Source organism: Erinaceus europaeus, chromosome 7 (assembly GCF_950295315.1).
Source record: "Erinaceus europaeus chromosome 7, mEriEur2.1, whole genome shotgun sequence".
Taxonomy (NCBI): Eukaryota; Metazoa; Chordata; class Mammalia; order Eulipotyphla; family Erinaceidae; genus Erinaceus; species Erinaceus europaeus.
This window is the reverse complement of record NC_080168.1, coordinates 106,382,822-106,659,223: the sequence shown is the minus strand read 5'-3', so window position 1 is coordinate 106,659,223 and position 276,402 is coordinate 106,382,822. Positions and strand designations below refer to the sequence as shown.

The 276,402-nt window shown below is 48.1% G+C and overlaps 16 protein-coding genes and 1 non-coding gene across 91 annotated transcripts in view; 10 read left to right on the top strand and 7 right to left on the bottom strand.

Annotated features, from left to right (window-relative positions):
• R3HDM2 (R3H domain containing 2) overlaps positions 1–205 on the bottom strand; it is a 165,870-nt gene extending 165,665 nt beyond the window's left edge. For 31 of the 38 annotated variants that reach the window (XM_060195064.1, XM_060195066.1, XM_060195063.1 and 28 more), the window contains exon 1: positions 1–70. This exon is cut by the window's left edge and continues 69 nt beyond it. The gene's annotated coding sequence lies outside the window, so the exon portion shown is untranslated. The other 7 variants (XM_060195070.1, XM_060195076.1, XM_060195078.1 and 4 more) reach the window with 5 other exon arrangements.
• Positions 206–6,054: 5,849 nt separating this feature from the next.
• Positions 6,055–23,507, top strand: INHBC (inhibin subunit beta C). The gene is made up of 2 exons (XM_007534959.3): positions 6,055–6,602; positions 20,732–23,507. The coding sequence occupies exons 1-2, from the start codon at positions 6,290–6,292 to the stop codon at positions 21,472–21,474; spliced, it is 1,056 nt and encodes a 351-aa protein (XP_007535021.1). The 5' UTR covers positions 6,055–6,289; the 3' UTR covers positions 21,475–23,507.
• Positions 23,508–25,240: 1,733 nt separating this feature from the next.
• Positions 25,241–31,555, top strand: INHBE (inhibin subunit beta E). Its single transcript, XM_007534958.3, has 2 exons — positions 25,241–29,712; positions 29,952–31,555. The coding sequence occupies exons 1-2, from the start codon at positions 29,415–29,417 to the stop codon at positions 30,704–30,706; spliced, it is 1,053 nt and encodes a 350-aa protein (XP_007535020.1). The 5' UTR covers positions 25,241–29,414; the 3' UTR covers positions 30,707–31,555.
• A 2,260-nt stretch (positions 31,556–33,815) lies between these two features.
• On the top strand, positions 33,816–48,427 carry GLI1 (GLI family zinc finger 1). 4 transcript variants are annotated; one of them, XM_060195040.1, is made up of 14 exons: positions 33,816–34,340; positions 34,603–34,699; positions 35,085–35,161; positions 37,283–37,409; positions 37,592–37,684; positions 37,936–38,131; positions 38,367–38,511; positions 39,324–39,413; positions 39,492–39,629; positions 39,941–40,090; positions 42,379–42,543; positions 43,042–43,272; positions 45,840–46,107; positions 46,485–48,427. In XM_060195040.1, exons 4-14 carry the CDS (start codon positions 37,310–37,312, stop codon positions 48,227–48,229), a joined length of 3,321 nt encoding a protein of 1,106 aa, XP_060051023.1. In that variant the 5' UTR covers positions 33,816–34,340; positions 34,603–34,699; positions 35,085–35,161; positions 37,283–37,309; the 3' UTR covers positions 48,230–48,427. The 4 variants fall into 4 exon arrangements, with proteins under 4 accessions (XP_060051023.1, XP_060051022.1, XP_007535017.2 ...); XM_060195039.1 differs by lacking the exon at positions 35,085–35,161; XM_007534955.2 differs by lacking the exons at positions 34,603–34,699; positions 35,085–35,161.
• A 163-nt stretch (positions 48,428–48,590) lies between these two features.
• ARHGAP9 (Rho GTPase activating protein 9) lies at positions 48,591–63,770 on the bottom strand. Of its 5 annotated transcripts, none has more exons than XM_060195057.1 (17): positions 63,322–63,716; positions 62,540–62,763; positions 61,487–61,711; positions 61,199–61,291; positions 60,891–60,986; positions 60,510–60,571; positions 59,688–59,784; positions 55,804–55,899; positions 55,590–55,688; positions 55,301–55,445; positions 55,116–55,223; positions 51,559–51,657; positions 51,100–51,177; positions 50,940–50,993; positions 50,550–50,684; positions 49,416–49,521; positions 48,591–48,882 (listed from the first exon to the last, which is right to left on the bottom strand). In XM_060195057.1, exons 1-17 carry the CDS (start codon positions 63,635–63,637, stop codon positions 48,711–48,713), a joined length of 2,205 nt encoding a protein of 734 aa, XP_060051040.1. In that variant the 5' UTR covers positions 63,638–63,716; the 3' UTR covers positions 48,591–48,710. The 5 variants fall into 5 exon arrangements, with proteins under 5 accessions (XP_060051040.1, XP_060051036.1, XP_060051039.1 ...); XM_060195053.1 differs by having other exon boundaries at positions 61,487–61,603; positions 63,322–63,714; XM_060195054.1 differs by having other exon boundaries at positions 48,746–48,882; positions 49,416–49,483; positions 61,487–61,603; positions 63,322–63,770.
• A 7,252-nt stretch (positions 63,771–71,022) lies between these two features.
• On the top strand, positions 71,023–104,016 carry MARS1 (methionyl-tRNA synthetase 1). 2 transcript variants are annotated; one of them, XM_016193370.2, is made up of 22 exons: positions 71,023–71,186; positions 73,795–73,885; positions 74,019–74,097; positions 74,186–74,320; positions 75,165–75,240; positions 75,474–75,646; positions 75,811–75,917; positions 80,457–80,573; positions 80,715–80,918; positions 81,585–81,786; positions 84,439–84,513; positions 99,085–99,255; positions 99,418–99,513; positions 99,637–99,754; positions 100,653–100,866; positions 101,565–101,696; positions 101,801–101,905; positions 101,983–102,169; positions 103,292–103,363; positions 103,504–103,527; positions 103,617–103,709; positions 103,795–104,016. In XM_016193370.2, exons 1-22 carry the CDS (start codon positions 71,078–71,080, stop codon positions 103,939–103,941), a joined length of 2,727 nt encoding a protein of 908 aa, XP_016048856.1. In that variant the 5' UTR covers positions 71,023–71,077; the 3' UTR covers positions 103,942–104,016. The 2 variants fall into 2 exon arrangements, with proteins under 2 accessions (XP_016048856.1, XP_007535016.1); XM_007534954.3 differs by lacking the exon at positions 103,504–103,527 and having other exon boundaries at positions 71,024–71,186.
• Positions 103,957–104,762, bottom strand: DDIT3 (DNA damage inducible transcript 3). Its single transcript, XM_007534953.3, has 2 exons — positions 104,625–104,762; positions 103,957–104,530 (listed from the first exon to the last, which is right to left on the bottom strand). The coding sequence occupies exons 1-2, from the start codon at positions 104,760–104,762 to the stop codon at positions 104,162–104,164; spliced, it is 507 nt and encodes a 168-aa protein (XP_007535015.1). The 3' UTR covers positions 103,957–104,161.
• Positions 104,692–112,454, bottom strand: LOC132539483 (DDIT3 upstream open reading frame protein). The gene is made up of 3 exons (XM_060195062.1): positions 112,371–112,454; positions 106,101–106,148; positions 104,692–104,781 (listed from the first exon to the last, which is right to left on the bottom strand). The coding sequence occupies exons 1-2, from the start codon at positions 112,431–112,433 to the stop codon at positions 106,107–106,109; spliced, it is 105 nt and encodes a 34-aa protein (XP_060051045.1). The 5' UTR covers positions 112,434–112,454; the 3' UTR covers positions 104,692–104,781; positions 106,101–106,106.
• A 167-nt stretch (positions 112,455–112,621) lies between these two features.
• MBD6 (methyl-CpG binding domain protein 6) lies at positions 112,622–123,004 on the top strand. 6 transcript variants are annotated; one of them, XR_009550803.1, is made up of 15 exons: positions 113,746–114,720; positions 115,728–115,791; positions 115,953–116,089; positions 116,390–116,492; positions 116,629–116,791; positions 117,009–118,064; positions 118,230–118,891; positions 119,308–119,461; positions 120,575–120,744; positions 120,870–121,283; positions 121,363–121,415; positions 121,798–121,861; positions 122,030–122,199; positions 122,460–122,523; positions 122,790–123,004. XR_009550803.1 is itself a non-coding variant. In XM_016193356.2 (13 exons), the coding sequence occupies exons 3-13, from the start codon at positions 115,977–115,979 to the stop codon at positions 122,102–122,104; spliced, it is 3,027 nt and encodes a 1,008-aa protein (XP_016048842.1). In that variant the 5' UTR covers positions 112,622–112,699; positions 115,728–115,791; positions 115,953–115,976; the 3' UTR covers positions 122,105–123,004. The 6 variants fall into 6 exon arrangements, 3 of the variants coding, with proteins under 3 accessions (XP_016048842.1, XP_007535011.1, XP_060051026.1); XR_009550802.1 differs by having other exon boundaries at positions 122,460–123,004; XR_009550801.1 differs by having other exon boundaries at positions 122,030–122,523.
• Positions 123,005–123,154: 150 nt separating this feature from the next.
• On the bottom strand, positions 123,155–138,795 carry DCTN2 (dynactin subunit 2). Its single transcript, XM_007534952.2, has 14 exons — positions 138,609–138,795; positions 137,667–137,735; positions 128,055–128,151; positions 127,839–127,900; positions 127,166–127,264; positions 126,554–126,714; positions 126,225–126,375; positions 125,876–125,941; positions 125,468–125,506; positions 125,226–125,303; positions 125,065–125,136; positions 124,593–124,695; positions 124,391–124,482; positions 123,155–123,599 (listed from the first exon to the last, which is right to left on the bottom strand). The coding sequence occupies exons 1-14, from the start codon at positions 138,642–138,644 to the stop codon at positions 123,513–123,515; spliced, it is 1,212 nt and encodes a 403-aa protein (XP_007535014.1). The 5' UTR covers positions 138,645–138,795; the 3' UTR covers positions 123,155–123,512.
• A 5,324-nt stretch (positions 138,796–144,119) lies between these two features.
• Positions 144,120–189,716, top strand: KIF5A (kinesin family member 5A). 2 transcript variants are annotated; one of them, XM_016193371.2, is made up of 30 exons: positions 144,133–144,525; positions 158,399–158,486; positions 158,585–158,658; positions 159,259–159,363; positions 160,290–160,338; positions 160,742–160,797; positions 161,309–161,396; positions 161,641–161,765; positions 162,218–162,322; positions 163,179–163,327; positions 163,571–163,719; positions 163,960–164,138; positions 168,720–168,788; positions 169,119–169,325; positions 169,643–169,789; positions 172,891–173,079; positions 173,606–173,723; positions 174,072–174,136; positions 174,250–174,359; positions 175,620–175,721; positions 179,231–179,291; positions 179,503–179,574; positions 179,700–179,804; positions 180,949–180,969; positions 184,861–185,077; positions 186,241–186,394; positions 186,704–186,786; positions 187,309–187,336; positions 187,747–187,860; positions 189,468–189,716. In XM_016193371.2, exons 1-29 carry the CDS (start codon positions 144,397–144,399, stop codon positions 187,823–187,825), a joined length of 3,123 nt encoding a protein of 1,040 aa, XP_016048857.1. In that variant the 5' UTR covers positions 144,133–144,396; the 3' UTR covers positions 187,826–187,860; positions 189,468–189,716. The 2 variants fall into 2 exon arrangements, with proteins under 2 accessions (XP_007535010.1, XP_016048857.1); XM_007534948.3 differs by lacking the exon at positions 180,949–180,969 and having other exon boundaries at positions 144,120–144,525.
• On the bottom strand, positions 164,491–164,618 carry LOC132539677 (small nucleolar RNA SNORA3/SNORA45 family). The gene has a single exon (XR_009551006.1). It is a non-coding gene; the product is annotated as a small nucleolar RNA SNORA3/SNORA45 family (small nucleolar RNA).
• Positions 189,717–199,721: 10,005 nt separating the features above from the next.
• On the top strand, positions 199,722–216,091 carry PIP4K2C (phosphatidylinositol-5-phosphate 4-kinase type 2 gamma). The gene is made up of 10 exons (XM_007534945.3): positions 199,722–200,017; positions 202,962–203,059; positions 204,576–204,672; positions 206,737–206,880; positions 211,164–211,310; positions 212,227–212,265; positions 212,847–212,960; positions 213,496–213,763; positions 213,864–213,967; positions 214,156–216,091. The coding sequence occupies exons 1-10, from the start codon at positions 199,844–199,846 to the stop codon at positions 214,234–214,236; spliced, it is 1,266 nt and encodes a 421-aa protein (XP_007535007.1). The 5' UTR covers positions 199,722–199,843; the 3' UTR covers positions 214,237–216,091.
• Positions 216,092–217,163: 1,072 nt separating this feature from the next.
• Positions 217,164–222,663, top strand: DTX3 (deltex E3 ubiquitin ligase 3). 10 transcript variants are annotated; one of them, XM_060195038.1, is made up of 7 exons: positions 217,216–217,503; positions 218,213–218,376; positions 218,804–218,869; positions 219,061–219,137; positions 219,493–220,241; positions 221,400–221,617; positions 221,951–222,663. In XM_060195038.1, coding segments are annotated over exons 4-7 (1,044 nt in total). In that variant the 5' UTR covers positions 217,216–217,503; positions 218,213–218,376; positions 218,804–218,869; positions 219,061–219,136; the 3' UTR covers positions 222,027–222,663. The 10 variants fall into 10 exon arrangements, with proteins under 10 accessions (XP_060051016.1, XP_060051014.1, XP_016048864.1 ...); XM_060195035.1 differs by having other exon boundaries at positions 217,212–217,503; positions 221,400–222,663; XM_060195037.1 differs by lacking the exon at positions 219,061–219,137 and having other exon boundaries at positions 217,215–217,503.
• A 316-nt stretch (positions 222,664–222,979) lies between these two features.
• Positions 222,980–230,673, top strand: ARHGEF25 (Rho guanine nucleotide exchange factor 25). 4 transcript variants are annotated; one of them, XM_060195058.1, is made up of 16 exons: positions 222,980–223,181; positions 223,453–223,567; positions 225,882–225,985; positions 226,099–226,194; positions 226,273–226,349; positions 226,526–226,592; positions 226,741–226,844; positions 227,040–227,109; positions 227,205–227,294; positions 227,383–227,475; positions 228,154–228,204; positions 228,372–228,449; positions 228,601–228,801; positions 228,909–229,089; positions 229,374–229,594; positions 230,211–230,673. In XM_060195058.1, the coding sequence occupies exons 1-16, from the start codon at positions 223,083–223,085 to the stop codon at positions 230,322–230,324; spliced, it is 1,761 nt and encodes a 586-aa protein (XP_060051041.1). In that variant the 5' UTR covers positions 222,980–223,082; the 3' UTR covers positions 230,325–230,673. The 4 variants fall into 4 exon arrangements, with proteins under 4 accessions (XP_060051041.1, XP_007535002.1, XP_060051042.1 ...); XM_007534940.2 differs by having other exon boundaries at positions 225,771–225,985; XM_060195059.1 differs by lacking the exon at positions 222,980–223,181 and adding an exon at positions 223,841–224,905.
• Positions 230,674–232,393: 1,720 nt separating this feature from the next.
• SLC26A10P (Solute carrier family 26 member 10) lies at positions 232,394–240,623 on the top strand. Of its 10 annotated transcripts, XM_007534943.3 has the most exons (18): positions 232,394–233,168; positions 233,643–233,753; positions 234,291–234,448; positions 234,564–234,728; positions 234,952–235,104; positions 235,670–235,752; positions 235,892–236,039; positions 236,155–236,268; positions 237,570–237,647; positions 237,736–237,831; positions 238,219–238,325; positions 238,435–238,504; positions 239,575–239,691; positions 239,808–239,841; positions 239,914–239,996; positions 240,087–240,141; positions 240,254–240,360; positions 240,505–240,623. In XM_007534943.3, exons 1-18 carry the CDS (start codon positions 232,820–232,822, stop codon positions 240,541–240,543), a joined length of 2,067 nt encoding a protein of 688 aa, XP_007535005.1. In that variant the 5' UTR covers positions 232,394–232,819; the 3' UTR covers positions 240,544–240,623. The 10 variants fall into 10 exon arrangements, with proteins under 10 accessions (XP_007535005.1, XP_060051034.1, XP_060051032.1 ...); XM_060195051.1 differs by having other exon boundaries at positions 239,808–239,996; XM_060195050.1 differs by having other exon boundaries at positions 232,396–233,168; positions 239,968–239,996; positions 240,254–240,623.
• Positions 240,624–240,704: 81 nt separating this feature from the next.
• On the bottom strand, positions 240,705–248,880 carry B4GALNT1 (beta-1,4-N-acetyl-galactosaminyltransferase 1). Of its 3 annotated transcripts, none has more exons than XM_060195061.1 (11): positions 248,507–248,880; positions 247,884–248,000; positions 247,141–247,305; positions 246,932–247,038; positions 246,103–246,143; positions 245,776–245,956; positions 244,037–244,135; positions 243,694–243,884; positions 243,156–243,296; positions 242,712–242,952; positions 240,705–241,400 (listed from the first exon to the last, which is right to left on the bottom strand). In XM_060195061.1, the coding sequence occupies exons 2-11, from the start codon at positions 247,997–247,999 to the stop codon at positions 241,183–241,185; spliced, it is 1,500 nt and encodes a 499-aa protein (XP_060051044.1). In that variant the 5' UTR covers position 248,000; positions 248,507–248,880; the 3' UTR covers positions 240,705–241,182. The 3 variants fall into 3 exon arrangements, with proteins under 3 accessions (XP_060051044.1, XP_007535001.1, XP_060051043.1); XM_007534939.3 differs by having other exon boundaries at positions 247,779–248,000; positions 248,507–248,879; XM_060195060.1 differs by lacking the exon at positions 248,507–248,880 and adding an exon at positions 248,110–248,304 and having other exon boundaries at positions 247,779–248,000.
• Positions 248,881–276,402: the final 27,522 nt, after the last annotated feature.

Below are 276,402 nucleotides of genomic sequence, written 5' to 3'. Positions count from 1 at the left end.
GAGGCTCGGCCACCACGGCCGGCGGCGGCGCGCTTCTGGGGGCGGGCTCTTCTCCGCGGGGATTCCCCCGGGGCCCCGGGCGGGGGAGCGGGGGGACTGGGGCGGGGGAGGGAAAGGGGCCTGGGAAGGAGGGGGAGCAGGGGAGAAAAGGGTGGAACCAAACCCGGAAAGGGAGAAGAGGGGGGGGGGAGCAGAAGGGAAAGAAAAGGCCAAGAGTCCGCCCCCCTCTGCGGCCTGCGCGCGACGTCACCACGTCGGGCGTCGTCGTCAGCGCGTCCTGCGCCCCGCGCGTCCCCGCTGCCTGTGTGCCTCTCGGGTCCTGCCGACGCCCCCTACCTGCTGGCGCCCCCGGCCGGCACAAGCTCTGCCCTTGGACGCACACTGCGCAAGCAGTCGTCCCCTTTGACGCTCCCCTTGACTCAGGGCTCAGGCCACCTGTTCAGATCCACTGGGAGCCTCGGTCCATCTTAATCCCAATAAGTCTCCCAGATTCACCCAACATTTGGAGAATGACTTGACTGTAAGGTGACTTCAACACTTGCAAAATAGATTTTCACATTAGACCAGTAACTGCTGCACCCAAAATAAAACATAACGTGCAGTGAATTTATTTGTGGTATATATATGGCAAAAGATCACGTGGCCTGCCTGGGAGATGACTGCAATGGTAGAGGGTTGAATTTGCAAGCATGAGGTCCTGAGTTCATTCCCAGCATCCCAAGTGCCAGAGTGATGTTCTGCTGGACTCTGTCCCCCACCTCTCATCAGGAAATAAATCTTCTTTAAAAATGGACGATATGGTGGGTAAATGCCCACTTCTTTCCCAGATGTAAAAACTGATCTAGGGGACCAGAGAAATAGCCTAATGGTTTTTACAAAATGACTTATACCTGAAGCTCTTAAGTCCCCAGGTTCAGTCCCCGGGGCCACCATAAACCAGAGCTGAGCTAAAAAGTACTCTGGTTAAAATTAAGTAACAATTAATTTAAATAACGTTAAGCGGCCCGAAGAGGTAGCTCAGTGTATAAAGGATTGGAGTCGCAACATGAAGCCCTGAGTTCAATATCTGCATCACATGTATCAAAGTAATTATCTGGTTTCCTGCCACTTGCCCTTCCCCGCCTCCTTTTCTATTAGTAAATAAACCTTAAGAAGAAAGGGGGAGTGGGAAGGTAGCGCAGCAGGTTAAGCTCACGTGGCATAAAGCGCAAGGACCAGTTTAAGGATCCTGGTTCGCACCCACCCACCCCAGCTCCCCACCTGTACTGGGTCCCTTCACAGGCGGTGATGCAGGTCTGCAGGTGTCTCTCTTTCTCTCCCCCTCTCTGTCTTCCCCTCCTCTCTCCATTTCTCTCTGTCCTATCCAACAATGACGACATCAATAACAACAACAATAATAACTACAACAATAAAAAACAAGGTCAACAAAAGGAAATAAATAAACAAATAAATAAAAAAGAAGAAAGGGAGACCAGGCGGTAGTGCACATGGCGCAAAGCGCAAGGACCAGCGTAAGAATCCTGGTTCAAAGGAGTCGGGTGGCAGCGCAGAGGATTAAGCGCATGTGGCGCAAAGCGTAAGGACCAGCATAAGGACCAGCATAAGGATTCAGGTTCAAGCCCCGGCTACCCACCTACAGGGAAGTTGCTTCACAGGTGGTGAAGCAGGTCTGCAGGTGTCTAACTTTCTGTCCTCCTCTCTGTCTTCCCCTCCTCGCCCCATATCTCTGTCCTATCCAACGACAACATCAATAACAACAATAACTACAACAATAAAAATACAGCAAAGGCAATAAAGGGGAATAAATAAATATTTGGAAAAAAAAAAGATTAAGGAAGTCAGGCTGTACCACAGCAGGTTAAGCTCAGGTGGCGCAAAGCACAAGGACCAGCATGAGGATCCCGGTTCGAGCCCTGACTCCCCACCTGCAGGGGAGTCGCTTCACAGGCGGTGAAGCAGGTCTGCAGGTGTCTATCTTTCTCTCCCCCTCTCTGTCTTCCCCTCCTCTCTCCATTTCTCTCTGTCCTATCCAACAACAATGACGACAATAATAACTACAATAAAACAACAAGGGCAACAAAAGGGAATAAATAAATTAAATAAATATTTTTAAAAGGGAATAAATAAATAAATAATAAAAAAATTAAAAAGATTAAAAAAAAAGAATCCCAGTTCAAGCCCCCGGCATCCCACCTACAGGGACTACAGGTCTGCATATGTCTTTCTCTTCCCTTGTCTGTCTTCCCCTCCTCTTTGACTTCTCTCTGTCCTATCCAATAACAATAACAACAACAACAAGGGCAACAAAAGAAAATGGCCTCCAAGAGCCGTGGATTCGTAGTACAGGCACCAAGCCCCTCAAGCCATTCTATTAAAATTTCTTCTTATCTCTATCCCCCTATAAGAAAAAAAAATTAAGAATAAAGCTAAATTTCTAGCCTCCCCCACTCTATCTACTCTAGGTAGTTACTCATTCTGCATATTTGGATCATTTACTCAGGAACTCCCTAGAAGAAATATAGTCAGTTATCTGCAGAGAAAGACTTCACAGCGTAAAGTTGGAAGTTCAGTCCCTGGCACCACGTGTGTGTGTGTGTGTGTGTGTGTGTGTGTGTGTGTGTGTGTGTGTGTGTGTCAGCAAGGTGGCTCACCTGGATAGTGTGCCTGCATTGTTGGGCCCAACCACTATCACACTGGAGGAAGTCAAATGGTATATACATTTTATTACATAACACCTCCAGACTAGTCAAAGAATTAATATGTCTAGAGATATGTGTAAACAGTTTTCATACATCTTGAGAACACTTTTGATTTGATTTATCTTTTTATTTTATGACAGACCACAGTACCTCAGTGTTTTTGCTTATGGTGGTGCCACGGATTGAGCCTGGGACCTCTGGCACCTCAGACATACAAATCCTGTGCCTACAAAAAAAAAATTTTTTTTTCTCTGTTTTTGTTTTTGCCTCCAGGGTTATCGCTGGGACTTCTTGCCTGCACTACAAATCCACAGCTCCTGGAGGCTATCCTTTTTCTATTGTTGCTGCTGCTGCTGCTGCTATTATTGTTGCTGCTGCTGCTGCTGCTGCTGTAGTATAGCACAGAGGGGAACTGAGAGAGGAGGGGAAAAAGAGAGCGGGAGAGAAAAACAGACACCTGCAAACATGCTTCACCGCTCGCAAAGCGACCCCACCCCCTCGCCCTGCAGGTGGGGATCCCGGAACTCAAACCTGATCCTTGTGCCAGTCCTTGTGCTTCACACCATGTGCGCTTAACCCAGTTCACTACCGCCCCGCCCCCCCAAAAGTCTTACTATTTATCTTTTGCTATTTATTTCATGAGACAGTGGTGAAAGCACTGCTTAGGCCTACTCAGTGCTAAGAATAAAAATCTAGGGTCTCATCCTACTAGGGAAAGAGAGAGGCAGACTGGGAGTATGGACCGACCAGTCAACGCCCATGTTCAGCGAGGAAGCAATTACAGAAGCCAGACCTTCTACCTTCTGCAACCCACAATGACCCTGGGTCCATGCTCCCAGAAGGATAGAGAATGGGAAAGCTATCGGGGGAGGGGGTGGGATATGGAGATTGGGCGGTGGGAATTGTGTGGAGTTGTACCCCTCCTACCCTATAGTTTTGTTAATTAATCCTTTCTTAAATAAAAAAAAAAAGAATTTATTTATTTATTCATGAGAAAGATAGGAGGAGAGAAAGAACCAGCCATCACTCTGGTACATGTGCTGCTGGGATTGAACTCAGGACCTCATGCTTGAGAGTCTATGTCTTAGCCACTGCGCCACCTCCCGGACCACACTAATAATTTATTTTCTTTTTGTTGCCCTTGTTGTTGTAGTTATTATAAAAAAAAAAAAAAAAAATCTAGGGTCTCCTTGGACTGGTAAGATAGCTCACCAATTAAGGCTTATACATCCTGCCATGCACATGGCCCAAGTTCAAACTCTGGAGCCTCACAGGAGGTGCTAAAGCACTGGAAGAAGCTCCAGTGACCTGATGCCACTTTCTCTATGTATCTGTATGGGGGACGGGTGGGGGGGGAGCAGTGAAATCACACAATGGCAAGACCCAGGTTCCACAACATCAATTAATTAATTAATTAAACCTGGGCACTCAGGCAACTCCTGTGTTATACCCACTAAGCCAATTCCCAGGCCATTGTGTGTGTGTGTGTGTAGCTCCTGGACCACTTTTGCATTCAGATAGAGAGAGACAGAGACAGAGAAAGATCACAGCAGCAAAGCATCCCATAGTACTCTGACAACTAATATGTGGTCAGGGCTCAAACCTGGGCCACACCATGGCAAAGCACGCACCCTACCCAGTGAGCTATCCAACTACATATGGTGGTTGTTGTTGTTTTCTATAGAGACAGAGAGACACTGGGAGGGGATAGAAAGGGAGAGAGAAAGATATCTGCAGACTTTCTTCACTACTTGTAAAGCTTCTCCGCTTCCGGTGGGGGCTGGGGCCTTGAACCCAGGTCCTTGTGCACTGTAATGTGTGCACTTGACCAGGTAAGCCCCCAGTTTCTATTTTATTCTATCAATTGAGTTTCACAACTGTACAGTTCCACTGCTCACAGGAGTCTCCCTCTCTCTGTCTCTCTCTGTCTCTCTCTCTGTCTCTTTCTCTTTTCCAGATAGAGGGTGAGAGGGAGAAAGAGTGGGGGAGACACCACAGCACTGCTCCACCACTTTAAACTTTCCCCTTTGCATGGTGCTCCCAGTTAGTGCCAGGGCTCAGCTGAACCTGGGGCCTCAAGTATGATAAAATACATGCTCTACCTGGTGGGCTATCATCCAGCTGCTGGCCTTGTGCAATTTTTAAAAAAACAGTAAGCTCACTTCTCTTTGGATCATGTAACAAAAAAATTTTACCAAAAATATATATTATAAAGATTTATGGAGTGGGGGTATAGCATAATGGTTATGCAAAGAGACTTTCATGCCTGATGCTCTCAAGTCCTAGGTTCAATCCCCCACATCACCATAAGCCAGAGCTGAGCAGTGCTCTGGTAAAAAAAAAAAAAAAAAAAAAAAAAAAAAGATTTATGGGAGGCCAGGCAGTGGTGCACCTAGTTAAGTGCTTACTTTGCAGTGTGCAAGGACCTGGGTTCAAGCCCTTGGTCCCCACCTGCAGGAGGAAAGCTTCCCGAGTGCTGAAGCAGAGCTGCAAGTGTCCCTCTGTTCCTTTCCCTTTTTTTCTTTTCCCTCCCTTCTCAATTCCTCTCTGTCTCTATCTAATAACAAATAAAAAGATTTTTAAAAAATGTTTATGGGATTGTAATCATGAATCAACATTTTTATCATGACTCCAGTGAATAAACTAAAACAAAAGAAGTCATGCATCTTGTCCGGAACCTACGCAGTGAATACAAGAGAAAGAATTTAAATCAAAGCCATAGAAAAAAGCAAAGGCAAAAAAAAAAAAAAACCCTCCTCTCTACCCTTTACTCCTACCAGTTAGGTCCCTTTCTTGAGGCCCAGGAGAATCACTATCAGGATTTTGGAAGAAAGAGCCAGGATTTCTGACAAATTGCAAATGTTTGTTTTGCTCAGCAGATGAACCCCCAAGGAAGGAACCAAGATAGCTCTCAAGCGCTCATCCTCTCACCCTTCAGACCTACCTCTCTGAACACAGAAAGCATGGCTGAAACTTTTTTTCTGCTTCTCCCTTAATATTCAGAGAAGTCCCAATCCCAAAGTCTAGAACTAGGGAGCTGGGGAGATAGGTGTGGCTTTGATATGTACCTGCTAAAGGAAAATGCACCTGTTAATTACCTGAACGGCAGTGACCTACATGACCCCCTCCTGTTTGAGTCACCCTTCACCACACTGCCTCAAAGTCTCTGATCTCTCTCCCACAACCCCACTACCAGGCTTCCCAGCAAGGTCATTGAGCAAAGAAGGAATTTCAACTCTAACCTTTGTCCCTAGGCCTGGCAGCTGACAGGGGTAGCAACTGTCTCCCAACATTGGCTGAGTGACATGTTTCTCCCCAAATAATCTGGCCTCTCTGCACAGCCCCCACTGTGCACTTTCACTCACAATGTGTCGGCAGTTTCTGCCAAGTTCCACCTGTAGCTAGTTACATCTCTCAAGTCAGATGTTTGACTGTTCTGTCCCTTGCCACAAGAAGTCATGCCAACGGAACACACTGCTTCCAGGACCCCTGGCAGCCAGGGTGTGTCAGAGACCACAGCTTTAAGCCTCTGAGCTCCTGGTTTGCAGCTCTGTCTCCTTTGTGTGGCTTGCGGGGCTACTCTCCTAGCAATGATGTCTTCATTGCTCCCAACCTTTCTGTGCCTAGCTCTGGCCACCCTGGCCACTTCCAGAGCCGACCACCAGTGCCCAGCCTGTGGGGGGCCCTCCTTAGACTTGAAAAGCCAGCGGGAGCTGCTTCTTGACCTGGCCAAGAGAAGCATCTTGGACAAGCTGCATCTGACCCAGCGCCCAGACCTAAGCCAGCCTGTGTCCGGAGCTGCTCTGAGGACAGCCCTGCAGCGACTTCAGGGGCCCGGGCGAGGGACCCTTCCAGAGACTGACAGGGGACAGGAATATGAAATCATCAGCTTTGCTGAGACAGGTGAGTTTCTGGTCTGCAGGTCTTTCCCCCAAGCCTGAGCTCTCAAGAAAAGAAATTTCCTCCCCAACCTACATGCTGACTACTTCTCCCAAACCATCCCACTCTTACCCCCATAACCTCTGAAACCTCCTAGTTGCCTCCCACCCACAGCCTATGCCCTGCTCGCTCGCTCTCTCTCTCTCTCTCTCTCTCTCTCTCTCTTTCATCCTCGTAGCTCAGACCTAACCAATGGGCAACTGGAAATGGTGAGCTTCACACTTCTGAGACTATTCATCTGCTTACTGCCCCTGGACCCAAGGGCTGAGAACTGGACAGTCCACACACACTGTCTCTGGCCCCCAGTAACCACCTCCTCCACCACCACCCCTTTCCCAATGCCTCATTTGGGTCAAAGGGAAAAAGGAAAAAAAATGTCACAACATTTGTACTCTCCTCCCTACCAATGCTCTCTTGCTTTAAAACCTAAGGTCCCTATATTAGCACAAAGTCAAAATGAGGCTCAAAAAGGTGGATAAAGGAGAGAAAGTAGAGAAGAGAGACTTGCTTCCATGAAGTGGAGAGAAGTTGGAGAATTTAATGGGACAGATAGGGAAAAAAATCAAGAATTCAGAGATAAGAGATTAGAAGCAAACTGCAGAGTGCTCAGATCTTAAGCCCCTTAAGATCTTAAGTGCCAGATCTTAAGTCCCTTCCAGGGGCTGGGTAGTAGCACACCTGATTACACACATATATTTCAATGCACAAGAACCCAGGTTCAAGCTCCCATCCCTACCTGCAGGGGGAAAGCTTTGCAAGTAGTGAAGCAGCGCTGGAGGTGTCTCTCTTTCTCTCTCCCTCTCTATCTCCCCCTTCCCTCTTGATTTCTGGCTGTCTCTCTCTATCCAGTTAATAAATAAAGATAATTTGAAAAATTAAGTCCTGGGAGTCGAACAGTAGCGCAGAGGGTTAAGGGCAAGTGGCACAAAGCGCAAGGACCAGCATGAGGATCCCAGTTTGAGCCCCGGCTCCCCACCTGCAGGGGAGTCACTTCACAGGCGGTGAAGCAGGTCTGCAGGTGTCTGTCTTTCTCTCCTCCTCTCTCTGTCTCCCCCTCCTCTCTCCATTTCTCTCTGTTCTATCCAACAACAAGGATATCAACAACAACAACAACAATAATAACTACAACAATAAAAAAACAACAAGGGCAACAAAAGGGAATAAATAAATAAATATTTTTTAAAAAATTAAGTGCCTTCCCATCTCTGTCCCTTACCCCTGGTCATCACCTATCCTGCCCTTCCTTCAAAACTCATCATAAAAGTCTTGATAGGAAAGTTTCAAAAAACCTCCCCTGACCTGAAGAGAAGGTACTCCCTCTCTTCTGGGCTCCGTGCTCTCTCACTCCAAGCCTGAATCCTCTCTGCATGGAATTGCCTGTTTCCAGGTCGTCTGTGAAGTCTGTGAAGTCTTCCCACAGACATCCAATAATCCCCAAAGTCCTCACCAGAGGCTGGTGTATAATAAAAGCAACTATCACTTGTATCATACCTAGCACACATACTACCTTGAGATCCTCACAAGAGCCCAGGAAAGCAAGTACTGTTACCTTGTTTTTTAATTTCGAGAGAGACAACAAAGTACCATTCCTTTTTTTTTTTTTTTTTTTTACCAGAGCACTGCTCAGCTCTGGTTTATGGTAGTATGGGGGACTGAACCTGGGATCTTGGAGCCTCAGGCATGAGAGTAAATTGGTATAACCACTATCCTATCTATTCCCACCCAATCATTCTATCATTTTATGTAGTGCCTGGGATCAAATCCAGGTAGGTGGCAAGGTGTATACTCTACCACTGAGCTACTTCTCCAGACCCTGTTATCCCCATTTAAAGAACTGTTTTGGGGCTGGGTGGTAATGTACCCAGTTGAGCACACATATTACCAAGTGTAAGAACCCAGGATCAAGGGGCCAGATGCTGGTGCACCTGCTTAAGCACACACACTACAGTGTGCAAGGACCCAGGTTCAAGCCCCTGGTCCCCACTTGCAAGGGGAAAGCTTCATGAGTGGTGAAGCAGGGCTGCAGGTGTCTCTCTGTCTCTTTCCCTCCCTTCTACTCTCTCAATTTCTCTCTTTCTAACCAATAGTAAATAAATAAAAATATATATAAAAAGAGGGAGAAAGATAGACACCTGCAGACCTGTTTCACTGCTTGTGAAATATCCCCCTCTGCCCCAGCAGGTGGGAAATAAGGGTTTGATCCTGGGTCCTTTTTAAAATTTTATCTATTATTGGATAGAGATAGAGAGAAATTAAGAGGGGAGAGGGAGATAGAGAGGGAGAGAGATGCTCTTAACCAGGTGTACCACCACCTGGCCCTTCTCTCTCCCTATCTCCCCATCATCTCTCATTTCTCAATCTCTGTCCTATCACATAATAATAATAATAAATGGGGCTCGGGTGGTAGCAAAACAGGTTAAGCACACATGGCGCGAAGCGCAAGGACCGGCATTAGGATCCCGGTTCAAACCCCCGGTTCCCCACCTGGGGCGGGCGGGGTGGGGTGGGGGGAGTGGCTTCACAAGCGGTGAAGCAGGTCTGCAGATGTCTTTCCCTCCCCTTCTCTGTCTTCCCTTCCTCTCTTGATTTCTCTCTGTCCTATCCAATGGCAACGACAGCAATAGCAACAACAATAATAATAATGATGAACAACAAGGGCAATAAAAAAAGGGGGGGGAATAAAAAAATGGCCACTGGGACAAGTGGATTCCTAGTGCGAGTGATAACCCTGGTGGCAATAAAATATAAAACTAATTTATTTACTATATATAAAAGAGATCATGTCACAAGAGGCAGAGAGAAGGAGAGAGAAAGAGACAAGCCAGAGCACTCCTCTGGGAGTGATGGGGACCAAGCCAAGAGCGTCAGACGAGCAAGTCTAGTGCTCTACCAGTTATTTCTCCAGTCATTCTTAATTTCCATTTCATTTTTAATTGTTTAATTTTATTTACTGAGAGATACAGAGTGAAAGATGCAGAGAGAGACCTGATCACTGTTACACTCTGGATTATGGTGATCAGCCTGGGATTGAATCTGGGACCTCTGAACATCAAGCTTGAAAGTCTTTTGCATGACTGTTAAGCTATTCTCCCTGCTTCTGCTGACCCCATTTTAGAGGTGATGAAGCTGCAGTACAAAGTGATAACTAGCATGCTCAAGGTCATATGGCTGGTTAAGAGAAGCTGGCTCTAGAATTCATGACCTTGACTACTATACCATTTCCCCTCTTGTGAATATGATAGATGCACAATAAACATTGGTTGCCTTAAACTAGTCCTTATTATAGATGAGCTTGAGGGGAGTCGGGTGGTAGCGCAACGGGTTAAGCACACGTGGCGCAAGGCGCAAGGACTGGGATAAGGATCCGGGTTCGAGCCCCCAGTTTCCCCACCTGCACGGGGTTCACTTCACAGGCAGTGAAGCAAGTCTGCAGGTGTCTTTCTCTCTCCCTCTCTGTCTTCCCCTCCTCTCTTCATTTCTCTCTGTCCTATCCAACAACAATGGCAACAGTAATAGCTACAACAATAAAAAAAAAAAAGGGCAACAAAAGGAAATAAATATTTTCTAAAAATCTTACAATTAAAAAAAAATTATAGATGGGTTTGATCAGTCCCCAGTGATGGGGAAGACAGTAATCTAATTCAAAAAGAGGTATCTGTTCATAATTCAGAGCACAGACTCAAGAGCCAAGGAATCTGGGTTCAAATGCTTGTCCTGCCAGTTGTTATCGTGTGAGCTGGGTTGTTAAAAGTCAGTTTTATGTGGTCCAGGAGGTGGTGCAGTGGATAAAGCATCGGACTCTCAAGTATGAGATACTGAGTTCAGTTCCCGGCAGCACATGCACCAGAGTGATGTCTGGCTCTTTCTCTCTCCTCCTATGTTTCTCATTAATAAATAAAAAATATTTTTAAAAAATCAGTTTAATTCAAGTCCCTCATCCCCACCTGCAGAGGGAAAGCTTCATGAGTGGTGAAGCTGTCTCCCTCTCTATCTTCTTTTCCCCTCTCAATTTGTCTCTACCCAATAACAAATAAATAATAAAAAATTTTACAAGTTAGTTTTATCATTTGTTAAATGAGAATAATGAGAAGATAGCTTGGGAGAATTAAATGAGCAGGTATTGTGATTAGAAGGCTAAGGTGAGGTTAGCAAGATAGCTCATGTGGGAGGGTGCCTGCTTTGTCGTGCACCTGAACCAGTCTCCACACTGGAGGAACCTTCAGTGTCATATAGTATCTTCCCCTTTCTCTTTCTATCTGGAAAAAAAAATCAGTCCATATCAGTGTAACCCTGGCTACAACAGCAACAAAGAAAAAGGACTAAGGTGGAAGGGAATAGGAAATAGAAGACTCAGCACCTGCCCAGGAATAATTTAATTATGATATAAGGAAGAAAGACAGAAATGCTAGATAAGGACACAAGAGCTTACTGGGTCAAGAGTAATTAATTGGGGCCTGGTGTTTCCAGAAGAAGACAGCAAATGTACTGTCATTATAGAGTTAGTTTGGCTTAATGACCAGAGAATGAGTGGTAAACAGCATTCTAAATTGAGGGAGAAGCAGGAATAAAAGTCTGAAAGAGCAGAGTGCTCTTGGACTTGGAAAGTAATTTAGAGTAGATGAGTGTAATATGGGCAGGCAGACATGCATGTGTAACCTTGAGCACCAAAGTTCTACTTTTTTTTTTTTTTGCCTCTAGGGTTATTATAGGTAGGTACCTGCACTACCTATCCACTGCTCCTCGAGGCCATTTTTCCCATTTTGTCGCCCTTAGTTGTTGCCCTTGTTGTTGCCATTGCTGTTGTTGTTGGATATCAACAAGAGAAATGATGAGAGGAGGGAAAGACAGAGAGGGGAGAGAAAGACACCTGCAGACCTGCTTCACAACCTGTGAGGCGACCCCTCGCTGGTTCCTGCAGGTGGGGAGCGGGGGACTGTAACCCAGATTCTTATGCCGGTCCTTGCATTGGTCCTTGCCCTTCGCGCCATGTGCGCTTAAGCCACTGCGCTACCACCCAGCGTCCCTACTTTTTTTTTTTAACCTTTGCATCCCTGATTCAGTCCAGTTCCTGGCACATTGCAACAGTAATGATATTTGCCCAGTGTTAAGTGTTGCCTGTCTCATCTTATTTAATTCATACAACTATCCTATAAGATAGACATTTATTTTTCTTATCTTACTAATTGTAGAAACTGAGTCTCCAGGAAGATAATTTCCATGTCTGAGGTCATACAACTTGCAAGAGACAGGATTCAAATATAGTTCTGCTGATGAGTAAATGAAGACAACCTGGGCTGGTGAGGGCTTCATAATGATTATACAAAACAACTTTTATGCCTGAGATCCCAATAGTCTCAGGTTCAATCCCCAGCACCACCATAAGCCAGAGCCGAGCAGCGCTCTGGTTTTTCTGTATCTCTTTCATTAAGATAAATAAAGCAGGGAGTCGGGCGGTAGCACAGTGGGTTAAGCACATTTGGCCAAAGTGCAAGGACGGGAGGAAGGATCCCGGTTTGAGCCCCTGGCTCCCCACCTGCAGGGGAGTCGCTTCACACCCAGTGAAGCAGGTCTACAGGTGTCTATCTTTCTCTCCCCCTCTCTGTCTTCCCCTCCTCTCTCCATTTCTCTCTGTCCTAACAACGATGACATCAATAACAACAGCAATAATAACTACAACAATAAAAAACAACAAGGGCAACAAAAGGGAATAAATAAATAAATATTATAAATAAATAAAACATTAAAATAAAATTTAAAAAGACAACTCTCAGGCAGCGAGGGCTGATCTGAGATAAAGTTCAGAGGTGAGAATGACTATGTCTGTATTTCACCTTTAACATTTAAGTAGTTTATCTTGAAGTTTTCATCTCACTGTAAGTTAGTATCTATACTGTAGTGTGAAAGAAAGCTCTGAAAACTATCTTTGATGGTGATATGAAGAGGCAGATGTTGGGACTTTGAAGAAACTAGGGTAGAAGTTTTGGGTATTGTCCAGGAACTGCCACATACTGGTTCATGGTGCTGATTGTGAACATCTTCCAAGTCCCCAAGCAGTGATGTCACATGGACAGTTTGAAATCAGCCATGGTAGAAGAATTTACACCACAGAAACGCAAACACTAGAAATCAGGATGTTTGCTTTTTTTTTCTTTTTCTCAATTCCAGTTGTTAAACATTTACCAGCACACCATTGCCTATGACCTAAAAATACAAGTACAAGTTATCTGCCTCCCACACATGTAAATGCCATGCTGAGACAGGAACAGGAAATGTCTGCTCAAAACAGGGAACAACAGGACTGAGGAATAGGCAATAGTAGTGTGCCAGGCTTGCAAGCCTGGGGGCCTAGGGGTTTCATCTCTGGCACCACCATAAGGGATAATTGAGCAGTGCTCTGGTAAAAGTAAATAAGATTTTTTTTAATTATATTTATTTATTTATTTTCCCTTTTGTTGCCCTTGTTTTTTATTGTTGTTGTAGTTATTGATGTTGTCATTGTTGTTGGATAGGACTGAGAGAAATGGAGAGAGGTGAGGAAGACAGAGAGGGGGAGAGAAAGACACCTGCAGACCTGCTCCACCACCTGTGAAGCGACTCCCCTGCAGGTGGGGAGCCAGGGGCTCAAACCGGGACCCTTATGCCGGTCCTTGCGCTTTGCGCCAAGTGCCCTCAACCCGCTGCACTACTGCCCAACTCCTAAGATTTTTTATTTTTATTTTAAATTCTGCTTTCCAGCCAGACATATATTTTAGCCTACCCCAAGTCCAAATTTCTCTTGGTTAAGGACTGGGTCTGCTTCATAGTAGGGTTTTCCTTTTCTCTTGAGGAGAGCATACTATGACTCTCCTGGTATTTTGTTTTGTTTTGTTTCCCTGCACGGGTTATCACTGGAGCACAGTGCTGGCATTATGAATCCACTGCTCCTGGATGCCATTTTTTTATTTTTTTTATTGGCTAGGACAGAGAAAAATTGAGAGAGATGGGGAAAATAGATGGGGGAGACAAGAAAGAAACCTGCAGACTTGCTTCACTGCTGTGGAGGCCTTTTTTTTTATTATTATTGGATAGTAAAGAGAAAAACTGAGAGGAAGGGAAAAAGGGGGGTAAAAAGATAGACATCTGCAGACTTGCTTCACTGCAGGTAAAGGGTGGGGGCTCAAACCAGGATCCTTGTACGGGTCCTTGTGCTTCTTACCATGTGTGCTTAACGGGCTACTGCCCGACCCTGGGTTTCCAGATCAACCTTCATGACCCTTGGCTCCACCACCCTCTGAGACATCTTTCCCTTCTTATCAGACAGGCCTCTTTCTACAGTTGAGTAGTTTGCTCAGTCTACTTCCAACACAGACATACCTATTGCTTTCAATTCAGTAGTAAAATGTCCCTTTTACTACAAGCCAGTCCTATATTCACCTAAAATTATCTTTAAAACTCTGTGGACCTTCTAAATAGTAAACTATAGTCTAGTCAGTTAGACAAGGAATATCTGCTGTATTAAGAGAGATTCCTATTTAGGTTAAAGTTAGGCTGTTATGGGACTAGTAGTCTGAAGATTCTTATAGTTCTTTTGTCTAGTTGAGAGGGTTCACAGCACACCATGTTAAATTTTAGATTCTAACGAAGGGTGTTACAGCTGGCCCTTTATTTGTTTTCATCTTCTCTCTGAGCTCATGTTTTGCTGGCAGTGCCCTGGATTTTACTTTTGCCTTAAGATCATTTCTTACTTTGAAAACTTTTTGCCAGGCAAAAAGAATGAAGGAAAAAAAATTAATTGTTCAAACTAACAACTCCTGTTGGAAATAATGTTTTTTCTAGATTCTACTTGAAGATCGAACAGTTCCTTTTTTTAGTTCATCTCACTCTTGAAAGTCCTTATCTTAGGCTGCTAAAATAAGCCAATTGCCACTTTCAGCATTCTGCCTGGGAATATCTTTAGCTAAATTCACAACTTTGGTAGATACCATTTCTAGCTTCCAAGTTATCACAGATGCTAGCCGATACAACACACAGGTTCCTCTTTGCCCAGTTTCCAATAGCAAGTTCCTCACTGATTGCTCTGCCTTCACTCGGTCTCATCATCTTTCCATCTCTTGCCTCCCACCAAGACCTAGAGGTGACCTATCCTAAGGGTGTCACCTTACTTCTAACACTAATGTCTGTTTCAGTTATCTGTCAATATAACAAGACAGCACAAAACACAGAGGTTTAAACAAAAAAACTCATTATCTTTCATGACTCTGTGGTCAGACTGGGTTTATCTGAACAGTTCTTTGACTCTATGTGGTGGTGCTAACGTCAGTCATGCAGCTGAATTCAGCCAGAAGCACATACAGGGCAGAGTGTCTAAGACAGTCTCTGATCCTCCAAAGTCTCTTTCTGTACGGCTTCTAAGCCCAAGTTCCTCTCTCTCTCTCTCTCTCTCTCTCTCTCTCTGTCTCTCTCTCTTTCTCTCTCTCTCCCTCCCTCCCTCTCTCTCTCTCTCTCTCTCTCTCTCTCTCTCTCTCTCAAGATTCACTTACTTACTACATGTAAGAGAATTTCCTATGAGACAGAGAGCTAGACGAGCCAGAACACCTGGAAACCTCAGGCATGCAAGTCTCCCTAGTCATTAGTCCAAGTCTCTGTAAAGCTTGATGGCTGGCTTCCACAAGGAAAGAGCCTCAATGCTTTCACATTTCTTGCCTATGTTTCACTGGCCAAAGCAAGTCACACAGCCAAGCTCTGAGTGAATACGGGCAAGAACTGCACAGAACTCTATTGGGAGGTGTTCATTCAGGGTTAGCAATGGAAAAACCTACCACAGTCCCTGCAGCTTTTATATCTGCCAGCTGTCTCAGGGCGACTTACCATGTTCTATCAGTAGGGTGTTCGGTGACCTAGCAAGAAAAGACTAATGCGATAAACTGGGAGATAATTCACCCACGGAGCATGCGAGTAGCTTTGTGCAGCCTGGTTCACACCCTGGCATCACATGGAAGCACCATGGCACAGGGTGTCTCCTCTATTGTGCCATCTCTCTTTTTGAGATTAAAAAAAAAATTAAGTACTGTTTTGACATGCACACAACCCAGGTTTGAGACTGGCTCCCACCACACAGGGAGAATCTTTGTGGCATAGTGTCTTTCTCTTTCTTCCTTTCTCTCTCTGAACTAGAGACAGGAGCTGAATGCCAAAACAGAGCCAGTCACTCAAAGATCTTGGAAAAATGTTCCAGGTAGGAAAAATAGCAAGTACAAAGACCATAAAGTGGGTCTATATTTAGTCAGTCTAAGGGACAGAAAAAAAGTCAATATAGATTGTAACTTTTATTTTTCTTTTCTGTGAGAGCACTGTTCAGCTCCAGGCTTGGAAGCCTCAGGCATAAGAGTTTCTTTGTGGGAGCTGGGTGGTAGCACAGTGGGTAATAGCACATGGTGCAAAGCGCAAGGACCAGCTTAAGGATCCCAGTTCAAGTCCCTGACTCCCCACCTGCAGGGGGGGTCACTTCACAAGCAGTGAAGCAGGTCTGCAGGTGTCCATCTTTCTCTCCCTCTCTCTGTTTCCCCTCCTCTCTCGATTTCTCTCTCTCCTGTCCAACAATAACAACAGCTATAACAACAATAACAATAACAACCACAACAAGGGCAACAAAATGGGGAAAACAGCCTACAGGAGCAGTGGATTATCTGGCACTGAGCCCCAGCATTAATCCTGGAGGCAAAAAAAAAAGAGTTTCTTTGCATCACCATTATGCTATCTCCCCTGCCCCACGTTATACTTCTTAGATGGCAGAATGTCTCAACTCAATAGTTTGTACTTCAGCTAAGAGCACCAGACTCTCATGCATAGTCTGGTATCCTCCCTCTCTTTCTTTCTCTCTCTCTCTCATATATACATATATATATAAAATTTATAATTTATTTTTAATGACATAAAGGTACATACAGACAGGGGCCAGGTGCTGGCACACCTGGTTAAGTGCATATATTATAGTACACAAGGACCTGGGTTCAAGACCCTGGTCCCCACCTGCAGGAGGAAAGATTCACAAGTGGTGAAGTAGGGCTGTAGGTGTCTCTCTGTCTCTCTCCCTCTCTATGTCCCCCTCCCTTCTCAATTTTTCTCTGTCTTTATCCAATAATAAATAAAATAAAATAAATATTTAACAACAAGGGCAACAGAAAGAGAATAAATAAATAAATAAAAAGTTACAGACAGACTACTATCAGAGTACTGCTCAACTCTGGCTTGTGGTGGTACTGAGGATTGAACCTGGGACTTTGGAGTGTCGGGCATGAAAGTCTTTTGTATAACCATGATGCTATTTCCCTAGCCCCTCTGGTTCTCTTTCTCTCTCTCTCATTAATAAGTAAAGCAACTCTTTTCAAGACTTCTTTATTAACTCATTTATTTCTGAGGTAGGGAGGGGGGAGAGAAAGGAAGGGAGAGAGAGAGGGAGAGAGGAATACCAAAGTAGCACTCAGTTTTGGTGAATGGTAGTACTGATGGTTGAATCTGAGACCTCAAGGATCTCAGGAACACAGATCTTGTGCTATCTCCCTGGTATCCAAGTAAATAAATCCCTTGTTTAATATCTGTTTATTTTTTTTGGGGGGGGGAGATAACCAGAACATCATTCTAGACCATGCAGTGTTGGGGTTAGAAATTGGAACTTCGGGAGTCGGGCGGTAGCCCAGCGGGTTAAGCACATGTGGTGCAAAGCACAAGGACCGGCATAAGGATCCCGGTTCTAGCCCCCGGCTCCCCATCTGCAGCGGAGTGAGTCGCTTCACAAGCGGTGAAACAGGTCTGCAGGTGTCTGTCTTTCTCTCCCCCTCTCTGTCTTCCCCTCCCCTCTCCATTTCTCTCTGTCCTATCCGACAAAGATGACATCAATAACAACAACACCTACAACAATAAAACAACAAGGGCAACAAAAGGGATTAAATAAATAAATTAAAAAAAAAAAAAAGAACTTGGAACTTCACACTTGAGAGTTCAAGGCCTTTATCCACTGCACCACCTTGTGGGCCTTAAATCCTTTCTGTTTGGCAGAACATCATACATATATTAAATGGTAAATGGTTTAGATTTTTTTTTTAAATAGCAGTGTTTTGTTTTGCTAATTCAAATAGACTGAAGGATTGTAAGATGAATAGACTAAGCCTATCTGAGCTATGCAATATGAGGGACTGGGTGGTGTCTCACCTGGTAGAGCACACATGTTACCATGTTCTAGGACACAGGTTCAAGCCCCCAGCCTCCACCTGCAAGGGGGAAGCTTTGAGAATAGAGCAGTGCTGCTGCATGTGTCTCTTCTTCTCTCTGTCTCTCCCATCCCTCATCCCTTCTAGTTTATCTCTGTCTTTCAACTATATTTAAAAGAAAGAGGAGGAGAAGGAGATTCACGCAGTAAGAAGATCACTCTGGGGACCGGGTGGTGGCACACCCAGTTAAGCTCACATAGTATTATGCTCAAGGACCCAAGTTTGAGCCACCACTCCCCACCTATAGGAGGAACACTTCACAAGAAAAAAAAAAAAAAGGGGGGGTGGGGAATGGCCACCAGAAATGGTGGATTCTTAGTGCCTGCACTCAGCCCCAGTGATAATCCTGGAGGCAAGAAATAATAATAATAATAGCAATAATAATAATCACTCTGATTGATTATTAGAAAAAAGGTTTGAGTTGAGAAACAAGGGCAGACCACTTGGGAAGCTTTTGCAATAGTTCAAAAAAAAGATGCTTATAGTTTAGACTAGTGTATAACAGAAGAGGTGGGAAGAAGTGAAATTATGTTAAGAATTAGAGGTAGAGTCAACAAAGCTTAATTAAAGTTGGGAGTCAGGACAATCAGGGCTAATGCTTAAACAATGCATCCAAGGAAGACTAGAAGAAACAGGTTTGAGTTGAGAGGAGAAATCTGGAGTCCTTTTTCAAACATGAAAATTGTGAGGTACCACTAGATAAGCAAGCGGAGTTTCAGCTCAGCAGCTGGATGAACCTTCCTGAGGTGCAGGGAGAGGTCAGGGCCAAGAGCTTACACGTATGGAATTCATCAGCACACAGATGAAATTGAAAGTCCTGGGAATTGATGAGTTCATTCTGAGAGAGAAGAGCTAGCAAAGAGAAGGGATCTCAGGGTCTCAAACATTAGAGGTCAAGCAAAGTAAGAAAGCACTGCCAGCAAAAGAGACCAAGACAGAGTGGAAAACGTCACAAAAATCAAGAGAAGGAAATATTTCAAGAAAGATAGAATGGTCAGCTGTGTCCAACACTGATTAAAGATCATGAGAGACAGATATAAAGAGCCAGACAGTGGTGCATCCAGTTAAGCACACATAATTCTACTCTCAAAGACCTGTGCAAGGACCCAGGTTGAAGCCCTGCTCCCCACCTACAGGGGGGTGCTTCATGAGTGGTGAAGCAGGTCTGCAGGTGTCTTTCTCTCTCCCTCGCTGTCTCCCCCTTCTCTCTTAATTTCTCTCTGTCCTATCCAATAAAAAAAAAAAAAAAAAAGGCCACCAGGAGCAGTGAATTCTAATGGCCACCAGGAGCAGTGAATTCTAATGGCAGTTAATTCTAATAACCCTGGTGGCAATTAAAATAAAGTAAAAATTAGGGCTAGGTAGTGGTGCACCTGGTTGAGCGCACATATTACAATGTGCAAGGACCTGGGTTTGAGTCCCCGGTCCCCACCTGCAGGGGGAAAGCTTCATATGTAGTGAAGCAGGGCTGCAGGTGTCTCTCTGTCTCTCTCCCTCTCTATCTATTATTTCCCTCTCAATTTCTGGCTGTTTCTATCCAATAAGCATACAAAGATAATTTAAAAAGTTAAAAATAATAAAATAAAATAAAAATCTAAAAAAGCTGAAAGCATTGGGTTTGGCAGTGTAGAAAGCATTGGTGATCCTGACAAGAGCAGTCTCCATGGAATACAGGAAATGGAAACCCAAAAATGTATTTTCAGGAGGTGAAAGGTAAAGAGGGGAAATAGGGAGAGGACAAAATGCATGAGTGCTAGTGAAGAACTGGATATGGGGAGCGAGGAAGGTGATGACAGGGTTACAGATTTGGAAATCACCTGTGTAAAAATCATGTTGGGGGCGGGGGTAGATAACATAATGGTTATGCTAACAAACTCTCATGCCAGAGGCTCCAAAGTCCCAGATCTATCCCCCAAACCACCACCTGTTCAGTATTCTCAGGGGGTAAAATTCGTGTTGGGTGACAAGTGTGGTTAAAAGCAGAGAAAGTGGGAGTCAGGCTGTAGCGCAGTGGGTTAAGAGCAGGTGGCGCAAAGCATAAGGACCGACGTAAGGATCCTGGTTCAAGCCCCTGGCCCCACTTGCAGGGGAGTCACTTCACAAGAGGTGAAGCAGGTCTGCAGGTGTCTATCTTTCTCTCCCTCTCTGTCTTCCCCTCCTCTCTCCATTGCTCTCTGTCCAACAACGAAAATAATAACTACAACAATAAAACAATAAGGGCAACAAAAGGGAATAAATAAATTAAATAAATATTTTAAAAAACATAGTTTTAAAAAAGCAGAGAAAGCAGGGGGTCAGGTGGTAGCGTAGCAGGTTAAGCGCACATGGCTCAAAGCGCAAGGACCAGCGTAAAGATCCCAGTTCGAGCCCCCGGCTCCCCACCTGTAGGGGAGTCGCTTCACAAGCGGTGAAGCAGGTCTGCAGGTGTCTATCTTTCTCTCCCCCTCTCTGTCTTCCCCTCCTCTCTCCATTTCTCTCTGTCCTATCCAACAACGAATGACATCAACAATAACAATAATGACCACAACAAGACTACAACAACAAGGGCCACAAAGGGGGGAAAAATGGCCTCCAAGAGCAGTGGATTCATAGTGCAGGCACTGAGCCCCAGCAATAACCCTGGAGGCAAAAAAAAAAAAAAAAAAAAAGCAGAGAAAACCAAGGAAGGGTCATTAAGCAAGGTGTGTTGTGAAAGCAGGGAGAGAAAAGGCTTTCAAGAAGAAAAATATAGTCACCACAGCCAAGTGCTTCAAGAGCTCCAGTGTTCCAAGAGTCTAGAGGTAGGGAGATAACTGCTGGAACTGACATGCAGACAGTCACTGTGACTGGGGCTTCTTGTGTTCACAGGCCTTTCCAACGTCAACCAGATGCGTCTTGACTTCCACTTCTCGGACAGAGCCGCTGACAGCATGGAAGTCCAGCAGGCCAGCCTCATGTTCTTTGTGCAGCTCCCTCCCAATGCCACCCGGACTTTGCAGGTAAAGGTACTTGGTCTAGACCTACATGACACCAACCTCTCCTTGGCCACCCAGCATCTGCTGGAGGTGGATGCCAGTGGTTGGCACCAGCTCCTACTGGGGCCTGAAGCTCAAAATGCCTGCAGTCAGGGACACCTGACCCTGGAGCTGATACCTGAAGGTCAGGGGGCTCAGAGCTCAGTCATCCTTGGTGGGGCTGCCCACACACCTTTTGTGGCAGCTCGGGTGAGAGATTCAGGCAAGCACCGGGTTCGCCGGCGAGGCCTTGACTGCCAAGGTGCATCCAGGATGTGCTGTCGACAAGAGTTCTTCGTGGACTTCCGTGAGATTGGTTGGCATGACTGGATCATCCAACCTGAGGGCTACGCCATGAACTTCTGCGCTGGGCAGTGCCCACTACATGTGGCGGGCATGCCTGGCATTGCTGCCTCCTTTCACACAGCAGTGCTCAACCTGCTCAAGGCCAACACCGATTCGGGCACAGCTGGAGGGGGCTCATGCTGCGTGCCCACAGCCCGGCGTCCACTCTCTCTGCTCTATTACGATAGGGACAGCAACATTGTCAAGACGGACATACCTGACATGGTGGTAGAAGCCTGTGGGTGCAGCTAGCCTAAGTGTACAACATGCCACTGGAGGGCAAGGAGTGACCCAAAGCCCAAGCAACCTATGGAAGGATTCCAATTTTGACCTGACTTCTTCATTTAAAAAGAGTCACGGGGCCAGGTGGTGGTGCACCTGGTTAGCGCACATATTACAGTGTGCAAGGACCCAGGTTCAAGCCCCTGGTCCCCACCTGCAGGTGGAAGGCTTTGCGAGAAGTAAAGCAGTGTTACAGGTGTCTCTCTGTCTCTCTCTGCATCTCCCCCTTCCCTCTTGATTTCTGGCTGTCTCTATCAAATAAATAAAGATAGTAAAGAAAAAAACTTTAAAAAAATAAATAAATAAAATAAAAAGAGTCACTGTTGGTGCCAGGCGGTGGGGAAGCGGGTTAAGCGTACATGGCGCTAAGCTCAAGGACCAGCCGAAGGATCCTGGTTTAAGCCCCCAGCTCCCCACCTGAAGGGGGGGGGTCGCTTCACAAGCAGTGAAGCAAGTCTGCAGGTGTCTGTCTTTCTCTCCCTCTCTCTGTCTTCCCCTTCTCTCTCAATTTCTCTCTGTCCTATCGAACAACAATAATAACAGCAATACTAACAACGATAATAATAACAACAGCAATGATAAACAACAAGGGCAACAAAAGGAAAAAAAAATTGCCTCCTGGAGCAGTGGATTCGTAGTGCAAGCACCGAGCCCCAGCAATAACCCTGAAGGCAAAAAAATAAAAAGAGTCACTGTGTGGGTGGGCAGGTAGATAGCATAATGATTATGCAAAGAGACTTTCATGCATGAGGTTCCAAAGTCTCAGGTTCAATCCCCTGCACCACCATAAGCCAGAGCTGAGCAGTGCTCTAGTGTGAAAAAAAAAAAAAAAAAGTCATGAAGTCACTCTTCATGACCACCAGCTTTCTCTTAGTCTACCCCAGGGACTCTGAGCCACTTCCCACCTGAGCAGTATCCTCTGGTCCCAGAAAAAGACACCCACAATCCCATCCCAATTCATGCTACTCATGCTTAATCTGCTTCCCACTTACAGGATTCACTCAAGTTGAGTTGCCCTGAACCTGTTCTCTGAGTTCCTGGATCCCTAAGAGAGCCTCTTCCTTGAGTTTATCAAAGATTATATCACTATCTCCCAAATAAGGTTTCCTACTCTGTGTCTTGAGCTACTTTCTCTTAACTTGCCCAGGTGGGCTGCTCCTCTGTCCCATTCCCTGTGCTGGGGGCTGACTTACCAGAGCAATATCACCCAAACTTTTTTTTTTTTTTTTTGGCTTCCAGGGTTATCACTGGGGCTCAATGCCTGCACTACAAATTCACTGCTCCTGCAGCCATTTTTTTTTTTAATAGGACAAAGAGAAATTGAGAGAGGAGGGAAGATAGAAAGGAAGAGAAAAAGAAAGACATTTGCAAACCTGCTTCACTACTTGTGAAGTGACCACCCTATAGGTGGGGAGCCAAGGACTTGAACCGGGATCCTTGTGTGGGTCCTTGCACTTCATACTATGTGTGCTTAACCTGGTATACCACCTCCCCACCTTTTTTTTTTAACCCCAAGGCACTAGGGAGTGATTCCAGGGCCTACTGCATGTGTCCAATCACCTAGTATCCTCTCTCTGGACAGATAACTACATTCTCTCTCTCTCTCTCTCTCTCTCTCTCTCTCTCTCTCTCTCTCTTTTTGCTGAGCTCTAGCTTATGGTAGTGCTAGGGGTTGAATCTGAGACCTATAAGTCTCAGGCATGAAAGTCTGTTGTATGTCCCAGGATGTGGAGATGTGGAGTAGTAGATACAGTGTTGGACTCTCAAGAATAAGGTCCTAAATCCAATCCCTGACATCACATATGCCATAGTGATACTCTGGTTTGGTCTCTATTTCTCTCCTCCCTCCATAAGTAAACAAATAAATAAAAATTTAAAGGGAGTCGGGCGGTAGCGCAGCGGGTTAAGCACAGGCGGCACAAAGACCAGCCTAAGGATCCCGGTTCAAGCCCCCGGCTCCCTACCTGCAGGGGAGTCGCTTCACAGGCGGTGAAGCAGGTCTGCAGGTGTCTGTCTTTTCTCCCCCTCTCTGTCTTTCCCTCCTCTCTCCATTTCTCTCTGTCCTATCCAACAACAATGACATCAATAACAACAATAATAAAACAACAAAGAACAACAAAAGGAATAAATAAATAAATACTTTTAAAAAATTTAAAGAAGAAAGTCTTGCATTAAACTACTGTGATATCTCCTCAGACCCTCCTTTATTTAATTTTTTATTTTTTTATTTTTTATCGTCTTTATTTATTTATAGAGTCAGCCAGAAATACAGAGGGTTGGGGGGGAGAGAAATTTGCGGCATTGCTTCATCACTCTCCAAAACTTACCCCCTGCAGATGTGAACTTAGGGCTTGGGCCCAGGTCCTTGCACACTATAACATGTCCACTCAACCAAGTGCACCACCTCCTGTCCCCTTCATTTTTTATTTCAGAGAAGGGAGAAGGAAAGAGTAAGGAGAGAACCACAAGAGCAGAGGGTAGATAGCATAATGGTTACACAAAGAGACTCTCCTGACTGAGGCTCCAAAGCCAGGTTCAATCCCCCGTATCACTATAAGCCAGAGATGAACAGTGCTCTGTTAAAAAAAAAAAAAAAAAAAGGAGGCACTGGGCGATAGCACAGTGGGTTAAGTGTACATGGTGCCAAGCACATGGACTGCTACAAGGATCCTGGTTCTAGCCCCCGGCTCCCCACCCACAGAGGGTTGCTTCACAAGCAGTGAAGCAAGTCTGCAGGTGTCTATCTTTCTCTCCCTCTCTCTGTCTTCCCCTCCTCTCTCCATTTCTCTCTGTCCTATCCAACAACAACGACAATAATAAAAGCAACAACAATGATAGACAACAAGGGCAACAGAAAAAGGGAAGAAGAAAAAGTCTCCAGCACCGAGCCCCAGCAATAATCCTGGAGGCAAAAAGAGAGAGAGAGAGAGAGAGAGAACCACAGTACAACTGTAACCCTTCATGGAACTCCTCCTTCATGGTGCTGCCCTAGGGTGTTCCTGTATGCTGGGACTCAAACCTAAGCTCTTTAAAATATCAAAGTACATGGGTAAGCTGGTTCTTTAGCCCTTTTGACCTGTGGGCTCCTGTTGAGCTTGACCAAGGGGAGACTCGAGCAGGACATCACAGCCAGGAGGAGGCAGAGGTCAGGATATTTTCAGTTCCTCTTCCCTCTGCCCAGGAGCCAGGTTGGGGAACTGTGGGAGGGCACAATTCCTCTCTGGCTCTCCATTCCAGGGCTCCAGCTCTGCCTGGCTTCTGACATCATTGCTTCCAGGCTAGGACATGGCTTTCTACTATACTAGTCCCTATGTGATTTCTTTTTTTTTTTTCTTTTATATTTATTTATTTGTTTATTTACTTATTTATTCCCTTTTTTGTTGTTGTTGTTGTTTTTATTGTTGTGGCTATTGATGTCGTTGTTGTTGGATAGGACAGAGAGAAATGGAAAGAGGAGGGGAAGACAGAGAGGGAGAGAGAAAGATAGACTCCTGCAGACCTCCTTCACCGGCTGTGAAGTGACTCCCCTGCAGATGGGAAGCCAGGGACTCGAATCAGGATCCTTAGGCGGATCCTTGCGCTTAGCGCCACTTGTGCTAAACCCACTGCGCTACTGCTCAACTCCCCCCCAGGTGATTCCATGCCCTTTGTTGGTCCCCATAGCCCACCCTTATTCCTGTAGATAAGGTTTCCTAATGATGCAAACAGAGATCACTGAGTAGGTCTAGTGCCTCCTGCCAGGTCTCTGACTGGCACCCAGGTGGCACAGAGCCTGCCTTCCTGCCTGCCACGCTCTCTCCGCACACAGATTGTGCTGGCATGTGCCTCTGTGTCCATCCCACATGTGATGCCTCTCCCTTCTCCAGGCTGCTAAACTACTTCCCCTTCTCTCTTCAGACCCCTCCACCCCTCCTGAGCCATCTTGGCTAGTCTGCTAACTAATAAAGACCTGGATTTTACCTGCTCCTCCCCTCCCTCTGCACTGCCTTCAAGAGCTGGAACAGTCAGTGCTCAAGCTTCCAGTAGCCCTGACCACCACATAGACCACTCACATGAGGGAGACAGCAGCACAGGGGTGGCCCAGAGCTACTGGCTCTCCCTTCGCTGACCCCCAGGGCTCCAGCCAGGAGTCTTGCCTGGAAGCTGAAAGTGGCCAAGGGCTGCATGAGTGGAGCAGTGAGAGGAAAGGTAGGTTGAGATGAGGAGAGGGAGGCTTTGGCTCTGTCTCTTGAGCCCTTTGACCTCTTCCCCCTCTGTCCCCTCCCTTCAGATGGACAGCCCTGAACCATAGGGTCGATACTGTCTGCAGCTCAAGGCCAAGTTTGCGCAAAGCCCACGTGTCCTTTGGGTAATGTGATGTCTGTGTTTGCTCAGCTTATAACTCTCTTGCCAGGGTCTGAGGTCCTTAGAATAGGAACCCTGCAGGAGAGGGTCTGCAAATGACCTAATAGTGTTGTACAAACTGAATGGGGGTGAGGTGGAGGCATTGCCTGAGAATCCATGAGCACTACCCCACCTCGCCTTGAGCAGGTCATTCTCTAAGGAGACCATCTGTGGAATCTTCTGGTGTCTCTGCTTCACTCTGCAGTGACTCCCCCTCTCCCAGATGTAGCTCTCTTCCCTCCAGCGACAGCTTCAGTCCCCAGGGCAGAGACTGAGGTGAGGTGAAGTGAGGCACTCCCTTGCGGGTACAGTTTTCAGGATATGCCAAAAATGCATCAGTCAAGAGGAATAGTAGCTCAATGCAATGTCTGAAAAAAAAATCAAAGTCAATGCAATAGATATATAATATATATGTATATATATAATATTTATCTTGTGATATGAGAAAAAGAGTAGGTCCATCTTCTTCCAGAGCCTCTGCTCCCTGACTCTCTAGCTCCGGCCCTGCCTCTAAACTCCAGCAAGCAGCTCTCTTAATCACTCGGGATAAAGTCTACTTTCTTACCCATCCCCAAGCTTGGTGCTACCCCCACCCCAGCCCCCATCCAGGTTGGAGGTAGGGCGGGCCTGTGAGGCAGATGGCTGGGGTATTTATAACCCAGGAGCACTTCTTGGGGAAAGTGACTAAGATGCTAAGAGCATATTTATAGCTGGGTTCTGACGTAAGTGTCAGTGGGGAGGTAGGGTTGGGCTGGGCATAGCAGCAAGAGGGGTAGGAAGAGTTGGAAATTGGGGGCACCTGACAATGAGGGTAGGGAGAGCTGGGGTCAACGACTCCTACAGCAGCCACCTCTAGCTACTTCCCTTAATTCTGTCTCCTGGCACCAATAGATAAAACCCAGAAGGTACCACCATGGGCAGAAGTCTTGGCTTTGCAGCTGAACATTCCAGACACCAGGGTAAGGGGGCTGTCACATACCAGTGGACAGAAAAAGCACTGGGACTTGGGAAAAGCACTGGGCACAAGGGTCTGAATATGTGTCAAGACCCGTGGGCAGGAGAGTTTGTCTCATTGCCCCTTGGCCCTCCTCCCAGCCCACAGTGCCCTGAGCTGCTAGGAGGACCGTGGCACCTATTGCCAAGCCCCACTGCCACGTGTCAGTGTGACAAGGTCCAAAAGCAAAGGTAGTGGTGATGTAGGTTCTGCTGCGAGCCTCTGCTCACTGGCAGCACTGAGGGAAATAGCAGAGGGGCCGGCTTCTTTGGCTCCTGTTGGGGAGGCAGTGACCCCAGATGGAGAGACTGGGAAACTCTAGGCATCTCTCCCCCTCCCCAAACAGCCTCTTCCCAGAGAAACTGGTCATCACTCAGCCTGCGGCTGTCCAGCGGCGCACCACTGCCACATGGTGGTCACTGCTGGTACTGACATCAGCCCTGCACCCAGAGTGCCCGCTTCCTTCCCCCAGCAGCCAGACTGGGTAGTGGATAGTCCCTGGCAAGTTAAATCCTGGGAGAAATCAGCTGGGGCTTGGGGATTGGGCACATTTCCACATCACATTCTGTTCCTCCCAGAACCTTGAAGGATAAAATCTAGCCTGAGGCATACTCTCATGCATCACGATGGTTGGGGTATTGGGGGGGGGGGGTGACTACTTAACCCTTCCTCTACCACCTAAAATGTGTGAGGGCATCTGGTGGAGGCTGTGGAGTGGATGGATCACTGGGCTCTCAAAATGAGGTTCCTGAGTTTGAGTCTTGGCCTTGCATGTATCAGATTTATGTTCTGGTTCTTCTCTCTCATTACTTTTAAATTTTTAATATATTTATTTATTATTGAATAGAGACAGAGAAATTGAGAGGGGAGAGAGGGAAAGAGACAGAGAGACACCAGCAGCCTGTTTCACTGCTCATGAAGCTTCCTCCCCACAGGTGAGGTCTGGAGGCTTGAACCCGGTACCCATACATTGTAATGTGTGCATTTAACCAGATATACCAACAACATACTTTTATATATTTAAAAAAGTGAAATCGTGTGTGGTCCAGGAGGTGGTGCAGTGGCTAGAGTGTTGAACTCTCAAGTATGAGGTCCTGAGTTCAATCCCTGGCAGCACATGTACCAGAGTGATGTCTGGTTCTTTCTCTCTCTCCTCCTATCTTTCTCATGAATAAATAAAATCTTTTTTTAAAAAGTGAAATAGGGGTTGAATGGCAGCACACCTGGTTGAGTACACTTGTTACAATTCACAAGGACCCAGGTTCAAGCCCCCAGTCTCCACCTACAGGGGAAAAGCTTTGCAAGCGGTAAAGCAGTGCTGCAGGTGTCTCTATTTCCCCCTAGCCTCTCGATTTCTGGTTGTCTCTACCCAATAAATAAATATTTTAAGATAATTAAAAAATAAATGTGAAATTTAAAAAGTATGTGAGGAAATGTGGTAGCCAAGGAAATCTGGGTTTAGAAACAAGGTTGCTGCACTCACCTTCTGGTCCCCACCCTCCCACAGGCCCCCAATAAACAGAGACCTGACCCAATGTCTTGGATGTCCCAAATGTAGGCAATTCTCCAGTCCCCTGAAAGTAACTGAGTACAAGTCCCATAGCCTCCTGCCAGCTTTGATGGACTCTGCCCTGCTCCAAGATTGCATCACCCCCACCTCTCTAGGTTTTCCCAGACATGACAGCTACGTGCCACTCACCCACCCGTGTTCCGGCCCTCTTCCACGTTGTGTTCCAGTCCAGTTGGACTCTGGGCAGCCAGCACAGGCAGGGTCAGGGGATGACTTCTATGCCCTGTAGTACTGCCACCTTGGCCTGAACAAGAGGACTCCGTTCCTTCCACCCCACCGCAATCCCTCACCCCCATCCCAGTCTCATTACTAGAAATAAAGAGCCCAGAGTTCTCTCTCCCACCCTGAGACCCCAGAAATAAAAACCACTGGAACTCACAGCTGCCTGGTGGATGTGGTGCATCGGGGTGACCTGGCAAGCCGGAAAGACTGAGAGTGTGTGGGAGCAACAAGCACTCCCCCAGCCTGCACACATGAGGTGTTTCCCCCAGCCCGGACCTCGGGGACTGAGCATGTGAAATCATCCTCTTTCTTGCATCATGCATATCTACAGTGCCCCTCACCCCCATACCCCTACCTCAAGCTCCTGACCAGGACCTGATGGTGAAACCTGAAGTGGGGGAGAGGACCTCCACCCCCAGCAGGGACATGACGGGCAGCTCAGCCAGCCAATCCTGGGACTTAGGCCTGCCCGCTGACCTCTAGGTGAGGAAGCCCCCGTCCAGGGCTCTAAAGAGAACCAGACTTGAGCCGTGACAGTCTGGCAGGTAGACGGGGTCAAACCCAGCTTCCCCTCAGATTCTCATCTCTCTGGCCCCCTGAGCCCCAGGCACTGGAAGGCCAGGGTAAGTATCACAGCTGCCTGTGCTGCATCCCCACTGGCCTCCACGCAAGCAAACAACAGAAGAAGCAACCTCGAGCCAGCGGGCCCACCCAGGGCCATCCGTCCAGTACACCAGGAACATGGGCCTCCCTGATGTCCAGCTCCCGCTGATGCTGCTGTGGGCATTGGTGTGGGCTCAGGGGGCAGAGTCTGCATGTTCCTCCTGCGGAAACCCCACACTGACTCCCCATGTGGAACGAGCTCTGGTCCTGGAACTCGCCAAGCAGCAGATCCTCAAGGGGCTGCAGCTGCCGGGTCGCCCGCGAGTGACCCATCCTCCACCGCAGGCCGTGCTGAGCAGAGCCCTCCGCCGACTGCGGCTGGGGAGTGCGGCTCCCGCCCACCGGGAGGAGGTCCTCAGCTTTGCTAACCGCACAGGTGTGTGAGGGAGGCAGAGGGCAAATAGAAAGGCACAGCGAGCAGGTTGGGGGTGGGAGGGAGGAGGACCTGGGGCAGGGGCAGGGGCAGGGGCAGGTCAGGGAGCACTCCAGGTAGACCCTGTTTGTCCTGAAGGTGGGTGCGGGGAGCGTGGTGGGCAGGGTGGGGAGGGTCTCGGAGGAGAAGTGCCCCTCCCCTGTCTCTCCTCATCCCCGTCTGTCTGTCTGTCTGTCGGACAGACCCTGCTGCTTCCACCTGCAGCTCTGCGCTCACCTTCCCGCTGGTCACTGCCCGCTCCCGGCACCTGCGCCGCGCCCGCCTCTGGCTGCATGTGCTCCCCACGCTCCCCGCTACTCTTCACCTGAGGATCTTCCGACGGGGCCCACGGAGCCGGCGCCACAGACACCGCCCGCTCTTGGCCCAGCACCGAGTGACAGCTCCGGGCTGGCACGCCCTGACTCTGCCCTCTAGTGGCCTGTGGGATGAACAGCCTGGGGTCCTGAAACTCCAACTGGACTGCAGTCTGGAAGGCCACAGCACTGCTTTCCTGCAGCCCCTGCCGCTCCTGGACATGGCGGGAGACCAGCGGCCCTTCCTGGAGCTCAAGACCCGGCCCAGCGGGTCCAGAGCAGGACGAGTCAAGAGGAGGAAGCCCACCTGTGAGTCTGAGACCCCCTTGTGTTGTAGGCGGGACCATTACGTCGACTTCCGGGAGCTCGGCTGGCGAGACTGGATCCTGCAGCCCGAGGGCTATCAGCTGAATTACTGCAGCGGACAGTGCCCTCCGCACCTGGCTGGCAGCCCTGGCATCGCTGCTTCTTTCCATTCCGCTGTCTTCAACCTCCTCAAAGCCAACAACCCTTGGCCCAAGACTACCTCCTGCTGTGTCCCCACTGCCCGGAGGCCTCTCTCTCTCCTCTACCTGGATGGCAATGGCAATGTAGTCAAGACAGACGTGCCAGATATGGTGGTGGAAGCCTGTGGCTGCAGCTAGCAAGAGGACCAGGGCAACAGAGTGATAAGATCATGTCTCAGGGGTCCCCCCTGAGCCACACTCCCACTCAGTGGGCCACCCAGCTGTGTGACTGGGCTGAGCCCTGAGGCACTTTCTTGCCCAGACTCTGGCCACTTGGGACTGGGGGGGGGGGGGGGTCTGAGGGGAGATGAGGAAAGGGTATCTTCTAAAGGATTCTACTCAGAACCTGGGTGCTCCTACCCTGCACCTGAGGAAGGGAGGCAGGAGGGAGGGAGGAGGCAGAGATATTAGCCTCTGCCTTGGAACAAAAGTCCTCCAGTAAGAGAAGAGGGAGCAGATAGGGGAGCAGGCAGGTCAGAGATAAGAACTCTGGTGGTGCTTTTCCATCAAATGGAAGGGATTTAGGAGAATCCCAGAAATGAGGTGCAGATGGTAGGTTACTGAGCCCCAGGAGTGCCCTTGTTGCCCCCTTGGGGACAGAACCCACTGGTAAGACAAATGTGTGTGTAGGACACCTTGTTAATAAAGCTGAGGAGAAAGGAATGCATAAGTGTGAGTCATAAAGAAGAGCTGAGGGGTGGTCTAGACCAGTGATTCTCAAAGTGTGGCTTGGGAAACCTTGGGAAGCCCCTGAACCCATTTCAGAGTAAGCACAAGATGAGACTGGTCCCCAGAATGTTAACTGGTTGGTTATCTGCCTTTTGACTTGTCATGATTTCAAAAGCACACAGTTATCCTGCAGAGGCAGTGTGGCCTCATTTCTCTGACATTGTTAGTAGGAGATGCTTGAGCTTATGTACTAGTCGCCATTTTTAATTTTCAGTATGTTATATTGACATAAACCATGTAAATAAAAGTTCAAAAATTTTAAAGAATGTAAAGAAGTCTTTTGTTTGAAAATGCTTATTCCCTTTTGTTGTCCTTGTTGTTTTATTGTTCTAGTTATTATTGTTGTTGTTGGATAGGACAGAGAGAAATGGAGAGAAGAGGGGAAGACGGGGGTGGGGGGAGTTAGACAACTGCAGACCTGCTTCACGGCTTGCAGAGCGACTCCCTACAGGTGAGGAGCCGGGGGCTTGAACCGGGATCCTTACTCCAGTCCTTGCGCTTTGTGCCACGTGCGCTTAACCCGCTGGGCTACTGCCTGACTCCCTAAAGAAGTCTTCTTAAAATACTTTATATATTTTTATTTGTATTAAGTTTATCATTTTTAAAAGATTTTATTTATTTATGAGAAAGATAGGAGGAGAGAGAAAGAACCAGACATCACTTTTTTAAAGATTGATTGATTGGTTGATTGATTGATGAGAAATGATAGGAGAGAGAGAAAGAATCAGAAATCACTCTGGCACATGTGCTGCCGGGGATTGAACTCAAGGTCTCATGCTTGAGAGTCCAGTGCCTTATCCATTGCGCACCTCCCAGACCACTTAAAATACTTTTTAAAAAATTTAAGAGAGGGAGTCCGGTGGTAGCGCAGCTGGTTAAGTGCACACGGCACGAAGCGCAAGGACGGGCTTAAGTATCCCTGTTCAAGCCCCTGGCCCCCACCTACAGGGGAGTCGCTTCACAAGCGATGAAGTAAGTCTGCAGGTGTCTATCTTTCTCTCCCCCTCTCTGTCTTCCCCTCCTCTCTCCATTTCTCTCTGTCCTATACAAAAATGATGACATCAATAACAACAACAATAATAACTACAACAATAAAAAAAACAAGGGCAACAAAAGAGAAAATAAAAAAATAAATTTTTAAAACAATGAAAAACAACAAGGGCAACAAAAGGGAAAATAAGTAAATATAAAAATATATTTTAAAAAATTTAAGAGAGTGGTCTGGGAGGTGTCACAGTGGATAAAGCACTGGACTCTCACGCATAAGGTCCCGAGTTCAATCCTCAGCAGCACATGTACCAGAGTGATGTCTGGTTTTCTCTCTCTCCTCCTCCTATCCTTCTCAAAATAAGTAAGTAAACAAATTTTTTTTCAACCAAGGATCCTTATCTGCCCCTTCTCCCCCAGTAGCTACCTGTATTTGTAGGGCCCCAGACCTCATGCTAACTTTTTCTCAATCTCAACTGTCAGCCTGCTGATTTCAGGTCCAAGGAAGTGATTCTTGGAAACAGAGCTAGAATGTGGGAGGTCTGTCTGGATGGGGGGACAGAAAAAAGAAGGGTTCCTTTTACCCTTTCTTTTTTATATATATTTTTATTTTATTTATTTATTCCCTTTGTTGCCCTTGTTTTATTGTTGTAGTTATTATTGTTGTGGCTGTTGGATAGGACAGAGAGAAATGGAGAGAGGAGGGGAAGACAGAGAGGGGGAGAGAAAGACACTTGCAGACCTGCTTCACCACTTGTGAAGTGCCTCCCCTGCAGGTGGGGAGCCCGGGCTCGAACCAAGATCCTTATGTGGGTCCTTGCACTTTGCACCAAGTGCGCTTAACCCACCTCTTCCTTATAAAGAAACAGAGACACAGGGATAGCTGCCCCCTCCCCTGCATATGGTCACCATGGCAACACAAGTCCAAAGGGTCAGGGCGCTCCTCATTACTACTGCTCTGCTTGTGTTTACTGGCACTGTCCCTCGGCCCTGTTTCTCTGAGATCCTACAGGCTTTTCCTGGGCTCCTAAATGGGCCTGGGTGTGGACCTGCTAAGTGCCCTACTCCTTCAGTTCTCCTGGGTCTTCTGTCTCCCTAGATTCCAAGAAGGTGTCATGTTCCAGAAAGGCCAGCAGAGGGAGCAGAGAGCCTCAGAGAGCGGGAAGAGAGCAGGCAGCGCAGAGGTGTGGAGGTGGCCCCAGTGTCCAAAAGTTGGTGCTGGGAAGAGGGGCTTCTGGGGAACAGTGATTCAGGCCTAAGGATCCTTAGTAATCACGGTAACACTGAACCCAGAGCCTAAGCCACTGCTCCTCGTTTAAGCTCCATAGACGCCTCACCTTCCACCCAGCGTCTCCAACCTCTGTCCCAACCTTGCTTCCATCCCAACCTTGCTTCCCAGCCCCTTCCAGCGCCCCTCCACCCCCAAGCGTGATAGACCCGCAGGCAGGCTGCAATGTAGTGAAATAATACTCAATCGGCACCAACCACAGTCGACAGCCGCCCTACCTTTAGCGCTGTCTTTCTGCGACGAACTTTTCCGCACCCCCATGTATTTCTGGCCTTGGTTGGAGCCTCTTCGTGCCAGCAAATCCAAGCATCCCTGAGAATCCAGGCCGGGTTTTACTGCCCGCCAGCAGCGTGTTGGGGGGGGGGGGGTGTTGGGCAGTATAGGGTCCCTCGAGGGAGGGGGAGGATCCTGGGGGTCCTGGGGGTGCAATAAGCCCGGCACCCCCTCTTTGGCTTCCAGCTATCCTGCCTCATCCTCAGAACTGCAAGAGGGAGGGACAGAGGAGGGAGGTGAGGGGCGAGCGGGAAGAGCGGCGGCGCGCCAGCAGCTAGAGCGAGAAAAAGTTTTTGCAAAAGGGAAAAAAAAAGTTTGCGCTTCTCGCGGGTGGTCCCGGCTTGCGGCCGGGCGGGCTCAGGGCCAGGTCGAGGGTGGGGGGGGTGGGGTGGCACTGAGACTGCGCTGCTGTCCGCCCCCCCCTCCCCACCGCACACCCCCCAGCCCAGACTCCAGCCCTGGACCGCGCATCCCGAGCCCTGCGCCCAGACCGAGGTGAGAAGGGGGGCGGCGGGGGACCACCTGGGAGCGATGGGGGAGGGGGCCCGGAGGGGATGCAAGGTTGCGGAGGGACTCAGCCCAGCCCAGAGAGAGACCTGGGGCACTGACGCTCCATGAGAGTGGGAGAGCCTGGGGTGAGGGATTAGAAAGTTTGTGGAGATTTTTTTTTTCCCCTTTCAGTCTCCCTTTCTCTGTATCTTCTCTTCTGACTCAGGCAGCCGTGCATCTCTTTGTCTCTCCCTCTCCCCTATATTAGAAACATCTCACCCAGGTGAAGTTGGGGTGAAGAGGCTGGAGGGCTGCGTGGTAGAGAGGGCGCTCCAGGTGTATCTCTGAGCGCCTCGCAGGACGACGTTAGTATTTCTGTAGGGAGGGGACAGCTAAGGAGAAAGCCCTAGGTGGGGAGGGCTGGGTGGGCTTGAACCCCGACCTGTCTGGTGACAAATGTCCAACGGGAGCTTGTGTTTGAGGGAGAGCTTTCTTCTGCACTAGAAAGGGGTCTGGCAGGACCAATGTCTGGTGTAGGCCGTAGAAAGACTCCCCCAGGGAATGGGGACCCCTGAGTCCTCAGAGCCCCTGGAAAGGGTGCTGAGGGGGAGCAGAGACCTTGTGTTGACCCTCTGACCTCAAGACCACCGGGGCAGCTGGGACCAGCTACAGGGAGACCCCTACTGGGACGGGGCGGGACCACTAACCGCTGCGTAGCTTTTGCATCTCCTTTGGCCCCCTCCCAAACAGGAGCCGGGGACCGAGGCCCCTCCTCTGCCTCGGACCACCCTGCCTGCCCTGGCTCCCCGCTCCGAAGCCTCTTTCAGGTCCTGTGACCCCGAAACAATCCGCCCTGGGCTGCTAGTGCGAGGGACAGGATTAGGGGAAGGGGATCCCATAGACCAGGACTGAAGGTTTTAGGGCGCTGGAAAACTGGGGTCTTCGCTGGCTGGGGCTTGGAGGTCCGGTAGTTGGAGAAGGCGGGGCGGTCTCCCCGGGTGGTTATCCCTAGGGGGGCGGGGTCCAGAGGCCCCCTCCCCATTTTCTCCCCGGCATCCCCAGGCTGGCGGTACAGACCCCGCCCTTGACGTCACTCAGGGGTTCCCGGGGGTCTGGAGGCGTTAACCCTTAGGAAGCCAGTTGGGACAGCCTATAAACTAAGGTGTTTGAGCCCTACCCTTCCCTCCCCAGACACATTTTTCCCCCCCTCTAGTTTCAGGGTTCTTCTTCACTTAGCCTCGGGGGTCCCTCACCCCCACACACACACTTTTCAACAGTGCCCCCCCGGGGTGCCGCATGCTCTGAGGGACGGAGGGAAGAATGTGTCTGCCTTTCCAACGCGCCCCCCCCCCCCCATCGCGGCTCGCTCTACTGGGCTCCCGGGGCGGGCGGGGAAGCAAGCCGTCTGCAGTCAGAGCCTGCGGCGGCGACTTGGGTGGGCCGGGGAGGCACGGGGGCGGGGAGGGCGGGGCCGGCGGCGGGGGGCGGGGCCGGCTTCTGGGACTTGAGGAGCGGGGGTGCGAGGGGGGACTCAGGAAAGTAGGGAGACACAGAGGATGATTCAGGAATCCAGCAGGGGAACCCTAGAGCTCACTGGTCAGCCTGCGCTTTCATCCACAGCCCAGGAGAAAAAAAAAACAACTTTATTCCAGGCTGGAAAAATTGGCGAAATTTTCCTTTCGTTCGTGTGAAGGGGAGACGTGGGTGGCCCACGGCACTCGTGGGCGAGGGGGGAGGTCGCCCTGTGTCTCTAAGGGCTGCCCTGCAGCTGGACGATGGGACGGGAAAATGACTAAGTAGGCACGTTCTCGGGGGGGTGTGTAATTTCTTTAGTGTTTGGGGGGTCGTATATGACCCTCCGCCTCCTTCTCCTGGGTGAGTCATAGAGGAAGGAGGCAGGACAAGTGTGTCTCTCCCCACCCCATCCAGCTGCCAGCCAGCTGTGCCTCCTACCTAGCATAGTGCCAAGGTCGAGTTGGGAGGTCTTGGATGCGGGAGACTGATCTCCGCTAAGAAAGGAGGGGTTAAGAAGGGTGCAGCCCAGGCTGCGGGGCTCGGGTTGGGTCCTGGGGTCCGGTTCCGCTCCCCATATTACCCCGCCCTCACCCTAAATCCCAGCATCCCGGGATCACCCACCGCGCGGACCGGCCGCTCCTGGTCTCTCTCCACCCCACCCCACCCCACCCTACCCTCAATCCCGGAAAGTGTGAAAACCCGGGATGGAGTAGAAATTGGAGTTTGAGCCTGACACCAGCACCCTCTCCTTCCTTACTACTCTTCTCTAATGACCTTGGTTTTTGTTTTGTTTTTGTCTGTTTTGTTTTTCTTTTATCCAATCAATGCCCTTCCTGTCTCCTCTCAAATGGGCCAAAAGATCCAAACCACCACAGAATAACACCAGCTTCCAGCCTTTGTGCTCAACAGAAGCAGGAGTCTTCCCTCAGAAATCTTGGGCCCTGCCTCCACAGCTTTCTGCATTAGTGCAAAGGGCTGATCATCCGTCCTCCTTACTGGCTTCACCAGCCTCTCTGGGCTATGGCGATGGCGCCCTCTGCCGGACACTGGAGAAACTGTAGAGGGCTGTCAGGGCGGGAAGGGAACCAACTCAAGCCTGCAGCCCGGTGTTTGAAGTTCCTCATGGCCTATGGTCAGAGCAGGAAGCAATAGAGGGTCTGTATAACATCACTTAAAACTCTTGTAATCACAGTTCATCCGCAGTATTCCATTTGCAGGCACATGCACACACACCCATCTTCCACAAATGTCCCCAAGAGTGTCACTTTGGGACCTCTCTCCTTACCCCCAGTGAGAGTTTCTTCAGCTTGATTCCTTACTGTGATTGTCATGGAGAACGGGGCTCAGTACACAGCACAGGCTCTTTCCAGGTTTCTGCCCTTTCCTGCTCCCCTCCATTTTCATAACATGCAGATCTCCATCTCCTCCTGCAGTGTCCTCACACCCTCCTGGGAGACACCATGTTCAACTCCATGACTCCACCGCCAGTCAGTAGCTATGGCGAGCCCTGTTGTCTGCGGCCCCTCCCCAGTCAGGCAGCCCCCACCATGGGGACGGAAGGTCAGTGTGCACCCCAATCACAGCACTCACCCCCCCAGAGGTGAAATCCCCATCTGTAAAAGGTGTGAAATCCCTTATCTTAGAGGAATGTGGGGAGCAGGCCTTTCCTGGGAGGAGACTTCAAGGTGAGGTCAGATGAGATCCCCACGCTCTTACCCACGACAGCTATTTCTCTTTTCTAGGATTGTCTGGTCTGCCCTTCTGCCACCAGGCCAACCTCATGTCTGGGCCCCACAGTTATGGGTCAGCCAGAGAGAACAACAGCTGCACTGATGGTGAGGCCTCAGGCAACATCTCTTTCTTTTCTGCCCCTCAAAGGGAGGATGTGGAAGAGCAGGGGCTCCTACCTGGAAAAGGAAATATTTGGACATAGGAGGGAGGGGTCAGCATGAGCAGGAAATCACAGATGGGGTTGACGGGGCAAAGCAGAGGTACATGCCATTTGCTAAAAGTCAGGACGCACAGGTTGGGTGCACAGAGAGACATGTCTCTTGACTGTATCTGTCGCCCCTGTCTCTGACCCCAGCGCCACTCTTCCCTCCTCCCCGGAGTGCAGTCAAGCTGACCAAGAAGCGGGCACTGTCCATCTCACCTCTGTCAGACGCCAGTCTTGACCTACAGACTGTCATCCGCACCTCGCCCAGCTCCCTCGTGGCCTTCATCAACTCCCGCTGTGCCTCTCCAGGGGGCTCCTACGGTCACCTCTCCATCAGCACCATGAGGTGCACACAGTCCCAGCTAAGAAGCCCTTTACACCCTCTCAGGCCCCATTAAAGTTCAGTCGCCAGCCCACCAGATCACCTTACCCTAGCTAAGCCCTGTCTGAAGCCCCATTAGTATAGCCCGGCACTGCCTCTGCATGTTCAAGTCTCAGAAACCCTCCGGACAGCGCCGGAGCCCTGAGGCTCTCTCAGATGACAGTACTGACCGACTGCCTTTCCTCCTTCTCTTCCTCAGCCCATCTCTGGGATTCCCACCCCAGATGAATCATCAAAAAGGACCATCACCTTCCTTTGGGGTTCAACCCTGTGGTCCCCATGACCCCACTCAGGGTGGAATAATGCCTCATCCTCAGTCCCGGGGGCCGCTCCCAACTTGCCAGGTGAGTGTCTTCCTATTACCGCCTGACTTTCCTCAGCTCAGGGAGGGCGGGCAAATGGGTAGTGGGTTTTACAGAGAAACAGTGAAAGGAGGGCTAAGGTATAACAGATTCCAGTACCAGAAAAGTAAAAGGGCATGTGTGAGCCTCATTTCCTTCAGATGAGATTCTTTTTTTTTTTTTTTTTTTTTTAGACCAGAGTACTGCTCAGCTCTGACTTATGGCTTATGGTTGTGCTGGGGATTGAACCTGGGACCTCAGAGTCTCAGGCATGAAAGTCTTTTGCATAATCATGATGTTGTCTCCCTAGCCCCAGATAAGAGTCTTCCCACTTAAAATATAGTCATTTGTTTTGGGTCCTGTCGGGGCTTTACTGCTCTGGGTTGACTTTTTCAGAGAGCGAAAGAGAGGGAGCAAAAGCACAGTGCCATAGCTTCACCTAGTGTGGTGGGGACCAGGCTTGAACCCAGGTCACACACATGGCAAAACAGGCACCCTGTCCAAATGAGCTACTTGGCTAGCCCAAGTTAATTTATTTTTGAAGAGCAAGACGGAAGTACTGTCAGCTCTTGGCCTATGGTGGTGCCAGGGCTTGAACCTAGAGCCTCAGGCACACAAGTGCTGTGCTCTACTGCTGAGCTGTCTGCCTGGCCTGAGAGTTCACTGTTTGCCCATCCCATCCATCATGCAGTCTGGAGAGGAAGTCCTTTCCAGTCCCAGAGGTTTCAGCTGCTGGGGTGGAGGTACTGGGGCAGGAAGAGCCAGCTAGTCTCCCACTTGTACTTTTGTCACCCTCTCCTCTTCCATTGGGAAAGCTGAAGTCTGAGCTGGACATGCTGGTCAGCAAGTGTCCGGAGGAGTCCCTGGAAGGTGATATGTCCAGCCCCAACTCCATCGGCACACAGGTAACAGGTCGGGGAAGAGGACTTTGCAAAATAAAAGTTGGGGCCCCAGTGACCCTGGAGTGCCCTCTTGTGTCCTAGGACCCCCTGCTGGGGATGCTGGACAGCCGGGAGGACCTGGAGCGAGAGGAGAAGCCTGAGCCCGACTCTGTGTATGAGACAGACTGTCGCTGGGAGGGCTGCAGTCAGGAATTCGACTCCCAGGAGCAGCTGGTGCACGTGAGCTCTGGGGGTAACAGGAATGCCACTGGACACTGTGGGTGGGGCCCGACAGCCACTGTGAGGAGGGAAGCCACAGTACATTGCAGTATGTGACGCTCTGAGGTTGCAGATAGGCAGGAGCTCCAGCTTTGTTTAAGGAGTTGGAAGAGCTGAGCCATAGGCTCTGAAGCTCCGCTCACCCTTTCTTCCCCCTCGAGGCGGCACTGTGAAGGAACACGGTGGAGTGGCGGGTGGGTCAAGGGACCATCTGTCCTGGGTCTCAGAGGCCACCCAGGAGCTTTGGCGAGTCCCTGCGTCTCCTCCTTCAGCACATCAACAGCGAGCACATCCACGGGGAGCGGAAGGAGTTTGTTTGCCATTGGGGGGGCTGCTCCAGGGAACTGAGACCCTTCAAAGCCCAGTACATGCTGGTGGTCCACATGCGCAGACACACGGGCGAGAAGCCACACAAATGCACGGTGAGACACCCACGTCACATGTTTGGGATCCCTTCCTGAACTGGGAGTCCATACCAGGGCCCATCCCCGTTATGACATTCATGAACCCTAGGCACTTTTGCCCTTGTAGAAGTCTTCCTTCCTAATCTTGGGGGGTTTGTTTGTTTGTTTCTGTTGTTGTTTATATTTTAGTAGCTAGAGCTAGCTTTGGACTTAAAAGCATGGAGTCCTGAGTACAGTCCCTGGCATTGCATGTGCCAGAGTTATGTTCCAGTTCTCTCTCTGTGTCAAGAAAGAAAGAAGGTGGGGAAAAAGAAGAAAGATAATATAGCTTACTAAATGTACTCATAATATTTTTTAAATTTTTTATTTTAGGGACATGTGAGATAGCTCACCTGGGAAGGTGCCTGCTTTGTCATGCACAAGGCCCAGGTGAAAGCCCCTGGCATGCCACATGGGAATACTACAACACCGGGGAAGCTTCAGTGCCTTAGCACTGCGGTGTCTCTTTCTCTCTAAGTCGGTTTCTCTCTGTTTCTCTCTCCATCTCTCCTTCTCCCCCTACCCCTCCCCCTCATATATATATTCTGAAAGTTTGCCCAGAGTGGTGAAATAATGAATGTGTGAGGCTCTAGAAATGTCCCCCAATGTTGTATTTTATGCTTTATTGATATACAGAGGAATACATTGGGCCAGGGAGATAGCTACTGGTTATGCAGAAACCTTTCATGCCTGAGTCTCTAATTTAATTTAGAGACATTTAATTTAATTAGAGACATTTAATCCCAAGCACCACCATAAGCCAGACCTGAGCAGTGCTCTAGTTAGAAAACATTAGTTAACTTCTTAAAAATTAAGCATCCCAGGAGGTGACACAACTAATGAAATGTTGGCTTCTTAAACATGAGGTCCCAAGTTCAAGTCTTAGGATTGCATGTGCCAGAATGATCATCTGACTCTTTCTCTTCTCTAATATCTCTCAAATAAATAAATAATAGAAGACATCTTATTGGGGTCAGGCAATGGCGTACCTGGTTAAGTGCTCACACTACAGTGAGCAAGGACCCAGGTTCAAGCCCCTGGTCCCCACCTGCAAGGGGAATACTCAAGAGTGGTGAAAGAGGGCTGCAGGTGTCTCTCTGTCTCTTTCCTCTATCTCCCCCTCTCCTCTCAATTTCTCTCTGTCTATCCAATGAGTAAATGTTTTTTTGTTTGTTTGTTTTTAAAGAATTTATTTATTTATGAGAAAGATAGGCAGAGAGAGAAAGAACCAGACATCACTCTGGTACATGTGCTGCCAGGGACTGAACTCAAGACCTCATGGTTGAGAATCCAGTGCTTTATCCACCGCGCCACCTCCCGGACCACCGTAAATGTTTTTTTTTTTTTAAGACATCTTTTTTTTATTATTATTCCCTTTTGTTGTCCTTGTTGTTTTAGTGTTGTAGTTATTATTGATGTCATGTTGTTGGATAGGACAGAGAGAAATGGAGAGAGGAGGGGAAGACAAAGAGGGGGAGAGAAAGATGGACACCTGCAGACCTGCTTCACCGCGCTTAACCTGCTGTGCTACCACCAGAATCCCTTTTAAAGACATCTTAACTTGTGGTCCAGGAGGTGGCACGGTGGCTAGGGCACTAGACTCTCAAGTATGAGTCCTGAGTTCAATCCCCGGTAGCACATGTACCAGAGAGATATCTGGTTCTTTCTCTCTCTCTCTCTCTCTCCTTTCTCATTAATAAACAAATAAAATCTTTTTGAAAAATCTTACCTTTAAAAAATAAATACATTGATATTAATAGACATTCTATTTGGACCTAATAGCTAAGTTTTCCCCTGATTTCAAAAAAAATAAATGTTTTCCCAGGGTCTAGGCAACATGTTGTCTGCTGCTCGGCATATGGAGAAGCCCTGTGCTGAGATCATCAGACACCTGTGCCCTCTTGAAAGGAGCTCTCTGTTCTGGCCTGACTGGGACATGCTCACTGCCTCACTTGTGTGTCTCTGCAAGCAGAATGAACCACAGCACTGCTCAGTTCTGGTTGATGGCCATGCCAGGGATAGAACCTGGCACCTGCAAGCCTCGGGGATAGAAGTCTGGTGCCCTACCATTAGGCTAGCTTCCTGCTTTCCATCTTCTTCTGTTTCCACAGCTCTGCCTATCCTGGGACCCAAATTTGGGGGATTCTCCTGAAACCCAGTGCTTCCTCATCTTGCGTTATTTTCTATGACCCTTTTGCGATTTAGGGTTCCTCTGACAGTCATACTCTTCTGTATAAGAGCTAGTCTTGGACTTCCATATTTTCCAGTTCGAGGGGTGCCGGAAGTCATACTCTCGCCTTGAAAACCTGAAGACACACCTGCGGTCACACACAGGGGAGAAGCCATACATGTGTGAGCACGAGGGCTGCAGTAAAGCCTTCAGCAATGCCAGTGACCGAGCCAAGCACCAAAATCGGACCCATTCCAACGAGGTGAATTTCCCACCTAAGAGACCCTCCCCACTTGACAAGGAACCTCCTGGGAGATCCCCCTATAAGAAACTCCCTAGCCTTGCACCCAACTACAAAGGTGAGTTTCCCTCCACTACCTGGAGAAGGCCTTTCTGAAACCAATAATTTCCACTTATGGCCTCCCATCTCTAATCAGCCAAAAGATCAACCTACAGTAATGACTCATTCTGACTAGAGGGAAATTGGTCCCTTCAACCTTGAATGAGGATTCTCAGACCTGGTCCCTCACCCCACCCCACCCCACCCCCCATCTTTCTTAGGCCTGTGCTGTTAGTTTTCCAAATCTTCCCCTTGATCCTTAGCTCTTTTACTTACAAAGTCCCACTGTCCCTGTGTCCTTGGATGCTGTCATGCCTGCCATTCCCCCTCTGCCCCTGCCGAAGCCCCTTGGCAACCTCATCCTTCTGTACTCATCCGCTTTGATCTCTCTGCCTTCTGTCTTCACTCTCTCCTCAACAGAAGCCATATGTGTGTAAGCTCCCTGGCTGCACCAAACGCTACACAGATCCCAGCTCACTCCGAAAACATGTCAAGACGGTGCACGGGCCAGACGCTCACGTGACCAAACGGCATCGAGGGGATGGTCCCCTACCCCGGGCATCATCCCTTTCCACCGTGGAGCCCAAGAGGGAGCGTGATGGAGGTGCCATCAGGGAGGAAAGCAGACTGGCCGTGCCAGAGGGCGCCATGGTGAGATAGCCTGCCTAAAAAAAAAAAAAGGGCAAGGGAGATAGCATAGTGGTTATGCAAAAGAGACTCTGATTCCCAAATTCCCAAATTTAGTCCTGCACACCACAATAAGCCAGAGCTGAGCAATGCTCTTGATTAAAATAATAATAATAAATAATAATATATAACATGCTGTTGTGGGCAGGCAAAAATAACTGACTTGGATAATGTGCTGTTTTGCCATGTGAGTGACCCTACCACTTTGAAGAAGGCTTGGGGGGAGTCGGGCGATAGCGCAGCGGGTTAAGCGCAGGTGGCGCAAAGCTCAAGGACCGGCATAAGGATCCCGGTTCGAACCCCGGCTCCCCACCTGCAGGGGAGTCGCTTCACAGGCGGTGAAGCAGGTCTGCAGGTGTCTATCTTTCTCTCCTCCTCTCTGTCTTCCCCTCCTCTCTCCATTTCTGTCCTAACAATGACAACATCAATAATAACAAGAATAATAACTACAACAATAAAAAAAAGAAACAAGGGCAACAAAAGGGAAAATAAATAAATATAAAAATAAAAAAAGAAGAAGAAAAGTTTTGGTAAGAAGAAAAAGTTTTGTGGTCTCTTTCACTCTTTCTTCCTCTGTTCAAAGGAAGAAAGAAAGATTAGCCTCCCCTCACCCACCTGTCTGGAGCCATCATCCATTCTTCTAAACCATTGTTGCTCCTTGGACAACCCCAGATCCTACAATTTTACTGTTATCTGTTATTTTTAATTATATTATTTTTATCTTTATTTATTCATTGGGTAGAGACAGCCAGAAATCAAGAAGGAAGAGGAAGATAAAGAGGGAGAGAGACAGAGACACCTGCAGCACTGCTTTACCGCTTACAAAGTTTTTCCTCAGCAGGTGGGGATTAGGGGCTTGAACCCGGGTCCTTGCATATGGTAATATGTGTGCTCAACCAGGTGTGCCACCACCTGACCCCCTGTGTCACCGTCTGGCTATATATTTAGAGGGATGGGGTGGGAGACCTGTAGCACTGCTCATGAAGTTTCCCCCACAGGAGGGGACCAAGGACTTGAACCCAGATCCTTGCAGATGATCACATGGGCACTCCAACCAGTGAGCTACCACCTGACCCCTCATTTGTTATTTGATTGTACCAGCAAACTTATGTAGTTGTACAGTGTTCTAAGGCCTTTACATATATGATTATGTGGGCACACAACTTCATGAGAAAGTAATTTACTCTCATTCTCTCTTTTTGTTTTTCTTTTTAACTTATTTTGGATACAGAGTGAAATTGAGAGGGGAGAGAGAGATCTTCAGCAATGTTTTACCACTCATGATGCTTCCCCCTACAAGTGGGGGCTGGGGGTTTGAGCCCTAGGTCCATGTGCACTATAATATGTGCACTCCTGGTGTCCATTTTTTCCATGTTATTAGATAGGACAGAGAGAAATTGAGAGAGGAGAGGGAGATAGATAGATAGATAGATAGATAGGAAAGAGAAAGAGGCGTAAGAATCCCGGTTCGAGCCCCTGGCTCCCCATCTACAGGAAAGTCACTTCACAAGCGGTGAAGCAGGTCTGCAGATATCTGTCTTTCTCTCCCCCTCTCTTTTTTCCCCTCCTCTCTCCATTTCTCTCTGTCCTATCGAACATTGACAACAATAAAACAACAAGGGCAACAAAAGGTAATAAATAAATATTTAAATAATAATAATAAAAATAGGGAGAAAGATAAGACACTTGCAGACCTGCTTCACCATCTGTGAAGTGTCATCTCCCCCAACAGATGGGGAGTCAGGGGCTTGAACCCAGACCCTTCTGAAGGTCCTGTACTTTGTACTATGTGCACTTAACCTGGTACACCACCACCTGGCCCCCCATCTAAAAATTTTAAAAAGGAATAAAAATGTCAACCCAGGAGCAGTGGAGCCATGCATGTGCCAGAGCCCTGGCACTGAAAAAAAAAAAGTGGGGGGGGGATAGCACAGTAGTTACACAAAAAAAGACACTCATGCCTGAGGCTCTAAGGTCCCAGGTTCAATTCCCCCCCCCCATCCTACCATAAGCCAGAGTTGAGCAGTGCTCTGATAAAAAAAAAAAAAAAAAAAAAAAGGAGTTAGTTGGTAGCAGCAGGTTAAAAAAAAAAAGCGCAAGGACCAGCATAAGGATCCGGGTTCAAGTCCCCGGCTCTCCACCTGCGGGGGAGTCGCTTCACAGGCGTTGAAGCAGGTCTGCAGGTATCGAATATATTTTTCTCCCTCTCTATCTTCCCCTCCTCTCTCCATTTCTCTCTGTCCTATCCAACAATAACGACAATAATAGCTACAACAATAAAACAGCAAGGGCAACAAAAGAGAATAAATAAATATTTTTTAAAAGTAAAATAAAATAGAACTAAGAGCATGAATTTGGGTCTGGAGTTGGCATCCAACCTAGACTCCCCATCAGTGTCTTCTCATCAGCAGTTTTCCAGTTGGTTCTGAGCCTCAGCAGTCACCGGGACATGGGCTCTAGCCACTCACCAAGTTCAGAGAGCTGAGGGGAAGAGAGTGGGATGCTGTCCTCAGCTCTGGTCTTCCTCACAGAAACCACAGCCCAGCCCTGGGGCCCAGTCATCCTGTAGCAGCGACCACTCCCCAGCAGGCAGCGCAGCCAATACAGACAGCGGCGTGGAAATGGCTGGGAATGCAGGGGGCAGCACTGAGGACCTGTCCAGCTTGGATGAGGGGCCTTGCATTGCTGGCGCTGGCCTGTCCACTCTCCGTCGCCTGGAGAACCTCAGGCTGGACCAGCTGCATCAACTGCGGCCAATAGGGTCCCGGGGCCTCAAACTGCCAAGCCTAACCCATACCGGTGAGACCTGGGTGTGGCGGGTGGTTGCTGGGCTGAGAGTTGCACCTGCCCTGTGCTTTGAAAGGAGGCTGCATCCTTTAGGGTTGCCTCAGAGCACCTTCATAGAATTAATTACTTCCTCAGAATACTTTCCTTCCATCTTATCAGAAAATGGCCATAATATAAAAAGTCTGTGATGTGAATGCTGTCCCCTAGGGTGGTGCAGTGCACTACCTGTGCAAATGTTGGGAAGCAGAAAGGGCATGGGAGGAGGAGACAACGGAACACTTATTGTTGAGGATTCTGTTCCTGGAATTTCTGAGCAGGGCTGGACCTAGGAGAGGCTGAGGTTTAGGGGACTCCCTGACCATCCTGCTGTTTCTCCCTGTCACTTGCAGGCACCCCAGTGTCCCGCCGCCTGGGACCCCCAGTTTCTCTTGACCGCCGCAGCAGCAGCTCCAGCAGTGTCAGCTCTGCCTACACAGCCAGCCACCGCTCCTCCCTGGCCTCCCCGTTTCCCCCAGGCTCCCCGCCAGAGAATGGGGCGTCATCTCTGCCTGGCCTCACACCTGCCCAGCACTACCTGCTCCGGGCAAGATATGCTTCAGCAAGGGGAGGTGGTACCCCACCCACTGCCGCACCCGGCCTGGACCGGATGGGAGGTGCCCCCACACCACCCTGGAGGAGCCGAGCTGAGTATCCAGGTTACAACCCCAATGTGGGCATCACCCGGAGGGCCAGTGACCCAGCGCGGGCTGCTGACCGCCCTGCCCTCTCCAGAGTCCAGCGGTTCAAGAGTTTGGGTTGTGTCCATACACCCTCCACCATGACATGTGGGGGTCGAAACTTCGATTCGCAGCTCTCAACCTCCGTCTACTCACCTCAGCCCCCCAGCATCACTGAGAATGTTGCCATGGATACCAGAGGGCTACGGGAGGAGCCAGGGGGTGGGACCTCCTTGATGGGTAGTGGTCTGAACTCCTATGTGAGCTTCCCACCTGCTGATACTCTGGGCTATGGGGGGGCCCAGGGGCCATCAGCTGAGCCTTATGGAACTCGGGGCCCAAGTTCCTTGCCTCTTGGACCTGGTCCGCCCACCAACTATGGCCCCAACCCTTGTGCCCAGCAGATGTCTTATCCTGACCCCACCCCAGAAACATGGGGTGAGTTTCCTTCCCAGACTGGGTTGTATACAGGCCCCAAGGCTCCATCTGCAGCCTACAGTCAATGTCCTCGTCTGGAACATTATGGACAAGTTCAGGTCAAGCCAGAACAAGGGTGTCCAGTGGGCTCTGCCTCCACAGGCCTGGCACCCTGCCTCAATGCCCACCCCAGTGAGGAGTCTGCACATCCACAGCCTCTTTTTTCCCACTATCCCCAGCCTCCACCTTCCCAGTATCCTCAGCCAGGCCCCTACCCACAGCCCCCTCCTGATTACCTTCCTCCAGAGGCCAGGCCAGGCCTGGATTTTGACTCTCCTGCTCACTCCACAGGACAGCTCAAGGCTCAGCTTGTGTGTAATTATGTTCAGTCTCAACAGGAGCTGCTGTGGGAGGGTGGGGGCAGGGGAGAAGCCGCAGTCCAGGAGCCTCTCTACCAGAGTTCCAAGTTTCTGGGGGGTTCCCAGGCAAGCCCTAACCCTGTCAAAGCTCCTGGGGCCACATATGGGTCTGGCTTTGCAACAAACTTGCCCAGTCACAAACCAAGCTCCTTTCCCACCCCTTCACCATGCCATGAAAGTTTTACAGTGGGAGTAAACAAGGCTTCCCACAGGGGAGCGGCACCTCCCCGACATCTGCCTCCACTGCCCAACTGCTATGGTCCCCTCAAGGCAGGGGGTACCAACCCCAGCTGCGGCCACCCTGATGTGGGCAGGCTGGGAGGGGGCCCTGCCTTATACCCTCCTCCTGAAGGGCAGGTGTCTAACCCTCTGGACTCTCTCGATCTCGACAACACTCAGCTGGACTTTGTGGCAATTCTGGATGAGGCCCAGGGGCTGAGTCCTCCCCTGACCCGAGGTCAGGGGGACAGCTCTGAACACTCCCCACCTTCCCCAGGGCCCCCAAACATGGCTGTGGGCAACATGAGTGTCTTGCTGGGATCACTGCCCGGGGAGACACAGTTCCTCAATTCCAGTGCCTAAGGAGTGGGGGAGCCCACTTCTCACAGATCTGCACTTCCTAAGGGGCTTCCATCCCTGAGAAGTCAGGAGGAGGGACTGTGACCTGGGGTGTCCCAGACATGAGAGGTGGGGGGCTGCTATACACAGTCTGTATACATCTGGTCTGGGAAGGATTTTGATAACGACACCGTTTCCTGAAAATAAAGGAACCACATCAGAAAGTCCTGCTTTATGTGTTATCCTGGGGAAAGGCCAAGACAGAAAAGGAGAAGAGAAGCAAAAGTTACACCCCCCCCCCAGCCACACACACACACACACACACCACTTTCCTCTCCCTCACTCCATCCCAATCACTTGGCAGACTCAAAGATGGAGACAGTCATCTGGGAAACAGGATTTAAAGCGATTTCCTGAAAATAGGCCTCCCCCTAAACTGACATCACAGGGCACCCAACAGAAAAGGAGACACAGCCCCTCCCCCACTCCCAACCCCTTGGCCCAGTCAAGAGAAGAGGCTGGAGAAGTCCATGAGCATTAGCTGGACTAGCTGCCCTGGGTACAGAGCGTGGGCGGCTGGGTCAGATGTCTCCTGCTCTGGCCGGAACAGGGTGGGTCCAAACACAATGCCCAGGTTGTGGGGGGTCATGCGGTTCTTATCCGAGTGGGCTATCACCCTGTGGGTGAGGGTAGAAGGAAAAGGCTGTCAGGCAGAAGTTTTGTCACTTTTCACACATCTAGCCCCTCAGAGGGCTGAGCAGGGACTGGCTTGTGCTGGGGTAGCTGAGAGGGTTGGAGAGCCCCAGGGGAACGGAGTAGGACCAGCAGAGAAACCTTGAGGAGGCAGCCTGGGGTCTAACTTCCTCTTCCCAGTGTCAACGGATAGCCCCTAAGGTCCTCTCTGCTCACCATGGACATATCCAGACCCAGCTTAGTCAAATAAGCCACTCCCCCTGTCCCAGTAGAAACTGAAGCAGGGAGAGGCTGGATTTCTTTTACTTTTAATCTTTCTCTCACAGCATCTCTAGGCTTGTCTGGTCTCGTTTCCTCATGTGATGCTGACCTATGACAGGTTCCCCCCCACACCCCTGGCAATATGGCCCCTGCACACAAGGCCCATTGCCTGATGCACCAGCTAAACTCAGGTGCTCCCTGGGCCTGCCCCAGCCAAGCAGAGTTCCCATGCCTGCCCACCACCCCCCCTGCTGACCTGCACAAATGCTCCAGGAGGAACCGCAGAGTGTCATGGTTGGGCTTGGGCATGGAGCCCACTAACTCCTGGATTTGAGAGAGGCGTTGTTCAGACTCGGAAAGTGCTAGAGAGTGATATCAGGGAAGGGCACAGGGTGAGGTTAGGAAAGGTACTAGGGCAGGGTGGGAACATTTATTATGCTTTCCCATGCCCACAAAGACACCACTAAGCTATGACAATTTTCCTTTTCAGACAACCAACCTGCAGCCTGAAGATGCTTTACAACCCAAACCTTTAAACATCCATAGGAAAGCAACTGGCGTTGGCACAAGAATCAGAAGTGAGGGTGGTGCTGTGCTTGGCTGAGTTCACATGTGACTCATGCACCAGGACCGGGGTCAAGCTCCTGGTTCCCACCTGCAAGGAGCCCTTCAAGCTTCACAAGTGGTGAAGCAGGGCTGCAGGTGTCTCTCCTCTCTTATCTCTCCTTCCCTCTCAATGTCCCCCTCTAAATAAATAAAGCTCTCCTAAATAAGTAAAATGAAAGATAAAATAAAACAGAAAAGAAAGTTTATATCTCTGGGAGTCGGGTGGTAGCGCAGCAGGTTAAGCGCAGGTGGCACAAAGCGCAAGGACCAGCGTAAGGATCCCAGCTCAAGCCTCTGGCTCCCCACCTGCAGTGGAGTCGCTTCACAAGTGGTGAAGCAGGTCTGCAGGTGTCTATCTTTCTCTCCTTCTCTCTGTCTTCCCCTCCTCTCTCTATTACTCTCTGTCCTATCCAACAATGATGACATCAATAACTACAGCAATAAAAAAAAAAGTTTCTATCTCTGAGCTCATGGAACAGAATAACAGAAGGAAACTTCTGCTTTATTTTTTTCTTTTTTGCACAGCTGAGTCATGTGCAGTTTTACTGTTCCAAGTATCTTTTTTCATTCAGAGAGAGAAGCCACAGCATCAAAGCTTCCTCTGGTGCCACAGCACCTCCCATGTGGTTTCAGGGCTGGAAAATCTGGACCACACATATGGCAAGGTAGGTGCCCTAGCCAGTGAGCTACCTTTCTGGCCTTGTGCTCTTTTCTTTACCACTCATGCCTCCCTCCCCTCACCCACCCTTTATTGAGGGTATTGTTCAAATTTCCCATGTCTTACCTAGGGCAGCACGGAAGTTGGGCAGCAGTAGTGGGGGCACCAGAGGCTGGGGAAGTTCCCTAAGAAAAAGCTTCAGCGCTCCAGTGACCACATGGATGTCATCCCACTCCGCACTGTCCAAATCTAATCTACCTTCTGAAAAGAAAGAGAAGGTGCAGAGAGCTCAGACTCATGAAGGTGGGGAGGAGCCAGAGACTAAGAGGTTAGGAATCTGGCAGAGGGTCCTGTGAAGGCCCACCACAGGGATGCTAGAGATGTCTCAGGGGGTACCGCCACCATAGCAGTGTGGGGGCGAAACACTCCTTCCAGGAGCAGAGACTGGGGAAATCCACAGGAGCAGGGGTTGTGAGGGGACTCTGAAGGGCCTGTGGTACCTTCCCAAGTACATACCTTGTCCTGGCTGTTCTGGGAACATGTACCTCCCATCAGAGGTGATGGCCCGCTCTGCAACAGGAGGAGGACAGATCAAAACTCCAGCAGAGACCCCTCCTTGTCCTGATGGCTCCCTCACAGAGACACCTGTGGCTCTCCCAACCACAGCCCTTCTCACCTCTGTCCACTAAGAAGCGAAGTTTCTGGACCACTGCCAAGTTCCCACTCACCCGGTAAATGCCATCCACATCTAAACCTAGGAGATTAGGCAAGGAGCAGATAAGGATTTTTTTTTTTAATAGGACAGAGAGAAATTGAGAGGAGGAAGGGGAGATAGAGAGAGGGAGAGGAAGAGAGATACCTGCAGATCTGCTTCACCAATGTGAAGCTTCCCCCCTACAGGTAGGGACCTGAGGCTTGATGCTGGGTCCTTATGCATGGTGAAGTGTGCACTCAACCAGGTGCACTACTGCCCAGCCTCCACAGATATGGATTCTGTTCGGAGATGTAATAAGGGCTGGGGAGGAATCCCAGGGTAAAGAGAAAGGGTTCTCTGAAGGAAGTTGGAAGGGGCAAGTGGGAGATTCCAGGCCTTGGCTTGGTGGAGGGGAAGGGGCTAGGATCTCTAAGAAATGACCTCTTTTATCCACAGCAGCAATGCAGAGTCGCACAAAGTTAGGCACGGTGTCCCCCTCCCGATGGCACAGTGATTCCAGCTGACAGCCGAACACCTGGTCTGGAGTAGGAGAGTGATGGGGGGAGTCAGTACAGGCCTTCATCCCAAAGCTGACACTGCTCCAGGCCTGGCAGAAAGGCATACTTGCTCCTTCCCCACCCCCCCCCCCAACAATCTCATCCATGAAATGGACTATGGCTAGATCACAAATGGTCAAGCAGCTGTATGGTACTCCTGGCTGAGTGCACATGTGAGGAGTGGTGCTCTGGTCTGTCTCTCTCTTTTACATGCTTCATGTAAAACTCTCTCATATGTAATAAATAAAATAATAAAACGAATATTTTAAAAATAGAGCACCAGAGGTAGTGCAGCAAATAGGATGCTGAGCTTGCAAAACATGAGGTCCCGAGTTCAGAGCCCACCCATGCCCACATTCCATGTGCCAGAGTGATTGATGCTCTGGTTCTTTCCTTCTCTCCCTCTTTCATCAACTAACAAATGCATCTTTTAGTGGTCTGGGAGGTAGCACAGTAGATAAAGCATTGGACTCTCAAACATGAGGTCTTGAGTTTGATCCCCAGCAGCACATGTACCAGAGTGATGTCTGATTATTTCTCTCTCCTTTGATGATCTTTCTCATCAGTAAATAAATTCTTTAAAAATAAATAAATAAATGCATCTTTCAAATAAACAAGGAATTAAAAATCTTTGTTTTTCAATATTTTTAAATTGCTTATGCATTATTCTATTGGGGTTAATGGTTTGCAGTGTGCTCAAAATTTTTTTCAATTTATTTAATGAGAGAGATACAGAAAGAAACACACAAAGGAAGAGGCCAGAGCACTGCTCAGCTCTGACTTACGGTGGTGCTCGGGATTGAACCAGGGACCTAGGAGTCTCAGGCATTAAAGTATTTTTTATAATCATTACACTATCTCCCCATCTCTAAATCTTTTTCCCTCTAAATCCTTATTTTATTTATTTATTTATTTATTTATTTATTTATTTGCCTACAGGGTTATTGCTGGGGCTTGGTGCCTGGACTATGAATCCACTGCTCCTGGAGGCTATTTTTCCCTATTGTTGCCCTTGTTGTTTATTGTTGTTGTTCTTATTATTGTTGTTATTGCTGTCATTACTGTTCAATAAGACAGAGAGAAATGGAGAGAGGAGGGGAAAACAGAGAGAGGGAGAAAGATAGACACCTGCAGACCTGCTTCACTGCTTGTGCAGGTGGGGAGCTGAAGGCATGTACCGGGATCCTTATGCTGCCGGTCCTTGTGCTTTGTGCCATGTGCACTTATCCCACAGCACTACCACCCAGCCCCCTTATTTTATTATTTTCTTTTACCAGAGCAATGTTTAGCTCTAGCTTCTGGTGGTGCTAGGAATTGAACCTGGGACATCAGAGCCTCAGGCAAGAAAGTCATGTGCAAACCATTATGCTGTTTCCTCAAGCCCTTTATTTTATTTATTCATTTTTTTTAAACAAGTGAGAGGTATGGAGAGAAGGATGCAGAGAGACCAGAGCACTGCTCAACTTTTTCTTATGTTGGTACTGGGAATTGAACTTGGGATTTCAGAGCCTCAGGCACCTAAAGGCCTTTGCATAACCATTATGCTGTCTCTCCATCCTAGATATATATTTTTAAATTATCTTCCAACTATGACACCATCTCCCCAGGCAGTAACATGGGTCCACCTGCATATTAGATGTCAGGCGCAGGCAAAAACTAATAAAGTCATGGGCCCTTTGGAATATACCTAAAATAGACTTACCAGCTTTTTCTAAAATGGAGACCCCAAATCTTCATCTGCAATATTTCAGCCTTTGGGTTCATGATTAGTCAACATTTTGTTCTGCTTTATATCTTTTTTTAAAGATTTTAGTTGTATATTAATGAGAAAGATACGAGAGAAAAAACCAGACATCACTTTGGTACATGTGCTGCCGGGGATTGAACTCAGGACCTCATGCTTGAGAGTCCAAAGCTTCATCCACTGTGCCACCTCCTGGACCACTATATCTTTTTTAAAAAAGATTTCTTTCTTCCCTCTCTCCCTATCACTCCCTTCCCTCTCAATTTCTGGCTATCTCTATCCAGTAAATAAATAAAGATAATAAAAAGTAACTCTTTTTCAGCCACCAGGTTCCAGATGATACCATGATGCCAACCTGACTTTCCTGGGCAGATGACTCCATCATGTGTCTTGGAGTCCCACCTCCCCAGAGCTCTGGCCCACTAGGGAAAGAGAAAGATAGACTGGGAGTATGGATTGACCTGCCAATGCCCATGTTCAGTGGAGAAGCAATTACAGAAGCCAGACTTCCCACCTTCTGCACCCCATAATGATCCTGGGTCCATACTCCCAGAGATATAAAGAATGGGAAAACTATCAAGGGGGGATTGGATATGGAGCTCTAGGGGTAGGCATTGTGTGGAAATGTACCCCTCTTATCCTCTAGTCTTGTCAATATTTCCATTTTATAAATACAAATTTTTAGGACAGGGGAGACAGCATAATGGTTATACAAACAGACTCTCATGCCTGAGGCTCCTAGGTTCAATCCCCCACACCACCATAAGCCAGAGCTGAGCAGTGCTCTGGTGTTTCTGTGTGTGTGTGTCTCTCTCTGCATCTCTCTCAAAATAAATAAATAAATAATTTTTAAAATACAAAATTTAAATTATTTGTATTATCTTTATTTATTAGATAGAGACAGTCAGAAATCGAGAGGGTATGGGGCGATAGAGGGAGAGAGACAGAGACACCTGCAGCCCAGCCTCACCACTTGCAAAGCTTTCCCCATGCAGATGGGGACAGGGAGCTTGAATCTGGGTCCCTTGCACATTGTTAACAAGTGTGCTCAACCGTGTGCCACCACCCGGCCCCCATATAAATACAATTTAAAAAATTCTCTTTTTTTAATATGTATTTATTTATTCCTTTTTGGTTGCCCTTGTTTTATTGTTGTAGTTATTATTGATATCATTGTTGTTGGATAGGACAGAGAGAAATGGAGATAGGAGGGGAAGACAGAGAGGAGGAGAGAAAGACAGACACCTGCAGACCTGCTTCACCACTTGTGAAGAAACTCCCCTGCAGGTGGGGGGGGGGGAGGCCTCGAACCGGGATCCTTAAGCCGGTCCTTGCCCTTAGCACCACCTGTGCTTAACCTGCTGCGCTACCGCCCGACTCCCAGAATTATCTTTATTTATTGGATAGAGACAACCAGAAATCTAGAGGGAAGGGGGAGATAGGGAAGGAGAGAGAGAGACACCTGTAGCCCTGCTTCATCACTCCCAAAGCTTTCCTCCGGCCAGTGGGGACCAGGGGCTTGAACCCGGAGTCCCTGTACATTGTAATGTGTGCACTTAACCAGGTGTGCCACCACCCAACATATACATATATACATATATATACATATATATATACATATATATATACATATATATACATATATATATGCTAAGGCAGGCACAAGGAATCGTGCCTGGGCGCCCAGCCCCTTTCACCTCGTAGCAGTCCCCTCTCCTGCAGGCTCTGTAAGGGGGGCCTCTTGGCGATGAGCCGCTTGAGTTTGTTCCGCACACGGTTCTGGTCTGCGCCTTCTGGACTCCGACCTGCAGCAGGTGGAGGGAGTGCCTGAGAGGAGCCTGAGGCAGGGCCCACCCCCTCTCGCACCCAGGGCCTCGCATACTGGAGCTCCGGAGGCCGCCCAGCCGCAGCAGGGGCCTGGACACCGGCTCTTCCTCCTCCTCCTCCTCCTCTTCCCCAGCGCTCAGCTCTCCCAGCTCCGCGGGCCCCGAGCCTGACAGCCGCAGCTCCAAAGGGTTCTCCCGGTCCTAGACGCGGAAGGGCGAAGGGGCCAAGGGAGAGTGAGAAGTGAAAGGAGAGAGATCTGCACTCGGGCTGGATTTCAGGAGATAGAGGGCTAGGGGTCCCCCAACCCCAAGGCCCTCTGGGCCACGGCCTCCCCACCGGCTCACCAGGCGCTCGATGACCGTCCGCAGCGCGCGGTGCCAGGCGCGCAGCTCCGCCTCTTGGTCCGACTGCAGCAGGAACTCGTGGCCGGGGACCGTGCGGATCTAAGGGGTGGGGACAGACTGAGTCAGCCCGGGCAGCTCAGAGCTGGGGGAATCCACCGCGGGGAGAGCTACGGGGGAAGCCTGGGGCAGACCCTCGGCTTGGGAGGACACTCACATGCAGGACATTGCGGCGGCTGGACAGGTGACGGCCGTGGGCCAAGGCTGCCCCGCGCAGGTCCACGCTGCTTTCCGGCCGGCTGCCCGCTGGTCCCTGGGAACAACCGAAGCCACAGCGCTCGTCTCCCTCCCAGCCTCCCGCTTACCCAGTGGTCTGGCAGGAGAGAGGAAGCTGTGCACCTTCCTAACTCAGTTTGATCCTAGGCATGACATGTGTAAAAATGATGTTCTGTGTCTGATTCTTTCTCCCTCATAAATAAATGGGGCAGGGCAGGCGGTGGTGCACCTGGTTAGGAGCTCACAATACAGGTTCAGGCTCCTGGTTCCCACCTGCAAGGGGAAAGCTTCACGAGTGGTGAAGCAGGACTGCAGGAGTTTCTCTGTCTCATTTCCTCTCTATTTCCCTCTCCCTTCTCAGTTTTTCTCATTCAATTTTAATATTAATAATCTATCCATGGTTTAATATACGTAAATCAATCAATGTGATCCACCACATCAACAAAAGCAAGACCAAAAACCACATGGTCATATCAATAGATGCACAGAAAGCCTTTGACAAAATACAACATTCCTTTATGATCAAAACACTACAAAAAATGGGAATAGATGGAAAATTCCTGAAGATAGAGGCGTCTATATATAGCAAACCTACAGCCAACATCATACTCAATGATGAAAAACTGGAAGCATTTCCACTCAGATCAGGTATTAGACAGGGCTGCCCACTATCACTATTACTATTCAACATAGTGTTGGAAGCTCTTGCCATAGCAATCAGGCAGGAGCAAGGAATTAAAGGCATACAGATTGGAAGAGAAGAAGTCAAACTCTCCCTATTTGCAGATGATATGATACTATACATGGAAAAACCTAAGGAATCCAGCAAGAAACTTTTGGAAATCATCAGGCAATACAGTAAGGTGTCAGGCTACAAAATTAACATTCAAAAGTCAGTGTCTTTCTTCTATGCAAAGACTAAGCTAGAAGAAGTTGAAATCCAGAAATCAATTCCTTTTACTATAACAACTAAAACAATAAAATATCTAGGAGTAAACCTAACTGAAGAAGTGAAAGACTTGTACGCTGAAAATTATGAGTCACTACTCAAGGAAATTGAAAAAGACACAAAGAAGTGGAAAGATATTCCATGTTCATGGGTTGGTAGAATTAACATCATCAAAATGAATATACTACCCAGAGCCATCTACAAATTTAATGCTATCCCCATCAAGATCCCAAGCACATTTTTTAGGAGAAGAGAACAAATGCTACAAATATTTATCTGGAACCAGAAAAGACCTAAAATTGCCAAAACAATCTTGAGAAAAAAGAACAGAACTGGAGGCATTACACTCCCAGATCTCAAATTGTATTATAGAGCCATTGTCATCAAAACTGCTTGGTGAACATGAATAGACACACTGACCAGTGGAATAGAATTGAGAGCCCAGAAGTGAGCCCCACACCTATGGACATCTAATCTTTGACAAAGGGGCCCAGACTATTACATGGGGAAAACAGAGTCTCTTCAACAAATGGTGTTGGAAACAATGGGTTGAAACATGCAGAAGAATGAAACTGAACCACCGTATTTCACCAAATACAAAAGTAAATTCCAAGTGGATCAAGGACTTGGATGTTAGACCACAAACTATCAGACACTTAGAAGAAAATATTGGAAGAACTCTTTTCCGCGTAAATTTTAAAGACATCTTCAATGAAACGAATCCAATTACAAAGAAGACTAAGGCAAGTATAAACCTAGGACTACATCAAATTAAAAAGCTTCTGCACAGCAAAAGAAACCACTACCCAAACCAAGAGACCCCTCACAGAATGGGAGAAGATCTTTACATGCCATACATCAGACAAGAGTTTAATAACCAACATATATAAAGAGCTTGCCAAACTCAACAACAAGACAACAAATAACCCTATCCAAAAATGGGGGAGGACATGGATAGAATATTCACCACAGAAGAGATCCAAAAGGCCGAGAAACACATGAAAAAATGCTCCAAGTCTCTGATTGTCAGAGAAATGCAAATCAAGACAACAGTGAGATACCACATCACTCCTATGAGAATGTCATACATCAGAAATGGTAACAGCAGCAAATGCTGGAGAGGGTGTGGGGGTCAAAGGAACCCTCCTACACTGCTGGTGGGAATGTCAATTGGTCCAACCTCTGTGGAGAATAGTCTGGAGAACTCTCAGAAGGCTAGAAATGGACCTACCCTATGACCCTGCAATTCCTCTCCTGGGGATATATCCTAAGGAACCCAACATATCCATCCAAAAAGATCTGTGTACACATATGTTCTTGGCAGCACAATTTGTAATAGCCAAAGCCTGGAAACAACCCAGGTGTCCAACAACAGATGAGTGGCTGAGTAAGTTGTGGTATATATACACAACGGCATACTACTCAGCTGCAAAAAATGGTGACTTCACCGTTTTCAGCCTATCTTGGATGGACCTTGAAAAAAATCATGTTGAGTGAAATAAATCAGAAACAGAAGGATGAATATGGGATGATCTCACTCTCAGGCAGAAGTTGAAAACAAGATCAGAAAAGAAAACACAAGTACAACCTGAAATGGAATTGACGTAACGCACCAAAGTAAAAGACTCTGGGGTGGGTAGGTGGGGAGAATACAGGTCCAAGAAGGATTCAGAGGACCTAGTGGGGGTTGTATTGTTATATGGGAAACAGGGGAATGTTATGCATGTACAAACTATTGTACTTACTGTTGAATGTAAAACATTAATTCCCCAATAATAAAAAAATTTAAAAAATAACAATCTATCCAATATTAAACAAACAAACAAATTTAAAGGGTTGGGTGGTGGTGCACCCAATTGAGCACACGTTTGTTACCATGTTCAAGGCACAGTCTCCACCTGCAGGAGGGAAGCTTCATAGCTGTGAAGCAGTGCTGCAGGTGTTTGCAGGTGTTTCTCTCTCTCTCTCTCTCTCTCCCTATCTCCTCCTTCCTTCTCAATTTTTTTTATTTTAAATTTTTGTGGGTTTGTTTTTTTTTTTGTGTGTGTGTGTGTTGTTGTTTGTTTATTTTTACCACAGCACTGCTCAGCTCTGGCTTATGGTGGTGCAGGGGATTGAACCAGGGACTTCAGAGCCTCAGGCATGAGAGACTCTGCATAACCATTATGCTATCTACCCTGCCCATTATTTTTCTTCTTCTTTCTTCTCAATTTCTCTGTGTCTCTATCCAATAAGTAAATACTTAATAGACAGATTAAACAAATACATTGATTAAGTCTTGGAGGTGGGGCAGCGTGTAGTGCACAGCACTTGGGGTCTCTAGTTTGATCTGTAGCATCCCATGAGCCAGAGTGGTGCTCTGGTGTATCCTCCCACCTCTAATTTTTAAAAGCAACATGTAATTCTTTTTTAATATTTTATTTATTTATTATTGATAGAGACAGGGAAAATTGAGAGGGGAAGAGGAGATAAAGAGGAAAAGAGACAGAGAGACACCTGAGGACCTTATTCACAACTTGTGAAACTTGTCCCCTGCAGGTGAGAACCAGGGGCTTGAACCTGTGTCCTTTGGCACTGTAATGTATACACTTAGCCAGGTGTGCCACTTCCTGGCCCCTCCTCTCTCTGTGTGTGAAGAGTATTTATGTAGTGTTAATATGTAAAATATATTAAAAATAAAATGTCTTAAACAGGTAAATTATTATCTGTCAACATCAGCAAGGTAGAGAAAAAGAATCAGGTCATCACTCTGGCACAACCCACTGCTCCACTACTTCCTAATTCTTCTGCCTTCCTCAACACAGTTCTCTCCACCTCTGTCCCACCATGAATACCCCCTCCTGCACAGACCCCCACAATTCTCCCTTCTCACTCACCCAGATGGAGGAGGGTCCAGGCCCAGCTGGTGGTGGCTCTCTGTAGAACACCAGGCTATTGCCGGCTAGAACCACCCAGGAAGGGCCCCAGTTCTTCCTGCAGGGGTGGAGCAGTGAAAGTTGTACAAAGGTCATTGAGAAGGGGAGCCAAGCAAGAGGGCATTCTCCCAACTCTGTTCTACCTTACAGCCAGATCCCAGTAACCCCCCTACCCCCCCCCCCCCAAGATAGAGGGTGAGAGGCAGCCCAGGAGTGGACTTTAAAGCATGAGGTTCCCAGTAAGAGACCCTAGTGATGCTCTGATTCCCTCCTCCTCCTCCATTCTCCTAAATAAATAAATAAGTGGTCCAGGAGGTGGAGCATTGGATTCTCAAGCATGAGGTCTGAGTTCAATTCCCGGCAGCATGTGTACCAGGGTGATGTCTGATTCTCTCTCTCCTATCTTTTTCACTGACAAATAAAATCTTTATAAAAATAAATAAATAAATCTTAAAGAGAGAGATAAGGCTGGGGAAACTGTATAAAATACCGCAGAGCCTGAGGTGCTATAGTCCCGGTTTCAATCCCCAACATTGCCTTGAGACAGAGCCAAGCAGTGATTTTGGGAAAGAAAAAAAAGAGAGAGGGAGGGAGAGAGAGAGAGAGGGAGAGAGAGAGAGAGAGGAGAGACACCACAGCACTGCTCCATCACTTATGAAGCTTCTTCTTTGCATGTACTGCCATTAGGTTTGAACTTGGGTGCTATTGCATGACAAAGTGTGCGCTCTGCTGGGTGAGCTATCTCTCAGCCCTCCTGATCTCTTTAGTGTTCAGAGCTCTCACCTGAGCTTGCGCCCACCCTGGGCGATTTTGGTCATGTTGAGAGTGCCTGACTTTTCCACTTCCTGAGAAACAGAGGAAGGGAAGAAAGGAGGGAGGGAAGGAGGAAAGATCAGTGAACCACCCAGTGCCCCTCCCAGCCCAGTCCCAGCTGGCGACACTCTCCCCCACCAACACCCTGGGGGTCTGCAGCAGTGTGGTCCTTTAGAATTGTGTGCACAGGTAGGGGAGGGAATGTGGGAAGCTAGGTAAGGGAGCTTACCCTGAGAATACTCAGAAAGAGGAGGATATTTCTGGAGCAGAAGGAATTACCCCCGGGGGTGGGGGGTGGGGCGGAGGGGTGGATTGATGGACCTGAGCATTCCCAAGAAAGAGGACACTTACGTGAGGGTCCTCCAGCACTTGTGGCAGAGGTCTAGGGGACTGCAGGGCAGAAGGCTGCTTGGAGTTCGAGGTGTGCGAGCTGGGGCTGGGGACACCCTGGGAGAGGGAGTGAGGAAACAGGTAGAGGAACCTTCAGCCTCAGAGTTCCTGGCCTTAGGGGAACAGGGGTGCGGATGTGGGCGAGAGGCAGCGGGTGTGGTGGGTAACTAAGAATTTCTTGCACAAAAAATAAAGTGGAAAAAAAAAAAGATGACTTTCCCTGCATGTGATCTATCCATCAATAGGTCGGGAAGCAGAAGGAATCTCACCTTTGAGTTGTTCAGATCTGGGGTCCCCATGTTAGAGCCTGTGTCTGGCGCCTGCGGTTGCAGGCTCTGTGTCTCCTCCATGAAGCCAGGGTTCTGGGGGCAGGAGGGGGGACAGTTACATCCAGATGTCACTCAGACGGCTCTCAACACCCTCCTCACAATCCTCTGCTTTTTCATGACTTCTGAGAACACCAGAGAGAAACCCGTTCCCTCCCCACCCTCACTACCCAGGAGCCCAGAAGGAGAGAGAGAAAGAGGGGAGAGAGGTTCAGTAGGGGGTGGTCTCACCGTTTCCCTGAGGCGTGCCAGGCGTGGGGGCTTCCAGGACTTGCAGCCAGTCAGTGAATTCACATAAAAGCAGCGTCCAGAGTTGGGGTCCAGGTGCTGCTCCCAGGCGTCCAGCCTCTGCAATGGGGGGCATGCAGGGCTGGGGGGTGAGGGTGGAGGACAGCGGCGAAGGTCCAAAAGGTTACAGTACACTGGGGGCTCTGACATGAGGGGCTGGGGTCCTGCCTGTCAAGGGAGGAGGGGGGAAGGGGTCATTACTCTGCCTCCCCAAACTTCTCTCCATCTAACCCTCCTCCTTGTCCTCGTCTTTTCTCGCCCACCATTGTCTCACCACCAGCTCCTAGCTGGGGGAGCCCAGGGACTAAGGGAGAAACACCAGTCTCCAGCCGTTTTATTTTACTTTATTTTTTTTTTAACTCCCTCCCTCACAGTCTTTGCTTTTCTCCTCACTTCCTGTTGCCAACTTCCCTCCTCCCCCCACCCCACCCCCAACCAGGGCCACAGGAAAGGGGAACAGGCTTTCAGTGTGTGTGGGGGGGGGGGGTAAGGGGTGAGCCCCACCCTCCCATTTCACAGAGTGAAATGGGTTAGGGGGATATGAGACCCTCTGCTAGAGCCCGGCAGAAAAGAAGTCCCTGTTTTTATCAACTAGAAAGTAAGAGAGAGGAGAGAGGCTACAAGTCACACCTCCAGGGGAAACTTGCTGGTGATCTGAGGTAGCAATACTGGACATAGGAAAGACCCTATACTGGACCAGCTGGAAGTAAAAAAGAAGTGGGGGAGGGGCTGTTAGCTTTTCTTTACACCCAGTGTGAGAGCTGGTTACCTCTCCTCAGAGCTGCCTCCCCAAACTACTGCAGCTTTCCCCCACTCTTCCTCTACTTGAGGGTACTTATCTGTATCAAGGGTTATCTAACTTATTTATTGACGTGTTTGTTGCCCCCAAGGGAATTCCTTGAGAGGAGAGGTAAAGTCTGCTTTTTGCCTCAGTGTCTAGAACAGGACGGAGCAGTTGACTGCCCAAGCTTAGAAGCAGAATTGTGTGTGACTCACCATCCTGGTGTTGGCCTCTGTCAGCAAGTCTTCTTGGGAGAGGGATCTCCCACTCTGTCCTTCCTGCAAGGGCTGCAGGAGGGTGGACTCCAAGTCTGTGACACTGACACTTCTGCACATTTTGGGGGGAAGAGGAGGAGGCAGCTCAGAAGTAGCCTGGGTCCCACCAGTGGAGGACAGAGACAGATGCAGCTCCTCCAGGGAGCCTGGGAGCAACTTGGGTCCTGGAACCCCAGAAACAGGGAGAAAAGGGTCAGATCATCAGAGATGTGACCTTGGCTGGGTGCCAAGGGAAGAGAAGAGAAGAGGGAGCCTTGTGGAAAATGCCATTAAAGCTAGAAGGCTTGAGCCTAGGAGGGAAGGTGATAGTGGGGTAAGAAAGAGGAACAGGGAGTCCGGTGGTAGCACAGTGGGTTAAGCACACGTGGTGCAAAGTGCAAAGACTGGTGTAAGGATCCTGGTTCAAGCCTCCAGTTCCCCACCTGCAGGGGGATCGATTTACAAGCAGTGAAGCAGGTCTTCTGCAGGTGTCTATCTTTCTTTCCCCCTTTCTGTCTCCCCCTCCTCTCTCCATTTCTCTCTGTCCTATCCAATTACAATGGCATCAATAACAACAACAATAATAACTACAAGGGCAACAAAAGGGAATACATAAATAAATATATAAAAAAAAGAAAGAGGAACAAACTGAACTGAGGAAAATAAGAGAAAGTGGTAGGCAGAAGCCCTTCCCATGATCCCCAGAAACCAGGGAAGTGGGGAGGTTCTGGGGGAGGACTTACCAGGAGTGCAGAGAGACTGGCTAGGGGTGATGGCAGGTGGGTTCTGAGAAGAGAGAGATTCCTCTGTCATGTAGGCCGCTGGGACAAAGATGGGGCGAGAAGTGGAGGGGGCTCCTAGGCGCCTTGCCAGCCACCAGTCTGAGTTGGTCTTTCGAAGCAGCACGAATCTGTCCCCTTCAGCCAGAGATACCTGGCGACCATCTGCTCCGGTGTAAGTGAAGGCATAGAGGGCACAGAGCTGGGATCCCCGAGAAGGGTTTCGGGGCCCCAACCCTAGGCTCCCCAAGGGACCTGGCCACCATCTACCAGACAGCATTGCAGTCAGTGCTGTCACCTGTGGGAAAAAAAGGGGTCAAGGATCCAGAAAAGGACAGGTCTGGCTGCCTGCAGGCAGGGAGACATGGTTCTAAGGACAGTATCAGTGGGGAGGCAGGGATAGGAATCCTGGGGTGAGAGGAAAGGGGAAAGCTGAGGGCCTGGGTGGGGGTCAGCAATGGTTTAGAGCCCTGAGAACTCATGGTGATGTGTGTGGTGAGGAAGTATATTAGTAAGGTGAGAGAGGATGTGGTCAGCAAGACTGTGAGACCAGCAAGACAGGAAATCAGAGGCAATGGCCTTGCTCGAGCTCAGTGATTTGCCTCCACTTACCTTCTGAGGATCAGTAGAAAATGGCTCAGAGTAGCTGGTCCTGGGTGGTGGTGGGACCCTGGAGCTGGATACAGGAAGAGGAGAGTCAGGTCAAATGCAGAACCCAAGCTAGTAAGCCGCAGTTAGTGACAAAGTTTGAAAAAAAAGGCTGTGACCCTTGATGACATTTACACAGGCGCCAATGTTTCCATCAGTGATCACCTCAGACTTAAAACTGCAAACTTCCTGTATATAGACTCAGAGGCCCAGAGACAAACACCCAACACTGAGCACTGGTCGAGACAAATGGAAGATAAAGAGGAAGAGGCTGGAAGGAACAAGAGGGATTCAAAATTGATGGAAGAGGTGAAAATACTATCCTCCCAATCCAGCATGTGTTTTGGGGAAGCAGAGATGTCATGACATGATTCATTCTGTACTTAAACCTCTTGCGTGGGGGCCAGGTGGTGGTGCATCTGGTGCATTATAGTGTACATGGACCCAGGTTCAAGCCCCTGGTCCCCACCTACCAGGGGAAAGCTTCACAAGTGGTGAAGTAGGGCAGCAGGTGTCTATCTCTTTCCCTCTCTATCTGCTCCCTCGCTCCCTCTCAACCTCTCTCTGTCTCTACCCAATAATAAATAAAAATATTAAAAAAAAAAAACCTCTTGGGGTGGGGGCCCCACTTCAGTGTGTAGGATCATCATTCACATTATTTTTTTAAAGATTTATTTAATGGACAGGGGTAGATAGCATAGTGATTATGCAAAGAAACTCCAAAAGCCCAGGTTCCAACCCCCCCCCCCCCACTACCATAAGCCAGAGCTGAGCAGTGCTCTGGTAAAAAAAAAAAAAAAATTATTTAATTGTTTATTTTGGATAGTGACAGAAGTTGAGAGGGAAAGGGGAAATAGCAAGGGAGAGCTAAAAAGGGTTAAGTGCACATGTTACGAAGTGTAAGGACCCCCACAAAGATCCAGGTTCCAGCCCCTAGCTGCCCACCTGCAGGGAGGTCACTTCACAAATGGTGAAGCAAGTCTGCAGGTGTTATCTTTCTCTCTCCTTCTCTATCTTCCTCTCCCCCTCAGTTTCTCTGTCTTATCAAAAAAAAAAATTGAAAAAATGTCCACAGTGGATTCATAGTACAGACACCAAGCCTCAGTGATAACCCTGGAGGAAGAGAGAGAGAGAGAAAGACCTGAAGCCTGGCTTCACCACTTATAAAGACTCCCCCCGTAGATGGGAACTTAGGGCTTGAACCTGCCTCCTTGTACATACATGGTGATGTGCATGTTCTACTTGGTCTGCCATTGCCCAAACCCTAATCATTCTTTCCTTTCCTTTTCTTTCCTTTCCTTTTCTTTCCTTTCCTTTTCTTTCCCTCTTCATTCATTTTCTTTTCCCTTCTCTCTACCCCCCCCTTTGGAAATAAAGAAACAAAGGGACAAAAGGAGAGAGTGAAAAAGACCACAGGACTGAAGCTTGCTTCACGGTAGTGGGGCCCGGCTCTAGCCTGGTTGCGCACATGGCAAAGCAACACACTATCCAAGTGAGCTATTTTACCAGTCCAGTACATTTCTAACAAGGATCCACTGAGCTGCTCCAGTAATCCAGGGAATAGTGTTAGGCACTAGGGATAAAACAGGGCATATAGTGATCCAGTAGGTGGCCCAGTGGATAAAGCACTGGACTCTCAATTGTGAGTCCTAAATTCAATCCCCCACAGCATATGTACCAGTCTGATTCTTTCTCTCCTCCTATATTTTTCATTAATACATAAATAAAATCTAAAAACAAAACAAACAAACAAACAAAAACAAAAAGACATGGTGTAGAGGAGGAGAAAGAAACAGTCTTTGCCCTCTTTTAGCTTAAGGTCGGTCAGATTTTTATTTATTTATTTATTTACTTATGAAGAATGATAGGTGGAGAAAGGCAAAAAAAAAACAAAACAGATATCTCTCTGGTACATGTGCTGCTAGGGATTGAACTAGGGACCTCATGCTTAAGAGTCCAGTGCTTTATTCACTGCACCACCTCCCAGACCACTGAAGGTAAGATCTTAATTAATGACAGAACACTTTGATTAGTTGTCACTGAGTCATGGACTATGACAAGTGGTACAGCTACCATGACAGCAGATGGGGATGGATGGGAGAAGGCTGTCAGTTCCCCAGTGATGGAAGGTGGGAAATGATCTCTTGGTCTATTTCCAGAGCTTTAAACCACTCATGCTTATGCTTCCTCCTTTCCTGACCACTCCTCCTCCCCCTTCTCTGTTGCTTCACTGCACAACATACTTCTGTGTGGGCTTGGAGAGGTGGTGTAGGGAGTGTCCTTCCCCTTTGGGCTAGCCCTCCTCTCCTCACAAAAGAAGCGGGTAGCCAGTCCTGGAATGCTGCCTCAGTGACCTCAGTTTCCTTCACTTTTAACGTGCAGAGAACCCTAGACCTCAACTCTCTCTTTTGATATATATAATTTCCTCATTTTGTGGATAGAGACCGAGAAAAGTTGAAAGAGAGGGTAGACGGATGGAAGAGAGAGCCCTGCTTGAAGCTTTGCCTCTAGAGATGGGCAAGGGGATTGGAGCCTAGGTCTTAAACATTGTAACATGTGCGTTCTACTAGGTATGCTACCCCCCCCCCCCGCCCCCGCCCCACACACACACTTTTTTTTTTCTTTTTTTTCTGCTCAGCTCTGGTTTCTGGTGGTGCTGAGGATTAAACCTGAGACCTGAGAACTTCGGTGCTTCAGGCATGAGAGTCTTTCTGCATGACCATTATGGTCTCCCCAGCCCAGTAATTTTCTTTTACTTAAAAAAAAAAAAAAAAAAAGGCCAGTTTCATTCATTTATTCAGTCAAGGTCTGGGAAACTGCTCACCAGGTGGGGCGTCCAACTTGCAATGCACCCAGTGCAGGTTTGAGCCCCAGCACTACAGAGCTGGAGCTTTGGGCTGTCATGACACTGAGGGAAGCTTGGGAGCTGTTGTAGCTCTTCCTCTATGTGTCTCATTCTGAATGAAAAAAAATCAGTCCAAAGAGCTGAAATTATAGCTGAAGCCCCAGGAACAAAACACAAAATATTTTCTTAGTCAATTATCTGATATTCGTTAAGTACTCAAGTCCCATCCCTACCTTCTCCGACATCTCCCTACCCTCTAGCCTTTCCTTCTTTTTTTTCCTTTTTTAAACAATATTTATTTATTCCCTTTTGTTGCCCTTTTTTTTTATTGTTGTCGTTATTATTGTTGTTCTTGATGTTGTCATGGTTGGATAGGACAGAGAGAAATGGAGAGAGGAGGGGAAGACAGAGAGGGGGAGAGAAAGACAGACACCTGCAGACCTGCTTCACCGCCTGTGAAGCGACCCCCCTGCAGGTATGGAGCCGGGGGCTCGAACCGGGATCCTAATGCCGGTTCTTGTGCTTATAGCCTTTCTGTCTTAAGGATTATCCCCTCAGCTTTCAAATATTTGCTTCAAAAACAAATATGTTTTTCTGCATCTCTTTACTCTTTGTTTACCACCCTATCTTTTTCCTTTTTATTTATTATTATTGTTGACAAGCATTGGTCTAAGGTGGTTCTGGGGGTTGGACCTGGTACTTTGGAGCCTTAGGCATGGGTCTTTCTGCATACTATTAAGCTCTCTCCCCGCCCTCTCTTCCTCTTTACACCTTTTCTTTTTCTTTCTTTCTTTCTCTTTTTTAAACAAGAACACCTCTCAGCTCTGGTTATTGTTTTGTTGCCAGGGACTTGTACCATACAAGCTCTGTATTATTATTATTTTATTTATTTATTTTATTTTATATATATATATATATATTTTATTATTATTTTTTTTTACCAGAGCAATGCTCAACTCTAGCTTCTGTTGGTGTGGGGGATTGAATCTGGGAATTTGAAGCCTCAGGTCTAAGAGTCTCTTTGCATGGGGATCGGGCAGTAGTGCACCGTGTTAACTGTTAGTGCACCTGCAGGGGGGTCGATTCACAAGTGGTGAAGCAGGTCTGCAGGTGTCTATCTTTCTCTCTCCCTGTCTTCCCCTCCTCTCTCCATTTCTCTCTGTCCTATCCAACAACAAGTACATCAATAACAACAACAATAACTACAACAACGATAAAACAACAAAGGGCAACAAAGGGGGGGAAAAAAGGAGTCTCTTTGCAAGACCATTATGCTCTCTACCCCCACCCACCATGCAAGTTCTGTGCTCTAACACTATGTTATCTCCCTGTTTTCTTTCTTTTTTTTCTTTCTTTATTTATTTACTTATTTAAAAAGGGAGACATTAACAAAACCATAGGATAGGAGGGGTACAACTCCACACAATTCCCACCACCAGAACTCCGTATCCCATCCCCTCCCCTGATAGCTTTCCCATTCTTTATCCCTCTGGGAGCATGGAGCCAAGGTCATTATGGGGTGCAGAAGGTGGAAGGTCTGGCTTCTGTAATTGCATCCCCACCCTGTTTTCTTTTTCAAGATTGTATTTATGGTGGTCCAAGAGGTGACACAGTGGATAAAGCACTGGACTCTACTTATTATATGCAATAGATTTATTTACTATATTATATATTAATAGAATGCGCTAATATTATTATGTATTATAATATATTAATGTAACATAATCATTGGTTTAATATAATTATAATGTATTATTAATATGTTAAGTCACGTAAGTATATTATCAATATTATATGTTATTATTTATTATAATGAATAAGTTTTATTTGTTCATTAATGAGAAAGATAGGAGAGAGAGAGAGAGAAAGAGCCAGACATCACTCTGGTCCATTTGCTGCTGGAGATCGAATTTTGGCCCTCCTGCTTGAGAGTCCACGCTTTATCCACTAGGACACTTCCCGGACCACTCTACTTTTTTCTATAGTCAGCTTCTCAAAAAGTTAGAGTTGCTACACACAGAAGTCCCCATTTCCTAACCCTTCATTCTCAGAATTCCAGGGTCACTCCTCCTCGCTAGGGTCTTAAGTCAGAGCTGCACCACAGTGCTCTTGTCAAAAATAGCAACAGTGGGGGTTTGGTCAGGCGGTAGCTCAACGGGTTAAGCACAGGTGGCGCAAACCGCAAGGCTCCGCATAAGAATCCCGCTTCAAGCTCCCGGCTCCCCAACTGTATGGGAGTCGCTTCACAAGCTGTGAAGCAAGTCTGTAGACGTCTATTTTTCTTTCCCCCCCTCTCCATTTCTCTCTGTCCTATCCAACAACGGCATCAATAACAACAACAATAATAATAACGATAAAACAAGGGCAACAAAAAGGGAAAAAAAATAGCCTCCAGGAGCAGTGGATTCGTGGTACAGGTACCGAGCCCTAGAAATAACCCTGAAGGCCAAAAAAAAAAAAAAATTGTAATAATAGTAATAGTAACAAGAAGTTTATTTTATGAGAGAACCAGAGCATCACTATGGCACATTTGATGGCAAGATAGAAGTCAGGGACATCATGCTTAAGTGTCTAATTCCTTTATCCACTGTGCCACCTCCTAGGCCTTTTTTTTTTTTTTTAATTTTATTGATTGATTTAAGCTCTGGCTTCTGGTGGTGCTGGGAACTGAGCCTGGGATTTTCGTAGCCTCAAGTATGAGTCTCTTTGCATACCACTATACAATCTCCCTCGCCCCCAGGTCATTTTTTAAAAATGCAGTGCTGGGAGTCGGGCTGTAGTGCAGCGGGTTAAGCGCAGGTGGCGCAAAGCACAAGGACCGGCATAAGGATCCCGGTTCGAACCCCGGCTCCCCACCTGCAGGGGAGTCACTTCACAGGCGGTGAAGCAGGTCTGCAGGTGTCTATCTTTCTCTCCTCCTCTCTGTCTTCCCCTCCTCTCTCCATTTCTCTCTGTCCTATCCAACAACAACAACAATAAAACAACAAGGGCAACAAAAGGGAATAAATAAATAAAATAAATATTAAAAAAATAAAAAATAAAATAAAAAAATGCAGTGCTGAAGAATTCAATCCTAGAAATTGCACTTGTGGGTGAGGGAGATCGCATAATAGTTATGCAAAATAACTTTCAAGGCCTGAGGCTCCAAGGTCCCAGGTCCAGTGAGCTTGAAAGTGCTCTGGTAAGAGAAAGATAGAAAAGAAGGAAAGAAATTGCATATGTGTGTATGTGTGATGCCACCACATGGGCTTTCTACTTCATTTATTTTTTAGTATTTATTTATGAGAGAGACTCCAGATCACTGTTCAGCTCTGGCTGATGGTGGTGCTGGGGATTGAACCTAGGACTTTAGAGCCTTAGGCATGGATATCTTCTGCATAACCCATTATGTTGTCTCCCCAGCCCCCTTTCTTCCTTCCTTTTATTAATTTTTAATTTTTATATTTATTTATTTATTTTCCCTTTTGTTGCCTTGTTGTTCAACATTGTTGTGGTTATTGATGTCGTTGTTGGATAGGGCAGAGAGAAATGGATAGATAGGAGATAGGAGATGCCAGAGCATCAGAGCTTCCCCGGGTGCCAGTGGCACGCCAAGGTACTACAGGAATTTAAATGTGAGCCACACATGACAAAGCAAGTGCCCTGAGCTCTAACCTGTGAGCTTTCTCTCAGGCCCTACACTAATTTTCACTGTACCCCCTCAACTTCGTCAAACTCCTATGATTTTTATTTAAGTTAAATATTTCACCAGAACACTTCTCAGCTCTGGTTTATGGTGGTGTTGGGGAATGAACCTGAGACCTCAGAGCCTTAGGCATGAAAGCCTTTCTGCATAACCATCATACTATCTCCCCAACCCCTAACTATGATTCTCGTGAACTTAGATCGAATGGGCCATAAATTCAGTTTTCACAGTGAAACCAGAGTAGTCCAGTTTCCTTAAATGATCAAGGCGCATAAAGCCCAAAACGAGAAATTCCGCTTTCGCAGATCCTCCCAGGCAAAGAGCGCCGCTCTGACACCGCACCCGAGGCCTCTCTCTTCCTCTCTATTCTATTCTCTTCCTTGTTCTTAGTGTTGCATGGTGGGAGAAGAGTTCTCTTTCCGGTGCAGGGCGGAAGGAGTGCCCCCACTGCGAACTACATTTCCCAGCGTTCCCCGCGACCGTCACTCCATTTGTGTGCTAGAGGCCGGTTCCGGTTGCATCAGCGTGGGACCCGCGGCGAAATGAGACTGTTCGTGAGCGAGGGCGCCCCGGGAAGCCTGCCTGTACTAGCTGCGGCCGGGAGGGCGCAGGGCAAAGCCGAGCTGCTGATCAGCACCGTAGGCCCGGAAGGTAGTCGGGCTGGTGCTGGTGCTGGTGCTGGTGCTGGTGGGCGGTGAACAAGGACAGGACCGAAACACGCGTTAGCTTAGTGTTCTTGTCAGTCCTCTACATGACCCCGCGGTGCTTGATCGAGTCTTCCCTCACGGCCACTCCTGTCATCGGTCACTTTACTAGCCCGCAGCGCTTCCTTTTCCTCCTCCTCACCCCCCACCTCCCAATACCCCGCTTCACCCCTGAGCGTTTCCGCTTTCCAACCTTCTCCCACACCTAGCAGGTATCCCTCCTCGGACACAGTCACGCCCTAACTCGCGTGGCAACCCCCAGACGCTTCTGTCATTCTTAGGAAACCCTGCTCGCCCCTCTTTAAACGCGCGCACACGCTCACACATAAATACACAAATACACACTCCTTTTGATTTACCTTTCCCCACTTGCAGCCAACTGTTAGGTGACTCTGAAGCGGTTTTCTTGTCAATCCTACACCAGTTCTCTCAGATACGCTAGTTACTTTGAATTGTTCCAGATCTTGGCTGCAACCTTACCCCAGTACAGCCAACTCCTCACTGTAATCCCCATCTGTTGTGTCCAGCTGGCATTCTCAGCTGAACACCTGCTGGCCTCTCTAGCTCATTCAGGATCCACTCTCCCTTCTTTGTAACCTTCTACTTCCTCTGGATTGAGACTGCCTGTCCTTCTTTTTTCTGAAATGCTTACATTCATACATATGAAACATAGTTTTTTATTTTTTATTTTTATTTCTTGGATAGAGACAGCCAGAAATCGAGAGGGAAGGAGGTGATAGACAGGGAGACCTGCAGCACTGCTTCACTACTTGCAAAGATGTCCCCTTGGGGCAGGGGTAAATAGCATAATGGTTATGCAAAGAGATTCTCATGTCTGAGGCTCCAGTGTCCCAGGTTCAATCCCCTATACCGCCATAAGTCAGAGTTGAGCAGTGCTCTGGTATAAAAAAATAAAAAATAAATTATTAAAAAAAAAAAAAAAAAGATTTCCCAGGGGTCTGGGTGGTAGCGCAGCGCAGTGGGTTAAGCCCACATGGTGCAAAGCGCAAGGACCTACATAGGGATAGGGGTTCAAGCCCCCCGTCCCCACCTGCGGGGGAGGGGGTGCTTCACAAGCGGTGAAGCAGGTCTGCAGGTGTTTGTCTTTCTCTCCCCCCTCTGTCTTCCCCTACTCTTTCAATTTCTCTCTGTCCTATCAAACAACAATGACAACAATAATAATAACAACTTCTAGCATTTGCCCTTCTTCTGTAGCCAGTCAACAGCGTCAGGTTGAGCCTGATGTAAAGTTTCGAGACCTCCTTTGAATCTGGAGAGGTGGCAGTCGTTGACTATGTGGGTCATAGTCTGTCTGGAGCCGCAGGGGCAGTTCAGGTCGTCTCTGGCTCCCAAGCGATGGAATATAGCGGCGAACCGGCCATGGCCTGTTCTATAACGATTGAGGAGGGCCCAATCATAACGTGCTAGGTCAAAGCTGGGTTGACGCTCGCAGGGGTCTGTGATGAGGTGTTTGTTCTTTACCTCAGCTGACTGCCAACTCTGTTTCCAAGAGTCTGGAACAGAGAAGTTCAGTGTCGGCGTAGGGGACCAGATTGGATGACGAGACGTCAAGCGTTGGACAGGGTGGGCGAAGATATCCGCGTATATTGGCAGGTCCGGTTGAGCGTAGACGTGGGAAATGAACTTAGATGATGCCGCATCCCGACGAATATCTGGCGGGGTGATGTTGCTAAGAACTGGCAGCCATGGAACTGGGGTGGAACGGATGGTTCCAGAAATTATCCTCATGGAGGAATATAATTTGTCTGGGGTCTGAGGTTTGTGATGAAGTGTGTGATAAGGTGTGTTCTTCTGTGATCAGAAGGTGATTTTGAATAAGTGAATCTGCAGCCATGTGGCCTGTGGTTAATGGAGGGAAGTACTGGGGTATAACAACGATGATAAACAACAAGGGCAACAAAAAAGAAAAAGAACTGCCTCTAGGAGCAGTGGATTTGTAGTGGTAACAAGCACCAGCAATAACTTTGGAGGCAAAAAAAAATTTCCCCTTGCAGGTAAGGACCGTGGGCTTGAACTTGGGTCCTTGCACATTGTAACATGTGCGCTCAACCAGGTGTGCCACCACCTGGCCCCCATACATATGAAAAATGATGAACCAAAGCATCACTCTAGCATATGTGCTGTCGGGGATTGAACACAGGATCTCATGCTTTATATATTTTTTTTTAATGAGAGAGATACAGATACCAGAGCACTGCTCAGTTCAGGTTTGTGGTACTGGGATTCAACCTAAAACTTAAGAGCCTCAGGCATGAAAAGGCTTTTGTAGAGGGCACATCTGTTTAAGCTCACATATTACCAAGCACAAGGACCTGGGTTGGAGCCCCTGTTCCCTACCTGCAGGGGGGTTGCTTAAGTACTTGCAGAACCATTATGCTAACTTCCCAGCCTTGGAGCTCATGCTTTTAAGTCTAACCACTGCACTACCTTCTGGGTTGTGCATCAAGATTGCGTTCTTCAGTTTGTAAAGCATTTCTGTTTTTTGTGGTTTTTTTTTTTTTTTTTACCTTTTTACTTTTTTTTTCCTGCATAAGAGTGTGTCGTCCCATTCTTGACCCGGCCTAAGGTCCCCGTCTTGCAACTGGATAATGGCAACTACCTCTTCTCCACTACTGCAATCTGCAGGTCAGTATTGGCCCTTTATTGTGGGGAGGTGTTTGAATCAAAACAGGACTTATTTGTCCTCTGACTTTATTCACAACCACTGTTTCACAGTCATGGGCTCTGTTATTCCACCTTCTGTTCTCTCTCTGGGCAGGTACTTCTTTCTGTTATCTGGATGGGAGCAAGATGACCTCACCAACCAGTGGCTGGAATGGGAAGCAACGGAACTGCAGGTGAGACTGAGTGAGACATGGGGGGCACAGCAGATACGTTCTTGCTCCTCGTGTATGACCTTCCTGACCTGTATCCCCTGTCTTTTAGCCAGCTGTGTCTGCTGCATTGTACTGTTTAGTGGTCCAGGGCAAGAAAGGAGAAGATGTTCTTGGCTCAGTCCGGAGAGCCCTGACTCACATTGACCACAGTTTAAGTCGTCGGAGCTGTCCTTTCCTGACTGGGGTGAGTTGGGCCTGACACAGGGACCAGGAAAAGGTAGCTGTATGTTATAAGGAGGAAGGCTGTGGAACTGGGTGGTGGTGTACCTAGTTGATTGCACACATTACAGTGCTAGAGGACTTGGGCTCAAGCCCCCAGTCCCCACTGACTGGAGGGAAGCTTCACTAGCAGTGAAGCAGTACTGCAGGTGTCTTTTTTTCCTTTTTTTTTTTTAATTATTATTATTGGATAGAGACACAAATTGAGAGAGGGAGGCGGATAGAGAGGGAGACAGAGAAGAAACCCACAGCTTTGTTTCATCACTTGTGAAGCTTTCCTTCTACAGGTGGTGACCAGGGCTTGAATCTGGGTCCTTATGCTTTTTTTTTTTTTTAACCAGAGCACTGCTCAGTTCTGGGTGTAGTGGTATGAGGGATTGAACCTGGAACTTTGAAGCCTCAGGCATGAGAGTCTATTTGCATAACCAGGATGCTGCCTACCCCTGCCCTCCTTCCATGCTCTCTATCTCTCTTTCCACTCTCAACTTCTCTCTGCAGTATCACACAAATAAGTGAATAAAATTAGAAGAAAAAAAAAAAACTAGCCAGGGTTTAAACCTCAGTACTGCTATCTACTAGAAGTGTACCCTTGGGGAAAAAGTGACTAAACTTTCTAGTTCTTTCAATTATTAAATGGTAATATTAGTATCCATCCCTTGGGATATTTTGAGGATTAAGTGACATCATCTAAAGTGGTTAACTTGGCATATGACATTCAGTATATGCTTAGGAAACATTAGATATTGCTACTATTCAGGGAAACCAAGTGTTTCTTCTGTGTCCTTTTTTCTTCTCTTTCCCCAACAAAGGAGACAGAATCTCTAGCTGACATTGTTTTGTGGGGAGCACTGTATCCATTACTCCAAGACGCAGCCTACCTCCCAGGTAAGATTATGTATGTCACTTCCTCCCCAACTCCAGTCCCAGGAGCTTGGTGTCAGACACAGTGGGCAGTAGAATATTAGGGCTGTAACTTGACAGGGCAGCTATCCAAGAACGATAGCTGAAGGAGCAGGGGTGGGCAGCTGGAGAAACTTCCCAAAGAAGGGGAGGAGTTCACTCCTGCCTGCTCCCTATAGGTCTCGCTGATTTTCTCCTCCTTCCTCCCATGCCCACAGAGGAGCTCGGTGCCCTGCACAGCTGGTTCCAGACCCTTAATTCTCAGGAGCCATGCCAGCAAGCTGTAGAGACGGTGCTGAAGCAACATGGTATCCTGGCCCTCCGGCCCTACCTCCAAAAGCAGCCCCAGCTCAGCTCACCTGAGGGGAAGCTTGTCAGCAATGATCCTGAGGTTTGGAACAGAGCAGAGGGCTCCCCAGAGAGCCTCAGTGCCTGGAGGTGGGGGTGACTTGGACAGGGACTTTGAACATGGCGACCAGCATTGCCCTTGGAGTACAGGGGAGGAGTTTCTGTGCTCTGTGGGCCCCTTCACCTGATGAGTTCTGTTCTTTACAGGAGGAGGAACTGGCTACCTTATCTGAAGAAGATATTGCTATGGCTGTAAGTGCTTGGGAAAAGGGCCTGGGAAGCCTGCCCACCCTTAGGCCACAGCAGAATCCAGTGTGAGTAGCACAGGGGAATGGGGCTTGGTTTGTTTTTTTTCCTCTGCTCCTGGAGACCATTTTTCCCTTTTGTTGCCCTTGTTTATTGTTATTATTATTGTTATTGCTGTCATTGTTCTTGGATAGACAGAGAGAGGGAGAGAAAGACACCTACAGATCTGCTTCAAAACTTGTGAAGTGACCCCCCCTCTGGCTGGGGAGCTGCAGGTTTGAACCAAACCAGGATTCTTTTTGTTTTGTTTGTTTTTTAATATTTATATATTTACTCCCTTTTGTTGCCCTTGTTGTTTTATTGTTGTTGTTATTGATGTCCTCGTTGTTGGATAGGACAGAGAGAAATGGAGAGAGGAGGGAAAGACAGAGAGGGGAGAGAAAGATAGACACCTGCAGATCTGTTTCACCGCTTGTGAAGCAACTTCCCTGCAGGTGGGAAGCGGGGGACTCGAACCGGGATCCTTATGCCGGTCGTGCACTTTGTGCCACCTGCGCTTAACCCACTGCACTACCGCCCGACTCCCCCGAACCAGGATTCTTATACCAGTCCTTGTGCTTCACGGCACTTAGCCTGGTGTACCACTGCAGTGCCCCCTGGGGCTTGGCTTCTTTTCTTTTCTTTTCTTTTCTTTTCTTTTCTTTTCTTTTCTTTTCTTTTCTCTTCTCTTCTTTACTTTACTTTACTTTTCTTTACTTTTTTAAAAAATACTTATTTCCTTTTGTTGCCCTTGTTTTTTATTGTTGTAGTTATTATTCTTGTTGTTATTGATGTCGTTGTTGGATAGGACAGAGAGAAATGGAGAGAGGAGGGGAAGACAGAGAGGGGGAGAGAAAGACAGACACCTGCAGACCTGCTTCACCGCCTGTGAAGCGACTCCCCTGCAGGTGGGGAGCCGGGGGCTCGAACCGGGATCCTTAATGCTGGTCCTTGCACTTTGTGCCACCTGCACTTAACCCACTGAGCTACCACTGACTTCCGGGACTTGGTTTCTTAAGTAGAAATTGTGATTGAGGGAGTCCGGCGGTAGCTCAGTGAGTTAAGCACAGGTGGGGCAAAGCGCGAGGACTGGCATAAGGATCCAGGTTCGAGCCCCCGGCTCCCCACCTGCAAGGGAGTTGCTTCACAAGTGGTGAAGCGGGTCTGCAGGTGTCTTTTTCTCCCCTCTCTGTCTTCCCCTCCTGTCTCCATTTCTCTCTGTCCTATCCAATAACTACAACAATAAAACAACAAGGGCAACAAAAGGATAAATAATTATTAAAAGAAAAGTTGTGGAAAAAAAAAAGTTGTGATTGAACCACAACCTAGATCTCCTTAACATCTCTTCTTTTTTTTTTTTTTCAGACTTTTAAAAAAACTTTATTTTCGGGAGTCAGGCGGTAGCACAGCCAGTTAAGTGCCCGTGGTGCACGTGGCACAAAGCGCAAGGACTGGCATATAAAGATCCCGGTTCAAGCCCCTGGCTCCCCACCTGCGGGGGAGTTGCTTCACAGGTGGTGAAGCAGGTCTGCAGGTATCTGTCTTTCTCTCCCTCTGTCTTCCCTTCCTCTCTCCATTTCTCTCTGTCCTATCTAACAACAATGACATCAATAACAACAACAATAACTACAACAATAAAACAAGGGCAACAAAAGGGAATAAATAAATATTTTTTAAAAACTTTATTTTCTCTTGGTTTGTATTTTTCAGTATTCTATCCATCAGTCCTACCTGTGCTTATGTTTATGCTGTCCTTCAGTCCCATCTGTACACATGTGTACAGCTATTAACCCACTAGAAGGCACCTCCTTTTTTTCCTAGTCTAAATCTCTTCTAAACTGGGCTCCAGTGCCATTCAAGAGCACTGTCAGATTATCTTCTAGACTCCTTTACCTCCATAGGCATTGCACACATGACACATCAGAAACCAATATTATTCTATCTTTTTTTCCCCCTTTAGTTGCTCTTGTTGTTTATCATTATTATTATTGTTGTTATTATTGCTGTCCTTGTTGGACAGGACAGAGAGAAATGGAGAGAGGAGGGGAAGACAGAGAGGGGGAGAGAAAGACTCCTGCAGACCTGCTTCACCGCCTGTGAAGCGACTCCCCTGCAGGGGGCTCGAACTGCATCCTTACGCAAGTCCTTGCTCCTGGTGCCATGTGTGCTTAACCTGCTGCGCCACTGCCCGGCTCCCTTCTCTCTTTTTCCTTTTTCTTTCTTTTTTTTTTTTTTTTGGATAAGACAGAGAAATTTAGAGGGGGGGGAAGATAGATCGGGAGAAAAATAGACACTTGCAGACCTGCTTTACCTACCCCCCTGCAGTTGGGGAGCTGGGGGGTGGAACTGGGATCCTTGTGTAGGTCTTTGTCTTTTGTACTATGTGCACTTAACCAGGTTTGCCACCGCCCGGCCCCCTCTATTTTCTTTTTCTTTCTTTCTTTCTTTCTTTTTTTTTTTAAGATTATTTATTTATTTATTTATTTATTTATTCATGAGAAAGATAGGAGGAGAGAGAAAGAACCAGACATCACTCTGGCACATGTGCTGCTGGGAATCGAACTCAGGACTTCATGCTTGAGAGTCCAAAGCCTTATCACTGCGCCACCTCCTGGACCACTCTTTTCTTTTTTAGAGACAGACACAGAGAGAATAAAAGAGACCAACCATAGCACTGAAGCTTCCTTCAATATGGTGGTGGTGGTGGTGGTGGTGGAGAGGTCAGATTTGAACCCAAGTTGCTCACATGGCAAAGCAGCACACTATCCAAGTGAGCTATTTCACCGTGCTGCTGCTTTTATCCTCTTATCGTACTGAGTGTCCCCTATCCACTAAAGGTCTAAACCAAAAATGAAGACACTGAGCCTAACTCCTAAGTAGTAGGGTTTTTTTTGTTTGTTTGTTTTTTTATTTGCTTGTTTTTTTAACTTGTTTTTTTTTCGAGGTGGTAGGGGCTTATGTATATGTGATTTAACTGTACCTGCTCAACTTTTTTTTTAATTACTTATTTATTTTCCCTTTTGTTGCCCTTGTTTTTTTTATTGTTGTAGTTATTGTTGTTATTGATGTCATCATTGTTATGACAGAGAAATGGAGAGAGGAGGAAAAGACAGAGGGAGAGAGAAAGATAAGACACCTGCAGATCTGTTTCACCACCTGTGAAGTGACTCTCCTGCAGGTGTGTGGGGGGTGTGTGGGCTTGAACCGGGATCCTTATGGTGGTCCTTGCACTTTGTGCCACCTGCACTTAACCCGCTGCGCTACCACCCAACTCCCTGGGCCAACTTTTTTATGCATTCTTTTTTTTTATTTCTGAGAGAGTGGAACAGACACCAAAGAACTCCAACCATTTCTCCCACAGTTGTGGCATTCCCATATAGTTTCAGGACTCAAACCCAGGTCACCTGCATAGCAAGACACACGACTTGCATCTGTGCATCCCCAGCTTCGATCATCAGCACTGCTCATGTTCTGGTTTCTGTCTTTCTCTCTCTCTTTTTATTATTTTATTTATTTTTCTTCCATTTTTAAAAAAAATTATTTATTTATTTATTCCCCTTTTTTTGCCCTTGTTTTATTGTTGTAGTTATTATTGTCATTATTGATGCCTTTATTGGATAGGACAGAGAGAAATGGAGAGAGATGGGGAAGACAGAGGGGGAAGAGAAAGACAGACAACTGCAGACCTGCTTCACCACTTGTGAAGCCGACACCCCTGCAGGTGTGGAGCCGGGGCTCGAACCGGGATCCTTATGCCGGTCCTTGCGCTTTGCGCCACCTGTGCTTAACCCGCTGCACTACCGCCCGACTCTAGCCCTTGTTTTTTTTTTTTTTGTTTTTTTTAATTGTTGTTGTTATTGATGTCATTGTTGTTGGATAGAACAGAGAGAAATGGAGAGAGGTGGGACAGATGTAGACACCAGCAGATCTGCTTTACCACCTGTGAAGCAACTTCCCTGCAGGTGGGGAGCTGGGGACTTGAACTGGGATCCTTATGCTGGTTTTTGCACTTCGCGCCACGTGTGCTTAGCCCCCCTGTTCTACCGCCTGACCCCGTCTCTCTCTTTTATGGACTAAATAAAATAAATATTGGAGTGGGAGGGAAGAGGGCAAGTGGTTTAGGAAAGACTTGCACGTGGAGTGTAAAGATGTAAAAAACTAACGCTTTAGCTCCAGGGAGGAAGGGGAGAGGATGGTGCTGGGACAGTGTTCTTGAATGACATTGGAGCCCAGGAGGGTAGTGAGTAAGAGGGATGGGACAGAGTCTACAGGGTTGTGCCAGTACCTGGAAAGTCTCAGTCTGAGAAGCTAGTGGAAGTGGAGAGTCTGTGATGAGTGTTGGAATTCAACTTACTGGGAACTGTTCATGAGGGTTGCTCTCTGGGGACAGACATCTGTGCTTGCAGCTGTTAAGGCTTTGGGGTAGATGATGGTCCTGTGGGAGGAAAGACTTCAAGTGAACATGACCCTGTGGCAGCAGGTCCATGTCTGGCAGTTCTGTCCACTTTCATCTCCCCTTGATCCTTGTAGCTTCCCCTTAGAATGTTCTCGTTTTCCTTCCCTGCCAGGTTGCCTGTGGCTGGGGAAAGGAATGTGCTCATCACCAGTGCCCTCCCATATGTCAACAACGTCCCGCACCTTGGGAACATCATTGGCTGCGTGCTCAGTGCTGACGTCTTTGCCAGGTACAGTCGGCTGCTAGGAGAGCTCCTGAAGGAGGACTGGGCACCGAGGGAATGGGGTGCTATTAGAGGCTGGAGGGCTCCTGGGGCCATGGAAGGGCCCATACAGGCCTCTTCATGGTCGAGCACCATCTTCTGTTCCAGATACTCCCGCCTCCGCCAGTGGAACACGCTTTATCTGTGTGGCACAGATGAGTATGGTACAGCAACCGAGACCAAAGCAATGGAAGAGGGCCTGACTCCCCAGGAGATCTGCGACAAGTACTACGCCATCCATGCCAGCATCTACCGCTGGTTTAATATCTCATTTGACACTTTTGGTCGCACTACCACTCCACAGCAGACCAAGTAGGTATCTTCTAATCAAGTAGAAAGAGAGGGTGAAGACTGGGGTCATGGTGTTGAGAATGCCTGCAGACACAAGGGGCCAATATGATTATTTCTTCCTAGAGTACTGCTCACCTTCTGCTGGTGGTAGTATGGGGGATTGAACCTGGAACTTTGGAGTCTCAGGCATGAGAGTCTCTGCAAAACCATTATGCTATCTCAGCTGCTTTTTTTTCATGAGAAGAAGGAGGGAAGGGTCCAGAGCATTACTATGGCACATGGGCTATTGGGAATCAAACTGGGGACCTTATGCTTAAGCATCCAGTGCTTTATCCACTGGGCTACCTCCAGGCACACAATTTAATTTTTAGACCATATTAACAAATAGGTACAGTCCTATTCTTTTGGAGCTTTTTGCTAATGAGGAATACAAAACATACACATTTGAATTCAACAAATTTCTTAGGAAGAGACTGTGTGGGGATCTGGGGGAATGTGTAAGACGGGCTTGGGCTCATGCAATGCTATTCCCTAGGGAGGGCTTAGATGGCCTTTGTCTCAGTGGCCTTCTGCCTGATTGCTTAGACATTCAGACTGATCAGGGGTGAGGCTTGGGTGGAGTGCCAAGTGGAAGGGGTGCACCACTTTGTCTAACCTGTTGCCCCCATCCCCTTCTCACCTTTCTAGAATCACCCAGGACATCTTTCAGAGGTTGTATGAACGAGGTTTTGTGCTGCAAGATACTGTGGAGCAGCTGCGGTGTGAGCGCTGTGCCCGGTTCTTGGCTGACCGCTTTGTGGAGGGTGTGTGTCCTTTTTGTGGCTATGAGGAGGCCCGGGGTGACCAGTGTGACAAGTGTGGCAAGCTCATCAATGCCACTGAGCTAAAGGTGAGAGGAGGGTCTCATGGGAGCCTAGGAAAGACACTGTCCTGGTCTAGGAGGTGGCACAGAGTTAGAGAGATGTCCTGAGTTCCATTCTCTGCTTTTGCATATGCCATAGTGCTGGTCTGGGGTGTGTGTGTGTGTGTGTGTTTGTTTCCTCTCTTTGTCTACCAATCTCTTGTGAAATAAAATAAAACTTAAGTGAGAGCCATAGATGTGTTTATGTGTGTGTGTTTCTGTTTTTTTGTTGTTGTTATTTTTGTTCTTTTTTTTTGGCCTCCAGGGTTATTGCTGGGGCTCAGTGGCTGCACCAAGAATCCACTGCTTCTGGAGGCCATTTTTCCTCCCTTTTTTTGTTGCCCTTGTTATTATTTATTTAATAGTTGATGCGGTTATTATTATTTTTTTTTATTTTTATTTTCCCTTTTGTTGCCCTTGTTTCATTGTTGTGGTTATTATTGTTGTTCTTGATGTCGTCGTTGTTGGATAGAACAGAGAGAAATGGAGAGAGGAGGGGAAGACAGAGAGGGGGAGAGAAAGACAGACACCTGCAGACCTGCTTCACCGCCTGTGAAGCGACTCCCCTGTAGGTGTGGAGCCAGGAACTCAAACCGGGATCCTTATGCCGGTCCTTGCGCTCGGCACCACCTGCGCTTAAACCACTGCGCTATCGCCAGACTCCCATGGTTATTTTTATTATTGTTGTTATTGATGTCGTTGCTGTTGGATAGGACCAAGAGAAATGGACAGAGGAGGGGAAGACAGAGGGTGAGAGAAAGATAGACACCTGCAGACCTGCTTCACTGCCTGTGAAGCGACTCCCCTGCAGGTGGGGAGCCAGGGGCTTGAACCAGGATCCTTACGCCCCGTCCTTGCGGTTAGTGTCACCACGTGTGCTTAACCTGGTGTGCTACAGCCCGACCCCCCCCCCTTTTTTTTTAACCAGAGCACCGATCACCTCTGGTTGATGTTTATTGTGGGGGATTGAACCTAGGACTTCAGAAGCTCAGGAATGAGAGTTTCTTTGCATAACTATTATGCTATCTACCTCCACCTTTCTGTTTTTTGTTTTTTATTTTGATTTTTTTTTTAATATTTACTTATCCCCTTTTTGTTGCCCTTGTTGTTTTATCATTGTAGTTTTTTTTTTAATTTTTTTTTAAATTTTATTTATTTATTCCCTTTTGTTGCCCTTGTTGTTTTATTGTTGTAGTTATTATTGTTGTTGTCGTCATTGTTGGATAGGACAGAGAGAAATGGAGAGAGGAGGGGAAGACAGAGAGGAGGAGAGAAAGATAGACACCTGCAGACCTGCTTCACCGTCTGTGAAGCGACTCCCCTGCAGGTGTGGAGCCGGGGTTCGAACCGGGATCCTTATGCCGGTCCTTGTGCTTTGCGCCACCTGCGCTTAACCCGCTGCGCTACAGCCCGACTCCCATCATTGTAGTTTTTATTGTTGTTGTTATTGATGTCGTTGTTGGATAGAACAGAGAGAAATGGAGAGAGGAGGAGAAGATAGGAGGAGAGAAAGATAGACACCTGCAGACCTGCTTCACCGCTTGTGAATCGACTCCCCTGCTGGTGGGGAGCCGGAGGCTCCAACTGGGATCCTTATGCTGGACCTTGTGCTTTGTGCCACCTGCACTTAACCCGCTGTGCTACCACCCAACTCCCTCTGTTTTGCTTTAAAGATTTATTTTGTTTCATGAGAAATTCTAGAGCACTGCCTTGGCTAAATAGGTGTGAGAGATCAAACCCAGACTTAGCATTAGCAAGTCTGCTCTCCAGCCTGCTGACCTACCTCCTGAGCTGCCCCTCTCTCATAATTACTATTTGTTTATTTTTAAAAGCCTAGGCTTAGAGGGCTTTAGTAATGAATTCTATAATACTTATTTATTTATTTATTGGATAGAGACAGAGAAATTGAGAGGGGATAGGGAGGAAGAGAGACAAAGAGACACCTGCAGCACTGCTTCACCAGTTGGAAAGCTTTCCCCCTGCAGGTGGGGACCAGGGGTTTGAACTTGGAACCTTGCGCACTGTAATGTGTGCACTTAACCAGGTATGCCATCGCCTGGCCCCTCCAATAATTACTTTTTATTGAGATGCTGTTTTATATGATGTTCTTATGAGAGGTGCACCCTCTGCTTTTTTTTTTTAACCAGACTGCTCAGCCCTGGTTTATGGTGATGTGGGGATTGAACCTGGGTCTTTGGAGTCTCAAGCATGAGTGTGTTACATAACCCTTATGCTATCTACCCTCACCCCACATCTCTTTTTTTTTTTTTTTTAGAGAGAGTGAGAGAGATCATAGCTCTGAAATATCCTTCAGTGTGGTAAGGGCCAGGGTCACATATATGGCAAAGTAGCACACTACCCAATGAGCCATTTTTGCCAGCCCTTTACCCTTTCCTCTCCTGTCCTGTCCTCCCCTCCTCATCCTCCTCCCCTCCTCTCTTCTCCTCTGTTTATTTTTTTTCCCCAGAACACTGCTAAGTTCTGGTTTATGGTGATGCTAGATATTGAACCTGGGACCTCAGATGCCCCCCCATGTTCCCCCTTGCCCCCCTTTATATGGGTGTATGGTAGAGTATGTATGCAGTCCTGATCTGGCTGTCTCATCATGGGTCACCTAGTGTCTTAAATTTCCCTCTACAGAAGCCTCAGTGTAAAGTCTGCCGGTCATGCCCTGTGGTGAGATCCTCTCGGCACCTGTTCCTGGACCTGCCTAAGGTAAGTGGGTCTTTTCCTCATTTCCTCTCTGCCTCTGCCTTTGCCACCATCCTGTGCCAGATCACTCTTCGATGTCTTTAATTCCTTTTTTACTTTTTCTTTCTTTCTTTCTTTCTTTCTTTCTTTCTTTCTTTCTTTTTCTTTATTTCTTCCTTCCTTCCTTCCTTTCTTTTCTTTTTTTACCAGAGCTCTGCTCAGCTCTGGCTTATAGTGGTGCAGGGGATTGAACCTGGGACTTTGGAGCCTCAGGCATGTGAGTCTATTTGCATAACCCAGGTCACAACCTCCTTGATGGCAGAGCAGCCCTTCTCGCTGCCTTTCTTTGCGGGAGCCATCTAAACCCAGCAAAGAGGCAATTCAAAAACGCAAGAGTAGGGGCCAGGCATTAGCACAGCGGGTTAAGCTCACATGGTGTGAAGCGCAAGGACCACCACAAGGATCCTGGTTCCAGTCCCCTGGTACTCCACCTGCAGGGGCGTCACTTCACAAGTGGTGAAGCTGGTCTGCAAGAGTCTTTCTCTCCTCCTCTCTGCCTTCCCTTCCTCTCTCCATTTCTCTTTGTCCTAGCCAACAATAATAACAACAAGGGCAACAAGATGGAAAAAAATGGCCTGTAGGAGCAGTGGATTTGTAGTGCAGGCACCAAGCCCCAGCGATAACCCTGGAGGCAAAACACACAGACACACACACACACATGCACACACGCACACACGTGTGCACGCGCGTAAGGCAAAAGCTGTCTCCTGTTGCACAGTGTTGGCCCAGACCCCCTAAAGTGCTCCAAGTACCCCAGTCTCTCAGCATAACCAAGTCTCAGGACCCTATTGGCCCTGGCTCTCCAAATCCGGCTACCATCCCTCCCAGAGCAATCTCTTCAAAACACTGCCCGGGGGTTCCCATCTATTGGGACTGGAGGGACTGGGAAAGCTCTGAAGAGAGTCACTGTGCCAGTGACATAGTCCCAGGAGAGGATGGAGCTAGATTCCAGAGGCTGGAACTCAGCACCATATTTACTCCCAAGAAATTATATATGCTTTTTATAACAAGATACAGAAAATTAAAGGGTACTAAATAAAAGGCTCAGCCTTGCTTACTGAAGGTGTTTACTGCTGTTTATTTTCCTTCCTGTCTGTTAGGAAGTATTGGGACCCATGTGAAAGTATTTCTGTGTCCTATCTATCTATCTATCTATCTATCTATCTATCTCTATATGTATGTATGGACAATAGTACTCCTGCTGCTCATGAGCTTTTGTTATTATTATTATTAATTTTAATTTTATGTTTATTTATTTTCCCTTTTATTGCCCTTGCTGTTTATCATTGCTGTCGTTATTATTGTCATTGATGTTGTTGGATAGGACAGAGAGAAATGGAGAGAGGAAGGGAAGACAGAGAGGGAGAGAGAAAGACAGACACCTGCAGACCTGCTTCACCGCTTGTGAAGCGACTCCCTTGCAGGTGGGGAGTTGGGGGCTCGAACCTGGATCCTTACGCAGGTCCTTGCGCATTACACCAAGTGCACTTAACCCACTGAGCTATACCACCCGACTCCCTTACTCCCTTTATTATTTTTTAAACGCCCGTGAGCTTCTATTTTATTTTGCAATGTGGCTGGACCAGTTCTCTATGTTAGTAGACTTGCCACTTTTTTCTTACATATGTTCTGTAAGAGAGTCAAGGGGCAGACCTGGCTGCGTGGCTGGGACCTAAAGCATGCAGCTCCTATGCTCGATCCAACTGAGCCGCCTTCTAGGCCTTAACATTTTCTTCTTCCTTCTTCTCCTTTATTCTTCTTCCTTCATTTCTTCAATTTGAAAAAATATTTCTGGGAGTCAGGGCGGTAGTGCAGCAGGTTAAGCGCAGGTGGCTAAAGCGCAGGGACCAGTGTAAGGATCCTGGTTCGAGCCCCCGGCTCCCCACCTGCAGGGGAGTCTCTTCACAGGCGGTGAAGCAGGTCTGCAGGTGTCTGTCTTTCTCTCCCTTTCTCTGTTTTCCCCTCCTGTATCCACTTCTCTCTGTCCTATCCAACTACAACGACATCAATAATAACTACAATAAACAACAAGGGCAACCAAAGGCAATAAATATTTAAAAAATATTTCTACTTTTTTTTTTTAAATTTTTTTATTTAAGAAAGGATTAATTAACAAAACCATAGGGTAGGAGGGGTACAACTCCACACAATTCCCACCGCCCAATCTCCATATCCCACCCCCTGCCCTGATAGCTTTCCTATTCTTTATTCCTCTGGGAGCATGGACCCAGGGTCATTGAGGGTTGCAGAAGGTGGAAGGTCTGGCTTCTGTAATTGCTTCCCCGCTGAACATGGGCGTTGACTGGTTGGTCCATACTCCCAGTCTGCCTCTCTCTTTCCCTAGTAGGGTGGGGCTCTGGGGAAGCTGAGCTCCAGGACACATTGGTGGGGTCTTCAATCCAGGGAAGTCTGGCCGGCATCCTGATGGCATCTGGAACCTGGTGACTGAAAAGAGAGTTAACATACAAAGCCAAACAAATTGTTGAGCAATCCTGGACCCAAAGCTTGGAAAAGTGGAGAGGAAGTATTAGGGAGGTACTCACTGCAAACTCTAGTGTACTTCTGCTTTCTTACTTTGGTGCCATACTCCAAACTCAGTCAATTTCTGCTTTGCGTTTCTACTTCCTTTTTTTTTTTTTTTACATGCATAACATTCCCCAGATCCCCATTTAACAATACAACCCCCCCTATTTAATTCATCATTTTTCATGGACCTTTTACTTTGGTGTAATACTCCAATTCCATTTCAGGTTCGACTTGTGTTTTCTTTTCTAATCTTGTTTTTCAACTTCGGCCTGAGAGTGAGATCATCCCGTATTCATCCTTCTGTTTCTGACTTATTTCACTCAACATGATTTTATCAAGGTCCATCCAAGATCGGCTGAAAACGGTGAAGTCACCATTTTTTACAGCTGAGTAGTATTCCATTGTGTATATATACCACAACTTGCTCAGCCACTCATCTGTTGTTGGACACCTGGGTTGCTTCCAGGTTTTGGCTATTACAAATTGTGCTGCCAAGAACATATGTGTACACAGATCTTTTTGGATGGATGTGTTGGGTTCCTTAGGATATATCCCCAGGAAGGGAATTGCAGGGTCATAGGGTAGGTCCATTTCTAGCCTTCTGAGAGTTCTCCAGACTGTTCTCCACAGAGGTTGGACCAATTGACATTCCCACCAGCAGTGTAGGAGGGTTCCTTTGACCCCACACCCTCTCCAGCATTTGCTGCTGTTACCTTTTCTGATGTATGACATTCTCACAGGAGTGAAGTGATATCTCATTGTTGTCTTGATTTGCATTTCTCTGACAATCAGAGACTTGGAGCATTTTTTCATGTGTTTCTCAGCCTTTTGGATCTCTTCTGTGGTGAATATTCTGTCCAAGTCCTCCCCCCATTTTTGGATGGGGTTATTTGTTGTCTTGTTGTTGAGTCTGGCAAGCTCTTTATATATGTTGGTTATTAAACTCTTATCTGATGTATGGCATATAAAGATCTTCTCCCATTCTGTGAGGGGTCTCTTGATTTGGGTAGTGGTTTCTTTTGCTGTGAAGAAGCTTTTTAATTTGATGTAGTCCCATAGGTTTATACTTGCCTTAGTCTTCCTTGTAATTGGATTCGTTTCATTGAAAATGTCTTTAAAATTTATGCGGAAAAAAGTTCTGCCAATATTTTCCTCTAAGTATCTGATAGTTTCTGGTCTAACATCCAAGTCCTTGATCCACTTGGAATTTACTTTTGTATTTGGTGAAATACAGTGATTCAGTTTCATTCTTCTGCATGTTTCAACCCATTGTTTCCAACACCATTTGTTGAAGAGTCTCTGCTTTCCCCATGTAATAGTCTGAGCCCCTTTGTCAAAGACTAGATGTCCATAGGTGTGGGGCCTCATTTCTGGGCTCTCAATTCTATTCCACTGGTCAGTGTGTCTGTTCATGTTCCAGTACCAAGCAGTTTTGATGACAATGGCCCTATAATACAGTTTGAGATCTGGCAGTGTGATGCCTCCGGGTCTGTTCTTTTTTCTCAAGATTGTTTTGGCAATTCTAGGTCTTTTCTGGTTCCAGATAAACATTTGTAGCATTTGTTCTCTTCTCCTAAAAAATGTGCTTGGGATCTTGATGGGGATAGCATTAAATTTGTAGATGGCTCTGGGTAATATATTCATTTTGATGATGTTAATTCTTCCAACCCATGAACATGGAATATCTTTCCACTTCTTTGTGTCTTTTTCAATTTCTTTGAGTAGTGACTCATAATTTTCAGTACACAAGTCTTTCACTTCTTTGGTTAGGTTTACTCCTAGATATTTTATAGTTTTTGTTGCTATAGAAAAAGGAACTGATTTCTGGATTTCAATTTCTTCTAACTTAGTGTTTGCATAGAGGAATGCCACTGACTTTTGAATGTTAATTTTATAGCCTGATACATTACTGTATTGCCTGATGATTTCCAAAAGCTTCTCGCTGGATTCCTTAGGTTTTTCCATGTATACTATCATGTCATCTGCAAATAAGGAGAGTTTGACTTCTTCTCTTCCAATCTGTATGCCTTTAATTCCTTGCTCCTGCCTGATTGCTATGGCAAGAACTTCTAACACTATGTTGAATAGTAATGGTGATAGTGGGCAGCCCTGTCTAGTACCTGATGTGAGGGGAAATGCTTCCAGTTTTTCACCATTGAGTATGATGTTGGCTATAGGTTTGCTATATATAGACTCCACTATCTTCAGGAATTTTCCATCTATTCCTATTTTTTGTAGTGTTTTGATCATAAAGGGATGTTATATTTTGTCAAAGGCTTTCTCTGCATCTATTGATATGACCATGTGGTTTTTGGTCTTGCTTTTGTTGATGTGGTGGATCACATTGATTGATTTACGTATATTAAACCAACCTTGCATGCCTGGGATAAACCCCACTTGGTCATGATGAACAATTTTTTTGATATACTGCTGTATCCGGTTGGCTAGAATTTTATTCAATATTTTCGCATCTATGTTCATCAGAGATATTGGTCTGTAGTTTTCTTTTTTGGTTGTGTCCCTGTCTGCTTTTGGTATCAGGGTGATGTTGGCTTCATAGAAGCTGGCAGGGAGTATTCCAGTGTCTTCAATCTTCTGGAAGACTTTTAAAAGTAGAGGTATTAGTTCTTCTTTGAAAGTTTTGTAGAATTCATTTGTAAAACCATCTGGTCCAGGACTTTTATTTTTGGGAAGATTTTTGATAACTGTTTCAATTTCATTAGCTGTGATGGGCCTGTTCATGTTATCCACTTCCTCTTTACTTAGTTTTGGAAGTTGGTAGGTATCTAGGAAGTCATTCATTTCTTCCAGGTTCTCTAGCTTGGTGGCATATAGTTGTTCATAGAAGCCTCGCATGATATGTTGAATTTCTGCAGTGTCTGTTGTGATTTCTCCTCTTTCATTTACTATCCGATTTATTTGGGTCTTCTCCCTTTTTTGTTTTGTGAGTCTGGCTAAAGGTTTGTCGATTTTATTTACTCTTTCGAAGAACCAACATTTACTTTCATTGATCTTTTGTATGGTTTTCTTATTCTCAGTGTTATTGACTTCTGCTCTAACTTTAGTAATTTCTGTCCTTCTGGTTGCTTTAGGATTCCTTTGTTGTTCTTCTTCTAGGTCTTTAAGATGTGCAAGCAGGCTGTTTATTTGTGCCTTTTCTTGTTTCCTAATGTGTGCTTGTATAGCTATGAACTTCCCTCTTAGGACTGCTTTAGCTGTGTCCCAAATATTTTGATAGCTTGTGTCTTCATTTTCATTGAACTCTCGAAACATTTTGATTTCTTCCTTGATTTCCTCTTTGACCCAGAAGTTGTTAAGAAGTGTACTGTTGAGCTTCCACATTTTGGGACTGTTACTAATCTTTTGTTGATTGTTAAGTGTTAGTTTAATTCCACTGTGGTCTGAGAAGATGCTTGGGATGATTTCAGTGCTCTTGAATAGGTTGATGCTGTCTTTGTGGCCTAACATATGGTCTATCCTTGAGAATGATCCATGTGGATTTGAGTAAAATGTGTATTCCAGTTTTTTGGGATGAATGACTCTGAAAATGTCCAATAGTTCTAGTTTATCTATCTCTTCATTTAGCTCCCTTATGTCTTTACTGATTTTCTTCCTGGATGATTTGTCAAGTTGAGATAGTGGGGTGTTGAAGTCCCCTACTATGATTGTGTTACTGTTAATATATTGCTGTAGCTTTTTCAGTAGAAGTTTGATGTATTTAGATGGCTTCTCATTGGGTGCATAGATGTTAATAATTGTTAAGTCCTCTTGATTGACTGATCCTCTGAGCATTAAGTAGTGTCCATTCCTATCTTTTTTAATCTTATCTATTTTAAAGTCTATCATGTCAGATATGAGAATAGCTGTTCCTGCCCTTTTTTGTGGGCCATTGGCTTGAATGATAGTTTTCCATCCTTTCACTTTAAGTCTGTGTTTGTCTTGTTGCGTTAGGTGAGTTTCCTGTAGACAACATATTGTTGGGTTGTGTTTTCTGATCCATCTTCCTACTCTGTGTCTTTTAATAGGTGAATTCAGGCCATTGACATTTATTGATATCAAAGATTGAAGATATTTTAACGCCATTCTTGTAGAGTTTTAGAGTGTTTTGATATATGTCCTATTTGTGGTGGTCTGACTATTTATAGGAGACCTTTCAGAACTTCTTTCAGGGCAGGCTTGGTGATGGTTGCTTCCTTCAACTGTTGCTTGTCTGAGAAGGTTTTGATGCTTCCATCTAGTCTGAATGACAATCTAGCAGGATATAGTATTCTTGGCTGAAAGAAAAATATTTCTACTTATTCATTTTTGATAGTGACAGAAAATTGAGGGAGAACAGATAGGGGTGAGAGAAAGAGATCTGCAGCACTGTTTTGCCACTTTGTGAAGCGTCCCCACTTCAGGTGGGGACCAGGGGCTTGAACCCAGGTCATTGTGCACTGTAGCATGCTGCTCTACTGGGTGTGCCACTGCCTGGCCTCCTTCGTTATTTATTTACTGAGAAAGGATAAGCAAGAGAACCAGAACATCAGTTTTACACATGTAATGTGGGGATCAAACTTGGGATCTCATGCTTGAGAGTCCAGTACTTTATCCACTATGCCATCTCCTAGGTCACCATTAGCTGCTTCTTAAGTCATTATTTGATTTATGGTTTTTTTTTTAACATTTATTTTATTTATTTCCTTTTGTTGCCCTTGTTGTTTTATTATTGTAGTTATTATTGTTGTTGTTGGATAGGACAGAGAGAAATGGAGAGAGGAGGGGAAGACAGAGATGGGTAGAGAAAGACAGACACCTGCAGACCTGCTTCACCACCTGTGAAGCGACTCCCCTGCAGGTGGGGAGCCAGGGCTCGAATTGATTTATGTTTTTATTGCCACCAGGGTTATCGCTGAGATACCTACAGCACTGCTTCACCTCTGTGAAGCTTCACCCCCTGCAGGTGAGGACTGGGGGCTTGAACCCTGGTCCCTGTACACTGTAATGTGTGCATTCAACCAGTTTTTTTTTTTAATTTTTTTTTATTATCTTTATTTGTTTATTGGATAGAGATAGTCAGAAATGGAGAGGGGAGAGAGAGATAAAGACCTGCAGTCCTGCTTCACCACTTGTGAAGCTTTCCCCCTGCAGGTGGGGGCTGGGGGCTCGAACCAGGGTCCTTGGGCACAGTAACGTGCACTCAACCAGGTGCGCCACCACCTGGCCCCCGCATTCAACCAGTTTTACCAAGACCCAGCCCTTATGATTTGATTTCAACTTCCCATTTTCCAGCTGTACATTTTTAGAAAATATTTATTTATTCTTTTTTGTTGCCCTTGTTTTTTATTGTTGTTGTAGTTATTATTGTTGTCATTGTTGGATAGGACAGAGAGAAATGGACAGAGGAGAAGAAGACAGAGGGGGGAGAGAGAGAGACAGATACCTGCAGACCTGCTTCACCACCTGTGAAGTGACTCCCCTGCAGGTGGGGAGCTGGGGGCTTGAACTGTGATCCTTACATCAGTCGTTACGCTGTTGTTGTGCTTGGCACCACATGTGCTTAACTCGTTGCTCTACTGCCCGACTCCCCAGCTCTACATTTAATATGTTTTTCCTTCCATAGTTACTCTTTCCTTTCCTTTATCTATTTACTGTCAGTGTTGACTTATAGGTTTGTGTTATTTTCAGTAGTTTATAATTACTTTTTCTTAAAGCCTTGCTCAGCTATGGCTTATGATTCACTAAGGATTGAACCATATAATTCCTTCTTGTCCTAGATTATTTTCATTCTAAGTGCTCTCATTTGACCACTGAGACCTCTCTAAGATGGTTTCTCTGTGTGCTTTTGAGATCTTTCATCATTTTATTTTATTTTTTACCAGTGTACTGCTTAGCCTTGGCTTAAGATGGTACTAGGGACTGAACCTGGGACCTGGGAACTTCAGGCATGAGAGTCTGTTTGCATAACCATTCTATCTCTACCTGCCTGGCTCTCACCATTTTAAAAGTATTTCCTTGTTTTCTGGCATAACTAGATAGTCCAGAGTAATCTTGTTCCAGTCTTGACATCATTGCACTTCATGAAAAGACCCCTGACTAATTTTAGTAGGGAACTGTACAAGATCATTCTTTTAAAAAATTTTTATATTTATTTATTTTCCCTTTTTCTAAAATTTATTTTATTTTATTTATTCCCTGTTGTTGCCCTTGTTTTATTGTTGTAGTTATTATTGATGTCGTCGTTGTGTTGGATAGGACAGAGAGAAATGGAGAGAGGAGGAGAATACAGAGAGGGGGAGAAGACAGAGGGGGAGAGAAAGATAGACACCTGCAGACCTGCTTCACCGCCTGTGAAGTGACTCTCCTGCAGGTGGGGAGCCAGAGGCTCGAACCAGGATCCTTCCGCCAGTCCCTGCGCTTTGCGCCACGTGTGCTTAACCCACTGTTCTACTGCCCGACTTCCTTATTTCCCCTTTTGTTGCCCTTTTGTTGTTGTTGTTGTTATAGTTGTTATTGATGTTGTCATTGTTGGATAGGACAGAGAGAAATGGAGAGAGGAGGGGAAGACAGAGAAAGGGAGAGAAAGATAGACACCTGCAGACCTGCTTCACCACCTGTGAAGCGACTGACTCCCCTGCAGGTGGGGAGCCGGGGGCTCGAACCGGGATTCTTACTCCGGTCCTTGTGCTTTGCGCCACATGCGCTTAACCCACTGCGCCACCGCCTGACCCCCCCACAAGATCATTCTTGACATTCTTGAGGCTACTTTGCATTCAGCAAAGAGGGATAAGCATTTCTTCTAGGTTCATACTGACTTTGCAGTTCCCATCCAGCTCTATAGGGTTCTTCCTCACTTTCCCTTATGTGATGTTTGTTTCACATATACATGAACATGCATGAGTGTAGACATGTATAAGCAGATATGTGTGTAAATGCATGCTTTCTTTTTTAATTTACTTTTTATTCACTTATTATTTTAATAAGAGACATAGAGAAGAGAGAGACCATCACACTGCTCAACCCTGGCTTATGGTGGTTCAGGAATTGAACCTGGCGCATTGGAGTCTCAGTCTTAAAAATCTTTTTGTATAAACATTATGTTATCTCCCCCACTTCTTCTTCTTCTTCTAGCGTTTGCCCTTCTTTCGTAGCCAGTCAACAGCGTCAGGTTGAGCCTGATGTAAAGTTTCGAGACCTCCTTTGAATCTGGAGAGGTGGCAGTCGTTGACTATGTGGGTCATAGTCTGTCTGGAGCCGCAGGGGCAGTTCGGGTCGTCTCTGGCTCCCCAGCGATGGAACATAGCGGCGCACCGGCCCTGGCCTGTTGGATAGCGATTGAGGAGGGCCCAATCATAACGTGCTAGGTCAAAGCCGGGTTGACGCTCGCAGGGGTCTGTGATGAGGTGTTTGTTCTTTACCTCAGCTGACTGCCAACTCTGTTTCCAAGAGTCTGGAACAGAGAAGTTCAGTGTAGGCTTAGGGGACCAGATTGGGTGACGAGACGTCAAGCGTTGGACAGGGTGGGCGAAGATATCCGCGTATATTGGCAGGTCCGGTCGGTAGACGTGGGAAATGAACTTAGATGATGCCGCATCCTGACGAATATCTGGCGGGGCGATGTTGCTAAGAACTGGCAGCCATGGAACCGGGGTGGAACGGATGGTTCCAGAAATTATCCTCATGGAGGAATATAATCTCCCCCACTCATTCATATTCTCTCTTATTTCCCATTCTTATAGGAGAGTGCATATGCTCTTGAATTTTGCCATTTTCATTTGTCAGATACATCTCGAAGGGTGGGGTAGATAGCATAATGGCGCAGAGACACTCATACCTGAGGTTCCAAGCTCTAAGGTTCAATCCCCAGTACTAACAATAGCCAGAGCTGAGCAGTGCCCTGGTAAAAATTTAAATAATTAAAAATTAAACTAAAACTAAAAATTAAACTAAAACAAACATTTTAGAAATCTTTCTACATATCAAATAACTCCAAATAAGTTAATAGAGATCGTCACTTTTTTTTTTTTTTGTAATATTCTCTTTTTCCAATTTCAGTGTTTATTGGGGAAATGTTGACCTGTAGGACTTTTGTTATTACAAGGGTACACTGCCACATTTCCCCAAGATAGGTATCAGGACATTTCACCCTCAGCGAAACCATCCTCTTTTTTTAAAAAATTTTTTTAAAGATTTTTTAAATTTTTATTTATGAGAAAGATAGGAGGAGAAAGAAAGAACCAGATATCACTCTGGCACATGTACTGCCGGGGATTGAACTCGGGACCTCATGCTTGAGAGTTCGAAGCTTTACCATTGCACCACCTTCCGGACTACTTTTTTTTTTTTTTTTTTAACTGGAGTACTGCTCAACTACTCTCCAGTCGGGTGTTGGGGATTGAACTTGGGACCTTTGATGCCTCAGGCATGAAAGGTTTTTTTGCATAACCATTATGCTATCTTCCCAGCCCCATCCTTGTTTTTTTTTTTTTTTTCAACAATAGCATAGTAATTCATTCTGTATAGGCACCATAGTTTATTTAACTGGTTTCCTGTGTTCACCATTTTACCATTACTAGTTTCTAGTATTTTGATACTATGGGTTATGTTAAAGGAGCCAACAGGTGACCCAGAGTATACAGACTGATATGCTGTGTGCTTTACATACATGTGTGAGACCCTGGATGTGAGCACTAGTAGTACATGAAAAAAACAACAAAAACAAACAAGTGAAACTTCATGAATGGTGGTGCAGTACTTTGGTCTCATAATGAAAAAGAAAATGAGGTGGGCAGGTAATTGAGCACTAGAGTAAATGCTGCACCTGTGTGATTGAGGTCCTGGGCTTAATCTCTGGTAGCACTTAAAAAAAAAAAAAAAAAACATTGGGGGTTGGACGGTAGCACAGCGGGTCAAGCCCATGTGGTGTAAAGCGCAAGGACTGGCTTAAAGGATCCCAGTTCAAGCCCCCAGCTCCCCTTCTGCAGGGGAGTCGCTTAATAGGCGGTGAAGCAGGTCTGCAGGTGTCTATCTTTCTCTCCTCCTCTCTGTCTTCCCCTCCTCTCTCCATTTCTCTCTGTCCTGTCCAACAACGAATGACATCAACAACAACAAAAATAACCACAACAGGGCTACAACAACAAGGGCAACACAAGGGGGGAAAATGGCCTCCAGGAGCAGTGGATTCATGGTGTAGGCACTGAGCTCCAGCAATAATCCTGCAAGCAAAAAATAAAAACAAACAAACAAATAAAAAAAACATTATGCAAAAAGACTTTCATGCTTGAAGGTCAAAGCCCCCAGGTTTTGTGTCCTTATCCAGTCCTGTCCTGCCCCCACCCCACCCTCATCACCATAAATCAGAGCTGAGCGGTACTCTCTGGAAAAAGTAGGAAGGAAGCTTTATTTCAAAAGTAAAATAGGGGGCAGGGAAGTAGCTTATCTGTTCATTGTGAAGACTGACTGAGGTAGCAGCCCTTGGCCACCACTTGGGAGCAGCACATAAAGGGGAAACTTCACAGGCAGTGGAGCAATGGTGTTGTCTCTCTCCTTTAGTTTGTCTTGATAGAATTATTTATTGGGAACAGCAAAACCCTGGTGACAAAAGTAAATAGATAACGTCAGTGAGATAGCTTAATTTGTTAGAGCGTTGACTTGCCAGCTTGTGACAGAAGCTGCAGGTTCAATTTTTGGTACCACCATGTGCCAGGGAACTGAACCTGGTACCTTCCAGCCTTAGGCATGAAAGTCTTTTTTTTTTAAAGATTAAAAAAATTTTTTTAAAATATTTATTCCCTTTTGTTGCCCTTGTTGTTTATTGTTGTAGTTATTACTGTCATTGTTATTGATGTCATTGTTGTTGGATAGGACAGAGAGAAATAGAGGAGGAGAAGACAGACAGAGAGAAAGATAGACACCTGCAGACCTGCTTCACCACTTGTGAAGTGACCCCTACCCCTGCAGGTGGGGAGCCGGGGGCTGGAACCGGGATCCTGACGCTGGTCCTTGCGCTTTGCACCACGTGTGCTTAACCCACTGCGCTACCGCAGGACTCCCAGGATTTTTTTTTTCCCCCAGGGTTATTGCTGGGCTCAGTGCCTGCACCATGAATCCACTGCTCCTGGAGGCCATTTTTTCCCCCCTTTTGTTGCCCTTGTTGTAGTTTCGTTGTGGTTATTATTATTGCCCTTGTTGATGCAATTCGTTGTTGGATAGGACAGAGAGAAATGGAGAGAGGAGGGGAAGACAGAGAGGAGGAGAGAAAGATAGACACCTGCAGACCTGCTTCACCGCCTGTGAAGCGACTCCCCTGAAGGTGGGGAGCCGGGGTTCGAACCGGGTTCCTTATGCCGGTCCTTGTGCTTTGCGCCACCTGCGCTTAACCCGCTGTGCTACAGCCCGACTCTCGGGGAGGAGGTTTGAATCTGGGACTTTAGAGCCTTGGGCATGGAAGTCTCCTTGCATAACCATTATGCTATCTACCCCTGCCCATAACTTTATTTATTTAATTGAATGGAATGAGAGAAATTGAGAGGGTAGGGGAATAGAGGGATACCTGCAGACCTGCTTCACTACTTGTTAACCTTTCCCCCTGCATGTGGGGAGCCAGGGGCTTGAACCAGGATCCTGTACAGGTTCTTGCACTTACTATGTGTGCTTAACTGGGATCTTGGAGCCTCAGATATGAGTCTCTTTGCATAACCAATATACTGTCACCCCAACCAACTTCTTTTTTTTAAACCAGAGTATGGCGGGGGTAAATGTGATGGTTATGCAAACAGACTCTCATGCTTGAGGCTCCATATTCCCAGTTCCCATATAACAATACGACCCCCATCCTTCATGGACCTGTATTCTCCCCACCCACCCACCCCAGAGTCTTTTACTTTGGTGCGATATGCCAATTCCATTTCAGGTTCTACTTGTGTTTTATTTATTTATTTTGGATAGAGACAGAAGTCGAGAGGGAAGGGGAAGATGAGGGGGTAGAAAGAGATACCAGCGTGGTCTGGGAGGTGGCACAGTGACAAAGCTTTGGACTTTCAAGCACATGAGGTCCCGGGTTCGATCCCTGGCAGCACATGTGCCAGAGTGATGTCTGGTTCTTTCTCTGTCCTCCTATCTTTCTCATAAATAAATAAAATCTTTAAAATAAAGAAAAAAAAAAGGTGGGGACTAGGGGCTTGAACGTAGGCCACTGCACACTGTTGTATGTGTGTGTGCTCAACCAGACATGTGACCGTCTGGCCCCTTTGTAAAATTTTAATGAAAGAGAGATATAGAGGGGACCAGAGTACTGCTCAGCTCTGGCTTATGGTGATGGTGGGTTTTGAACATGGGATCTCAGAGCTTCAGGCATGAATATCTTTTTTAAATAACCATTATGCTGTCTCCTCAGCCCTCTTCAACTCATTTAAACAACCAGATAACTATGCTTTTATATTGATGATACTCCATTTTTCTTTCAATTCTACCAAACCTCTGCAGTTTCAATTTTTTGTTTTGATGAATGGCGCACTTCTTTATATACATGTTGGTAAACTCTTAGTGAATATTTCTGGTGAATAAATTCCTAGAAGCTGTTGTCTGGGAGGTGACGCAGTAGATAGTGCTTCAGAGTTTCAAGTATGAGGTCCCGAGTTGAATCCCTGGCAGCACAGGTACCAGAGTGATGTCTGGTTCTTTCTCTCTCTCCTATAATTTCTCATGAATAAATAAAATATTTTTTAAAAAATTCTTAGAAGTGAAATTAGTATGACAAAGTCATGTCTTTCTTTCTTTTCTTTTTTTTGTTTTTCTTTTTAACCAGAGCACTGCTCAGCTCTGGCTTATGGTGGTGTGGGGGATTGAACCTGGGACTTCGCAGCCTCAGGCATGACAGCCTCTTTTCATAATCATGCTATCTACCCCGACCAAAGTCATGTCTTTCCATTTCTATTATATGTTGACAGAAATTTGGCGGTTGTTTATTCTTATGCACAGCACATATGAAATGGTCCTAAATTAGCCTTCTACCATTCTCTACCATCCCAGCTGGAAGAGCGGCTGGAGCGGTGGCTGGAGAAGACGGTTCCTGGCAGTGATTGGACACCCAACGCCCGCTTTATCATTCGTTCTTGGCTTCGAGATGGCCTCAAGCCCCGCTGCATAACCCGAGACCTCAAATGGGGAACCCCTGTGCCCTTAGAAGGTTTTGAGGACAAGGTAAACACTCGTTAGCCTTTATTCCTCTCATATTATTCATTTTTGGTATTGAACAGCAAAGTCAGTTGTAGATGATGTCTCATTTCAGAATGTGATTCTGGTTTGGTGACGTTTCCCCAGTGTCCTTCATTCTACCATATTGCCCACCTCTTAATCTTCCAGGTGTTCTATGTGTGGTTTGATGCCACTATTGGATACCTGTCTATCACAGCCAACTACACAGACCAGTGGGAGAAATGGTGGAAGAACCCAGAGCAAGTAAGCCATCAGTGCTTCTCCTCTCTATGGGGTGTGTGAGATTAGGGATACCAGAGTGGGATATCCGATCTTTCTTAACACTTAAAGGTCTCAGGAGCTCTGTCACCCCACTGTGTTTTGCAGGTGGACCTATATCAGTTCATGGCCAAAGACAATGTTCCTTTTCATGGCTTAGTGTTTCCTTGTACAGCCCTTGGAGCTGAGGACAACTACACCTTGGTCAGCCACCTCATTGCGACAGGTATCCTAGAAGACAAGAGTTGGAAATTTTCCTAGGGAATGAGGACTGAGGCAGTGCTTTGAAGATCCTGGAAAAGTGCTAGATCTTGGGGCCAGGTGGCTAAGTATACACGTCATAGTGCGCAAGGACCAGGATTCAAGCCCTGGGTCCACACCTGCAGGGGGCGAGCTTTACACGCGGTAAAGCAAGGCTGCACGTATCTGTCTTGTCTCTTCCTCACTCTTATCTTCCCTCCCCTCTCAGTTTCTCTGTCTCTATCCAATAATAAAAAAATAAAATACTTTATAAAAAAAAAAAAGAAAAGTGCTGGATCTTGAGTCAGAAATTGAGATGAGGGGAGTTGGGCGGTAGCGCAGCGGGTTAAGCGCACGTGGCGCAAAGCGCAAGGACCTGCGTAAGGATCTTGGTTCGAGCCCCCAGCTCCCCACCTGCAGGGGAGTCGCTTCACAGGTGGTGAAGCAGGTCTCCAGTTGTCTTTCTCTCCCATTCTCTGTCTTCTCCTCCTCTCTCCATTTCTCTCTGTCCTATCCAACTACAACGACATCAATAACAACAATAATAATAACCACAACAGTAAAACAACAAGGGCAACAAAAGGGAAAATAAATAAATATTTTTAAAAAAAATTTTTTTAATTGAGATGAGGTCGAATATAATTACGAGAGCTCAGCCCAGAAGGGAACAGGGACTGAAAGAAAACAAATGTCCCAAGTTGCCCTTGGTTAGAAGCAAAGGGGGGAAAGGCCTCAAGTTATGTGAAGACCAGCTGAGTGAGGAGGAGAAGTGTTGCTGGACACCTGGGTCAAGGTTGTGGGAAGGGAAAGAAGAGTCAGTGAGTCAAAGAGGGCAAGGTGTGACTTGTGATTTGAACCGGCGATTTCCATTCCCTTCTCTCCAGAGTACCTGAATTATGAGGATGGGAAGTTCTCCAAAAGCCGGGGTGTGGGGGTATTTGGAGACATGGCTCAGGACACTGGGATCCCTGCTGACATCTGGCGCTTCTATCTGCTATACATCCGGCCTGAGGGCCAGGACAGTGCCTTCTCCTGGACAGACTTGCTGCTCAAGAATAATTCTGAGCTGCTGAACAACCTGGGCAACTTCATCAACAGGTGAGGCTGTGCCACCTCCTGGGCTGCATGCTTAGTAGCTTTGTTGATTGATTTATAAATCCATCAATGGGTTATAAATGGATTTACAAATCCATTTATAATTGGGAACTGTTGTTTGTAAGTCTTGTGCTCTGCTGCTGCATTACCTCCTAGGCTATGTTCTTTGATAAGGGATATATATCTGCATGTGAAATGACTGCTATGTGCATATAATCATATTCTTTTAAAAAAATATTTATCCCCTTTTGTTGCCCTTGTTGTTTTATTGTTGTAGTTATTATTGTTGTTGTTGGATAGGACAGAGAGAAATGGAGAGAGGAGGGGAAGACAGAGGGGGAGAGAAAGAATGAGAGACCTGCAGACCTGCTTCACCGCTTGTGAAGCGACTCCCCTGCAGGGGGGGAGCCAGAGGCTCGAACCGGGATCCTTAGGCTGGTCCTTGCTCTTTGCACCATTTGCGCTTAACCCGCTGTGCTACCGTCAGACTCCCATAATCATATTCTTAGGGGAGATAGAGAATAAAAAGTTAATATGCTAAGACTCACCTTTCAGCATAAGGAGCTAGGTGGTATCAGTTCTGATAGACTGGGAAATGGGAAATTGTGGCAGTCAGGTCACATTTCTCTAAGGAGACTGGGTAGTAACTTCCTCTTTCAACTCTCCCCCCCCTTTTTTTTTCTTCCTCTACTCCCATGGAGAGCTGGGATGTTTGTGTCTAAGTTTTTTGGAGGCTGTGTGCCTGAGATGGTACTTACCTCTGATGACCAGCGCCTGCTGACGCACGTCACACTGGAGCTACAGCACTACCACCAGCTGCTGGAGAAGGCCCGGTATGTTATCCACACCTGTCTCATCTCGTGGAGGGCTGGCAGCTGTGAACCCCATGCTGGCCCCTCCAGGTCTTTACCACTTGATTTGCCTCCTCCCTGTCCAGGATCCGGGATGCTTTACGCAGTATCCTCACCATCTCTCGCCATGGTAACCAGTATATTCAGGTGAACGAGCCCTGGAAGCGGATTAAAGGCAATGAAGCAGACAGGTAGGTAAGGAGGTAGGGTTGGCGGTAGGCTGGTGGGCTGTGTCTCATTGGAGGTTGACTGTTCTCTTTTCCCTCAGGCAGCGGGCAGGGACAGTGACAGGCATGGCAGTGAACATAGCTGCCTTGCTCTCTGTCATGCTCCAGCCATACATGCCCACAGTTAGTGCCACCATCCAGGCCCAGCTACAGCTCTCACTTCCAGCCTGCAGTGTTCTGCCCACCAACTTCCTGTGCACTTTGCCAGCAGGACACCAGATTGGCACAGTAGGTCTCTGAGGGATGGGAGAAGCATTCTTTCTTAACATTTCTACTTTGGCTATGCCATCTTCCAGGAGGGGATCAGAGAAGAGTTTACTTTGGGCATGGGAATTTACAGCTACTCTCTAAAACCCTTTCCCAGTCATACTCACATTGAACTGTGTGTGTGTGTGTGTGTGTGTGTGTGTGTAGCTTTTTATTTATTAGACAGGAGGAGAAAGAACCAGACACCACTCTGGTATGTATGCTACCAGGGATCAAACTCAGGACCTCATGCTTGAGAGTCCAGTGCTTTATCCACTGTGCTACCTCCCGGACCATGAACTTTTTTTTATATATATCAGGCTTCATTTTGTCACACTCAGTAAACTTTTTTTTTTTTCTTTTTTTAATACCAGAGCACTGCTCAGCTCTAGCTTATGGTGATACAGGGGATTTAACCTGGGACCTTGGAGCCTCAGGCATGAAGGCCTTGCGTGACTATTATGCTCTTTTCTTGGCCATTAGGGTTTTTTTTTTTTTTCCGTTGCCACTAGGGCTTGGTGCCTACACAATGAATCCAGCAATCCTGGTAGATTTCTTTTTTTCTTCCTTTTGGTAAACAGAAATTGAGAGGGGAGATGGAGATAGATACAGCACTGCTTTGCCACTTGTGAAGCTTCTTCCCTGCAGGTGGGGATTGGGAAGTGTGAACAGCAGTGCTCAGTCAGATGGAATGCTGTCCACCTCCTTAGGCTTTTTCTGATATGAAGTCCTTAGCTCCGTATTATACTTTATCCATTGTGCTACGTCCTTGGCCCAAGTCTCTTTTCTGTGCCAAACTTTTTTCCTTCACTTTTTATTTTAAGAGAATGAATGGTGGGCACAGTTCCACCATCCAGCATCCTTTGATGCTGTCCATGGTGCTTCACTGGTGCCAGGGATTAAATACAGTGCCTCATACATGGCAAGACATGCACTTTACCTGCTGAGTCATCTCCTGGCTCCTACACAGACTTTTCTTTTAAAATACTTAGAGGAGTCCTAAATGCCAGCAGTGGAGACTTGAAGAAACCTCTGCATAGTCAGTCTGACAAGAGTGTCACATAATTAGTAAATCATTACATCATTCTTTTCTCTCCCCCACAGGTCAGCCCTTTGTTTCAGAAATTGGAAAATGACCAGATTGAAAGTTTGAGGCAGCACTTTGGCGGGGGCCAGGTAAGAAAGCTAAAGACTGTGCACTCACCCAGCAACAGCCAGTGTTGTCCTAGTCCGTCCCCAAGTAGTCCTCACTCATCTTTCTTTCCATCTTTTGGCCCTGCTGCTTCCTCACTTATAGTTTTTCTTTCCTGTCTTAGCTAGAAGAGTCCTTGGCTTTCAAGGTAATCACTTTCCTCCTGAGATGTCATGTAAAACTTAAAATCAGAGGGTGTTTGTGGACCTAGGTGAGAATTCTCCTGCTGTTCTCTAGGTAAAAGTGTCCCCCAAGCCAGCAGTTGAAGAGGCTGTGACAACAGCTGGATCACAGCAGATACAAATGTTGATGGATGAAGTGACAAAGCAGGTACAAAGCTCTATCCCTGAGGAAGAGCCACCCCTAAATCTGTCCCTTCTAGTCTCACTGTTGTCACTCTCACCCCTCCTCTCAGGGCAACATTGTGCGAGAACTGAAAGCACAAAAGGCAGATAAGAACCAGATTGCTGCAGAGGTGGCTAAACTCTTGGATCTGAAGAAACAGCTGGCTCTGGCTGAGGGGAAGCCCCTGGAAGCCCCTAAAGGCAAGAAGAAAAAGTAAAAATGAGAGCTTGACTCATAGAAAGTTGCTTTAATGGATATGGACAATAATAAATAAATGTACAACATCTATATACATGCTGAAACCCTTTCCTATTTGTCTTTTCAAGCCCCCCCTCCCCCCAACTGAACATGCAAGGATGAAGGTCACATCATTGGCACTGGTGGTGGCCAGGACCACTTCCAGGAAAGGCAAGAAGTGGCCCCAGGGGTCCCAATGTTCATGCTTGGTGCAGATTAACCATTCGATTAATGAGAGCTCTTCTAGTCGCCTCCACTTCCCTGGTTAGGCGTTCGATTTCTTGCTTGAGCCGTTCATTCTCTTCCACTAGCTGTGCCACTTTCCTTTCATTCTCTTGTTCTTTCTCCTTCATGCGTTGCTTTCCACCCCGGGCTGGGGACTGGCCACTCTGTTTCCGCTTCCTTGGTCTCCCCTGTCCTTGGTCTTCTTCCTCCTGAGCCAGAGAGCTCTGACTGGAGTCGGGTGAGCGAGGGCTCTGGGAGGTGCTCGTGATCTCTGCTGGCCCTGGCTCCTCAGTCAGCCACGCCACAGAGGCAGGATCAAGAGTGGTGAAGGTTTTTGATTCTTCCTTCAGTGGGATGGGAAAGATAGGGTAGGTATTAATTGAAAAAGAGAAAGGTAACAACACTCCCCCCATCCCAGTGTTAGGACAGCATCCTTACCTCCTCGTTTCCAGGGGGTGAGACATAGGTACCCCCATTTTCATCTGAGGATAGCACCTCCTGCAGGTCCTCATACCAGGCTTCCAGCTCCCAGCTGGACAGTGTCCCAAAGGAGAAGGGCAATGACTCAGCTGCCATCTCTCTGACTGGTCAGGCTCTGAAAAAACAGACTCAAGATAGTGAGATGGGAAATAGTCTACAAATATAGGCAGGCAAACTAGCTTGCTATGTGTATAGAGAGATGCCAAAAAAAAATGATGCATTTTTACATACAAAATGTCATGACTTTTCTGACAACCCAGTATTTTACTGGGGCACTGTCACATCAATTTATTTGCATAGTATTTATGACTGTCACCATACTACAGCATGGGAGATGAACACTCCTAAGACTGGCCCTCAGCATCTAAAATATATCTGGTCCTTAGTCTACTCCCCTGAAGAACAAGTGCTGCAACACATTATTTTCTCCTCACTAGAGCACTGCTCAGCTCTGGCTGGGGGGGGGGGGTGCACTTTGGAGCCTCAGACCTGAGTCTCTGCGTAACCATTATGCAATGTATTTATTATTATTGGATAGAGAGAGAAATTGAGAGGGGAGGGAGACACCTGCAGCCCTGCTTCACCCCTCATGAGGCTTCCCCTGCTGCAATACTTTCTTTTTTTTTTTTTTTCCTCCAGGGTTACTGCTCGGCTCGGTGCCTGCACCATGAATCCACCGCTCCTGGAGGCCATTTTTCCCCCTTTTGTTGCCCTTGTTGTAGCCTCGTTGTGGTTATTATTATTGCCATTGTTGATGTTCGTTGTTGGATAGGACAGAGAGAAATGGAGAGAGGAGGGGAAGACAGAGGGGGGGAGAGAAAGATAGACACCTGCAGACCTGCTTTACCACCTGTGAAGCGACTCCCCTGCAGGTGGGGAGCCGGGGGCTCAAACCAGGACCCTTACGCCGGTCCTTGCGCTTTGCACTACATGCGCTTAACCCACTGCACCACCGACCCCCCCCCCTTTTTTTTTTAAATACATTCTTTTTTACCAGAGTACTGCTCAGCTCTGGCTTATGTTGGTGCAGAGGATTGAACCTGGGACTTGGAGCCTCAGGCATGAGAGTATCTTTGCATAACCATTATGCTATCTACCCCCAATCCCCTGCAATACATTCTTAAGGGATCTGAGGAAGAGTTCTTAGCCCCCAGGAACTCCACTGGTAGCTTCCAGGGCCAATCAGGAGACCACAAGCGCTTCGGGGTCAGTCTTGCCTTGAGGGGGACTTTCAAAGAGGACACAGTTTAAGGAGAGGGTTGTGGTCACCATTTTTAGAGGCAAGCCAGGAGGATGATAAGGCCTGAAAGCAAAATCTTGCTCAGAATCAAACACTTCTCTCCCATCTTCACTAGGTGTTTTAACTTCTTAGTGTCTCACTAAATAAGCATAAGCTTTATCTCTTAGAACTTGGTGTGTCAGAGTCAGGTTTACCTGCTTTCAGGTATGGTGATGTATGAAGATGCACTTCCTTCTGGAACACTGTGGAGATCAAAGGTAAATGTCAGTCAGTTTTGAAAGGAGAAGCAGGTTGTATTTGCTCAGTGCTGGCATTGCAAATCCACTGCTCCTGGTGGCCTTTTTTCCTTCTATTTTATTTGATAGGACAGAGAGAAATAGAAAGGAAGAGAAAGACAGACACCTGCGGACCTACTTCATCGCTCGTGAAGCATCCCCATTGCAGGGGCTTGAACACGGGTCCTCACAAAGGTCCTTCCGCATAGTACTATGTGCACTTAACTAAGTGTACCACTGCTCGGCCCCACAGCTTGTCTTCTAATTATGATTAGTTAAGGGTTCTGGGTCAATTTCCAAGGACAGAGGAGAGCCTGGCTTCCTTTATTTTTAGTTGCTGACATTTGTACTCTTGGTTACATAATAGCCAAGTTCTGGATAACCAGGCTTTCTTTATACTCAAGACCAGTATTAAATCTACCAGGCTAAGAGTTCAACTATAGGGAATGCAACAAATCTGAGGTATTTCCTCAACTCCAGGTCCACAGTGAGATCCTCCACATGTACACATCCTGTCTCGATCTCTCCTGGCAACTCCAACTGTGCTATCTAGCTGCTATCTCTTTTGTTGGTTTGTTTTTCAAAGATTTGTTTATTTTTTTAAAGCCACCAGGTCAATTACCTGTGTGACTCCACAGCTCCTGGTAGAGAAGAGGCAGACACAGAGATAACCAATGAAAGAGCTTTCCCTTGGTGCGGTGCAGTGTGCCCTCATATGGCGGCCAGGCTAAGCTACCTCCTGACCCTTTTTCTTTTTTGATAAAGACAGAAATTGAGAGGGGAGGAGGAGATACACTTGCAGCACTACTTCACTGTTGATGAAGCTTCCTCCCTGCATATGGGGACTGGGGCTGGCTTATACCTGGATTACTGAACATGGTAATGTGTATACTCAACAGGATATGCTACCACCTGGCCACTAAGATATATTTCTACTTATTTCATGAAAGGCCAGAGCTCTACTCTAGCATATGCAGTATGAGGGACTGAACTAAGCACATCAGGCATGCAAGTCCAGTGCCCTTATGCACTAAGCTATTTCCCAAGCCATGCCATCTCCTTTTGGATGGCTCAGAGGCATCTTAAATTTAACATGTCCAAAGACAAACGGCTAACCTTTCCATTCCAAGATCTTCCCCACTTAAGTAAATGGCAACTTGTTTAAGCCAAGAACCATGACATCCTCCTTTATTCCTTTCACACTCCACAGTCCAACCCAAACTACTAACAAAATCTTTTCTAAGATATAGAGAAGGGGAGTAGGGGTGTGTGGACTGAAACCATAGCACTGATGCTTCTTTTAATGTGGTGGTGGTTGGGTTTGAACCTGGGTCACACACAAGGCAAAGCAGTGCACTACTGAAATGAGCTATTTCACCAGCCCCTAACAAAATTTCCTAAGCTCAGAACTTTTGCTGTGGATGTGGCATAGCAGGACTTGAATACCTGAGGGTCCACCAGAGTACAGTCCCTGGTACTGCATATGCTGGAGCACTGTGTTCTAGGCATCTCAAAAAATAATCCTTGGGAGTCAGGCAGTAGCACAAGGACCAGCATAAGGATCCCAGTTTGAGCCCCCGGATCCCCACCTGCAGGGTAGCTGTGCTTCACAGGCAGTGAAGCAGGTCTGTAGGTGTCTTTCTCCCCCCCCTCCCCCCACCCATCTTCCCCTCCTCTCTCCATTTCTCTGTCTTATCTAACAATGATGACGACATCAATAACAACATCAATGGTAACTACAACAATAATAAAAAAACAAAGGCAACAAAAGGGAAGATAAATAAATAAATCCTCAAGCCCCTGGTCTGGTCCCCACCTGCAGGGGGAAAGCTTTGTGAGTGGTGAAGCAGTGTTGTGGGTATCTCCCTATCACCCCTCCCTTCTCAATTTCTGGCTGTCTCTAACCAATAAATAAATAAAGATAATTTAAAATAATAAAGATCCATGAGAGGCTGGGCAGTAGCGCAGTGGGTTAAGTGCACATGGTGCAAAGTGCAAGGATGGGCCTAAGCATCCTGGTTCGAGCCCCAGGTTCCCCATCTGCATGGGGGGGTGCTTCACAGGCGGGGAAGCAGGTCTGCAGATGTCTTTTTCTTTCCCTGTCTTCCCTTCCTCCCTTGACTTCTCTGTCGTATCCAGCAACGACAACAATAATAATAGCAACAACGGGGAAAAAGTGGCCTCCAGGAGCAGTGGATTTGTGGTGCAGGCACCGAGCCCCAGCAATAACCCTGGAGGCAAAAATAAATCTAAAAATATTTTTTAAAAAAGTAATAACCCAGGGACAGGGTAGAGAGCATAACGGTTATGCAAAGAGACTCATGCCCAAGGCTCTGAAGTCCCAGGTTCAATCCCCTGCACCACAAGCCAGAGCTGAGCAGTGCTCTGGTAAAAAAAAATAATAATCCAGCAGCCTGGGGCCAGGCAGTGGCCCACTTGGTTAAGCAAGGACCCAGGTTCAAGCCTCTGGTACGCACCTACACAAAAAAAGCTTCATGAGTAGTGAAGCAGGGCTGCAGGTATCTATTTCTCCTCTCCCATCTTTCTCTATCTAATAATAATAACTACTAAGAAAAAAATAATCCAGCAGCCTGAGAAGTAGCACAATGGTTGGGACACTGGACTCAGGAATAAGGCTCAAGTTTGATCCCTGACACCATGCCAAAGTGTTGCTCTGGTTCACCCATCTCACTGTTTCCAGTTCTCTCATCTCTCCTGAACTACTGCAGAGGCCTCTGACTGCAGGTCTTCCAGGCTCCAGGTTCCGCTCTTGCCACCCGTTCCTGAGTCTCTTCACAACAAAGAACCAGAATAAGTCTTTATTTATTTATTTAATTTTATTGCCACAAGAGCTCAGTGCTGGCACTACGAATGTATGGCTCCAGGCAACCAATTTTTTCCTTTTATTTGATAAGACAGAGAAATTTGACAAGGGAGGGTAAAATAGGGAGAAAACCTGACGCCTGCTTTACTGCTCATGATGCTTCCCTTCCCCTCTAGCAAGTGGGGAGCAGGGGCTCGAAGTCAGCCCTTGCACATGGTACCATGCACTCAACTCAGCGTGACTCTTTTTAAAACTTAGGTCAAGGGCTATGTGCTGGCACATTCAGTTGAGTGGATACATTACAGTGCGCATGGACCAGGGTTTAATGCCCCAGTTCCCACCTACAGGGAAAAAGCTTCCCTAGTGGTAAAGCAGTGCTACAGGTGCTTCTGTTTCTCTCTGTCTTCCCCTTCCCTCTCAATTTGTCTTTATTATTATTATTATTGGATAGAGATAGAAATTGAGAGGAGAGGAGAGATAGGGAAAGAGACAGTCACTGCAGCTCTGCTTCACCACTCGTGAAGCTTTCTCCCTGCAGGTAGGGACCAGGGGCTTAAACTTAGGTCCTTGCGCAGTGTGATGTGTGAACTAAACTAGATGTACCACCACCTGACCCCCTCCATGTCTCTATTCTAATAAATATATATTTATATATATATTTAAATTTTATTTGTTCCCTTTTGTTGCACTTGTTTTTTATTGTAGTTACTATTGTTGTTATTGATGTCATTGTTGTTGGATAGGACATAGAGAAATGGAGAGAGGAAGGGAAGACAGGAGGAGAGAAAGACACCTGCAGACCTGTTTCACCGCTTGTGAAGCGACTCCCCTGCAGGTGAGATTGGGGGGGGGGGCTTGAACCGAGATCCTTGCGCTTTGCGCCACCAGCGCTTAACCTGCTGCGCTACCGCCCGACTCCCTATATATATATGAACAAAACAGGGCGCAAAGCGCAAGGACCGGCGTAAGGTTCGAGCCTTGGCTCCCCACCTGCAGGAGAGTCGCTTCACAGGCGGTGAAGCAGGTCTGCAGGTGTCTGTCTTTCTCTCCCCGTCTCTGTGTTCCCCCATCTTTCTCCATTTCTCTGTCCTATCCAACGACAACGACATCAGTAATAACTACAACAATAAAATAAGGGCAACAAAAGGGAATATATATTAAAAAAAAAAAAAAACCTTCAGTGATGTTACTGTTCTGTTCAGGTTTGGTGACTTCCAGTTTTATACACATTCATGGTTAAAGTCCTTCAAAGCCCCTACACAATCCACTCCTTCCTGCCTTGCCTTCTTTTTTTTTTTTTATATTTATTTTATTTATTCCCTTTTGTTGCCCTTGTTGTTTTATTGTTGTAGTTATTATTGTTGTCGTCGTTGGATAGGACGGAGAGAAATGGAGAGAGGAGGGGAAGACAGAGAGGGGGAGAGAAAGATAGACACCTGCAGACCTGCTTCACCGCCTGTGAAGCTACTCCCCTGCAGGTGGGGAGCCGGGGTTCGAACCGGGATCCTTATGCCGGTCCTTGTGCTTTGCGCCACCTGCGCTTAACCCGCTGCGCTACAGCCCGACTCCCGCCTTGCCTTCTTTTAAAGATTATTTTTCCCCATCAAGACAGTAGCGAGAGCACCATTCTGGTACATATATTCCTGGGTCTTGAACCAGAAACCTCCCAAGAGAGGCCCACCTACTGCCCGTTGAGCTACCTTCCCAGCTACTCACTGCCTTGATTTCCATTCTACCACTGTCTCTGCTGTTCACTCTAGTCAACTGAGCTCTGACTCCCCAAAGATACCATGCATACTCCCACTTGAGGCCTTGTGTTCTTGTCTCCTGCAAAGTTCTTCCACATCTCCACATGGTGTACTGCCTTCTCTTTTAAATCTTTCACTCAAATGTCACGTTACTCAAGGAACCCCCTGACCACCCAATGTAAAAATAACCCCTATTCTAAGTATTCTATATTTTGCCTCCAGGTTTATCACTGGGGCTTTGTGCTTGCACCATGAATCCACTGTTCCTGGTGGCCATCTTTTCCATTTTATTTTTTGTTGTTGTTGTTAGCTAGGACAGAGAAAAATTGAGAGAGAAGAGGAAGACAGAGATGGGGAGAGAAAGATAAAACACCTGCAGACCTGCTTCACCACGTGTGAAGCGACTCCCCTGCAGGTTGGGAGCCAGGGGCTCGAACCAGGAACCTTGCACTTTGTACTATGTGAGCTTAACCCGGTGCATTACCGCCCGCCCCCCTCTTCTTCCTTTCCATTCTTTAGTTTTCTTTATGGCATTTATTGGTCTATCGCCTACATTCATCCTCTCACTGAAACTGTGAACTCTCAGGTTTCTTCTCTTTCATGGCTGCATGCTAGGCCCAAATCTGCATTCAGTAGTACTCCAAGTATTCCTTAGAAGACATTCTTTTCAATCTCTAATATAGAGAACAGAGAATTAAGCCCAGAGGCAGAGGCAGCTGCCTATCCCTGGGGACTGGAGATGCAATATCAGCCCGAGTGTTTCTCTGCAGGGCTGTCCTCCCCGGGGAGCCCTCCTTGCCTTCCAGTGTGTGGGACCTAGCTTTCATCAGCAGTGGAGCCCGGGCCAGAGGGCTTCAGAGTCAAACAGGGGGCTGGCCTGATGCAATGGTTACAGAGATTAACTGGAGAAAGGTCAGGGGGAGCAAGACAAGGCACAATCCCCGGGGGAAGGGCAGTACTCTGGGGAAGACTCCAAATGGCTTCCCACAGTTGAGGGACCCTGGATGCTCTCTTCTGCGGGAGGCCCAGAGACACGAGAAAAGGAAGGCCCAGCTTCGCACCCACACTGTTCGCACCCCTCCTCGCACAGCCTCGGGTCAGTCTCGGTGGGGTTCTGGCCTCGCGCAGTGGGCGTCCTGAGGGTCCAGGAGGTCCAGCCACCGGGGCGCCCCGGAGAGGCGACTCTCCCAGGACTGGGGGCGGGGCTGGGGTGGCTGGAGCTGCTGGCAGCAAAGCCCGGGCTGCAGCCGCCAGGACCCGGCCACCCAGGCTTCCAGGGCGGGGGTGTGTCCTGCTGCCCCGCCTCCCACCCGACAGGCCTTACAAGGAGGTCTGGGGTCAGTAACCCGAGAAATCGGATCCCGAGGGCTGCAGGGGCTCCTTGGCCCAACAGCACAGAGAACAGAAATGGGGGGGGGGCACGGGACGTCACGCCATCTAGCTGCTCTGTCCGAAGGAAAAAGCGTCTAGAAGCTCCACTCCAGAGTGAAGGATTCTCCTCACTATTCCCTCGGAGGCTAACTTCACCGGGGAAGGGAGGTGGCCCCATCTTGGAGGGGACACAACTCAATTCGCGTGGACGGGCGGGTAAAGGGCAGATAGGGAGTCAGTACTCGCCTCTCTCCTCAGGTCCCGGTTCTGATTTTGGCTCTGTGGCTGCCACCCGCTCATCTTCAACATGATATGCTCTTTGCCTTGAACTCAAGCTTCTGACCTCAGTAGTTGGGTGCCGCGATCTTTTAACTTGGCATTGCCCTACTCTTGGGGGCGGGTCCCGGAGTCTACCAATCAGAAAGCGGCACGCCGGCGTTGGCCCGCCTTGTACCTTACATCCGCCACTCAGGAGCCCGGTGGTACCGCCTCCAGGGCTCACTCCCGCTTGGGGGTCGACGTCGCCACTGGACCCGGAAGTGGCTTTGGGTCACGAGGCATCGCGGAGGCGGTGGGTGAGTCATGCGCGCGCGCGGAGGGGAGCGCTGGAGGGGGGAGGGGAGTGAAGGGGGGCGGGGATGATGCAATGTTTGGCAACCGTGTCTGCGCGCGCACGCGCAGGGAGCTACGAGGGTGGTGGGAGGTGCGGGGAGGGTGGGGGCGAGGCGAGAGGGCGGGGCAGGGCGCCTACTGGTGGCACCCAACGGCCCCAACGGCTGTTAACTGTGGCCGCCCCTAGACTGCTTTTTGAGGTCTCGCTGGAGCTTGCCTTCCTCATTCAGTTCTCTTCCTCCCACCTGGCACTGGCCCCCGTTTCACCTCCTTCATAAGGGGCAACCATTTTCCTTGCCCCCCGGGACTCCCCAGGGAATGGACACAAGCTCCTTTAAGGCTGTTTAAAAGTTTGCTTCTGCCAGGATTGTCTATCTTTTTTTAAAAAAATATATATATATGTATGTATTTTAGTTCCTTTAGGCCCCGTAATGGGTCGAGGTAATTGAAACCCCTCGGTGTTGTCGTTTTTAGCGCTTTTCAAAGAGCACTCAGTTTTTATCCTTGTGCAAAGTTGTAATGAAGCGGCCGGAATACAGGTCCTTTGACCGCTGGATGAGAGTCTGTTTATCCACTTATCTCTCCGCCCCCAGCACACACTCTCCCCACACACCCTCTGCTTCCCTTCACGAAAGGCCAGGATCGCCCTTTTCACTGCACCAGGCGGCGGGTCCTGGGCCTCCCTGCTGCGAGGGTGCACAGGCCTCCTGCGTCCTGGGTGCTCGGGTTACAGGCCAGCCAGGAGACTGTGGGCACGGCTCGCCTGGACTGCGTTGTCAGGAGCCCAGGTTCTACGCTCAGCTGCCCCCCTACCAGCCATCCATACACACGGGCCTGGGGATCCTAGACCAGCTACTTAAATCTTTTTTTTTTTTTTTTTGCGCTACGCTGTGTTTATAAATTAAAACCTAACTAGCTGTAATGGTAAGATGGATTTGGAGGCAGCCCGTAGGAAACTGAAAACCACCGTGCAAAATGCAAAGTTTCTCTTTTTTTGTTGTGCCATTCAATAGAAAACAGAAGCCACGTGCTATGGTCTCGTATCCTGTCATACCCTCCTAGGGGCAACCGGAGTTTGTCTCAAGTAGTAACTGTCACGAGGGAGGTTGTGGCTGGAAGGCAGATATAGATGGTAGTGTGACAGTGACAGGTCCTCAGCCAGGCCTGCTCCGTCGCTGCAAGACCTCCCCAACCCTTCCTCAGATTGGTGGCTGGACCAGATGGTCTCTCGTGGCCGAAAGACAGGACCAGGTTGTCAGTGACAGGCAGAGGTCATATGACTTGACAGACCGAGGTCGTGTTGTGACATGTTGACCTGGGGAGGCGGGTCAAGTCTCGGCGCACTACCCGAGAAGCCTCTGGGGCGGGGCAGGGCAGGGCAAGTCGCGACTTTCATCTTTGGGGGCTGGCCCCTCCCGGACCTGGCATTCCTGGCTCCCCCAACAGATTGTGGTTTAGGAAGGGGGCCCCTCCCCGGGGAGGGCTGGGATTGGCCACCCGTGGCCTGGGAAGAGGCTCAGATCCTTCCGCGGAGGGCGGGGGGGCCGTGTGGGGTGTTTGTTCTCTAGGGGATTAATGGGGGGTTGTGGGGGAGGGGTAGGCGCGCTCCCGCATGCGCACTGCGGCCCCTCCTGTTGGCTCGTCGTTGTCCGCTGGGCGGGGGCTCGGCCCCGCCCCTCTCCCGTACGGGCAGCGGTGGCGGCGGCGGCGGCGGCAGCGGCGGCGACGGCAGCGGCGGCGGCAGCGGCGGCAGCAGCCTGCGCGGTGCCTTCTGGGAACGGAATCCCCAGGGCTGCCCCTGGCCCCCATGGCGCATGCGCGGGAGGCCGCTCGGTGATCCGCGGCGGCGGCGGCGGCGCTTCCTGCTAAGACCGGCCGGGGCCGTACCGGAGGCTCGGGCTTCACCGACCCTCCTCCCACTCCCTCCCACTCACCCTCTGGGCCGCGACTGCGCAGGGCGGGGCCGGCCGAACCATGGGCCGCGGTGAGTGCGGGGCCCGGCCCCCCCCAGCCGCCCCTCCCCCTCCCTCCCTCCAGCCTCTCCCCTGTGCCCCTCGCGTCCTCTGCCCCTCTCCCTGGCCCCAGCTCCATCCCCCCCTCACCTGCCCCCTCTGCTGCTTCCTCTCATTGCTTGACTTTTGCCTTCTTCACCTCCCTTGTGCTTCGCCCACCCTCCGCCCGCCCTCTCCCCAAGTTCCTTCCTACTTCGTGCGCCTTCCCCTCCTCCCCAGACTGAGGGAAGCAGGCTGGGTGACAGGGCGCCTTGTTGTGAGAGGGAAAGTTTGGAGGCTGCCAGCGTGGGGTGGGAGCGATGGCGAGGTTGGGGGAGATCCTTGCAGGCGCGAGGGGCGTCCGCAGACCAGAGGAGGGTTTCTCTGGGAGCCGGCTCGAAGTCAGTGGCGGAGGAGCTGCTGAATCTCCTTGCCTTCGTTGGTGGGGGAAATCAGGAGCTGCTTAGAAGCCCAGGAGGAGACAGAGCTGCTTCCAGCCTTTTAGGAATTCCCAGATGAGCTCGATCAGTGATTGTCTAATGGAACAGGCATGGGGGGAGTTGTGTTGGTACCACCCCAGCGGGCAGTTGGGCAATTGCCTAGTGACCTGCGGGGCAATCTACTTTTTATATGGTCTTCCTGGGGTAGAGGGGATCGGGGGTAAGGAAACAGCAGGGTCCAGGTTCTCTGGGAAACTTCCTAGTGGCCTGGCATTATGGGAACTTGTCCACAGTCCTGGCTGAAGTCGTCTGTTCCTGATAGGACAAAGGGGCCTTGACCTTTGTATGTCTGGGGGTCAACATATGATTCTTCGTGCTTGGGAGTCTGATCCCTAGGATCTGGACATGGACAAGATAGTTGTGCGCTCAGCTATCAGATCCCTATGATCTCTAGGCATTTATTTGTACTGTTAAAGATCGTCCCCCAGAGTGTCCTGGGCTGCTGCACTGTCCTCAGTTGAGTGGATTCCTGACAGTCCCTTCTTTCCCCTGTGTTGCAGGTGTGGGTTAAGCCGGAGGCACCGGCTTTAGACTGGACCCCACAATGTTTGCAGAGATGTTCAGGTAGCCACGGTGGGATGGCAGAGTCGCCCCTCATTCTGTCTGCCAGCTCTCTGAGGGCTTTCCCCTTGCCCATGAACCTTTTGGGTCTTCCTGAAGTACGCCCTCAGATACCCAGCCCAGCCTCATCTTCCTAATACCCACATGGGTGTCTGCCTTATCAGGCACGTGGGAGCTGATTACACACAATGAATGGGGGCAATGAGAGCAGTGGAGCAGACAGAGCTGGGGGCCCTGTGGCCACATCTGTCCCCATCGGCTGGCAGCGCTGTGTTCGAGAGGGTGCCGTGCTCTATATCAGGTATGGGTCCTGAAAGTTTTCCAAGGCCCCCAGCCCTTTGGTTGCCCAAGTTTTCTCTCCCATCCCTCTGACCCAGAACCAGATCTCTGGGACTCTGTGGCTCTCCTCCACTCCCCTTTCCCTCTTTCGCCTTTTTACAGTCCATATCGTTGGCATTTTTATCTTTTTCTTCTGTTGGTTTCTTCCCACATCCCTTACTCTCTGCTTTCCCTAGGGAGGTCTCCGACTAAGAAACTGTCCACTATGAGTGTCTTTTGCTTGTCAGCTAACCCCATGCTCTCCCATCCCATTCTCTCCCAGCCCAAGTGGCACAGAGCTGTCTTCCCTGGAGCAAACCCGGAGCTACCTCCTCAGTGATGGGACCTGCAAGTGTGGTCTGGAGTGTCCACTCAATATCCCCAAGGTCAGAGTGATGAGGGGTGCGAGAGGTTCCGGGCATAAACTCAGAGACCTAATGCAGATAGATCACTGACCTACCTAGGTAGGCCTTCTTGCAGATTCCACCTCTTCAGGGTCCCTGTCCATGCTCTCTACCATAGGTTTTCAACTTTGACCCTTTGGCCCCGGTGACCCCGGGTGGGGCTGGGGTGGGGCCAGCATCAGAGGAGGACATGACCAAGCTGTGCAACCACCGGCGGAAAGCCGTTGCCATGGCAACTCTATATCGCAGCATGGAGACCACCTGCTCACATTCTTCTCCTGGTGAGTCTTTTCCACTTTACAGAAGACTGAGGCAAACCTGGGGGTTTGGGAAAGGGACGGGGGAGGAGATATGTTAGAGGGAACAAGAAGAAGGGTGGAAATGGGGGTGCTTCTTGATGAGAGGAAGGCATGGGGGGGAGGTGCAAATTGATGGGATTGAGAAGACAAGTTTGGAAAGGGTGCCACAGGCTGACCCTTCATTTCTCATTTATTGCAGGAGAGGGAGCAAGCCCCCAAATGTTCCACACTGTTTCCCCAGGGCCCTCCTCTGTCTGCCCTCCTTGTCGAGTCCCTCCTCCTACAACCCCACTTAATGGGGGTCCTGGCTCCCTTCCCCTAGAGCCACCCTCAGCTCCACAGGCTTTCCTCCCTCTAGCAGGCCCTGGGGGGCTTTTCCCACCACCAAGGCTTCCAGACCCTGTCCCCTCTGGAGGCAGCAGCAGCAGCCCCTGTTTTCTCCCAAAGGGCAATGCCCCCTCTCCAGCTCCACCTCCTCCACCTGCTATCAGCCTCAATGCCCCTTCTTACAACTGGGGAACTGCCCTCCGATCCAGCCTGGTGGCCCCTGAGCTGGGCTCTCCTCCAGCTCCCCACCTGTCCTCCTCACCACCTTCAGACCCTCCTCTCTTCCACTGTAGTGATGCCTTAACACCCCCTCCCCTGCCTCCAAGCAATAATCTCCCTGGTCCCCCTGGTCTCCCTGGTCCTGCCACTCAGCCACCAGTGTCTTCAGCCACTATGCACCTGCCCTTGGTCCTGGGACCCCTGGGAGGAGCCCCGACTGTGGAAGGGCCTGGGGCACCCCCCTTCCTTGCTAGCAGCCTACTTTCTGCAGCGGCCAAGGCACAGCACCCGCCACTCCCATCTCCCAGCACTTTACAGGGCCGGAGGCCCCGTGCCCAGGTGCCCTCAGCTTCCCACTCATCACCCCGGCCCCCTCAGCGGCGTCCCCGCCGACCTCCAACTGTATTGCGACTGCTAGAAGGGGGAAGTCCTCAAGTCCCTAGAAGGAGTCGTCCTCGGGCCCCTGCTCCTGCCCCTCAACCCTTCCCTCTCCCTGAGCCATCCCAGCCAATCCTCCCCTCTGTGCTGTCTCTTCTGGGACTCCCCAGCCCTGGCCCTTCCCACTCTGATGGAAGCTTTAACCTTATGGGGTCAGATGCACACCTTCCTCCTCCCCCAACCCTCTCCTCAGGGAGCCCTCCCCAGCCCAGGCACCCCATTCAGCCCTCCTTGCCTGGGACCACCAGTGGCAGCCTCAGCAGTGTGCCAGGTATGTAAGTAAGTGTGGTGCTCTCGGTTGGAAAGAGGTAGCTGAGGCATTTGGGGAGAGTTTAGATGGCTCTTGGGGGACTCTGGGTTGGGGCAGGGAGATTGAGTTCTTTGGGTGTTGGGAGAAAGGGTCTCCCTTGAGCTGAATCTCTCTTTTCCTTTGCAGGTGCCCCTGCCCCACCAGCTGCCTCCAAAGCCCCACTAGTTCCCAGCCCTGTGCTTCAAAGTCCATCTGAAGGGCTAGGGATGGGGTCGGGCCCAGCCTGCCCGCTACCTCCCCTGGCCGGGGGAGAGGCTTTCCCTTTCCCCAGTCCTGAGCAGGGCCTGGCGCTGAGCGGAGCTGGCTTTCCAGGGATGCTAGGGGCCTTGCCTCTCCCTCTCGGTCTGGGGCAGCCTCCACCTTCTCCACTACTCAGCCACAGTTTATTTGGCATGCTGGCTGCGGGAGGGGGACAACCTCCCCCAGAGCCCCTGCTACCCCCACCAGGGGGACCTGGCCCTCCCATGGCCCCAGGCGAGCCCGAAGGGCCTTCGCTTTTGGTGGCATCCCTGCTTCCACCACCCCCCTCAGACCTTCTTCCACCTCCTTCTGTTCCTCCCAACAACCTTCTTGCCTCTTTCCTGCCCTTGTTGGCCCTGGGCCCCACTGCTGGGGATGGGGAAGGATCTACAGAGGGAGCTGGGGGTCCAAGTGGGGAGACATTTTCAGGTTTAGGAGACCTACCCCCCCTCCTCTTCCCCCCACTTTCGGCCCCCCCTACCCTCATAGCTTTAAATTCTGCGCTGCTGGCTGCCAGCCTGGATCCCCCCTCGGGGACGTCCCCCCAGGTGAGGATAGGGGGTAAATGGGTGGGCTAGAATAAAGAGAGGGTGGGGGTGATAGCATAGTGGTTACGCAAACAGACTCATGCCTGAGGCTTTGAATCCCTAGGTTCAGTCCCCTACAGCACCGTAAGCCAGAGCTGAGCAGTGTTCTGGTGAAAAACAGGCAAAAATAAAACAAGTTAGAATCAGACGGGAGCTGGGATTCAAAGACTTTCCCTTTCTTGCCTGAGCACTTCCTCTCCGGCAACTTCAGGGAGGGCTCATTCTTGACTTAGGGGTATGATGGCTTTAAGAATTGAGTATATTTAATAAGCATGGTCCACTTCACAGAAGGCTTCAGTGAGACTCTGCATGTGAAACTAGTAGAAATTTTGTCAAGTCCTTTTTGTACATGTATTACAATTGTTTCTTCTCCTCAGTCCTGTGTCCTGAATGCCCCCCAACCTGGACCACCTACCTCCAGTGTCACCACGGCAACTACTGACCCGGGAGCCTCCTCTCTGGGCAAGGCTCCCTCCAACTCAGGGAGACCCCCCCAACTCCTTAACCCTCTGTTGAGTGCCAGCCTGCTGGGTGAGTATGAGGTCAAACTGACATAAAAGAGAAGAAAGGAAGTAATAAAACTTAGGAATAGAGTTCTGCCTATAAAGCAGAGATCTTATATATAACCCTTTTACTGGAATAAAGAGTTTTTAAACTGGATTATGTAAGTATTTCAATGCATCTACTTTTATTTTGTAGAGTTTATTAAACTACCTTTAAAAAGCTGGGGCTGGGGCCGGGTGGTGGCGCACCTGGTTGAGCGCAAGTATCACAATGCACAAGGACCCAGGTTTGAGCTCCCGGTCCCCACCTGCAGGGGGAAAGCTTCATGAGTGGTGAAGCAGGGCTGCAGGTGTTTCTCTCCCTCTCTATCACCCCTTTCTCTCTTGACTTCTGGCTGTCTCTATCCAATAAATAAAGATAATAAAAAATAAAAAGCTGGGGCTGGGAGTCAGGAGGTAGTGTAACAGTTTAAGCACAGGTGGCGCAAAGCGCAAGAGCAGTGTAAGGATCCTGGTTCAAGCCCCCGGCTCCCCACCTCCAGGGGAGTCACTTCACAAGCGGTGAAACAAGTCTGCAGGTGTCTTTCTCTCCCCCCTCTGTCTTCCCCTCCTCTCTCCAATTCTCTCTGTCCTATCCAACAACGACATCAATAACAACGACAATAATAACTACAAATATAAAACAACAAGGGCAACAAAAGGGAATATTTTTTTTAAAAAAAGCTGGGGCTGTGGCACACGTGGTGGAGTACACACACACACACACACACACACACACACACACACACACACACACACACACACACACACATTACCATGCACAAGGATCTGGGTTCAAGCCCCAGGGTCCGCACCTACAGGGGGAAGTTTCATGAGTAGTAAAGCAGTGCCGTAGTTGTCTCTCTCTCTCTCTCTCACTCACTCACTCACTCACTCACTCTACCTCCTTCAGTTTCTGTCTGAAAAATGGTTGCCTGGAGTAGTGGATTTGTTGTGCAGGTTCCAGCACTCAGTGGCAAAGGAAAAAGACTCCAGTCTGGGTGAATTAGGGAAGGAAGCCTTTGATTCTTAGCTACAGTCTGAAGAAAACAATAGTGCACTTGGTTTCTCTAGCACACCACTGACTGTAATTCCTCAACAGGTGACCTGTCTTCGCTGACCAGCAGTCCTGGAACCCTCCCCAGTCTGTTGCAGCCTCCTGGCCCCCTTCTCTCTGGCCAGTTGGGGCTGCAGCTCCTCCCTGGGGGGGGAGCTCCTCCACCCCTCTCAGAGGCTTCTAGTCCCCTTGCCTGCCTGCTTCAGAGTCTCCAGGTGAGGGTGTGTGGGTGTTTGTCAGGGACTTTGTTTTTTCTCAAACTGGGAAATAATAGGCATTCTGAGTTAAATACCGGAACTGTTTGAGTAACTGGAATTTTTGCTTTGTTTTTTGCCTGCAGATCCCTCCAGATCAGCCAGAAGCACCCTGTCTGCCCCCTGAGAACCCCACCTCAGCTCTCGAACCGGAGCCTGCCCGGCCTCCCCTCAGTGCCTTAGCCCCACCCCACGGTTCTCCTGAACCCCCAGTCCCTGAGCTGCTCACTGGGAGGGGGTCAGGGAAACGGGGTCGGAGGGGAGGAGGGGGACTTAGGGGCATTAATGGTGAGGCCAGGCCAGGCCGGGGCCGAAAGCCTGGCAGCCGGCGGGAGCCTGGCCGACTGGCTCTCAAGTGGGGGGCACGTGGTGGCTTCAATGGACAAATGGAACGGTCACCAAGAAGGACTCACCACTGGCAACACAATGGGGAGCTATTGGAAGGGGGTGCTGAGCCCAAGGATCCATCCCCTCCCGGGCCCCATTCTGAGGACCTTAAGGTGAATATAGAGCTGAAGGGCTATTAGTGCTGAGGGTTCCTTTTCTGAACTTCTGTACATATAGTTTGTCTTTTCTCAGGTGCCCCCGGGGGTAGTTAGAAAGTCTCGTCGTGGCCGGAGAAGAAAATACAAGTGAGTATTGGCCCCACGAGCTTGGCCTTTTCTCCACTTAGGTTGATAGAAATGTCTGAAAAGTGGCTTGACTTTCAAAAAAGGCAAGTACAGGGTGGAGGTAGATAGCATAATGATCAAGCGAAGGGACTTTCACACCTGAGGCTCCAAAGTCCCAGGTTCAATCCCCAGCACCACCATAAGCCAGAACTGAGCAATGCCCTAGAAAGGAAGGAAGGAAGGAAGGGAGGGAGAGAGAGAGAGAGAGAAAGGAAAGGAGACACATAACATTAATTTGAATATGACTAAGGATGGTATGTCCAAATGTAGACAGATCACGGGAACTGTGAAATGCAGCAGGTGCTTGGGGCAGTGCTTCTGATCACCTGTGTCCTCATTACAGCCCTACCCGGAACAGCAATAGCTCCCGCCAGGACATCACCTTGGATCCCAGCCCCACAACCCGAGTAAGTGTGTGTGTGTGTGTGTGTGTGTGTGTGTGTGTTGTAGGGGAGGCCGTGGGCATGTCTAAGGGACAAGGGAGGAGGAAAAGGGGAGCTTAAGAGAGTGGGGAAGAAATGAAAGATGTGATGATATCAAACTGTTTAATCACCTTTTCAACTTCCCCTCTGAAGGCGGCTGTCACTCTGCCTCCCCGGGCCCGCCCTGGCCGTCCTGCCAAAAACAAGAGGAGGAAACTGGCCCCATAGCAGCCATACCTGGAGCTGGATCTGACCCTGACTGGGGAGAGCTGAGTGCTGAGCCTTGGGAGCCCCTGCCAGCCACCTGCACCTGTGGACAGTGGGTGGGGGCACTACTCCCCACTCAGAGCACAAATGCAACCCCTTCCCTACAATCCCATCCTGAGCCATTGCAGGGGGTAGGGAAGCTCACCCCCTCCTCCCCAAAGCCATGTCACTGAAAAGGCCTGGGGGGGTGGTATATGGCCCTCTCCCCACCAGGCTAAGGGGAACACCCCCTCCCCCAGGTCTTTTATTTGTTTAAGTTATTTTTGCACAAATGACTTTTATATTTAATTGGACTTCATTGCCTCCCTTCTTGAAGCCAGCAGGCTCAGTTTACAAACCTGTGAGCTACTGTTGGCTGCTGCCCTCCTTCCCAGTGAAAGGTACAAAGCAATAAGCATCATGCATCTTCCCCTCACCCCTCAACACCCTTCTGCCTCTGGCTCAGGTTGCTCAAAGCACAGATCCCTTCATACCCCATCCCCAGGTTTGAAACACATAGCCTCATTTCAAGGTGTAGCCAGCTTCCTTCTACTTTCCTCTGGGATATAAAAAGGGGGCAAGGGGGCAAAGAGAACCCTCTGGGCCTCTCCTCCCATACACACTACACTGCCCCTTCTCCCCCCCCCCCCCCAATCAAAACGCTCAGAGACGTTGTGATGATGCGACTGAGGATTATGCAACGTGGTCCAACCGGAGCGGCCAGCATGACCAGCTGTCCAGGGGCTGCCTCCTGCCTTTTCTTTTGTAAAGACAAGACCCTTGGGAGTTTTAATTCTGTTTTGTACTTGCCCTGTGGGGCTTCCACTGCTTTTCTATGGGAGACACTCTTAATTTAACAGATGAGAATATTTTGAAACTCTGGCTCTGACTCTGTACTCATTTTTTTTTCTTAGTTCTTTGGTAAGAACAGGTTATAACCGAAATCCTTTTCTTGTAGTAGAGTGGCTAGGCTGCTGATTAAGCTGTAACAGGTCTCAGTGCTCCCTCTTTCCCAGGAAATACAGCAGAGGCCACAGAGTATAACAGCATTTAATGGTCAGAAACAGTTGTACAGTATTACAATCAACCACAGAAGCTGTGCTGGAGGACAGGACCCAATGCTTCCCCACACCAGGCAAAGCAGTATCAGACAGGAACTGGCACACTGCCACATCCATGTCCTTATCCTGAGACCACCATCTAATACCCCCCAGCTATTGCTCTGTAGTCATCAGAGGAGGGGTATAAACCCCACATGCAAGAAGAACCCCCTTCCCTCCCAGTGTCAATGGGGTGGGGGTATGAGTTATAATTATGGGAAGCCCTAGGTAAGCTGTTAAAGGAGTTCAGAGGGGTAGGATTACCCCTGTCCCATCTCCCAGAGGTGTGCTCACTTTCCAAGCTGCTTCATCCGTGCGTCAATGTTGGCAAAATTCCCCTCAACCGTGGATAGGTTTTCACGCATTGTCTTCTGCACCTAGGAAGTGACAGTAGTGTTTGTTTGTTTGTTTTGTTTTACTTTGCCCAGATGCTAACCTTGATGTGGAACTGAAGATACTCTCTTAGAGAATACTAAAGTATAAACAGTTTATGGGCTCCAGAGTTGGGAGGTTACAGCAGTTTTAAAATTACCCTTGGAATACCCTGGACCTAGCTCAGGGTCTTTGAAACAAGCAGGACCTAAGAATTCATACCTTAATTGCAACCAATATGTACTTCTATCTTTTTTATGTAACAAGGGCCATATAATAGGATTTTCCTAAGGTGAAGGTTTATGGTTTGAATTTTTAGAAAACTGTTTTAGTGGAAATAGGTATTACATGGAGTGCTTTGTTTTTATTTGTTCTAATGGTCCTGTGATGTTGGTGCCTCAACCTGAATATTTTTCCTAGTACTAATAGTGCCTCCAAGAGAAACTGAGGAATTGCCATGTGCTGGGCACTGCCAGAAGAATGAAAAAGTCAGGAGAGGCTCACTGTCCAGGGTCCAGAAGGAAGTCGTAGAACTACCAGGTTGGAGCCAGGCTTCAGATAGCAAAATACATATTCCTCCCGATCTACTGTTCTCTGGGATAGGTGGATGAGGACTGCAGCGAGCTTAGTAAAACTAAGCTGAGATCGCAGATGGAGAAGGCAAAACCGGTACATAACTCTGACACTGGCCTGGCTTTCCAGATGGTAAGATGGCAGGCAGTTCACAGATTAAGGAAGTTGTCTAAGGTCCTGCAATCACTGAAAGGAGTTAGAAGACCAATAAAGGGGCACACACCTGGGTCAAAAGTGTAGTATTGTCCTTGAGGGAACTAGTAATCATTTGCTGTGTGGTATCCAAGTGTGTCAGGAGCTGACCAAACTGCATAGCTACAAAAGGCAATAAATGTAGGAGTCAGTTAGAACTCAAGATGGAAGAAGGGAACAAGAGTTGCCTGCTTTCTAAATTCCCTTAGCACTCCTGTCAGTTGGCTTCCCACCTTGCTCGTGCAGCTGCTTGATGGCGACAAGTCTCTGCACCAGCTCCGGAAGGGTGGAGGCAGTGGGGCTCCAACGCTGTATCGTTTCATATAGCTGGTGCACCTGGAGGGACATGACAAGCTCCCGAAGGGATGGCTCAACCTTCAGTGGTAAACTACCTACTTCATAAAGGTGGGGCGAGGTCACTGGGTTGTAGTGAGCACTGTCCTGGCTTTCTGAGCCGCAAAGAACTTAGGAAGACAGGGACCAAAGGATTCAATCAATGCTCCAGCAGGATGAGCAGGAGAGGAGAGGAGAGAGTCGGAAAGCTTATGAAGGTGGGGGAATCTGGGCAGGGTAGATAGCATAATGGTTATGCAGAGACTCGTGCCCGAGGCTCCGAAGTGCCAGGTTCAAGCCCCTACACCATAAACCAGAGCTGAGCAGTGCTCGAGTAAAAAAAAAAAGGTGAGGTGATGGCGTCTTCCTCACCTTGCTTTGTGTATCTGCATCCTCTACAGAGGCTTTATGCTTGGCGATCTCATTCACCTTCCCCAAGACGCTCTGAAAGCACAGAAATTGAGGTTCATAGGGCATCCAGAGCTGCCAAAGTCCCTAACTACCTACAATCCAATTTACTCTTCAGACAATACCTGAAGTCGAGCCTCCACTTGATCCAAAACAGCAAGGTCCAGAGCGCTCACCTTTGCCTGTAACAGCTCTACAGTCTCCTGAGGGTGGGGGTTGGGGCAAGTTTCATTAATGGGAAAGGATCAGACTAAGAAGAGCCCATCCCATACTGTAATGAAGGGAATTGATAACTACAAACCCCAAAGCATTTCTCAAGGCAACTCAATCTGTGTCCCTTCAGTAGCCCAGCACCTTTTATACTCACCATAAGACATGTCCCCTGTAGACCTGCAGAAAGGGGGTTCTGGTGGGGGGGGGGGAAGGAGGAAAGAAATCAGTGGGAGATAGCATAGTGGTTATGCAAAAGATTTTCATGCTTGAAGCTATGAAGTCCTGTGTTCAATCCCCAGCACCACCACAAGACAAAGCTGAGCAGTGCTCTGGTGTGTCTGTCTGCCTCCCCACCCCATTAAAAATAATAAACATTCCATGGTTCTTATGTTTCCATTTGATTATCACCTTCTCCCCAAGCTTTCTGGTTCTAGCTGGCCACCCACTGGTTGATCCTATAACTGAAGCCCTTTCCTGACTTCTCCCAGGCTTCTTTCTGCAGAATGCCATGGGCCTTGACTCAGGGTCTGATCTTCAGACCAAGTATAGGAAAGCACCTCACCTGAGCATCCTGATCACAGCGCACAGTTGCTTCCAGTTCTGTCAGGCGCTTCTCAAGTTCTGCCACCTAGAGAGGAAAGAAGGTGCAGTTTGCCATCTACCTCTCTGCCGCTACGGTAGGAGGTAAGAGCCCGCTCATCTTTATTCATTCCTTTCTACCTGCTACGAGACTCCTTTCCCTGTACTGCACTCCCAGTCATAACCTTAACAAAACTGTTAGATGAGGGAAACATGGAGAATCAGGAGCATTCACAGCACCTTCTTCCCAGATCTGATCCTTGAAAAGAGGCGAGAAACTAGGCCTACAGGTCTCCCAACTCTCCAGTCAGCACTGTTATATACAAACTTACTTTGGCAGCTTGAGAGAACTTGTCCTGCTCAGGTCGAGAATGCAGTTCATAAGTGACAAGGCTGCTATCTGGGGGGGTCCCACTGGTGGCCTTTCCCCCTGAACCAGTCCCTTTGCTGTTCTTTGTTGCTTCTAGTTGCAGCAGTAGGCGCCTGGATCAGACCAAGTAATAAAATGATGTGAAAGATGTGTGCCAGCCTAGTCCCTTTTACATTTCTGCCTCACAGTCAACATTAGTGAACAGCGAGGGCACCTCTCCCCTTAGCATCCTTGGCTGAGTTTCTCTACTCCTCAATCAGCAATGATTTCCCAACAAAGGAGGGCACTTACTTAGCCAGAGCTCCATCAGGGTCAGTAAGGTTGATCGCTGCATCTGGTCCCAGAAGTTTTTCCAGGTGGGAAGCAACCAGCTGCTGCTTCAGGACTGCCAGCTGTTTGGCCAGCACCACAGGGGTCAGCTTCTCTTCAGCGGCTGACTCCTTCACTGTCGTCTGATATGGAAGGTAGACAGTGAGAGGTGGCAGGAATGAATCAAGAAGAAACTAATGGTGGCCTGGGAGGTGGCACAGTGGGTAGTGAGAGACTGTTAAGCAGAAGATCCCATGTTCAGTCCCTGGCATTACATATGCCAAAATGATGCTCTGGCACAATATTCTCTTAGTAGTAAATCTTAGAAAAGAAGATGTTGTCTACGGCCATTCCACCCTGAACACACCCAATCTTGTCTGATCTCGGAAGCTAAGCAGGGTTGGGCCTGGTTAGTACTTGGACGGGAGAAAAGATGTTTCTAATCCGTCTTTAGCACTGCTTGTAGGTGCATTTTTATTCCCAAACTCTGGAAACCTTGGCCCCTTTATCCAGGAGCTTTAAGAATTTTTCTCTAATGGGAGGCCCCTCTTTGCCATATAAGTCATAGCAGAAAGGAGAAAAAAAAGAGTTTACCTTGATTTTTTCAACTTCAGCTGTCAGCTCTTGGACCTCATGCAGTAGTCGCTGGTACTTCTGTTGGGGTGTTTCCTTCACTCCCATACCCTCTCCAAGCTAAAGAACAAGCACAGAAGGTGGTGCTGTCCCTCCCAGTACAGAAAACCTTTAATAATTTATCCAACCCTGAGCCCAAGTTGCAAATTGCAAATGTATCACAGCTGATGCAGAATATACAAAACTCTAGTACAGAATAAAAGAGCTAGGCGTACGTGGCGCAAAACTCAAGGACAGGCATAACGATCCTGGTTCAATCCCCTGGATCCCCACCTGCAGGGGAGTCGCTTTACAAGCAGTGAAGCAGGTCTGCAGGTGTCTATCTTTCTCTCCCCCTCCTCTCTCCATTTCTCTGTCCTATCCAACAATGACAACATCAATAATAACTACAACAATAAAGCAACAAGGGCAATAAAAGGGAAAATAAATATTTTAAAAAATTAAAAAAAAAAAAAAAGAGCGAGCTAGGGGCTGCAGATACTCCAGCACAAACAGCAGGATTTTCAAATGCATCGTACTGGGCTCCTCAGGAACCTCAATCAGAGAGAAACTCAGCCCATCTGTATCCCTTCTCTCTCATAAAGGCCTATTAGACAGAACTGTGTCCCACTCCCACCCCACACACATAACAAACCATCTCATATTCTCCAGATTCATATCCTGTCCTCTTGGTTTTTCCAATACGATCTGAAAAATCTGCCAAGAAAAGAAGATGGAATTGAAGGCATGCAATAGGCCCAGAGTAGTCATGGTCAGGTGACAGAGGCATCCAAGAAGAACCCTCCCCTACAGCAAGTCACTACAGCCTTAAGACAGGTGCCACTCTGCCCAATTTCTAACCCAGTCTCACCAAGTCCCTTTGTCCCCACTCTCTTGTCTTTGAACTTGTCATAGGCAGCATTGGGATTGACAATGATGTGTTCCACACTTGTGCTTGTCAGCTCCTCCTGCAGGAATAGGTAGTTCAGGCCAGTGGTATACTCATTAATGTCCTAGAACTCCCTCCCTCTGCCCCACAAACTCTAAATGATTAGGAGGCTGAGCCCTACTTTTCCAGGGGGAAAGAAGGTAACTCCATTCTTAGCTGTTAAACAAGGCTGAACTGAGGAAATGGAAGCTTCCTGGTAAAACTGAAGTCTCAATTGTATAAATATTAACACTGATTCAAATAGTAACAGAAGCAAAAAAAAAAAAGTCCCCACCCACTCTGTACATAGGTCACCCCCACACCCCTACCCCATCCAATGGGCCCTCCCAGTGATTTGGCACACACCGTCCACTCAGGGCAAGGAACCAACCTGACCTCTTTTAACCTCCCCCTCCCAGAAGTAAATTTCCTTGCTGCTGAGGAAGTTCACTTTCTGGCTAACCACCTCTTCTTGCTAGAAGGAAAGTGGAAGGATGGCAGACAATCAGGCTTCTCACTCTGGAGGTGAGTATCAGGGTTTTACTAGGCTGCTAAGGGGAAGACACCTGCTCTCATCTATAAAAGGAAGTTGGCAGGGGGCTTGTTTAAAGCCCCCTAATTTATGGGCTGCCCTGAAGTCAGGGAGTTTAGGGGGCAGAGACAAGGCAAGGGACATCCAAGGAGCACGAGCATAAGCAGTATCTGCTTCCTCAGAGTACCTGGGGAAGGGCCGGCCACAGCTAAGTACTTAAATGGGAACAGCCCAGCAGTTTATCAGAGAGAGGCTCAGCACCTACCCTTCTCCGTCCCTCTGCTGTAGCTCAAACACTAAAGCTCTGTATAGGGGGCATAGTAAAGAAAGTGACAGCAATTCTATCCCCAGGAGCTCTTACTAGATATCTACTTGCTATTCAGATTCCAGTAACTAGCCCAAGACTATCTGAAGACTGCATAACTTTCCCAGTTGTCAGCTCTCACTACATCACTGAAGGGGAAGGAGACCCAGAGTCCTTTTTTCTTGAGGATGCCATCTCCACCGTCTGCAGGAGGAAGGCAAACACAGGCTTCAGTCGTCTTTCTTTTAACTGGTACAATGGTTCTTAACCCTGGCCTCACAGCAGAATCTCTTGAGGACTGGTTGGCCTCTGTACATTTTTATTCCATTGTCAAATTAGGGTTAGGGTAGTAGATCAGTTTAAAATCTACCCAACTGAGCTGATAGGTGGGATGAGGTGGTGTTACAGGCACACTATGTGCCTAAGTGATGTTCTGGTCTCTTTCTTTCTCTTTGATGAAAAAAAAAAAAAAAAAAAAACCCAGCTACCCAAGTGATTCTAATATGCTTTCAAGACAAACACTCTGCCTGTGTGTGGGCACTGAGGATGGGAGAAGCAAGATGATGGCAAGACATCACAGAGAAGAAACAGCAGACAGAATCAGCAAGAGTGGCAGCTTTAAAAACAAAGAGGAGAGGGGTAAGCAGAGCACATCAATTCTGATCTTTGCCTCTTGGGGCAATGCTGGTTAGAGGGGCTAGAGCTCACAATTAAGGGAAGAGGTTCAGGTCTCATACACAAATGCCCAGGGGAAGAGACAACTAAGGCCCAAATTATTTTCTTCTATCTTTCAAGTGATGACCATAGCACCACTGTGTGGTCTCTGACCTCTGCAAAAGTCATACTCACAAAAGACAACCTCTTTCTTTTCAGTTCCCACTGAAGAATATACCACTCCTCCCTGAGTGCCCCAAACAAGAACAATGAAGTGGAAATCCATTTTAAAAATCCTCTTAAGGGGGCAGGCGGTGGTGTACCCAGTTGAGCGCACAGGATCTGGGCTCAAGGGCCAAATTCCCACCTGCTGGGGGAAGCGTCACAGGTGGTGAAGCAAGTCTGCAAGTGTCTCTCTCTCCCTACCTCCCTTTCAACTTCTCTTTGTCTCATCAAATCAATTAAAAGGGAAAAAAAGGGAGTCGGATGGTAGCGCAGCGGGTTAAGTGCACGTGGCACAAAGCTAAGGACTGGCGTAAAAATCCCGGTTTGAGCCACCGGCTCCCCACCTGCAGGGGAGTCGCTTCACAGGCGGTGAAGCAGGTCTGCAGGTGTCTTTCTCTCCCCCTCTCTGTCTTCCCCTCATCTCTCCATTTCTCTTTGTCCCATCTAACAATGATGACATCAATAACAACAATAATAACTACAACAACAGTAAAAAACAAGGGCAACAAAAGGGAAAATAAATGTATAAAAAGAAAAGGCCACTGGGAGTAGTGGAATCCTCATGCAACCACCGATCTCCAATGATAAACCCAATGGCAATAAAATCTTAAAAATGGGAAGCATTATTCTACAGATCAAGGAAATTAATTATAGCTACCATTTGTTAAGCCCTTCTTATGGGCCAGGCACTATGCAGAAGAGAAAACTACTTTTTAACTCTCCTGAACCCAGAAGGGAGCAAAAAAGGGTCAGCATACAGAAGGTGGGTTCAGAGGTCCTGGGCGTCTCACTATTCCTGCTGCAGGTGCAGGTCCTATGACAGGAGGGCTTCTTTGGCGCTGGCACTCTTGGCACCTCCTGAAGGTGTGGCCTCAACTCAGGTGGGTAGCACCATTCAGTCATCCGAGGGCACCAGTGTCTCAGAGACAGGAGGGTATGGGTCAGGGGCAAAGTCATTACAGTGATTTGTGAAATGGGAAATGATGGTTAGCTGGGGGTGGGGTTGAGGGAGGGATGAAAACTTTAGTAGAGACAAGCAGACAGAGACAACTGCCCTGCCCGTCACAGCACCCCCCCACACACACCCGTTAAAAAGCAGATGAAAGGTGAGGATTCTTACCAGCTCCTTGTGGTTCCCCCAGAGGTGAGAAAATCAAGAGTTAAAAGGCAAGGGAGTGGGAGAGTGGGGATGAGGGATGGGGCGGGGGCGGGGGGAGAAAAGATAAAATTGTTATTAGCAAATTGTCACATGCGCTACATGACAGTCTTCAAACACACTGTACCACAGGGCCCAGGGGAGCCTAGCAAAATTGTGGGGCCATGAAATTGTAGGGCTGATGCCGGGGTTACCACATATACCCCAAGAGAAAGAAGAGTTTGGGACCCTTTCCTCTCAGGTGATGAGGATGTCATGAAGCTTTGCCTTAACAGCAGCAATGGAAGGACATCTGAGAACTTAAGAGTTAGAGGTTACAAGCTAGTGGCATGGAATAGGGAGGAGAGAGGAAGAAAGCTGAGGTGGGGAGAAGCTATAGACACAGAATGTGAAGCTGAGGACCTACAGCTGGGGCTGGCTGAGGGGCCATGATTCTCAAGGAAGCGCCCGCCATGAGCTCATGGTTCAAGTTTTCCTGTTTCCTCACTTCTGTAGTTGGGAAGAGTTAAGACATTTGGCTTGCAGAAGCAGTCGCAGTGAGGATGCCCATGCATCAAAGTTTGCTACAACTTTAGGTTATGCACAACAAAGCATGTCAGGTATAGGCGATGAGCTTAAGGAAACACCATGTACCTAAAGGTGCAGCCCACCTTCATGCTCTGCTGCCACAGGACAGGCAGTGCCAATCCTGGCCCCTCGAGTGGCCTGGTGTGTTTGTATCCATCCTGAGTGGGTGGTACCTCACCCTGTGGCTCTGAGGGATCCAGAGCAACTCTGCCATGATATGCCAGCACAAAAAGTGAAGAGGATACCAAGACTCACAGATCCCAGCCCATAGACAGAACACAGGTCTTCAACCCTCCGTTCACAAGGTCACGGGTTAGAAAGTAGATAAAGGGGGGAATGGTGAGAGTCTTTTAAAGAGGCGTCATTTCAGTCTGGGCCACATAAATAAGGCAGGTGAGACTGGTCAAGCACTGCTATCGGGGACTATTAGCTGTGTGCTATGCCACTCTAGAGTTCTACTGAAGGGCAGAGGGAAGCGTCAATAGTTAGGATGGTCATATATATATATATATACAAAAAAAAAAAGTACACAGTGAAGTAAATGCAAGTGCTTCCTGTCCCAGAGATTTCAGCAACACACATTAGAACCCCAAGCTCTCTATTTCCTGTCTGATGTCAGGGTTCGGCCCAGTCAAGACTCCTCTTTCAACTTAGCTTGGAGGTGGGCCAGATGCGTGTGTGCGTGTGGGGTGTCCGCACCCCCAGGCGCACACATGTAAACACCTGAGGGGAGACACACACTTAGTACACCTTTCTCTCACCATCAAGCTCAGCTAGGGAGAGGGCAATGGGCTCTAGGCTTGAGCTAAAATCATAAGAAACAAACTGAATGAAATAATTTAAAAAAAAAAAGGGGTGGTTGTGCCCCTGGCTAAGTGCACACATTACAGTGCACAAGGAACCAGGCTTCAGGCCCCGGCCCCCACCTGCAGGGAGGAAACTTCAAACTTCATGAGTGGTGAAGCAGTGCTGCAGGTGTCTCTTATCAGCCCCTTCCCTTGAATACATACACATTTAAAAAAAATAACTGGGGCCAGGTGGTGGCGCCCCTAGTTGAGCACAAGTTACAATGTGCAAGGACCCAGGTTCGAGTCCTCGGACCCCACCAGCAGGCAGGAAAGCTTTGCCAGGGGTAAAGTAGTGCTACAGGTGTCTCTGTCTCTCTCCCTCCCTCGATTTCTGGCTGTCTTTATCCAATCAATAAAGATAATAAAAGTTAAAAACAGTAATAATCAAAGAAGGGCTGGGGAGATACCATAATAGCTATGCAAAACAGACTTTCATGCCTGAGATACCAGAGGTCCCAGGTTCTATCCCAGCACCATCATAAGCCAGAGCTGAGCAGTGCCCTAATGAAGAGGTATACTAACTTGTAAAGAGCTATACCACCTCTAGGTCTGTGTTGTAGGTGGCTAGAGTGAGGTGAGTTCTAGGCATATTTCCTATACCTTGGAAAGAGGTTAGGGGAAGCATTAGTAATAACAGCTACCATGGAAACCTATTACATCCGGACACCCTAAATGGAAAATTCTAAGTGTCCTGATGGCAGGCACCAGCTTATTTGGCTGTGTTACCCAGTCTCTTTTACTAGTGGCCTCCCAAATACCCCTGGACTGTTTGGCTGAGCGACCAGACAGCAAGACTTGAGGTTCTAGAGGTGATAAAGAAAGGCCAATGCTGTTCCCTCAGCCTCTTCAGGCTCTATGCCAACAGAGCCTTCAGGACCACGATGACAAGGAAGATAGTTAATGCTGTAGAATAAAACTGTCCTGGATGGACCAACATAGTGCTGACCATCCATGCATTTCTAAAGGATGGGGACAAAAACAAAAAGACTTATGAGAATAACCTGTTATCTTAACATTGTTATCCCATTTACTCTTCTCTAGGCTTAACATAGAATATTAAAATGTACTTTTTTCCCGAGAGAGAATTCACACACAGCTAAGAAGTGAGGAACAGTGGCTGTCCCCCTTGTTCTTCATGCTCTTTTAGAAGGGGTAGAAATCACTCCTTTTTTCTTAACTCCATTTCGGTCTGAGGAGGAGAAAGGTAACCCCTTTAGCTCCAGCCCCTAAATGCCTCACGTCCAAAAGCATCCCTAGCCTCCGTGTTTCTATCCCATCCTCCACTGGACAGTTTTATCCTACACACCTCACAAAGGGAAGAGACAATGACTCACGATCATAGTTGTGCTTCTAAACTTTGATTAATAATCTTTAAACAAAAGTCAGCAGGTCCCTTAGGGACCCACCTAAGGACTTAGTAGGATTTAAAACAATTAGGTACAACAACAGCACAGTGACAGAGCATTGCATGCGGGATGGCAGATTGGAAAAAAAAAAAAAAAGAAAGAAAGAAAGAAAACATGCAGAGAAGAAGCATTGAATGGTCTTACTTGTGCAAACTAGTGTCCAGGCAAGGTGGTGAGGAGGGAGGATGGGGGCAGCATTAGGAAAAACTCACGTAAGTTCAAGTGCACCAACGTCAATGAATACAGTCAAGCATACTCCATGATACCTCAAACTGCAAGGAGCACCTGCTGTTGCTTAGCTCAGGCTGCTGGAGGGTCTGGTGATTTCTACCCTCTGGAGATCTGAAGTCTCTGCCAGGCTCCCCCAAACCATGACCAGGCCATCCCCCCTTCACGCAGCTTAGGGGAGACTAAATCCCTTTTCTGATGATGTTTGCTAAGCTTGTTCCCTTTGTTCCAGCAATTCAAAAGCCATAAGCACAAGGTTCACGGGCTCAGGCACGCTAAAGCTGGTGGTGGGATTCCAACTGAGAATTAGCTTTCCTGGGTGGGGAGACAGCATAGTGGTTATGCAAACAGACTCTCATGCCTGAGGCTCCGCAGTCCCAGGTTCAGTCCCCCGCACCACCATAAGCCAGAGCTGAGCAGTGCTCTGGTGTTTCTTTCTGTGTCTCTCTCTCTCACAAATAAAATTTAAAAAAAATAGCTTTCCTGACAAAACAGTCTGAGAAAAATCTCCAAGCAAGTCTACCACTCCAACCAACCCAGGAGTATCTGAAATCCAAAGGAGATCCTCCAAGATTGAGAGGTAAGGTCTAATCTGTGCAATTTTCTGGCCCATTCATTTTAGAATATTTTACTTCCTGTTTTAGAGGGATAATAGAAAAATCAGGATCAGCTAAACCAAAATTAAAATCCCCTACTACTCTCCTCACGCATCCTTCCTATTATAGGAATTGAAAAATATCTACCTTAAGTTAAAGTAGCTCTTATAAACTTTAGAGGATGTTAGGAGACAGTACTTCCTTCAGCAGCCTGATTTCTTCTACAATGGAACAATAAGATGAAGGAAGTTAAGACAGTGAAGGTGGGCGGGGGATAGCATAACGGCTATGCAGAGACTCTCTTTGCACTTCTTACTATATGCGCTTAACCCGGTGTGCTTAACTGCCTGGCCTGCAAAGAGACTCATGCTTGAGGCTCCAAAGTTCCAGGTTCAATCCCTTGCACGCCATATGCCAGAGCTGAGCACTGCTATGGTAAAAATAAATAAATAAAAAGACAGTGAAAGTAAACTTCCTTTAAATGCCTCCCATCCTCAAAAGATTCCTTATGAAGTGGGTCATATTAGTTGCCTGCAGAGAAGAGGACCGAGCAGTGGTGGTAGGCAGCGGTAAGGAGAGGAACTATGTGAGTATATTACCTATTTTCAAAAATAATCTGGAGACTAAGAACATGTTGCTGCCCAGGGTTAAGAAGGTAGACTGAGTGGTCTGGGAGATGGCACAGTGGATAAAGCATTGGATTCTCAACCATGAGGTCCTGAGTTCGATCCCCAGCAGCACATGTACCAGAGTGATGTCTGGTTCTTTCTTTCCTCCTATCTTTCTCACGAATAAATAAACAAATTCTTTAAAAAAAATAAAAAAGAAGAAGGTAGACTGAAGAGCTCGTGGTGCAGCTACAGTGATGGGGATATGCACTGCTGCCTGTGCCCAGCCTTGGGAGGGAGGGCAGGAGGGAGGCAGCTGCTGAGAATCCAAGCTTCAGACACAGCTTTCCGGATTGTCTGAGCACAATCCACTGCTCCTCAGGTTGCATCTTTACGTCAGTATTAAGAGCAGTGGCAGAACCATTACTCAGCTGACTTCCCGAAAGCTGCCCTCCTAAGGCCCACAGGGACACACAAGGGCCAGACATCATTAGCTGACATCAGGAAACAGCTCTGCACCACCACCCCCAGCTCCTGAAGCAGCTCCTCCCTAGTGATGGAGGGTCAGTTTAACTGAGCTTTAGGTGGCTGAGGCAACTTGACTCCCTTTATATTTACCACCCACTGCCTGTGTACTTCTATACCAGCATCCTGGGCAACATGCCACAAGAAAATAGCATTTAGGGTATCCTCTCTCCATCTACCCCCCACTAGATGCTACAAGAATCGTGTGCTTAGGCAGGACAGAGAATAAGACTGTTAATAAGGGCTACAGATTCAGATTTTTCCAGGCCTGGAATAGATGCCATATTCTTTCTATTAAGAAGGCCTGGTGAAACAGCGCACTTAGCTCACTGCTTTGCCATGTGCATTACCCCTAGGTTTGAGCTCAGTCCCCACGGTAGTGAAAGAAGCTCTGGTGCTGTGGTCTCTCTGCTTTAAAAACAAAACAAAACACCAGCACTTTTAAAAGGAAAATCACATTTCTTTTTAAATTTTGTTTGGGAAGGGATCTGCTGTGATACTACTGTTTGTATCAGAGTCAGTGATAAAGGGACAAAGTTCCACTTATTATTACACTGTAAAAGCTTAATATTTCACAGGCAGAGGTCATGGGCAGAACTGAACTGTGGCAGAAGATGTCTTGTGCATATATTCCCCCTCTGAAGTTGGAGGCAGCTTCCTAATCAGATACCTCTTGGAGAGAGAGGTGCACATCCAGGTCCTTGGGCAACATTTGCATTATCTCCAGGTACACAAGCTTGGGGACAGAATGACATGCCAGCAAGTACAGAAGCCACAAGATACACACCACTAAGAGAGGGGACAGGGAAGGTGTTCCCCACAAAGTGGGAACCACTTCCACATGGGGGAAATCAAATAAGGAATAAGTGAGTAGGCCAAGCCATAACATAGTAAGCCAGCAATCAGCATTCTCCAGAACTAGCCAGCTCCACAGACACAGCCACGAGACTTACAAACACACATACTGAACCTGCTTCCATTGACACTTGGTCACAACTTTTGTGAGATCTCATACCATCAGTGTGACCTTAGTCTAGCTATCTTTGGAAAGAATAAAGCACATTCTTTACAACATGCCTATAGGGCCTTGCTCCCTGGGCAAGTACATACAGTTTTTACTATGCTGATTTACACTCAAATTTGGTTTTTCTTCCCTATGTTTCCTGTATCCTAAGTGCCTCATTAGCCTGAGGGTGAAAGGCTAGATATTTCTTTCTCTGCACTGTACAAATATCACCACAGGATGAATATACTCACTAAACAAGCTAGACGGTTAAAATGTGCTCAGTTCATTCTTTTCTCCTGAGAGTTGTTCTTGGATCTGGAAGATCCAATATCTGATGATATGAAATATTTATGTTCTTCCTCAAATTTGTTCCTTTCTGTCCTTTTCTTCCTAATCTCCAAAATGTGTTTCATTACTGACTGTCCAGTGGATACTGAATATTCTTACATACCAGTTATTTATATAGAAGAGTATGCCTTTATATTTCTAAGTCCAACTTTTGGTAAGGCACTGGCAAACATGTGTTGAGTGGAATATTTTATGAAACAGAAGTCCTGGTTCCCAACCTTGAACAGTTTATAAGTGCTCAGACTTCATGATTTATTTCCATGAGTTAGTACCAAGAGGCCTAAGTCACTAGTCCCAAACCTAGCTGTTTGTGAGACATTTTCATTTTAAGACTCTAGTCTCAAGCCTTGTTAGTTGTAATCTTACTGACCAGACCTCCTTCCTGGTATTGTTTATTGGCGGCTGCAAGCCCTCAAAGCCTTAGCAAGGACTGCAATTACTTATCACCCGGGCTGGGTTGGCATACCCGCTTATTGCTGTGGTTCCCCAGATAAAGGAAAAGGCCTGTCTAGGGGAGAGAGGCAGGAGTCCTGAGGCAGCACACAGTCTTACCGCATCAAACTCTGCTTGATCATCCTCAGGGAGGTCGCTGGTTTCATAAACATCTGGCTCGTTCCTGGCCTGCAGGTAGAACAGTGACCACCCAACCTCACTACCCAGCACTTCATTTGGCCACCCCATCCCCCTTGACCCCATCCCTTTGAACAAGCAAACAGAGAAGGCAGGCTGTGGTGCCAGCATCTTCTTTCCTTCTCTTCCAACTGCCCATCAGTTCTCATGTCATACAGGGTTGGGGAATGACAGTGGGGACAACTTGGACCTGATAGTAAATGGTGAGTGTGAGTGATGACAGAGGGGTTACCCGGAATCCGAGAGGGGAGGGTGCCGGGCAATCGTTTTGTGTCACAAGTGGCAGAGGTCTGTCCTGCAATCGGGCCCTGCTCAACAGGGTCCATACAGGGTGAAGAGTGAGTGACTCAGGACCTTAGTGCCCAAGGTCCTGGGACCCAGACCTCAGCCCGAGAATGCAGACAGGGAAGCACAAAAGGAGGATGCATGGAGCACAGAGTTCTCCAATGGCACAGGCATGATAACCTCTCTTTCTTGGCAAGGTGAAGGCCATCATCAAGTGGTCTGGTGTGTAGGCCTGGAAGGGTGGTGAGGGCCTGATGGGGAGACTTGGGGTGACATGGGTAGTGTTGACTCGGATGGTAGAAATACTCGGGCACAAGTGATAGCGCCCAGAGATGATTTCTGGGCCAAGAGCCCGGCAACCGCTGGAAAAGGGACCTGCTAGGCCGTCCCACGGCCCTGCCCCCTTTCGGGTCGGAGGAGTCCGGAAGGCGGCGCGGAGCCTCGGGGGGCGCGCGGCGGGCGCCCTCGGGTCGGAGGAGGGGCTGCAGGCGGGAGGGGTCGCGGGCTGGTGTCTGTTGGGGGTCCTTATAGGAGGTCGGGGGCGCGGTCCTGGGAAGCCCGGGCCGACCCTGTACTCACAATGCCGGGGAGGTCGGCGTATTTAGGGTCCGCCATGGCGGCGGCGAGGCAGGGTTGGGGGACCGGAGCCTCGGTGAAGCCGAGGCCGGTGTTCGGGAAGGGGAGAGGCTGGGTCCGGGTCCCGGGGTAAGGCGGCGGCAAAGGGAGCGGCAGAGGAGGTGGAGGAGCTGGAAGTCTCGCGACAGAAGTAACACAGGACCTGGGGGAAAAGCAAAAGTCGCGAGAGAACAACCGGCCGCCACACCCCTGGAGAGGCAGGGATTGGCGAGAGCGAGGCCAGGCAATGAGGTAATGGCTGGAGAGACTTCGCCCGGGATTGTGGGATATGTAGTCTTGACCTGCTAGGCTTGGGTGGGGAGCGACAGTGAAACTTTTTTTTTTGGCCTCCAGGCTTATTGCTGGGGCTCGGTGCCTGCACTAGGAATCCACTGCTCCTGGAGGCTTCTCCCCCCCTTTTTCCCAAAAGATTTTATTTATTTATTCATGAGAAATGATAGGAGAGAAAGAACCAGACATCACTCTGGTACATGTGCGGCTGGGGACTTGAACTCGGGACCTCATGATTGAGAGTCCAAAGCCTTATCCACTGCACCGCCTCCCGGACTACCTCCCCCCCTTTTTTTGTTGCCCTTTTTTTTTTAATTTTTAAAAATATTTTATTTATTTTCTTTTTTGTTGTCCTTGTTGCTTTTCATTGTTGTTGTAGTTATTGTTATTGATGTTGTCGTTGTTAGATAGGACAGAGAGAAATGGAGAGAGGAGGGGAAGACAGAGAGGGGGAGAGAAAGATAGACACCTGCACACCTGCTTCACCGCCTATGAAGCGACTCCCCTGCAGGTGGGGAGCCGGGGGCTCCAACCCAGATCCTTAGGCCGGTCCTTTCGCTTTGCGCCACCTGCACTTAACCCGTTGCGCTCTCGCCGGACACCCGACAATGAAACTTATTTAATATAATTTTTCCCCATTTCCCTATCAAAGTCTGTGAAAGAGCTTTTGCAATTCTATTTTTTCATATGGTGAAATTTGGACTCCAGAAATTAAATGACAAAACACACACACACACACACACACAAACTATGACACTTCAAAACCAAGAAAAGCAAGTACAATTTAGTAGTCATAGTGATATTAGGAATGAAAAAGTTAGGCGGTAGCTCAAGCTAGGGCTTTCTGATCAAATATAGGACAAATAGCTTTTTTCAGTATTCTTCATACCATATTTGTGACATGTTGATAAGGAATTATTAGTTATTTTCCGAAATTTCCAGTTTACTGGGTACCCTGCTTCTGCTTTTCAAATCTGGGAGTCCTTTCTCAAGCTCACAAATAGGTAAACAGTGGTTCTACATCTGTCTGAACACCCTCTGTGCTCTTAACCATTTGATTCATTCCCTCTCCTCAGCCCCTTTGTACAAATTACTAGGAAGCTTTCAGACTTAGAATTTCACAGATCAGTGAAATTAAAATGACAACAAATATTTTTGAGGACAGACATAATATTTCTGTCATTTTTCTTTTTTTTTAATTTGTATTCATTAATGAGAAAGATAGGGGAAGAGAGAGAAAGAATCAGATATCACTCTGGTATATGTGCTGCTGCTGGGGATTGACTCTCATGCTTGAGAGTCCAATGCTTTTTTTTTTAAATTTTTATTTATTTATTTTCCCTTTTGTTGCCCTTGTTGTCTTTTTTATTGTTTTGTAGTTATTATTGTTGTTGTTATTGATGTAGTTGTTATTGGATAGGACAGAGAGAAATGGAGAGAGGAGGGGAAGACAGAGGGGGGAGAGAAAGATAGACACCTGCAGACCTGCTTCACCGCCTGTGAAGCAACTCCCCTGCAGGTGGGGAGCCAGGGGCTGGAACCCGGATCCTTACGCCAGTCCTTGCGTTTTGCGCCACCTGCGCTTAACCCACTGCGCTAACGCCCGGAGAGTCCAATGCTTTATCTACTACACTACCTCCCTACCTCCTGGACCACTGTCCTTTTTCTTTTAAAAGATTTACCTACCCATTTTGTCTGAGAGAGACACCAAATCATTATTCTGTTATATACAGAGCTGGGAATTGGACCCAGAACCTCACTTAAGTCTTACCACTGAGCCACCTTCCCAGTCACTATTATTAGTGTTTAATTTGTGAAATGTGTAACTCCACCACCCCCTCCTTTTTTTTACACCAGAGCACTGATCAGCTCTGGCTTATGGTGGTGCACAGGGTTGAACCTGGGACTTTGGAGCATCAGTCACGAGAATTTATTTGCATAATCAATATGCTATCTCCCCCTGCCCTTTTTTTGTTGTTGTTGTTGTTTTCTATTTTGATAGGACAGAGAGAAATTGGGAGGGGGTGGGGGAGGGAGAGATAGAAAGGAGGAGAAGGTAGACATCTGTATACCTGCTTCACTATTAATGAAGCATCTTCTCAGCAAGTGGGGAGTGGGGCTCAAACCCAGGAACCTGAGTCCTTGCACTTGATATCATGTGTGCTCAACCAGGTATGATACCACTTGGCCCCTGAAGTTTTATTTTGCCTCCATGGTTATTGCTGAGACTCAGTGCCTGCACTACAAATCCACTGTTCCTAGAGGCTATTTTTTTCCTTTTGTTGCCCTTGTTTATTGTTATTATTGTTGTTATTGCTGCCGTCATTGGATAGGACAGAGAGAAATCAAGAGAGGACGGGAAGACAAGGGGAGAGAAAGACACCTGCAAACCTGCTTCACCGATTGTGAAGCAACCCCCCCTGCAGGTGTGGAACTGGGGGCTCAAACTGGTATCCTTAAGCCGGTCCTTGAGCTTTGCACCATGTGTTCTAACCCACTGTGCTACCGCCTGGCCCCTCTGAAATATTTTTTAAAGTCCATTATCTGCTATTACCATCATTGTCTAGAAAAGTAGAAAGGACATTCTTTTTATTTATTTATTTTTATTTTTTTGCCTCCAGGGTTATTGCTGGGGTTTGGTGCCTACACTCAAATCCACTGCTCCTGGAGGCCATTTTTCCCTTTTGTTGCCCTTGTTGCTATTATTGTTATTGTTGTTGTTGTTATTGTTGTCATTGCTGTCGGATAGAAAAGAGAGAAATGGTGAGAGGAGGGGAAGACAGAGATGGGGAGAGAAAGATAGACACCTGCAGACCTGCTTCACTGCCTGTGAAGCGACCCCCTGCAGGTGGGGAAGCTGGGGGCTCCAACTGGGATCGTCTGGGATCCTTGCACTTTGTGCCATGTGAGCTTAACCCGCTGGCCTACCACCCAAACCCCAGAAAGGACATTTTTTCAGAATAGAAAACAATCCAGGGAGTCGGGCGGTGGCGCAGCGGGTTAAGCGCAGGTGGCACCAAGCTCCAGGACCGACTAAGGATCCCGGTTCAAGCCCTCAGCTCCCCACCTGCAGGGGAGTCACTTCACAGGCAGTGAAGCAGGTCTGCAGGTGTCTGTCTTTCTCTCCCCCTCTCTGCCTTCCCCTCCTCTCTCCATTTCTCTCTGTCTTATCCAACAACAATGACATCAATAACAACAACAATAATAACTACAACAATAAAAATAAGGGCAACAAAAGGGAAAATAAATGAATAAATATAAAAAAACACTTTTTTTTTAAAAAAAGAAAACAATCCATTGTAGTCCGGGAGGTGGTGCAGAGGAATAAGCACTGGACCCTCAAGCAGGAGGTCCTGAGTTCGATCCCTGGCAGCACATGCACCAGAGTGATGTCTGGTTCTTTCTCTCTCCTCCTATTTTTCTCATAAATAAGTAACATGTGTGCTTAACCATCTGTGCCACCACCTAGTTTCTCATAAATAAGTAAATAAAATCTTTAAAAAAAAAAAAGAATCCACTGAAACTTAACAGAGCTTTATGAAAAGTTTATCTGTATGTTCTGTGTGTATATGTGCACGCTTGGAGATATGTGCATCCCCAGTGAACTTTTGTCTCTAACCAGTCACCTGGAGTGGCATTTTGCACCAAGGATTTTGCTCTGAATCTCCTTGGGGCCCAAGGTTGGGATCTTTCCCAGGATGTTTCCTGAGCTTGAAAGATGCTGCAACACTTAGAAGTCCTGCCAGGCAAAATGACTGGAGAGATGTCTATTTCCTGAGTTTGGAACTTATTGTCATTCTATGCATTCTCTCTTGGCTCCTCCCCAAGCCTCTACTTCTGTTTCTCCATAGTCCTATTTCCTTTCCACTCAGATTCTTAGGATGGACCCCTTGCCTTCAGTTCTCTTAAGATTCAAAGTGGGTAGAGGTATAGACACACTCAGGAAACCTCATCAGTTGAGTTTTGAGTAGTTAGCTTTTGTCTGGCCAAATCTTTATTCTCTCACCAATTCCTCATGGTGCTAGCTGGCCTTAGACACTTACCAGACAGTTGCTAGGCAGAACTTCCATCCCCATCTCCCTTGCTCCATCATCCTGCTCCTTCCCTTGGCCTACAGCCTTAACTCCTGCAGTCTCCTCCTCCCCCGTCTTTCTCTCACTGTTGGCCAGCAGAGGTCTGAGATGTGGAGAAAAATCAATTTGGTCAGCTTCTAGGTGGTTTTGCCTAGGGGCTGCAGCAGGAGTCTGACCTGAAAGGAGAAAGGACAAAGAACAAAGAACTGCTAGGCATTCTTCCCCCCCTGGATAAGGGGAGAATCACAGAAGGGAGACCCTAGAAAGGAAGCTGGAGTGTTGGTACTCTATTCAACAGTAACAGAGAAGAAGTACACTCACATAAGTGACTAAACCTTCCAGCAAGCTTCATGCAGATGGTTGGCCTAGATGTCCTCTCTCATCAATTGTCCATCCCCATCATCACTCTCCCTGCACTGTTTGCTGATTCCTTTTTCTTGTAAAAATTACTGCTGCTCACCTCTACCCCAGGATAAACCTTTGTGGTGAAAAAAAAAATCAACTTTTTCTGCTTTTGAACTGTGATAACCCAAGATGGAGGGGTTGTCCTGCAAATAGGAACCTAGAGTGGATTTAGAGGGAGAGAAGAGGGGACTTTTGCACGCAGAAGGGTAAGATATATACACATATAATGGCCTTCCTCTGCTACTTTTCTCTGTGAAATGGGACCTGATCACCCATCTTCACCCTTGATGGTTGAGTGGGGGGTGGGTCGGGAATCTGTGTGAGGGCATCCGAGAGGGAATGGAAGGCATGCTTCTTTGGAGAGTGCTGTGACAGGTGACAGATGTCCTGGACTAACCAGCTTGGAAGCACTGTGGACTCTTTCCCCTAACCCGGCATCAGGCCCACCTCATCCATTTCAGGACGATGATGACTGAGAGAGGGTCAATCAGGGATGTTGGTGGAGGATGGGGATGGCGGTGAAGGGAGGCTGCGAAACGCACTGAGCATGGGGTGGAGAAGGAGAGAGGGCTAGGTTATCTCCGAGCCATAGGAAGGAGGAGGAGGCGGGAAGAGAGGAAAGGGACCACGGTTTGGGGGGTGTTGGCGGAGAGCCCCTCAAGGTGCAGGAAGCCCCGCCTCCGCTGCTCCGGCGCAGCCCCGCCCAGGCCCGCAGCGCGGCGCTGCAGCGAGGGGCGGAGAGGCGGAGCGCGGAGCGCGGAGAGAGGACCAGACGCCCTGGTCGCCCGCATCCCGGCCCCGCAGGAGCCAGCCAGCGCGCCGCGGCCTCGCTCCCCAGCCTCCGCCAGGGCACCCCCAACTGCTTTCTCGGCCCCTGGCACCGAGCACCTGACAGACCTCTGCCTCTGCTCGGCCCCTCTCCCCAGGAGAACACTCAACCCCTGCAGCCCACCAAGTCCCCCAGCCCCGCGCCGGAGACCGCGATGGCGGAGACCAACAACGAATGTAGCATCAAGGTGCTCTGCCGATTTCGGCCCCTCAACCAGGCCGAGATTCTGCGGGGGGACAAGTTCATCCCCATTTTCCAAGGGGACGACAGTGTTGTCATTGGGGTGAGTGCCGCGCCTGGAGGGGGTTTCGGGGAAGGGGCTGGAGGCAGAGCCCTGCCCCGCGCGTAGCCCCAGCTCTGCGGGCCCCCGTGCGCCCCCTCCCCGCCGCCCCCCGCCGCCCCCCGCCTGCCGCTCCTCTCCCCTGCATCAGGATGGCTGGGTGTGGCCTGGGCGGCCGGCGGCGAGGCTCTGCAGTGGGAGGGGGCTGCTGCCGGGGGACCCAGTTCCTTTTGGCTGCTCTCCGCAGCTTCCCCACCCTGAGGGCCAGTCCCGTTTTTCTGACGTTTTCCCTCTCCCCTGGAGAAAGCGCACCTTGCCTTTGTTATTGGCTCAGGTCTCTGCCCCCACCGCTGCAGAAGGGAGGGTGCGGATGGGCTAGGTGGGTGGTGGGCAATCCAGGGGCTTCGCAAAACTGTAAACCAGAGTGGGCTCTAGAACCAAGCCCCCCATCACCCCCTGGAGTACTCACAGCCTGGAACTGAGAGGAGGGCAAAGGTGCCATGAAGGGCTTTCTGAGGAATAAATACACTGATGCCACACCCAGTTTGGGGGTAGGCTCTGGAGCCCTAAGGAAATGTCTGTCTTTTCCTCCCAGGTACAGTCGGAAAAGGATTTCAAACTCCCCCAGTGGCCCCTAACAAACAGAAATAAGCAAAGCCTGAGATCTGAATAAATACTTGCTTATTCATCCTTTCTCTTGGGGGTTCAATAAAAAATATCGAACCACCCCTACCCACGGAAGTGATCTTATTAAGAAGGAGAATTCCTGTTTACAGTGTCCTCATTATGCAGCTCTGAAAACAACAACCTGAAGTGGGTATTATTATTTCCATTTTATAGATGAGGAAATTGAGGCCTCCAAAAGTTGAATGACTTTCTCAAGGTCACACTGCTAATTCATCGGCGTGAACCTAAATCAGTGACTCCAGAGCTCTGTACCACACTGCCTCTGCAGATTTCTGTGGTGGCCCAAAGGGATTTCCTCCCCCACCTTTCCATTACTGGGTTGGTACAACTGCCAGGGGTGAAAAGATCTGGGGCCAAGTGCAGTAGAACTTGAGGGGTAATGAGCCAGAAAAACTTGCCATTTTGAAAAGGGTGGGGCACCTGAGGGCAGTCCTCAAGGTCAGGGGCATACATATATCTTTCATCCACAGGGATTGGCACAAGACTTGTTAAAGAAATGAAGGAAAGAAGGAGAGATGGTCTGGGCATTCTGAACCAGTGAGACTGGGCCTTTGAATAAACACGCCTTAGGAAGAGCTTTGCTTACATGTCCTATCCCCAGGGGCTCCAGTTCATCACCACACCCACACTGAAAACTCAGAGAGGTGCTTTTGCCTCACATGTGTTCTTACTATGTGCGCTTAGCCCGATGCACCACCTCCCAGACCCCTTCACATGTGTGTGTGTTTGCACACAGGAAGCTAGTGAGAGGGTCCCTGCCTCTCTTTGCCTCAGGGATCTTAACCTTGCAGTCTGGTTAATACCTAACCAGCCCCAAATCAACCCTGAGTGACTTCTCTGAGTAGTCTGGCCAATTCTTCTCTGAGTAGTCTCAGATATCATCATGAGATTTGGAGCTTGAGGCCCTCCTAAGACATGAAGGCTTAGAAGCAAGAGAGAGGTGGTTATGGGAAACCAAATTTACGAAAAGTTTATACTTTTTTTTTTTCTTTTTTAACTGGAGAGTACTCAGCTTCAGTTTATGGTAGTGTCAGGGATTGCACCTGGGAGCTCAGAACTTCAGATATGAAAGTCTTTTTGCGTAACCATTATGCTATCTCCTCACCCTACTTTTTTTTTTAAGTTTTTTAAAAAATTATTTTTATGTGAGTCGGGTGGTGGCGCAGCGGGTTAAGCGCAAGTGACGCAAATCGCAAGGACCTGCGTAAGGATGCCAGTTCGAGCCCCCGGCTCCCCACCTGCAGGGGAATCGCTTCACAAGCGGTGAAGCAGGTCTGCAGGTGTCTGTCTTTCTCTCCCCCTCTCTGTCTTCCCCTCCTCTCTCCATTTCTCCCTGTCCTATCCAACAACGACATTAATAACCACAACAATGTTAAACAACAAGGGCAACAAAAGGGAAAATAAATAAAATCATTTTTATTTAAAGAGGGGGTAAGGGGAGAGCGACATACAGAGACAAGAAACACCACAGCGCCGCTCCACTGTCTGTGGGGTTCCCTCTTTTCTGTGCCATCCATTGGTAGTCTCCTGTGGGGCTGGGGCCTGGAGCATGCTATGGCATAGGCTGTACCGAGGAGCTATCTCCTGACCCAAAAGTGTTCTACATTTTTCTGCTGCTTCTTCTCCTTCCTGTCCTTCTTCTTCTTTTACCTCTTCTTCTCCATCATATAATTCTTCTCTTCTTGTCCTCCTCCTCCACCTTTCCCCCCCCCCCCCCACATTGGAGCACTGCTCATCTCTAGCTTATGATAGTGTGGGGGGATTGAACCTGGGTACTTTTTTTTTTCTAAAAGGACTAATTTATTTGTTAACATGAGGGAGAGTCAGAGCGTCATTTTCGCATATGCAATGCTAGAGTTCAGACTCGGGACCTCATATTTGAGAATCCAACCCTAACCGCCTTCTGTTTCTTTCCTTTTTTGTTTTATTTATAAAATGGAAGTATTGACAAGACCATAGGATAAGAGGGGTACAATTCCACACAATTCCCACCACCGGAACTCCATATCCAATCTCCCCACCCCCTTGATAGCGTTCCTATTCTTTTAAAAAAAAATTATTTGTTTTTTCCCTTTTGTTGTCCTTGTTGTTTTATTGTTGTAGTTGTTATTGTGGTCAGATAGGAAAGCGAGAAATGGAGAGAGGAGGGGAAGACAGAGAGGCGGAGAGAAAGATAGACACCTGCAGACCTGCTTCACCTCCAGTTAAGCAACTCCCCTGCAGGTGGGGAACTGGGGGCTTGACCCGCAATTCATACGCCAATCCTTGCGCTTTGCGCCAGGTGCACTTAACTTGATGCGCTACCACCTGACTCCCAGCTTTCCTATTCTTTAACCCTCGGGGAGTGTGGACACAGGATCATTATGGAGTGCAGAAGGTGGGAGATCTGGCTTCTGTAATTGCTTCTTTCCTGAACACGGGTGTTAGCAGGTCATACTCCCAGCCTGTTTCTCTTTTTCCCTAGTGGGGCAGGGATCTGGGGAGGTGGGGCTCCAGAACACATTGGTGGGGTCATCTGCCCAGCAAAGTCAGGTTGACATCATGATAGTGTCTGGAACCTGGTGGCTAAAAAAGAGTTAAGATAGAAAGTAGAACAAATTGTTGACTAATCATAAATCTAAAGGCATGGATATTGCAGATGAAGATTTGGGGTCTCCGTTTTGGAAAAAGCTCATAGGTCTATTTTAGGTATATTCCAAGGGGCCCATGACGTGAGTAGTTTTCGCCTGAGCTTGACATCTAACATGCAGGAGACCTAAGTTATTGTCTGGGGAGATGGTGTCTGAGTTGGAAAGGTTTCTACTTTTCAGCCTAGCTTCCTCACCCTAAGTCTTTCAGATAGTCTAAACCAACTCCGTTTTAGGCATGCTGAGCTATCCTGGGATGGTGTGTGGGGCATGGGGTGATGTTGGAAGTAGGAGCTCTGGTGTGACTTTTCCAATTCACCCAACTCAACAAAAGAGAGAGGGGAAGGAGGAGTGATAAGAGAAGACCAGGGAGTCCTGCCAATTCTTAGTCTAAGCTCCGCAGCTGGTATACCCTTGTCTGTTTTGCCTGGTATCTGTAGGGGTCATATCTTTGTACTAGGTTGTCAGAAGAGTCATAATGTATATTTTTCTGGTTTTCTATGCAAAAATGCATCATGAGTCTTCAAAAAATCCAGTAGTTTTCATTTGCCCTGGGGCCCCTCCCATTACTCCAAGATAAATCCTTTTTTAAAAAAAGGATTTATTTATTTTCCCTTTTGTTGCCCTTGTTGTTTTATTGTTATTGTAGTTGTTACTGTTGTTATTGTTGTTGTCATTGTTGGATAGGACAGAGAGAAATGGAGAGAGGAGGGGGAAGACAGAGAGGGGGAGAGAAAGACAGACACCTGCAGACCTGCTTCACCGCCTATGAAGCGACTCTCCTGCAGGTGGGAAACCGGGCGCTCAAACCCCTTACGCTGGTCCTTGCGCTTTGCACCAGGTGCGCTTAACCTGCTGCACTACCGCCCGACTCCCGATAAATCCTTTTATAGGGAGCCATTTTGTCTCAGACAGTGTTCTTGTAGCTTACTTTCCCAACCTTCATTTCTCACTCAAGAGAATGAGAGCTATAAGAGAAATGATTTCAGGGTCTGAGTGGTGGTGCACCTGGTTGACCACACATGCAAGAATGCTCAAGGACCCAGGTTCAAGTCCCTGGTTCCCACCTGCAGGGGGATAGCTTTTTGGGTGGTGAAGCAGTGTTGCAGATGTTTCTCTACCTCTCTTTCCCTCTATCACCTCCTTCCCTCTCGATTTCTGGCTGTCTCTATTCAGTAAGAAAGTAAAGATGATTTTTTAAAAATTTTAAAAAGCAAATTAACTTTATTAAAAAAAAGTGATTTCACAGAGACTGTGGAGGGTCCCAACCAATAAAGGGAGAATATATTTTACCTTCTTTTTTTTTACTAGCCCCCACTGAGACTCAGTATGTGTGTGTATTAGGAGGTGTTTGAACGATTAATGGAGGAAACTGCTTCAGGATGTTTGGGACAGTGAGGAAGAGTGAGGTGAGAGAGGAAATCTCTCCAAACCCAGCCCCTACCCTTTTCTTTCTTTCTTTGTTTTTTAAAGATTTTTTTATATTTATTTATTTTCCCTTTTGTTGCCCTTGTTGTTTTATTGTTGTAGTTATTGTTATTGTTGTTGTTATTGATGCCGTCATTGTTGGATAGGACAGAGAGAAATGGAGAGAGGAGGGAAAAACAGAGAGGGAGAGAGAAGACACCTGCAGACCTGCTTCGCCGCCTGTGAAGTGACCCCCCTGCAGGTGGGGAGTCTAACCGGGCTGGTCCTTGCGTCTTGTGCCATGTGCTCTTAACCCACTGCACTACTGCCTGGCTCCCTCTCCTCCCCTTTTCTCTAACAGCTCTCTTTGTGGTACTGTGTTAGCTCTGGCCTTTAGAGTCCCTAGTGAAATTGGGCCACTTCTGCTTGACCAGAAGTAGCAGAAAAAGCCAGAGAGACAACTCTGTGAGCCTTCATTCTTCCAATTCCCTGACTACTCCCAGGAATCTGGGGATGGGATTAGCAAAAGTAATTGGCCTGGGTGAGTCACTGTGTGTAGGGTGTAGCTTGTTTTACTTTTTGTGCAAATAAATACCCACTGTACTTTGCACTGCTGGATCCATTTAAATCCCTCTTCATCTTTCTCTGCCTTGTCCCAACATCTGGAACTGGATTGTTGTATTTATACCAGATATGAGAAGGATAACAATGATGAAATTCTCTTTCTTCATCATCTAATATCCACTCCATTCTACTTCCCTCAGGTCTCCCAATACTCAAGTGGGTTCTTCTTTTTAAAAAACTCCCTTTTTTTTTTTTTTTTTTTTTAGACAGAGAGGCAGAAAGGAATGCAGGAGACCACAACACTGATACTTCCTCCGATGTAGTGGGGGCTGGACTTGAACCTGGGTTGCACACATAGCAAAGCAGTGCACCACTCAAGTGAGCTATTTTGCTGGCCCTTAAGTAGGTTTTATTATTATTATTTTTAATAAGAGTAATTGAGAGGGGCAGATGAAACAGAGGGAGAGAAAAAGAGACACCTGTGTTACTGCTTTACCATTTGTGAAGCTTTCCCCCTGCAGGTGGGGACCAGGGGCTTGAACCCAGGTCCTTTTGCATAGTGTGCCTAAGCAAGTACACTGCTGCCTAGCCCCTTAAGTGGGTTCTTAAGGAGATGTAAAAAAAAAATGACAGGACCATTAAGAAACCCATCTGGAAAAATTATATTGTGTCCTGCAGGCTTATTGGAGCTAAGTCAATATTGTTTAATGTCTGAAGGGGAGGAATGGATTCTCCTTAGCTCTGGTGAGTCTCAAAAACAAACAAACAAAAAAATGCAAAGGGGGAGGTAATATTCACTATGGCCAGTGTCTCTCCAGCATTTCCATGGCAACAATCCCCAGGGGTGTCACCATGGAAATCAGGCCCTGTGCTCAGAAGTTTAGCCTTCACCAGGCATTTTACTGAAGACTGATAAGGATCCCAGGCCTTAGGCTCCTTCATTAGCTTTAGTCAGTGCACACCATGGAAGAAAGCAGAAAAGGTCTTGGGAGACATATATGGACAAGGAGACCATAGAAAGGCTTGAGTGGGTCTAAGGAGAAGAGTCATAGGCTGCAAGAAGACCCAAGAAGACTGTGTTTGAGGAGTGTTTACTTAGATGCTGCATGTGGTAGAGAGTGGACTTGCGGGCGGCCAGGCAGTGGTGTACCTGGTTGAGTGCACATGTTACTGTGTGAGAGGACCCTGGTTCAAGTCTCTGGTCCCCACCTGCAGTGGGGAAGCATCATGAGTGGGGAAGCAAGTCTGCCGGTGTTTCTCCTCTACCTTGCCTTTTTCTCTGTCCTACCAAAATAAATTTAAAAAGAAAGAGTGGACCTGGGGCAGGCATTAAAAAATGGAGGATCTCCCACAACACATGCGGTAGTCTTTGCTGCCACACCAGCTGGAGGTGGAGACCGTGGGGGAGGCATCGCAGAGAGGAGGGACAGGGAACTCCTATAATTCTAAGACTGGGCTCGTGGTTGGAAACGGGGAGTGATGAAAGACTTTAGGTCTGTCCAGAAACACTAGGGGAAATGTCCAAATTGGGGGTAAGGGGCATGTGGAGAGGGAGAAGAAAAAGATATAACCTGATGCACTGTTGATACTGTGTTCTTGGCTCGATTTGGCAGTTGGGGCTTGGAGTCTGATTGCTTGAGGGTTAAAACTGCTCTACTTGCCTGTGGGCAAGTGACCTTGTTTTACTGTTCTGGGCCACTTTTTCATTCCGATAGAAAGACAGAGAGATACCACAGCACTGAAGCTTCCTCCATTGCCATAGCCCCTTCCCTGCCATGCCAGCACTGGAAACTAGATTGTGTGCATGGTGGTACAGGTACCGGACCTGGTGTGCTCTCTCTCTGGCTCATTAGCATTTTATATATCCTTCCTCCTCACAGGCTAGCCTTTTTTTTTTTTTACATTTATTTATTTTCCCTTTTGTTGCCCTTGTTGTTTTTCATTGTTGTTGTAGTTATTATTGTTGTTTTTATTGATATCACCATTGTTAGATAGGACAGAGAGAAATGGAGAGAGGAGGGGAACACAGAGAAGGGGAGAGAAAGAGATCCCTGCAGACCGGTTTCACCACCTGTGAAGTGACTCCCCTGCAGGTGGGAAGCCAGGGGCTCGAACTGGGATCCTTACACCGGTCCTTGCGCTTTGTGCCATGTGCGCTTAACCCGCTGCACAACCGCCTGCCTCCCACAGGCTCGCCTTTAATGCATTCGGGAAGGGGTTAACATTTTCCACCTCTGACTAGTTGTTTTGTCTCAACATCTAGGTCTTTTTCTATCAGTATCTGTGTTTATTCAGTAAATATTAAGATTATCCTGCAGGCCAAGACTAGTGAGAATCCCTGCCTTCAGAAACTTCTTCATTTGTATGTTAACTCAGGCTGAAGACTGGTCTGGGCATAGGCCTGGGAAAAGTCAGCAGAAATGACTTATGCTGACTGTAGCACACACTCCCCATTCTGATAAGAAGCTCCTTACATCGTACTATCGTCTGACTTAAGGTAATTATTAGGTGCCATGAAAGGTATAAGTAGTGGTGATGTCTCCCATGTTAGTAGAGGCATGAAACGTATAAACCCACTGAACTAGTTATTATAAAAATAATCTAGCTAGTGAGACAGCTCACTTGGGCAGTGTGCTGCTTTGCCATGTGCAGGTTTAAGCCCTGGCTCCCACTGCCTTAAAAGAAGCATTGGTGCTGTGACCTCTATTCTTTCTTTCTCCATCAAAACAAAACAAGGAAGTAAAAAGATCTGACAAATCAAGTTTGTCCTGCATCTGATCAATAGAAAATTAAAAGTACTTTAGCTTCCTGGAAGATAATCAATTTGGACTTGGAAGGATGAGATCCTAAGTTTGATTTTTGACATCAGAAAAAATGTGCCAGAGTGGTGCTCTGGCATTCTCTCTCTCTCCCTCTCCCTCTCCCTCCCACCCTCCCTCCCTCCTTCCTTCTCTGTCTCATGTTAATAAATAATCTTTTTTTAAAAGCACTTTGGTGGTGGGTGGGGTGAGCTGGCACTACTTTGTGAAATTATACCTCTCAGGTAGGAACAAATTTGTAAAATAGCATTTTCTCAATAAAAACCAAATTTAAATGATTCTACACTTGAACAGAAAAATCTTAGGGAAATTAAAGGATTGGGGGTGGGGCAAGGCAAAATTGCTCATTTGGATAGTACACTGTTTGGCCTTGGGTGTAACTCAGGTTCCAGCCCCTACACACTGAAGGAAGTTTCAGTGATGTAGTTTCTTTCCCTCTCTCTACCTCTCTGTCCCTAGCTAAAAACAAACAAAACAAGAACTAGGGGCCAGGAGATGGCTCACTTTGTAGAGTGACACTTTACCATACATGAGGACCTGTGTTTAAACCTCCAGCTACCACATGACAAATACAAAATGAAAGCTTCAAAAGTGATGGAGTAGTACTGTAATGCCTAGCGTCATCCTCCTCCTTCTTCTTCTCCTCCTCCTCCTCCTCCTCCTCTCCTCTCTCTCAAGAAGAAAAAAAAAATGAAAAGAATCCTTTTGGGAACTGGTGGAATTATGCAGGCAAGAGGCCCAAGGAAAGTTCTGGAAAAATGAAAGGAAGGAAGGAAGGCAGGCAGGAAGGGAGGAAGGGACAAAGGGAGGGAGGAAGGAAGGGAGAAAGGGAGGGAGGAAGGAAGGAAGGAAGGAAGGAAGGAAGGAAGGAAGGAAGGCCTAGACTTGGAGTTTAAGGTACCAATTTAGGAGTAGGGCAATGATGGCAGATCTTCCCAGCGTCCCTGAAATGATAATCTATGTCTAGGGCTTTCCCACTTGTGAGATTATTAAGTACACTCATTTTTAGCTCAGGGGTATTTTTCCTAACAGTTCTGATAATGCTACCTTTCTCCTCTGTTCACATTCTTCTTTCAGCCTTGGCTGAGGGAAAGAGCTCCTTGGGCAATAATTACCTTCAGCACTTGGAGAGCGCCCTCCATTTTAATGCCTGCTCAGCGTCCTCTGGAATCCTGTCACAGAAAGTGTTAGGGGGAGAGCCGGAGATTATGTGGGAGTGTGTATGCGCGAGTGCACATCTGCCTGTCTCTGTGTGTGTTGGTACCCAAGTCCCCAGAGGGGAAGAAGGGAGGGGCAAGGTTGGCTTTAGCGTTATATTTAATCCTCTTTGTCTGTAAGCCTGGGTTCATGACACATGGACCAGGATCATTGGTGGAGAAGGAATGAGGGTCATGTGCCTGAGATAGGCATGTTTTGTTTGTTTCTGTTCTTGGCTACTGGATGGGAAAAACATTAGATTACAATTTAGGAATGGAGATGAATTTTTCTTTAATAATATTGGACATGGTTACATTATTACATTTTACTTTTTAATCTTATTCTTTTTATTTAACACTAATATATTTTAAGCATTGTCAAAATTAAAAGAGAAAAGCTCAGAGAAGTACTCAAAACCCCCACCACCCAAGAGAAGACTATAAGCAGTTTGATATATTTATTTTCACTGGGTTTTTCTTTTAAAACTTTTTTTTATTGTTGTTGTAGTTATTATTGATGTTGTCATTGTTGGATAGGACAGAGAGAAATGGAGAGAGGAGGGGAAGGCAGCGAGGGGGAGAGAAAGACACCTGCAGACGTGCTTCGCCTGTGAAGACTCCTCTGCAGGTGGGGAGGCTGGGCTCGAACCTGGATCCTTCCATCTGTCCTTGCGTTTTGTGTCACATGCGCTTAACCCGCTGTGCTACCGCCCGACTCCCTAAACTTTTAAAAAATATTTATTTATTCCCTTTTTGTTGCCCTTGTAGTTATTATTGTTGTTGATGTCGCGTGTTGTATAGGACAGAGAGAAATGGGGGCCAGGTGGTGGCGCACCTGGTTAAACACACACTACAGTGTGCAAGGACCCAGGTTCAAGCTCCCAGTCCCCACCTGCAGGGGGAAAGTTTCACTAGTGGTGAAACAGGACAACAGGTCTCTCTCTCTCTGTCTATCTCCCCCCTTCTCTTAATTTCTGGATGTCGCTATCTAATAAGCAAATAAATAAAGATAATAAAAAAAATGGAGCAGGACAGAGAGAAATGGAAAGAGGAGGGGAAGACAGAGAGGCAGAGAGAAAGATAGACACCTGCAGACCTGCTTCACCGTTTGTGAAGCGACTCCCCTGCAGGTGGGGAGCCAGGGGCTCGAACCGGGATCCTTACGTCAGTCCTTGCGCTCTGCACCACCTGTGCTTAACCTGCTGCGCTACCTCCCGACTCCCAAATCTTTAGGATTCTTATCAGCACACATATTTAATAACATGTTACTTGTATCAAAGTACTTGTAGTTCTGAGTGATTTGCTTCATTGTATTTCTTCACTTAAACTGACTCCTTCAAGAAAGCTCTGTATTTCTGATTTCATATAGTCCATTCACAGAGAGCTTGTGTTAATGTTTCCATAACATCTCAACAGCTCAGGGTATGTGTATTTCATTTCTACAGCAGAGAATATCTAATACATAGATCCTTAGCTTTGTAACTTTCATTTAATACATCTTGTGGCTCTTTTTTTTAATGTTTTATTTTTATTATTTGTTGTTAAAATTTCGGAAAGGCTCTTGCCGGGCTGGCTAGCTTCACGGGCGGGTAACAGAGACGCGGAGACAACGGCTGGGCAGGGAAGCTGTATTTCTTTATTCAGGAACAACGATTCATAAACTAAGACAAACTAATCACCAAACAGAACTCTGCTGTCTCTTTGCGGCGGCGCAAGCACTCTCTCTCTTACTCTGGAACTCAGGAACCCAGGAACTCTCTCTTACTCTGTAACCCTGAAACTCTCGAACTCAGGAACTCTCGCACTCTCGAACTCAGGAACTCTGGCACTCTCGAACTCAGGAACTCAGGAACCCTCCAACTCTGGCACTCAGGAACTCTCGTACTTGGGAACCCTCTGAAACTCTTCCACTGTGGAACTCTCTCTTACTCTGTAACTCTGAAACTCTCGAACTCAGAAACTCCGGCACTCTCGAACTCAGGAACCCTCTCTCCCTTACTCTCGAACTCCGGAACTCAGGAACTCTCTCTAACTCCGGAACTCAGGAACTCTGTCTAACTCAGGAACTCAGGAACTCTCTCTAACTCAGGAACTCAGGAACTCTGTCTAACTCAGGAACTCAGGAACTCTGTCTAACTCAGGAACTCAGGAACTCTGTCTAACTCAGGAACTCAGGAACTCTGTCTAACTCAGGAACTCTCTCTAACTCAGGAACTCAGGAACTCTGTCTAACTCAGGAACTCAGTCTAACTCAGGAACTCAGGAACTCTGTCTAACTCAGGAACTCTGTCTAACTCAGGAACTCAGGAACTCTGGCACTCTCGAACTCAGGAACCCTCTCTCCCTTACTCTCGAACTCCGGAACTCAGGAACTCTCTCTAACTCAGGAACTCAGTCTAACTCAGGAACTCAGGAACTCTGTCTAACTCAGGAACTCAGGAACTCTGTCTAACTCCGGAACTCAGGAACTCTGGCACTCTCGAACTCAGGAACCCTCTCTCCCTTACTCTCGAACTCCGGAACTCAGGAACTCTGTCTAACTCAGGAACTCAGGAACTCAGTCTAACTCAGGAACTCAGGAACTCTGTCTAACTCAGGAACTCAGGAACTCTCTCTAACTCAGGAACTCAGGAACTCTGGCTAACTCTCGAACTCAGGAACCCTCTCCCGGGGTTCCTTGGGGCGGGGCCAAGCGGGCCCGTGAAATTAGCAGGCCTGATCCAATTCTCTAGGCAGGGGGAGGGCTAGAACAAGCCAATGTAAAGCATACGACAATTATTATTTTAAAAAAAATATTTTTTTATTATTGGATAGAGACGGAGAAATCGAGGAGGAGGAGCTAGAGACAGAGAGACTCCTGCAGCCCTGCCCCACTACTCGTGAAGCTTCCCCCTGCAGGTAGGGCCGGGGTCTTGAACCCGGGTCCTTGCACACTGTAGCGTGTGTGCTCTACCAGGCACGCCACTGCTCGGCCCCAGTGTTTTATTTTTTATTAGTGATTTAATATAGATTGACAGGACTTTAAGTGGTATAATTGTTACAGGGTGTCATTCCATACAGTCTCCACCACGTGACTCTTATATCATGACATATGTCTATTGAGGAAGGTTTTTTGTTGTTTTGTTTTGTTTTTTGCCTCCAGGGTTATCACTGGTGCTCAGTGCCTGCACCTTGAATCCACGGCTGCAAAGGCCATCTTTTTTCCATTGTTGTTGTGGTTGCTTGTTATTGTTGTTGCTGCTGCTGTTGTTGTTGGATAGGATAGAAAGAAATCCAGAGAGGAAGGAGGGGAAGACAGAGAGGGAGAGAGAAAGACACCTGCAGACCTGCTTCACTGCTTGTAAAGCAGCCCCTCTGAAGGTGCGGAGCTGGAGGCTTAAACTGGATCTTTGCGCAGTGTGCTTAACCTGGTGCACTACTGCCCCACTCCCGAGGAAGGTATTTTTTATTTTGTTTTATTTTGCCTCCAGGGTTATTGCTGGGGCTCGGTGCCTGCACTATGAATCCACTGCTTCTGGAGGCCATTTTTCCCATTTTGTTGCCCTTGTTGTTGTGCTTGTTGTAGTTGTTATTGTTGTCATAGCTGTTGTTATTGTTGGATAGGACAGAGAGAAATGGAGAGAGGAAGGGAAGACAGAGAGAAGGAGAGAAAGATAGACACCTGCAGACCTGCTTCACTGCTTGTAAAGCGACTTCCTGCAGGTAGAGAGCCAGCATCCTTACGCCAGCCCTGGCACTTTGTGCCATGTACGTTGAACCCGCTGCACTACCACCCGACTCCCAGGTATCTTTTTAAATATTTATTTATTTATGCCTTTTTGTTGCCCTAGTTATTGTTGTAGTTATTATTGTTGTTATTGATGTCGTTGTTGGGTAGGACAGAAAGAAATGGAGAGAGGAGGGGAAGACAGAAGGGGAGAGAAAGACAGACACCTGCAGACCTGCTTCACCTCTTGTGAAGTGACTCGTGCAGGTGGGGAGCTGGGGGCTCGAACCAGGATCCTTACCTGGTCCTTGTGCTTTGCGCCACATGCGCTATCACCCGACATGTGCTACCTTGTGCTTTGCACTACCACCAGATGTGCTACCTCTTTGTGCTTTGCGCCACTGTGCTACCGCCCGACTCCTGAGGAAGGTATTTTTAAGCTTAAAGCATGATATTTATTTAACCAAGGAATGAATCTGGGACCTCAGAGTCTCAGGCATGAAAGTCTTTTGCATAATCACTGTGCTATTTCCCAGGTCCTGAAAGGCAGGTTTTAATGTTGCTTTTCATTCTCCACAGGTTATAGCCCTGTTGTTTTATCCCCTTTCTTTTCCTAGGGAGGGGATCTGGGGTGGTGGGATGCTGGATCATCACACCAAGACTGAGACCCGCTCACCCAGTTTTACCAAGCGACACACTTCATAACACTGTCTACCACTTGTGCACAACTGCTGGTGTCAGTACTAAATCTTTCTTCTCTCATCCCCACAACCATCCACAAACACAGAAGGTTGAACGGTGGGAGGAGGCTGCGGTATTTATCCTCTCATACTCTGCCTGCTGATGCCTGCCATCTTATTTCCTCTCCAGGGGAAGCCATATGTCTTTGACCGCGTATTCCCCCCGAACACGACTCAGGAGCAAGTTTACCATGCATGTGCCATGCAAATTGTCAAAGGTAACGGATGTATTTCTGCAATACCTTTTTTCAGGTTCACCATTCCCTTCCCCGCTTCTTCCTACTCACACACTTTCTCTGTCATCTGTCTCTTCCAGATGTCCTCGCTGGCTACAATGGCACCATTTTTGCTTACGGACAGACATCCTCAGGGAAAACACACACCATGGAGGTGAGAGTTCTGTCCTCCATCGGCAATGAGGAGCTGGGCATGTTCTTGGAAGGCCAAGAAAGCTGAGTAGAGAAAGACTCAAGGGAGATGTGGTCCAGAGACAGCTGGGGACGGAGGATGAGCTGAGGGTAGTGTTTAATGGAATTTCTCCTTTCCATTCCTCCAGTTTTCTTCTTTTAATTGTGAAAAGCACAGCAGCAGCAGGTAGAGCCCAAACAATGTTGGTTCTTTTCTCCTTCCATTGAAAGGTAGACATGACAGTAACTGTCTCCTAAACGAGGCTGGTTCTCTTCTCATTACTTCGGTGTTCACTTGACATATTTATTTATTTATTATTGGATAGAGCTAGAAGAAAATTGAAGGGGGAGGGGGAGAATAGAGGGAAAGAGACAGACACCTGCAGTTCTGCTTCACCACTCATGAAGCTTTCCCCCCTGCAGGTGGGGACCAGGGGCTTGAACCTGGGACCTTGTGCACTGTAACGTGTGCACTTAACCAGGTGTGCCACTGCTTGGCCCCCTTCTGTGTTCAGTTGTATACTTCTAATTATGTTGTTCTCCCTAAGCCCTAGTCTCATCCTGGAACCCCCTTCCTCCCCAGGGAAAACTGCACGACCCCCAGCTGATGGGAATCATTCCTCGAATTGCCCGAGACATCTTCAACCACATCTATTCCATGGATGAGAATCTTGAGTTCCACATCAAGGTGACCAGAGCCCACCGGCTGGGTGTCCTTATGTGACGTCTAAGAGGGGGGATCTTGTGAAAACCTGGGTGCCCCGGCTTTTTCTTCTCCTCTTCTTACCTCTCCCACCACTGCCAAGAAAGTCTCTTCTGCTCTCTGCTTCCCACTCCCACCACTTGAAAGATAGTCACAGAACTTAAGGTCCCCACAGCGTATGTCAGATCGGTCTTCTTCATTCTCTGCCTTCCTTTCTTCCTTTCTTTCTCTTCCTTCCTTTCTTTCTTTCTTTTTCTTTCCTGAGGAGCTCTTTATTACAAATGATTCATTCATGAGCAGAAATGTCCACTCTAAAATTCCAGAGCATAAAACTTTTAAATGTAGGTAATAATACTGACATCCAAAGAAAAATAGAACATCATACTTATCAAGAGGATAATAAAAAATTATAGGATGAGATGACCTATTTATGTAATTATGGTGTTCACTTACAGTGACTATATATATATATATATATATATATAAAATTTTTATTTATAAAAAGGAAACACTGACAAAAATGATAGGATAAGAGGGGCACAACTCCACACAATTCCCACCACCAGAGCTCTGTATCCCATCCCCTTCTCTGATAGCTTTCCTATTCTTTATCCTTCCGGGAGCATGGACCAAGGGGCACTATAGGATGCAGAAGGTGGAAGGTCTGGCTTCTGTAATTGTTTCCCTACTGAACATGGGCATTGGCAAGTCGATCCATACTCCCAGCCTGTCTCTCTCTTTCCCTGGTGGGGTAGGACTCTGGGGAAACAGGGCTCCAGGACACATTGGTGGGGTTGTCTGCCCAGGGAAGTCTGCTTGGCATCATGGTAGCATCTGGAACCTGATGGCTGAAAGAAGAGTTCACATATAGTATGTTATATGTTAACTCTTCGACCTTTCTTTCTAACCAGGTTTCTTACTTTGAGATTTACCTGGATAAAATTCGTGACCTTCTAGATGGTGAGTGGTACTTCACATTATTGGATGGGAGGTGTGAGGAGAGCAAGAGAAAAGATGTCACCTTGCTCTTGGGATTAGGCCCTGTTAGGCAAGACTCATAGTGTGCACCTCACTGTCTTGTCTATATCCCTTGCCTCCAATCACCAAAAATTTCCCAAATCCAAAGGGTCAGAGGTGAACTTAGCTAGCCAGTTCTCCAGAGAAATACCCTGGGGCTGGAATTTGGGAGGAAGAGAAACAATCTCTACTGAGTTCAGGAAGGTGAGACCTCATGGGAGTGTCTCCTCCCTTGGCACATGGAAAAAAGCCACCATTTGCAGAGACTTCTTGGTGGGGAGTACTGGAGGGGGGCGGTGCTGGAAGTGCTGGCTTTGTTCACCCTCTGTTGTTCACCTTGATTCAGTGACCAAGACAAACCTGTCTGTGCATGAGGACAAAAACCGCGTGCCATTTGTGAAGGTGAGAGTGGAGACAGGGCATCTAAGTGGAGTTGGTGTATTAAGAACGTGAGATGGGGCCAGGCGATAGTGCAGCAGGTTAAGCACATATGGCGCAAAGCACAGGGACCGGCTTAAGGATTTGAGCCCCCAGCTCCCCACCTGCAGGGGGGGGTCACTTCACAAGCGGTGAAGCAAGTCTGCAGGTGTCTATCTTTCCCTCAGCAATAAAAACAATAACAATAACAACAATAAACAAGGGCAACAAATTGGGGAGAATGACCTCTAGGAGCAGTGGATTAGTAGTGCGGGCACCGAGCCCCAGAAATAACCCTGGAGGCAAAAAAAATAATAAAAGAGCGTGAGTGTATGAATGTGAGGGGAGTGTGTGACCCAGAGGTGGGAGTGGGTATCCTGGAGGGGTGAGATGTGCCATGGGCGGGGGAGAATCAGGGGCTTGGAGAAGAGATGATCAGTGTGCTGGTCTCAGTCAGTTATGTTGGTTTGTGGGTCACTGTGTTCATTCCCTGCAGGGATGCACCGAGCGCTTTGTGTCCAGCCCCGAGGAGATTTTAGATGTAATTGATGAAGGAAAGTCGAATCGTCATGTGGCTGTCACCAGTGAGTGGGGGAAAAAAGAGAACTTCTGAGCCAGTCTCTTCTGTGTGCTCTGGGCTGAAGAGTGAGCAAGGAAGCCTGTACTCTGGAGGGGGATGACCACTAGTCTGTGTGACCGCTGCTGGGAGGCGGAGTGGGGAGCTAGTCTGTGGGGGGCAGGGAGAGGAGTCCTCAGTGGAAGCCAGGGCGAGGGCTGCAGTATTGTAGGAGTCAGCAGAGGGACTCTCTCCCCCCCGCACCCCTGCAGACATGAATGAACACAGCTCTCGAAGCCACAGCATCTTCCTCATCAACATCAAGCAGGAGAATATGGAGACAGAGCAGAAGCTTAGTGGGAAACTATATCTCGTGGACCTGGCAGGGAGTGAGAAGGTTGGAGTCCTGTGGAGGTGGGGTGTGGAGGGATGGGAGCCTTGGAGGGATGTGGACTTGTTTCGAAAATCAAAATCTTATTGGGATATAATTTATATGGCATCAAGTTACCATCTTTAGCTACACCATTTAGCGGCTTTTTGCACCTTCCCAGATTTGTATCATCATTATCACTAAATTCCAGGACATTTTATCACTTGTTAGGAGTCGTAGCCCATTCTCTCTCCTCCCCCACCCCCTGGGAACCACGATTCTCCTTCTGTCTGTGCATTTACCTTTTCTGGACGTTTCACATAAATGGAACTGTTGAGATGGAGGAGGGATGTCCTTGACAGTGCCTTGCTTTCTTCATCCACATCCCACCTTGGATGGAGCCCCATGAGTGGAGAGGAGAGTGCTCAGCCACTGCAGCAGCTCTGATGCACTCACCTCACCCCTGCCTGCCCTGGTAGGTGAGCAAAACTGGAGCTGAGGGTGCCGTGCTGGATGAGGCCAAGAATATCAACAAGTCACTGTCAGCCCTGGGGAATGTCATCTCCGCGCTGGCAGAGGGCACTGTGAGTCTTTTCTAGGGCCCCCGCCCCTGCCCACCCCATCTCTCCTAACACCACCTGGTCATGCCCCTGCACATCTATCCTTCCTCATCCTCTTGTTGGAGTCCTTTATTTCTTGTATCTGTGTGTGTGTGTGTGTAAACACTGACAAAACCATAGGATAAGAGGGGTACAACTCCACACAATTCCTACCACCAGAGCTGTGTATCCCATCCCCTTCCCTGATAGCTCTCTTATTCTTTAACCCTTCGGGAGTATGGACCCAGGGTCATTGTGGGGTGCAGAAGGTGGAAGGTCTGGCTTCTGTAATTGCTTCCCCACTGAATATGGGCATTGACAGGTCAATCCATACTCCCAGCCTGCCTCTCTCTTTCCCTAGTGGGGTGGGGCTCTGGGGAAGTGGGGCTCCAGGATACACTGATGAGGTCGTCTGCCCAGGGAAGTCAGGTTGGCATCATGTTAACATCTGGAACCTGGTGGCTGAAAAAAGAGTTATATAAAACCAAACAATTTGTTGACTAATCATGAGCCTAAAAGCTGGAATATTGCAGATGAAGATTTGAGGTCTCCATTTTGAAGATAGCTAGTAGGCCTATTTTAGTTATATTCCAAAGGGCCCATGACTATACTAGTTTTTTCCTGAGCCTGACCTCTGATATGCAGGTGGACCCAAGTTGTTGTCTGTTGTTTGTGTTTTTAAGTGTGCATGAAAGAGGGAGAGGTCAGAGGGTGGCTGTCAGGTTCCGGAATGTGGGGATCAGATCCAGGGCCTCACTCATGCAAGCTATGTGCTCTGTCACTGAGCCACTTCTCTGTTCTGAGTTTATTTTTCTGATGCACGCTCACTCTCCTCCCTCAGAAAAGCTACGTTCCATATCGTGACAGCAAAATGACAAGGATTCTCCAGGACTCTCTGGGGGGAAACTGCCGGACAACTATGTTCATCTGCTGCTCTCCATCCAGTTACAATGATGCAGAGACCAAGTCCACCCTGATGTTTGGGCAGCGGTCAGTGGCAGGGTCCCTGGCCCCCCCATCCCTTCCTCTCTGTTGTCATACAAGCCCCCGCTCACTGCTCCAGGCTGCTGTCTTCATTCATGCAGAGACCATAGCACCTCCCATGTAGTGCTGGCACTTGAATCTAGGCCATGTGCATGGCAAGGCAGCAGCTTACCCACTGAGCTATCTTTCCCTCCCTGTCATACTTGCTTCAACAGAGAGGCCTCATCTTTTTTGTTCTCTGCTTCCCAGAGCAAAGACCATTAAAAACACTGCCTCTGTGAACCTGGAGCTGACTGCTGAGCAGTGGAAGAAAAAGTATGAGAAGGAGAAGGAGAAGACAAAGGCGCAGAAGGAGACAATTGCAAAACTGGAGGCTGAGCTGAGTCGGTGGCGCAATGGTTAGAGAGGACCTGTGGGCACAAGAGGCATCGAGGGACGGGGATCTTGAGAGGGTTCTGTCTGGATGGTGTTAAGGGCAGGGGGGTCTCAGGGAAAGCTGTATTTCATGAGGAAGGGAGGCAGGGGCTGGCTCCCCTCACCTATCTCCCCTAAAAAAAGGGTAGAGTTCACCTGGCAGTTGAAGCATGGAGGGAGGAAGGGTGGGGTGCCGATTTTCACTCTCAACCCCTGCCATTCAGGGGAGAATGTGCCTGAGACAGAGCGCCTGGCAGGGGAGGATGCAGTCCTGGGAGTTGAGCTCTGTGAGGAGACACCCATGATGAGCGACAACTCCTCCATTGTGGTGCGGATTGCACCCGAGGAGCGGCAGAAATACGAGGAGGAAATCCGCCGCCTCTACAAGCAGCTGGACGACAAGGTGAGGGCCGGCAGACAGGGACCCCAGGCAACCCCTTTTTCATTGAAGCCAGACAGGGCCCAATAGGCTCTTGCAGATAAAGCTTAACATTCTGTGGTCCGGGAGTTGGCGTAGTGGATAAGGCATTGGACTCTCAAGCATGAGGTCCTGAGTTCAATTCCCGGCATCGCATGTGCCAGAGTGATGTCTGGTTCTTTCTCTTTCTCTCTTATCATTTCTCATGAATCAATAAATAAAATGAAGAAAAAAAGCTTAACATTCTACACATGTGTAATAGAGATCGGCTACACAAGCCATGGATAAAAGCACCACCTGTTACTTGTGGGCAAAAGGTTTAGTATAGGTCAGTGTAACATGTCACTAACCTGACGCCTGGCTATAGCATGAGGGCCACAGCCAGTGAATAATGTCAGCAGTTACTCTTCAAGGACTCTAGCACACTAAGGCCACGGGTGATACCCAAGCGTGACTAGTCTCAATTTTATTTATTTATTTATTTATTTATTTATTTATTGCCTCCAGGGTTATTCCTGGGGCTTAGTGCCTACACTATGAAGCTACTGCTCCTGGAGGCTATTTTTTTTCCCTTTTTGTTGCCCATGATTTTTTTTTATTGTTGTTGTAGTTGTTGTTGTTATTGACGTCATCACTGTTGGATAGGACAGAGAGAAATTGAGAGGGGAGGAGAGACAGAGGGGGAGAGAAAGATAGACACCTACAGATCTGCCCATGAAGCAGCCCCCCTGCAGGTGGGGAGCCGGGGGCTCAAACTGGGATCCTTACATTGGTCCTTGCGCTTTGCACCATGTGCACTTAGCCCGCTGCACTGCCTCCCGGCCCATGTTTGCTTTCTTTTTATCAGCAGTTTTTGCTGTTACAGATGACTCTGAAATGACTATCTTTATCATTTGTGCATAAGACTTTACTACTTATTTATTAATGAAGAATAGAGGGATAGAGAACCAGAGCACCACTCTGACATACGTAATGTGGGGATCAAACTCTGGATCTAGGACTGAGAGTCCAACTCAACCCACTGTACTACCTACCAGACTGTGGTACCACTCTTTTTAAAAAATATTTATTCCCTTTTGTTACCCTTGTTTTATTGTTGTAGTTATTATTGTTGCCGTCATTGTTGGATAGGACAGAGAGAAATGGAGAGAAGAGGGGGAAGACAGAGGGGGAGAGAAAGATAGACACCTGCAGACCTGCTTCACCACTTGTGAAGCAACCCCCCTGCAGGTGGGGAGCCAGGGCTCGAACCAGGATCCTTACATCGGTCCCAGCACTTTGTGCCACCTGCGCTTAACCCGCTGCGCTACAGCCCGACTCCCTCTCTTTTATTTATTTATTTATTTATTTATTTATTTTTTATTTTTTAACCAGAGCACTCTTCAGCTCTGGCTTATGGTTTTGTGGGGGATTGAACCTGGGACTTTGGAGCCTCAAGCATGAAAGTCTGTTTGCATAACCATTATGCTATCAACCCTCCGCCCTACGGTACCCCTCTTATCCTACGGTCTAGTCAATGTTTCCTTTTTATAATTAAGAAAAATTTTAAAAAGACTTTACTTTTGAATGATTTGCTTAGTATGCAGCCAGTAATAGAATTTATAAGTTAAAAGATATGAATATTTAGGGCCAGCAAACTAGCTCACCTAGCCCTGCCTATAACCCAGTTTTAAGCCAGACCCCCCCACTACTTTTTTTAAAAAAAATGTATTTATAAAAAGGAAACATTGACTAAACTGTAGGATAAGAGGGGTACAACTTCACACAACTGCCGTCACCAGAACTCTTTATCCCCTCTCCTCCCCTGATAGCTTTCCTATTTTCTTTTTTCTTTTTTTTTTCCAGGGTTATTGTTGGGGCTTGGTGCCTGCACCACGAATCCACTGCTCCTAGAGGCTATTTTTTCCCTTTTGTTACCCTGGTTGTTTTACCATTGTTGTGGTTATTATTATCATTGTTATTGATGTCGTTGTTGGATAGGACAGAGATAAATGGAGAGAGGAGGGGAAGACGGGGGCGGGGGGGGGAGAAAGACAAGACACCTGCAGACCTGCTTCACCGCCTGTGAAGCAACTCTCCTGCAAGTGGGGAGCCGGGGGCTTGAACCGGGATCCTTATGCCGATCCTTGTGCTTTGCGCCATGTGCAGTTAACCCGCTGCACTACAGCCCGACCCCCTGCTTTCCTATTCTTTAACCCTCTGGGAGTATGGACCCAAGGTCATTGTGGGATGCAGAAGGTTGAAGGTCTGGCTTCTGTAATTGCTTCCCCACCGAACATGGGCGTTGACAGGACGATCCAGACTCCCAGCCTGTCTCTCTCATTCAAAAGTGGGGCAGGGCTCTGGGGAAGTGGAGCTCCAGGACACATTGGCCCCCACCACTTCTGAGGATGTTTCAATGCTATAGTGTCTTTCCCTTTCTCTTTTGTCTTTCTATATGGGGGTGGGGGGGAGTCCTGGAGCCATGAAGCCTCAGCTATAATAAAACAAAGATAATTTTTTTTTCTATGTGGTGTCAAAGTTATACCAGATCCCATGAAGAAAAGTTTTTTTTTTTTTTTTGACAAGAGCACCACTCATCTCTGGCTGTTGGTAATGCTGGGGATCAAACCTGGACCTCTTGCATGCAATTCTTAATGAACTACCACTGCACATGCCCCTGGCCCCAGAAGAAAGTTTGTATTTGTCTTTTTTTTAGAATATCATTGAAAATATTTTTAATATCTTTATTTATTGAATAGAGACATCCAGAAATCCAGAGGGGAGGGGGAGATAGAGAGGGAGAGAGAAAGAGAGACACCTGCAGAACTGCCTCACCACTTGTGAAGTTTTGGATCAGGGGCTTGAACCCAGGTCCTTGTGCATTGTAACATGTGCACTTAACCACGTACACCACCACCCAGCCCCAAGTTTGTTTCTTTTATTTTTTAAATATATATTCATTTATTTATTCCCTTTTGTTGCCCCTGTTATTTTACTGTTGTAGTTATTGTTGTCATCGTTATTGGATAGGACAGAGAGAAATGGACAGAGGAGGGGAAGACAGAGGGGGAGAGAGAGATAGACACCTGCTTCACCGCCTGTGAAGCGACTCCCCTGCAGGTGGGGAGCCGGGGGCTCTAACCAGGATTCTTAAGCCAGTCCTTGCGCTTTGTACCACATGTGCTTAACCCACTGCACTACTACCTGACTCCCTGTTTTTATCATTTTAAGATCATAAGGCCCTGGGTTTGCTCCATGGCATAACATGGAAGCACTATGAACAACACCAAGGAAACTCCATGGATGGAAGAATAGTACTTCTTTTCTCTTCCCCCACTTCCCCCCTCCCCCAATCTAGAATAAAAACTGGGCCAGGGAAACTACTCAGCAGTATTATACTTATGTGAGGGCCTCACTTTACTCCCTGGCACTGTAATAAAAGCAAACAATTTTTGTGGTGCAAGAGGTAGCATCGTGGATAAAGCATTGGGCTCAGGGAGTCTGGCGGTAGCACAGTGGGTTAAGCACACGTGGTACTAAGCGCAAGGACCGGCATTAGGATCCCGGTTTGAGCCTGGGCTCACCACCTGCAGGGGAGTCGCTTCATAGGCGGTGAAGCAGGTCTGCAGGTGTCTTATCTTTCTCTCCCCCGCCTCTCTCCATTTCTCTCTGTCCTATCTAACAACGACAACATCAATAACAACAACAATAATAACTACAGCAACAATAAAAAACAAGGGCAACAAAAGGGAAAATAAGTAAATATAAAAAATAAAAATAAAATAATTTAAAAAAAAGTATTGAGCTCTTAAGTATGAGATCCTGAGTTCAATCTCTGGCAGCACACATACCAGAGTGATATTTGGTTCTTTCTGTCTTTCCACTGATCATTCTACATGAATAAATAAATAAAATTGTTTTTAAAAAAGCAACCAATTTTGGAAAAAAAAAAATTTTTTTGAGACTGGTTACATAGTGTAGTAATGATGCAGAAAGCCTTCATGCCTGAGGCACCAGAAGTTCAAGTTTAAACCCCAGTCCCACCAGAATGCAGAGGTAGTCAGTTTCAGAAACCAAACTATCGAACAACAACAAAACAGTAACCCAGGAGGTGGTCAAGCAGGTAGAGTACTTGACCTGTGAGAATGCAGTCCTGAGTTCAATCCCTGGCAGCCCATGTGCCAGAGTGATGCTGTGGTTCTCTCTCCCTTCCCCCCATAAATAAGTAAATAAACATAAAACAACAATAACAAAAACCATGAGGGTGAGGTCTGGGAGGTGACACAGTGGATAAAGCACTGGACCCTCAAGTGTGCTATCCTGAGTTTGATCAATATACCAGAGTGATGCTCCGTTTCTCTCTCTTCATATCTCTTCTATTATTACATAAATAAATAAATCTTCAAATATATATATATAGGGGGCAGGAGTAGATGAAGGAAGCTGAGGAGGAGACCTGTTTTCTGAACTAGTATCTAGACTATCTGGATTTTTGTCATTATCCTACATCAATCTCAACCCCATATGTCTAAATTGGAAGGAGCCACTTCCCTTTACGCTTCTTTTTCCCTTTGCCTCCAACAGGACGACGAGATTAACCAACAGAGCCAACTCATAGAGAAGCTCAAGCAGCAAATGCTGGACCAAGAAGAAGTAAGGAGGTGAACCCAGGAGTGTGTGTTCACCCCTGAAAGGCATTAGAGAGGAAAGAGCTTTTCAGAATCACATGGAAGAAGGGAGATTCTGCTTAGTCACCCCCGAAACTGGAGAATCCTGGGAACTCGGGGCTTTGCTTAAAGCAGAGCTCTTCATTCTTTCATCCTATTTCTAGGAAGCCTAAGCTCACTACCTCGAGCCTCTTGCTGTGGTCCTTGCCTCTCTCCTAGAGTCTCCCTGGGTGGGTGCCTGGCTTCCCCAGGCCAAGGGGCCATAGAAGTGGTTCCTGGCAGCAGACTCCTTTCTGTGCTTCTCCTCTCCCTGAAGCTGCTGGTATCGACTCGAGGAGACAATGAGAAGGTGCAGAGGGAGCTGAGCCACCTGCAGTCAGAGAATGATGCCGCTAAGGACGAGGTAAAGGAGGTGCTGCAAGCACTGGAGGAACTGGCTGTGAACTACGACCAGAAGTCTCAAGAGGTGGAGGAGAAGAGCCAGCAGAACCAGTTGCTGGTGGATGAGCTGTCTCAGAAGGTGGTGAGTACCAGGCTAGTAGCTAAGAGCCGTCTCACTTCTGAGCCTCCTAAACATCTAAACGGGCCGCTGTGGCCACTGTCAAGACTTACCCCATGTGCGGCTCTGTGCTCCCATTCAGTGTGCTGGGGACTCCCTCACCCCTTCATGCACTTTTCCCCTTTCAGCTCCCTCTTTTCTAGACCCTTCCATAGGGCCTGTGTTTTCTTCGTAGCAATCCTCAGGGACATATGGGAAGGGAGAGGCCCCTGCTTGGGGTTCTGGGCTGGGAAGGAGAGTGGGAAATGGCAGTGGGATGACTGAGGGACTGTCATCCCCAGGCCACCATGCTGTCTCTGGAGTCTGAGTTGCAGCGGCTACAGGAGGTCAGCGGGCACCAGAGAAAGCGCATTGCCGAGGTGCTGAACGGGCTGATGAAGGACCTGAGTGAGTTCAGTGTCATCGTGGGCAACGGGGAGATTAAGCTGGTAAGTGGTGAGCTTGTGGTCCAAGAGGTAGCATAGTGGATAAAGCACTGGGCTCAGGGAGTCGGGTTAAGCGCACGTGGCGCAAAGCGCAAGGACCGGCATAAGAATCCTGGTTTGAGCCCCCGGCTCCCTACAGGGCAGTCATTTCACAGGCGGTGAAGCAGGTCTGCAGGTGTCTATCTTTCTCTCCCCCACTCTCTGTCTTTCCCTCTTCTCTCCATTTCTCTCTGTCCTATCCAACAACAACAACATCAATAACAACAATAGTAACTACAACAACAATGAAAAACAACAAGAGCAACGAAAGAGAAAATAAATAAATATTAAAAAAAAAAAAAAAAGATCTGAGACCAGGCAGTGGTGCACCTGATTTGAGTGTACATGTTACGAAGTGCAGGGACCTGGGTACAAGCCCTGGCTCCCACCTGTAGGGAAAAGCTTCATGAGCAGTGAAGCAGTGCTGCAGGTTTCTTCTTTGCTCTTGCTCTCTTTCTCTCCCTCCTCTAGCTCCTCCTTCCTTCTTTCTATCCAATAAGTTTATCTTTCTACTCCAATAAAAAATAAGTACAATATATCATTTAATTATAAAATCAAAGGGGTATAGTTTCAGCCCCCATATATAGGGGTTTGTAATTCACTACACCCACCACCAAAATTCCTTTGCCCCCCAACCCCTTCCCTCTGTCAGCCATCATTTTTACAAAGTGTAAGAGGCAGTTTTGTTTTTATTTCTCCAGTTTGTGTGCTTTAGTTATGTAGATTCCACGTATGAGTAAATCATTTGGTAGTTCTTTCACCTATATACTTATTTCACTTGGCATATTTATTTCAGTTCCATCTCTTTGTCCCAAGTGATACAATGTAATCCTTTAAATTGAGATTAGTAGTCATTGACTATATATCCCACATATAAGCCTTCCTTTCTTCCTTCCTCCTCCTCCTCCTCCTTTTTTTTTTTTTTTTTGTAATTTATCAGGAATTGAACCTGAGACTTTGGAGCCTCAGGCATGATATTCCCTTTGCATATCCCTTATGCTATCTATCTCTCCCCCTTCCTTCCTTCCTTCCTTTCTTTTTCTTTTTTTTCCTGACACCAGGGTTAATCACTGGAGCTTGGTGCAAACACTATGAATCCACTGCTCCCAGCAGCCATTTTTTCGTTCCCCATATTATTTATTTACCTTTTTATTTTTGAATAGGACAGACAGAAATTGAGAGGGGAAGGGGAGATAGAGAGGAGGAGAGGAATAGAGAGTATAGATAGACACCTGAAGACCTACTGCACCACTTGAGAAGCACTGCACCTGGGGAGTGGGGGCTCAAACCCAGGTCTTGAACTTTGGAGTCTCTGGCATGAGAGTCTCTTTGCATAACCATACTACCATCTCCCCCATCATATCCCATAGCTTTTGTGTGTGTGTGTCTCCAGGGTTATCGCTGGGGCTTAGTGCCTATACTATGAATCCACTGCTCCTGGAGGCCATTTTTCCCATTTTGTTGCCCTTGTTTTTGGGCTTGTGATAGTTGTTATTGTTGTCATAGCTGTTGTTGTTGGATAGGACAGAGAGAAATCAAGAGAGGAGGGGAAGACAGAGAGGAGAGAAAGATAGACACCTGCAGACCTGCTTCACCGCTTGAGAAGTGACCTCCTGCAGGTGGGGAGCCGGGGGCTTGAACCAGGATCCTTACACCGGCCCTTGTGCTCTGTACCATGTGTGCTTAACCCGCTGTGCTACTGCCCAGCTCCCATCCCATAGCTTTTTCATCCAGTCTTGATCATTTTATTTTATTTTATTTATATATGTGTGTGTGTTTTAATTAATTTTATCTTGGATAGAGACAGAAATCGAGAGGGAACAGGGAGATAGGGAGAGAGAGCGACACCTACAACACTACTTCACCCTTTATGAAACTTCCCCCTCACAGATGAGAACTGGGTGCTTGAGCCCTGTAATGTGTGTGCTCAACCTGGTGTGCCGCCACCCAGCCTCCAGTCTTGCTTATTTTCTTATAAAGAAAATCACATTGCGGGAGTTGGGCGGTAGCACAGCAGGTTAAGCGCACGTAGCGCAAAGTGCAAGGACGGGCGTAAGGATCCAGTTCGAGCCCCCGGCTCCCCACCTGCAAGAGAGTCACTTCACAAGTGGTAAAGCAGGTCTGCAGGTGTCTATCTTTCTCTTCCCTTCTCTGTCTTCCCTTCCTCTCTCCATTTCTCTCTGTCCTAGCCAACAACGATGACATCAATAACTACAACAATAAAACAAGGGCAACAAAAGGGAATAAATAAGTAAATATTTTTAAGAATCATATTGTGGAATTGGTGTATCTCACCAAAGTAAAAGACTGTGGGGTGGGGGTGTGTGGGTGGGGAGAATATAGGTCCAAGAAGGATGACAGAGGACCTAGTGGGGGCTGTATTGTTATATGGGAAACTGGAGAATGTTATGCATGTACAAACTATTGTATTTACTGTTGAATGTAAAACATTAATTCCCCAATAAGGAAATAATTTAAAAAAAAAGAAATCAAGAGGGAAAGGGCCAGGTGGTGCGACACCTGGTTAAATGCATATGCTACAATGTGCCCAGGTTTGAGCCCCTGGAAAAAAGAAAACAAATCATATTGCTTTATAAGATGGAAGAGAGCAACTGTTGGAGTTGAATCTTTCAGTGCAGACAGAGGAGTCTTGCATGAAAGGCCAGGTGGTAGAGTCATTCCACTTGTTTAAGAAATGCCCATTGGGAGTCGGGCAGTAGCGCAGCGGGTTATGTGCACGTGACGCAAAGTGCAAGGACTGGTCAGGATTCCGGTTCAAGCCCCCGGCTCCCCACCTGCAGGGGAATCACTTCATAGGTGGTGAAACAGGCCTGCAAGTGTCTCTCTGTCTCTCTTCCTCTCTATCTCCCCCTTCTCTCTCAATTTCTCTCTGTCTCTACCCAATAACAAATAAATAAAGTTAAAAAAAATTAAAAAAAAAAAAAAGAAATGCCTATCTACCCACACCCCAGTGTGTGTGGCGGTGGGGAGGGGCCAGGGCTGCAGAGATATGCCAAATGGAGGGGAGTAAACACAAGTGCCTCTTCCCTCCTGCACACCCACAGCCAGTGGAGATCAGTGGGGCCATTGAGGAGGAGTTCACTGTGGCCCGACTCTATATCAGCAAGATCAAGTCTGAAGTCAAGTCTGTGGTCAAGCGGTGCCGGCAGCTGGAGAACCTGCAGGTGGAATGTCATCGCAAGATGGAAGTGACCGGCCGTGAGCTGTCATCCTGCCAGCTCCTCATCTCCCAGGTGGGTGCTGGGGAGGAGGATGGCACCCACATTTATGTCTTAGGCCTAAGGCCAGCTGAAATTAAGGACAGAAGAGTTTGGAGTAGTAAGGAAAGGTCCAGACCCTTGAAGTGGATATTTTGGGGGGGATAATTGCTCTCTAAAGGGTCCAAAGGAGGGGCCAGAAGATGGTTCACCTAGTGGAGTGCACAGTCTACCATGTACAAGGGTCCAGGTTTGAGCCCCCAGCACCATGGTGTGAAGACTTTGCATGGTACTAGGCAGAGACACTATGGTGTCTCTTTTTCTCTCTCACTCACTGTATCTAAAGTTAGAAAAGGGGAGGGGTGTGAAGGAGTCCACTGGGAGCAGCGGAATCATGTAGGCATGAATCTCCAGCACCAAATAAAGCCCCTGATCCTGCATACTCATTTAGGAGGGAAGGGAGGACCCAGGAGGAGAGCTGGAGGTCATGGAGATAAGTGCTGCTTGCACTTAGGTTCTTTGTCCTTCTGTCTTCTTCCTGTCACCATTCCTTCCCCACCAGCATGAGGCCAAGATCCGCTCACTCACAGAGTACATGCAGAGCGTGGAGCTCAAGAAGCGGCACCTGGAAGAGTCCTATGACTCCCTGAGTGATGAGCTAGCCAAGCTCCAGGCCCAGGGTGAGTCCTTCTCAAACCTCCAACCCACTCACCTCCCAAATCTGAGCTCTCAGGACACAAATCTGAGGACACAGAGAGGGGAAGCCCCAGACAGGAGACGAAAGCACCTGACAACACACTTAGATGCCACCAGCAAGCTTTGTTTCACTGCCTTCACTCATGCACACCATAACCCTCTGGATCTCTCTGTCACTGCGATGTCCCATTGGACTGTCCTATCCCAGAAGAATGTCCCTGTGGTCCCACTGTGGGTAGATACTCCCTACTCTGCCTAGACCTCTGGCCATAACAAGAAGTCCTTTCTAGATGAGGCAGGTGTACTTCCAACTGTCTCCTCTGCCCCCTCAGAAACTGTGCATGAAGTAGCCCTGAAGGACAAGGAACCAGACACACAGGATGCAGATGAAGTGAAGGTAAAGGGGGACAAGTGGGCAGGGAGGTAGTGGGGGCCAGGCAGAGCTGTGCAGGTGCTGCTAATCTGGTCTCTGGGAGTCTAGCTTCACGCTTGGGGTGGGCTTGTTTGCAGAAGGCCCTGGAGCTGCAGATGGAGAGCCACCGGGAGGCACACCACCGGCAGCTGGCCCGGCTCCGGGATGAGATCAACGAGAAGCAGAAGACTATTGACGAGCTCAAAGAGTGAGAATGCCCGGCAGCCCCAGTGCCCACTCCTGCTCCCTTGTGGGCCCCAGTCTGCTTCTCTAACTTCTGTCCCCTTAACAATGTTGTGGCTTTGCAGCCTGACCCCAGTAAATACTAGGAATCAAGATGAGTCCCTGTCCTCTAGGAGCTTGGGATTAGATAGTTCAGCTTGCGATTAGGTATTTTTACTGTCACCAGGGTTATTGCTGGGGCTTGGTGCCGGCATTATGAATCCACTGCTCCTGGCAGTATAAGAAGAAACATGTTTCAGGACCTGGTCTGTCTTTTTTTTTTTTTTCTGATATCTTTAGAAATATTTATTTACTTTTCTCACAAGGAGTCCACCATTTGTACTGGCAGTTTTCTTTCTTTCTTCCTTCCTTCCTTTCTTTTTGTGTTTGCCTTTTTTTTTCCCCTTTCATTTTCATTTTCCGATAGAAGAGGAGACAGAGAGATAGAAAGGAAGAGAACAACAGAAGTAGAGACACCTGCAGCACTGCTTTACCAATTGTGAAGTTTTCCCTTTACAGGTCGGAACCTGGGGCTTGAACCTGGGTCCTCACACATACTAAATTGTACAAAAGACTGCTTTTTTTTTTTCTTTTTAAATGCCTAAAATGACCTTCCACTGCTCCTAGCAAACTATTCTTATTTTTATTTATTTATTTTCCCTTTTGTTGCCCTTGTTTTTTTTTTTTTATGTCATCATTGTTGGATAGGACAGAGAAATGGAGAGAAGAAGGGAAGACAGACAGAGGGAGAGAAAGATAGACACCTGCAGACCTGCTTCACTGCCTGTGAAGTGACTCCCCTGCAGGTGGGGAGCCGGGGGCCCGAACCAGGATCCTTACGCCAGTTCTTGTGCTTTGCACCACCTGCGATTAACCCGCTATGCTACTGCCCAACTCCTGACTCCCACTATTATTATTTTTACTTATTTATTTTTAACCAGAGCACTATGCAGTTCTGGTTTATGGTGGCGTAGGATCTGGGATTTCAAAGCCTTAGACATGAAAATCTTTTGCTTAATTATTATGCTCTCTTCTCTGTCATTTAATTCCATGCTGAGAAAAACAGAGTGGGAGAGAGGAGAGATACCACAGCAGGTATCATTTACAGTGCTTGTACCATGCAGACAGGGCTTGAATCTGGGCCCTCACGTATGCTAAAGGGTATGCTTACTCTGCCTCCTGAGCTATCTTCCAGGCCCTCATTGACACCTTTTGGTTCTCTTCAATGCCTCCTTACCCTCTGCAGCCTGAACCAGAAACTGCAGTTAGAGCTAGAGAAGCTGCAGGCTGACTATGAGAAGCTGAAGAATGAAGAGCTGGAGAAGAGCACCAAGCTCCAGGAGCTGACGTGAGTCCTGCTGCCCCAAGCCCTGTAGTGGCAGGACCTGCCACTGATGTGACAATGGAGACCTTAGAAAGCAAATGCTTGTTTAAAAATGATACAATATAAGGACCGGCTGAAGGATCCCGGTTTGAGCCCCCAGCTCTCCACCTGCAGGGGAGTCTCTTCACAGGTGGTGAAGCAGGTCTGCAGGTGTCTATCTTTCTCTCCCTCTCTCTGTCTCCCCCTCCTCTCTCCATTTCTCTCTGCCCTTTCTAACAGAGATAACATCAATAACAACAACAATAATAAGAACCACCACAATAAAACAAGGGCAACAAAAGGGAATAAAAAAATATTTTTCTAATTCTTTTTTTAAAAAATGATGCAATGTTCTGGGCAAGGAAAAAGAAAAAGACTCTCACTGGACAAGTATTCCTGCTGTTCTAACTAGTGTAACAAGCAGGTTAGAAAGCAGTATGAAGTGGTCTAGGAGGTGACACAGTAGATAGTGTTAGACTCTCGAGCATGAAGGTTCTGAGTTTGATCCGCAGCAGCACATGTACAAGAGTGATGTCTGGTTCTTTCTCTCTCCTCCTCCTCCTAGCCCTCATTAATAAATAAATTTAAAAATATTAAAAAAGAAAGAAAAGAAAACAGTTTGAAGGACTAGGAAGCCAGTATAATGTCCATGCAAAATGACTCTCATACCTGAGGCTTTGGGTTCCCAGGTTCAGTCTCCCAGCATTGCCATAAACCAGAGCTGAGCAGTACTCTATGAAAAAAAAAGAAGGGAGGGAGAGAAGGTAGGAAGGAAAAAGAGATGGCACAGTAGATAAAGCATTGGACTCTCAAGCAGGAGGTCCTGAGTTTGATCCCCAGCAGTACATGTACCAAAGTGATGCCTGGTTCTTTCTCTCTTTCCTCCCATCCTTCTCATTAGTAAATAAAATATTAAAAAGAAAGAAAACAGTATGAAATGATATGAGCTTATTAAATATATATGGAATATACAGATGTAGGAAAACAGCAAAGAGACACCAGAATGTGAGTTTTGTTGGTAAGCAGTATAATCGTGGGCTTTTAAAAATTGTCTTATCTTTTTAAAAAAATTTTTGTATTTATTTGTTTTTTAATATTTATTTATTCCCTTTTCTTGCCCTTGTTATTTTACTGTTGTAGTTATTACTGTTTTTGTAATTGTTGTAGTTATTGTTGTTGTTATTGGCATCGTTGTTTCATGGGACAAAGAGAAATGGAGAGAGGAGGGAGAGACAGATAGGGGGAGAGAAAGGTAGACACCTGCAGACCTGCTTCACCGCCTGTGAAACGAACCCCCTGCAGGTAGAGAGCCAAAGGCTCGAACCGGGAGCCTTACGCCAGTCTTGTGCTTTGTGCCACCTGCGCTTAACCTGCTGCGCTAACACCTTGCTTATCTTTTTAAAATTTTATTTATGGTGGGGGTAGACAGTATAATAGTTAAGCAAAGAGACTTTCATGCCTGAGGCTCTGAAGTCCTAGGTTCAGTCCCCCATACCACAACAAGCCAGAGCTGAGCAGTGCTCTGGTAAAATATATATATAAATTTATTTAAACCAGAGCACTGGGGGCTGGGCGGTAGTGCACTGGGTTAAGTGCACATGGTGTGAAGCTCAAGGACTGGCATAAGGATCTTGGTTCGAGCCCCTGGCTCCCCACCTATAGGGGTCACTTCACAAGTGGTGAAGCAGGTCTGCAGTTGTCTTTCTCTCCCCCTCTCTGTCTTCCTCTCCTCTCTCCATTTCTCTCTGTCCTATTCAACAACAACAATAAGAATAGAAACAACAATAACAAAAACAACAAAAATGAAAGAAAAATAAATAAATGGGCCTCCAGGAGCAATAGATTCCTAGTGCAGGCACCAAGCCTCAGTGGTAACCCTGGAAGCAAAAAAAAAAAAAAAAAAAAAAAAGAGCATTGCTCAGCTCTGCCTTATGGTAGTGCCAGGGACCTCAGAACCTCGGGCATGAAAGCTTTTGGTTTTTGCATGACTGTTATGCTGTCTTTCCACTCTCTTATTAATTTTCCCTTTCTTAATTTTCTGTGCAGTAAGTATAAGTAACAGATATAATAAATTATAAAATGGGGTGGGTGGTGGCACACCTGATTAAACACACATATTACCAAGCCCCTGCTCAGAGAAGTGAAGCAGATCTGCTGATGTCTGTCTTTCTCTCTCCCCCTTTATCTCTCCCTCCCCTCTCAGTTTCTCTGTGCCTTATTCAATAAAATAAAAAGAAAAAAAATGGGGCGGAGGGTAGATAGCATAATGGTTATGCAGAGACTCTCATGCCCGAAGCTCCAAAGTCCCAGGTTCAGTCCCCCGCACCACCATAAGCCAGAGCTAAGCAGTACTCTGATAAAAAAAAATTGAGAGAAAGAAAAAGAAAAAAAGAAGAAGAAAGAAAAAGAAAAAAAAAGGGTACCAGGAACGGTGGATTTATAGAGCTGGTACTGAGTAGCTCCAGTGATAACCCTGGTGGCAATTTAGAAAAAAGAACAACTATATAGATACATATATATTAGGTGAGGGGCTAAGTAGCACCTCACACAGAAGACTGTTCACATCTTCATGCTTGAGGACCCTTGTTTCCACCTGATTGTGTGGGGGTGGGGGTGGGGTGGAGCACTGCTGCAGGTGCCATAACTTCTCACAGACTCCCTATCTATCTGTCTATTTTTTTATATTTATTTATTCTCTTGTTGCCCTTGTTGTTTTATTGTTGTAGTTATTATTATTGTCATCGTTGTTGAATAGGACAGAGAGAAATGAGGGGAAGACAGAGAGGGGGAGTGAAAGACACCTGCAGAGCTGCTTCACAGCTTGTGAAGTGACTCCCCTGCAGGTGGGGAGCGAGGGCTCAAACCGGGATCCTTACTCTGGTCCTTGCGCTTTGCGCCACCTGCGCCTAACCGCTGTGCTACAGCCTAACTCCCTTCTATCTATCTATTTTTAAAAAATGGCTACCAGGAATGGCAGGGTTCTACAGGTCCTAAATCTCAGTAATAATTCAGGTGGTAAAAATGAATGAATAAGGGGGTCGGGCGGTGGCGCAGTGGGTTAAGCACACGTGGCGCAATGCGCAGGGACCGGCGTAAGGATCCCGGTTCGAGCCCCCGGCTCCCCACCTGCAGGGGAGTCGCTTCACAGGCGGTGAAGCAGGTCTGCAGGTGTCTATCTTTCTCTCCCCTCTCTCTCTGTCTTCCCCTCCTCTCTCCATTTCTCTCTGTCCTATCCAACAACAAAGCAACGTCAACAATGGCAATAATAACCGCAACGAGGCTGCAACAACTAGGGCAACAAAAAGGGGGAAAAATGGCCTCCAGGAGCGGTGGATTCATGGTGCAGGCACTGAGCCCAGCAATAACCCTGGAGGAAAAAAAAAAATCAAGAGAAAAAAAATGAATGAATAAATAACACAGGAGAAGGGATGGATGAGAGACAAGTGGGAAGGAGAGTCCTGAGGGACACTCTTCTGCCTCCCTCTTTTTTCCAGATTTCTGTACGAGCGACACGAGCAGTCCAAGCAGGACCTCAAGGGTCTGGAGGAGACAGTGGTGAGTGATTTCCTGCTGCTGCAAGGAGACAGGTGGAAGAGGGGGTTCTGTTTCTTCCCTCACTTTCTTCCTATCCACCTTCCTCCTGCCTCTTCAAAATCAGACTGATACAACTTTTCCTAAGGACAAGTAGCTCTCTTGACAACTATCTAGTAACTCTGAAGGGTGACGGTTGACCTGGTCAACCTCAATTTGTCATCAATCTTTCCAGGCCCGTGAACTCCAGACCCTCCACAACCTTCGCAAGCTGTTCGTTCAAGACGTCACGACTCGAGTCAAGAAAGTGAGTGCCAACCCCAAGTCCTCTCTTGGTGTCAGCTTTCTCTGATGGGTTGGCCTGGCCTAGTCTTCTGGGTGGGGTCTTTCTGGACTTTGGATAATCACATCTTTGCCTCTGTCTCCAATCAGAGTGCAGAAATGGAGCCCGAGGACAGTGGGGGGATTCACTCCCAAAAGCAGAAGATTTCCTTTCTTGAGAACAACTTGGAACAGCTTACAAAGGTTCACAAACAGGTGAGAGCAGGGGGGACAGGGGGAGGGAATTTCTGGGGCCAGGTGCCCAGAATAACCAAACCTCAGGGCTTCTTTGGATTTAGGAAAATCTATCTGCATGTTCCCGTACATTTTCCTTTTCTTACAGAATCCTTCTTTATTGCACATTTTACCTTGTGCTTTGTTTCATGCCTGGAATATTTCATTCCCTTAGTGTTCCTTCCAAGGGAATGAATATTCTATTCCCTTTGCAAAACTCCTAGCCTGCCTCTGCTCAAAGTGGAATTCCCTCCAGCCCCTATTGTTGAAAGGAGAGGTTGAAATAGAAAAAAAAATTTTTTTTCACTTTATTTGATATGACAGAGAAATTGAGAGGGGAGGGGGTAGACAGAGAGGGACAGAGAGAGACACCTGCAGACCTGCTTCACTGCTTGTGAAGCATCCCCAATGCATGTGGGAACAGGGGCTTGAACCTGGGTCTTTGCACATAGAACTATGTGCACTTAACCAGATGTACCACCACCTGGTGCCCCCCCCCCCCCAGCCCGAAATAGAAGTTTCTAAGACATGGGCTAGCCACCCATGGAGGGATATTAAAGAGACTTTAGCTAGAGATAGGAATCAGTGAAATCAGAAGCCACAGAATTAAATTGGGCTCTCTTTCATGGAGAGAACTCCACCAAAACTACTTTTTTTTTTTACTCTACCAGAACACTGCTCAGCTCTGGTTTATGGTGGTGCTGGGGATTGAACCTGGGAGCTCGGAGCCTCAGGTGTCATTTATATAACCATTATGCTGTCTCCCCAGCCCCCAAACTCCTTTTTAAAAACTGCTACCAGGGTTATCACTGGAGCTTGGTGCCTGACTGACCAATCCACTGTTCCCTCTCAGCGTTTTTTTGTTGTTGTTCTTTCGTTTTGATAGCGAGATAGCAAAATTGAGAGGGAAGAAGGAGACAGTGGGAAAGAGAAAGACACCTGCAGCACTGCTTCACCATTTGTGAAACTTCCTCTCTGCAGTTGGGGACCAGGGGCTTGAAATTGGATCCTTGTACTTGGTAATATGTGCACTCTACTGGGTGCACCACTGCCTCTCCCTCCAGCAGAACTCCTGTGTATTAAGTTGCTGCCTCTCTGTCCCCTCCTTGCTGCTGCGACTCCTTAGGTGGAGGACTGGGTTTCAAAGGTATGGGGTGAGGAGGCAGGAGGGATAGTCCTAGGAGTGGGGACAGGAAATGTTTGGTACATACAGGGCAGGAACGCTCCGCCAGTGCCAAATAGCTCAGTCTTGAAAACAGGTGCAGTAGCCTGAGTTATAAAATAAACCCTCACCTAGACTCCAACACATTCCATTTTAACTTATATTTCAATGAACTAGAACTTCTTAGTATAATTCCCAGCATAAATAGTAAATAGTATGGCTTGCTTGCTTTCTCTCATCCTCCTTAATAATAATAATGAAGAATAGCCCAGAGTTGTAGCCCAGTGACCATCTGCAATATTTGTGTATTTCCTTTGGGCCTGCTGAGGGCTTTGCCACCATCTTCTCCCCTTTGCTCATTGTAAGAAAGATAGTGTGAGAGCACAGAGAGTTGAAGGGCAGGGAGGAAACAGTGTAATTTTTTTTGTCATTTAAAAAATTTCTTTGTGTTCATTTTCCTTGTCTATGCAAATGTATCTTATTTTTAATATAATTAAACTTTTTAAATTAATTAATTTATTATTGATAGAGACAGGGAGACATTGAGATAGGTGGGGGGGAGAGAGAGAGAGAGGCAGAGAGACACTTGGAGCCCTGCTTCACCATTCGTGAAGCTTTCCCCCTGCCGGTGGGGATCAGGGGCTTGGACCCGGGTCCCTGTGCACTGTAATGTGTGTGCTTAACCAGGTGCCCCAAATACATCTTATTTTATTGGTATTGTACTTTTTCACCAGAGCACTGCTTAACTATAGCTATGCTACAGGGGCTGAATATCTCTAGGACCCCAGGCATGAAAGTTTTTTTGCATAGTATATGCTATCTTCCAAGCCCACATAGTATTATTTTTAAAAAAGATTTATCTATTTACTATGATAAAAAGAGGGAGAACCAGAGCATCACTCTAATATATTCCCATTGACCTCCTGGGGATCAAATTTAGGACATCATGCTTGCCGGTTCAACTAACTTTACTTCTTTTTTTTATTTTTGTCTTTATTATTGGGTAGAGACAGAGAGAAATTGAGAAAGGGGGGAGACAGAGAGGGAGTGAGACAGAGAGACACCTGCAGCCCTGCTTCACCACTTGGGAAGCTTTCCCCCTGCAGGTGGGGACCAGGGCCTTGAACCTGGGTCCTTGCTCACTGTGATGTGAGCACTTAACCCGGTGCACCATTGCCTGGCCCCTCCTTTCTTTTCTTTGTTTCTTTCTCTTTCTTTTTAAATGTATCTTTTTTTTATTAATTATTTATTTATTTTCCTTTTTGTTGCCCTTGTTTAACATTGTTGTGGTTATTAATGTCGTTGTTGTTGGATAGGACAGAGAGAAATGGAGACAGGAGGGGAAGACAGAGAGAGGGAGAGAAAGACAGACACCTGCAGACCTGCTTCACCGCCTGTGAAGTGACGCCCCTGCAGGTGGGGAGCCGGGGGCTCGAACCGGGATCCTTACGCAGGTCCTGGCGATTTGCGCCTCGTGCGCTTAACCCGCTGCGCCACCGCCCGACTCCCGTTTCTTTCTCTTTCTTTTGCTGACTTTCTTTCTCCTCCTCCTCCTTTTTCTTTTTTTTTAACTAGAGGGAAGTCTTTTTGCATATCCACTGTGCTAGCTCCATAGCTCACAAGTCTTAACACTTCATCGACTGCACCAATTGCCAGGTTGCTGTCAAATGCATATCATACAGCTTCACTTCACCCTAATGTTTTTGCTGTAGTAAAATACACATAACATCAAATTTACTGCCAGGGCCAGGCATTGGCTCACCTGGAAGAGCGCACACTTTACCGTGTGCAAGGGCTTGGGTTCAAGCCCCCCTCGCCAAGTGTGAGCACCATGCAAAGGGGAAGCTCGTAAGTGGTGGGCCTGTGCTGTGGTGTCTTTCCTTCTCTGTCTCTGTCTCCCTCTCTGTCTCTCACCCTCTAAAAAACGTTGTATGGGCCAGTAATTTTCAACATATTCATCGTGTTGTGTCCCATTACCACTGTCTATCCTCATAACCTTTTTTTTTAAAATAGGCTTAAGGTTTATTAATTAATGAGAGAGTTGAGAGAGAACCAGAACATTATCCTGGCACATGTGATGCCCAGGGGCTGAACTCAGAAATTCATGCTATTACACTGCCTCCTAGATTTCCCCATAACTTTTTTTTTTGTCAAAGTGCCCATTAAACAACTCCTCACTCCCTTTCTCTCCAGTCTCTGGCAACTAGCATTTTTCTTTCTTTCTCTTTCTTCCTTCCTTCCTTCCTTCCTTCCTTCCTTCCTTCCTTCCTTCCTTTCCTCCCTTTTGTTGCCCTTGTTGTTTTATTGTGGTGGTTCTTATTATTATTGTTGTTATTGATGTTATCTCTGTTAGAAAGGGCAGAGAGAAATGGAGAGAGGAGGGGAAGACAGAGAGGGGGAGAGAAAGATAGACACCTGCAGACCTGCTTCACCGCCTGTGAAATGACTCCCCTGCAGGTGGGGAGCTGGGGGCTCAAACCGGGATCCTTACATCGGTCCTTGTGCTTTGCGCCATGTGCACTTAACCCATTGTGCTACCGCCCGACTCCCGCATCTAACTTTCTAGCTTTAAGATCTTGACTCCTCTAAATCCTTCATAGAAATGGGACCATATAGTCTTTCCCCATTTATTTATTTATTTATTCCCTTTTGTTGCCCTTGTTGTTTTATTGTTGGTGTCGTTATTGGATAGGACAGAGAAATGGAGAGAGGAGGAAAAGACAGAGAGGAGAAGAGAAAGACACCTACAGACCTGCTTCACTGTTTGTGAAGCGACTCCCCTGCAGGTGGGGAGCCGGGGGCTCAAACTGGGACCCTTACCCTTGTCCTTGCATTTTGTGCCACCTGTACTTAACCCGCTACACTACCACCCAACTCCCAGTCTTTCCCCTTTTGTGTCTGATTTACTTCATTTGGTATAATATCTTCCAGACTTATCCACATCATAGCACATGCCAGGAAACCACAAGCTATTTCTCTTTCTTCCACTGAAGCCCCTGCTTCTGCTAAGTCTACTCATAGCATGGTACTCACCAGCCTGCCTCAGCTGATAGTTACTAGAAAGTAAAATGAGAGAGGGAAGTATAGATACTTCCCAGTTATAGACTCTTAAACTGCCAGGGCTGTAAGCTAAGCTAGTAACACAGCAAAAAAAAAAAAAAGCTTTGTGATCTCAAGATTGCTCCTAATTAACAGGGCCTGCAAGTGCCCATGACTCTGCCCCTTTCCCAAGATCCCCACTGACCTGCCAGCTCTGCAGGGCCCCCGTCAGTGGTGTGAATCCCCTTAGATCTGTGAGTCTGTTCTGCCTGCACAGTAGTTGCTGCCCTGCTTTAGCTTAATTCAAATGGGAGAGGGTCAGACAGCCCAGGAAATCCTGAGTCATGAGCCTAAATGTTTGTGAGACCCCAAACATTTTCTTTCCTTCCTGTGGGGCACCTGTGAGTGTGGGGCTAGGATGGGGTGGGGGGGGGGGTCCTGGTTTCCAGCTTCTGCACTCAGCACCATCACCATCCTCCAGAGCACTCCTCTGTTGGCTGCCCTGCCCTCTGCATTCCCACAGAGCCATCTCTGGGTGAGGGTGCCTCATCTCCATGGCTGCGCTGGGCTGTTGGCATGAGCTGTGACATGTCTGAGAGGAGGCTGGGGAAGGATACTGTCACCGAGTTCTAGGCCATCAAGGAGTTGGCACATTTTGCTGCTCTCAAAATGTCACTTGTCCATGCCTGATCGACATTTTCTGAGGGAGAAGGAAAGAACTGGCTAGTCCAGCATAGGAGTGAGAAAGGAGTGAGGCTCGGTGAGGAAGCAGCCTCTGACTTGATACTACTGTCTGTTTGCTCTCCCCACCCCATGGTCCTGTGGGTTCTCCCACAGCTGGTACGTGACAATGCAGATCTGCGTTGTGAGCTTCCTAAACTGGAAAAACGACTTAGGGCTACGGCTGAGAGAGTTAAGGCCCTGGAGGGTGCACTGAAGGAGGCCAAGGAGGGTGCCATGAAGGACAAGCGCCGATACCAGCAGGAAGTGGACCGTATCAAAGAGGCCGTGCGATACAAGAGCTCTGGCAAGCGGGGTCACTCTGCCCAGATTGGTGAGTGAATGGTGGCTGTTAGCAGGCAAGGTGACATTGTCACCTGGGAAAACCCAGCCAATTCCAGAGTGTTAAGACACTAGGTTATTGCTTCTTAGCCTGCCTGCTCCATCCCACCTGCAAACAAGCATAACAGTGAATTATCTTGGGATAACAGACTGGGAGATAGCTCACCTGCCTGGGCGCACACTTCACTGTGTGCAAGGACCCGGATTCCTGCCGCTGGCCACCACATGGTGCGCTATGCAGGAGTGAAGTGTTTTTTTTTTAATTAATTTATTTATTCCCTTTTGTTGCCCTTGTTTTATTGTTGTAGTAGCTGTTATTCTTGGATAGGACAGAGAGAAATGGAGAGAGATGGGGAAGACAGAAAGGGGGAGAGAAAGATAGACACCTGCAGACCTGCTTCACCGCCTGTGAAGTGACGCCCCTGCAGGTGGGGAGCCGGGGGCTCGAACCGGGATCCTGGCGCCAGTCCTTGTGCTTTGTGCCACGTGCACTTAACCCGCTGCGCTACCGCCCGACTCCCGGAGTGAAGGTTCTTGACCAGTGGGGCAGTGCTATAGTGTCTCTCCCTCTTGATTTTTTGTTTTTATTTTTTCAGATTTACTTCTTTATTTAGTATTTTATATATTGATTTAGGATAGAAACAGAAATTGAGAGGGTAGAGGAAGAGACACCTATAGCACTGCCTCATCACTCATGAAGCTTCCCCTCTGCAGGTAAGGACCATGGGCTTGAACCTGAGTGTTTGAGCATTGTATCGTGCTCTCTACCAGGTGCACCACCACCTAACCCCCCTCCTTAATTATTTATGAGAAAGAGAGAGGGAGAATCAGAGCATTCCTCTGGTACATATAGTGCCGGGGATTCAGTTCAGGACCTCATGCTTGAGGGTCCAGTGCTTTATCAACTATGCCAGCTTCCAGACTATACTATCTCTCCTTTCTCCCTCTTTGTCTTTCACCCTCTTTCTGGGGTGGTGAGGAGTAGGGAGGGGAGGAGAGAGAGACCGACTCTACCAGGAGTAGTGGAATCATATAGGCACAAATCCCTGGTGGAAAAAAAAAAAGTATCTTATAAACAACTTCCTTCAGTTCCAGCTAGAGAACTTCAGGGACCAGGGCAACCACCTGACAGTCATCTTCGTTTCTTTACCTCAGCCAAGCCTGTCCGTCCCGGGCACTACCCAGCATCTTCACCTACCAACCCGTATGGCACCCGTAGCCCTGAGTGCATCAGCTACACCAACAGCCTCTTCCAGAACTACCAGAATCTGTACCTGCAGGCTGCACCCAGCTCCACCTCAGACATGTAGTGAGTGGCCACGGCCATGAGCTGCACTTCCAACCCAAGGCTTTGCCCTGTTATGCACGGGGGGGGGGGGCAGCTACTGGGTGAGATTTAATTCTTTTCCCAAGTAGCTTTATTTCTAACCCTCTCTCTCCAGTTTCACAAACATGACCAGAAGGTGGGCATCTGCTGGGGGACTGGGTTTGTTTTTGTCCCTGTTCTGAGGGGGTGGGGGCATTGTGGCTCTATGCCAAGAATGAGTGACCTCACTGGTGCTCCGAGGGATGCAGGGTGGGTGCCAGGGGCTGCATTCCTCTTCTCTGCTCCATCCAGCTTTGCAAACTCCTGTACGGGCAGCAGCACCACATCTTCTGGCGGTCCCTTGGCTTCCTACCAGAAGGTCAACATGGACAATGGTGAGTGAAAAAGAGAGGGGTAACCATTCTTGGGGCCCCCAGGGCAAGCTGTGAAGTGTAAAAAAAAAAAAGTCTATGACCCTGTATATATTAATGGATATACTGACCATTCCCTCCAGAACCCTGAACTCGTAGATGCAAAGAGACTCTCATGCCTGAGGCTCTAAAGTGCTAGGTTCAATTCCCCCCCTCCCCACCAACATAAGCCAGAGTTGAGCAGTGCTCTGGTTAAAAAAAAAAAAAAAAAAAAAAAATTCCTCCTATTATGTTCCTGTCATCACCTGTACTTCTTTCTCCTTCTCTTCTCTGTGTAGACGGCAAGAAGACTTTTCCTCTAATAAGATACTGGGGCAGCTTGGGGGGAACTGAAGATAGAACCCCAGAGACTCAGATAGTAGCTCTGCACCAAGAGTTTTAACTCTTCCCAGGGAATTAAGATGTAGGAGGGCCAATCAGACTGTTTCTCTAACATTGAGTTTTTTTCTTGTTTTAACCCTGGGTTCTCACTGATGACCTCTTCAGGAAATGCCACAGATATCAATGACAATAGGTAAAACAGTCTTGTTGCTCTTGGGTTCTGTGGGTGGGATCAGAAGAAATGATTTAATCTTCCTCACACCTTACTTAGAGCCATTAGGGAAGAATGGAGAAGGGGGAAATGGAGACTCTTCCTTCCAGTACTGTGTTGGCCAGAAGATAAGAGGCCTTTACCTGCATTTGTGCAAAATTCTGACACCTCCTTTATCCCATTTGTGGCTCCACCCTATTCCAGATATGTGGGTGGGTGGGGACACCTCTCCTGCCTCTGGCAACTTTGTAGCCTTGGACAAATCCGCTCAGTCTTTGGCCTCCCTGTATCCCTGGGAACATCCCTTCTGCTATCTGATGGGAACACTAAGAGCACAGTAGCCCCAGATGCAGAGCTGGTCAGAGGCAGTGGTTGTGCTGGGTGTCTTCCAGGAGTGACCTGCCCTGCGGCTATGAGGCTGAGGACCAGGCCAAGCTCTTCCCGCTCCACCAGGAGACCGCAGCCAGCTAATCTCCCAGAGGGACTCTGCGAACCTGCACTTTCAGGTAGCTCCAGGCTGCTTCCTCTGACCCAGCTCAGGATGCCTCCTTCTTGCCTCTTTGTTTCTCCTATTTTCTTTTTTTTAATGTCGTCTCAAAACTGACTATGCAGTTGTCCCTCAACTTCTTTCTCCTCCTCAGGCTATATCCCTTCTCTAGACAATAATACCTAGTGGCCCTCTGCTTTCCCCAGGGTTATACAGTACTACCTTTTGGCCACCAGAGGGCACTGCCATGTGCTAAAAGAGGAGCAGGGGCTGTGCAGCTAGAACTATGAGGAGGCCTTGGGAGACGCTTCCAGCCCTTCCTCTACTTTCACCCTAAAAGTTTTTTGGATCCTATCTAGGCTTTTGTTGTTGTTGTTGTAACTGAGGCTTCAGATAGGCAGAGAGAGCAAAAGAAACCATAGCACCTAAGCATCCTTCAGTGCACTGAGGGCTGGGCTCAAACATGGGTCACACTTATGGCAAAATGGCGCCCTATCCAACGGAGCTAATTTACTGGCCCTGGATAGGCATTTTTTTGGACTCAAACATACCCAGTAAAGGATGTGTTTGCTATATTCCTGCATCTGTGTCCTGAATACATCTTCGTCACCATTAAGCTCCAGGAAACAACCTGGGAAGTTTTTTGTTTGTTTGTTTTGTTTTTCCCCACCAGGGTTATCACTGGGGCTCAGTGCTGGTGCTATGAATCCACTACTCTCAACAGCCATTTTTACCCCTTTCTATTTTATTGGATGAGACAGAGAAATTGAGAGGAGAGAGAGAGAGAGAGGGAGAGGGAGAAAGACCTGTAGATCTGCTTCACCATTCATGAAGTATCCTACCTGCAGGTGGGGACTGGGGGCTCGAACCTGGGTCCTTGCATATGGTAATGTGTGCACTTGATTGGGCGTATCATTGTTTGCCCCCCCCCCATTCAGGTTTTTTTTTTTTTTTGTCCCTCCAGGTTAGGAGTTAGCATTTCCCGCTCCCCCTGCTGAGTGGAGGTAGACAGTGACAATATGCCTACCCCCAGCTCCCCTTCTGTTGCCTGGTCCCCTTCTCTGACTACTCAGTCTATTCCTGTCACCAGGTTATGGCTGTTTTCCAGCCTGGAACTAGGAACCAGGATCTTGGTGTTTTTGATGTTTGTTTATTTATTTTAAAGATTTATTTCCATTTATCAGTAACAGAGAGAGGGAAAGAGAACCAGAGCATCACTCTGGCACAGGTGATCCTAGGGAATCACACTCAGGACCCCATGCTTGAGAGTCCAATGCTCTCTCTACCTACTGTCCCTGCCTGAGATCTTATTATAGTCCCTGCTTTGTATCCATGGAGAACTAGAGGCAAGAGGACAGGGGTGTTCTCTTCCTGGGCTGTACCCAAATCAGGCTTTCTCTAGGGGTTTTCCAGGATAGTGGCAAGAAGTTAGGAGCCAGGAAGTAGGAATGGGGAAGGAACTGTTAAGAAAGGGCTGGAGGTGGGAGAGGGGAGCTGGGAGGGGACATCTGGTTGATAGTATTAAAGGAACAGGACAGTAAACCAGAGTGTGTACAAACTACTCTGTTCCTGTTCGTGGCCATGCTGCAAGGTTTTCCTCACAACCGCTTTCTCTTTCTTCCCCAGTTTCTAAGAGGGACTGAGGCCTCTTCTCTCAGCATGCTGCAAACCTGTGGTCTCTGATACTAACTCCCTCCCCAGACCTGTTGTTTGACTGTACTGTTTGATGTCTCCTCTTACTCTGTATCTCTCTATCAGAAACTGCTGCTATGTCTCTCTTTCTGTCTTAAGTCTCTGAGTATCCGATGATACTTGTATTTAGCAATGTATTTAGCAATTTCTAAGCATAGTCTACCCTCCTCATTTGGAACATTAGGGAAGAGAGTGAATGTTTCTTCTTTCTCATATAAGCGTCTCCCACACTTAGTGGTGTTAGTCACAGAGATGATAAAAAGAAAATGGAAGTTAGAGGACTGTGATTCTTCACAGGACACACACACACACACACACACACAGAGCCTTAAGCAGAGGAATGTCTAGATCTTCCTCCCTCCTCTTTTGCCATAGCACATGAGAGAGTTACATGGAAGGACTGCTAAATTTCCTGGAGGGTCTTCTTCAAACACCCCGCAACTGAACTGAGGAACTACGGGTGTGTAGCCCTGAAGTCTGCCCTTGGTCTCTGCCTTCCTGTTCTCCCTGGATAAACATGAACTGCTCATGGGACCACTTCCTTTTCCCCTCAAAATTCTTAATATTTACTACACCAGAATTTATGATCAGAATCTTAGAATCCAGGTTTGTTTGTTTTTTTTTTTCCTGCCAGGGTTATTGCTGAGGCTTGGTGCCTACGTGACAGATTCTCCACTCTTGGCAGTCACCCCCCCGTTTTTATATAGAGACAGGGAGGAATTGGGGACAGGTAGAGAGAAAGAGAGAGAGACCTGCAGCACTGCTTCACCACTCATGAAGCTCCCTGGGGACTTGAATCATTGTCCTTGCGTGTGGTAACATATACACTCTACCAGGTGTGCCACCGCCCAACAAGTTATGAATATTATTTTTTTTATAATTGGCTTGTCAGAAAAGTCATGATGTATTTTTATGTTTTTCTGTGCAAAGTGGATCTTGACTTGCAGCAACCCCGTTTTGTTATTTTTTTAGCCAGAGCACTGCTTAACTCTGGCTTATTATTGGTGCCTGATACTAAACCTGGGACTTCAGAGCCTCGGGGATAAAAGCTGTTTGTATAACCATTCTGCTATCTCTCTGGACCTCCAGAATTGTTTTTAAAAATGTTTAAAAAAAAAAAAAAATAGAGGCAGTTTACTGACTGGATCCTCCTCTGCCCATGGTACTAGTAAGCACAGTTTAAACAAATGCTTCCTAGGCTTCGGGGGTGAACAGACTGGGGCATTGCTAGGTACTTTTTGCCACAATGATGAGCTGGATTCCTTTCTTTGTCCCACAATGGACTGTACTTCTTCCCATCTCTACCTGGTGGGTTGGGGGCTTCCAGTTCATTGGCAAAATCGCCATCCTGAGATGCCTTCCTTTCAGGCTGGAACTTGACTGTCCCCCAATATATATGAAAAACAAAAGACCTTTTTTTTTTTTTTTCTTCCTTCCTTCCCCCCCTCCCCTAGAGTCTTATTTAATAACCCATGTGGCATTAAGTACATTTAAAGAAATGAATTGGGCAGATTTTCCAGAGGTGCAAGAACCCAAGGGCTTGACACTGGGGAACTCCTTCCTGTACACCGCACCCACCCCATGTGATTCTGGGACTGTTGCTGTTGACAGCAGAGCCCTTCCCACCACTTGGTGTTAAGGTAGTTTCCCATGTATGCAGGCAGGGGTCAAGACTAGAAGGCATATCAAGTTCAAAGCAAGAACTTCCGGTGTCCAGACAGCCATTCTTGTCTAGGGTGGAAGAACAGGGTGACAACAGTGCACCCCATCACCTGGCTTCTAAGTCAGAAACGAAAACTGTGTGAGTGCCAGATGGTAAATATAGATTGTACTGACCTGTGACTCCTTCTAAAACACAGTTTCCTTCTTTATCTGTGTGGTTCCTTTTGGCAATTAGGGAAAAGATACAAGGAGTAAAATACAAGAGGGGTATGGAAGAACTCCAAGGCAGTGACATCCAAACATTTTTCAAAGCAAATCTAACCTAGGACCCCACTATAAAAATGACTAAAAGGGATGCAGTATTCCCTATATTTGGTGGCTCCATTCATTCATCAAGGAGTCCTCTCACTGTCCAGAGACACCCCATGGAGACCCCCATGGGATCAGTCGTCTGAAAACCAATGTTCTGGAAAGGGGTTGGACCTGCCCACAGAGAGAAAAGTGAGGCAGATGAACCACACTGTCTCCAGATTCAGTCGGAAAGGATGATGCTTTTGTGCCTGTTGGCTGTGCCCATATTTACCAGCAGGACGCCTCAGCATCCAGTGGGGTTATGTAATCTTGCATCCTGTGATGACTTGAAAACACACAGGAAAGTGAAAGCATGAAGATGTAGGGCAGATGAGGACAGAGGGGACACAAAGGGGCAGCTTCCTCTTGAGAAAGATGTAAGGGAAATGTACTTCACTTACATGAGTAACAAGCAACACACACCCACAGGCCTTCACCAGAAGTTTCACTCTACATCCTCCTCCTCACCATGCTCACCCCATCATTTTTCAGAGAGCCAGGGTTACTGCAAGGGGGCACCTGGCCTGCCCACTCACATCTGCCAAAATGTTGCATGCCAGTGTGGAAGAAAAAAACCAAACTATACAAACCCCAGTGTGTATTTACTTGATGTATATAGATAACTTTAAAATAAAAATGAATTCAATGATGACTCTGGTGTTATAAATCATTATCCTTCCCCGGTCTCACTCACTCCTTACCTTGGAGAAGAAAAAAAAAAGACTTTTGTGGGGGCCGGGCATCAGTGCAGCAGGTTAAGCGCACATGGTGCAAAGTGCAAGGACCAGCATAAGGATCCCAGTTTGAACCCCCGACTCCCCACCTGCAGGGAGGTCACTTCACGGGCAGTGAAGCAGGTCTGCAGACTAACAAGGACAAAAAAATGGAAAAAATGGCCTCCAGGAGCAATGGATTTGTAGTGCAGGCACCAAGCCCCCAGCGATAACCCTGGAGGCAAAAAAAAATACTTTTGACAATATGGTATATATCCTCCCAGTTGTCTTGCTATAATATATTTACACTCCAAGTTCCCCCACCACACACACACACACACACACACACACACACACACTGGATAATATAGTCTGGGCATCTTTCATGTCAATATAGCTAGATTTACCTTATTTAAAAATATGAATATGAGGGGCTGGGTGGTGGCACACCTGGTTGGGTGCACATGTTACAATGCACAAGGACATAGGGTTCAAGTCCCCAATCCCCCTGGATTGAAGACCCCACCAATATGTCCTGGAGCTCAGCTTCCCCAGAGACACACCTTACTAGGGAAAGAGAGAGGCAGACTGGGAGTATGGACCGACCAGTCAACGCCCATGTTCAGCGGGGAAGCAATTACAGAAGCCAGACCTTCTACCTTCTGCAACCCTCAACGACCCTGGGTCCATGCTCCCAGAGGGCTAGAGAATGGGAAAGCTATCATGGGAGGGGGTGGGATATGGAGATTGGGTGGTGGGAATTGTGTGGAGTTGTACCCCTCCTACCTTATGTTTTTGTTCATTAATCCTTTCTTAAATAAAAAAGTCCCCAATCCCCACCTGCAAGGGGAAAGCTTTGCAAGTGGTGAGGCAGGGCTGCAGGTGTCTCTCTGTCTCTCTCCCTTCTCTATAGCCCCCTTCCCTTTCAACTTCTGGCTGTCTCTATCCAATAAATAAGTAAAGCTAATTTAGGGGGCTGGGCAGTAGCGCAGCAGGTTAAGCACACATCGCACAAAACATAAGGACCAGCGTAAGGATCCTGGTTCGAGCTCCCAGCTCTCCACCTGCAGGGGAGTCAGTCACTTCACAGGTGGTGAAGCAGGTCTGCAGGTGTCTTTCTCTCCCCCTCTCTGTCTTCCCCTCCTCTCTCCATTTCTCTCTGTCCTGTCCAACAACAGCAATAGCAACAATAACAACAAGGGCAACAAAATGGGGAAAATGGCCTCCAGGAGCAGTGGGTTCATAGTGCAGGCGCCCAGCCCCAGCAATAACCCTGGAGGCAAAAAATAAAAAATTTGTTTATAAAAATATGAATATGTACAGTTGATCCTTGACTGTCACAGGTTTGAACTGCACAGATCCCTTAGATTTTACACTTTATTCATCTATTTGATGAGTGAGTGAGAGTTGAAACTATAGCACCACTCAGCTTTGGCATATTTGGTGCCAGGGATTGAACCTGGGACTTGATGCAAGCAAATTCTGTGCTCTGATGCTGGGCCATCTCCCTGACCCTCGGCAAATTTAGTTCAATAAATGCAGCCCACCCTCATGTACACTGGTTCCATGTTCACATATCTGACCAGTCATGTTTGTTGGTTAGCAGAACCTTAGAATGCCAGACCTAACTCTGGGGACCTCAGCATCTACAAACTTTGATACCACGAGGGATGCTAAAGCCAGTCTGGTACAATGCCAGGGGATGACTGTATACATTTGGGGGGAGTTAAGTGTTAGTAAAGTTTCTTGACTGTGGGGGTTAGAGCCCCACACCCTGTATTGATCAAGGGATATATATATTTAAAAAAAAAAAACATGTATCCTATAATTTAGCCAACCATTTTACCATCAGTGGATCTCTGTGTAAGTTGTTAGTAATATTTACATAAAGATGAGGTTCTGCTCCCTTATTTTTATTTTTTTAACCAGAACACTGGTTAAAATGGAGGCTAGCAGCACTGCTCAGCTCTGGCTTATGGTGGAGAAGGGGACTGAACCCTGGATTTTAGAGCCTCACACATGAGAGTCTGCATAACCATTATGCTATCTCCTCCATCCCCTTTATTTTCTTTTATTTAACATTTTATGTATTTATTATTGGATAGAGACAGAAATTGAGAGGGGTGGGGGAGATAGAGACGGAAAGAGACAGAGAGACACCTGCAGCCCTGCTTCACCACTTGTGAAGTTTTCTTCCTGCAGGTTGGGACCAAGGGCTTGAACCTGGGTCCTTGCGCACTGTAATATGAGCAAGTGCTCCACCACCTGGTCCCATCCCCTTTATTTTCATCTCAGGTTATCACCTCAGTCCCACCATCTGTTGGTTCCTCTTCAGTGAGTTCATTACTTCCTTGCCAAGAGCTCAGTCCTTTTGTCCCAAAGACCATCTACCACATTCACCACTCTTATTTATTTTTTACAATTAATTTTCTCCAGGAGATGATGTTGGACAAGACTTGTCTGTCACAGGAGTACACGATTTCACATCTCCCCTGCGAAAGTGTCAGCATACCTTTCCCACCAGCAAAGTGCCACCTACCTTGACCTCCAGAATCCTTAGAGCTGCTAAAATTGATCGCAGGTTGAGGAATGTGTTTTCCATCAGTCATCTGTCATTGGACACTTGCTGCTAACCTGCATTTTAGGTCATTACCATCTTTGCTGCTCAGACCTCAAAATTTCTGGAGTGGAGAAAACCAAAAACATTGGGACAATTCGAAGCAAAGAGCCACCCAATATGACTGGATTTTTGGTGCTGTATAGTCCTGCTCAGTTTCCTCTCCCATTCCTTGAACAACTGGCCTAAGTCCTCGTTCCTCAAGGCTCTCTCATGGTCTTTTTGGCAACAGTTCACTAGAGCAACTGAGCTTGAGATTCTTCATCTTCCCCTCCTTCTACACGTTTAAAAAATACATTTTGGGAGTCGGGTGGTAGCGCAGTGGGTTAAGCGCATGTGGCGCAAAGCAAAGCGCAAGGACGGGCATAAGGATCCTGGTTGGAGCCCTGGGCTCCCCACCTGCAGGGGAGTTACATTTTAAGGGAGTCAGGCAGTAATGCAGCGGGTTAAGCGCATGTGGCACAAAGCACAAGAATTGGCGTAAGGATCCCAGTTCGAGCCCCTGACTCCCCACCTGTAGGGGGGTCGCCTCATAAGCGGTGAAGCAGATCTGTAGGTGTCTTGTCTTTCTCTCCCCCTCTGTCTTCCCCTCCTCTCTCCATTTCTCTCTGTCCTATCCAACAACGATGACATCAATAACAACAATAATAACTACAAAAATAAAACAAAGGCAACAAAAGGGAATAAATATTTTTTAAAATAACGTTTTATTTTTGGATAGAGACAAATTGAGAGGGCAGGAGGAGGTGGGGAGGGGGAGACAGGAAGAGAGACACCAACAGCCCTGCTTCACCACTTGTGAAGATGCCCACTCTGCAGGTGGGAACTTGGGGCTTGAACTCAAGCCCAAATCTACTGCAACATGTGTGCTCTACTGGGTCCAGCCACCACCTGGCTCCACCTTCTACACATTTAGGTAAATATTCACAAATCCTTTCTCCTAGTGATAAATCTCCCTTCTCTGAACTAAAGCAAGTACCTTCTAGATTTCTTTTCTTCTCTCTCTATTTTTTTTTTACCAGAGCACTGCTCAGCTCTGGCTTAGAGTGGTGCAGGGGATTCAACATGGGACTTTGGAGCTTCAGGCATGAGAGTCTCTTTGTATAACCATTATGCTATTTACTCCCTCCCAGATTCTTCATTTTTGAGGCACATAGAACACCACCCTAGCACATCTGAAACCCGTGAGCAAACTCAGAACCTCATGCCTATAAATCCAAGGCTCTAACCATTCAGCTACCTCCCAGGCTTCCTTCTCTCTTCTTCGTCTTCTCTTTGCTACTAGGTTATCACTGGGGCTCAGGCTTGGTGCCTACATGAGGGATTAATCCACTGCTCCCAGCAGTAATCCCCCCCTTTGGGAAAATTGACAGAAATTGAGATGGAGTGAGAGGGGAAATAGAAACACCAGCAAGGGACCGGACAGTAGCGCAGCGGGATAAGCGCACATGACACTAAGCACAAGGACCAGCATAAGGATCCCGGTTTGAGCTCCCAACTCCCCACCTGCAGGGGAGGTCACTTCACAGGCGGTGAAGCAAGTCTGCAGGTGTCTGTCCTTTTCTCCCCCTGTCTTCCCCGTGTCTCTCCATTTCTCTCTGTCCTATCCAACAACAGCGACAGTAATAACAACAATGATAAACAACAAGGGCAACAAAAGGGTGAAAAAAAGCCTCCAGGAGCAGTGGATTTGTAGTGTAGGCACCAAGCCCCAGTGGTAACCCTGGAGACAAAGAAAGAAAGAAAGACCAGCAGCACTGTTTGACCCCTCGTGAAGCTTCCCCTCTGCAGGTGGGGACCCAGGTTGGAACCTTGGGCCTGGCAACATGTACACTCAACCAGGAGCACCACCAGCTGCCCGCCACCTTTTCTTCTGACTGAATTTCCTGATATCTTCAGTTTGCCCCCCTGTCCCCTTTTCTCTTACTCATTCTCAGCCCACCTTGCTCTGGCTCTCGTTCTGCTGAAATTGCTTCCCCAAAGGCCACTCACTGCCAAGTATAAGGAGGACTTCTCCATCTATGCCTCCATAACATCTGAGAGCAAGTCCACTCCTTCCTTTCAGAAACTCAACTCCCCAAGCTCCTGTGACCTGTTTTCTGGCTCCGTTTACTTCTCTCTCTTCTCCCACCATCCTCTTAAATGCTGATCTATACCAGGGTTCAGCCCCCTTGGTCCTTACCTTGTTCCCTCTGGGTGATGTCATCCATACCTTCAAATGCCAGAATGACTACTACATTCCAGCCAAAAAATTGGGTTGAGTCCTGTATATGTCCACTTACCCCAGTGCTTCAAATATGTTTAAACTGATCTGTTTTCCCCAAAACTTCCTTTGATGTCACCAACATTTTTCTTCACTTTAGCCAGTAGCCTAGAATTCATTCATTTTTTTAAAGCAAATAACTTAATTTTTTTATTATCTTTATTTATTGGATAGGGACAGCAAGAAATCGAAAAGGCAGGGGCAGACAGAGAGGGAAATACCTGCAGCACTGCTTCACCACTCTTAAAGCTTTCCCCTTGTAGGTAGGGACTGGGGGCTCGAACCCAGGTCCTTGAACACTGTAACATGTGTTCAACCAGGTGTGCCACCACCTGGCCCCTGGAATTTATTCTCATTATCCCTCATTCCTTTAAACTTCACAACCATTAGCAATTTTTCAAGTTGACATCAAACTATACCTTTAAATGCAACCTCTCCTAGTCATCCTGACTGATAGATACTGTTTAGATCTGTTGCAGTTCAACTGAGTCCTCTGCTTTTGTAAACTTAAGTCACACTAGGGAGTCGGGTGGTAGCGCAGCAGGTTAAGCACAGGTGTCACAAAGCGAAAGGACCGGTATAAGAATCCTGGTTCAAGCCCCTGGCTCCCCACCTGCAGGGGAGTCGCTTCACAGGTGGTGAAGCAGGTCTGCAGGTGTCTGTCTTTCTATGCCCTGTCTTTCTCCTCTCTCAATTTCTCTCCTTATCCAACAACAGCGACAGCAATAACAACTAATAACCACGACAACAATTAAAAAAAGGGGGGGCAGGGAGTCGGGCGGTAGCACAGCAGATTAAGCACACAAGGCGCAAAGCGCAAGGATCCCGGTTGGAGCCCCCGGCTCCCCACCTACAGGGGCATCGCTTCATAGGCGGTGAAGCAGGTCTGCAGGTGTCCATCTTTCTCTCCCCTTCTCCGTGTTCCCCTCCCCTCTCCATTTCTCTCTGTCCTATCCAACAACAACAATAACAACTACAACAATAAAACAAGGGCAACAAAAGGGAATAAATAAATAAATAAATAAATAAATGTTAAAAAAAACTTCAGTCACACTACAGAAGGATGTCTGAATGCTCCTTCTAAAAGTACATTTAATACATCAAAACAACTTATGGGGTCAATACACCCACCAATCTAACTTCAGTTATTTATTTATTTATTTTACCAGAGCACTGCTCAGCTCTGGCTTACAAGGTCAGGAACTGAACCTGCAACCTTTGGTACCTCAGGCATGAATGTCCTTTTGAATTTTTTAAATTTAATAGAAATAGAAATCAAGAGGGAAAGGGGAGATAAAGAGGGTGAGAGAGACACCTGTAATAATGCTTCACCACTTGTGAAGCTTTTGCCTGCAGGTGGGGACTGTGGCTTGAACCCAGATCTTTGTGCATGGTAATATATGCACTTAACCAGGTGCACCACCACCTGGCCACTGGAAGTTCTGCATAGCCAGTATGTTATCTGCCCATCCTTCTAACCTCAAATCTTGCTTCTTCCCCCAGTTCTCAAGTTCCAGTCGTATTTTACCTTTGTATGAAATGTTACTTTGCTCTGCCTAGAAACTACTGTTAGCTGCTAGCTCTGAGCTCTATCCAGTCTTCCATATGGGATTCCGCCCCCATCCCCTTCAAAGCCTCTGACCAAGTACACTGCCTCAGCTTTGTGTGTTAGCTAAGCTTTACTCAAGTTCTTAAATCTTGGTCACGAAGTGCCCTTAGACTCCCAACTCCTTTATGACAGGCACCGTCACCCCGTCTCACTCAAAAGAGGAGAATCAAACATATGTCCAGTAAATACTTGTTGAGAAAATGAATAAATGGATTTAAAAGGTGCATAGAGGGCCGGGTGGTGGCACTCTTGGTCGAGTGCACATATTACAATGCACAAGGATCCTAGTTCAAGGGCCCCCATTCCCTATCTGCAGGGAAAAGCTTCACAAGTGTGTCTCTCCCTATTTCTCAATTACTGGCTGTCTTTATCCAATAAATAATTAATATAATTAAAAAATAAAATGTGCATAGGTGTCATAAAAGAGAAATTTGGATTTGGCGGCCGGGTGACGATGCACCTGGTTGAGCGTACATGTTACAAAGGGCAAGGAGCCAGGTTCAAGTCCCGGGTCCCCACCTGCAGGGGGAAAGCTTCGAAAGTGGTGAAGCAGGTGTCCCTGTCTCTCTCCCTCCCTCTCTCTCCATTCCTCTCAATTTCTGGCTGTCTCTATCCAATAAATAAATACATAAATAGATATAATTAAAAAGTAAAAAATAAAGAAAAAAATTGGATTTGTAAGGAGCGTCTTCCCCGTCTCAGTTCCTGTCCCTAAAGAGTTGGTTGGGTTTAGTCCCAAGCGAGAGGTTATAGTTAAAACTTGGACAAAACCTGAAGGCGGCGACTTCCCAGCGGTCACGTCGGGCGAACCCCAGGTCGCAGTCTCACCGGCACCAGACCCACCAGCATCTAACCGGCAGTTCACGGCCCAAGATACAAGGTTTCTGTGCCCGCCCCTCGGCCAGGTAAGCCCACGCACTGCGCAGGCGCCGAGGCGCGGGCCGGCGCCAGGGGGCGGAGTCAACCTCGCCCCACCCGCCCGCCTGGCAGCCTCCGGTCACGTGACAGCGGCGCAGGTGAGCACCGCTTCCGGGGTCGGTGGCCGGGATCGTGGCGGGCTCCGACTTTCGCTCTCAGTCGGGTGTGCGGGAGACTATGGCGTCCTCCTCGGCCCCACCCACCACCGTATCGTCGGCGACAGTGGCCCCTGGCTCGGGTTTCGGCTTCGCTTCCAAGACCAAGAAGAAGCATTTCGTGCAGCAGAAGGTGAAGGTGTTCCGGGCGGCCGACCCGCTGGTGGGAGTGTTCCTGTGGGGCGTAGCCCATTCGGTGAGACCCGGCCCTTGACCCCTGGCATCCGCGACTGAACCCCTGGTCTGGCGCCTCTGGGAGACCGGGTTTCATGGCTCCCACCTTTGGAGCCCCTCGCACTGCTCTTCCTGCCCCGGCTGGCTTGGTCCCTGGCCGCCAAGCCCCAGGTGTTCCCCCAGAGCATCTTCTCGCGCGTCTTAGACGTTTGTTTTGAACTCTAGACATGTTGGCTCCCCCTTGCCCTTTCCTCCTCCCCACCTGATCCCCAGCTCCCTGCCTCCTCCCGCCTGCGCCATCCTCAGCCCCAGGCTACGGAATCCGGCCTGGACCTGGCTCCAGCTGGAAGGACCGTGAGGGGAGTGGTGGTTGAGATCACCAGTGAGTGTGTGCGGAAGGGCAGCAGGGTGGTTAGCTGGATCCGATGGGGCATGGTTCACTTTCTTTTCCACCTTGCTTTCCAGCCGCTGCCATTGACTTTGGAACTTTGAGAGGAAGCTTCAGGCTTCCTGGACCTTCTAATCTGGTTTATCCCTGCCAGGGGTACAACATTTCAGAGAAGCTCCCCGACCTGAGCTTGCCCTACCTTGAGTGGTTGCACTCACCCAGCATTTATGTGTTTATACCTTTGGTTTTAACTGTATTCCCGTTGCTGGCTGGAGTGATGTGTTCAGTGTAAGTGGGTTCATTTTTAACCGAAGAGATGGCTGAGGACCTGTGGCCCTGGGAACACCTTAGCGGTCAGGTGTAGAAGCAGGTACTGCTTGTAAAGGGCATAGCCTGGGAATGAGGAGGAAGCCAGAGAAACCAGAGCATTTGTCATCTGTCCTGAGGACACCTCAGATGAAGAAAACACAACCTTTCAGATTTGGAATGGGATGAATGCGGTGACCTTGAACGCGACAGAGTATTTTATACACTTGAATTGCTATAGTCATGGCAGGATGATGAAAGTGAGAGGAGGGAAAATGGAATTTTAAAAAATGATTTGTTTATTTTTATGAGCGAGAAAGAATCCAGAGCATCACTTAGCTTATGCTGGTGGCAGGGTTGTACCTGGAACCTCAGGTATGTGCTCTAACAGGTTGAGCTATCTCCTTGCCAGTCATACAGTTTTGATCACATTTTTTTAATTTGTAGCTTAGAATGTTGTTTGAGTCTGTCAGCTCCTTTTTTTCCCCAGTGGTTCTGTGACTACTCTCAGCCTGGTGGCAGTGCCCATCTCTGGCACTTAGGCTGGGAAGAACTGATGGAAGCAGGGCTGCCTGCCCTATGCACAGGTGATTCATTCACTCCTGTGGGAAGCTTAACAAGCGAGGGTTTCCTTTGGCAGGGATTTAAGTACACATAAGACCTTCCTCAGCTTCCCTAAGGCCCCAGCATCTCACCCTCAGCATACACACATTTACTTCAAATGTCTGAAATGGAGAAATTCCTTGAACATATGTCTTAACGATGACTCAGCCTACTTGACAGCAGGTGGGGAGGAGGGGGCATGAAGTACTGTAGCTGAATTTTAGGTTGAGAGAGAGTCTCAAGTGGCTTTTACATTTTCCTTTTATGGAGGAATAAGTTCTGCCCTCCTTTTCCGCTGAGAATGAGAGGAGCTGGGTTTCAGTTCAGTGTACAGGATTTAGGTTAGTCTGCAATTTATAATCCCTTGTGAGTTATGAAGTAGCCACAGGCCAGGGATCCATTTTTATTTTGGGGAGATAAGTTTGTTAACAGACTAGTGGGTGAAAGTTAGGGAGAAATAGTAAGGTAGAAAATGTGTGCTATGTATGATAGACGGAGCAGGCAGTCCTGGAGAAGGAAACCACCAAGAAGTCCGCTTATTAAGTTCACAGACACTTTAGGGGACTGGGAGGTGGCTCACCTAGCGGAGTGTCCATGCTATAGGAGGGATTCATGAGTGGTGGAGGGTGCTGTGGTGTCTCTCCTCTTGCATGTGCATGAGCTCTCTCTCTCTCAGAAATAAAATAAGAAGAGTGAATAAATACTTTAGGAATAAACAAAAAGAATAAACACCTCAGGACCACTCACTATGTGCCTAACCTTGTGCTAGGTAGACACCTGATAGATGCAAATAACTTGACTGATCCTTGCCCTTGAAGAGTTCACAGTCTAGGTGAGAGGTTTACATAATAGGGACTAGAGTCGGATGGTAAGTGTGTTATTACAGGGAGGTGGAAAATTCTCTAGCAGTACTGGGAGAAAGCACACCTCCTTGGGACTTGTTCATGTGGAACTCCTTTCCACCCTGAGTTAGCAGATCACTGCTTCTGGGAGCTGAGGAAAGCATGTGATGCTTGCATCTTTTAGGCTGTGAACAGAGACCTCATGAGCTCCTAATGAGTTCATATCCTCCTTTTGCCTGCACTTCCTTTAAAGTCAGCTGCTCTTTCACCTTACACCTAGGCGAATGGGGACCTACTGCAGAAAACTGGGTCAGAGTGGTCTGGAAGGTTGGTAAGGAGATGCCTTTTGCAGGAGATGGGCATTTCATTCTTGTTGCTGTTAAGCCTCTCAGAGTCCCAATAACTTGCTTGTGTACTTTCAAAATGTCTTTTGTTTTGTTTTTAATGGAGCTTGGGACTGTTTGTCTTGAGTCTGCTGAATGCATTTTTTTTTTCCCTTAGAATTTCTCACAGTTTTAAAAATAGTCCTGAGTTGCTTACAGGGTTTGCCTAATATAAGATGACTGTTGTGAGCATGAAGTTCCACGGGGGTGGGAGGGTGAGGGGCTGTATGTGAGGGATGCTGACAGCAGTACTTTGTGGGTAGCTGAGGAACTTAGGCACATTTTCATGCCTGTCAAGCATATGCATAGCCATTGTTTTGTTTTTTTTTTAGGAATGAGGCCAAAGAGTTGCCCTTTTCTGACTCTGGCTCAGACAGTGTAGAATAGCTCTCAGCACTCCTTCTCACTGCCTCCCTATTCTTATGTCTCATTTTGGTTTATCAGATCAATGAACTCAGCCAGGTGCCTCCCCCAGTGATGCTGCTGCCAGATGACTTTAAGGCCAGCTCCAAGATCAAGGTCAACAATCACCTTTTCCACAGGTGGGCAATCTCTTCACGTCAGTCTTCCTAGGAAAGACTCAAGTAATTTGCAGAATTAAGATTCAGGGAGCCAGGTGGTGACACACCCGGCTAAGCGCACATGGTACTAAGCACAGGGATCCAGGTTCAAGCCCCTGGCCCCTCACTTGCAGCAGGGAAACACTTCACACACAAGCAGTGAAGCAGTTCTGCAGGTATCTATCTTTTTTTTTTTTTTTTTACCACATCACTGATCAGCTTTGGCTTATGGTGGTACGGGGGAATGAACGTGGGTTCAGCTGGGTGGTGGCTCATAGGGTTGGGCAGAGAATTTCCATGTATAGGGCCCTGAGTTTGACCCTGGCATCATGTGCCGGAGTGAAGAAGGTCTGGTCTCAGTCATAGAGATTAAAAATACATCTGAGCTTCAGACATGGAAAGGCTCATGCCCTATTGTGGTGAACTACCTCCTAACTCCAAAATATCTTACTTTAAAATAAATAGGGCTGGGGAGTCAGGCAGTAGTGCAGCGGTTAAGCGCAGGTGGCGCTAAAGCTCAAAGACCAACATAAGGATCCCGGTTCGAGCCCCCAGCTCCCCATCTGCAGGGAAGTCCCTTCACAGGCGGTGAAGCAAGTCTGCAGGTGTCTTTCTCTCCCCCTCTCTGTCTTCCCCCCTCTTTCCATTTCTCTCTGTCCTATCTAACAATGATGACATCAATAACAACAACAGTAATAACTACAACAATAAAACAAGGGCAACAAAAGGGAATAAATAAATGAAAAAAAAATAAGTAGGGCTGGAGAGACAGCATATAATGGTTATGCAAATGACTTTCACACCTAAGGCTCTAAAGTCCCATAAGCCAGAACTGAGCAGTGTTACGGTAGAAGAAAATAAATAAGTTAAATAATAATATCAAATTGCCTGCATCTTTACATGTGTGTGCTAATTTATCTCATCTTGAACTTGGCAGTTCCATAGATTAAATGCATTTAAATGCCACTATCGGGAGTCGGGCGGTTGCGCAGTGGGTTAAGTGCAGGTGGCACTAAGCGGCATAAGGATCCCAGTTTGAGCCCTCAGCTCCCCACCTGCAGAGAAGTGCCTCACAAGCGGTGAAGCAGGTCTGCAAGTATCTGTCTTTCTCTCCCCCTCTGTCTTTCCCTCCTCTCTCCATTTCCCTCTTCCTTCCTTTCTTTCTTTCTGTCTTTCTTTCTTTCTTTCTTTCTTTCTTTCCCAAACCACTGCTTAGCTCTGGTTTATGATAGTGCCTGGGATTGAACTACCTAGAACCTTGGAGCCTCAGGCATGAAAGCCTTTTGTATAACCATTATGCTGTCTCCTCAGCCCTGGGCAGTAGATGTTGGCCTCCAGTCTTCCCTTTTATAAAATGGAAACGCATACCTTTAAAAGGCCTCTTAAAGACTTATGAGGATGATATAAGGCCATATGGATGAAGTGCTTTATAAACTGCCAAGTCTTAGAAAGTTGTGTAATTTTTTTTTTTTCCTTACCTTGAAAACCTTTGTTTCAGGGAAAATCTGCCCAGTCATTTCAAGTTCAAGGAATACTGCCCTCAGGTCTTCAGAAATCTCAGAGATCGGTTTGGCATTGATGATCAGGATTACTTGGTGAGAGCCCACTATGGGGTGAGGGTAGTTCCTTTCTCCCTAACAACTGAGGAATCTTTATGTTTGGAAAAAATAAAAGTTTTGACAAGACCGATTTTTAAAAATTTTTATTTATAAAATGGAAATATTGACAAGACCATAGGATAAGAGGGGTACAATTCTACACAATTCCCACCAACAGAGCTCCATATCCAATCCCCTCCCGTGAAAGCTTTCCTATTCTTTATCCCTCTGGGAGTATGGACCCAGGATCATTATGGGTGCAGAAGGCGGGAGGTCTGGCTTCTGTAATTGCTTCCCCACTAAACATGGGCATTGACAGGTCAATCCATACTCCCAGTCTCTCTCTCTCTTTCCCCAGTGGGTCAGGGGCCTGGGGAGGCAGGGCTCCAGGACACATTGGTAGGGTCGTCTGCCCAGTGAAGTCAAGCTAGCATCATGGTAGCATCTGGAACCTGGTTGCAGAAAAAGAGTTAAGATATAAAGCAGAACAAATCATTGACTAATCATGAACCTAAAGGCAAGAATGTTGCGGATGAAGATTTGGGGTCTCCATTTTGGAAAAAGCTAATAGGTATTTTAGGTATATTCCAAGGGGCCCATGACTTTACTAGTTTTTGCCTGTGCCTGACATCTAATATGCAGGTGGACCTGGGTTATTATCTGGGGAGCTGGTATCATAGTTGGGAAAAGGACTAGAAAGCTGGATCAGGGAAGAGAGTAGCTCCCAAATATGGGAAAAGTATATAAATACTGTTAACTGTAAGCCCCGTTGATTTGATCTGGGGCCCATATTCAGCACAGGAGCCTATGTAACTTCTGCATCCCTGTAGGTCTGAGCTGGCAGTCTGTGGTCACAGCTAGGAACATTCCATGTTGCACTAATTTCAGGACCCATCTTCCTTGGGTGATACCTAGAGTATGTTATCTAACCTCTCTTCAGAGACTGGAACATTCCATACCATTGTTGATCCACATTAAGGGCAAGGTTCTATAGGGTCCCACAAAGTGGTCCATTATGTTGTTCGTGATGGAGATGACCAATGATAGTGGCCAGAGGGATCTGTTAGAAGTCTAAGCCCATCATGTCTAAGTGGGAATCCCAGGACTCCCTAACTAGGGTCCCAGGTAAGACTGATTTTTTTTTTCACCTTGTTATCATTACAGGTATCTTCAAAAGTCTGATGAAAGCTATAAACCCTGTCTTTGGATGGAAAATGCAAATACATTAAACTTTTTATTTTGGGCCTTAAAGGGTGGCACAGTGGATAAAATATTAGAGTGATTCTCAAAAATAAGGTCCTGAGTCTGACTCCCAGCATCCCTTGTGCCAGAGTAGTGCTCTGGTTCTCTTTCTCACTTTCTCTTATGCATTAATAAACAAATCTTTATTTTTTTCCTTTTTTTTTTTTTTTTTTACCAGAGCACTGATTAACTCTGGCTTATGGTAGTGTGGGGGATTGAACCTGGGACTTCAGAGCCTCAGTCATGAGAATCTCTTTGTATAACCATTATGCTGTCTACCCCGCCCCTAATCTTTAATTAAAATTTTTTAAAATTTATTATTGGGTAGAGATAGAGAAACTTAAGAGGGGAGAGGGACAGAGACAAAGAGACATCTGCAGCCCTGTTTCACTACACGTGAAGCTTTCCTCTGCAGGTGAGAACCAGGGGCTTGAACCTGGGACCATGTGCAATGTGGTGTGAGTGCTTAACCAGGTACGCCGCTACCTGGCCCCTATTTTTTTTTCTTCAGTGTTATTCAGTCCACATTTGGACAGTATATTAAGAATGCCTCTCCAGCAGCTAAGGAGGTAGAACAGTGGATAAAACACTGGTCCCTCAAGCATGACTTCCTGAGATTGATTTCTGGCATGGCATGTCCTGGAGTGATGCTCTGGTTCTCTTATCACTAATAATAAGTAAGAGACAGAGAACACCTGTTCAACCTCTTCTACCAGGGTTATATCTGCTTTCAGATATGTTCAGGTAACCATTAGCCTACAGCTTTCATTTCCATATAAAGGGGGAGGGAAACAGCTTCTGATCTGTTCTGTTCCCCAGGTATCCCTTACCCGAAGCCCACCAAGTGAAACTGAAGGCAGTGATGGTCGCTTCCTTATCTCCTATGATCGGACCCTGGTCATCAAAGAAGTATCCAGTGAGGACATAGCTGACATGCACAGCAATCTTTCCAACTACCACCAGGTCAGGGCTCTCTTCAGTCTCTCATTCATTCTTTTCTGCTTTTTTCCCCCTAAATAAATAGTTATTTGTTAGGTAGAGACAGAAATTGAGTGAGGAGGAGAAGAGAGAGAGAGAGACATCTGCAGCAATGCTTCATTGGTTGTGAAACTTCCTACCTACTGGTGGAGACCAAATACTTGAACCTGGGTCCTTATGCATTGTAATGTGTCTGCTTTACCGACTGCACCACCATTCTTGGCCCCCTTCATTCTTTCTTTCCCTGTCTCTACTGCAGTTGAACTTCCAGGGCACATGGAGAAACTCCTGTTCCTTTTCCCTGCAGACTGTTTTGTTCCTTCCCTCATACACATACACCCATTACACTTCATGCTTTTGTAACTTGTGTGTTCAGCTGCATGAGCCAACCCCTAAATGTTTTTGAAACGTTTTTTCAAAGAACATCTATATATCTGTTTGTATTTGCCTTAATAGAAGAATATAGATATGATCCTTCTCTTGGTATTTAAAAGTTAAACTTGTGGAATGGTAAAGGGCCCACACACACTAGCCTGTAGGCTAAGCGAGAATATCAGGAATAAATGTGGCATAGAGAGAAAACCAGGGTAAGTCTATAAGTGAGGTAAGTTGGAGGGGAGAAGTCTTGATCATATCCAGTCTCATGTGGGAGCAGAGAAGCTACTCTGCAAGGACTTTGGTTCAAGTCCCTGGCCTCCACCTGGGGGAACCAAGTAGGGGGAAGCTTCATGAGCAGTGAAACAGTGCTGTGGTGTCTCTCTTTTTCTCTGTCTCCCCTTCCCTCTTGATTTCTCTCTGTCTCTACTCAGTAAATATATAATAATAAACTTTGTTTAAAAAGTTTAGAGTGGCTAGGTATGCTGTTGTATAAAAATAGGCAGAGGAAAGACTCTGAAGGGTTTTATAAGCCACACAAAGAAGCTTGAGCTTTATTCTGAAGGTGGACTTTTTGAAAATGTGACATAAATGTTACTTAGAAATACTACTGTGGCTGTGGTCTGGGAGATGGAGTAGTGGATAAAGCATTGGAGATCCTAAGTTCAATCCCTGGCAGCACATGTACCAGATTGATGTCTGGTTCTTTCTCTCTCTCCTCCTATCTTTCTCATTAATAAATAAATATGATCTTTAATATATATATATATATATTATTACTGTGGCTACATTATAGAGAATTGCCAGGCTAGTGTGGGGGTGCCTCTTCCTGGGCGCGTACTCTCTGGGTTGGAGAGAACTCAACCGGAGCCAGCCTGGGCTGCTGCTCACTCAGTGACGTGAGGGAGATGACTCAGGAACAGACTCGTGGTGGTGAGGCAATTCAATTCTTTATTGATCAGAGAGCCCAGGCTTTTTATTTTATTTCATTTTATTTTTTATTATTTTTATTTATTTATTCTTTTTGTTGCCCTTGTTTTTTTTTTATTGTTGTAGTTATTATTGATGTCATTGTTGGATAGGACAGAGAGAAATGGAGAGAGGAGGGGAAGACAGAGAGGGGGAGAGAAAGACAGACACCTGCAGACCTGCTTCACCGCCTGTGAAGTGATTCCCCTGCAGGTGGGGAGCCGGGGGCTCGAACCGGGATCCTTCCGCTGGTCCTTGTGCTTAGCGCCACCTGTGCTTAACCCGCTGTGCTACCGCCTGACTGCCCTGCTGCTCTACCGCCTGACTCCCGAGACCAGGCTTTTAAAGGGCAGACCTGGAAGTGGCAATTTGGAAACGGAAATGGCTAGGAAAGGGGTGGAGAAAGGCAAAAGGGACTGGAAAGGTAGGAACTTCTTTAGCAACTGTTGAGAGGGTTTAAACTGGCAGGATTAATGATACCTTGCAGGCAGGGAGGGTCTTGAGGGTAGAAAGAAGATAGATCAAAGGAATGGAATGGGTGGGGATCTTTCAGGCAAAACAGTGATTATGTAGATAATAAGTGCTAAGACGAGAGGATGGATGTCCTCTCAAGTCAAGCCCTGCCAAGCTTAACCACATCCTCACAATTTCCCGACAGAGAATAGATTGGATTGGATGGATAATACTGGGAGTAGAGATACTAGTGAAGAAGTAATAGGGGTTGGGTGGTGGCACACTTGGTTAAGTGCACATGCACAAGGACCAGGGTTCAAGCCCCCGCTCTCCACTTGCAGGGGGGGGAAGCTTCATGAACAGTGAAGCAGTGCTGCAGATATCTCTCCCTCTCTCTTTTTGCTTTTTAATTTTTTATTATTTTTATGTATTTATTGGAGACAGTCAGAAATTGAAAAGGAAGGGGAAGAGAGAGACAGAGACACCTGCAGCACTGCTTTACCACTCATGAAGCTTTACCTCTGTAGGTGGGGACGGGGGCTTAAACCCGGGTCCTTGTGCATTGTAACATGTGCTCAACCAGGTGTGCTGCCACCTGGCACCTTTCTCCCTCTGTCTTCCCGCCCCTCTCAGTGTCTCTGTCCTACCCAACAAAATAGAAAGGGGGGGGAAAGTCATGATAATTGGGAATATGGAATTCCTAGAAATCTGCTGAGGGGGAAAAAAACTGCATGAAGATCTTTCTGAAGAAAAAAATTCATGGGATTAGGCGGTGACGCACTGGGTTAAGTACACAAAGTACGAAGTGCAAGGTTAGAGCCCTTGGCTCCCCACCTGTAGGGGGTCACTTCACAAGCAGTGAAGCAGGTCTGTCTTATCTTTCTCTTTCCCTCTCTTTCTTTTTTAAAATATTTATCTATTTTTGTTGCCCTTGTTTTATTGTTGTAGTTATTGTTGTTGTTGTTATTGATGTCATTGTCGTTAGATAGGACAGAGAGAAATGGAGAGAGGAGGGGAAGACAGAGAGGGGGAGAGAAAGTTAGACACCTGCAGACCTGCTTTACCACCTGTGAAGGGACTCCCCTGCAGGTGGGGACCCCGGGGCTCGAACTGGGATCCTTAAACCGGTCCTTGTGCTTGGAGCCACATGTGCTTAACCTTGTTGGATAGGACAGAGAGAAATGGAGAGAGGAGGAAGACAAGAGAAGGAGAGAAAGATAGACACCTACAGACCTGCTTCACTATCAACTTCCATGCAGGTGGGGAGCCGGGGGCTCAAACTGGGATCCTTACACCAATCCTTGCACTTTGCACCACATGCGCTTAACCTGCTGGGCTACTCCCCCACTTTCAGTTTTTTTTTTTTAATATTTATTTATTCCCTTTTGTTGCCTTTGTTGTTTTATTGTTGTCATCGTTGTTGGACAGGACAGAGAGAAATGGAGAGAGGAGGGGAAGACAGAGAGGGGGAAAGAAAGACAGACACCTGCAGACCTGCCTCACCGCCTGTGAAGCGACTCCCCTGCAGGTAGGGAACTGGGGGCTCGAACTGGGATCCTGACGCCAGTCCTTGTGCTTTGCGCCACGTACACTTAACCCGCTGCGCTACCGCCCAGCTCCCCACTTTCAGTTTTTTAACGTATTTATTACCAGACCTCTGCTCAGCTCTAGTTTATGGTGGTGCAAAGAATTGAACCTGTGACTTCTGGTGCCTTAGGCATGAGAGTCTGTTGTGAGCCACTATTTTGTGCTGTTTCTCTTGACCCCACTTTTAATTTCTTGGGTCCTACTTCATTTCATGCAGATTTCAGGACAAGGGGCAGTTAAAGTGGTTCAGTAGAGTGCACACTTTGTCATGTGCAAGGACCCAGGTTGTGCCCCTCAGCACCACTTGGGGGCACCAGGCAAAGAGGAAGCTTCATAGCAAGTGGAGCATCCCAGGATGTGACTCAGGAGAAGAGCACATGCATGGTTCCCACCCATGTGGCCCTGAGTTTAATTCCTGACACAGGAATGGAGGGAAAGAGGGAGGGAGGGAGGGAGGGACGAGGAAAGAAATGGGTTCACATTCACTAAATTCATCAACAAATAGTTGTGATTCCCAATCCTAGTTCTGTGACCATTTGTATATAAAGGTCCTAAAATAAGATTAACAGTACCTACATGACAGATGAAATGAGAAAAGACATTGTAAAATCAAAGAGCATTATGTGAACAGAATACACCAAAAGTGATAAAGACTCAAGAGGGAGATATGGGGCATCTTTAGAAACCACTGCGCTCCAGATGTTTTTGTTAGGCAAACATGCTAACCACTACACTGTAGAAACCTGACTCCAGATCTTTTTGTAACCTTCCCACTTGGAAGTTTTCTACTCCACTCTGGAACAGTGATGTTGTAAATCCCACCTGGAGGCTGTTTGTGGCTGTGCCACTCAGCCTCTGCCCATCCTTCCTCCCTTCCACCCCAGTACATTGTGAAGTGCCATGGCAACACGCTGCTGCCCCAGTTCCTGGGGATGTACCGGGTTAGTGTGGACAACGAAGATAGCTACATGCTTGTGATGCGAAACATGTTCAGCCACCGCCTTCCTGTGCACAGAAAGTATGACCTCAAGGTAAGGAGACCACAACTAGAGCTGAGAGGGAGGCGGCTCTGGAAAGTCTTGAGGGGCTGGGGATAACAGCTTGCCTGGGAGGCATCTACTTTGCCATGCACACAACCCAGGTTTGAAGCCCTGATATATCACATGGGAGTGTTACATCAGTGCTATAGTGTCACCCTTTTTCTTTCTTTTATTTATTAGTGGGGGCAGGGGGTAGAGAGAGAGGCATGTCCAGAGCATCACTCTGGCACATGCCATGTCCTGGATCAAACTCAGGACTTCAAACCCAGTACCCCATCTGCCATGCCACCTCTCAAATCACACTGTCATATATATGTGTGTGTGTGTATTTATTTATTATTTTAATGAGAGAGGTACAGAGACGCACAGAGAGAAATAGCAGAGCAGGGGCCTGGTGGTGGTGCACTTGGTTAAGCGTACATGTTACCATGTGCAAGGACCAGGGTTTGAACCCCCAGACCCCACCTACAGGGGGAAAGCTTTGCAACTGGTGAAATAGTGTTGTAGGTGTCTCTCTGTCTCCCCCATTCTCTTGATTTCTGGTTGTCTCTATCTAATAAAGATTTTTTTAAAAAGAAGGAAGGAAATACCAGAGCAATGCTCAGTTCTGGCTTTTGGTGGTGCTGGAGATTAAACCTGAGACTTTGGAACCTCAGGCCTGAAAATCTTTTACATAACCATGCTGTCTTTCCAGCCCCAGCCCCAGCCCCAGCCTCACACTGTTATCTGAAAAAGTCCCAGAGTGGGAAAGTCCCGGTAATGGGGGGGGGGGGGGAAGGACCTGGAAGACCAGTGATGGTTATTTCGATGGAAAGCAGGCTGTGGCTTTGAGTGCTCAACTTAGAAGCTGGGGCTTAACTGTTATTTTAGCTGCTTCTACTGATTTGCACTTTGGGTTTCTCCACAGGGTTCCCTAGTGTCCCGGGAAGCCAGCGATAAGGAAAAGGTGATTCTAATTTTAGGTGATAGGGTAAGGGGTGGGGGAGGACAAATGAAAGAGATCTTCCTGTGGGATAAAGAAGTGGGATTTGACAGCTGTTTGGCCTTAAAGCACTGAGAAGAGCTATATAGATGTGTACTGATCAGGGGCTGCCTGGGAGGAGGGTAGGGGAACAGTGGCTTTATCTCAGGCATGGGTTAGTTCACATGAAAGCTTTTTTTTTTTGGGGGGGGGGCGGTTGGGGATGACCAGACTTTAAGAGCAAAATGCTCATCCTCAGTTTCCCATTCTGGGCTCCCATGTTCAAGTAGCTATTCTTGATTTCAGAAGAATAAGTCATCGTGGAGGAGGGTATTTCCTGAAAAACCACAAGCAGAAAATAGTGAGATGTTATTGGGGGTAGTAGCTGAAGCTGGAGAAGTCAGTGGAGGCAAGGACTCTGGGGCAGTATCACATTGTAGAGCCAGATAGGAGCGGCAGGAAGCTTGCTCCTTGGAGACCACTGAACCCTAGACTTGAGGCAAGGTTCTTTGAGACCTTGGGGAAAGGGAGAGACTCCCAGGATCTCCTGTTAACCTTTTTTTCAGGTTAAAGAACTACCTACCCTTAAGGATATGGACTTTCTCAACAAGAACCAGAAAGTTTATATTGGTGAAGAGGAGAAGAAAATATTTCTAGAGAAGCTAAAGAGAGATGTGGAGGTGATGATTGGGGTGTTCTGGGAAATGTCTTTGTGTCCCTGTCATATATATATATATTTTTTTTTAAATATTTATTTATTATGTCGTTGTTAGGCCAGAGAGAAATGGAGAGAGGAGGGGAAGACGGGGAGAGAAAGATAGACACCTGCAGACCTGCTTCACCGCCTGTGAAGTGACTCCCCTGCAGGTGGGGAGTGTCCCTGACTTAATCCCCACAAAGCAGTTGTCTCCTGTTCAGACGCTGAGGGAATGCCTCCCCTTCCCTTCATACCCTTTGGGTTCTCTGTATGTAGGGGAGTTGGGCACTAGGCATGAACCCCCCCAGAAGAGTCTCCTAGACTGGTTGGCTGGAGTGATCTAAAAGGTTAGATACCAGGACACTTAGGTACTCAAGGACAGTGGGATTCTCTTGGTGCTCAGTGTTTATACTCCCTTCCCCAGGAGGACCCCAGCTCTTCAGAGGTGGTGGTATCAGGGTGGCATCTGGGAGTGGGGAGGGGAGACCTGGAATGTCTGATTTGTCAGTGGGTCTCAGTTCCTAGTACAATTGAAGATCATGGACTACAGCCTTCTGCTGGGCATTCACGACATCATTCGGGGCTCTGAACCTGAGGAGGAGGGTCCTGTGCGGGAGGAGGAGACTGAGGGGGATGGGGACTGTGGCCTGACCGGACCTCCTGCTCTGGTGGGCTCCTACGGCACCTCCCCTGAGGGCATCGGTGGCTACATCCATTCCCATCGGCCCCTGGGCCCTGGAGAATTTGAATCCTACATTGATGTCTACGCCATCCGGAGTGCTGAGGGTGAGAGAGATCCTGGAGATTTTAAGGATATTCCCTGGATGGTGGGGGGAAGGAGGGAACTAGGCCTGTGTTTGCTTTTCATTGGGGTCTCCCTTCCCAGGTGCCCCCCAGAAGGAGGTGTATTTCATGGGCCTCATTGACATCCTGACACAGTATGATGCCAAGAAGAAAGCAGCTCATGCAGCCAAAACTGTCAAGCATGGGGTGAGGATTCCCCACAGCCTTGTCCTCCCTGGCTTGCCTATTCTTTAGGAAGATAGTACCTCTTGTGCTAGAGCAACGAAGTGGCAAAAGGATGGAGGGCTGGATGTGGAAATAGTTTGGAGTAAATCAGAAGGTGGGGTGTGGGGACGGGTGCTGGGGTGGCCTGACAACGTTCCTTACTTTCACAGGCTGGGGCAGAAATCTCTACAGTCCATCCTGAGCAGTACGCAAAGCGATTCCTGGATTTTATCACCAACATCTTTGCCTAAGAAACCACCTGGCCCTGCTGTGTTATGTTCCAGGTGGTGGGGCTCTGAGAGGCTTAGGAGAGTGGTCGCTGTTCTGGTCACAATTCCTTTACTTCCTCCTTTGATAAGTCCAGGCTCCAGGCTCCTTCCATCCAAATAACTCCTGTCTTGTTGAATAGGCTGTTCATGACCCTCAGAAATACATCATCCTTTCCTGTCTTTGTCCAGTTGTCTTTCCTCTCCCAACAAGTCTGCTTCATTAGATTGTTAACACTGACTCTCTCCCAAGTGCCTTGATTTTTGTAAATGTTCTGTTGTTTCTGTAACAGAGGAGGAACTGGGATAAAAGGGGTATTTGCCGTCTTCAGGATCTGGCTGGACAGATGGACCTGACTCAAGCAACTACTGTGGATGCCCTTTGCTGTGTGGGATGAACTAAGACTGTCTGAATTTTGCTGATAACTTTATAGAACTCACTGTTGCAAGCTTCCTTCCCAGTAGGAAGCTCTCCTGGGATGGAGAACTTTTGAGATGCTACAGATACGGGTGTAGGCATGCATACATGTGATGGGACATGGCCAATCTTAACACACACTGGCGGGCAGAGTGGTCAGCAGGCTGGCACCTTGTAGGGGTGGGACCTAAGAGGACTTTTTGTGATTACATAGGAAAATTGGGGGTCTCTGTCAATCCCGTCCATCACCTCACTTCTACCCCCACTCCCATGGTGGGTGCAGGAGCCCAGAGATGGCCCAAGTGTTCAAGGCTGGGTGAAGGTGCCAGTCTGTTGCTGCTCTTCCTGAGAACCTCACAGCCCTCCCGGGGCTGGAACCCTTCAGTGGGAGTGTGCTCCATTCTGGAGGCCGGGATAATGGGCCCAGGGTGTAAAGTTCATTCCCCATGTTAGATTTCATGTCTAGCCATCCCTGAAATTTTAGTCCCAGTAGAAGGGAAATTCTCTACCTGGGTCAATCCTGGTCATTTCAAGAGGATGGAGTCTCAAGTGCAGGGACCATCTCTTCTCCTTAGAGGTGTGTGCCTAGCAGGCTTCATTCCCTACCACTTCCTTAACCATTTTTCCAGTTAGGTTTGTTACTCTGTTCTTTTCTGTTCCTTCTTACACTGCTACAGTGTCTCCCAGAGGACAGGTGGCTTTTTTTTTTTTTTTTTTTGTCATCTTCACTGTCCACCTCCAGAGAGAGAGCCATAAGACTCAGTCACTCAACCCTCTAAACATAGTCCAGTCAGTGTGTGCTCAGAATGTAGAGGACTAATGATACAAGATAGTGTCCTCTCAGCCCCCAATGTTTTTGTGGTTAAAGTAGCCATTCTTACTATCCTTCATTTCCCTTGAGGTTCCTGTTATTGTTACTGTTTTAAACATAAAGAGGGGTATGAGTGACTTGGAGGTGGCTCAGTGGGTAGGGCACAGGCATAAGGCCTGGGGTTTAATACCCAGCACCACATATGCCAAAGCAGAATTGTACTCTGGTGTCTCTTGCACGCTCTTAAAATAAATAATCTTTTTAAAATAAAGAGTAACAGCCAATGACCAGTGGAAATACAAAGATTCTTTGTATCTTACTAAACCAATCTGTCTCACAAGAAGGCATAAGGTCATAAAGAATTCCTCCACTGTCCTACATCTTCCCCAAAGGAAGTAGCAGGATGAGTCCCCAGGTAAGGTGTGGAATCCCTACAATATCTCCCTGTCAGGCTTGATGGGTTTTTTCATTCCACCTGCCTTTCCCCTGTTGGATGCAATAAAACTCCATGACACCAGCAACTGTTGTTCTTGAAAAAAATGCATTTTCTGACCATGTGGCTGATGCATCATGAGCGGTATGGTCATTTATTGCTTCTTTTTAACAAATAATAAAAGATCTTGTGTATTTACTCCCATTACTGTCACTGTATAGGAAATAAATTATTGAATCAAAATTTCTTCATAGTCATGACTTTTCTTCCTCTCTTCTTCTGAGGGGACCCTATGCAGAGATCAGCTGAAGAATTCTGATCTTTAAGGTGTTGGGCCCCTAGTTAATTTGTGGATTTAAAGACAGAGAGCTGTGAAGTTAGAAGATTGCAAAAGAATGGACTACTTGTTCTCCAAGTATAGGAGCTCATTGATGGGGGGGGGGGGGTCTGGGAAAAACTGAAATGAAGAGCCCCTCCTTCCCATAGGATTCTGGTCTTAATGGGCATTCCACTCTTTAAAGGTGAGTGGGTCTCTGCACATGAGCTAAAAGAGAAGGAATTTAGTGTTCCCCTAGGCTTCCTGGGAAAGATATCCTTTGGCTATAGGGCAAGAAGAGTACAGCAGGGTCCTGGGAAAAAGAAAGTGACAAGCATTCCGCCCAGAGAGGGGAGGGGAAAGGGGTGACTGAAGAGAAGTTATTGCTAGTCTGGGCTGTGGAGATCTCCAAGCTGGTGGAAAAACCTGGCTTGATGTGGCCCCAGGGAAGTGAGTTGGATTAGGGGCGGAGATTGCTCTGATGTGGGAAGCAGAACAGAACAGATTTTTTTTTTTTTTTAAAGAGTTTTAAACTTTGAACCACAGACCTAACACCACCACCCAAAGTCATTTTAATAACAACAGCCCTATTCACTCCCCACTGTGCATCAGCCTCAATGCCCAGAATGGAAAGAAAATTCAGGGGCACCTGCCAATAGCCATCTGGAAGTAGGTTGTAGGGGGGTCACCGAAGGTAACAGTCTAGGAAAAAAAATGAAATAGTGACAGTTTAGTCTTAGGGTTTGTTTATTATCTTTTAGCTATGCTTTTTCCCTCCCCCACATTGTTCCTCAAAGGTCCCCTCTGGCACAGAAAGCTCAGAAAAATGCACCCTCCCCTCCACCCCCATCTACCTCTTCATCCACCCATCCACCACCAGATCCCAAAAGCTGCCACGCAGCTGTCTGGGGAAGAAAGGCAGAGAGCTCTGGAGAGGGGAGGGCGGAAGGCTGGCTCGGGGGTGTGGGGAGCGAGAAGGGATTTAACCTCCTACCCTGGGCTCCACAACGCCACCCCCTCCCTCCATAGACTGGGACGGCGCCTCCATTTTTGTTTGGGGGGCGGAAGAGCAGGGGCTCCTGGATAAAAGGGGTCAAAGGAAACGGTGTATATCACCTGCGAGAGGGAAGGGGTGCTGTCCTCTACCTCCCCATCCCCTCAGCCTGCAGCACCCCCAACCTTCTTGGGGTCTCCCCCCCTTGTTGCTAAGGCCCAGACCGTCATCCCAGCAACAGCCTCAGTCATGTGACCGGCAATGGCGGCGCTGACGGGAGGTAGGTGAGCCTGGCGCCCCCCACACCCACTGCGCGCGCCCCCGAACCCCGCTTGCAGCCCCCGCGCGCCCTTCGGCTCCCCCCTGCGCCCCCTACAACGCCGCCTTCCGCAGGCGCTACGCCGCGGACCCCGTGCACGCCTGGCGGGTCCTTTTTCTACCACCCTCCAGCCTTGGCCTCCATTTGGGGTCCTGGGTTCGGCGACCGGGTGGGTGCAACCCCAGCCAGCGGGGGGCTCCAGGGCGCTGGCGAGAGGGGCACGCGGGGAGTTGGTTCCGGGTCGAGTGTTGCAGGAGCTCATGGGGGAGGGGTGGAGCTGTCTCGGCTGCTGCCACCTGGGACCCTTGCCCTTCCCGGCAGAGGCGCCGCTGGCCTCTCTCAGGAGGGAGAGACTGGCCGGGTGTCTGGCCTGGGTTACCCCGGAGGAATCAGAGACCCAGCATCCGCTGTGGCCCCGCCTCCCTTTTGGTGCCAGCAGGACTTGGAGCTAAGGACACCTAGGTCCAGGGTTCCCTCTGATGGGGAGGGGGTGGGTGTTCCACGGCAAAGACCGTAGGATCTGAGCCTCCAGGGTTCGAGTTTCACTTTCCGAATCTGGAGGTGCATCCAGCACTGAAGGGACTCTGATGGAGGGACAAAAAGAGAGATTCTTCCCTTTGGATCGGTTAAGGAACTGAGGTCACACTAATGCCTCCTCTTTCTATTTGAGCTGCCTTTGGAGGTGTTGTAGAGACAGCTCTGTAGCTGAACCGGCAAGATTCCAGGGAAACATCTGCTTCCCAGGCCCGGGCCCTGCCCCAGCTTAAGAGCCCCACCCCTCCCTAAATGCTGGCTGGGTTGCTGATGGCTTGCACTTGAGTGCTGGATTTAAAGGTGACAGTAAGAACTTTGTTGTTGCAGGGACTGCTGCCACTTTGCTCGCTTTAGAAACAGGCTTGAGCAGGAGGCACGGGTCAGTGCTCTAGGTGGGCTCCCTAGTCATAGGACCTGCATTATTTGGGGGCTTTGGAACAGGGCAAGGAATTGGGAAGCATAGGAAATATTCTTGTGTGTATGGTAAGAGGACATGACAGGAAAGACCTCCATTTCTGTGGGCTTTCTTTGCCTTGCCCTGCCCAGGGCCTTGGGGAAGAAAAGAAGGAAGTTAACAGATTGGAGTTTCTTGTTTGGCAGTTTGGGGAAGAATTTGGGAATGGGATTCTGCAGGAGAGAGGAGAGGAAATGCAAACATGTTGTTTCTAGGGGAAAGGGCGACATTTGCCACCATGACCCTGTGTCTTGCTCCTCCTCTCTCCCCCAGCCCTGCTCAGCTGAGAGTGGAAATAGAAGGATTTTCCGCTGTTGTTATCGTCCATGGGCTTTCCAGGTATCTGCCTCCCAGGGAAACTTCTGCTTTTACCTTTAAATTCTTTTCCTCCATTCTGTATTCCAAGTAAGCTCATTTCTAGTAACTAACACCCAAGTTACTTACTGTTTCTGTTATGCGGGCTGCTGGGTTGGGGCACTTGGGAATGGGGGGAGGGTTTCTCACTTTCCCTCCTTCTTTCCACCCACCAGGTCACACAACCTCCAAGTAGGGAGCAGGGACAGAGAGAGAGAGCCTGCATGCCCATTCTAAGCTCTTCAGGATCAAAGTGAGCAAAAAGGAGGGTTAAAAAGCCTCCCTCCCCTTTAATGAGCCCACTTTTCACCCAGAAGCAGGGAGGGGCAGATTGATTCTGCAGGGTGGGGGTGGGGTTTAAGGCAAAGCAAGACTGATGTTTGGCTTAGATGCTAAGAATAAAGTTTTAGAGACTCTCTTGCTCTTTAGTAGATGCTGGGCTTTGAAAGATGAGAGAAGAAAGAAAATGAACTTGGGTGCAGGGTTGGGGTTGTCTGCTGAGAGAGTAGAGGTAACAGAGGGTTGGAAAAGAACTAGGAATAGGAGGCACTGATATCTGTCAGATGAGGACCCTCCCCCGCCCTGAGTCCCTTTCACCCTGGGGGCAGTGTCGTTCGTCCTGTCCAGAATGGCAGCCTGTGGAGGCACCTGCAAGAACAAAGTGACAGTTTCCAAGCCCGTGTGGGACTTCCTGAGCAAGGAGACCCCAGCCCGCCTGGCCAGGCTTCGGGAGGAGCATCGTGTGTCAATCCTCATAGATGGCGAGACTTCTGACATCTATGTCCTCCAGCTTTCCCCCCAGGGCCCTCCCCCAGCCCCACCCAATGGGCTCTACCTGGCCCGGAAAGCTCTCAAGGGGCTGCTAAAAGAGGCAGAGAAAGAGCTGAAGAAAGCTCAGAGGCAGGGGGAGCTGATGGGCTGCCTGGCTTTGGGGGGTGGGGGGGAGCACCCTGAGCTGCACCGCCCAGGCCCACCCTCTCTCAGAGCAGCTCCATTCTTGCCGCCAGGGGCCCGGGGCCTCCCCCCACCTCCTCCCCCACTGCCCCCTCCTCTTCCTCCCCGCCTGAGGGAGGAGGCAGAAGAGCAGGAGAGCACCTGCCCCATCTGTCTGGGGGAGATCCAGAATGCCAAGACATTGGAGAAGTGCCGGCACTCATTCTGTGAGGGCTGCATCACCAGGGCCCTGCAGGTGAAGAAGGCCTGCCCCATGTGTGGCCGCTTCTATGGGCAGCTGGTGGGCAACCAGCCCCAAAATGGGCGCATGCTGGTCTCCAAGGACGCCACACTCCTGCTGCCCAGCTACGAGAAGTATGGCACCATCGTCATCCAGTATGTCTTCCCACCCGGTGTCCAGGGGGTAAGAAGGCCACAGCCTGCCCTGCCCCTTTGCTTCCCCCAGCTGGGCGAGAGTAAGCGATGCCGGTTTTGCTGTCTCCCAGTTTGCCTTCCTCTCAGTGCCCTGAGAGGGGATATCCCCTTGAGGACATTTTTCTTTCCGCACCATCCCAAGGCACCCATGAAAAAAAAAAAAACACGTGAGAAAAGGGAATTAAATACTTTTTTTAAACCAGAGCATCACTAAACTCTGGCTTATGGTAACATTGGGGATTGAACCTGGAGCCTCTGGTGACTCAGGCAAGGAATTTTTTTTTTTTTTTTTTTTTTTTTTTTTACCAGAGCACTGCTCAGCTCTGGCTTATGGTGGTGCAGGGGATTGGACCTGGGACTTTGGAGCCTCAGGCATGGTCTTGCATAACCATTATGCTGTCTACCCCTGCCCAGGCATGGAAATCTTATGCATAACCATTATACTGTCTTCCCCACTCAGATCTGAATACTCTTTTTTTTTTTTTTTTTTTTATGAACTTGGACTGCTCTTGATGAATTCTGTGGAGGTGGTGGTTTAGGTGCAGGCAGGCCCCATCTTTCTCACACACAGAGCTAGAAATGTTCTTCTCTTACAGATTTAGGAAAGAATTTAATTTAAGAATAATACAAGAATAATACAAGAATTTAAGAATAATACAAGAAGAAAAGAAAAGAGTGATGGTGGAAAGTTAGAAGTGATGTCTCCCTCCTGACAGAGCCATTTCCAGTTCTGTTTATGGAGGAATGAGAAAACATTGACATGCAATAATGGGGGGGGGCACAGAGGGAGTAGCAGGTTAGACAGTGGAAGAACATCTGAAGTGTCAGGTGAAGAAGAGAAGGCTGAAAGAGAAATTATTCTCAGTCAGTCTTTCTGCTGGGTGGTGAGTGAGCACTAGTTAGGCACTTTACATCACCTCTGAGAGTCCATGCGTTGCTGAATTGAGACTTGACAGATTGAGATAACAGACTCTTAACAATAAGGATTTTGTCCAGAAACAGACTCCTGCTGCCCAGATTCTGGAGTCAGGGTCCCATCAGCTGTGGGGGCACAGACAGCAGGCTGGTGGGGATACCCCTCCAAGACCATCATGGGCCTCAAGGTGCCAGGCTGCTTACTGCCCATTTTGCTTCCCCTTCCTCCAAGGCTGAACACCCAAACCCAGGAGTCCGGTATCCCGGCACCACACGGGTAGCCTACCTCCCAGACTGCCCCGAGGGCAACAAGGTGCTGACCCTGTTCCGAAAGGCATTCGACCAGCGTCTCACCTTCACTATTGGCACGTCCATGACCACGGGGAGACCGAACGTCATCACCTGGAACGACATCCACCACAAGACCAGCTGCACAGGGGGACCCCAGCTGTGCGACACCCCTTCATTTACCTTCCCTTGGCTCCTACCCTTCTTTCCATTCCCACTGATGGAGCTACATCAACCCCCTTCTCTGGAAGCCTCCTAACTGGAGAGGACCACCCCCAACTATCCAACCATGTCCTCCATCCCTGTTCTCCTCCATCCAACCCGATCCTGCTTAGCCTACAAAAATAAGCAGAACTGGGCAGTTCTCTCAGGCTTGGTTAATCCTAAGGGAGGTGGAGAGGGGTTGGGATGGGGTACCCAGAACCAGCATGAGCAGGAAGGCATGCAAGTAAGCCAGAACAGCTAACTGTGACCCTCGTTTCTCCTTCCTACCAGGTTTGGGTACCCAGACCCCACCTACCTGACCCGGGTGCAAGAGGAGCTGAGAGCCAAGGGTATCACAGATGACTGAAGGACATCCCCTTTGCCAAGGCCCCTGCCGGTTCTCCTCCACTAGGACCCAATGGAAACCTCTGTTCTCCCTGCTCCCCCTGCCCCTCACACCACTCTAGTAGGGGACCTGTCTGACTGGAGAGGGAGTCCAGAGGGAGAGAGGACAGTCCCACCCCTGGTCTCCCACAGGCCAAGTGCTTCAGTGCTGTGTGAGCCACTCCCTTTTGGCAGAGGCTAATCTCCCCTGTACATACTCCTAGTCTCCCTGCCCGCCCCCCCCTCCACCGCCCCGGGCTTTTTCTTGTCTGTGCTGTGCTCCAGTGACTAAGCTGAGAAAGGACCTGGGTGGGTTGGGAGGATCTCAGACAGCACCCGCCCCCCCCCCACGGCTCTGTTGAACGGTGTGCAGAGGAATGGGCTGTGAGCCCCCATGGAGCCAGCCATGTGTTCTTCTGAGACTGTGCTCCTTCTACCTTAACCTTGTCTTTTCTCTCCTGTGTCTCTGTCTCTGTCGGGTCTCTCTCTGTCTTCTCTCTGGCTCTTCTCTGCCCCCCCCCCTTCCTTCTTTAAGGAGCCTTCTTCCTTACCCTGTTCTGGAATCGCCGCCAGACTGTAGCTTTTAATTTAATAAAAATAAAGTAAAATATGCAACTCCATGCCACACCCGGTCTGTTCTGTGGATGGGGTGGGGGTGGGGTAGGGTGGGGAGTGGACCCGCTGAGAAGGGGGAGGGGAGTGGTGATATGGAAATCCCTGTATGTCTCCCCAATCCCCCCATATCCAGAGAGCCTGGGGAAACGACATCCACTTGGTGGGTTCCGCGAAATAACCCTGCGAAGTGCTGGGCTGACACTGGGGTCCGGATTCAGAGGGGGTTGTTTGTTGTTGAACTAGGATTTAAGGAAAGAAACAACCCTACCCCCTTTGGAGAAGTTTGGTTGGGGTGGGAGTGGGGGCGGAGCCGGGCAGGGGGTGGATTCGGCAGCAGCAACTCCCCGGACGCTCGCAGGCCGCAGAACCCCCCAGCTTCCGCGCCCCCTCAGTCCTGAGATTTGGAGCAGGGTAGGGGTCCAGCATGAAGCCCCCGGACCGCCCCGCCCCTGGCCGCACTGACCGGATACTGGGGGTCATGGGGGGCATGCTGCGCGCATGCGCCCTACCCGGGCCGGAGGGGGTAAGAAAGGGGAACCGTGGTGGGGCTTAGGGTCTTTCGGTGGATTCAGGCGGGTTGCACCCCGAAACTCAATGTACCCTGGAGCTGGAATCCCGTGGGCCAGTCACAGCAATGCAGGAGTTCCATTAAGAAGCCCCGACTAGTCAGCCACGTTTTAGGTCAACAGCGGCCTCCACCCCAGCCTTGGCGACCCTTTTAAACAATGTGAATTTTGACAGGAGGGAGGCCGGGCATGGAGGGCGGGCTCCCCACGATCATTCTGTCCCTGCAGCTTCCGAAGAGAAGCCCTCTAGGTCCAGGGGGTACAGAGCCAGAATCTGATTCTACGGAGGGGGACCAAAGAGGGGAGAGCGAACGTGAGGTCCCCGCCTGGGCCCCGCTGCCCGGTAAGACGCTGGGGGTAGGGCGGGGCACCGTCTGGCATCCTGCGCAAAGTGGCACATTCAAAGATCCGCTGCTCTTGTTAGCATCAGGGTTCGCGTCTAATCTGCATGAGCCCCGTGTAATGTACAGTCCTGCACGCCGCTTCTCGCCCTCCAGCCCGCACTGTGTCCCCCACCTCAGCCAGTCCTCAGCCCCCGCTGGCGGAGTGTCCCCGCGCCCCACCCCTGGCCCCTAGCCAGCCGGGGCTCCAGGACTTCGCCTTAATTGGTGTTTAGCCTCAGCTGGAGGCCCGGGGCCTGCAGGAAAGAAGGGTCTGGCGAGAGGGCGGCACCTGGACTGCGCGCCCCACCAGGATCTTCCCGAACTCGCACCCTCTATGGGCTGGAGGGACTCTCCCACCCCTTCCACCAGGCTAGAGACAGTTCTAGCCCCGCGATTTCTTCGCACAGGCCAAAACCCCATCCATCGGCCCTTCTCCCCTGCGGAGGCGGGGGGGGGGGGCGCCCCAGGCGGACACTGCCACTGGGTTGAACCCCCACCCTGGCGCTCGGCAGTCCGAGCCCTAGCAGCCGGAGGGAGGGGGGAACTCGGGGCGGGGGAGCCCGGGCTGGGGAGGAGGGGCGGAGGCACTGGGGACGTGGAGTGGGAACGTGGTAGTGCCGGGGGGAGGGGGGATGGGGCGGGAACCCGGCTGGAGCTGGAGGGGGACCCGGAGGGAGAGGGCGGAGCTGGGCCGCAGAGGCCCCTCCCCGCGCGGCACCGAGGCCGGGCCTGCTCTTCGCTCGCCGCTCCGCCGGGACCCGCGCAGCACCAGTGACTCGGGGAGTCGGCCCCCGCCTCCTCCCCTGCCCGGGCCTAGAACCACCCCCAACCCGACAGGCCGGAGACGGAGCCGGAGCGGCTACCGCATCCCGGCCCGGCCTCCCCAGCCATCCCCCCCCCCCCGCCCCGCTGGACATCTGGACCCTGGGCCCCGCATCAACGGGGTTCCGGAAACCCTCCCCGCCCAGCTCGGCGGCGGAGCCCCGCACCGCCCTCCCAGCTGAGCCCCCGACCCTCCAGCAGCCCAGACTTCCGCCTACCCCTGGACGCCCCCTCCCTCTCCCCTCCCTCCCCTCCTTCCCCAGCCTGGACCGGGGTAGGAGGGAGGGGGGGTGTGCGCCCTGCGCCGGCCCCGCCCCGCCCCCCGTGATTCCCCCTGCATGGCCGGCCCGGGTGGGGGGTGCGGGGGGGCCCGGGAGCCATGCGGGGGGGGCACAAGGGGGGTCGTTGTGCCTGTCCCCATGTGATCCGAAAAGTGCTGGCAAAATGCGGTTGCTGTTTCGCCCGGGGGGGACGTGGTGAGTGCGAGGTCACAGGGCCCAGTGTTGAGTGGGGGGCTGGCTGGGGCTTCCGGCAATCTGTTTGCCCTGGTGTTCAGGATGCAGGGTCTGGAGACAGAACCTGTGTCTTCCAGGAAAGTCACTTAATTGATGATCGCTAAGATCGCTTCTGCTTCCAGTTTTTCTGTCACTTCAACTTAGGGCAGTAGGGGAAGGGGCAGGGGACTCTTTTCTATAGGCCTGAGCTAGAGTGACATCTTTTGTCCCACAAATCCTTCTGCCTTTGGGTTTTCGAAGGGACAGGGATGAAGGAAGGATGAGGGGGTCTACCAGGAGCTTTATGGCAAATCTCAGCTCCTCTGTCCCTGAGCCCAGGCTGAGATGGCCCTGTTGAGCACCCCTCATTTCTCTGTTGGGTTCCCCCCTGTGTGGGGAGGGGTCTGCAGAAATCCTTTTACAGTGTGGCTGCTACTAGTGGAGGGGAGGGGGTTTCGAGGTGACAGATGGGCTCTCACTCCCTCCCCCTTGCTCAGAGAATTGTCTGTACCCACTGGAAAAGGGGGAGGGTGTTGGAGAGCAGATGGCCACCTCCAGCTTCTAGTGTCTTCCCAGATGGCTGCCCCCACACCCATAACTATGCCATACTCAGGATCTGGGGAACCTCCACATTTCACTGGGGTTCCACCTGGCCCTTGGGGCAGGATGTGTTTACCTCATTCCTCCCAAGGGTGTCCTGGTGAGATTTTCTATCCTGGCCAACTCAAATGAGGGTGGCACAGGAAGAGAGGGGCTGAGCATCAGAGAGAGGCCTCTAGGAGCTCCCCAAGGACCTCCAGAATGCAGCTGGAACACTATCTATGACTCTCCCTCCTCCCCCCACCAGAATCCTATTCCATTGCTGGCAGTGAAGGAAGTATCTCGGCTTCAGCTGGCTCGGGTCTGGCTGCCCCCTCTGGCCCCAGCTCCGGCCTCAGCTCTGGCCCCGGTTCTCCAGGCCCCCCAGGGCCCATTAGTGGCCTAAGAAGATGGTTGGATCATTCCAAACATTGTCTCAATGTGGAAGCTGAGGCAGACAGTGGCCAGGCTGGACCATATGAGGTGAGCAGGAGGTACATGACTATGTAGGCTCTCCCTAAGGTCACTGGGAGGGCAGGTGGGGGCCTCTGGTCATTTCTTTCCTTGACCTCTGACATTTGCCCTCTGGCCCCCAGAACTGGATGCTGGAACCAACTCTAGCCACAGGAGAGGAGCTGCCTGAACTGACCCTACTGACCACGTTGTTGGAGGGCCCCGGAGATAAGACACAGGTATGAAGAAATGGGTCTGACGAGGGCCCCCTCACCACAAGCCCTCTGTTTGCTGACTCTAGCATGTTTTCCTTCTAGCCACCTGAGGAGGAGACTTTGTCCCAAGCCCCTGAGAGTGAAGAGGAGCTGAAAAAGAAGGCTCTGGAGAGGAGTATGTGAGTGTCCCACCCCCACTCCCACTGCACAACTTTCAGAGGCCTGCCCCTCATGTCCTTGGTTTAAGACACAGACACGCAATCCCCTCTGAGACAGACTATGGTAACAAAGGGCCTCTCGCCCAGGAGAGAAGAACTGGCTAAACTGAAGCTGTGCGTTTCTGTTCTCTTGCTAGGTATGTCCTGAGCGAGCTGGTAGAGACAGAGAAAATGTATGTGGATGACCTGGGGCAGATCGTGGAGGTAGATGCCTTTCCACTTGCTGGTCCTGGTCCAGCCCTTTCCTGCTGCCCTGGGCTCATCTGAGCAGATACCCTGATCCTTCATATGGGGGGTATTTCCCACCTAGGCTGACCCTATGTGTTCATGCTCCCACCCAACCTTCCTCCAGGGTTACATGGCCACCATGGCTGCACAGGGTGTCCCTGAGAGTCTTCGAGGTCGTGACAGGATTGTGTTTGGGAACATCCAGCAAATCTATGAATGGCATCGAGAGTGAGTGTTGGTGCCCCAAGAGGGGAGGGCGCGTGTCAGATTGTCTCAGCATCCCACCCATGGGAGGAGAGACTTCCTGGGGAGCACTGCCAGGGCAGACAGCTCTGCATTGCTTGGGCTGTGTGTGTGTGTGTGTGGGGGGGGGTTTGATCTGCCATTTTCCTTGCCACTCCACCCACTCCCACCCCACCCCAGTTATTTCCTGCAGGAGCTACAACGCTGTTTGAACGATCCTGATTGGCTGGCGCAGCTATTCATCAAACATGTGAGGCTTCATCAAACACCCAGGAGGGGGCTGCACTGGGGAGAGGATCTCCGTGCTCACCCACCGAGTTCTTCCTCAAACTTTCTACCTGTTAGGAGCGCCGTCTTCATATGTATGTGGTGTATTGTCAAAATAAGCCCAAGTCAGAGCACGTGGTGTCAGAATTTGGGGACAGCTACTTTGAGGTCAGTAGCCAAGATCCCTTGCAGAAGGGGGACAGAGTTGGCATGGACAGGTTTCCAAGCTTTGTGACACCCTGCCTCCTGTCTCCAGGAGCTCCGGCAGCAGCTGGGACATCGCCTGCAGCTCAACGACCTCCTCATCAAACCCGTGCAGAGGATCATGAAGTACCAGCTGCTGCTTAAGGTCAGAACCACCTGTTCTCTGAGGCACAGCTGGTTGGGGCAGCTCTTTCTTTTCTTACTTTTTTTTGTTTTCCCTTTGCATTGCCAAAGCCTCCTGCACTCATTATTTCACCCCAACTGAGCAGGCTTTTTCATTCATTCATTCAATCATAGACATCACTGACCCAGAGCTTCCCCAACGCCACCATAGAAATCCCCATGTGGGGAGTCTGGCGGTAGGGCAGTGGGTTAAGCGCAGGTGGCTCAAAGTGCAAGGACCAGTGTAAGGTTCCCTGTTTGAGGGCCCCCCCCCCATTCCCCACCAGCAGGGAGTCACTTCACAAGCAGTAAAGCAGGTCTGCAGGTGTCTGTCTTTCTCTCCCCCTCTCTGTCTTCCCCTCCTCTCTCCATTTCTCTCTGTCCTACCCAACATTGATGACAACAATAATAACTACAACAATAAAACAACAAGGGCAACAAAAAGGGAATAAGTAAGTTAAAAAAAAATCCCCATGTGGTGCCAGGGCTTGAATTGAGCAATTTCCCTGGGGTAGCCCTTTCCTTATTCATCTCCCCAGGGTTCCTAACTGCCCTCCCTCACCTTATTCACCCTGGGGATCTCACCTGTGTGCTTGGAGCAGGATGTCAGAGCTTCTGAATATGTCCTCACAGCTTCCCTGAGCATTTTTCTTTGTCTTAGGACTTTCTCAAGTATTATAGCAGAGCTGGGATGGAAACTGATGAACTAGAGGTGAGGACTCCCTAGGGTCTTCCCGGCTACCCTGGGCACTGTGCCTGGCCCCTTGGTGGTAGAGAACTATCTGGTTTTTAGGGGGTGGCTGACTGGGAGTTGAAACACTTTCTGAAGGAACCTCTTTGCCAGCAATGAAAATACTTCCCTCTTCTCTTTTGGCTCAGCGAGCTGTGGAAGTGATGTGCTTCGTGCCTAAACGCTGCAATGACATGATGAGCCTGGGGAGACTGCGGGGGTTTGAGGTATGCCCCTCCCCCGTCTCAGCCCTGACAGAGAACTGTCCTCCCCTGGGGCCCAAGATAGGGTTGCCTGGGCTTGGGGCGGGCGAGGAGCAGAATGTTATCCTTTTTTTTTTCTTTCCTTTTTTCCAAAGTCATTATCCTTTCATTCCAGGGCAAACTGACTGCTCAGGGAAAGCTGTTGGGCCAGGACACATTTTGGGTTACCGAGCCAGAGTCTGGGGGGCTGCTCTCTTCCCGGGGTCGAGAGAGGCGTGTCTTCCTCTTTGAGCAAATCATCATCTTCAGTGAGGCCCTGGGCGGAGGCATTCGCAGCGGCACCCAGCCTGGATATGTGTACAAGAACAGCATCAAGGTGGGGCGAGGCCTCTGGGGAAGGCTGGCAGTCTCTTGAACTCTTTTGGGAGGGCTGGAACCAGAGGTCTGAGGAACTGGGGAGCCACCTCCTATTTCTCAATGCAGGTGAGCTGCCTGGGATTGGAAGGAAACCTCCAAGGTGACCCCTGCCGCTTTGCACTGACCTCCCGAGGGCCTGAGGGGGGGATCCAGCGCTATGTCCTTCAGACCACAGACGCTACTGTCAGTCAAGCCTGGATAAAGCAAGTGGCTCAGATCTTGGAAAGCCAGCGGGACTTTCTCAATGGTAAGCATTTCCTCTTCCCTCCCCTCCTGGCTCCCTCAGCCCTTTGCCCTCCTGTACCCCCCCCCCCCACTGCCCAGTTTCTACCCCTTGCCCTCAGACTCAGGTTTCTTCCAACCCCCATTTAAGACTTGGTAACACAGAAAAATCCCCTGACTCCCCAACAGTGTCTATGCCTGACAGGTCTGGGGTGGGGGGGGCGGGCTGACTGGAAGGATGGCCTGAGCAGAGCTGCCAAGGAACTGGCCCTTCTGCTATAACACTCTTTCTGTTCTTCTTTGTCCCAGCATTGCAGTCACCCATTGAGTACCAGAGACGGGAGAGCCAGACCAACAGCTTGGGGCGGCCATCAGGGGCTGGGGTGGGGAGTCCTGGGAGAATTCGACCTGGAGATGGGGCCCAGGCCAGCATGTCCAGCATGCACACACCCCTCAATGGCTCTCTCCCCTCCCTGCTGCTGTCGCCCAAAGGGGAGGCAGTCAGAGCCCCGCTGCCTCTGGACACACAGGTAGGTGTGAGTGATGCAGCTCCCTGGTCACACAGGCAGGTATGAGTAATGCAGCCCCCTGGTCACACAGGTAGGTGTGAGTGATGCAGCCCCCTGGACACACAGGCAGGTGTGAGTGATGCAGCTCCCTGGTCATAGGGGCAGAATGGGAAGTGCCTCCCTTGTTCCAGAGGGAGTCCTCAAAAAAGCCCACCTCACTCCTAGTCATTCATTTCTATCACCTTTCTTTTGTCTGCCTCTTCCTACTTCTTTTTTAAAAAAATTTTTTATTATCTTTATTTATTGGATAGAGACAGCCAAGAAGGAGGGAGGGGGGCTAGAGAGAAAGAGGGACAGAGAGACACCTGCAGCACTGCTTCACCACTCATGAAGCTTTCCCCCTGCAGGTGGGGACCGGGGACTCGAACCTGGGTCCTTGTGCACTGCAACGTGCGCTCAACCAGGTGTGCCACCACCAGGCCCCCTGCCTCTTCCTACTTCTTGTATCATTCTCTTCCCCTCTCCAGTTTAACCCAGGGAAACCCTGATGGTCTCAGATAATCTAAAAGATCAGGAAAGAGGGGGTTGGCTTGGCTAGGGGCTTGGAATAAAAAGACTGACTTGCATCTTTCTTCAGGCCCTCAGTGACAAGCCCCAGGCTCCTCCTCGTGATTCTCCTCCAGTTCCACCAGTTCCCCACACCCCTCCTTGCCAGGCCAGACTTGCCAAGCTGGATGAAGATGAGCTGTAACCAGTAAAGGCCACAGGAAGGTGCTGACTCTTGTCGCTCTGTTCCCCCAAGAAACTTCAGGGCAGTGCTCCTGGCACCAACCAGGAATTTCTCCCTCTTGGTGTGTCTGGAGGGTGGGTAACGTTGTGACTAGTGTCAGCTTGAAGAAAGACACCTATCCAAATGACTATCCAAAGGACTACTTTCTGCCCCAGGAGCCTGGCTTTCAGTTCCCACCTCTATGCATGCATCACAGCCCCCCCCCCCAAGATATGTGGGTGGGTGGGAAGGCTGGGGCAAGGGCCAGATAGAAATCATTGATTTTAATTTTTTTTCTGTTTTCTGAGAATAAAAGATTTGTTATATCATCGAGGCTGGAATCTTGGCAGAGGGAAGAAGGGGAGACCTGAACTGGGGAGGTGGTGTGTAGTGGCATAGGGATCAGCAGACCCCATCATATTAGCACCTTAAGAAGGCTTCTGTGGGGGCCAGGCAGTGGAACACCTGGTTCACATTACAGTGTGCAAGGACCCAGGTTCAAGCCCCTAGTCCCACCTGCAGAGGAAAGCTTCATGAGTGGTGAAACAGGGCTGCAGGTGTTTCTCTGTTTCTTTCCCTCTCTATCTCCCCTCCCCTCTCAATTTCTCTCCATCTCTATCTAACAATAAATAAAAATACTTTTTAAAAAGGAAAAGTCAACGTCTAAACCGATAACTGCCGTAGTTGATGATGCAGTGCAGCAGGTGTCTCTCTTTTCCTCTCTATTCTGTCTCTATCAGAAAAAGAAGGAGGAAGGGGGGAAGTAGGACAGGATGTAAAAGATGAAAAGATGTTGCTGTGGTGTTTGTCTTGAACTTGTAGTTGCAGCATCTCTTGGTCCTGACCTAGGCCTTGAAACCACTGGAAAACCCTAGATCCCCTCCACTCAGGCCCCTTTCCTTGCCATCCAGCCTCTGTCCTAGACCCCACTGCAAAGCTCAGTCTAATGTAACTTCCCGCCCTTCCCACCAAAATATAAAGTGCCCAATTTACCTTTCTGGTTGAGGTCTTCATGTTCAGCAGCGGAGGAGGAGAGGATCCTGGACAATGGGGTTGTTCCTGGTTCTGAGTCTCCCTGCTTTTGCTGTCTGAGAGGCCACACGGCATATCCATGAGGGACAAGCAGGGATTCCAAGAGTGGAGGTCCTAAAGGGATCTTCACTCCTCTCAGCTTTGGGGATAAGCCCTGGGGCTGAAAGAGAGCCAAACATGTAGAGGTCCATTCCAAGTGCCCTGTCCTGGGTCACTGGACATCTGTGTGTCCACCATGTCCATCTATCCCCTGGGTCCAGTCACGTGCACTTGGCTTCCTCAGCAGACAATAGACTGCTAGGGTGGGAGGGTGAGGAGACTCTGGAGCCTCCCATGGGCCTGAGGTCCCTCTAGCCGACAATGGGGGGAGGGACCTCTAAGGGGGGACAGGACGTACAGCCCAGATAAGACTTCTAGGGAACAATAGGAGGAATTGAAGAGGAGAGACCCACCCTCACTGTACCCCACCCCCAGGGCTTTGGGGTCAGGGACTGGGGACCAGAGGGTGATGAGGAGGGGTGTTGATGAAGATTCTGTGAATGAAGGAGTGGGTGGGACAGCAGAATTCTGAAGGGTAGATAGAACCTTTGTACGTCTTTGGAGACCACAGGTGCTGGTACCTGAGGTGGGTGGGTAGGTGAGTGGATGGCCCTTCTGGATCCACTCTAACCACGGAGGCAGTTTTGAGTGCCTACACTGTGGGCTGTGCTTGAATGTAATAAAAAGGTGTCTCTGTTTCTTCTTCTTAGAAATAAAATAATTCCCATCAACTCACTATTCCTCCTTAGGCTGCACTCTGGTAATTCAGGCCCTGTCTCTCCCTGCAGAGAAGTGGGTAGTTGTCCTCTGTCATTCTTGCCCAGAATACCCAGCAACTTCACATCTCAGTAGTTGGTGAAACTGCTGAGGCCAAAAGAACCTTTTCCTGGGTCAAGCTATGCCTTAAGATGGTTCAGGAAGATTCGTGGAAGGAAACCCTATTCTGGGGTGAGAAAGGTGAATGGCTCTGCATTTTCTGGCTCAGGTGAGGGGCACCCCAGGTGGGGAAGGAGGTAATCCTGGAGGAGCCAGCTTCTGTCTCCCATCAAAGTGTGTGCTGGGGAAGGAGACCCGATGAAGAGCCTGAGGGCTCAGGAGTGGTAACCAGTGGGTGCTGGGTGTCAGGGTGCCCCTTGACTCTTGGTCCAGTTCTCTGATTCCTACCCCTGTCCACAGCCACCCCCACTGCAGGCTCCAGAGCGAGCCGGTCCACCAAGGACGTCTGTGGTGACACCTAACTGAAAGCCACCTCCTCCCCAAGCTGCAGTCCTCTCCTGACCTCAGAAGGTCCCCAAGAGAGGGTGCCTTCCAGACAGGATTGGACCTGCCTGGTGGAGGCGGGACCCCGTGCTAGCTGGCGGAAGGGTATTTAAGGCTGGGTGGAGTTGGAGGTGGTCAAGGACAAAATGAGTGGGCTGCGGGGAGCCAGGCACTGCCCGGGCTCAGGAGAGGCCTCTGACCTGAAGTCTCCCCCGGACGCCAGGCTCCGGGAACCTCTCACCGAGGCCCGCTTCCAGCAACTCTTCGGGGGCACGGACCCTGAGTGGCAGCCGCAGCCGCAGGGGGAGCTGGGCTGGTCCAGGTGGTGCGGGCTGTGGAGGCGGTGGGCTCGCGCCTGCTCTTGGCCGGGGGCGTGGCGCCTGCTGAGGGCGCGGCTGCCCCCGCTCCGCTGGCTGCCCCGCTACCGCTGGCGGGCTTGGCTGCTCGGGGACGCGGTGGCCGGAGTGACCGTGGGCATCGTGCATGTGCCCCAGGGTGAGCCGCCCCAACACCAGCTGGCTAAGGGCGCGAGCTCTGAGAAGCGAAGCGCAGGGCGGTTGCGGGGCTGGGCATGGGGAAGCCAGGCGGTGGGTTAGTGTGCCTGAGGGTTGGGGACCGGAATCTGAGACCAAGTTCTAAGTCAGTACTCTGGGGAGCTCCATCTGATTCCCCGCCCCTGGCTCCCCCAAGCACCCCTCATCTGCGCAATCCTGCGAGAAGCCAGGGCCGAGTTACGGCTCAGGGATCTGGAGAGGGGAATGGGTCTGCCCCCCAGGACGCCAGTGGACACGGGTCTGTAACCTGGGTTCTGTGACCTCCCACAGAGGACCTTTAACTCCTCAGTTCCCTTCTGCGGCCAGAGTCTTCATTCTAGTTCCTAAGAATGTAGGGAGGGGTGGCCTCCTGGATGGAAGTCGCCCATCTTTTCCTTCCAGGATGCACACACGAAGATTCCTTCTTCACCCTCAGGCATGGCATTTGCCCTCCTAACCTCCGTGCCCCCAGTATTTGGACTCTACACTTCCTTCTTCCCCATTTTCATCTACACCCTGCTGGGTACTGGGAGACACCTATCCACTGGTGAGTGACCCAGTGGCTCCTCTTTTCTGGCCCTTGAGGTGGGCCAGGGTTTGAGACTTTGGGTCTTGGAAGTTCCCTAGTTCTTCCTCCCTTCCTTGCCTCCCCCACCCTCCCTTCCACCCTGCTAGGAACCTGCACCCAGGCGGTGGTGGAGGTGCTTGCTGTATGGGGTGGGCCCAGAGAGGTGGGACTAGATGCAGACTTTTGTGCTCTGTGAAATATGGCTAAAACGAGAATTTGGAACATCTGGACTTAGAAGGGGAGAGAGAACCATGGTCACCACTAGGAGCTTTAGTCTGTGGGGCCTGTGCAGGAATGGTCAGTGATGCAGTTTAGGGGCAAGTTTTGCCGGCTGCTCCCTCCACCCCGTTTTGTTGGTTCCAGTACTGAACCTCTTGTTCCCCATTGGTTTCACCTGCACAACCAACTTCTAGGAGAAAGGGGGTCTAATTGTAGTAACCTTGGCGACAACAGGGAGTCAGGGTCGCTGCTGTACCCTAAGAGCCACAACTGGTGACCTTTGCACCCCTCCCCCAGGAACTTTCGCAGTACTCAGCCTCATGACGGGCTCGGCAGTGGAGCGGCTGGTGCCGGAACCCCTCGCGGGGAACCTGAGCGGAATCGAGAGGGAACAGTTGGACGCTCAGCGGGTTGGGGCGGCTGCGGCCATCGCCTTCGCGAGCGGGGCGCTGATGGTGAGCGAGGGATGCGGGGGGGGGGGTGGAGGGTGGAGAACCTGGGGCTCAGTGCTGGGGGCCCGGTGGGGGCAGGGAGGGTGCCCAAGGTGAGAGCGCTTCTTCTGCCCTGCAGCTGGGGATGTTCGCGCTGCAGCTAGGGGTCCTATCCACCTTTCTGTCGGAGCCTGTGGTCAAAGCGCTCACCAGCGGGGCCGCGCTGCACGTGCTTGTGTCCCAGCTGCCGAGTCTTTTGGGGCTGCCCCTCCCGCGCCAGATAGGCTACTTCGCTCTCTTTAAGGTGGGGGTGAGAGAAGAGGGGAGGATGGGACTCCAGCCGCCCGGGGAGGAGGGGGAAAGCCCAAAAGGAAATTCGGACTTGGGCGTGGAGGGACAGTGCGTGCCCCGTGTCTGGATGGCAGCCGGGAGAGACGGCTGGCCTCGGACCCTCTGGGTGCCCCTCTCGCCCCTCCGCACCTTCCCGGCCCCGCTCACTCCCCTCCGCCCCTGGGCTCCGCGCGCAGACGCTGGCCGCCGTGCTGACCGCGCTGCCCCAGAGCAGCCCCGCAGAACTGACTATCTCCGCGCTCAGCCTGGCACTGCTGGTGCCGGTCAAGGAATTGAACGTGAGATTCAGAGACAGGCTACCCACCCCGATCCCGGGGGAAATCGTCATGGTGAGGATGGCTCCCTGTTCCCAGTCCCTGTGCACCGCAGACCCTGCCCAGGCCGGAGAAACCGGCCGCTGCCGCCCCCTTGTGGCCTTGCAGGGAGGTAGACCAAAGGACGCTTTCGTTGGCCTCCCTCCGCCCAGCCCATAACACTTAGATCCTCTTCCTCCTGACAGTGCCCGCTAGAGCACCTCCGCTTGTCTCCTCCTCACTGTAACTTTGCAAGCCCACCTACTCCCTCCCCAACTAGAGAAATATCCCATGTCTCCACAGAAATCCCACGCGGCCCTAGTTCTAGCCCAGCTCCTTCCCTTAGATGGTTAGGCGGTGGTCCTGTTCTCCAGGATCCCCCTGAACGCGCTTCCATCCTTCCCATCCCTCCGAGTAATTCCAGACATGGATGCTATCATTCCTTTTGTCCACCTCCCCCACTCCTGATCTTTGCTGTAAGGCAGTTGCCAAGCACCTATTCAACCTACTACCCTTCATTACAAGTCCCTTATATGGAATTCCTTCTAACCTTTGCCAAGGCCCCTTCTCCTCCCAAACCCTAATTTCCTTTACTTCCCAGGTGCTTCTAGCCTCTGTGCTTTGCTTCACGTCTTCCCTGGACACAAGATATAATGTCCAGATAGTGGGGCTACTACCAGGAGGGTAAGAGAGACTCATCAGCTTTCTCCTTATACTTCTGCACTCCAGTGACTTGTGTCTTGCCCCATCCTGTTCCCTCCCTGTTTCCCCTTTATCCTTGTCATACCCAACTCACCCTGACCATGGATTCATCTCTCTCTAGATTTCCCGAACCCCTCTTTCCCAACCTGGCAGAGATGCCCAGGATTCTGGCCGACTCGCTGCCCATGGCGCTGGTTACTTTCGCTGTGTCTGCCTCACTGGCCTCCATCTATGCAGACAAGTATAGCTACACCATTGACTCCAACCAGGTGTGACTCTGACTGGGAATGCCAATGTCATGGAGGAGTCGACCTGCTAATGTGATTCACTCCATGCCTTTGCATCTCTCTTCTTCACCTATCTGTACCCCATCCCCACCTCCAGGAGCTCTTGGCACATGGTGTCTCCAACCTCATCTCTTCCCTCTTCTCTTGCTTTCCCAACTCGGCCACGTTGGCCACGACCAGCCTGCTAGTGGATGCTGGGGGGAACACACAGGTAAGAGCACCTTCTTGAGTGGGGGGGAGGATGGGGGCATTCAGGTCAAGTGACGATGAGGGAGAAACAGGTGGGAGATTGCTAGAGACCTGGATGGCACTTATATAGAGAAGGATGGGAATTTGTGAGAGAGGGTGAGTCAGGGTGAATAGATAACAGTTAAGTTCCACTAAGACCTTTGTAGATTCTAAGCAGAGTCTGCAGCAGAATCCTGTTTAGATCCTCAACTGACAAGTTTATAGTGCCCCATATGTAGTGCAATGTAAAAATATTACAAAACTGTGAGATGGGAGTCGGGTGGTATCGCAGCAGTTAAGTGCAGGTGGCGCAAAGCGCAAGGACCGGCATAAGGATCCTGGTTCGAGCCCCCGGCTCCCCACCTGCAGGGGAATCTCTTCACAGGCAGTGAAGTAGGTCTGCAAGTGTCTTTCTCTCCCCCTCTGGCTTCCCCTCCTCTCTCCATTTCTCTCTGTCCTATCCAACGATGACATCAATAACAACAATAACTACAAAAATAAAAAAAGGGCAACAACAGGGAATAAATATTTTTAAATAACTGTGAGATACCTTTGAGAGAAAACTCTGATTTCCTCGCATGAAGGCATTTAAAAAAGAAAGCATACATTCGAATCTCCCCTAAAAGGGCTGGAGAGACAGCATAATGGTTATACAAAAGACTTTCATACCTGTAGCACCGAGAACCCAGGTTCAGTTTCCAGCACTGCCATAAAGCAGAACCGAGCAGTGCTCTGGGGTCTCTCTCTCCCCACTCCATTCCATTATAAATAAATGAATAAATGTTTTTAAAAAGAATTTCCTCTGGGCGGGGGAGACAGCATAATGGTTACGCAAACAGACTCTCATGCCTGAGGCTCCTAAGTCCCAGGTTCAATCCCCCGCACCACCATAAGCCTGAGCTGAGCAGTGCTCTGGTGTTTTTTTTTTCTCTCTCTCTCTCTCTGCATCTCTCTCAAAAATAAAAATAATAAAAAAATTAAAAAAAATTTCCTCTAATATTTTTGGCTTCTTTTCCTTTGTTGGTACCCTAAGCATGTTGTCGGCCTACTTTTTGTGTAACCCACCTATAGCTTTTATAATGAGGTGGTCCCCGAATCAGAGAAATTGAATTTAATCTAGGGGGATCCTGGTGAGTAATGTGAGAGGTAGGTGTGAATGGCAGAATATTAAGTAGGAGTATTATTAAGAGGAGTATTAAGTAGGAGTAATATTAAGAGGACTCCGGAGGAGAGAGACATCTAAGGAAAAGTCACACCTCTCCTCCGCTCCCTCCTTCCCTGTAGCTAGCGGGTCTCTTCTCCTGCGTAGTTGTCCTGTCTGTACTGCTGTGGCTGGGGCCCTTCTTCTACTACCTGCCCAAGGTAAGGAATGGAGGGGCATGGGGCTGACTGGGAGGGACAGCTATATTCCAGCATACTGAGGTGGTCAGCTCACCTCCTCTGTCCCCAGGCTGTCCTGGCCTGCATCAACATCTCTAGCATGCGCCAGATGTTCTTCCAGATGCAAGAACTTCCACAACTGTGGCGCATCAGTCGAATGGACTTTGTGAGAAATGGCACCCTTCCTCCCAGACTGTTTTCCCCTCCTCTCACTCCCCCCCCCCATTTTCTTGTCTCTTCTACCCAAAGCCAAGTTCTACGTCTTGGTCCTTAATCCTACAACTCATCCACCCCCAATATGCATATGCATACTGTCTAAGTCCTTTGCCCAGAGACAAGGTGAAGAATGTCCTTTGAATGCTCTCAGACCTGAATGTAGTAAGTTGCTGGTGCAAGGTCTGAGGCCCCCTGTGCCTTCTTCCTGTCTTACTACCCTCCGGGCCACTTTCCCTCATCATTTGCCCTGTGGTTACTGGAGCCCTTCCCTGGCAGTGAGGACCTGCCCTGCTTTCTGGCCATTTCACTAGCCCCCATCCCACCCCATATCCTGCAGGTTGTGTGGATGGTCACATGGGTGGCTGTAGTGACCCTAAGTGTGGACCTGGGACTGGCTGTAGGTGTCATTTTTTCCATGATGATGGTGGTCTGCCGCACACAGAGGTGGGAGCAGCAATGAGTGGAGTTGACATGAGGGGTGGGGAGATCATAGAATACTTGGGGTGACCCTTAATCTTGCCAGGCTGGGACTTTGACCCCACTTTCTGCCCAGGGCACAGTGCCTGGCACTTGGACTGGCTGAGGGGACGGAGCTCTACAGGCCACTGAGAGACAGCCACAAGGTGGGTGGGCTACAATGAGAAGAAGAGGGGAGGGGCTGGGCAGTGGTGCATCTGGTTGAGTGCACATGTTATAGTGCACAAGGACCCAGGTTCAGGTCCCCAGTCCCCACCTGCAGAGGGAAAGCTTTGTGAGTAGTGAAGCAGGGCTAGAGGTGTCTCTCTCCCTTCCCTCTCAATTTCTGGCTGTCTCTATCCAATAAATAAATATAATTAAAAAAATTTAAAAATGCAGTGCGCATTAAAAAAGAAGGGAGTCGGGTGGTAGCGCAGTGGGTTGGTGAAGTGCATGTGGCAAAAAGCACAAGGATTGGCATAAGAATCCCGGTTCGAGCCCCTGGCTCCCCACCTGCAGGGGAGTCGCTTCACAGGCGGTGAAGCAGGTCTGCAGGTGTCTATCTTTCTCTCCCCCTCTATCTTTCCCTCCTCTCTCTATTTCTCTCTGTCCTATCCAGAACAACGGCATCAATAACTATAACAATAAAACAACAAGGGCAACAAGAGGAAATTTAAAAAATGTTAAAAAAAAATAATAGTAAAAAGAAGGGTAACTTGGGAGGTGACTCAGCAGGTAGCATCCTAGACTCAAAAGCATGAGGTCCTTTTTTTTAAAATTTTTTAATATTTATTTTCCCTTTTGTTGCCCTTGTTGCTTTTCATTGTTGTAGTAGTTATTGTTGTTATTGATGTCATCATTGTTGGATAGGACAGAGAGAAACGGAGAGAGGAGGGGAAAACAGAGGGGGAGAGAAAGACAGACACCTGCAGACTTGCTTCACCACCTGTGAAGCGACTCCCCTACAGGTGGGGAGCTGGGGGCTCGAACCGTGATCCTTATGCCGGTCCTTGCGCTTTGCGTCACGTGCATTTATCCTGCTGCGCTACCACCCGCCTCCCGAGTTCTGTCCCCAGCACTGCATATACCAGAGTGATGCTCTGGTTCTCTCCCTCTGATCATTAAGTAAATCTTAAAAATGAGTGTTTCTGATTTTAGTCAAGGGTCCTAGTCTTTAAAAAAGAAGAAAACAGGGAAGATCAAACAAGGATGTTTCTCCATCGCTCTGCCTGTTTAGCTCCTCCAGGTCCCAGGGCTCTGCATCCTGAGCTACCCTGCCCCACTTTACTTTGGGACCCGCGGGCAGTTTCGGCGCACCCTGGAGGAACATCTGGGGCTCCGAGAATGTGGCAAGGTGAGGGGCTTGGTCAAAGGGAGACAGGTGGGGGACCCCAAGGGGGGGAGTCATTATGCTCAAGAAGTGTGTGGTCATACATGTGTTCCAAAGTGATGACTGTTCTCTACCTACAGAGGACCCCAAAGACAGATGGCCCATCTGATGCAGGTGAGATGGGGTATCAAGGAGAGGGACTGGCATGTCCCATGGCTACTCCTTCCTGCCTCCTTCCTTTTCTAGCTGCTCAATCTGTCAGGGTGGTCATCATTGACTGCAGTGGGGTCACCTTTGCAGATGCTGCTGGGGCCAGAGAAGTGGTGCAGGTAAGGGTGGGTGGGAGGGGAAAGTTCCTCCAGCGTTGAACGAATGTGGTCCTCTGAGTTCAGGGTTATCCTCCTGGCCCACCCCTGCAGCTGGCCAGCCGCTGCCGAGATGCCGGGATCCACCTTCTCCTAGCTCAGTGTCCTGGTAAGAGGGACGGGCACTCCGCTCCGCTCGGCAGTGGGGGATGGAGACACTTCTGGCAGGGAGGACACAGTGTGGACTTTGCCCCTGAGTGCCAGACCCTGTCTTCATACAGCCCCGGTGCTGGAGACACTGACCCAGGCAGGTCTCCTGGATCAAGTGACCCCAGAACAGCTGTTTGTGAGTGTGCAAGATGCAGCGGCTCATGTCCTCTCGAGACCGGTAAGGAGACAGGGTGGGGGGACAGGGGTGCAGTGGGCTGTGAGGCCCTGGCCAGAACAGGGAGTGGGAAGGGAGCAAAAGAGGAAGCAAATGAGGGGGGTTACCTCATCTGTCCCTCATGTGTCCCTTCCATCCCTTCTCCAGGAGCTCACTGATCCAAAAACTTGCACAGTGTGGGTCTGACCTGGGCACGAATGTGATGGCCCCAACAATATGTGTGCTAAGTAGTGCAGCTAATAAAGTGAAGCTGGGTGCCTCTGGGATTCATGAAGTGAGTCTGGATGCCTGCACACGGACCCCCACCCTTTCCTGCATGCCCATAGCACTGCAGACACCTTGAAAAATGGCTTTCACCTGTGTGTTCACAGCCACCACTCCGGCTTCAAAGTCACCAGTTCTCATCATGGGGGGTGGGGCTGGAGTCTGTGCACAGAGTTCTGGATCCAGACTAGGTAGATGGGGGCTCCCCACCCCCTCAGTCACCAGGAAATGAGGGAATTTCCACGTTATGTTCTTAAGAGTCCCCTGGGCTCTTTGGCACTTGGAAAAGGGGCCCCCCAACACACACTTCCTGTCCCCTAAGAAAAGGATCTGGAAGAACTTGGCACTGGCTGTGGAACCAGTTATGGCTCCATCACACTCCTGGGCACCCCCAGAAAGGAGGAGTGTCACCAGGACAAGTCCCTATTTGGGATGGGAACTTGAAGGGGGTGGGGTGATAGGAGACTGTCAGTGTGTGGGGGGGTTTGCTAGAAGTTCCTGGCAGGATCCAGGAGGCAGGCCCAGCCTGACAGTGGAAGGCTCTGAGCAGCCAGCACGCCATCACTCTGTGGTCATGCACTGCAGCCGGTGTTTGAAGAAGAGCAGGCGGTACCTGGCCACCTGGCTTTCTTCCTTGGATCCTGGGTAGCGGTACTGGGCGTAAGTCTCTGCCCCAGCATCTCTGGGTGTCCAAGGCAGCTTCAGCTTGGATGCATGATCCACAACTACATCTGAGCAGGAGCCCACCTGAAGGGAACCAAGGCCATCCAGGAAGAATTCTGGGGGTGGAGAGAAGGGGAAGGGGTACACAGTGAAGAGCCTGGAGAAGGCAGAAGATGAACTCTGGGGAGCTGGGCGGTGGCACAGTGGCTTAAGCAAACATGGCGTGAAGCACAAGGACCGGCAGTAATAATTCCAGTTCCAGTCCCCGACTCCCCACCTGCAGGGGGTTTGCTCATAGGCGGTGAAGCAGGTCTGCAGGTGTCTATCTTTCTCTCCCCCTCTGTATTTCCCTCCCCTCTCCATTTCTCTCTGTTCTATCCAATGATGATAAACAAGGGCAACAGAAGGGAAAAAAAAAAGTGAACTCTGAAGGAAGAAAGGAAATGTGGGGTGTGGGGGCGGGATGCATATAAACTCCATTTCTGGGAGTTGGGTTGTAGCACAGCAGATTAAGCACACATGGTGCAAAGAGCAAGGGCCGGCGTTAGGATCCTGGTTCAAGCCCCCGGTTCCCCACCTGCAGGAGAGTCGTTTCATAACCAGTGAAGCAGGTCTATAGGTATCTTTCTCTCCCCATCTGTCTTCCCCTCCTCTCACCATTTCTCTTTTCTATCTAACAACGACATCAATAACTACAGCAATAATAACTACTACAACAATGAAAAAACAAGGGCAACAAAAGGGAAAAATAAATATAAATTTTTTTTAAAAAAACTCAATTTCTTTTATTTTTAAACTCCATTTATAAGGACCTTTGTTTTATTCTTTTTATACAATGGAGTCAATATATAATATTTACGTATATATCTGAGTTCTTGACTACAGCACTGGTTGGTGACACCAGCTCTGGCTATTGACAAAGATTAAACCAGGGACCTCTCATACACATGCAAAATCTGTGTGCTACTGCCGCCTATCTCCCCACCTCAAATGTATTTACTGACTTCCTGCTTTGAAAACAGGACCCTCCCCCCCAGAAGTTTAATCAATGTCCAAAGGGCTGCTTCAAGTGTGATCTAAACCAGGGGGAGCCACTGAGAGGGGGGGACGCAGAAGTAGCAAGTTACAGTGTGTAAAGGAAGGGGAGCAGTTCAAGGAGGACCCAGCAAACGGTCTTGTTGAGTGTGGCGGTTGAATGGTGAGCTGGCAGCGGGTGGGATTCTCGCTTAGCCTGAAGGCAGGGCAAGGTCAACCTTAGGTCAACCCTTAGGACAACTCTAGATCCGCCCCTCAGCCCCCTGATGACGGATGGAGGAGCACCCGAGCCCCTAGCGCCCCTAGTGTCTGGGGGTGGGGATGGTACGTGGCGGGGGTCTCCCTCCCAGGCTCCGCGCCGTGGGTGGGGAGAGAAATTCCGCGCCACTCACCTAGATGCGCCACGCGGTTGAGCCGCGGGTCAAAGCCGACCTCCCGCACCTTGTCGGTGCGCGCCAGGAAGAAGTTGACCACGCCGTCGGTGACCACGCAGCCCGGGAAGCCGGCGAGCTCGTGGTGGAAGCCGCGCTTCTGGCGGAAGCAGTTCCCGCTGCCCGGCGCGCCGGGCTCCACGCTCAGCTGCTGCCGGTAGGTGGTGGCATAGCCCGAGATCTCGCGCACCGCGCCGCCCACCTGCGCCGGGGCGAGCGGGGTTCCAGCCGGAGGGCGGGCTACCTCCCGCGCCCACCCCCTTCCCCGCGGTCCCCCGGCCCTGCGGGACCCAGCTAGGCCCCCAGGCTCCCAGAATGTGGTCCAGAACTGGCCGCTCCCCCAGCAGCCAGCTGGAGGCCACACCCCCCCACCCCGGCCCCCTAGTCCCGCAGACCCTCCCCTACCAGGTCCAGGGAGGTGCGCTCCAGCACGTCCACGAGCCTCTCCAGTCGCGTCCGCGCCGTGAAGACGAAGTCGTCGTCCACCCACAACACGTACTTGGTGGTCACTTGGGACACGGCTAGGTTCCGGCCTGCGAACCAGCCCTGGGCAAAGGCAGGCATAGTTGGTGAGGCCCTGTAAGGTAGGGCAGACTCCTCTGCTACCTTTCCAGCTTTCCTCACCCCTACTCAACGCACCCCTTTCCAGACAGGAATGGCGGAGAAACCAGGTTAAGACCAACGTGTAGAGCCCCGCTGTGTGATTCCATTCATTCCTTAACTATTTGTTGAGCGCTCACTATGTGCTAGTAAGCAACATTCCAAGACTGCAGAGGAACATAGATAGGCATGGTCCCCGTCCCCACCCATCTTCCAACCTGGGAATCCTGAGGCTTTGATAGGTACCCCAATGATTCCCGGGCAAAGTTCTGGAGAAGCGGGAGTTAGCGCGCCCCCTCCCGGAGCCCTCCGGGTGCACCATTCTGCCAGGCTGGCCGCGCACCTTGCCGAAAGGCATGAGATAGTGCTCTATGTAGGGGCCGCTGATGCTCTCAGGCTTGTCGCTGTCATCTGCGATGATCACGGTGACCGTCGGGTAGAAGCGACGGATGCTGGAGATGAGTGTTCGTAGGCGGTTGTAACGGAGGAAGGTCTTTGTGGCAATGGTGAGCAGAGCACTGATGTTGTACTGGTCTGGGAGCCAGGTGGCAGGGTTGGGTTCAGAAAAGGGAGGGGGGTAAGGCGGGAGGGGTTAAGGAGCAAGAAGGCAGCCTGTCCCAGGGCCACACCTTCCAATCTGCTCCCCACCAGAGCTGGATCTAAGTCCCTGCCCTAACCAGTCTCACCTCCCTCAGGTAGAGACTCAGTTGGGTATAGCCGAGGGTTGGGTGGGTGTCGTATTCGGATGGTGAAGATAGCTTCATGTCCCTCTGTGGAAAACCGGACTGGGAAGAAAGGACATGATATGTGGTTCCTAGGACTGGAACTGGTGTTTTTAGTAAATCAGTATTTAAATATCTGCTCTGTGTACCACCCAAATCACCCTCCCCCATGGAATTTACATTCTAATGGGAGGCTGAGGGAGAGAAAGGCAGTTAAAGATTTAGGAACAAGCTAATCTTTATTGAAAATGCTTTGTTTTGGTACTAAGCTAAGTACCTTTTAAGTAACTATATGAACTCATACTATGTGTGCTTAACCCGGTGCACCACTACCTGGTCCCTGACTATGTGAACTCACAATACACACAATACCCCTAACTAGGTGTTAGTCACACTATGGGAGAACTTTCCCATATTTATACAAGTAATCAGTGAAGCTGAGACCTAAGCAGTTTGGTTCCAGGCTGAGTAAATAAGAGATTTCAGTTTGCTGGTTAAATACTGAATAGAAAGTAGGGTGGCAAGCAGTGGCATACCCAGTTGGAGCCCTCACTCCGCACCTGCAGGGGGAATGCTTCATGAGTGGTGAAGAGGGTCTGCAGGTGTCTTTCTCTCCTTCTGTCTCCCTATCCGCTCTCGATTTCTCTCTGTCCTATCCAATTAAAAAAAAAATTCAGAAAAAGGGGGGGGGGAGGCCACCAGAAGCAGTGGATTTGTAGTGCTGGCACCACGCCCCAGCAATTGGACACAAAAGAAAAAAGAAAAGTAGACAATCTGTATAAGTACTGCGCACTGATTGTGCCACTGGAGCTCAAAAGTAAACAATTTGTGTGAAGACTTGACAAGACATTTGAGCCAAGAGTCAAAGAATAAGAAGGAAGGTGATCTGTTAAAATCTAGAGGAAGGGGGGCCAGGAGGTAGCGCATCAGGTTAAGCGCACATGGAGCAAAGCACAAGGACCAGCCTAAGGATCCTGGTTTGAGCCCCTGGCTCCCCACCTGCAGGGGAGTCACTTCACAGGCGGTGAAGCAGGTCTACAGGTGTCTTTCTCTCCCCCTCTCTGTCTTCCCCTTCTGTCTCCATTTCTCTGTCCTATCCAACAACAACAACAACAACAATGATAAACAAGGGCAACAAAAGGAAAAAAAAATGGCCTCTGGGAGCAGTATATTTGTAGTGCAGGCATTGAGCCCCAGTGATAATCCTGGAGGCAAAAAAAAAAAGTCTGGAGGAAGAGTTTCCCAGGCAAAGTTTGGGAAAAGAAGTGTAAACCCTTAAATGTGGGACGAGGCTTGTTGGAGCCATCCTTGGAGCTTAGGAGGAGAAGCAGGAGGACTAGGACATGCCCTTCTGTAGAGGGCAAGCTCCTTTGCCCCTCTAGTAGGTATTGAGCTGGGAACAGACTTTGAGTTTTGTGGCTTCTGGGGCAAATCACTGCCTGGGGCCCCATAGTTTGCTCTAATGGGGAACACACCCAAGGTTTAGATTTCTTCCCTCTAGCCAGCTCCAGCCCCAGATGAACAAAGGCCCCTTTACTCCCTCCCTGGCCCTGCTGGCCTGGCTGAAATGTCCATTGTGTGACTGGGCAGCTCTGCCCATTGCCTGAGAATGACCCCCACACCCTTTGCTCTTTGCCCACTCCAGCCTTTCTGGGTTCTCTTTGTTTACTCTGCCTGACCCTGCCCCTTCCTAGGCCTCGCACCTGCATCTGCTGTGTTTGCCTGGTGGCTTCTGCTGCTGTAAGTGACCAGCTGCAACTGCCGATTGAGTTGGTCCAGCCCCGAACTGGTGAGGGTGAGATCTGGCTGCCCCTCACCAGTGAGTGTCACTCCAGTCACTTCCCCTGCCACGTCCCAGGTACCCAAGGAGGCAGATAGATTGACCTGAGAGAGGGAAGTGGAGTATATGGTGAGGGCCCAGATCTCCCTCTTGTCTTCTGGTTCCTCCCTCCCTTCTCTGGCAGTCGTTTCTCCCTCCCAGCAATCTTGAAGCCCACCTGGCCTCCCTGCCTACTTCCCCCCACTCTCACCTGGTATATATCCTGACCAGCAGCAGCTTGCAAACTCAGTCCTGGGAGGAAGGAGGGGGTGGGATCAGAACCACGAGTAATTCTAAATCTCCTCTCACTTTCTCTTACCTTTCACCACACACAACAGAGAACTTCTCTCCCCGTTTTGAGGCCACAGCAGGGCACACTGCAGGCACAGTTGAGAGTAACTACTGTCCTTATTCCTTCCCATCAAAGAACTTTATTACTTTATTTTGTTTATTACTGAGAAAGACAGGGAGAGAGGGAGACAGAGGAAGAGAATCAGACATCACTATGGTACATGCACTGCCTAGGATTGAACTCAGGACCTTATGCTTGAGAATCCAGCACTTTATCCACTCTACTCCCTCCAGGACCGCTCAAAGAAGAACTTTAATTTTTTTGCTTGCTTGTTTATTTGAAAGAGAGAGAAAGAAGAAAAGAAAAACACCAGAGCAGTACTCTGGCACATGGGATGCCAAGGGGTTGAACTTAAGGCCTCATGCTTGAGAGTCCAAGACATTATTCCCTGCATCACCTCCCAGGTCTTAATAGTACTCCTTCCATGACCTGCCTTCAGTCCACCTAACCACTGATCAGTCAGGAACAAAGAGATTCTTCTCTCAAATCCTATACAGCTTCAGTCTGTCACAACTCTAGAATCCCTCCTGCCCCTTCCTTGCAGCTCATGAGCCCTTTTGGAACTCAAACACCCTAGCATCACAAGCCCCTCCCCCACCCCTTCTGAATCATATCTCATTCTCTATCACCCTCTGTCCCCACCCCATACACACAGGCCTAGATTCTCCACCAGGACCCTCTTTCCTACCTGGCACCAGGATGCTCCTGAGGGGCTGAACCTCTACACCCTGCAGGGGGTACTGCAGGGGTGAGTTGGCAGGGGCGATGAGCAGCTGATCAGCAGCAGCCTGGCTCCTGACAATGGAGATGGGGAGGTCAAGGAACAGTCGGGGGTAGGGTGGCCCACCCACTCTCAGCCTCTTCTACTTGTAGGTGCTGCCTCCTTTAGGCCGGTACCTTGAAAGGAATGCCTGGAACTCCCGTTCCCTGGAGGCCAAGGCAGCTCTCAGCTCATCAGGGCCAAAGGCCTTGGTGAAATCAGTGGCTTGAACGTGCCTCTGGAAGGGGAAGTGGAGGCTTCCCCCAGTGGATTCACAACTACAGTTCTTGGGAGTCAGTAGCCTGGAGTGGGGAGGAAAGATCACTAGAGGCCGGTCAACTCTAGTTCTCCCACACAACATGTAAACTGTGCGTTAACACCTTGGCCCTGCCCACCCAGTCACTATCCCTGTAAACACTACTCTTCAAATATTTCCCAGGAGGAGGAACTACAGATTTAGGGTCTACCCCCTATATCTGGATTTTACAGAGGTGTGGAATAGGACCAATGACTAGGATTTCAGAGTCGCCTACCCTCATTTAGGATACCTCCACCCCCAAATCTTCACACCTGAATCGGATCATCCTGTGTCTTTCAGGGGGCCTCCCCTGACTGGACACCAACCCGTCACCATAGTGAGATGCAGGGAGGGCAGGCTTCCCTCAGACCAAGACTCGGCACCAGACAGATCAAGACCTCCCACTTAACCCTTCCCCCAGACTATTTCCCAGGAGGAAACAAAGCTCCCCGCACTCTCCGTGCTCCCTGCACTCACCCCACTACTTGCTCCTTGATCCTGACAGGGATGTGTGCATAGCGGGGCTCAGGGGCAAGGTCAGGCAGCTCCAACCTGGCGGCCGGGCCCTGCAGGGGCGCCCACCGTGTAAGAGGCGCGTGGAGGCCACGCGTGTCCCGCGTGCTGGCGTACAACAGCCCTAGTGAGGCGCAGGCGAGCAGCGGCACCAGCACACACAGGGCCCGGCGGCCCACCCGCATCCTATGTGGCAGGGGTGGAAAGAAAGGAGTGGGTTGGGACCCCGGGCCCCGCGGGTGTGGACTGTCCCGCAGAATCCCCCCCCCGCCGCCGCCCCACGCGCTGTCCACACCTCACAAGCCAGAACCAGCGCAGCGAGTGGTCCCCCTTGCTCCCCTCTCCCCGCCTGGGGTCCGGGCCTCCTTTCTTCTCTCCCGCATCTCGGCTTCCTTCACGCACAGAGGCCCGGCCTCTGGATGGAGACCGGGCTGCGGCGGTGCAGGGCCCCTAGTTTCTGGAGCAGCGAGTCCCCGCGCCCACCCCCACCGGCCCGGCCGCCGCCCCAACCGCGCCCTGAACATCAGCTAGCCCGGCGTGGGCTGCGGGCGGCGGCTCCGCACCCCGCCTGTCACGTAAACTGCAGATTCATGCCCGCGCTCCTGGGGCCCCCGGGAAGCCTGCTGGGCGCGGGGTGGCGGGGCGAGCGCCACCTCCCTCCGGCCTCCAGCGCTGACCCCGCGGGCACTGACCTGCCTACCGCTCCGAGGCCGCGGCGAGGTCCCGGTCCAGCTCGCTCCAGGCGCTCACTCTCGGACTGGGGGTCTTCATGGGGCCGGGGGCGGCCAGATGGGGGCGCCGGGCGCAAGCCTGAGAATGCGGGATCCCGGAGCGCGCCCGCGTCCTCCTCCGGCTCGGGGCTTGTAGACCACCACGCTGCGGTAGCTCCGGGCGTCTCCTGCTTGGCTGCGGCGCCAAGTCCAGAAGCCGCTTCACTCCAGTTCTAGGAACAAAGCCGAGACTCATCGACACCTGTCCCGCTTGACGGGCCTTGAAGGCTCTGGCCGCCGCCCGGGACTCGCTGCGGCGGAGCCTCCGCTTGGCGCGGGGACAGAGAGAGAGAGCGCGCGCCAGGGCGCCTGCTGGCGGCGGCGGCGGAGACTGCGGCGGCGCGAAACCAGCCGGGAGCTGCTCATCCCCCCCCCCCCCCAGTCAGCACCCCCTCCCAAGTCTTGGAACCCGGTCATCTCAATTCTGTTTTCTACTCATTCAGATACTCTCTCATTGAACCTGCAGGCAAAGAGAGACAGTAAAGATTATGGAGAGGAAGTGGGCATGGGTGCCCCATTTCAAGGAAATGTGGTTAGTTAAAATGAGATTAGAGCCTGGAAAAAAAAAGTTCTGATTTTACTGACAGAAATTCATAGCCTTCCCCATCTTCTTCCCCCTTTTTTTAAAAAAAAATTATTGTAGTTATTATTGTTATTGATGTCGTCATTGTTAGATAGGACAGAGAGAAATGGAAAGAGGAGGGGAAGACAGAGAGGGGGAGAGAAAGACACCTGCAGACCTGCTTCAGAGTAGGTGGGGAGCCGGGATTGAAGTTGGGGGGCGGTCCTCAAACCAGCCCTTGAGCTTTGCTCCACCTGCGCTTAACCCATTAGGCTACCGCCCGACTCCCCCTTCTTCCCCTTTTCTAATAGCTTCAAGAGATCGACTCTTCCCTTTAATGCATCTTATTTGCAGGAAAGGAAACCTGCACTGTGGTTAATACTTCTTGTAACCTTTAGAGTCTTGAAAGACTTCCTTTCTAACAGTTGAATTTTTGGCACCAAGATCCTGTGGTCCCATGGTTTTAATAATAATAAAAATGCATCAAAACTTTTAAACCCTAAGAGAAGATAGAAAATAATATGAAAAGGGGGGGAGGGGAAGAATGATGAATTGTTGAGTGAATTATGTACAAAGAAATAACAGATCGAAAAGGGGGAAATGTATCCGTTCTTTACACTAGCATAAATTCCAGTTCTATAATTTACTTTACTATTACAAGTGGAACTGTAATGTTGGAGAAGGTGGCTTAGGGATAAAGTACATGCTTGTTAGGCCTGAGGTCTCAGGGTTGGATCCTCAAGCACCACATGGAAGCATCAACGGCAGAGACAAGTGGAACTGTGTGTGGGAACACACCCTAGGCCCATAAGTCACTTCCTCATCACTCTGGTATGAGAACACTTTGCGCCATTAATCTGAGAATAACCTCAACGGTTGTACTTCTCGGAAACCGCTTCAGCAAAACCACACCTGCTTCCCCTTTGCAAAATAAAATAACCCTGCCCGCCAAAATTCCGCCCTCCAAAAATTCCTTTAAATATCAATGCCCAGCACATAATAAACGAAGAACTGCTTGACAGACTTCCGCGCTGCGTCTGAGTGTCCTTTCGGGCTGGGGGGCTGGTGGCAGCGACCTTCTTCCCCCGGGGGTCGGGGACCGAGATCCGAGGGTCCCGACACTGTGTAGATGAAAGAGTGGTGCTTTGGGGGGGGTCTCTTTCTCATAAAATTATAGGATAGAAAAAGTTGGGCTGATGGTACACCTGGTTAAGTGTACATAGTACCATGCACAAGGACCCTGGTCCCCACTTGCAAGGGGAAAGCTTCACAAGTGGTGAAACAGGTCTGCAGGTGTTTCTCTGTATCTCTCTCTCTCTCTCTCTCTATATATATATATATATGGATATATATATATATATCTCCTTTCAATTTCTCCCTGTCCTATCAAATTAAATAAACAAAGTTTAAAAGAAAGAGGAAAATTAGGCTGAAATCGGTACTGTAGCCCTGGATAGAGCCCCTAGGTTGACTACCTATAACATCATATAACAATCAAATGAAAATATAAAGTTCATGAAAGAAATGATGGCATTTAATTTTCACTTTAAAAAAAAATCTATTGATTTTATTCACTGGATAGAAAGAAAGAAGTAGAAAGGGAGAGAGAGAGAGAGAGAGATACCTGCAGCACTGCTTCACTGCCGGCACTCCCGTGAGGTGAAGTCCAGCAGGAAGGCAAACTGACCGGTTCTCCCTCGCTCGCTCAAGAGATGATGCGAAATAGAGACAAGAGAAACAGGAGAATTAAGGCACTCTCAACTCTCAATTTATTCAGGGGTGGGCTTGGATATATATAGAGAGAAAGTTAAACAAAGAACATTTTTCAAATACGAAATTACAGGTTTCTTAAAGGTCAGCTTGACCCTATGGTAGGGGCCTGGTATGACAAGAATTGATGTGGATACATAAAGGTCAAGATAATTAGTCTCCTGATGCAGGCATTTAATTATCCAGAGGCATTTAAGAGGAGAATAGGGGTTAAACCAGTTAAGGCAAGATAGAGAGAAGATAAGCAAATTAAGGACATGAAGGGCACTGTTAGGAGTGTGTGATAAGGTGTGTTCTCCTTTGTGATCAGAAAGTGAGGTGAACTTTGAGTAAATGAACCTTAAAGCAGGCAGCCATGTGGCCTGCAGTTAGCAAGGAGAAACTGTTAGATCTCTATGGGCTTGAGAGGCTAACAAGGCAAGCTTAGTCTGGGAGACTTTTTCCCTCTTGGCTCACCTCTATGATGAGAGAGACTAACAAGCGGGGTGTCTTTCCAGACCTCCATCCAAGGGTGGGAGAGCTCCCCTAAGCTCTACCAAGCTTTCACATAGTCCCACACTTCACTGCTTTTGAACCTTTCCCCCTGCAACTGAGGATTGGGACCTTGAACCTGGGTCCTTGCATATTGTAATGTGTGCTTAACTGGACAAACCATTGACCAGCCTCTGTACTTTTTTTTTTTTAATATATAATATTTATTTATTCCCTTTTGTTGCCCTTCTTGTTTTATTGTTGTAGTTATTATTGTTGTTGTTGTTGATGTCATTGTTGGATAGGACAGAGAGAAATGGAGAGAGGAGGGGAGACAGAAGGGGAAAGAAAGATAGACTCCTGCAGACCTGCTTTACCACCTGTGAAGCAACTCCCCTGCAGGTGGGGAGCCGGGGGCTTGAACTGGGATCCCTACACCGGTCCTTGTGCTTTGTGCTACCTGCGCTTAACACACTGCGCTTCTGCCCAACTCTCCTCTATACTGTTTTATAATCTTGGTGTGGGGGAAGATTTCAAAGTAAGATAGAAAGGGAAAGAAAGGGAGTCTGGCGGTGGTGCAGCAGGTTAAGCGCACGTGACGCAAAGCACAAGGACCAGCAGAAGGATTCTGGTTGGAGCCCCCGGCTTCCCACCTGCCAGGGAGTCGCTTCACAGGCAGTGAAGCAGGTTTGCAGGTGACTATCTTTCTCTCCCATTCTCTGTCTTCCCTTCCTCTCTCCATTTCTCTCTGTCCTATCCAACAATAACGACATCAATAACTACAACAGTGATAAACAACAAGGGCAACAAAAGGGAAAATAAATAAAGAAAGAAAGAAAAGAAAGGGAAAGAAACGCAATAACGACAGCAACAACACCGATAATAATAACCACAACAATGATAAAACAACAAGGGCAACAAAAGATGAAAAATGGCCTCCAGGGACAGTGGATTTGTGGTGCAGGCGCCGAGCCCCAGCAATAACCCTGGAGGCAAAAAAAATACAAAAAAACCTGGTGGCAAAAAAAAAAAAAAGGAAAGAAACATCGGTCTGGGGAACAGGTGGTGGCACACCTGCTTAAGCACACACATTATAGTGTGCAAGGACCCAGGTTCAGGCCCTTAGTCCCCACCTGCAGGGGGAAAGCTTCACAAGTGGTAAAGCAGGACTGCAGGTGTCTCTCTGTCTCTCTCTCTCTCTCTCTCTGTCTCTCTCTCCTGCTTCAGTTTTTCTCTATCTCTATCCAATAATAAAACTAAGTTATAATTTAAAAAATACACTTAAAATATTGGGCTGGAGAGATAGCATAATGATTATGCAAAATATTTTGATGCCTGAGACTCCTTGGTCCCAGGTTTAATCCCCAACCCATCATAAGCCAGAGCTGGTTTATTTCTTTGTATCTCTCTCTCTCACTCTCTTTCTCTTTCTTTCTTTTTTCCCAATGCAAAATAGGTTTATTCATTTGTACAACAATGAGGATTTGGACAGTAGATAAAAAGATTGATAAAATAGAAAATGCCAGAATTCTTCCATTGACTTTAGGACTTGCCATGTTCTTGTAGAGATGAAGTTTCTTTCCTGGCTTCTTGCAGAAGCCGTCCAGTTAGTCAGTCTCTCTGCTTCCTGTTGGGCCAGCCACTCTGTTTTCCCAGATTGTCTAAGCTCCTTGCTTGTGTACACAGGATCTTTACCGTGAAACATTTGAGATTTTTGTCATTATCCCCAGAAGTCAGGTCCTTCAGTTCTTGCAGAATTTTATCTAAATGTGTCTCTAATTTTAGGAATTCACCACCAATCCTGCCTGGTAAGAATACTGAAAGGAGGGGATCGGGTGGTGGCGCAGCGGGTTAAGCGCACATGGCGCAAAGTGCAAGGACCCGCATAAGGATCCTGGTTCGAGCCCCTGGCTCCCCACCTGCAGGGGGATCGCTTCACAGGTGGTGAAGCAGGTCTGCAGGTGTCTATCTTTCTCTCCCCCTCTCTGTCTTCCCCTCCTCTCTCCATTTCTCTCTGTCCTATCCAACAACAAACAACATCAACAATAACAATAATAACCACAACGAGGCTACAACAACAAGGGCAACAAAAGGGGGAAAAATGGCCTCCAGGAGCAGTGGATTCATATTGCAGGCACTGAGCCTCAGCAATAACCCTGGAGGCAAAAAAAAAAAAAAAAGAAAGTTTACTAACTTCTACCCATTAACCCTTACATTAGCTATTTAACTCCACAACCTCTATATTCATCATAGATGCCTGTAAGTGGGAGCAGGGAGTCTGTGGTGAGGGTAAGTAATAAAGCCTCTCTATATTTAGGTGAAGACCACAGTCTGTTGGTCCGGGAGGTGGTGCAGTGATAAGGCTTTGGACTCTCAAGCATGAGATCCCGAGTTTGATTCCCAGCAGCACATGTGCCAGAGTGATGTCTGGTTGTTTCTCTCTCCTCCTATCTTTCTCATAAATAAAATAAAAATCCTTTAAAAAAAAAAAAAAGACCACAGTCTGTCACTCATACTATAAGCCACCTGTAATTCTGGCTTTTGGTCTGAGTCCAGCTAATTGAGAAGCTATAGTGGTGACAAATAGATCTTCTTCTGAAAGCCTCTTAATAGGTGCAGCAGCTTCAGCTTCTAGGCCATTTTTAGCCTTGTAACACTCACTGCCATAATTGTTGTCACTATGTACTTTCCCTGGGGATCTTTCTCTCATAGTCCCCAGGTATATTTGTGCATATCCAATATAGCCAATAAGTCTTTAAATTATCAATGTAAGGAAAATAGCTTCAGTTTAGTCTTAGGACTCCCCACTTTGCAGTTAGCCCTAGCCTGCTGGGGACTGTGCCATACAGCAGGCCTGACTTGCCTCCACCATTTGAAAAAAATATTTATTTATTTATTCCTTTTTGTTGCCCTTGTTGTTTTATTGTTATAGATACTGTTGTTGTTGTTATTGATGTCGTCTTTGTTGGATAGAATAGAAATGGAGAGAGGAGGGGAAGACGAGAGGGGGAGAGAAAGACAGACACCTGCAGATCTGCTTTACTGCCTGTGAAGCGACCCCTCCCTGCAGGTGGGGAGCCGGAGGCTTGAACTGGGATCCTTAGGCTGGTCCTTGTGCTTTGCACCATCTGCGTTTAACCCGCTGTGCTACCGCCCAACTCCCTAGGCCAAGTAATTTATTAATTTTTTTCCAGATGATTATTATTATGTATTCCAGAGCTTGCTTCCATTTACTCTGAAATTACCTTGTTTATTGAGCTTGTTGATTGCTGGTTATAGTGCTAATTTTCATGATGACCTTTAAACTTTTTTTTAATTAAAATTTTTTTTTTTTTTTGTCTCCAGGGTTATCACTGGGGCTTGGTGTCTGCTCCTGGAGGCCATTTTTCTCATTGTTGCTCTTGTTATTGTTGCCATTGCTGTTGTTGTTGGATAGGACAGAGAGAAATGGAGAGAGGAAGGGAAGACAGAGAGGGGAAGAGAAAGATAGACACCTGCAGACTTGCTTCACCACCTGTGAAGCAACCCCCTTGCAGGTAGGGATCCGGGGGCTCGAACTGGCATCCCTACGCCTGTTCCTGTGCTTCGTGCCATGTACGTTTAACCTGGTGTGCTACCTACTGCCTGGCCCCCGACCTTTAAACTTCTAATGTGCTAGTTTCTCTTTTGTAAGAAGTTTCTTTCTCGTGTGCATGTGTGAATTGTCTTGGTTGGGCTTCACTGTAGATGGCAGAGACCACTCTAGAGGGTTACTGCTGGACATTAGGTAGCTTTGGAAGCTGGCTTTACTGTTGGCAATAGTGCTTTTAGAAATAAGCGTTTTTAGTTGTCACAATGACAACTGGTGAAGTTACTGACAGTTGTGGACAAGTGTCTGCTAAGCTGAATGTTCTACAATGAATAGAACAAGGCTCAGAAAAAAGACTTGCCCTTCCCAAGATGTCAACAGAAACTCAACTGAAAACAATGACTTAGGCAGAATTTGTCAGGAAAGCATCCAGAATTACGCAACTGTCATTACTAGCCAAGCTTAGTTTGCAGCTGAGTTTATTTGCCAACCTGTTTGCAAGAAGTGTCCCCAAACAGGGAACTATTAACAGTACCTTCCCCACCCCCCTTACCAGAATGTCAGAAATGGGCAATTTGCCCAAAATAGAAAGGTACAATATACAAGATATGAATTTAGTAAGGTCATTTTAATGTTTTTCTTTTGTACAAAAGGGTGTCCAGATCCACCAAAAGTCTAGCAGGCTTCCCACACGGGGTGGGAAGACCACCAGGTTTTTATTCCTAACTTGGGTTTGAAACTCCCCTGTTCTCCATGGGTTGGCTATGTTAATCACAATCTTATCACAGTTGGGTAAGAGAAGAGGGGAAGGAGGGTGGGTGGTGGTGTTTCTGGGTGAGCGCACATGTTACAATGCTCAAGGATCCAGGTTCAAGCTCCCAGTCCTCACCTGCAGGGGATAAACTTCACAAGTGGTGAAACAGGGCTACAGGTGTCTCCCTGTGTCTCTTTTCTCTCTCTCTCCATTCCTCTCAATTTCTCTCTGTCTATAACCAATAAGTAAATAAATATTAAAAAGAAAGAACCTGCCTTATAAAAGAGAGAGAGAGAAGAAAAAAAGTGCATGGTTGGGGTGTATAGGGGTAGGGAGCAACTCTGTCTTCTTTTATGTGACCACCACCATGTAACCATCTGGGATTCCGTGACATCTAGGGGTCTGTGATAAGAAGGAGACGAGAATATTTATCCAAAGCTAGGTGGCTGGCAGCAGGCACTTGGAGAACACTCTTTGAATGGAAGATTATTTCTCACACAGAAAGCACAGCCCACAGAAGTGATCCCTCCAAGTGGGAGGGATCATTTGGGGGTCATTTCTCCCCCCCCAATTTAGGGCCTACCTTAATATTAGAGTTACACCTGCTTGCAACTCTTTCATTTATTTCTCTTTTATTTTACCAGAGTACTGCTCAGCTCTAGCTCATGGTGGTGTGGGAAATTGAAGCTGGGATTTTGCATAACCGTTATGCTATCTACCTCATCCCCACCCTATTTAGGGCCTATATTAACTCAGATCTTTCAGGTGAGCATGTGATCGGCACTGCAAGGCATTGGGCAGAACGTCTTTTTTTTTTTTCTTTTAATTTCTTTATTGGGGGATTAATGTTTTACATTTGACAGTAAATACAATAGTTTGTACATGCGTAACATTTCTGTTTCCCACATAACAGTACAACCCCCACTAGGTCCTCTGTCATTCTTTTTGGACCTGTGGTCTCCCCCCCCCCCCCCCCCAGAGTCTTTTACTTTGGTGAAATACACCTAACCAGTTCAGGTTCTACTTGTGTTTTCTCTTCTGATCTTGTTTTTCAACTTTGGGCAGAATAGTTTTTAGCACTCCTGTTTCCAGGAAAGGTTGTAGGGATTGTACGCATACCAGTTCACTTTGGAGTGGTGAATTTCCCTTTCTCCCCTTTGCCTCCCTCCATGCTGAGTGGTTTTGTGACTGTCTCCCCAGCCTCCAGGGATAATTTGCATAGAATAAACCTAGCCAGACTAGGGAGTCAGCATAATGGTTATGCAAAAGACTTCCTTGCCTGAAGTCCCAGGCTCAGCCCCCAGCACCACCATAAACCAGAGCTGAGCAGTGCTCTGGTCTCTGTCTCTCTGTATCTTTCCCTTTGTATCTTTCTTTTTTTTAATTAATTTTTTTTATTATCTTCATTTTTTATTTATTGGATAGAGAAAGTCAGAAATTGAGAGGGAAGGGGGTGATAGAGAGGAAAAGCAACAGAGTGACACCTGCAGCCCTGCTTTACCACTTGTGAAGCTTTCCCCTGCAGGTGGGGACCGGGGGCTTGAATCTGGGTCCTGGTGCATTGTAATGTGTGTGCTCAACCAGGTGCGCCACCACCCAGCCCCAGAGTAAATAAACACCCCAGATCAAATCGGTGGGGTTTACAGTTAACAATATTTATATACTATTCCCACATTTGGGAGCAACTCTCTTCCCTGATCCAGCTTTCTAGTTCTGTTCCCAAATCTGACACCATTTCCCCAGACAATACCTTTGTTCCACCTGCATGTTAACTATTGGGCTCAGGCAAAAACTAGTAAAAGTTATGGGCCCCTTGGAATATACCTAAAATAGACCTACTTACTAATTTTTTTTTCCCCAAAACGCAGACCCCAAATCTCATCTGCTATATTCTTGTCTTTAGGCTCCTGATTATTCAACAATTTGTTCTGCTTTATATCTTAATGCTTTTTCAGCCACCAAGTTGCAGATGCTACCATGAGGCCAACCTGACTTTCCTGGGCAGACAACCTCACCGATATCTTCTGGAGCTCTGCCTCCCCAGAGCCCTGCCTCACCAGGGAAAGAGAGAGACAGGCTGGAAGTATGCATGGACCTGCTAACGCCCATGTTCAGGAGAGAAGCAATTACAGAAGCCAGACCTTCCACCTTCTGCATCCCATACTGTCCCTTGGTCCATGCTCCCAGAGGGATAAAGAATGGGAAAACTAGCAGGGGAGGAGATGGGATATGGAGCTCTGGTGGTGGGAATTGTATGGAGTTGTGTACCCCTCTTATCCTAAGGTCTTGTCAATATTTCCACTTTATAAATAAATTTGTAAAAAAAGAAAGAAAAAGTAAATAAGTAAAATATTTTTTTAGATGTTCTAGGGAACTTGGAAGGAATTTGCCAAATTAAAGAATTTTTATAGGGGCCGGGTGGTAGTGCACCTGATTGATCACCCGTGTTACAGTACACAGGGACCTGAGATCGAGCCTCTGGTCCCCACCTGCAGGGGGAAACTTTATGAGTGGTGAAGCAGGGCTGAAGGTGTCTATCTCTCTCCCTTTCTATATCCCCTTTCTCTCTCAATTTCTGGCTGTCTCTATCCAGTAAATAAAGATAACGAAAAAAAATTAAGAATATTTATAAAAAACAAAGAGGCGGGAGTCGGGCGGTAGTACAGCAGGTTAAGCGCAGGTGGCGCAAGGCATAAGGACCGGCTCAAGGAACCAGGTTCGAGCCCCCGGCTCCCTACCTGCAGGGGGGTCGTCTCACAAGCGGTGAAGCAGGTCTTCAGCTGTCTATCTTTCTTTCCCCATCTCTGTCTTCCCCTTCTCTCTCCATTTCTCTCTGTCTTATCCAACAACAACGACATAGATAACAAAAATAAAGCAAGGGCAACAAAAGAGAATAAATAAATAAATATTTTTTAAAAAGAGGCAACTCTAGATGTTGCTCGCCAGACCCCCAGCCGGCTCAGACAGATGTAGTCCAGTTCAGCATGTCTGCCTGGAGTGGGGGTGAGCATCACCCTCTCAGCTCTTTGTAGTCACCCCAGCCTCTAGCTTGAACTCTCACTGCGCATGTCATGAAGCAGAGCACCGCGTGAATTCTCCAAAGGGGCTGGTTTCCAGCAGCTGCTGTCTTTTGTCCCTGTGCGTTCAGTCCTCCCACTCACTGTATTTTCGCTTTCAGTTCAAGATGCATTTTTTTTTAACATGGGTTATCTTTTAAATATATATTTGGAACATATTATCTCTTAATTTTGTCTGTTTGAAGAGAAGGGAAAATTTTTCTCTTTTTTTATATTTATTTTCCCTTTTGTTGCCCTTGTTTTTCATTGTTGTTGTAGTTATTATTATTGTTGTTATTGATGTCGTCGTTGTTGGATAGGACAGAGAGAAATGGAGAGAGGAGGGGAAGACAGAGAGGTGGAGAGAAAGATAGACACCTGCAGACCTGCTTCACCGCCTGTGAAGCGACTCCCCTGCAGGTGGGGAGCCGGGGGCTCAAAAAGGGGGCTCGAACCTGGATCCTTACACTGGTCCTTGTGCTTTGCGTCACGTGAGCTTAACCCGCTGCCCTACCGCCTGACTCCCCAACTTTTTCTCTTTAATTCACTCCTATTTGAGAGAGAGAGCGCGATTATGAGAGGGAGAAACAAAACATCATTCTGATATATTTAGTGCCAGGAATCAAACTCAGACCCTTACTCCTGTAAGTAAATGTGCTCTGCTGCTGTGCCACCCTCTGGACTACAGATTCAGTCTCTTTGTTGGGACAAGTCCATATAAAATTGAGCCCCCTATAAGTAATTTTTAAAAATTATAATAGTTCTATTTGTTTTTGAGGTAACCTTGGTTTACAAGATTATAAATGCTTTTAAAAGTACAATTTCTCACAACTTCACAAATGTGGCACTTTATCTTGCTCCCCCCTGCCTACCAACATCCACTGGAACCTCTTCCACCCCCGTCATCCTTCTCCCTCACCTCTCCCTTGATGGTAAGGCCAATTCTGTAGTTCCAAACCAAAGGCTTATTTATCTTCACTCACTATTGCTTGTTCCCTTTTCTTATTATACTCAGGGCCTTTTTTTTTTTTTTTCATTCAGAGAGATAGAGAACATAGTCCTGGAGCGCCCCCTTTTACCAAAGCACCCCCTCTGAGGAGCTGGGGCTCCAACCTGGCCTGCTCACATGGCACATCAAGCTTCCTAGCAGATGGGTTATCTCTTTGACCCATTATTATTATTATCATCATCATCGTCATCATCATCATTATCATCATTACCAGAGTACTGCTCAGATCTAGCTTATGGTGGTGCTGGAGATTGAACCTGGGGCCTTTGGTGCCTCAGGCATGAAAGGCTCTTTGCATAGCCCTTATGCTGTCTCCCCAACCCAGTATTCTCCTTTTATTTTTATTTTATTTTTTTTCCCTCCAGGGTTATTGCTGGGGTTCAGTGCCTGCAATACAAATCCACTGCTCCTGGAGGCTATTTTTCCCTTTTGTTGTTTATCATTGTTGTTGTTATTGTTATTGTTGTTGTTATTGCTGTCGTTGTTGTTGGATAGGACAGAGAGAAATTGAGAGAGAAGGGGAAGACAGACATGGGGAGAGAAAGATAGACACCTGCAGACCTGCTTCACTGCTTGTGAGGTGACCCCTGCCCTGCAGGTGGGGAGCCTGGGTCTTGAACCAAAATCTTTGAGCCGGTCCTTGCGCTTTGCGCCATGGTCACTTAACCCTCTGTGCTATCACCCGGCCTCCCAGCATTCTCCTTTTATATAAGCTCCTTAGTGCACCTTGTATGGCTGGTTCATTGTTAGTGATTTCCTTAAGCATGTTTAAAAAGCTCTTTCTGGAATGATTTATTTTTTATCTATTTCATTTGTGATAGAGAGGATTTTACAATGCCCCTTTTCCCTTTGGTGAGCGTTTCTCTGTCTTCGCCACTTGGAAGCTGAGCTGTTATATACTCTGTTGTGGATACTTGCCTGAGATTCAAGTCTGTTTCTATGGGGTTTTCCATAAATGTTGTGACTTTTCTGTTGTTATGGAGGTGAAGGAAAACAGACTCTGCTAGTCCACCGTCTTGGCTCTGCTCCTGTAAACATTGTTTTTAAAAGAAAGGGATTTTGCTATGAACACTGAACTGCTCACCACTTTTGTTCTTGGAGGTCATTTTATACAAACTTGTGAACATATGAGTGTTTCAAAAATTACATGGAATATTACTTTTTACATGATATGGAGCTATCATAAATTAAACAGTCCTCCTTGAATAGCACCTTGTTCTCATTACAAAGTGTTGTTACAGCCACACATAGTGAACTTTTGTGAAGATACCTGTTCTATTTAAACTAAGAGGCAATTATTATTTGTAAGCATACTCTTACTGGGACTACAGCTTAGAGCCAATTCAAAAGTAACAGCCTGGGGAGTCAAGTGGTAGCACAGCGGGTTTAGCGCAAGTGGCGCAAACCCCAAGGACCTGCAGCTTAAGGATCCCAGTTCCAGCCCCTGGCTCCCCAACTGCAGGGGAGTCACTTCACAAGCTGTGAAGCAAGTCTGCAGGTGTCTATCTTTCTTTCCCCCTCTCTGCCTTCCCCTCCTCTCTCCATTTCTCTCTACCCTATCCAACAACAACAACATCAATAATATCTACAACAATAAAACAAGGGCAACAAAAGGGAATGAATAAATAAATAAATAAAATTAAAAAAAAAGTGACAGCCTGAAAAGGCCCCTAAAAACCATCGTGAGTCACTTGTTGGTTGATATGCATGCATTTACTTTTTTTTTTTAATTGCCACTGGGCTTGGTGCCTGCACAAAGATCCACTGCTCCTGACAGCCACCCCCTCCCCATTTTTTATTTTTAATTTGATAGGACAGACAGAACTTGAGAGGAGAAGGGGAGATGGAGAGGGAAAGAAAGATAGGTATCTGCAGTACTTGCTTCACCGCACATGAGGTTTTCCTACTGCAGGTAGGGAGTAGAGGCTTGAACCTGGGTCCTTACACATGGTAAAATGTGCACTGAACCAGGTGCACCACTGCCCTGCACCCCCCCCCCCCCCGACATTTACTCTTATTCAACAAGTTAATAGGCAGTGGAGCCATCAGTTAAGTGGCAGTGAGAGGTGACACAGCCCTGTGCAGCCTCATTCCTGGGATTTGGTGAGGTGAGGCGCAGCCTTTTCCACTGTTTTCTCACAACTGACTGATTTGAGTGATTTTTACTTTTTTTTTTTTTTTTTTAAGATTTATTTATTTGAGAGAAAGGAGGAAGAGAGAGCCAGACCATCAGTCTGGCACACGTGGTGCCAGGGACTGAACTCCGGTTCTCCTTTTTTATCCACTGCCCCCTCTCTCAGGCCACACCCTTTGCTTTTTGCTTGTGGTATTTTCTAGCCTCAGCAGTGTGAGAGTTGCAGTGAGCTGTGTGTGGCATGCATGAAACAGTCTAAGTCTGTTGTGCTCAGTGTCTGGTGGCAGGCAGGAGGTATTTGTTTGTTTGTTTAGTTTAGATTGCCTTATTTCTTGAGAGAGCAGAAGATACTGTGAGGAAGAGAACCAGGGCACTGTTCTGGCATTTGTAATGTTCAGAATCAAACTCTCAACCTTATGCTCATAGGTCAGAGGTTACACCCGCTGTCTCACCCCCACCCACTTCCCCAAGATTGCCAGACAGGGTTGTTTTTTTTTTCATTGCCAGAGCAGTGATTGAATCTGGCACTTTGGTGCCACAAACATGAGATGGTCATTTGCATAACCATCACATACAGAAAATTTTCTGCTACATTTTTTTCCTGCTGCTGAGACTTTTTTTGCATCTGCATCGTTCCACCATTCCTGGCAGATTTTTTTTCTGGGCTACCAGCAGGTTTGCAAATGTATTTACAGGTCTAAGGTAGCATGCTTATATACAAATTGCTGCTTTTTCCTCCATACAACACATTATAGCGATAATTCAGGGTGACAGAACATGTCCCAACAAGGTACCATTATTTACAAATTATGCTAATTATAATTTCTCTGGCATTAATTCCTTGAAATGGATTTTTTTTTTTTTTAACAAGAGGGATACTGCTGAACTCTGGTTTAAGCTGGTGCTGCCAGGGATGGAACTTGGATGCTATTTTTTAAAATTTTTTTAAATGTTTATTTAATGGGAGTTGGGTAGTATGGCAGCGGGTTAAACACACGTGGCGCGAAGTGCAAGAACCGGCGTAAAGATCCTGGTTCCAGCCCCCGGTTCCCCACCTGCAGGGGAGTCGCTTCACAAGTGGTGAAGCAGGTCTGCAGGTGTCTGTCTTTCTTTCCCCCTCTCCTTCCCCTCCTCTCTCCATTTTTTTTCTTTGTGTCACCTGCGCTTAACCCGCTGCGCTACCGCCCGACTCCCAATTTTATTTTTTTTAAGTATTTTATTTTAGTCAAAGGGCAACAAAAGAGAAAATAAATAAATACTTTTTTAAAAAGAAATGTTTATATGTAAGGGCTAGAGACATTACACCTATAGCGTGCACACCTTACGTATGTATAGACCTGGGTTCAACCTTTGGCTACCACATGAGAACACCACACAAAGGGGAAACTTCACAAGCAGTGGAGTAAAGTTGTGGTCTCTCTCTCTTTCCTCCCTTTCTATTTCTTACCCTCTATTTAAAAAAAAAAGATGGGGGATTAAAAAAAAAGACCACTGGGAATGGTGGGGTTGTGCAGATGGGAGGCCTCAACAAAAACCTCTGGAGACAAAAGAGAGAAGGAGAGAGAGAGAAAGAGAGAGAGAGAGAGAAGAAAAGAAAGAGGGAGTCGGGTGGTAGCGCAGCGGGTTAAGAGCAGGTGGTGCAAAGCCGCGTAAGGATCCTGGTTCTAGCACCCGGCTCCCCACCTGCTGAAGCAGGTCTGCAGGTGTCTGTCTTTCTCTTCCCCTCTCTGTCTTCCCCTCCTCTCTCCATTTCTCTCTGTCCTATCCAACAACAACAACATCAATAACAACAATAATGACTACAACAGTGAAAAACAACAAGGGCAACAAAAGGGAAAAATAAATACATATAAAAAAGAATTTAAGACATTGCATTGCTACTCTGCCACGAGTTCATGAGTCATCTCTCCTGGGTCGCTGAGTGAGTAGCAGCCCAGGCTGGCTCTGGCTGTTCTCTCCAACCCCCGCGTCCAGGAAGAAGCACCCCCATGCTAACACGACATTTCTCATAATTTTTAAAAATTTTTAATTATCTTTGTTTATATATTGGATAGAGACAGCCAGAAATCAAGAGGAAAGGGGGTGAAAGAAAGTGTGAGAGAGAGAGACCTGTAACACTGTTTCACCACTTGCAAAGCTTTTGCCCTGCAATTGGAGATTGGGGGCTTGAACCACAGGGTTTGTGCATTGTAACGTGCACTCAACCAGGTGTGCCACACCTGAAAGACCTGGTCTTGATCACCACCAGTTAGGATGGCATCCCAGGCTCTCAAACTGAGTAAGAAGGTGTGGTCCACGGCGGCATAACGATGCTGGTTCGAGTCCCTGACTCCCCACCTTCAGGGGAGTCACTTCACAGGTGATGAGATAGGTCTGCAGGTGTCTATCTTTCTCTCCCCCTCTCTGTCTTCCTCTCCTCTCTCCATTTCTCTGTCCTATCCAACAACAATAATAACTACAGCAATAAAAAAACAACAAGGGCAACAAAAGGGAAAATAAATAAATATTAAAAAATATTTTTTAAAAAAAGGTGTGGTGGACTTCTGCACCCCAAAATCTTTTTGGTCCATACTCCTAGTAGGGGGAGATATGATAGAGGAATATGCCCAGAGGGCTCTGAACTCCAACTCCATCAGGACCTGGAGAGAGAAGAGGAGAAAAGGAAGGACATTTGGAAATAATAATAAGTGTAGGAGTGACTTAGGAAAAGAAGGGAGGACCATAGGGAAAAAAAGTGGGGGTGTCAGGCAGTGGTGCACCTGGTTGAGTGCACACACTACAGTGCTCAAGGACCCAGGTTCAAGCCCCTGGTTCCCACCTGCAAGGGGAAAGTTTCACAAGTGGTGAAGCAAGGCTGCAGGTGTCTCTCTGACTCTCCCCCTCCCCTCTCAATTTCTCTCTGTTGGTATCCAATAATTAAAAAAAAATCAAAAGGGGCAAGTATTATAAATATACACAGTTATAGAAATAATAGCCAACCCATATCTGCAAACTACTGTAGCCTTGAATGGAGGGAATGGGGATACAGAACTCTGATAGTGAAAAATGTGCAGAATTATGCCCCATGTAGCTTTTAATTTTATAAATCAATATTAAGTTACTAATAAAGTTTTTTTTAAAAAAAAGAATTTAAAATAAAAAATTTAAAACTGGGGCACGAAGATGACTCACCCATACTGCCAAGCACACACCTTACCACACACAAGAACTGAATTGGAGCCCCTGGCCACCATATGGGAGCACCATGCCAATGGGAAGCTTCACATGCAGTGCAGCAGTGTGTGGGGTCTCTCCTCCTATCTCTCTCACACCTGATCCAAAATAGAGATATTCTGTTGGCATCAGTATAATTGTGCAAGCACAAAAGGCCTGGTGGCAAAAATAAATAAATAGATGAACGAACTAGAATGATGAACAAGGCAGGAGAAGAGTAGCAATGCAGACAAAAGGACAGGCAGAGTGGGTAGGGCTGGGGTGTAAAGGGAAGAAGTTGCTTTAAAGGAACAGAAATTTACTTCTTAAACCAAGTGGTAGGTAACCAGGGGTTCATGTGGTGATTCTTCTTTAAACTGTAGTTTGTAATATGTATGTTTACATATATATACATGTACTTTGCTTTTTAAAAAAAATAGTGATTAAATAAGGATTTATAAGATTTAAAGGGTTATGGTTCCAACACCTCATCTGTCACCAAAGTCAGTTCCTTTTTTTTTTTTTTAATAGCAGTTCCTTTTTTTTTAAAAAAAAAATTATTTATTTATTTATTCCTTTTGTTGTCCTTGTTGTTTTATTGTTGTAGTTGTTATTGATGTCGTCGTTGTTGGATAGGACAGAGAGAAATGGAGAGAGGAGGGGAAGACCGAGAGGGGGAGAGAAAGACAGACATCTGCAGACCTGCTTCACCGCCTGTGAAGCGACTCCTTTTTTTTTTTTCTTCTCTTTCTCTCTCTTTTTTTTCATCTTTTATTTATTTATTTTCCCTTTTGTTGCCCTTGTTGTTTTTCATTGTTGTTGTAGTTGTTGTTGTTACTGATGTCGTCATTGTTAGATAGGACAGAGAGAAATGGAGAGAGGAGAGGAAGACAGAGAGGGGGAGAGAAAGATAAACACCTGCAGACTTGCTTCACCACTTGTGAAGCGACTCCCCTGCAGGTGGGGAGCTGGGGGCTGAAATCAGGATCATAACGCCTGTCTTTGTGCTTTGTGCCACGTGCACTTAACCTGCTGTACTACTGCCGGACTCCCAATTTTTTTATTTTAATGAAAGAAAGAGAGAGGGAGATAGAGGAGACCAGAACATTGTTTGGCTCTGGCTTCTGGTTGTTCCAGGATTGAAGCTGGCTTCTCTGGGCTTCAAGCATGAAAGATTGATGAACACTGTTATCTCCCAGGCCCTTGTGTTATAATTTCTTTTTTTTCTTTCTTTTTTTTTTTAAAGATTTTTCTTTTTTAAAAACTTTTTTTCTCTTTTGTTACCCTTGTTGTTTTCTCGTTGTGATTATTATTGTTGTTATTGATGTCTTTGTTGTTGGATAGGACAGAGAGAAATGGAGAGAGGAGGGGAAGACAGAGAGGGGGAGAGAAAGGCACCTGCAGACCTGCTTCACCGCTTGTGAAGTGACCCCTCCCTGCAGGTGGGGAGCTGGGGACTCAAACTGAGATCCTTATGCTGGTCTTTGTGCTTGGCACCATGTGCGCCACTGCCCAACGCCCCCCCACCTCCCCTTTTTTTTTTTTTTACCAGAGCACTGCTCAGCTCTGGCTTATGATGGTGCTGGGGATTGAACGTGGGACTTTGGAGCCTCAGGCATGAGAGTCTGTTTGTGTAACCATTATGCTATTTACCCCACCCGGTGTTATAGTTTCCTTACTACTCAGTTAGTTGAGGGCACGGTCTGGGTACTATAAGATGTCTGTTGAAGGGAGACAGAATGGCATTGCCACATGCATTGCCAACAGCAGCTAAATGACCAGATACCTGTGAGCTTCCAGGGACCTGAGGGAGGATGAGAACAGTCCCACCCACAGTGGGAGTGAGGCTCAGTAGAGGAGATGGACTTTGGGGGTTTGAAGGCAACATGGTTAGAGATGGCTGGTAGAGGAAGCAGATGGGGAAGCGACAGAAACAACATTTTCCATGAGAGAGTGAACATGGTCACAGCCACACAGTCAGGGGAGGAAGTGTGGGGAGCTCTTCCAGCCCAGCTCCTGTGCAGAGCTCTGTGAAGGCTATCTGTGCATTCATTGTCTCTTCTCCCAACTGCTGATAATGGGGTTCTTTGCCTTTGTTGTAATGCCTCCCAGAGTGGTGGGTCCTATCTAGCCCTCCAGTCAGGGACCTGAGGTTGGCCTTCCAGATAGCTTAAGATTGCTGACTCACCGAGTTGTGGTGTCTGCTCAGCTCAGGTGTTGGTATGCTTCTAAATTCTGCTTATGAGACCTTCTGTTTTGATCATCACATTAGGTTCACTTGTATTACTTATGATGTATTCTATTTACATAACCAGTGTTAACTAAGCACTTCCCTGCCTTCGGGACATTGGTTTAATCCTCATTGGTTCGCTTTCCCTTCTCCCCGCCCCCAGCCTACGTACTTCCTTGTTCCTGACTCTTCCGCCTCAGGAGAGATGCAGGACAGGATTGTGTTGTGATTAGAAGAGATTAGATTGTTGAACCACATCCCCGCTCGTCAATAAAGAGATACTGCTTCCCAGCTCAGCCATGAGTCCCCTGGTCGTCTCTCTCTCTCTCCCTCCCATGAAGCTAGCATGACAAAATGGCGCCTGAACAGGGACAGGAATCTCGGCTCCACACACATGCAGCAGACCAAAAGAGACCAGATAAGTAAAGCCGCTATGGCCTGCCTTTCTACTTATGAAGAGGTTTCCAAAAGCCTCTACCCTTTCTTCATGAGACAGTTTCTCTGTCTCAGGAACATTTTGCTCCGGGACACATTTTGGTTTCCACCCGCCGCCCGCCTGCCAGAGCCTGCTCACTGCAGCAGGAAGCAGGGCACTGGGCGTGGGCTCCCTCCATGCTGCTTGGCCACCAGGAGCAGGGCGGTGGGCAGGGCGGGTAGGCCCCCGCCCCGGGGTGACTTGGCCCTCGCCTTCTACACAGCTGGCCCGCCCACCCTCCTGCTATGATGCCTGGGCAGATCCCAGACCCCTCAGGAGCTGAAATATGCAGACATCCGTGCAGTGATCACACTCCTGCACTTCCTAGAGGTGAAGTTGGGCAAGAGACCACCACCAGGCAACGCACCTCCTGAAACCAATGACGTGACCTGGCACGACCTAAAGAAACAGATTCACAGACTCCAAAGCTTACTCTCTACAGAAAAGTAAAATTCCGGTGGCTGATCTTCCCCATCAAGGCAGACGTGCAGCATTTCATCCTCTGGCATTTCTTCCCCTAGTCACCTACTTTGGACTGACACTTCTATTGGACTTGCTGGTATACCCTTTGAACACTTTACACAATTTTACAACAGCTTCCTTCCCTTCATACTGCTAGTTTTTCATAGACTGACCATAGCAGTCCATGGACTTTGCAGCCAGCAGCCTTGGGGACTCTATAGACCACACCCCTCCCTCCTTGCTAGGTCCTGCCCACAGAGGCAGGAAACGCCCTTTGAGGCATGAAACGCCTCCAGAGGCAAGAGATGCCCACAGAGGCAGGAAACATCCTTTAGCCTGATAGGCCTTGCCCTTTGAGGCAAGAAATGCCCCCCTCAGGCCTCCCCTTGACATCATACTGGTTCTTGCTGCTCTCTTACTTGTTCCTCCATGTCTTGTGCCAGTTCTTTTGAAAATGCCTATATGATATAGGTTTCTGTTCACCCCACACTCCTGATTCTATGGCCATTAGTTAAAAAGAAAGGGGGAATTGTTGATATGCTTCTAAATCCTGCTTATAAGACCTTCTGTTTTGATCATCGCATTAGGTTCGCTTGTATTACTTATGATGTATTCTATTTACATAACCACTGTTAACTAAGCACTCCCCTGCCTTTGGGACATTGGTTTAATCCTCATTGGTTCGTGTTTTTCCCTTCTCCCCGCCCCCAGCCTATGTACTTCCTTATTCCTGACTCTTCCACCTCAGGAGGGATGCAGGACAGGATATTGTTGTGATTAGAAGAGATTAGATTGTTGAACCGCATCCCTGCTCGTCAATAAAGAGATACTGCTTCCCAGCTCAGCCATGAGTCCCTGGTCATCTCTCCTGCCCGCGAAGCTAGCACGACACAGCAGCATGTGTGGGGACAGAGGCCCCACTTCTGTCATCCTTATGTTCTAGTGGCACTGGTGAAGCACCCGAACCTTGCCAGGTGGTGACAAATCTTTTTCATTGAGGAGGGTATGAAATTTGGCCTCTCCTGCTGCAGGTGCCCCACAGCTCTGCTCAGAGATTAGGAAAGCCCCCTCTCCCTGTCTCTGGACTTAGGCGGGCACATGGACCCCTTGGGATGACTGAATTGCAACAGGTCAGGCTCTTTTAGGGTCCCTGCCTCCCCAATCCAAGAAGGTACTGCTGGGTCCTTTGCCACTGACCTGGTGCTTGGAGGAGGGGGGCTTCCTGTGGCTTCTTCTTCTTCAAATCCAAGAGGAAGCTAAAGGTGTGGGGAGGAAGTCATAGGGGAAATGGAGTGGCTTTGTTATGGGGTAAGAGTTCATGTCTTTCACAGGGTGCTATAGAGCAGTAGGAAGAAATGCTTATCTATCTGGCTTGAGTTTCCCTCAAATGTTGTACTGCTGTAAGTATTGTGGGTATGGCAAGGAAGACCACTGAAGACCAAGGTCCAAATTAGAGTCTTTATTTACCCAGCTGGGCCTGGCCAGGCACTGTCTCACAGCAAAGCACTGTCTAGAGAGCAGTCTCAAGCCTTCTCATACAGCTGGGTTTTTGTTGTTGTTGTTGTTGTTGTTTTGTCTCCAGGATTATTACTGGGGCTCAGTGCCTGCACCAAAAATCCACTGCTCCTGGAAGCTATTTTTCCCCCTTTTGTTGTCCTTGTTGTTTATTGTTGTTGTTGTTGTTGTTTTGTTGTTGTTGTTGTTGGATAGTGCTGGGCTAGCATCGCTGGAGAGAAAAGAGACCAGGAACTCGTGGCTGAGCTGGAACGCAATGCAATGGCTTTATTGATCAGAGACAACACTTTTTATATAAGTGGGAAAAGGAAATGGCTAGGAGAGGAGGTGAAGAAAAAAAAGGAGTATGAACTAGAAAGCTTCCAAGCAGCTGTTGCAAAGGTTCTAACCAATGAGATAAACCAATACCCTGCAGGCAGGGTGGGTCTCAGTCAAAACAATGATTATGTAAATAGACCATGGCATCAAGCAATGCAGCAGGGGGGAGCTGGCATAATGCCCAACAGATAGGACAGAGAGAAATGGGAGATAAAAATAGGCACCTTCAGACCTGCTTCACCACATGTGAAGCGACTCCCCTGCAGGGTGGGGAGCTGGGGGTTTGAACTGGGATTCTTAAGCCAGTGTGTGCACTTTGTGCCATGTGTGCTTAACCCACTGCTATACCGCCCAATCCCCATACAGCTGGTTTTAAAGGGAAAACCCACAATTGTAGCAAGCAAACTGATAACAGAGGCTAATATAGGCAGTTATTTCACATAGTCCCACAATTTTTGGAACCGTCTTTGGGGAACTACCAGGTGTTTTTGTGGAATTTAGAGGACCCTCATACCCTCTTTCTTAAGGGTACTTTGGAAATACACTGTTTGCTTTCGTTGAGTAAGAATTTTCTTGGAACTTGAAGCGTTTCTGGGGATGTCAAGATAGCGTTACCCAAGTCAAGCTGTCACACCCTATCACATAAGTTGTTATTCTCTCATTTGAGGATTTGACCCCTGCCCCTAGGGGGTCACATGGTCACCAGGGTAGAGAGAAGCAGGTTGGCAGGCTGACCTGGAAGCAGGCAGGGCAGGTGGTGCTTGCATAGAGCTGTCAGTCAGGAGACCAGGGCTGGGTACATGTGCTCTTCTCAGAGACAGAGTTTGTTTCTGAATGTCTAAGGGAGAGTGTCAGAAGAGACACCCAGCAGTCCTCGCTGTCCCCTGACAGTGTGTGTACCATAGCTAATTGCCTTCCTTTCTGACACTCACTCAACAGCTAGTGCAAATATCTGGATGCTTAAAAGAGAAAACTCTGGGGAAGCTCAGTCTGCTGCCTAGTCTGTGTGACTAATACTCATACTTTTTCTACTTAAGCTCAAAAGTTTAACGGGACTGAATCTGAACTCAAGAGGCTCCTTACAGTGACATCTTTGGAGTCTATGCAAAAATTTATTTCCCAGTAAATCACAAAGAAAACAGGCATCTACTATATGTTCTTTCATTTTAAAGTCTATCTATCTATCTATCTATCTATCTATCTATCCATCTGTCTATCATCTATCTTGATAGGACAGAGAGAAATTATTGAGAAGAGAATGGGAGATGGAGAGGGAGACATCTGTAGCACTGCTTGACCACTGATGAAGTTTCCCTTCTTCGGGTGGGACCAGGGGCTTGGTAACATGTATGCTCAACCAGGAGTACCACCACCCAGCCCCTACCATATGTTCTATAGGCCATTTATTTATTTATTTATTTATTTCCCTCCAGGGTTATTGCTGGGCTCGGTGCCTGCACCATGAATCCACCGCTCCTGGAGGCCATTTTTCCCCCTTTTTGTTGCCCTAGTTGTTGCAGCCTCATTGTGGTTATTATTGCCATTGTTGACGTTGCTTTGTTGTTGGATAGGACAGAGAGAAATGGAGAGAGGAGGGGAAGACAGAGAGAGAGGGGAGAGAAAGATAGACACCTGCAGACCTGCTTCACCGCCCGTGAAGCGACTCCCCTGCAGGTGGGGAGCCGGGGGCTCGAACCGGGATCCTTATGCTGGTCCCTGCGCTTTGCACCATGTGCGCTTAATCCACTGCGCCACCGCCCGACTCCCAGGCCCTTTATTTTTAATTTTAAAAAATGTATTATTATTTTCTACTTATTTGATATGACAGAAAGGAATTTAGAGTGGAGGGGGAAATAAGGAGAGAGAAAGACACCAGCAGACCTGCTTCACCTCTTATGAAGCGTTCCCACTGCAGGTAGAGAGCAGGGGTTCAAACCCAGGTCCTTGCTCATGGTACTATGTGCACTTAACCAGGTGTGCCACTGCCCAGTCATCATCATCATTATTATTGTTGTTTTAGTTACTTACCAGAAACTGCTAAGCTCTGGCTTCAGGTGTTACTAGGGATTGAACCTAGAAACTCTAATGTCGGGGGTCTGGTGGTGACGCAGTGGGTTAAGCGCATGTGGCGCAAAGCACAAGGACCAGCGTAAGGATCCCGGTTTGAGCCCCCAGCTCCCCACCTGCAGGGGAGTCGCTTCACAGTCCTGCAGGTGTCTGTCTTTCTCTCCCCCTCTCTGTCTTCCCCTTCTCTCTCCATTTCTCTCTGTCCTATCCAACAACGAACAATATCAACAATGGCAATAATAATAACCACAATGAGGCTACAATAGCAAGGGCAACAAAAGGGGGAAAAATGGCCTCCAGGAGCGGTGGATTCACGGTGCAGGCACTGACTATCGTTAATTTTCCGGGCGCTATTAGGCCCGGCTAGCTTCGCGGCGGTAGACAGAGACTTGAGGACACACGGCTGTGCAGAGAAGCTGTATTTCTTTATTCAGGAGCAACCATTCAAAAACTAACCTAAACTAATCACCACACAGATCTGTCCTGCATCCTTCTCCTCCAGCGGCAGCTGCGGGAACTCTGGAAGTATGTAGGGTAGGGGGCGGGGAGAAGGAAGAAGCGCAAAAAGGCAGACTAAACCATAATCTCCTGGGGGCAAAGGGGGGAGTGAGACCAAACCAATATGAAGCATACCAACAACCGAGCCCAGCAATAACCCTGGAGGGGAAAAAAAAAAAAAAAAAAGAAACTCTAGTGTCTCAAGCATGTAAGTCTTTCTGCATTACCATTGTGCTATCTCCCTATTCTTCTTTTTATTAGTTATTTAATATTGATTTACAAAATTATGGGATAACAGGAGTATAATTCCACACCATTCCCACCACCTGAGTTTTGTGTCCCCATAATTTCCACTGGAAACTGCAGTAGCTCTCCCAAGGTCACAGGTATGGATTGACTATTATTTCTATGAATATATATATATACATATATATATGTATATATATATGTATATATATACATTTTTCTTTCCTCTTTTTTAAAAAAGACATTCTTTTAAAATTTTATTTTAATGATAGAGAAATACAGAGAGAAAGGCATAGTAAAAGACCAGAGCACTGTTCAGCTCTGGCTTATGGTGGTGCTAGGGACTGAACCTTGGAGCCTCTCACATGAAAATCTTTTGCATAACCATTATGCTGTCTCCTCAACCCTGCCCACTTTTTTCCCTTTTTCTTTCTATTTTTATTTTATTTTATTGCCTCTAGGGTGCTGGAGGCCATTTCCCCCATTTTTTGTTGCCCTTGTTGTTACTGTTGGATAGGACAGAGAGAAATCAAGAGAGGAGGGGAAGACAGAGACGGGGAGACCTGCTTCACTGCTTGTATCAGGATTCTTAGGCCAGTCCTTTTGCTTTGTGCCATGTGTGCTTAACCCGCTGCGCTACCGCCTGGCCCTGCCTTCTCTTCCTTTCTAAGTTACACCTATATCTATTACTACTTCCAAATTATCTTCCTTGTTTCCTCTTCTCTCTCTGGGTCCTGATGGAATTGGAGTTCAGAGCCTTCTGGTCATCTTCCCCAAACATCTCATATGGACCAAAATTCTTCATGGGGTGCAGAAGGTGAGAGTGCTAATTCCTATAATTGCTTCTCCACTGGACTTGGCGTTGGCAGGTTGAACCATGCATACCCCAGCCTGTTTCTGTCTTTTCCTAATGGGTTAAGGCTTTGAGAGGTGAGATGCCAGGCACACTGGTGAGTCACTTGTCCAGGAAAGTCAGGATGGAATCATAGTAGTATCTGACAGTTGGTGGCTGAAAGGCAGAAAGATATAAAACAAGACAAAATGTTTAATAAACAAGAACCAAGGAGGTTGGCAGCAGTGCAGCAGGTTAACCGCACATGGTGCAAAGCGCAAGGACCAATGTAAGAATCCCGGCTCCCCACCTGCAGAGGGGGTCACTTCAGTAGCGGTGAAGCAGGTCTGCAGGTGTCTTTCTCTCCTCCTCTCTGTCTTTCCCTCCTTTCTCCATTTCTGTCTGTCCTGTTCAACACCAATGGCATCAACAACAGCAATGATGATAACCACACAGCGATGTGACAACAAGAGCAACAAAAAAGGGGGGAATAAAAGAACCTAAAAGCAGGAATAGAGCAGATGAGAATAGGGAATCTTAGGGTAGAAAGAAACAAGGAAGCTTCTGATGAAAGTGACCAGTGATGGTGGAGAGAGGGACCCATTAGAAGTCTAAGCCTATCAAATAAATAAATAATCAAATAAATAAGTCTAAACACATTATATCTATCTGGGAATCCAAGGACTCCCTGACTAGGGTCTCAGATGATGGGGTGGCCTGTTATTGACCAAAAAGGCCATCATTAAGTGAGCCAGTTTCTTGCCCATATCCAGTTTTTGCTGTCCTTTCTTTATCTAAGGAGTTCAGATTTTCTCCCAGTTGTTAATGCACTGTCATTTCCCAGTATTCTTTTTTTAAAATCTTTTTTGTTTCTTTTTAAAATATTTATTTATTTATTCCCTTTTGTTGACCTTGTTGTTGTAGTTATTATTGTTAGTTATTGATGTCATCGTTGTTGGATAGGACAGAGAGAATTGGAGAGAGGAAGGGAAGATAGAGAGGGGGAGAGAAAGACAGACACCTGCAGACCTACTTCACCACCTGTGAAGCGACTCCCCTGCAAGTGGGGAGCCGAGGGCTCAAACTGGGATCCTTGTGCAGTCCTTGCGCTTGGCGCCACCTGCACTTAACCCGCTGCACTACCACCTGACTCCCATTCCCCAGTGTTCTTTAAGCCTTTTAGAAAGCACAAAGTTGTCCCTTTGGCCAATTTATGTGGATCTACAAAAAAAAAAAAAAAAAAAAAGGTGATATTGCAGACATAAAAGAATGCTCCATAAATATTATCATGGTACAACTAGAAGAGTCTATCTAGCATTTTGTTGCCAGTTATAAACAATCACAGCAAAACTCTTGCCAAGAAAATTATTTTTTGTATTGAGCCAGTTAAAGAGTCATGGTAACTTCCTGAAATGTGTGAATGAAAATATCAGAAAAACAGGAAGTCAAAGAGACATGCTTGGGTGGGGATATATAGCATAAAAGTTATGCAAACACACTCATGCCTGAGGCCTCAAAGTCCCAGCATCAATCCCCCTCTAACCACCAGTGTTGGGCAGTGCTGTGGTAAAAAAAAAAAAAAAAAATGACAGGCTTGGTTTCAGTTGGAACGCCACCCAGCTCTACCCAGAGGGGCACACTCTGTGAGACCAGCGGAAAGGAATTTGAGCTCCTGGAACCCATTCTTCATGAATTTGTGGCATGATTAGTGTTAAAAATTTTTATAAGTCTCCAGGACTATAGAAAAAAAATCATCTAATTACTGGAGTTTGGGAAGTAGCTCTACAAAGGTCAGTACTTCCTTTTTTTTTTTCATAAAACACATTCTTTTTCTTTTCTTTTCTTTTCTTTTCTTTTCTTTTCTTTTCTTTTCTTTTCTTTTCTTTTCTTTTCTTTTCTTTTCTTTTCCCAGAGCACTACTCAGCTCTGGCTAAGGGTGGTATGAGGAATTGAAGCTGGGATGTTGGAGCCTCAAGCATGAGAGTCTGTTTGCATAACCACTATGCTGTCTCCCCACCCAAACACATTAAAAATGTATTTATGTATGTATTTACGAGAGAGAACGATAGCCAGAGCATCTCTCTGTCACATGCAGTGCTGGAGATCAAACTTGGGACCCCATGTCCATTGTGCCATCTGCCACCTGAGCTGCAGGCTTTTTTTTTTTTCCCAGAGTACTGCTCAGCTCTGGTTTACAGTGATGCAGAGGACTGGACTTGGGACTCCACAAAACATATTTCACACAATTTCATGTGGGTCCGTCCAGTGGAAACTCTTAAGTCAGGAGAGTCAGTTAAGGGCAGTCTGAAGAGTCTCTGATATCTTTTGTCTTGCTTCCCTCCACAAACATCCTCTCTTCACAGTTTGTGAGTTCTGCCCAGAAAGGCTCTGGCTTATCCCAGATTGTGGTCATTGCCATTTCCAGAACACCTGCTGTGTGTCAAATCTGGGGGAAATGCTTTGGAAACTTTTTGCCCTTCTTCCAAACCAGTTGTCATCCACTTCATATTCTTGCTGAAGAGACTGATCCTCAGTAAGGTTGACTTCCCACACACTCCCTAGAGGCTGAACTGAGCCTGCATTATGCAGAAGGTACTCTGGTCCCTTTCAGCTCCCATATCCTGCAGAATGTAAAGCTACCCCCATGGCAGAGAAGCAA

Bases quoted from the DNA above. Each gene is read 5' to 3' on its own strand.
- KIF5A (XM_016193371.2), top strand. From the start codon at position 144,397: ATGGCGGAGACCAACAACGAATGTAGCATCAAGGTGCTCTGCCGATTT. The intron at 179,575-179,699 runs GTGAGTGCCAAC...GTCTCCAATCAG, and splicing joins TCACGACTCGAGTCAAGAAA to AGTGCAGAAATGGAGCCCGA. The intron at 179,805-180,948 runs GTGAGAGCAGGG...GCGACTCCTTAG, and splicing joins TTACAAAGGTTCACAAACAG to GTGGAGGACTGGGTTTCAAA.
- MBD6 (XM_016193356.2), top strand. From the start codon at position 115,977: ATGAATGGGGGCAATGAGAGCAGTGGAGCAGACAGAGCTGGGGGCCCT. The intron at 116,493-116,628 runs GTCAGAGTGATG...TCTCTACCATAG, and splicing joins GTCCACTCAATATCCCCAAG to GTTTTCAACTTTGACCCTTT. The intron at 119,462-120,574 runs GTGAGTATGAGG...ATTCCTCAACAG, and splicing joins GTTGAGTGCCAGCCTGCTGG to GTGACCTGTCTTCGCTGACC.
- ARHGAP9 (XM_060195057.1), bottom strand. From the start codon at position 63,637: ATGCTGTCTGGTAGATGGTGGCCAGGTCCCTTGGGGAGCCTAGGGTTG. The intron at 59,785-60,509 runs GTGAGAGCTCTG...CCACCCCTGCAG, and splicing joins CAGGGTGGGCGCAAGCTCAG to GAAGAACTGGGGCCCTTCCT. The intron at 50,685-50,939 runs GTATGTACTTGG...CTTTCTTTTCAG, and splicing joins CCCAGAACAGCCAGGACAAG to AAGGTAGATTAGATTTGGAC.
- DTX3 (XM_060195033.1), top strand. The intron at 220,242-221,399 runs GTAAGAAGGCCA...CCTTCCTCCAAG, and splicing joins TCCCACCCGGTGTCCAGGGG to GCTGAACACCCAAACCCAGG.
- GLI1 (XM_007534955.2), top strand. From the start codon at position 37,310: ATGTTCAACTCCATGACTCCACCGCCAGTCAGTAGCTATGGCGAGCCC. The intron at 38,132-38,366 runs GTGCACACAGTC...TCTCTTCCTCAG, and splicing joins CTCTCCATCAGCACCATGAG to CCCATCTCTGGGATTCCCAC. The intron at 38,512-39,323 runs GTGAGTGTCTTC...CCATTGGGAAAG, and splicing joins GGCCGCTCCCAACTTGCCAG to CTGAAGTCTGAGCTGGACAT.
- PIP4K2C (XM_007534945.3), top strand. From the start codon at position 199,844: ATGGCGTCCTCCTCGGCCCCACCCACCACCGTATCGTCGGCGACAGTG. The intron at 206,881-211,163 runs GTCAGGGCTCTC...CTTCCACCCCAG, and splicing joins ATCTTTCCAACTACCACCAG to TACATTGTGAAGTGCCATGG. The intron at 213,764-213,863 runs GTGAGAGAGATC...CTCCCTTCCCAG, and splicing joins CGCCATCCGGAGTGCTGAGG to GTGCCCCCCAGAAGGAGGTG.
- DDIT3 (XM_007534953.3), bottom strand. From the start codon at position 104,762: ATGGCAGCTGAGTCATTGCCCTTCTCCTTTGGGACACTGTCCAGCTGG. The intron at 104,531-104,624 runs GTAAGGATGCTG...ATCCCACTGAAG, and splicing joins CACCCCCTGGAAACGAGGAG to GAAGAATCAAAAACCTTCAC.
- B4GALNT1 (XM_007534939.3), bottom strand. From the start codon at position 247,999: ATGCGGGTGGGCCGCCGGGCCCTGTGTGTGCTGGTGCCGCTGCTCGCC. The intron at 247,039-247,140 runs GTACCGGCCTAA...CTCCATTGTCAG, and splicing joins TTCCAGGCATTCCTTTCAAG to GAGCCAGGCTGCTGCTGATC. The intron at 243,885-244,036 runs GTGAGACTGGTT...CCTGGCTCCCAG, and splicing joins TGAGTCTCTACCTGAGGGAG to ACCAGTACAACATCAGTGCT.
- LOC132539483 (XM_060195062.1), bottom strand. From the start codon at position 112,433: ATGTTGAAGATGAGCGGGTGGCAGCCACAGAGCCAAAATCAGAACCGG. The intron at 106,149-112,370 runs GCGAGTACTGAC...TGATCTCCACAG, and splicing joins ACCGGGACCTGAGGAGAGAG to TGTTCCAGAAGGAAGTGCAT.
- MARS1 (XM_016193370.2), top strand. From the start codon at position 71,078: ATGAGACTGTTCGTGAGCGAGGGCGCCCCGGGAAGCCTGCCTGTACTA. The intron at 75,647-75,810 runs GTTTGGAACAGA...TGTTCTTTACAG, and splicing joins TTGTCAGCAATGATCCTGAG to GAGGAGGAACTGGCTACCTT. The intron at 103,528-103,616 runs GTAATCACTTTC...GCTGTTCTCTAG, and splicing joins AAGAGTCCTTGGCTTTCAAG to GTAAAAGTGTCCCCCAAGCC.
- SLC26A10P (XM_060195044.1), top strand. From the start codon at position 232,820: ATGAGTGGGCTGCGGGGAGCCAGGCACTGCCCGGGCTCAGGAGAGGCC. The intron at 233,169-233,642 runs GTGAGCCGCCCC...CTTCACCCTCAG, and splicing joins CATCGTGCATGTGCCCCAGG to GCATGGCATTTGCCCTCCTA. The intron at 233,754-234,290 runs GTGAGTGACCCA...CCCCTCCCCCAG, and splicing joins TGGGAGACACCTATCCACTG to GAACTTTCGCAGTACTCAGC.
- DCTN2 (XM_007534952.2), bottom strand. From the start codon at position 138,644: ATGGCGGACCCTAAATACGCCGACCTCCCCGGCATT. The intron at 124,696-125,064 runs GTGAGGAAGACG...ATGTCCCTCCAG, and splicing joins ATGCAGATACACAAAGCAAG to GTGCACCAGCTATATGAAAC. The intron at 124,483-124,592 runs GTGGGAAGCCAA...TGCCTTTTGTAG, and splicing joins CAAGCAGCTGCACGAGCAAG to CTATGCAGTTTGGTCAGCTC.
- INHBC (XM_007534959.3), top strand. From the start codon at position 6,290: ATGATGTCTTCATTGCTCCCAACCTTTCTGTGCCTAGCTCTGGCCACC. The intron at 6,603-20,731 runs GTGAGTTTCTGG...TTGTGTTCACAG, and splicing joins CATCAGCTTTGCTGAGACAG to GCCTTTCCAACGTCAACCAG.
- INHBE (XM_007534958.3), top strand. From the start codon at position 29,415: ATGGGCCTCCCTGATGTCCAGCTCCCGCTGATGCTGCTGTGGGCATTG. The intron at 29,713-29,951 runs GTGTGTGAGGGA...TCTGTCGGACAG, and splicing joins CAGCTTTGCTAACCGCACAG to ACCCTGCTGCTTCCACCTGC.
- ARHGEF25 (XM_007534940.2), top strand. From the start codon at position 223,083: ATGAAGCCCCCGGACCGCCCCGCCCCTGGCCGCACTGACCGGATACTG. The intron at 226,593-226,740 runs GTAGATGCCTTT...ACCTTCCTCCAG, and splicing joins ACCTGGGGCAGATCGTGGAG to GGTTACATGGCCACCATGGC. The intron at 229,595-230,210 runs GTAGGTGTGAGT...ATCTTTCTTCAG, and splicing joins CGCTGCCTCTGGACACACAG to GCCCTCAGTGACAAGCCCCA.